This window comes from Drosophila santomea, chromosome 3R, assembly GCF_016746245.2.
Source record: "Drosophila santomea strain STO CAGO 1482 chromosome 3R, Prin_Dsan_1.1, whole genome shotgun sequence".
Taxonomy (NCBI): Eukaryota; Metazoa; Arthropoda; class Insecta; order Diptera; family Drosophilidae; genus Drosophila; species Drosophila santomea.
The window spans coordinates 17,204,451-17,410,156 of NC_053019.2; the positions used below are offsets into that span (position 1 = coordinate 17,204,451).

At 42.8% G+C, this 205,706-nt stretch overlaps 36 protein-coding genes and 2 long non-coding RNA genes across 52 annotated transcripts; 22 read left to right on the forward strand and 16 right to left on the reverse strand.

Annotated features, from left to right (window-relative positions):
* The first annotated feature begins 18,605 nt into the window (after positions 1-18,605).
* Positions 18,606-19,489, forward strand: LOC120454114. The gene has a single exon (XM_039639145.2). It carries the CDS (start codon positions 18,742-18,744, stop codon positions 19,426-19,428), a length of 687 nt encoding a protein of 228 aa, XP_039495079.1. The 5' UTR covers positions 18,606-18,741; the 3' UTR covers positions 19,429-19,489.
* Positions 19,490-19,709: 220 nt separating this feature from the next.
* On the forward strand, positions 19,710-20,502 carry LOC120452039. The gene has a single exon (XM_039636091.2). The coding sequence runs from the start codon at positions 19,727-19,729 to the stop codon at positions 20,432-20,434; it is 708 nt and encodes a 235-aa protein (XP_039492025.1). The 5' UTR covers positions 19,710-19,726; the 3' UTR covers positions 20,435-20,502.
* A 15,222-nt stretch (positions 20,503-35,724) lies between these two features.
* Positions 35,725-37,054, reverse strand: LOC120452275. The gene is made up of 3 exons (XR_005616449.1): positions 36,911-37,054; positions 36,648-36,839; positions 35,725-36,473 (listed from the first exon to the last, which is right to left on the reverse strand). It is a non-coding gene; the product is annotated as an uncharacterized LOC120452275 (long non-coding RNA).
* Positions 37,055-55,460: 18,406 nt separating this feature from the next.
* LOC120453259 lies at positions 55,461-102,118 on the reverse strand. Of its 2 annotated transcripts, XM_039637881.2 has the most exons (7): positions 101,615-102,118; positions 82,255-82,986; positions 68,956-69,170; positions 67,381-67,516; positions 63,426-63,559; positions 56,613-56,898; positions 55,461-56,506 (listed from the first exon to the last, which is right to left on the reverse strand). In XM_039637881.2, the coding sequence occupies exons 2-7, from the start codon at positions 82,436-82,438 to the stop codon at positions 56,154-56,156; spliced, it is 1,308 nt and encodes a 435-aa protein (XP_039493815.1). In that variant the 5' UTR covers positions 82,439-82,986; positions 101,615-102,118; the 3' UTR covers positions 55,461-56,153. The 2 variants fall into 2 exon arrangements, with proteins under 2 accessions (XP_039493815.1, XP_039493816.1); XM_039637882.1 differs by lacking the exons at positions 82,255-82,986; positions 101,615-102,118 and adding an exon at positions 69,539-69,563.
* Positions 102,119-111,769: 9,651 nt separating this feature from the next.
* LOC120452755 (transcription factor IIIB 90 kDa subunit) lies at positions 111,770-128,546 on the reverse strand. The gene is made up of 7 exons (XM_039637137.2): positions 128,292-128,546; positions 127,863-128,231; positions 127,699-127,803; positions 114,070-114,219; positions 113,780-114,006; positions 112,794-113,721; positions 111,770-112,730 (listed from the first exon to the last, which is right to left on the reverse strand). Exons 1-7 carry the CDS (start codon positions 128,362-128,364, stop codon positions 112,582-112,584), a joined length of 2,001 nt encoding a protein of 666 aa, XP_039493071.1. The 5' UTR covers positions 128,365-128,546; the 3' UTR covers positions 111,770-112,581.
* On the forward strand, positions 116,936-127,451 carry LOC120452754 (BTB/POZ domain-containing protein 6). 4 transcript variants are annotated; one of them, XM_039637132.2, is made up of 7 exons: positions 116,936-117,175; positions 121,701-121,712; positions 121,776-122,041; positions 124,097-124,618; positions 124,686-124,839; positions 124,904-125,578; positions 125,632-127,451. In XM_039637132.2, the coding sequence occupies exons 1-7, from the start codon at positions 117,105-117,107 to the stop codon at positions 126,167-126,169; spliced, it is 2,238 nt and encodes a 745-aa protein (XP_039493066.1). In that variant the 5' UTR covers positions 116,936-117,104; the 3' UTR covers positions 126,170-127,451. The 4 variants fall into 4 exon arrangements, with proteins under 4 accessions (XP_039493066.1, XP_039493067.1, XP_039493068.1 ...); XM_039637133.2 differs by having other exon boundaries at positions 116,937-117,175; positions 121,701-122,041; XM_039637134.2 differs by lacking the exons at positions 116,936-117,175; positions 121,701-121,712; positions 121,776-122,041 and adding an exon at positions 123,045-123,392.
* Positions 128,547-128,823: 277 nt separating the features above from the next.
* Positions 128,824-130,216, forward strand: LOC120452757 (protein phosphatase 1 regulatory subunit 7). Its single transcript, XM_039637139.2, has 2 exons — positions 128,824-128,838; positions 128,979-130,216. Exon 2 carries the CDS (start codon positions 129,120-129,122, stop codon positions 130,098-130,100), a length of 981 nt encoding a protein of 326 aa, XP_039493073.1. The 5' UTR covers positions 128,824-128,838; positions 128,979-129,119; the 3' UTR covers positions 130,101-130,216.
* A 276-nt stretch (positions 130,217-130,492) lies between these two features.
* On the reverse strand, positions 130,493-131,917 carry LOC120452758 (protein CREG1). 3 transcript variants are annotated; one of them, XM_039637140.2, is made up of 4 exons: positions 131,767-131,917; positions 131,046-131,496; positions 130,904-130,985; positions 130,493-130,840 (listed from the first exon to the last, which is right to left on the reverse strand). In XM_039637140.2, exons 2-4 carry the CDS (start codon positions 131,487-131,489, stop codon positions 130,731-130,733), a joined length of 636 nt encoding a protein of 211 aa, XP_039493074.1. In that variant the 5' UTR covers positions 131,490-131,496; positions 131,767-131,917; the 3' UTR covers positions 130,493-130,730. The 3 variants fall into 3 exon arrangements, with proteins under 3 accessions (XP_039493074.1, XP_039493075.1, XP_039493076.1); XM_039637141.2 differs by lacking the exon at positions 131,767-131,917 and having other exon boundaries at positions 131,046-131,509; XM_039637142.1 differs by lacking the exons at positions 130,904-130,985; positions 131,767-131,917 and having other exon boundaries at positions 130,763-130,840.
* Positions 131,918-132,421: 504 nt separating this feature from the next.
* On the reverse strand, positions 132,422-138,998 carry LOC120452756 (leucine-rich repeat protein soc-2 homolog). The gene is made up of 3 exons (XM_039637138.2): positions 138,634-138,998; positions 136,330-136,924; positions 132,422-136,030 (listed from the first exon to the last, which is right to left on the reverse strand). Exons 2-3 carry the CDS (start codon positions 136,820-136,822, stop codon positions 134,586-134,588), a joined length of 1,938 nt encoding a protein of 645 aa, XP_039493072.1. The 5' UTR covers positions 136,823-136,924; positions 138,634-138,998; the 3' UTR covers positions 132,422-134,585.
* Positions 138,999-140,146: 1,148 nt separating this feature from the next.
* On the reverse strand, positions 140,147-140,582 carry LOC120452763. 2 transcript variants are annotated; one of them, XM_039637148.2, is made up of 3 exons: positions 140,471-140,582; positions 140,283-140,414; positions 140,147-140,217 (listed from the first exon to the last, which is right to left on the reverse strand). In XM_039637148.2, exons 1-3 carry the CDS (start codon positions 140,565-140,567, stop codon positions 140,147-140,149), a joined length of 300 nt encoding a protein of 99 aa, XP_039493082.1. In that variant the 5' UTR covers positions 140,568-140,582. The 2 variants fall into 2 exon arrangements, with proteins under 2 accessions (XP_039493082.1, XP_039493081.1); XM_039637147.1 differs by having other exon boundaries at positions 140,283-140,417; positions 140,471-140,567.
* Positions 140,583-140,743: 161 nt separating this feature from the next.
* LOC120452765 lies at positions 140,744-141,058 on the reverse strand. The gene is made up of 2 exons (XM_039637150.1): positions 140,869-141,058; positions 140,744-140,802 (listed from the first exon to the last, which is right to left on the reverse strand). The coding sequence occupies exons 1-2, from the start codon at positions 141,056-141,058 to the stop codon at positions 140,744-140,746; spliced, it is 249 nt and encodes an 82-aa protein (XP_039493084.1).
* Positions 141,059-141,928: 870 nt separating this feature from the next.
* On the reverse strand, positions 141,929-143,289 carry LOC120452760 (salivary glue protein Sgs-5). 2 transcript variants are annotated; one of them, XM_039637145.2, is made up of 5 exons: positions 143,187-143,289; positions 142,726-142,775; positions 142,403-142,649; positions 142,101-142,286; positions 141,929-142,039 (listed from the first exon to the last, which is right to left on the reverse strand). In XM_039637145.2, exons 3-5 carry the CDS (start codon positions 142,623-142,625, stop codon positions 142,002-142,004), a joined length of 447 nt encoding a protein of 148 aa, XP_039493079.1. In that variant the 5' UTR covers positions 142,626-142,649; positions 142,726-142,775; positions 143,187-143,289; the 3' UTR covers positions 141,929-142,001. The 2 variants fall into 2 exon arrangements, with proteins under 2 accessions (XP_039493079.1, XP_039493078.1); XM_039637144.2 differs by having other exon boundaries at positions 142,403-142,671.
* Positions 143,290-143,450: 161 nt separating this feature from the next.
* Positions 143,451-144,085, reverse strand: LOC120452759. Its single transcript, XM_039637143.2, has one exon. The coding sequence runs from the start codon at positions 144,058-144,060 to the stop codon at positions 143,605-143,607; it is 456 nt and encodes a 151-aa protein (XP_039493077.1). The 5' UTR covers positions 144,061-144,085; the 3' UTR covers positions 143,451-143,604.
* A 408-nt stretch (positions 144,086-144,493) lies between these two features.
* LOC120452762 (greglin) lies at positions 144,494-144,855 on the forward strand. The gene is made up of 2 exons (XM_039637146.1): positions 144,494-144,705; positions 144,768-144,855. Exons 1-2 carry the CDS (start codon positions 144,507-144,509, stop codon positions 144,830-144,832), a joined length of 264 nt encoding a protein of 87 aa, XP_039493080.1. The 5' UTR covers positions 144,494-144,506; the 3' UTR covers positions 144,833-144,855.
* An 899-nt stretch (positions 144,856-145,754) lies between these two features.
* LOC120452639 (lysosomal aspartic protease) lies at positions 145,755-147,247 on the forward strand. Its single transcript, XM_039636951.1, has one exon. The coding sequence runs from the start codon at positions 145,850-145,852 to the stop codon at positions 147,245-147,247; it is 1,398 nt and encodes a 465-aa protein (XP_039492885.1). The 5' UTR covers positions 145,755-145,849.
* A 361-nt stretch (positions 147,248-147,608) lies between these two features.
* Positions 147,609-148,975, forward strand: LOC120452228 (aspartic proteinase A3). The gene has a single exon (XM_039636354.2). The coding sequence runs from the start codon at positions 147,615-147,617 to the stop codon at positions 148,719-148,721; it is 1,107 nt and encodes a 368-aa protein (XP_039492288.1). The 5' UTR covers positions 147,609-147,614; the 3' UTR covers positions 148,722-148,975.
* Positions 148,976-149,202: 227 nt separating this feature from the next.
* LOC120452272 (lysosomal aspartic protease) lies at positions 149,203-150,670 on the forward strand. Its single transcript, XM_039636403.1, has one exon. The coding sequence runs from the start codon at positions 149,264-149,266 to the stop codon at positions 150,452-150,454; it is 1,191 nt and encodes a 396-aa protein (XP_039492337.1). The 5' UTR covers positions 149,203-149,263; the 3' UTR covers positions 150,455-150,670.
* Positions 150,671-151,152: 482 nt separating this feature from the next.
* On the forward strand, positions 151,153-151,779 carry LOC120452031. 2 transcript variants are annotated; one of them, XM_039636079.2, is made up of 3 exons: positions 151,156-151,353; positions 151,475-151,627; positions 151,682-151,779. In XM_039636079.2, exons 1-3 carry the CDS (start codon positions 151,179-151,181, stop codon positions 151,690-151,692), a joined length of 339 nt encoding a protein of 112 aa, XP_039492013.1. In that variant the 5' UTR covers positions 151,156-151,178; the 3' UTR covers positions 151,693-151,779. The 2 variants fall into 2 exon arrangements, with proteins under 2 accessions (XP_039492014.1, XP_039492013.1); XM_039636080.2 differs by lacking the exon at positions 151,682-151,779 and having other exon boundaries at positions 151,153-151,353; positions 151,459-151,593.
* A 286-nt stretch (positions 151,780-152,065) lies between these two features.
* Positions 152,066-152,645, forward strand: LOC120452032. Its single transcript, XM_039636081.2, has 3 exons — positions 152,066-152,276; positions 152,352-152,504; positions 152,567-152,645. The coding sequence occupies exons 1-3, from the start codon at positions 152,102-152,104 to the stop codon at positions 152,575-152,577; spliced, it is 339 nt and encodes a 112-aa protein (XP_039492015.1). The 5' UTR covers positions 152,066-152,101; the 3' UTR covers positions 152,578-152,645.
* A 739-nt stretch (positions 152,646-153,384) lies between these two features.
* Positions 153,385-154,162, forward strand: LOC120454203 (histidine-rich glycoprotein). The gene is made up of 2 exons (XM_039639300.1): positions 153,385-154,036; positions 154,101-154,162. The coding sequence occupies exons 1-2, from the start codon at positions 153,385-153,387 to the stop codon at positions 154,160-154,162; spliced, it is 714 nt and encodes a 237-aa protein (XP_039495234.1).
* An 891-nt stretch (positions 154,163-155,053) lies between these two features.
* LOC120452893 lies at positions 155,054-155,635 on the forward strand. The gene has a single exon (XM_039637351.1). It carries the CDS (start codon positions 155,171-155,173, stop codon positions 155,588-155,590), a length of 420 nt encoding a protein of 139 aa, XP_039493285.1. The 5' UTR covers positions 155,054-155,170; the 3' UTR covers positions 155,591-155,635.
* A 921-nt stretch (positions 155,636-156,556) lies between these two features.
* On the forward strand, positions 156,557-156,961 carry LOC120454083. The gene has a single exon (XM_039639094.1). The coding sequence runs from the start codon at positions 156,575-156,577 to the stop codon at positions 156,959-156,961; it is 387 nt and encodes a 128-aa protein (XP_039495028.1). The 5' UTR covers positions 156,557-156,574.
* A 919-nt stretch (positions 156,962-157,880) lies between these two features.
* On the forward strand, positions 157,881-158,333 carry LOC120454181. Its single transcript, XM_039639262.1, has one exon. The coding sequence runs from the start codon at positions 157,881-157,883 to the stop codon at positions 158,331-158,333; it is 453 nt and encodes a 150-aa protein (XP_039495196.1).
* A 1,051-nt stretch (positions 158,334-159,384) lies between these two features.
* Positions 159,385-159,719, forward strand: LOC120454185. The gene has a single exon (XM_039639265.1). It carries the CDS (start codon positions 159,408-159,410, stop codon positions 159,717-159,719), a length of 312 nt encoding a protein of 103 aa, XP_039495199.1. The 5' UTR covers positions 159,385-159,407.
* Positions 159,720-160,033: 314 nt separating this feature from the next.
* Positions 160,034-162,205, reverse strand: LOC120454112 (transcription initiation factor TFIID subunit 6). The gene is made up of 3 exons (XM_039639141.2): positions 161,382-162,205; positions 161,154-161,323; positions 160,034-160,821 (listed from the first exon to the last, which is right to left on the reverse strand). The coding sequence occupies exons 1-3, from the start codon at positions 162,153-162,155 to the stop codon at positions 160,038-160,040; spliced, it is 1,728 nt and encodes a 575-aa protein (XP_039495075.1). The 5' UTR covers positions 162,156-162,205; the 3' UTR covers positions 160,034-160,037.
* A 662-nt stretch (positions 162,206-162,867) lies between these two features.
* On the forward strand, positions 162,868-163,426 carry LOC120454074. The gene is made up of 3 exons (XR_005616587.1): positions 162,868-162,903; positions 162,991-163,083; positions 163,302-163,426. It is a non-coding gene; the product is annotated as an uncharacterized LOC120454074 (long non-coding RNA).
* On the reverse strand, positions 163,079-164,251 carry LOC120454071 (protein-L-isoaspartate(D-aspartate) O-methyltransferase). The gene is made up of 4 exons (XM_039639082.1): positions 164,094-164,251; positions 163,896-164,032; positions 163,324-163,728; positions 163,079-163,270 (listed from the first exon to the last, which is right to left on the reverse strand). Exons 1-4 carry the CDS (start codon positions 164,146-164,148, stop codon positions 163,187-163,189), a joined length of 681 nt encoding a protein of 226 aa, XP_039495016.1. The 5' UTR covers positions 164,149-164,251; the 3' UTR covers positions 163,079-163,186.
* A 586-nt stretch (positions 164,252-164,837) lies between these two features.
* Positions 164,838-167,466, forward strand: LOC120454066 (DNA cross-link repair 1A protein). The gene is made up of 3 exons (XM_039639075.2): positions 164,838-165,991; positions 166,048-166,501; positions 166,606-167,466. The coding sequence occupies exons 1-3, from the start codon at positions 164,916-164,918 to the stop codon at positions 167,296-167,298; spliced, it is 2,223 nt and encodes a 740-aa protein (XP_039495009.1). The 5' UTR covers positions 164,838-164,915; the 3' UTR covers positions 167,299-167,466.
* Positions 167,467-167,858: 392 nt separating this feature from the next.
* On the reverse strand, positions 167,859-173,384 carry LOC120454067 (phosphatidylinositol 4-kinase type 2-alpha). 2 transcript variants are annotated; one of them, XM_039639076.1, is made up of 9 exons: positions 173,245-173,384; positions 172,694-173,079; positions 172,018-172,633; positions 169,824-169,942; positions 169,422-169,552; positions 169,139-169,334; positions 168,259-169,073; positions 168,134-168,202; positions 167,859-168,070 (listed from the first exon to the last, which is right to left on the reverse strand). In XM_039639076.1, the coding sequence occupies exons 2-9, from the start codon at positions 172,856-172,858 to the stop codon at positions 168,067-168,069; spliced, it is 2,115 nt and encodes a 704-aa protein (XP_039495010.1). In that variant the 5' UTR covers positions 172,859-173,079; positions 173,245-173,384; the 3' UTR covers positions 167,859-168,066. The 2 variants fall into 2 exon arrangements, with proteins under 2 accessions (XP_039495010.1, XP_039495011.1); XM_039639077.2 differs by lacking the exons at positions 172,018-172,633; positions 172,694-173,079; positions 173,245-173,384 and adding an exon at positions 170,580-171,138.
* A 452-nt stretch (positions 173,385-173,836) lies between these two features.
* Positions 173,837-174,523, reverse strand: LOC120454073. Its single transcript, XM_039639084.2, has 2 exons — positions 174,117-174,523; positions 173,837-174,057 (listed from the first exon to the last, which is right to left on the reverse strand). Exons 1-2 carry the CDS (start codon positions 174,434-174,436, stop codon positions 173,910-173,912), a joined length of 468 nt encoding a protein of 155 aa, XP_039495018.1. The 5' UTR covers positions 174,437-174,523; the 3' UTR covers positions 173,837-173,909.
* On the forward strand, positions 174,250-177,139 carry LOC120454068 (phospholipid phosphatase 5). Of its 3 annotated transcripts, none has more exons than XM_039639080.1 (4): positions 174,250-174,379; positions 175,735-176,030; positions 176,095-176,513; positions 176,577-177,139. In XM_039639080.1, exons 2-4 carry the CDS (start codon positions 175,789-175,791, stop codon positions 176,981-176,983), a joined length of 1,068 nt encoding a protein of 355 aa, XP_039495014.1. In that variant the 5' UTR covers positions 174,250-174,379; positions 175,735-175,788; the 3' UTR covers positions 176,984-177,139. The 3 variants fall into 3 exon arrangements, with proteins under 3 accessions (XP_039495014.1, XP_039495013.1, XP_039495012.1); XM_039639079.1 differs by lacking the exon at positions 174,250-174,379 and adding an exon at positions 174,575-174,727; XM_039639078.1 differs by lacking the exon at positions 174,250-174,379 and adding an exon at positions 174,827-175,146.
* On the reverse strand, positions 177,136-178,290 carry LOC120454070 (RNA-binding protein 42). The gene has a single exon (XM_039639081.1). The coding sequence runs from the start codon at positions 178,163-178,165 to the stop codon at positions 177,248-177,250; it is 918 nt and encodes a 305-aa protein (XP_039495015.1). The 5' UTR covers positions 178,166-178,290; the 3' UTR covers positions 177,136-177,247.
* A 281-nt stretch (positions 178,291-178,571) lies between these two features.
* LOC120454072 (GTP-binding protein Rheb homolog) lies at positions 178,572-180,140 on the forward strand. The gene is made up of 5 exons (XM_039639083.1): positions 178,572-178,917; positions 179,045-179,116; positions 179,214-179,421; positions 179,481-179,610; positions 179,673-180,140. Exons 1-5 carry the CDS (start codon positions 178,869-178,871, stop codon positions 179,760-179,762), a joined length of 549 nt encoding a protein of 182 aa, XP_039495017.1. The 5' UTR covers positions 178,572-178,868; the 3' UTR covers positions 179,763-180,140.
* Positions 180,141-180,736: 596 nt separating this feature from the next.
* On the forward strand, positions 180,737-189,550 carry LOC120453298 (dihydropyrimidinase). 3 transcript variants are annotated; one of them, XM_039637928.1, is made up of 12 exons: positions 180,737-180,850; positions 184,000-184,087; positions 184,152-184,215; positions 184,374-184,564; positions 184,626-184,702; positions 184,988-185,122; positions 185,182-185,244; positions 186,169-186,315; positions 186,564-186,802; positions 187,951-188,186; positions 188,255-188,728; positions 188,808-189,550. In XM_039637928.1, exons 2-12 carry the CDS (start codon positions 184,009-184,011, stop codon positions 188,885-188,887), a joined length of 1,785 nt encoding a protein of 594 aa, XP_039493862.1. In that variant the 5' UTR covers positions 180,737-180,850; positions 184,000-184,008; the 3' UTR covers positions 188,888-189,550. The 3 variants fall into 3 exon arrangements, with proteins under 3 accessions (XP_039493862.1, XP_039493863.1, XP_039493864.1); XM_039637929.1 differs by lacking the exon at positions 186,564-186,802 and adding an exon at positions 187,366-187,589; XM_039637930.1 differs by lacking the exons at positions 187,951-188,186; positions 188,255-188,728; positions 188,808-189,550 and adding an exon at positions 187,366-187,389.
* Positions 189,551-189,677: 127 nt separating this feature from the next.
* Positions 189,678-198,692, reverse strand: LOC120453297 (PHD and RING finger domain-containing protein 1). The gene is made up of 7 exons (XM_039637927.2): positions 197,920-198,692; positions 195,563-197,848; positions 191,066-194,996; positions 190,914-190,981; positions 190,722-190,850; positions 190,466-190,656; positions 189,678-190,406 (listed from the first exon to the last, which is right to left on the reverse strand). Exons 1-6 carry the CDS (start codon positions 198,202-198,204, stop codon positions 190,495-190,497), a joined length of 6,861 nt encoding a protein of 2,286 aa, XP_039493861.1. The 5' UTR covers positions 198,205-198,692; the 3' UTR covers positions 189,678-190,406; positions 190,466-190,494.
* A 421-nt stretch (positions 198,693-199,113) lies between these two features.
* Positions 199,114-200,052, forward strand: LOC120453300 (DNA polymerase zeta processivity subunit). Its single transcript, XM_039637932.2, has one exon. The coding sequence runs from the start codon at positions 199,301-199,303 to the stop codon at positions 199,895-199,897; it is 597 nt and encodes a 198-aa protein (XP_039493866.1). The 5' UTR covers positions 199,114-199,300; the 3' UTR covers positions 199,898-200,052.
* Positions 199,884-201,794, reverse strand: LOC120453299 (splicing factor 3A subunit 3). The gene has a single exon (XM_039637931.2). The coding sequence runs from the start codon at positions 201,662-201,664 to the stop codon at positions 200,153-200,155; it is 1,512 nt and encodes a 503-aa protein (XP_039493865.1). The 5' UTR covers positions 201,665-201,794; the 3' UTR covers positions 199,884-200,152.
* A 297-nt stretch (positions 201,795-202,091) lies between these two features.
* LOC120452259 (V-type proton ATPase subunit E) lies at positions 202,092-205,046 on the forward strand. Its single transcript, XM_039636389.2, has 5 exons — positions 202,092-202,238; positions 202,337-202,442; positions 202,942-203,154; positions 203,224-203,550; positions 203,612-205,046. Exons 2-5 carry the CDS (start codon positions 202,410-202,412, stop codon positions 203,717-203,719), a joined length of 681 nt encoding a protein of 226 aa, XP_039492323.1. The 5' UTR covers positions 202,092-202,238; positions 202,337-202,409; the 3' UTR covers positions 203,720-205,046.
* The last annotated feature ends 660 nt before the right edge of the window (positions 205,047-205,706 follow it).

Here is a 205,706-nt window from a genome sequence, read left to right on the forward strand (position 1 = left end):
CATATCCCACCGGAGGGGTTCTGGTCATAAAAATCGCATGAGAGCGGGGGCTGGTTTAATGAATGCCCGGATCCGTGTTCCGGGTGTCCGAGGGTCCGGGTGTCCGAGGGTCCGGGGGCTGAGAAAAACGGAACCAGCGCACACGGGTTACCAGGTTCGGTTCAGGTTGCTGTCGGAGCCAACTAATTTAAGCTGCGCCTTGTTATAATTACGCCGAGCGGCAACAAAGCTGTTGGAAAATGATGCGCACGTGACATCCGGCACGGTTCTGCCGCTGTCCGTCCGAGAGTCGCCATCGCAAGTGAAAAGGCGGAGGGAGAAAGCCGGAGAAGGCCACGGAGCCGGGAAAATCAACCATCAGCCAACAGTAAAAGCCGCAGCGTCAGAAAAAGTAACTACGCAGGGTTAGGCAAAAGTTACGAGTCGTAGTTACCTGGTGAGCAAAGAAAAAGTTTGAGCTATTAAATAGTAACAATTACTATCCAAGGTGATAATTAATTTTAATTTTAAATAATTTTAATTAGCAGAAAGAAATTTAATTTATTTATTACATATATTGCTTTGTTAATTACCAGGGATTATCTTGTTGGAATGGGATTGTGGATTTTCCTAGCATATTAATGGTTTTTCTACAGGCAAAAAATAAGTGTTTCCCCAAGATCTAAATGAGTACACCACTTTGTCTTAGTATTCTTAGAATTTCTTTAATGCGTTTGATATAGGATATGGTGGAATCGGTATAGCCACGTGCCAAAAACACTACTGGGTATGAAAACAAAGGCCGGGCCAACGAAGTCACACGCTCCGAAAGCAAACAGAGCAAAATGCACTCTTTGCGGGTGTAAAATAACCAAGCCCCTGCTGAAACCGCACCCTCCCCGCCAGTTTAGTTTTTAGAAAATTATGAGAGGGTGGGCAGGGGGCTTGCTGCATTTTTTATACAATTTTCTGGGATTACTTGCACTCGGCGGCGGGAGCAGGCAAAAAAAAATAAAAGCGAAATGCGGCGGAGGACTCAAGAAAATTAGTCGCGCTTTTCGCTCGCGTCGGAAAGGAATAAAAAGTGCAGCCAAGGAGCGAAGTGTAAATTTACTTCCGCTGCAAAATGTGGGCGTGCCGCCCGCCCGCTGACAGCTGACTGGGGGGCGATGGGCGTGGCAGCTAGGTGGACACGGCACAAATGCAGCACAAAAAAATGCAGCTTTTTCTAATTAAGCGTACGTGCAACTGTCAACGGCTTCAGCTGCTGAGGCAGCGTGCTCTTTACTTGTATAACTTATTGTCGTTGACAATAGTCTTAATTGAAAAGCGCCAAGCTCCCCGGCTCAGTACGTTTATGGGATTGGGAGTGGGCGTGGGAGTGGGAGTGGGCGTGGGCGTGGCAGGTGTAGAGAGGGGCGAAAACCCAACTCCTAAGCTCACCTCTGACAATTCAATCAGCGCTACAAATGCTGACTCGTTTATTTTTCAAGACGCCCCCAGCCAGACAGCGAAAATGGCACTGAGAGAAAAGTATGCATTCAAAACCAGCATGAACTACATACTTCTTGAGCCATACGTAAAGTTTCTTAATCGATTTGGTTAGTAAGCTACAAAAGTTTTTACTCATTCGCTGGCACCTATTTTGTGTAAATTAGTTATACATTTTAAATAGTACTTCCATCGAAATAGGTATTGTTTTTCACTATCTTTCACTGTAATATTTTGCAATAAAAATATATACCTCCTTATAAAGTAACAGCTAATCATTTTGTTTGAAATTTTCTTAATCGATTTGGTTAGTAAGATACAAAAGTTTTTACTCATTCGCTGGCACCTATTTTGCTTAAATTAGTTATACATTTTAAATAGTACTTCCAACGAAATAGGTATTGTTTTTCACTATCTTTCACTTGCAATAAAAATATTTAAAATATATATAAGTAAAAGGCAATCATTTTGTTTTAAATTTTCTTAATCGATTTGGTTAGTAAGATACAAGATTATTTATTCATTCTCTGGCACCTGTTTTGTGTGAATTAATTCAACATTTTTAATAGTACTTCTATCGAAATAGGTATTGTTTTTCACTATCTTTCACTGTTATATTTTGCAATAAAAATATATAGCTTTTCATAAAGCACCAGCTAATCATTTTGTTTGAGTGAACAGCTGTTGAGTGAGGACAGCTTAGCCGGCATTTGTCTTTGTAAGAGCTTCTTGCTCGGGGCCGAGAATGAACACTCGTCTTGGCCGCCACTTAGCTGCTGACCAACTGCAACTTCGGGCCAAGAGTGGCGCGGCACGGCCCTAATTGAAGTTCCCATTGATGTTGTTACAAGGAGGGGAACATGGAGGGGAACATGAAGGAGCTGTGGGTGGATCCTGGTGGGTGGCTGGCATAACTCAGCCACATGCTAAATCAAGAAGCGTCTCAGCTCGGAATCCATTTCCCATAGTCATGCACTGGCAGCGCACATTTATCAAGATGATGGCACATGCACACAGTTTACCTGTGCGCCATAAATAAGTAAGGCATCTCTCGCCGCCTCGTCCTTCTGATCCTTCCAGAGCGATGCAATCAGCGCCAGGACTCCCCCGCAGCCACGCCCCCTCACCGCCCTTCCGTCTGAGAAGGTGGCTGCAAGTTTCTTAATTTTCGTTTGCCGTGAATTTGCTCACACATTCGCCGAGTTTTGCGCCTACGTCTGGCTACTTTTTATCCTATCCTTGGGAATACTACACACAGTGGGAAAAAGGGAAAATCGCATTCTGGGTCTACTCAAAAACTAACCAAAAATGCTATGTTATGTGTCCATGATATAGGTTAGGTTTCTTAATAAATGTTGCCATAAAAGAGTACTCATAATGAAATTAAAGTGCCTGCTTATTACTTTGCATGAATTTCTTTACTGAAAACTTCCTCTGCCGAAAAATCAACAAACAGGAATTAGAATTTATGCTTATCAGGTAATGGAAGGCGGCATAAGTAAATACCATGCTTCACTGTGTGCTCTTGATCTGGGGAATATCCCCGATTTTGGTAGTGCACTGCCAGGAATATTGTTGTGCAGCTTGGCGTAGCAGAAAATCGCTTAAGACGCTGTGCTGTGTGCAAAGTTTACCCCTTTTTTGTGGGTGGGGACTTTTAGCCCCCCCGGAAAAGCGTAGCTGGCACCTGGGTAAGTTTTACAACTGCGACTGCCTCAGTCATCAGTTTTGAAGTTGAAGTTTTGCCGGGTTTGCATCTCTCGCTTATTCCGTATCTCTGGCTGCCTTTCCGTATCTTTCCGGCTCAACTTCATCGACATCGTTTACTTTTCGATTCGTTTCGTTTTGCAATCTGTAATTACGAGCAGCAGCCGCTTTTGATGCTTTTTCGGTTTAACTTTCAACAGCTGCCAAGGATTCTCCATCTCCATCTCCATCTCCGTCTTCATCTCCGAGCACCCATCCATATCCTGGAACCCTCAATCCTCCGGATCCTCTTCCACCACACTTGATATATAATCGACATTGTCGATTGGCGCGTGTGTTTTTGTGGTTTTTGCTCGGCAAAGTTCTCTGTTAGTTTTGTTTTGCTTGGCATTTCTAATGCCTTGGAAGGAGTTTTTTGATTGCGTCGAGCGAAGAAGATTGCATATTTTATGATGACGTGCCGCGTTGTTTGGCGTTGATACTAGGACGTGGTGTTTGCCACAGAAAGTGCGTTTCGTCAATGGCTGGCTCATTAGGCTGCATTTGATATGCATACGAAAATGGCGTAATGGAGCCCCCAAGAATCCTTTCGCTGACGCTAATTAGAAAAGTTGGCCCAATCACGGGTAACACTTCCGCTTTAACCCTTTTTTTCAAACTTTGTTTTTGCCCGCCATTAACGCAACATTGACGCTAATAGAGTCGGCGACTTTATCGAGGACTTTGGCAATAAGAGTTCGCCAACAAGTTTAAAATTGTCTGCATGCCTTTCGATGGCGATGGCGATGGCGGTGAAAAAAGGGTAAAAAATCAAGGCGCAAATGACGGTTCACTTAATTTGCATTTAATTACAAAGTTCCACAAAGACCCCGAACTGGAAAAAAAATCACCCTCATTGCCATGCAAATATTTGCACAGATACCACGAAAAAAGTATAAATAAATGAGCAAATACTCGCATACAATATCATTCATTTGGTTTAGATGTTTGTGTTTAATTCCAAAACATGTTATACATTCATTGGGCGGCACTCGAAAGATTAAAAAACATTTGATGTTGGATAAAAGAGAACTGAGACGAGTCAAAAGCAAAGTTTTTGCGACCGCTTCACAACGAAAACATAATGTGCGCGAAAATCAGTTGATAAACAGCTCACGCAAAAGCTCTAAAAAAAACGAAAACAAAATCGCCAAGCAGAAACATCGGGGCATAAATGAAAAGCATCAAGTAAAAACATGAATCCCGCTTAAATATATATTGAAAAAGTTTTGCTTATGATTTTTTTATGGGTATGGCTTCTTAATGAAGTGAGTTCTGGATGCTGCGGCAACAAAGGGCATTCCGAAATTAGCATCAGCACGCAGCCCCACTTCCTTGACCCACATTTTAGTGGGTACCTCCAATTCGAATGCGTGCGTGAACTTGCGCATTTCGTGCACGTCCTTCTCGTGTCCCCACTGCTCCTGTAACACCCCATTTCCACCGCCAACCACCCGCCACCCACACCAGCACATCCTCACGCCCCTTTCAGTGGCGTAGTGCATCAAAACCATTTTGGGATTTCTGGTGCATACATATATATTTAATTCATCTGTTAAACTTAATGAATTTTTTAATTTTAAAAAGCATTTCCACTCTAAATTTAATATTAAACATCACAGTAAAAACGAATTATTAAAAAACCATCTAACTAATAATATATTTAGCTGCTCAAGCATTTAAAAATATTTAGTTAGTACAAAAAATAATGTGTTGAATATACCATTTACCATTGCAGATTTTCCACGACGCCACTGCACCATGTGGCTTGTTGAGTTGAGCTGGGAAAATGGAAGCCATTAAACGAATGGTTTCCCGCTTCTTTCCCTGAATGAATATTTTTATGCTGCAACTTTGGGGCCAAGTTCTCATTGGAGTTTTGATTGATAAATGTATTATTTTTATTGCTGCCGCGCTTCCACGCTTCCACGCTTTTTCGCTACCATTTTCCACTTTGGCCCGCTGCCTTTTTATGGGGCCACCTGAACGTGAGCCGCAGGACCTCTCGCCAGCTTCCTTTCTCGGCAGTTAATTTTCAAATTAGCTGGACCGCTCGCGAGAGCCTTTTAATTACAAATGCCATGGAGAGGCGCTTTGTCGGCGGTTGCTGGTTGGCAGTGGTGGCTGTGGAAAAATGAAAAAGGCAAAGGGGCGGCTACAAATGTCTGATTAAATAAATTGACACAAATTAAAAGAATACGCTGCCATGGCAACAATTAAATCAAAATTCTTGAGTAGCAACACAGCCCACAGGAGACTGCGGACTGGAGCTCGTCGTCGCTTTTGATTACATCAAAAACAAGCTAATTACGTGAGGCAGCAACAGCAACAGCAACAGCAACAGCAAGGAGCATCCATGTAACCCATCATGCGCTAGCTACTTTGATGTAGCGCTGGCCGACTTACTTTGGCATATGTTTTAATGTCAATTTCCATTTAAATTAGCTGCCTGCCTGCCGCCAGTAGAATCATGCGTCCTGGATCCTGGCTCATGGTTCATGGATCCTGGATCCTGTGGCCAAGCACTTCGTTACGCAAAGTGATTGAATGCGTCGCGCACGGCTTCATTGTCGTCTTGGCTGCGAGTGCGATTTACAGCGAATTTTAAATATTTTCGCATATGCAAGCCGCCTGCGAAATGAAAATATCCACTTTTAATGGCTGCGTCGCAGTCGAGGGGCGGTGGTTGGGATAATGGAATGAAATTACTGGGCTCTCTGCACCTTGAAGGGCATCCAGGTGTGCACCAAGAAGAAAAAGCTTCAGTTGTGGGATAAATGTATTTAAATATGCAGCTAAATCCCCTTATTTCAGCGGTTTATTATATTTTATACATACTTATCAGACTACTGATGTATCTCAATATGCCCACTGTAAGTCCACTTCATCACTCGTAGTACTCTATGATTTTTGCCAGTGCTTCCACCGCTCATACCCTGTTGTTTCGATTATAATATATACGCAGTGCATCATGCATGGGCCCCAGGAATAATCGGCGAGGCAATGGAGCGTGCCATCAATCGATTTCAATGGAAATAACTGGCATAGTCTACTTCTGTGCGCGCGGATACAATTGCTGCGGCCCTGGCGTGAAAGTTTTTAATTGCCCGAATCGACTCGACTCGCCTCAACCGATCAGGATACGGATCTGAATCAGAATCCGGTCCAGTCCAGTGCAGTTCAGTCCAGTCCTTGGCGAACTGAAGCGCACCGCAAACGGGAAACTCAGCTGGCGCGCAAATCATAATAAAAATATGAAACAAGGCCAAGCGTGGTATTGTAATACGAGCACACAATTACCAACGTGGGCTCCATTGGCCACTCGGCCACTCGGTTCATTTCAAGTGCATGTATTGTTGAAGGAATTTCGACTGCAAAACTACAGAAGTGCCTGGCCGAAAACGCTGCGTATGAGTAATGAACTGAAAGCCACACGAACAAAACAACTGCATTAGAAGCAAATGCAAAAAGTTTATTCAACAAATAATTAATTTGATTTCGGGTTGGCTTTGTCAGTGGTGGTGGAAGCACGCAAAGGCGAAACTTAATTAAACTAAATAAATTAGCCAGCACACACAAAAAACTGAATGGGGAGCAATGATGATTTAAAACTATTGCAAACTAGGCAAATGCGAAAAGCTTTTTTTAATGGCTAGGTGCATGTCCTTTTTCCATAGTATATTATTTTTGTAGATTTTAATAATTATAATAATAATTATCAGGGCTGGCTATAACTTTTCTCTGATATATAATAATTCTACATGTATTTTATAGTTAATCAACATTTATATAATTTTGTGATGATTCAGTTAAGCTGGGTTTTCAAAGTGAAAACGACGGACAGTGTAAGGAATGTGTTCTACACAAAAGTATTATGAATGGAACTAAATGGCCATGCAGGTTGAGCAAAATACACTCAAGAACTCCACCCGATTTTAGCGCTTTCCCCGAAAAAGAAGCAAATATCAGCAATAACCGGGATCATAAACTGGCTGGCGATGGCGAAGGCCTCCTGGCTCATTGTTATGCCACCGGCGTGTGGCTGCCGTGTTCATGCTGACAAATTATGCTGTTTTATGCGTTTGTCGCCAACTCCGACGCCCACACGCACACAGCGCCCAAATCACCGAAGGAAAAACACTCACATCCCCATATCGCACGCATCAAGATAAACGCACGCATGAGAGACGCATCTCGCATCTCGCATCCCGCATCCCGCATCTCGCATCCCGCAACTCGATCCCAAAACCTCAGAGGACCCGGGGCCTCCATGCGGCGTCTTGTTTTCCTCCGAGGTCTGTGCTCAGTGCCGAGTTATTGTGCTGATGATGAGGTGGCACCAAGTGTGAGCCACCAGCTCCGAGTTCCCAGGGGCATTTCCGGCTGGCGAAAATATTATGGATATGCGACATGAGCAAAATAGACGTGCAAGTCGTACACTTAGGGAAAACAGGTCAGGCTAGTTTAACTCTTAAGCAATGACTTAGAACATAGTTGCATATGCTAAGAAAAGTGGTTTGGGGTGCTAGAATTTGCTTGGAGTATATTCACATGCTCTTTTTATATTATTATTAATCCTTCTGTTCCACCGCTGCACATTTTGTCGCAGTGTATCAGGTTGGCATCGCAGGACCCGTTAATATTTTAGCGGCGAGAAAGTCAAAGTCAAAAGTACCTCCAGCGGCAATGCGTAAACAAATTGACAGCTTATAAAAACCTGGACGTCATGTGCCGTCCTGAAATCGTTTTATTATGCCATCCAAGTTATGCGCCAGCTGGGTGATTTTCTTGCAAAGTCGAGGCTAAAATAAATAATTAACCGCGGAGAAAACGTGGCCATAATCTGCAGCAAACTCGGTCCGGAAAATACCCAAAACTAGATGACATTATTTATCTGTGTGCTGGTATTGGAGACGATTGTCTCGCCGATTTAATTAAACCGCGATGCGCCTGCTGCTGACAGACTTGAAGCCTTTGAGCCTGCAGATTATTAAATATTGCAATCTCATTAAGCGTGTGAAGCGGTACTATTATGTATGGGCATATGTACATATGAGTTGAACGACGGAATCCCAACAACAAAGAGCTTAATTGGTTGTGAATTAAAACGTGTCGTTTCACAGCCGGATACTCAGATTAATATTATGTTACATCGCAGGTGTAACATATAAAACAATGGGCTGACTCGCATGACATCAACGTTTACGACTAGCATATTTTTTAACATTTTGAACTGGAGGAAGTCTTTAACAGACAGACAAGATAGCTAGTCTTGGGTCCACTTTGATCTCGGCAAGTATTGACAAAGGCTGGGACCCAAGCAAATAACTGGGCTGCCATGGGAAATGCAAACAGATTTCCAAATGGGTAGGCAAATAAATAAATCGCTCGTGCTACCTGCCCGACTACCCTTAGCCCCCCAAAATCTGAATTTCCCTCTGCTGCAGATTACACGGTGGTTTATTATTTATATTTCGGTACTGCACCACCGCCGCATCACCACCACCGCTGCTGTGCATTTTGGGGTGGACAAACAATATAAATCCAACGCCAGTTTGTGTAATTTAATACGTTCCGCTAATAGCGTTCAATGACAAGCGATCCTGGCAGTTTTCCGGGCGCGGCACTTGCACAGCATTTGATTTTAGTTGCCGCATCAATTTTTCATGGTTTAAACAAATTGCTGGCTCATAATTCGCGTAATTATGCTAAAAGTCATTTGGGAGCACTCGAGCGTATTTATGCATAGCAATATAGCAATATAGCATGATGATTTTTAGCACAGCAACGAATTAGTTAAAATTACGTCGAATCTGTTGGGAAAACAATTGATGTCATTTAATTGGAGCACAGCAGTAGCCGAGTTCATTGACCTCGCAGCAAGCAGAATGCTTTGATTCGGCGGGGAAACGTCGTCAAAATATTTGGGGACCCTTTTCATGTCACTGACACTCGATATTGGGAATAACCGCAGACGCGCCAAAGACTTTGGCTCAAAAGACGTCTAGACGTGTGCGTATGAGGTCTGCCATGATTGGTAGCGGATTACGTAGCACGGCCTTGTTATGCGGAGCCTTGGATCAAGAGCTAGCGCCATTGTGTTGCTTTTTGCCAGAATGGGGATGCCCCCATGGCATGGCACTATGTTACTCAGTGACTCTAGTCACTTCAATTTGTTGTATAATATTGTACTTTTAAGAAAATTACATTTCGAGACTTTGTTGTTCTCAGTGGATTCGGGTCACATTAAGAGCTGCAAGGTGCAAGGTGCCAGGTGCACTGCCTTTGGATGAAAATACTGAGTAATTTCATTGATCAATTGAGTGGAACATTCAACCCCGTTTGCAGACGGCCATTGAATTGATGACGCTCCATCCAAGTTGTCTGCTGGCAACGCATTTGTTTTGGCCAGTGGAATGCTGGTCCATTTATTAAATAGGCTTGCAAATGTGCCTGCTGCCCAAATGTATTCGTTCAGCTCGGTTACTTATCAAATGCGCACTTTGATTTGTAGCCCTGTAGCCCACCGAGCAGAACTGGCCACAATCACTTGGTCCGAGGGACTCGGAACTCGAAACTCGGTTTCTCAGCCGCAAGCTGTTAACCCAAATAATTATGGCTTCATTAACTTTATTGTGTGTGTAAGTGGTTTTTTGATAAAGCTACTGAGTTATAGTCAAAGCACTTGTGCCCACGCCCCCCTCCAAACCCCCTCAAAACCCCTGAAACCGCCGCCAGCAAATTAATTGCTACGAATTGGGCCGCCCAAATGAACAGAAAAAATCGAAATCGTTTTGCTAAATGACACAAATTTAGCAAACATTAAATTGTGCAGGATTTTGGCTTTTTTCTCACCGCCTTTATTTATTTGTCCAAAGGGTTTTTGTGTAACTGACTTTTGTGTGTGTGTGTGTGGAATTTTCAGACAACAAGTACAGGGTGCCTGGGGATAGGCTCTTGTCTCCAGTTTGGCAATAACAAGATATCTTTTATACTGTATTTTCACTGGAAAAATTATATAATACATTATAGATTATATTGAATGCTAGAAAAATACTGTCATTTGGCACGACGAAAAATAAACATTTTAACATATTTAGCTTAGGTTAAGTGCTTGGGTATTCCTATGAAAACCTGGTGAATAATTTTGAGAAAAATATATCGATCTGAAATAGGAATTTAGCTTAAAACTTAAGAATTTTATTCCTAAGATGAGCCATTCTTTTTTTCCGTGGTGAAACCCTAAAAATTTCTGTGGCTCTTGTAAAAATCTTGTTGTGTACGAAAAAAAAACGCATGGGAAAAATATCAAGGTAAAATTTTATGTAACCGAACAGTCTATGCGAAACGCCCAGCAACAAGGACAACAACAAACAACCGCACTATTATTTTTAATGGCCAAACATTACAAGCCACGTGGGCTGGATTCGGCTGGATTGGGCTGGGAAAGGGAAAAGGAAAAGGAAAGCGGACATAAAAATAAATAAGAACAAATTGGCAGGCAAATGTTTAGTTTGTGGCAACATGTTGCCAACTTGCCACCAGCTCCCCGCAGCACACAACAACTTAAAAGTTGGCTGTATGTCGCCATCTGCCTATCGCACTCCTGTGCCCCCCCCCTCACTTGCCTTTGAGCTATTTTATAATTAGTCCCAGCCATGACAAAAAGTTTTTGGCAAAACAACTTAAGGCCCAACCACCATCACCACCACCGGGTCCGTTTAGCCAGCCAACCGCACACGGTGCACGTGAGGAGTCCCACAAACACCCGGGGCCAGAAGCCTAGAACCGCCAACAATGAGCTACTACACTGCACGCTTTTATTTTGGCTACGTCGGCGGAGCTGGCGGCACTTCATTTAACGGCAAATAATGCACAACACATGTATGCCAAAAAATCCGAGTGCCCGAAATCTGGAAAGTTTCCCACACGCTCGACTGAGCCTAAATTAGTTTGGGGAGCGGCCAAGTACCCGGCAAGGCTCAGCTTTTGATTTTATTTTGATTTTATACCTTCCACATAACACTCAAAAAACCATTGCCAAATTGAGAAGAAATAGTTGTAAGATTCTAGAATTTTTAGAATTATTACAAACATGTTTTAAGTGTTTTGAAATATGTGTTATTGTTCATATGATATGATCTTTTGTGCACTTACAAATTAAATGCAGATAGGAGCTTTTACATTTATATTTATATTTTATCTTTTTTATAAGCAAATATTACCTAAATGAGCACTATTTTTTTGAGTGCACAAGCTCGCGGTTGGTGAAATTTTCAAAACTGCTCAACTGCTAATTGGCTGTGGTCAAGCGAAGCCTCGGGCTTACGCTTTTTTTGTAATTGCTGCAGCTGCGCTTGCTTTTTGGCGTTGTTGAATCGCAATGTAAATTTAGATCTAGGCAATATCCTTTTATGGATAAAAATGTGAAAAACCTTCACGAAATATGAGAGATTAGTCAATTTATCTAACAAAGCTAATAAATCATATGAGCAGGCTAAAAATCACAAGGCACTTGGCTTGCTTGACATGTTAGAATTATATTAACAATATATAAGCTATTTTTTCTACTATTTCGCCATTTTTAATTTTCGTTAAGAAACTGGTGCAAAAAGCTTACATGATTGCGTTGGCAAACAAAGTGGGGCAAACTGATCAGTCAAATTGTATCCGAATTTCGAATCGAATAATTTAAGAAGTGCATTACACATGTGCAGTCAGTTCTCTGTTTACAAATAATGCAGGACTGCGAGGAAAAAGTCGGTTGGATTGGGTTGCCCCTAAGTGCACGGAGTCCGTCAAGTGTGTCAAAATTGCAGAAAACCTGGAGCTGAGAAAAGCTTGCAACTTGCTACCTGCAACCGGCAACCTGCAACTTGCAGCCTGCAACCTGCAACCTGCGACTCCAGGAATAATCCTACATAGTAGTGAGCCATGCATGGAGCGCAAGGGCGGGTTTGTCTATATAAATTGCAACATTTCATCAAGTGCTAGGTGATTACGGAAAGGACGCACAGAACGGAAAGGACGAGGGGTGGCGAGCACTTCGAATGTGATTACGTGTCTTATGAAATTGAAAGGATTTGAAGGTGCAAAAGAGCATTAAATTACAGTCTTCCTTTGCAACAGCTAGAAGCTTGAAGCTAGAACTCTTTCTGCGTTTTCCCCCAACGTTTCCATTTTGCAGCAGACAGACAAGCCAACAAGACTCCACTTTCCTGCACACGGAATGGATAATTTATTATATAATTTTTGCATTTCATTAGAGAAATTTTCAATTTTCTTCTCAATTAGGTTGCTACCAAAGTTTCGACTATTTGTCTTCCTTGTAGACCACGACATTTTGTGCGCCCTTCCTGTGTGTGTCCTGTCAAAGGGCAAACTTGAATGTTGTTTACGCATATTAGGAGCCTTTGATTGAAACTTTTTGGCATTTTTCGTCGGCTTGAACAAGCAAAGTAACTCACTTGAAATTGCAGCCACGCCTTGCAGAAGGCGAAATGGCTGAAGGAAATGGCTTTGCCTTCGAAAACTTTTGTCGAAGACAATTTCCTATAAATTGCCAATTAGCAAAGTCAATAATTAGAGAGGCTGCTGTGATCTGAGCGAAAATGCATTCGCATCGCATCGCAGCTCAGGCCAAACTTTATGCGAAAGTCGACTTTATCCGTTCGGTTACATTTTCGATTCTAATTATAGTTGCCTTGTCTGGGGGCTCAGTTCTTGGCTCCTCGGCTCCTTGTTCCTCGACAAACTTCTGCTGCCTCGGCAAAAGTGGTTTTGCATACGGGCACTCGCTCGCCTCACGTGCAGGAAAAATTGATAGTTTTGCATACTCGATGCTTATCCCTGCAGCACCCCGAATTCAGCTGCAATATCCTTTAAACTATTTCCGCTTGCTGCTGCTGTTGTGTGCGAGCGGAAATAACAATGCACCAAGTGGGCGTCCCTCTTAGGGAGCAGCTCCTCCTTCCTTCTTCCTCCAGCTCGGCAATCCTGCACAGCCACAGCCACAGCCACATCAGGCCCCAAGTGCCCCATGTGGGGATTTATTTGTCGAAAATCGTCTGGCTGGGGCGATGGCATCTCGATGGGAATCAAGTGGGTCGGATCTGTGTTGGCAATTAGTGTGTTATTGGCAACAGCAAGGAATTCATAAATAGTCACGAAGAACACCTTGTGCGGCTATCAAGTTAAGGTAACTGATGCCAAAATTATAAACGACCCCGGGCTAAGCGAACTCCAAGCTAAATTAGAGTTCGTTAAATAGATCTTGCAATTTATCGTAGCAAAGAAAATAATACCCCAGGAGTTTGCATACGAGTAAGCAGGGTTTCACTTTCAAGAAACTTCTACATTTTACTGTAAATATAGGAAAAAGCAAAAAATTGGAAAAACATAAGCTGAAAAGCTGTAGTCTTTAAAATATACGTATGTATTTCATTGCAAACAAACAAGGAGATCTTATGCTCGCTGTTTACTTAGTACATATTACTTTACTATTAAAATATAATAAATATTTGAAACGAACTAACAGTAAATTCAGATATTCCATTCATTTAGGAAACTGCTATACTTCTGCAGCCTATTTTTCTCTCAGTGGCATGGCCGTCGGCTACTAACTGTCTATCCATGGCTGAGGCTGGCGCCAGTCAACCATTTGGCTAATTGTCTGCATTTATCAAGCGCCAAACAAGGCAACGCAAAAAAGCGCATGGAATTTATAACAATTGTTTTACAATTTTCCACTGACAAAGGAAAATCACTTAGAGGCATTGTCGTGTGTCTGGCGGCGTTACTTACGTTTTGTACTTGTATTTTTGGCCGCGGCGCCACTCCTATTTAATATTGTGGAAATTAGAGCAGCAATCTGGCGGAAATATTTAGCCAATTGGCAACATAATTTAAGGGGCAGTCCCCGTTGCAGGCGACTTGATTTATGCTGCAGCCTTTTCTTTTCCCTTAGTCGCCGACTTTTCCCTATTTTTATTTATTTTTTTCTAGACCCCCCTCTTGAAAGTTTTCAACTCACATGTGTGAGTGTGTGTGCAATTGTGCACTAATTTGCAGTTAGTTTAATAAATTTTCCACTGCGCCACATGCGTGTGCGCAAAAGTTTGGCGAGTGCGGGTCGCAAACTTTTAATTTCTTGTTTGGCAAGCGGCATTGTGTCATAAATTTTTACCGCTCCACCGGGCAGCGGAAATACACTTAAAAGAATCTCTGTACAAGTACTTCAAAAGTGTGTGCTCCAGAATATGCGAGGTTTCTCGCAGTGCACAGTGAGCAAGTGTGTGATAATTGTATTGGTAATTATTTCCACTGGCTAAACGAGGCCTAAGCTGGGCCCATAAATAAAATCCAGTACGCAGCCAAATGGCAATTAAGTCAAGGAAACACAGTCGACGCTCGATAAGAAGGCTGTCGCTTTTTCCCCGATTTTACTGCTTTCCCATGCAAATGAGCTGCAATCAGCGAAAAAATACAGCAACGAGTGCAGAGGCCATAACAATGGCAAAATGAAAAAAAAATGTTAACACGAATTAGCCAGAAAGTATGCAGAGATGCGAGATGGCAACAGGAAGCGGATGCAATAAACTATGCACCAGCAGCCATAAAAAAGGAGTCCCAGGACGTGCTGCCCCTATTGAGAGTCCTTCGAGGAGCTGCAGAAGCGGAAAGTGTGCACCGTAAGAAAAAGTGACGTTGGAAACCATTTTTAAAATCAGCTTTTACTCTATTTACTTTAAAGATTATTTAGCTAATTTATACAGTAATTTCTATAGCAATAAATACTTTATTAGTTAGGCACGACAGACCAGTATTTTGTAAGGAGGCCTGAAATTTTCTATAGTATGTATTTTTTAAATATTTGTTTTCTGTGCTGGACGAGAGCAGATTGCAATAAAAGCGATAACTGCGCGTGCGAAGAAAAACAGGAATTAGATGACAGAAGATGAGGCGCCTAGAAGTGGGCGACTTGGGCCGAGATGTCTAAGCACTTGACACCCCCGTGATCCTGATCCTGAGCCTGATGCCTCACTATATGCCACATTCTCCACTCTGATGTGACACATTTCCAGCTATTGCCACAAGTCAGACTAACGATATGTGACACTTGCCCATACACGAGCACACGGACATACGGACATACGGACACACGCACAAACACTTGGCAACAAACATTGGGATTATGCAAATGAAGTAAGGAGCCCTTTGAAATTCATAAACATTTAATATTTTATGGAGCATTCATGAACATTTAGGCGGCACTGCAAGTGTCGAATATATGCGTATGTATGATGTGTGTGTGTGTGTGTGTTTGCAAAAACAATTGCCGGTTGTTGCTGCCATTGTTTGTTGCTGCTGCCTTCATGTTTATTTGTTGTTTTTTCACCAGCACACAGGGCAGACCACATATACATACATATGTATATATATGGACGTGGTGTATCTATGGAACTACACTGGGAAAGATATTTGGGCAGAGCGCGAGGAACCGAAGATTGCAAAAATACATCATCTCAAGCGTGATCATAATTGCTATATAAATAGTAATATTAAAGTAAATAAGTTACTGCTTCAACTACTCTTCTCAAGCTTAAGCATTGACATTCAACTTTCCCGCGGTGTATTTGCAACTATATGAATATCAAAGTGTTTTGCATGAATTTCATGTGCTCCATTGGTGAAATTTTACTTGTCATTGTTGCGTGCTGAATAAAAGATGAGATGCAGTAGGGCTTGACTGCCTGGAGAAATTTCAGGTGGGGCAATGGAGATGGGGAAATGGGGAAAATCTGGGGGATTATCGCCGGTGAACTGCAGTTGCTAATCACCCAATTTGGTTGCACGATTCAATCGGTGTAAGAGCAGTATAAAATGGAATAAAATGAGGGCACAACTGCCGTTCACGCAATTAACTAACTTGGCCCGAATGGCACTAAAGCTTTTATCTTATTATCCCGGCGAAATACCCAAAGCGCTGAGCACTGAGCGCAAAACGCAAAACGCTGAACGCAGACAAGCCAACACAAACAAATGAAGCCGGCAAGATGGCAAATAGTCAAAGGACCGCTGGAAAAACAGAAGGCAACCGAAAATGTCCGCAGGACCTTTGGCAGCTCAACAAAAAAAAAAAAACAAAAAAAAAGGGAAAACAAACCGCTTCCACAGCGGGAAAAGCGCATTATGTCCCGCCTGCCCATCTTATTTTCCCCCCCTTTTCTCTCGTTATCTCTCTCCTGTGGCCGCTTTGTTATTTCGATTTTATTCTCTAACGATTTTCCGCCTTTGATTGCGCACCTTTTTCTAGTTTTCACTGCTCAGTTTTCACCTCTCCAACGAAGCGAGTGGGTTATAAATATGAGCAAACATTTCGCAAGATATCCTTAATTAAAGCAATTTCCCCTCCGCTGGAAAAGGACGAAAGGACGCCGGCGAAGGACGGTTGCGTGTGCACTGGCTGGACTGAAATTTGCAAAAAGGACAGCCAAAGGAAATAAGCTGCCTTGTCCTCGCCATAAAGGTGCGACCGAAAAACACTGGTACAATGACCTGTTACGCACACTTGCACACAGATACAGCCACACCACCACACACTTGGGACTATAGTGTATACACCCACACACACAGCCACAGCCACAGCCACACCCACACACACAGCAGCACCCACGGGGCAAAAGGGTTAAGAGCGAATCTTCGTGTGGCCATTAACATGAAATTTTTAACAGGAGCCGCAAGCGAGGGCTAGAGCTGCCAGGGTTGTCAGGGTTGCCCGGATTTCGGCGGGGTCACGTGCCACACCATTGTTGCCGCACTCGCCCTACTACACCATCTCAACCTACATGCTTCATTTTTATATGCTTTCTGGGGTTACTACAATGAAGTTTTGAAGCTCGTTACTTAATCGTTCTTTGATATCTTTTTAACAGAATTGAACAAAAGTACAGGTACTTCTAATTTTTGGTAAAAACAACGAGGTTATCTTAAGCATACATATTTTTCTAACTAAAAGTTTCTATTAAAATGTATCATTAATAATTAGAATGTGTTGCTCAATGCAAAATATTATGCAAAATATTTTAAAATTACTGGTAATGTGTAGAAAATAATTAACCCCATCTAAGCATTCCACCTTCGATCTTGCCCGTGGATGCCCATTACTTTGCGTTGGGTAACCAGCCCGTGAAGTAAGCTTGCCTCTTTATTTTTAACCAGCAGCAAAGCAGAAAGGCGGATAGCTAAAGAGAAGAGGGGGCGTGGCGTCGCATTGTTCGTAAGCCCCTTTTCCATGGCCCCACGCTGCCCCTTCGCGCTCCACAGTAATCCGGCGCGTATGTCCTTGCACAACATCCTTTCCATTGTTTGCGCTATAAATACACGATGCTGGAGGTGCGCAACGAGTAAAATACCAACAACAAGTACAGCAAGCACAACAACACTACAGTCCAGCAAGGAGAGCAAGGAGGAACAACAACAATCAAGACCCCACGCACCAAAACAACAACAACAACAATAACAACAACAACAAAAGTGGCTTATCCTTGGCGTCTTCGACGGCGTCGCACAGGATGCGTCGCTTATTTATCGCATTTTTATGTGAAATAAACGATTCGGAATTGGCTACGTAAAACATTAATTTTATTGTGGGGGAAATTGAGATTGCAGAACGAAACAACAAGCCGCAAAAAAGAAGCAAAAGGCCCCAGCAACACCTTGAAAGTTTCGCGTGTCCTCCAATTGATTTCGCTTATTATTTCACCAACTACTGGAAATCAATAATGTTGCTAATTTAAAACTTTGAGCACTTGCGACTTTCGAAAACGTGTGCATGGTGGAACGAGCATGTAAAGTTTGTGAGACATTACTAAAAGTTTGATGCAAGTTAGCTCTAAATTTCACGGGGAACCAAGACAAATAGATTTTCTCGATCATAACACTAAGTAATATGCTCTAGTTTCGACTGAGCTGAGCAGCAGGAAAGTAGTCGCATGAAGGGAAATAGGCCCATATGTTGCTCGGCTTAATTCTATCTTTAATAGAGCCAACAACTCCAGCTTCTACTTCACAACCTGCTGCTGGAGAAGAAGATCCAGGAAACAGTATGACATTCATTCGCAGCATCAAAGTGCAAGTCAAATGAAATTCTATCCAAAAATGGCTGCATGGATCGCGGGAACGTTTCCAAATAGGTCGTGGTGAGATCGTGGAATGACCAAGGCTTTCGTAGATAATATGATCATTATTAGATCAAGGAGGAAGAGGTCAAGGCTCCACTTAACTGCGCAAAGCCCTCGTTTCCACCGCACTTGGAATTAAGCGGGGTGCTCGGAGATAAACTTCATATTGTTATAGTATAGTTATGAAAAGTTTTACTTATTCAGAGCTTTAGGGATGCCTGAAGTGAAAAACGAATCTTTATTGTTATGCAAAACAAATTAATTTTCCAGTCTTACACTAAACACGTTACACCTAATTTTCCTTAGGCTATATATTTCAGTCCGCTAAGTCTTGCACTCCAAGATGCAAGTTCACTGCTTTTGCTGCGTGCTTCTATTATACTTCAGTTTATTAGAGGTATCTTCCCAAGATGACTCTAAAGTACCGCCAACTGAACCAACTGCATCCACCATAGCGGCCGAAGAAGCTCCTAAGAACAGTAAACCAGAAGGCACTGGATCATCCAAGTGCAAGCCAGATGAAATTCTTTCCGAAAATGGCTGTGTGAACCGCGACAACTTTCTGAACAAGATCATGATGAGAACCTGGAAGGACGAAGGCTTCGGCAAGGCAATGGCGAGAGCTGGCCTGGTCGACGTGATGCAGTGCAAGGAGGATGAGGTGAGGACTCCATTTGGCTGCTCCAAGCCACCGTTTCCACCACCCAGGGATTCAAATCGAGTGCCAGTGCAACACAGCAGACTAGATGACGGACGGATTATACATGACAAGGGCATTTTTAAGCTCTATCACCATGTGGAAGATGGTGAACAGAAACCCATTCGAAAGCCTAGAGTGGTAGGACCTCCGATAACTGGGGAAAAGCGACCACGAAAGTACGTTTTCTTGCCGGGAAGGAGCATTGGAAAGGGACACAAGTGTCGGGCTAATGAGGTCCGGGGAAGAAGGAGTCGCTGCATCCAAAGAAAACGGCCAGTTGGCAAACGACACCATCGGGTCAACGAAAACGAAAACGAAAAAGGGGAATAAGCTACACATATACTTCGGATTATTACACTGTTTCAATAAAGGAAAATGTTGCATGTTCGTATCCAGAAAATGTTTTTACCTCCAGTTGCAGTTTATGTTTAAGGCTAAGCAAATAAGTTTATATTTACTTGATACTACAGACAAATAGTATAGTTATCAAAAGGTAACGTAATAAAATCTTCGAATCGAATCTTTATGCTAATGCAGAACCAATTAATTTTCCAGTCTTACACTAAACACTTTACACCTCATTGTTTTTATGATATATATTTTAGTACGCTAAGTCTTGCCCCCCAAGATGCAAGTTCACCGAATTTTCTGCGGGCTTCTTATATATTACTGTTTTCTACTGGCATCTTCCCAAGATGAACCTAAGGTACCGCCAACTGAACCAACTGCATCACCCATAGCGGCCGAAGAAGCTAGCAAACCAGCTAGTAAACCGGAGGCTTCAGGTTCTTCCAAGTGCAAGTCAGATGAAATTCTTTCCGAAAATGGCTGTGTGAACCGCGACAACTTTCTGAACAAGATCATGATGAGAACCTGGAAGGACGAAGGCTTCGGCAAGGCAATGGCGAGAGCTGGCCTGGTCGACGTGATGCAGTGCAAGGAGGACGAGGTGAGGACTCCATTTGGCTGCTCCAAGCCACCGTTTCCACCACACAGGGATTCAAATCGAGTGCCAGTGCACCACAGCAGCCTGCACCGCGAGCAGATTGTGTACTCCAATTACGGGTCGGTACGAAGCGTGCATCAGGAAAAGATCAAGATCGAAAAAGAGAAAAGGGCGCCATACACGGGTCCACCCATTTCGGGGCACAATGTTCCCCGAGAGAACTACATCCTGCCGGGCAGGTTGCTCCGAAGCGCACGGAAGTGTCGCCCATATGAGAGTCCTGGGAAAGATGGTCAGTGCCATCTGAAGAAGGGTAAGACCGGAAATTACAAGCACGGCAACCACGTCTATGGACTCCAGTTGAGGCACCGACACGAAGCAAAAGGATAGAAACTCTACTAATAATTCGACTTTTATACTCGGCTAATAAAGAATTTTCCAAAAAGTGGAGTCTACTATGAGCTTGCCATTCTTTTGTGGCTTCTTTTGAGTTACTGAAATACAAATGCCCGAAGTGAATATTAATTGCTTGTCTTGGCAGCCAATAGGGAATACGTTTTCCAACAATGTTCGATGTGCACAACCCAAACACATATGGCCATTATGGACATTTAATGGTCCTTCACCATCGAGCCCTTGACAAATTTAATTTAATTTTATATTGTGTGTGCTGGGTCGTTTTGTTTTACGACAGCATGCCCTTTCTTGGGACCCATTGAGAGCAAATTAGTTGCGCGCCTTAAGTCCGAGCCATTGACAAAGGATTAATCAAAACAGATAGATGAGTGTGAGTGTGAGTGAGTGTGCGTGAGTGTGCGTGAGTGTCCTTTAAGGATCGCATTATGCTGAAAACATGGAAGGGGATTATGAATATAAAAGCGTAATTAAATGGGATTTGCGCCTTTGGGTTGGCTTTTCTTTTCAATGGAGGCAACACACTTTGGAATGGCTTCGTTGTGGCAATATGGATGGCTTTGACATGCTAATTAGTTAACCTCGCACGCCTGTGTGTGTGCGAGTGTGTGTGCGTTTGGGGAAACATTGCTCATACGCCGCGTTTGACAGACCCCAGACGCGCAACCAAGTGGCTGCTGTTCCCAGCGCTCCGAGCGGCGCCCAAAACATGATGAATAGTTTTGCAATAATTACATTACACGGCAGTTTCGAGCTCGGCCAGCCGAAAGAAAGTCACACGTGGCTGACGTTTGGATCAAGTGGAAGCTCGGACGACTTTCCTCCACATGGCGAAATATTTAAATAAATTTCCCTTAAATTTTAAATTTAGGTAAATAAGTAAGTCAGAGTATAAAGGCAAAAATATCTAAATATGGAATTATTGTGTAAAATATACTCACAAAATGTACTTAGAAAGCGCAGAGTTTCGCAATCCAAGTGTGGAAAACACTCGATACTATGCTATTTTACCTCTATGTGTAAATGGCACATCAATGGGCATAGTGAAATGCAGATGATGATGCGGCGGCTAGGAGAGGGCATTAATCATGTTCGGAGGTAATTAGCAATTAATAACGTTTCGCAAACTGTAAATTTATCGCCTGCTGCTCCGTCTTAGGAATTTCCCATCATAAATTACGCTTTCCGGCTTATGAATGAAGTGAAAAATGATCCGATGGCCATCAAATGTCTCTTGCCATCGATTGCGACTTCCGTTTTATTCCAGTTGACATTTGGCCCGTTTTGAGGATTTGCCATTGAACTCTTACCAATGAGTCGATGCTTTTGCATATATGCAATATGGAAATTTACAAAGCCGGCATTTGCATCTTGTCATGCAGTCAAAGTTAATATGATTGATGGCTTAATCAATGACTGCTCTTATTGCCGCCCATGAAATAGCTTTGATTTCTTAACTGGAAATGCCTTTAAGCCATTGGGACAGCAACAGTTAATGTAAACTGCATAAGAAGTGCACAACTTGAATGACTTTGGCTTAAGTATAAGTATGAAAGAAATTATTTGAAATTAGTATTCAGTTTTCAAATGTTTTTTCACCAGGTTTGCTGATAATTTGTCATCTAGAGTTCTAGAAAATATTTTTCCAATTTGCTTACATGAATGTAATAATTTGTTTAATGGGAAAACAGTTTTCTGGCTTCTTTTCAAAAGTGTCTATGCGGTGCATACCTCACATTTCGTTGCTATTACCAATAAAATATAGTCTTGCTCGTAATACCTTAAACCATTTAAGTCGCCTTCAGCCGGACAAGTGTCGGGTGAAATTTATGGTTTCGCTGCGAGAACGACGCGTGAAATTGGCTCCTAATTGCCACAGCCTTTGGCTGACTGAAATCTAGAGGGAGATGTGGGTGGGTATGCATATATATTCTGGGATGATGGGATGATGGGGGAAAATCAAGCGAAACTCATTTCGATACACTTGAGTTGATTTGTTTGCGTGGCAGGGGCCACACACAATTCTATTTAAATTTAGGCATGGATTTGGAAGTGGTTTGGCAAGTCTTGTCATAAATTCCGCAGCCAATTCGAATAAATCAGTGCAGTGATTAGTGGTCCGGTCCACTACCATTTATTTATAATGCATGCATAACGACTTTATTTATAGCTCCGCATCGCATCAGTCATGTTGCAACATTGCCACTTGCAATCACATATATTGGAGCCCTTTTGCGTGTATTTGCTGGAATTTATGCGTCAATGCACCTGGCGAAAAAAGTAGTACATGCGGCACTCACAGTCACAGTGACGTGCGGAAAAAGTGCTAGTGGTAATATATGCAAGAGGGACACTGCACATGACAGTGGCACTCGTTTTATTTACACGACAAGTGGCAATTACAAAAATCCGGTGGCAGTCACTGCTCATTTCGCTGCATGTTCGAGTGGCTTGAAAATGTTGCGATTTCCATTCACATTGGCCCCTTTGCCACTTGAGAAGCAATCCACATGTAAATCCGAAATCCGATGGCTTCCCTCTAAATTCCAGCACATATTCGCCGATAATTGCTTGGCTTTGATTTCTGCTCACTGAATATGGCTTTGAAGATTCGGGCCTAATTGCTAGCCATATGTACATACATATCTCTTGGCCAACTATTTGGCCAAAGCCAATGAACAGCAATGGCAGCGCTTTTTATGTATGAAATTGTCTTATTGATGAAATTGTTTACACGTGTAATTAAGTTACCCGTGCAGTAAATGTGTTGATGATGTGAACAAATTTATTTGCCATATTATTTGCATATGTTTAAGCCGAGTATTTCATTTTTTGCTGCCCACCAATATTGTTATTACTATGGCCGAGATTCGCTGAATGCCGGACTTTGGCTCAGTCCGTTTGGCTCGTAAATATTTATGCTGCAGCCGTATTGTTGTCGGAATTAAAACGGCAAACATGACACTCGAAAAAATAATAAAGCAATCAGTTAAGCGCAGTAGCTGCGCAGCTACTGTTCGGATAATTATATAAATTGTTTACTTATGCCAGCGGAACTGCCTATGTGTTTATACTGTTTATTTATCTTCTCGGTACGAGTGTGCGAGTGCAATCAAATTTTACGTGCTTATAGTTCAGCTTAGCATTAAATTAAAATACGCACTAGCGCTTACAAGCACCTCGGATGATGTCAATTGCCATAAAAACACGCTCGTAAACGCAGCGTTACGCATACGCCATGTCATGCAGGAACCTCGACGACCACGACGACGTCACCATTTTGCCTAGATGTTGTCAAACATGGCCAGACAAGGAGCGCCGGACAGGAACACCTCACTCATTGGGCAACTCGGTGGCTGGGAGCTTCATGTTAGTGATGACAGCTTCAAACTGCTGAAGGGAAGTGGTTTACAATACACCGGAAGTCATTGGAAATAATTATATTATATAAATATTTTATTATCTGCGTACTACTAAAACTTTCTTTTTAAGCAGAGTTATGTATCACTCTACTTAATGGTGTTTAAAAAATACTTATAATTATAGTAAGGCTGAAATAGGATTTTCCTCCTGGCTAGGATGCCATCTCTGCTCGATCCCTACGCTCCGGCACTTGTTCCATTTTGTAGTTGGATTGCGGGCGTTTAAGAGCCAGTCCCTCCACGGACACTCACTCACATCGAAGCCCGTAGTCGGAGTATTTTGTATTCCGTACTACGTACGCACTACGTAGTCAGTCCGTGATCCGTGTGGCTGTGCAGATAATGCTGATGATTTTGATGTTCGTGTCATTGTCGTTCGAAAGCGTTATGCGTGACGAAACGGAAGCTCTTAAAAGGCACAATGAATAAACGCTTGAAATGGGGCCAAAAGCCGCATACCCAAAAAAGCATACCCAGTGCGACTGGTGTCTGATTTCTGGCAGGCAGTGTCCTGCGGTTCGCCATGGCACATTAAGAAGGACTCTGGCTGTAAATTCTCCCTGTTTTATGCGCATTTCGTTACGCCCTGATGCCGCCGCCGCTCTTTCTTGGCCGGAAGCTCCGGCTCCGACGATTCCGTACCCCGGATTTCGGGTTCCTCGTCCAAGGCAATCGCCACGCCCCGCAAATATTTCCGTAGGAAAACAAGCCGGTGGTTGGGGCTTCATTATTTTAATTAGATGCGAGTGTGCCCGGTCGGATGATGATGGCGCTGCGTCAGAAGGATGGCGGGACAGCTGCTCCACATTATTTAATTGAATTAAACCAAAACCTCTGTCAAGCGCCGAGCGCCAGGAGTATAATGCATTTTTAATTTCGCCATATTTACGTTCGTCAAAATTACCCAAATTAAAAACTCTTTTATTCAAGGGAGAGCATAATGTCACATAGCAATGGGACTGTGAATCTGAATATTCAATACATTCTAATATTCTATAGACTTGACATCTGTTTAAATTATCGCAAATCTTTTTTATAAATGTGTATATATTGGCCAAGATAAATGCACCACTGTGCGGCATTAGCATAAAATATAAGCACAATTTACACATATTCGCAGCATATTTTTCGGGCCAACCGTTCCAGCTGGCCATTTGCTTAGCTGCCATTTAAATATCAATAATCCCTGTGCCCGTTGACCGAAGAGCCATTGCTCACGCCATTTCTGCCCGGGACTGAGACATATTGTCCGCAGACCAGACCACACACTCTCACCTCCCATCTCTGCGCCCGTAAAAAATCACCGACGGACGGAGTCTATCTGTCAAATACATCAAATCTTCGCCCCTCGCTTCCCTGAGCAAACATGCCAAGCCAGGCGGAGCTGAGAAGAGCTGAGCCGAGAAGTGAGCCAAGTCTGAAATGTGTATATCATTTGGATTGATTGCTGGGTCCACACAGGGGCCAACCCATGTCACACTCGCAAAAAACTGTGGCCATTTCATTACTGCACTGAACGGTAAGCACTGCAATTAACATAAATCAGCTGAATACATATTTCGATTTTCTCACTACAAGTACAGCTTACTATTAATGCAAAGTCAAAACAAAATTAATAGAAATGATATAATGCAAATCTGCATGCAATAATACCTCTAGAAATAAATAGCTAAGCAGCGAATTCCAACAGAAACAAGTTATTCAATTGAGTTGCAACCTTATTGTCATATGCTTAGAACACTGTTTTTTTCAGTGTAGACCAGAGGCCCGACTAGAGAAGTTTTGGGGCTGAGCACGTGTGGTGTGGTGTCTTTGTTTGCGGCTGTCGGGCTGCGTTTGTTTGGCGAGTGGGTGGTTGGTGGGACTTGCGTGCGTGGCGGATGTGTTTTCCGCTAGGCGGCTGTGGTGGGATGGAAAGAGGGGTGTGGGGGAGGTACAGAAGGAACTGGAGGAAGTGGAAAACCGGTACCGGAAGGTGCAACGCCGGCCACCAGACGCCATTGCGAGGCGGCGTCTTCTGGCCCGCTTGTCACACTCAGTTTGTCGGCGCGTGCAGCGGGTGAAATGAGTTATGGCCCACTGGGGGCCCCTGGTTTTGGCCAATGGATCACGGCTTAAAGTTGGCCAAAAATTCAACAGGGCGAAATGATCATCGCGAGCCGCAGGCGGCAGACCGCAAATAAAAAGCCATAAATAGTCAACTTGAGGCTGAAGTTTCTGGCTCGCCTTGCTGGAACAATACACAACACATCCAGCACCACACACATATATGTACATAGCACTCTGCACTCTGAGCTGCCGAAGAAGCTCGGGATGCAGAAGATGTCGACGAAGTGCAAAGCGCTTCAAACGATTTTCCGCAAAGTTGACTGCCTCCTGCAGTGGAAGGTGTTTCGAGTGTGCACCGCCGGCGTCACGCCCACTCGCCACGCCCACACACCAGCCCAATTGCACGGAAAGAAAGTGGGAAAGTTCTATTCTTTTATATTTTTGGTGTATATGTATATCTTAAAGTGAAACATTACAGATGTGAGATGCTTTTGCTTGCATTTAAATCTTTGTATGACGAGCAATAAAGTGATGCAAATTCTTAGCCAAAATGTCACGCTGACATTTAAGAATTCAAAGAAAAGGAATACATTTCCTTCTCAGTGCAGCTAACATTCCGCTTGTATCCCAATCTTTTATACTGCGAGATGGGTCGTGTGTGCTTGCATGTTTACTGTCACAACAGCAGCGACGCCGCCGACTGAAATAAAATTCTCGCCAAAAGCCTTAAGGTATTCCGCACCAGCAAAATATGCGAGTTTGTAGGACCAACCGACGGCACCATGGAGCATGGAGTTGAGCTGGAAAAGCGGTCGGCAAAGGCGGAGGCAGAGGGCAGGACACTTGGGAATGGGTCGCCAACTTCACACCCAATCGCGGCAAATTTTTGGCAACAAACTTTTCTGCGAACTGAAGACGCAGCCGGAAAAGCAGTAAAACGAACTAGTCGAAGTTGGAGTCGAAGAAGAGAAATCAAAAACACTAAAAACTATTTTCCCAAGGAAATCGTTCCATAAGAAAGTACAGGAATATGTTAGGTGAAATGTGTAAAAGATAAGATGAAATGGCAGTATTTCAAATTCGTACAGCTCTAATTTTAAACATTTATGTGCAATAATATAGTGAAATGGAACTAATTTTTTTTTGAGTGCAGTTTAGAGCTGAGTCAGTGGAGTGTCGGAATGCGAAAGCGAAGTACTCGCGAGTGTGGACGAGGACTTTGCTGCTGTGCCAGAAGCTGTGGGAAGTGCTTTCCAGTGGGCGTAGATGGTAGGATGCCAGGATGCCAGGATGTCAGGATGGGTACGGAGATATAGGTGCGCCGTGCAGCCAGGACGAGTGGCGAATTTATTGCCCAGGGAAGCATATCGTGGCCCGACGTCTCCCGAGGATCCTGCTGAATTCGCGGGGGCTGCAACATGTCGCAAAGTTGTCGAAGCAGGGAATAAAGTTTGCGAACGGGCGCTCCAAGAAGTTCGGCATCCGAGGCGCACAAAAAATTAGGGGCTGAATATGTTTTAGTGGCGCTACAGTGCTGACAGTTCTGTAAAATATACGCCGCGCTCATAATTTATATCAGTTTTGTTAACTCGACGTGACTGCGTCGCGGACTCTCGCCAGAATAGGCTGCCAAATGTCTGCCGGAGCATCTGGTAGTCTCCCAATCTCCGGTCCTTAGCTCCGACTCCACCGAAGGCTGAGCTCCTGACGCCCTGGATGCCTTCCACGGAGTCAAGAGCAACGGCCGCACGTTCGTGCAATTAGCCAAATGGCCCCACCATCTGAGTTATTTGACTTCGCATGCTCTTTGCGCCCCACTTTTTGGCTAGACCCGAAACTAGACTCACCATTTGGCAATAGAAAAAACGCTCAAAAAAGCCACAAAATTTGCTCACAGTACCATATTCAGAAATAATAACAATGCTGACAATAATTTTTTGTTACAAATATTTTAAATATAAGTAAAGCACAAATGTAACTGATATTCCTATGAATAAAAGTTGTTTGTACTGTTGCTAGTTTTTAAACACATTGGGTTCTGTCTAAAAACGTAAATGTAATAATCTGCAAAGGCAAAGATATAAATACAATTTTTAAAAATTTTAAAAGGAAAAGGTGTACTAATTGGTTTACTGTAGAAACTACTACTAACAAGTGATTGCAATACTTTTGCTGCACTGGCTTGGTACTCGACCAACCTGGCGGATACGTAACTGAAACTACTCATTCAAGACTGGGAGCCGCAGATGCCAACGGTCTGCCCCACAATAACTCAAATCCCAAATGCCTGCCATTAGTGGTCTGCAGCAGCAGCCCCCTCATAGTTTTTGTTTAATTAACTGGCGTGCTGAAAGCTGGGAGCTGGGAGTCTCAAAGAGGGGAAGCCCGGAGAGCATTGTTAATCCACTTTGAAAACTCAAAATGCTCTAATCTTTAAATGTGTGGGGTTGTGGAGCACTGAAAGCTGACCACAAGAACAGCCGCAGCCCATAATGACAAAAGGGGATTTTCCACTTGCCGTGCCATGATTTTCCTCTGAATTCTTAACGGACTTTATATTTATTGCACTGCCATCAAAGAGTATATGTACAAACTGACTGCAAAGCTATTACACAGATGTAGGCAGATCTTTGAAATAGTTGTACAATGTAAAAATTTAAGTGTAAAATAAATCTGTTATAAATCTGTTATTCGGGCTGTGAAATAATTGAAATATAATAAAACGGCAGCATGATACCATTGTTACAACCCGCCACGTATTTCCTTTGGTTTTATTCGCGCTAATCAAATTACTTTAATTAGCCCATTCTGGTCATTAAAGTAAGAGGCAACCAACTCAGGAGCAAAGACTGCTGGTTTTGTTTGTGTGTCCTGGGACTCCATTCGACTGTCAATCAGAGACGAAGGAGCGATTTCGAATCGAATGATGGGAAATTAACAAAATGAAATCAGTCATAAGAATCATAAGAATCATAAGAATCAAGAGCAATGCAGCAAGGAACAATAACAATAAGAGTAAATCTCATTATTCTTCATTTGATTTCACATTCGCAGGCTCTTGAGAATCGAGGCGAATCGAATGAATCTCGCCTTTCACACGCAGCACACACAGCAGTTCGTAACGTTGTTTACCACCCGCCCATTGTTGTTATAAATTTCAATTAAATAAAAATCAAATTAAATTATATGATGGCCATCGACGAAAACGACGACGACGATGATGATGACGATGATGACGATGGCATCGCAATGGCGATGGATATGACGATGGATATGGCGTGCAGCCGGAGATAGCGAGGCTGTGCCATAATTGAAATCTTCAATGTGCTGATTTTAATGGCCACACAGTCATTGCAATTACTCGTACTTTGGTACGAGTTGGTAGTCCATCAAAGATCGCCTGATTTATTGCTTTGTCTTGGTCGACTCGCAGTAATGAGCCGCATCCCTGGGTTAATTACACTCTATAGAGCCAGAGTTACGTACCGATTTCGAGTCCCATTCTGATTCTGATTTCGATTCTGATTTCGATTCCGATTCTGTATCGATTCGCAATCAGGCTGAGAGCCCACTGAATCGCTCGCCTTTTGTGACATGCAATCTTTGTCATGTTTTCGTTTTGATTTTCAGCTGGGCAAAACCCAATTCGTTTTTGATTTGATTGCAGAAAACCCTTGTGGCCCCCCTCCTCGATCATTTTTCCCCTTTTAATCTTTTTCATTTTGCGGCCACAATTTAGTGCATTTTACATTGTTTGTAATGTCAGCAATGACAGTTGATGCTGCCGCTGCAGCTGCAGTTGTTGTCATGCCATAATTCGACCCAGGCGACCGGTTTTCCCAGCTTTCCCGGCTCTTCGTTCTCGTTTCCCTGCTGCTGGCAAAGCGGGCAAACAAAGTTGACATTGTGCCAAGTGCAATTAATATTTGATTGCGCGCTAAGCAACTGCGTTTGACCCGCGTCGCCATCAAGTGCCAGCGAAAGCATAAAATTTGAGAACTATGCCAGCAACTACCCATTTGCAAGCTTCAAAATGCACTTACTGCCTGGAAAAATGAACCTGATTTGTTAGATTATAAATAAATAAACTGTTTTCCAACTAATTCATTGGTCTTCAACTTGCAAATACATTCATGGTAATTTCTACATTTTCGACTGCCACGTTGATATTATAAGCGAGTGAGTTAGGGACTTTTGACCACAAACTTTTCCATTAAGCTGTGCCCGGAAATTATCTCGTCGCATTAACGCAAAACGCTGCTCGCTCGTAAATCGCAACCCATTCGGTTTCCCCCTTCAGCGGACTTAGACTGCCATTAAAGCCTGATGGCAAACTTTTGCATTCGGCTCCAAAATGAATTAAAAACGATTTTATAGTTGCAGCAGCATCAGCAGCAGCAGCGCAAAGCTCTGGGAAATGTAGATAAACATGAGACGACCACCGACGAGTGCAGAACAATTTCAGGAGTGCCCAAAACCAGAGCTAAGCATAAACAGCCTTGTGCAGCACCAGACTTGCCGGGTATTGCTGGTGGCTCAGGCACGCATGCCATTTGGCAAATGAATTTCCCTGCAAATAAACAATTGTGCTCCTGCTACTGCCAGGACCTCCCGATCTCCGCCTGCAGCTCTTTTCCAGGTTGGAGCAGGTCAGGCCTGGCACAGAAATGCAAGCCCCGCATAGTTTTCTATTCTACACAGACCACAAAGCAAGGGAACGAAGCTGAACCACTCTGAGGATGTCCTCAATATTCATACTAATAATTACAACAAATGTTTTCAATAAAAATAAATTTAGTTATTACAGTATGTAAAAGTTGCTATATACTTTTACAGGATATAAATACAAGTTTCGGTGTTTGCAAGCCAAATTAAATGTTTTAAAAATATTTTCAAAGCGGGAATTGAAATATAGTTTGCAGTTTGGGTAGGTTTATCTTGAACATGGCTGGCATTTTTGCCAGTTCTCCTTTTTCTGACAATATTAATAATTAAAATAAATGTTTTCAGCAAAATAATCATATTAAATAATTACAGTATGTAAAAGTTGCTATATTTTGACAGGATACAAATACAAGTTTCGGCGGTGTTTGCAAGCCAAATTAAATGTTTTAAAAATATTTTCAAAGCGGGAATTGAAATATAGTTTGCAGTTCGGGTAGATAAACCTCTTGAACATGGCTGGCATTTTTGCCAGTGCTCATTTTTTTGAGGCATAAAGCTCTGACAATGCGCCAGCCTGAGCTGCCTCTGCCCCTAAGCTTCACAGGCTGCTTGATGTATTAAAGCAGCGGCGTACGTGGCGTATGATTTATATATGCAGTGCGGCGAAAATGAGTCTGAAAAGCGGGAATTTCGCACAGCGGCGTTTAACTTGCAACCAATTACAGGACTTGTCGCCCGGCCAAAGGGCAAAGTGTTAAACACAGTTCCGCTTTGATCCAGGGTCATTCAATTAAATAAATGTCAGGGCCAATGGCGCGTCCCTTTTTGCGACGTGTGGACTGCGTTAATGATCGGGCAGCAAAGGTTGTTTTTTCCAATGAACGCGAAAAGAGGTTTCCTGAAAAACTAATTACAGAAAATTCGCCTTTGGTTATTTTGCACCAGGAAAATGCAGTAGCGATGCAAACGCAGCACGGGGCAGAGTTCAACAAGTTGCCGCGGGGGGCGGAAAACACGAGACTGCAAACAAATAATTTAAATGCTTGCCAACATTCGGTTAAAAACGGAATGCAGCTCCGTTGAACTAATTGTTAAATCAACGATAAAGAGTGAAACATTCCATGCAACGAAATGCAACGAAACGATGGCAGAGGGCAGAAGGCAGATTCAAAGGAGCAGAAATATTTTGTGCAGGGGGCAGCGTGCATTTAATTCGCATACAGAAAAGAGGATTTGCGATTTCCAGTCGAGTCGAGTCGAGTCGAGATTGTTGCAGACGCAACTGGAGTTGCTGTGGCACTGGATTTTGCTGCCGCTGCTGCTGCTGCTGCTGCTGCTGCTGCGGTCTTCCTGCCGTTATGCTTTAACTAAATTGCGGTGGTTGCGGCCAGCTGGCGCCCACTGCACTGCCACGCCCCATTTTAATCCCCGCGTCTGTGTGCCGGCAACAAACACTCAGACAATTAAAAGTAAAAATTGTGCAAAAGTTTTCGCATTAGTTTTGCGTTGATGATGCGCTCCAAGTTGCCGCCCGTCGACAGCGGCTACAGAAATTAGCAGCAGCAACTAATGCGCACAGCTGCGGTCAAGCAAATAGCGTCGAAAATGACTTATTACATTAATTTAAATATTTACCCCATATAAATGATATGTGATACTTACACTTTTTACCTTAGTACAGTAGGGTAGTATCTGATAGGGCTTTAATAATAATTTAGTTACTTAGTAACAAAATACTTAGTAAATACGTTTTAAGACCAACAAGTTCTGTATAAGTTCCTTCTCCATCTGAGAAACAGCTTTCAGCTGCTGGTGGCATTCATCCTCCTGACCGCAGCTGTCCCTCGAGTGTCTGGAGCTGGTGGATGACGCTGGGGAACCCCAAGCGCGGGGCCAAACGCCCTTCCGAACTCGTTCGCCTGTGCTTAATGCGGCGCGTCAGTGCCAAGTGTCGCGGTTGCAGAATAACGCTTCAGTTGGCCCGCCCGATTTCGGCACTCGGGCTGCATTTTCCGCCATTTTTGTGCTCCTGGCACTCGTTTCTCCCTTGGCTTTCCCCCGCTTTAACCCGCGTTTTCCCGTGCTTCCGCGGGCTAACCCACTTTTCTGCCGCCCAACCGCAGCCGCAAGTCTTAAAGTGCCCGGGTCTGGATGCCTGCATCACCTGCAACACCTGAAGCTGCTGGTTTTGGCTGAGGTGAACCAAAAAAGCGGTGGCCCAGGCATTTAGAGCGCTGCCAGCGCTCGCATAGCGTCAACTCGACGCAATGATCGATCTATTGGCCAGCTCGGTTCATTTTGGCCGTGTCTGAGTGGCATACGCAATGATGGGGCACAGCATGTTGGGGATGGGATGCAAGGAATGCCAGGAGTGCCAGGATTGGATGCCCGGCCAATCAGCACACGCCCAACTGCTCCTTTGAATCGACAAGTCGACAGAGCACCGATAACCACCAAGGAGGCCCTGTAGCCAGACCTTTTGTCCTGCTTCAATTAGGCTAATTAGATGTAGGTAAACATAATTGCCCAAACTAATTTACGATTCTCTGGCCAGATGCTGCTGCACAGATTTCCGTGTGATTAGCGCTTGCACTACGAAAAAATCAATATGACATTTAGCTACTAAGCTAGTATGGAATTAAAGTGAATTATATAAGACTCAACTATCATGTATTATATTACCACTAACAATGTATTATATTCCTTCATTCACATTCCAATCTAAATGATGACCTGTTTAAATATGGATAGATTTCTCCGTGTGTCAGTTTAATTCACATGAAGGGAGAGATTTTGGGTGTTAGCTCACGTAGCAATCCATTGGACACACAATAACACATCGATGACATTGACAAATTTTAAGATTAGTGTCCGACAAGAAGGGCGGCAAACTTCATTAATTTAATGACAACAAATTGAGTACGAGTTCGGCAGAGATTCGAAGATGGGCATAAATTGCATTGCACATTTACGTGGGAGCTGGGAACTGGGAGCTGGGCCAAAAACGTTTAGTCGGGTTTGTAAGGGGCTCTGGGCCCATAATTATGATAATCGAATGTCTCTTGACAAGGCCAATCGGCAGTTACTAATTGGCCACATTATTGCCGACACGGCGACCTGCTAATTGCCGAGCTTGATTTTTCGCCCTAATCTCGAGGGTTTTTTTGGACGCGGCTCAAACGATTCGAAAGAAGAAATAATTAATGACTTTACGACGCGTAGTAATTGCACAAGTTTTAATGAATTTTAACTATTTACGCTACACGTATGTATGTGCCATTTCATATTTGGCTTTTGCGCGCGCAAAAGTTTTATTGCCATTTGCAGCGCTGATTTTCCGCTTTGAAATGCGCTCCGAGCTCAAACGTATACCATATATTATATATATATATAGGAATTTCCCTGGAAATGGGACTGAAGTCGGAAAAGACGGTCTAAATGCAGTTAACGAAGCGTTCAAGGTTACCCATCCAGGCAGTTGGAGCATAAAGAACACCGGGATCATGAGTTGCACTTTAAGCAGGCAAATTTATTTCGCACGAATTGTGCAAAGGCATTCGCACAATGCTCAGAAAAAGTGGACAAGGACAGGATGCTAGGACTGTTTTAAGGATGCGAAGTAAGGATAGGGGATTTGTCACAACCAAAAATACCTCTTTGAAAAACGTATTTTACTTTAAGAAATTTTTAAAGTATTAGAGGGAAAAAAGACTTGAAATTAAATGGAAGAGCTTAGCACGAAATATAAGTTTCTAAATCCGATTCATAAGCACAACAAAATAATAAATACTTTATGAATTAAAAAATACAAAAACACTACAATTGGCATATGATATTTTAATAATTTTTTCTCATAAAGTAAGTAAGGCTGTTTAACCACTGTGCCACACAAACTCACCTCACCATTTCCCGAGTGTCATGGCCATATTTACGTTATCATTTTTCCAGCATTTCGTTCTGCGAGTCACGTTGCTGTCATTGCCTGCTGAACAATAAATATGGGCTGTGTGGCACTGTGGCACTGTGGCACAGGAATAAAGTCCAGTGGGTACTGTGAACTGGGTAGTGGGTAGTGGCCACCGCTTGTTTGGCCAGCGATTAAATTGAGCGCTGCAAATTGTCAGAAGTGCTTACCTAATAAAACGTTATCATATTTCATTGATTTCGCCCTTTAACTACCGCCCGTCGGCATGTGTAAGCCAATTGAGCTACGGCCTGAAATTAGGCGATGTAATGAGCAATTTGCATTTGGCCTATGAACATTCGAATTGGCCAATTGTGCGCTGCGGCGGCTCAATCATTAATTGCATTCGGGGCCTGGGGAAAAGTTTTTGTCAGACGTCCCCGACAAACTAATTTAAAAGTCGAATAGAATTTGCAAGTATTTCGCCAGATAGTTTCTTTTACACTTCCTTTGTTTTATTTTTTGTCTTATTTTTTTGTGTTCAGTTTGTTCTCCTTTTTAGTCGACAAAACTCCCTGAGGAGCAGGGTAATATGCAAAACTGCCAGACAGCTCGATAGATGGATAAACTGGCAGGAGGAGCCAGTCGGGTGGACAGGATCGTGGGGATTGGAGGTTGAGGATTGGAGGTTGGGGATTGGGGGTCCAAAGTCGGAACAGACGGCTAGATTTGCGTGTCGAAAGTTGGCTGGCTGGCCTTTTAAATTGGCGCTTAAGTTGAAATTGATTCATTTGGACAACGGCAAGCCCGGTGGTGCGGGTGGTGCTGGTGGTGCTGGCGGTGTCCCGCCATTCCGAACTACTTACATGCAACGGCGCGATAATTTAATTTATTTTCAAACTCAATTTCGCGAATTTTTTTCGCACGCTCGCGCTTTTGACTTGATTTTGTGCAGTTCTCTTTTCGCTTTTAAATACCCTAGCCGCATGTACTATCACTTTACGGAAATTTCAAAGAATTGAAAAGAAGCTGTCCAGGTATCTATCCCATTTATGAAATTAAAATGTATTTCTTATTTGGATTCGGGGAACTACAAAAAAGTAAATTGAATTAAATAAAGCGCTTACATATTGCAGATTTGAAATATTTCAAGCTTATTTATATATAAAAAAAAACCGTGATCACAAAGCTAATACCATTTTATCATCTCAAAAATCGTATTACTTATTTATCCAGTTTTTTTTTAGATTTAATGACTTTACACTTTGGAACCACCGACCTAAAAGGGTGCTTCCTAATTCGATAAAACCGGGCCGTATCCGTCCGTTTCCATTTAACGTGGCCATGTTGCCGAACCCAAACGAACCGAACTGACTAGAACAGAGAGTGGCAGTGAGAACAGAGATCCGGGGACTGGACTTCATTATGTTCAACCGGCTGTCCGGCGGATTGGCCGTCCCCGGCGCCAAAACACCATCCCCCCACCCCTTGCAAATGGCCGTAGAGCAGTGGAATTCTCGCTAAAACAGTAAAAATTTCATTGTTTTCCCCGGAAAAGTCGGGCTACTCGGATGGTGCTGTGTGGAAATGTGTTGCGCTGCTTTCAGGCGAGAAAAATCCCAGCAGCAGTGGCACTAGCAGCAGCAGTAGCAACCTCGAAATGGAAATATTTTCATTCTGATTTATTTCGCCTCTCCTCACCTGGCAATTAGTTGAAACTCATTGAGTGGGCCTTGAGCTTGAGAGTTGGCCTGCGGCTTTCCAGGGAGTTGGCCAAATTGAATTTGCCACTCGTATGCAAACACACATCCACCTCTTGGATGCACTTTTCATCTTTTCATCACAGCCGCGCACTTGGGTTTAGTTTTCAAATGTAGGGGTGGCATTTTTGAATCGCAATTTCAGGGAATCGACCTGAATTGCAAATGCAATTTGGCGTTTGGTAAGAGAGTTCACTGCTTTTGGTGTAATTACGCTAGATGCAGTGGCAGTGCCAGAAAGAAATTTTGATTATTTCCTCAGAAATTGGAAAGCAAAATATTAAAACGAAAAAAGAGTAAAACAATTTTGAAACTATGGGCGTGACAGCTTTGTTTGTGCAGTTAACTATTAACGATTTCATTTAGAATTATACATGGGATTAACTTACGTGGCCAGACTATATCCTTATAGTAGGGATTGCATCTTGCTCGAGGAACAATATGTTGGGATAAAGTTACCGAAGCTTCTTATTTATTTATATTCGTGGAGAATAACTTATCACAACGGAGTGTTTAGAATTCCACCCGCAACAATTTTATTAATGTATAAACAGCTGGGAATAACAAACATCTTATGCCACCTGTTAAATTCAAAGGAAATCAAAATAAAACAAATGTATAAAGTTGGTATGGATAAACTGTAAAGCATTACTTAACTTGCGACAATGCTTGTGAAAAGTCAAAACTTCTCCTTCGATGCAGTTCTTAGTAATACTAAATAAAGTGGCTCGAGCTTCCATTAGGAGTAGTTGGCATATAAGGCCACAGAGCGCGAAAATCCAAACGTGCATTTCGGTTTCCAGAATAGAACAACTACTTGCCAAGGGTTATACTCGTATGCCGTATTCCTACCGATTCAAATTGCTTTTAATTAAAAAGCCATGCGTGAATATTAAAAAGTCAAACTTCTGGGAAAGGTCATTTGCATTGTAGCAGTCGCCTTTTTAAACATATTTTAATACCACATACTCTTCAACGAATCTAGTGTATCCTGTCACTCAACGAGAAAAGGGTATAAATAATTAATTAGAGGGAATTTAGTTAAAGTGCCGCAAGAACTTTGTGATATTTATTGAATGTCATTCCTTAAAGCGCCGCGATTATAAAAGCTTAGCTGTGTGCACTTCTTTCCGAGTTTGAGTTCGTGCTTCTGTTTGAGTGTGGGACACTTAAGACCGTGTGATTGATTGCCTGTAAAATATATATTATATTCGCGTATTAAATTTATTGACATTCCCGCGCAAATAAATCACGACTTGGTGTGACATGACAGCGCATCGGAAGTGCGGAAAGTGGCGAGCGTCTGCCAAAGGATTTTCTCGCATTATCGCAATGCGAAGGGTTTGAAGGTGATTTTCCCCCTAAGCTGGCAATGACTTAAAGGGCCCTTTTCACTTTGAATTAAGTTTGCTTAAACTTATGATGAGTTGTTGCCAGTTTCGATTCGTTAAAAACTTGATTATGTTAGGTCAGGTCATGGACTGGCAAAAACACACTCCCAACCGTTAGCTAACTTTCTTCCATTATTTGTTTTAATAGAATTTCACATATACAGAATGTACGGCCACTTACCGGACACCCCCAACACCTTTCCCTAAATGCACTGAAAGAACGTATGACCCTTTTTTGATTTAAAAAATATATACAACCAAATATATTTGATTTCCCTATCCTTGTGTGCGTCTCGAGTTTGATCTTACTCATTCTTGACTTTTTAACATGTGCTGCTTAAATCAAGAAAGGGAAATAACTTGGTGCAATTTTTTCGAGTGCTTCTATATTTAGCTTTGCCTGGCTGAGAGCCGCAAAGTCCGCTGGCGGCAAAAGGCAAAGTAAATCCTGGAAAATGCGAAAATGCTGCTTCTTCTGGCCAGGCTTACACACTCGACCCAACTCTACTTGCTGTTTGTGTTGTTGTTTGGCAGCATTTCTGAGCAAATTAGATTTGGCAACTTAAACTTTTCTATAACTTTACTCATGTAGAACTTAAGCCTTTTTCTTGTAGTTTTCCAAGGAATTTCTTATTAAATTAGCTACTTTTTCAAAGAAACGAAACCAGCCACAAGCGGCCAACGAATAAAAAGGGACCCAAAAAATATGTACGAATTCTTTGGGGCTCTGGGAAATTTTTCCCCCATCCCCTCATGAGTGAGTTTTGAATGTGTGTTGATGCTGAAAAACTTACTACACGATCTCGGACACACGCAAAAGTTGCAATGACAAGGAAGCCTCGACTTCAGCAGCTCGAATTATCGGCAGCATTTGGATAGCGAAGTTTTGGCCCCCAAATTAAATAGCTAATTGATTATGTAAGCCGGCAGTTCGGAATGGACCTTAAGCAGATGGCTGCTCGCCCTCGTTTCTGGCTGTTTTTTTTTTTTTGCTTTCGGCTTCTGGAAGTCCTTTGCTTTGCCCAACTTGTCAGCGGTGGCTACTGCCTGCTTTTTGGTTTTTTGGCCATGGGCCAAGCCAAAAGTGTCCTGTTTTGTGGTATGATCTTATCTCAATGCCTGCACCCAACAACATTGTGTTGTCACCGGGCTTTGTGTGTGGGTCGCTATGTTTCGGCCTTGGCATCTTGACTTGGCTGTAGCTATGGATGTGGTCTCCATGGATGTGCCTTGTGCTTGGTGCTTGGTGCCTTGTGCCTGGTGCCCTCTGCCTGCCCCCCTGGGCATTTTCCCCTGGGCGTTGGCGTTGGCACAATTTGGCTGCAACTGCTTGGAAAATGACAGAAACTAGAGAAACTACAGCTGGTGCCCCGTTGTTGTGGGTCAGAATTTAAGTTGCAGGCGCACTTAGGACGCATAATGATAACCCTTGACTTTCGCAAAGGCACCAGCACAAAGCAGTACAGTGCGGTACATAACAGAGGAGCCGACAGAGTACGAACAATCCGAACAAGTGGGCCTAACGAGTGAGCAGCTTTTTATGCGTGCACCACTGACTGGCAAATGATGTCAACGAGAAGTTGCATGCCCCAACCAAAACAGCAGACTGGGGCACATCAGCAATAAGAATTCACTTACAAAAATGTTCATAATAAGGAGCTCAATACTTTAGTTATGACTTGTAAAACAATTTGCATAATTTGAATGATATATATATATATTTTCAACTATCACCAGAGGTGGCTTCTTAGCAAAATCATGTCGAAATTTATAGTTGTACTGCGTTTGCCATTTTCTAGCCAGTAAATCATTTTAATTCGTTACAAATATATATATTTTCTCAGTGTATGTGAGCCAGCAGGCAGCAGACGCTCAAGTGCCTTCAGGCATTGGCAAATACTTGTAAATCACAACACAGGCCAACGAATGCGTCATTGCGGTGGGATGGCTGGCCTTGTGGGTGGCTTGAATGCTGGGTGGTGTGATGGTTGGGTGGCTGGGTGGTTTTGGTGGTGCGTGGCATGCCTAAAAGCATGCAAATGCCTTTGTAAATGGCGCTAATTTGAGTGACAGCCACAATTGCCAGCCACTCGACGGCATCCGCACAATTCTCGTCTCGAAGCCAAAGAAAGAATAACCACATACATGCAATGCCATTCGTTGGCTTAAATTTAAAATCAGGCACTCTTTGGTCGAAAGGCGTAAATGGTTCACATTTAGGAGTGTAAAAGGAGCTGAGTTTGGGGGCTTAAAAAAATGAACCGACTCAATGGCATGCCATATAATATTTTATGCTGATAAATTGCTTTTTTTATTGCATTTGCTTTTGAGTGAAAACATTTTCTTGGCGCTGCTCGTTGGTGATGGTGGGGGTGGCAGGTCAAAGGTCCTGCCGAGAAATATGGCAGTGCTTGAAGAATTACACTAAAATATTTTTTAAAAATTTACCTTCCTCTTAAAATACATATTTAGCTTTATCGAAATATTTGCGAATGCTAAGTTATCTAAAAGTTCTTCATAAGAGGCACATACGTGTATGGTATATTCCATGTAAGAGAGCTTACTACAACTATTTCTCAGTGTACACCTCAGTTGACTGGCTGCCTCCAAAAGGCAGCTGGCAAAAGCAAAAGGCAGGAAAAGGCAAGGGACGACAGCCAAAGAAGCAACCGCCGCATTTCGGGTCGCCCTGGTCGTTTGTTATGTAGCTGATGTTTGATTATTATGTTTGATGGCATTCGCCAGTGCTAGGACCTGGCTTTGATGAATGATCCAACACTTTGCGCCAGGCAGTCGAAGGAGCTGGAAACTGGAGACTGCCAACTATCCGCCGGAGCAGCAACAACTTGTCCGGCTTTCATCTTCATGTTTCTCCAGCGTGAACGGGTTGGTTTAACCCTTCAAATAGACTGCAGTTGCAGAAATTAAGAAAATGGAGTATATTATTTGTTAGCGGGTCACTTTGTTGTTCTTAAAGTACTAAAAGATAGACAAAAAAAAATAGAAAATAATAATAAATAGCTACCTAACTAGCTAGCAAAACAGCTTTTTATAAACGTACCATCTTAGGATGCCCTTTTCCTTCAAGATTGCTTTCAGATCGGTATTTAAGGCATTCAATGGGTTAAGCCGCCATTTGCCGTTTGGCAGGCGGCAAACAAAGCAAAACTGAAATACAAAGCGACTGAAAAAGGACACAAATGCAATAATACCCACTTTGAATTCAATTTACATGCCAGTCCACACACAAAGGCACAAAGTAAATGAGCGGGCAGCGCAGCGCAGCAGTTGCAAAAATAACAACGTTTCCAGCTCCCAAAAGCCAAAGCTCCAAATCCCTGGCCCAAATCACCCGCTCCCCCCCCCCTCGCCGCCCCTAAACTCCTGACCGCGCTTTGTCCAATGCTACTTAAAACTAACTTTTGAACAATTCCAACAGAAACAAAAATAAGCGAGTTGAGCGGCGAACTGCCGCCACTGACAACGTTCGTTTAACTGGCATAATGCGAAGTGTTTTAGCCGGTCGGACTGGGTTGCCACGTGAATATCACTCATGTTACGTTCTTTGCACTTTTTTTATGCTCACAAAACATTGAAAAATAATTCTAAATTTATGTAGATTTATGTAGAGCATTTTAAAGACACTCTGGAACACTGTAACATCCTTTAAACGTTATGCCGAATACCTGGCACCGATTTACAGCCTAACCCTTTCCCAGCTACTTAAAATATTTGCACGACTAGAATAACCCCTAATCCTGGCCAGAACCCATCGAAATGCTGAAACTAAACCGGTGTAGTGACCGATGGTAAATGATTGCGTCTAAAAGGTGGCTTCTAACGTACAGTCGAGTGTCCTTTTTTGCGCCTGGTTAGCTAGAGAAATTTAAATGGTAATAGCATTTGCTTTGCCATTGCCATTGCCAGTCGCCAGTTGCCAGTTGCCAGTTGCCCTTGTTGTTGGCCACTTGTTTTCAAGTGACCATCAGGGCAGCCTCGGTGCCCTTTTGCACCCTTCGGGCCACCCCTTTCAGCCATCCCGATTCAGTCATCTGCGGTCAGCAACGCTAAGCGACATTTAGAGAAAGCTGGAATTTGTGTTTCTTCTTTTTTCTAGCCCTCCAAATAAACGCAAATTGTTTTGCCATGAAATATGCACAGTTAATTTTCAATTTAACCCGAAACTCGCCAAAATTCGCTGCAAAGCGACACCCATTCAGCCGCAAAATAAACAGAATGAAAAAAAGGATCGAATGCAAGGAATTCGCGAACTGAACCGACTGACATTTTAATTGCTGCGGCGTGTGACAATCAATTACGGGGTCACTGCAAGCTGAGACGCTTTCTGAGGGCTTTTAAAAGCCACTTAAATATGCATTCCGATTCCGATTTCGATTCGGGGGGGATTGTCCAAAACAAAATGGAGCAAAAAGAGCGGTGATTGAGAGATGGGGGACAGATACACGACCATTCGCAGTCAAATTGACAGCAGCTGCAATTCCAACTGCCACTGCATTCAATTAAAAAAACTTCATTTGTCCAGAGGTCCTGACAGCACCCTTACCACTCGCAATCGCACTCGCAATCGCTCTATGTTAAATGCAAGAACGGCAATTTCAATAAAAATGTGATTTATACACGGTGGGTGGGTGGCGGCATTAAAGTCATTTATTTTATTATCAACAACGGGGTCGGGCATCGTAAACATAATTTTAAATTAACGACACGCCGCCAGGGCAAACGAATCGCAGGCAACAGCCAGCGTGGCGTATGCGCAATATTACATAGTTCCTGCTTCCTTCATATTTTTACCTCACTTTTCGCATTGCCTTTTCGCCTTTTCGCCTTTTTGCCTTTTAGGTTTTGCCCCGTTTTCTTCATTTTTCAGCGCCACTCGGCCATATTTCATGTTATTTTTACTTAGGCGGAATCGCCGGGAAATTATAATGGAGCATAAATTGCGCTTAGATGAGAGGCCAGCAGCAATCGCAGACGCGGCTAACAATTACTGCAGGCCAAGTGCTCATTTGGGCCATAAATAAGTGGCTGGGCGGCGGGCACTTAAGCCGTGGTTGGACGCCAACAAAAGTCAAATAAAATTAAATGGTTATTCATACATCTTCCGGGGACATTGAGACATCGAATGTCGGGGCCAAGGCCGGTCAAATTGAAATATGAAAAGTGTATCAACTTGTTTCGTCCTGCGTGATAAATAGGCCCGCCCGAGTAAACAGGTCCAAAATAAACAAAGATTCCATCCATGCCTACAAAGATTCCAATCGATTTGTTTGCCTTAGTTTTTAGCTTTATTATCGTAAGGAATATTAAGCTTGATATAATAACAATTCAAGCCGATCAGCGTTCCACCTGCTGCCGTCGAGAGGATTTTATGCGAACCGGATACCAGTTAACTGTTAAGGGCTTAAAACGAACCTAAAGAGCCAGCAAACAATAGAACCCCTGGGGTAATTTATGTAAAGAGCAGTATTTATGCTGTTTCACACATTTGCCTGGCCCATTTATTAAGTACCCCAAACGTGACTTGCAGATAAATCGCTCATCATTCGCAGGCCGGGTAGCGTGTAAATACGAGCGTTTAATAAACTGTTGACGCAATTATTACGCATACGCCGTGTGTGCCACATTCATTAAGTGCCAGCTGCTCGCTGTCCGATTGTGGCCTACTTCTCAAAGCAGGCAATTGAATAAGATTTTCGTAAATCCTATTTGTCCGATATACGTGCATAGATGTTTTAATTCATTTTTACCAGCTTAATATGATTATGTCCGACATATTGCGAGGATTTCTAAAACTCAAAGCTGCACAAGCAGTTTAATGTATTCCTTTCATAGATCGCAGCATTATGAAAAAGCTCTTCTATTAAGTTTAACACAAGTTGGATTTCCTTTATTTTGTATAGCATTGCAGAGCTTCCTTATCGCATTATGCAAATATTCAATAATTTAAGAGTATTTCGATAATGAAAGAGCTGGCAGCGAAGCAAAGGAGAAGACATTCTTGAATACGTGGCCATCGCGGAAAATGGCGCAAAATGTGCGTATAACGAGTTCCGCTTTTCATGCAAATCAATGCACATTAAGGGGCGGCAAATGAGCCAGGTCTTTGGGGGCGTGGTTAACGAATAAGTCCTGGCACCGATACCGCATTGAAATGCAAAGCACGAATCGAACAAATCGCAGTTATCCAGCAATAAGAGCTTTCACCAACCAGTATCCATTTGAATTATGAGGTGTGCTGTATTTCACGCTGCAGCTGATTCAACACAACTTAATATCCATGTTTAACCCGCGTCGTGCTTTATCTGCATCCGATACACCAATAATCTATCGCAGTACCCGATATCAAATGCCAATGAACCGCCATAGACACCGGCCTGATATCCGCTTCCTTGGGCTTAAATTGAGTGCCAATAGCCTCCAATAATGGTAACATTAGCCAATGGCCGCGGCAAGTGATAATGCAAACCGCCACGATGAAATTTATATCGCCAGTTTGTACCTCATATGGCGAGGCAGAGTTTGGGTTTCAAATCAATTTGGATATAAGAGACTTTCAGCAAAGAGACTTTATTCAATAAATTTAATATCTTAATAGTTGTTCTATTAAGCTTGGAAGACTTTAAAGCTGTCTGGTACATTTTTGACAGTAAAAGGCACAAGGCAAAGTTTAGAGCAGAAAGGAAAGGTGGCTTGAAAAGCAACGAAGAAAGTATGATGTGCTCAAAGCAGTCAAAGGATATTCTGCGACTCTGGTAGCCATCCAACAGAATTCCTTTGCGCTGTGCTAGCTCCAAAAGGTGTCTTGCAGTGGAATTACGTATACGCCATGTGTGGCGACTGGAAACAAATTAACAGAAACATTTGGCGAGGTGCTAAAGCGCAACAATGCATGCAGTGGAATTAAGTCTCTAGTTCCTCGCTGCGGCAGCCATAAAACTAAGGACACAACATGGCGAACCGTTGCCAAAACAGCCAAAAATATGTGTATATGTATATTGGGGCTGAAAATCAGAGACGCGAATGTTGGCATGGGATTAGCAAGGACATTGTGTGCACACAGCTACTCCCTTGCATTTTCCGGCAAATGAATTGCTATGAAGTGCGAACTGCTAAATGCAAAACAAAAAAAATGGAAAGGAAAATCAGTAGCCAAATGAAAGCGCTGGAAGGTTTTCGGGTTCTGGTTGTGCACAGAAATCCCAGATCAGTTAAAGCTAAACCAATTTTTGAGCGGCTTCTGATTTTGCATATCAAAGTCATCAAATATTTATTACAAAATGTCAGCTTGTTGTTCCCCAGACACATGTCACTCCCACAGATACTTGCGGCTGATGCCTCTATCTCCTCCTTTATCCTCCTCTATCCATTCCTCACATAGTATCTATCCCCATCCTATACATTTTCTCCACTTTCCATGGCACAAATATTTATGAATGGCACTTGAGCTGCAGCTGATGACGGGATTGCTGGCAGCTGGGAAAATGAAAACGAAAATGAAAATGAAAATGAGAAAAATAGCAACTAAAATCTCAAAGGGACATGCAAATCGAAATGCCAGCACAAAGGCAGCGGGCCAAGATAAATTATTACATGTTAATCGAATTCCTCGAGGATTCCGGTGTCTGTGACCAGTGGGAATGAAGGGCTTTCAAATCCGACTAGTTAAGCTGGCTGACAGTTGTGCTTTAACTTATATGATTTTAATTGAAAGCCTACTCATTGAACCAACTACCTCACTGAATGCTACAAAATTGCATTGTTTTCCAAATCCAAGCCACACAAAATTATCTCGGCGAGAAGTGTAATTCCAAATTTCACGGCTGCCCGGTGCAGCGGTGAGCAAGGCCAAAGGACTTCAGAGCAGCCACAGAATCCACTGTCAGCGCAATAAAGTCCATAACTCGCCGCACAACAACACACACGGCACACACGGTATAAACGAAACACAGGCCGAAAACGCTGAGGATGTGAGACGGCTTTTTGCGATGTTGGGCGGCGGACGAGTGGTTTCCACGGGCATGCGATCATAATCCAAAAAACGTAGTAAAAATTCCAAAAACACTTCATGTGTGAAGCACTTTTCACATGCGATTTGTGTTGAAAGGCGTCGTGGGACATTATTTAAAGGTGACAGGCGACACGAGATCTCCAGCGAGGAGAATCTCAGGCAGTATGCCACTATGTTTTGCTAGGCCAAGCCAGCCGTACACTGAGAAAAAAGGGCACTTTAAGCCATGAAACAGTCTGTCAATTTTTAAATCATAACAATAGTTCAAATAAGTAGACATACGTAGACATACGTAATTCTTTACACTTCTTTTAAACTTGTATAAACGAAAGTGTTTTGATGAAAAATGGATTTTCATCTTCAAGTAACCTTGTTCAATCTTTTTATGGCCTTCCTAGCGTTCATTCTCGATGCAATCATATTTTTTCGAAATTAAAAGAAATACTCATTATTTGAAATACAAAGCCTTGACTTCCGATAGGGTTTCCTGGGAAAATGTCTGATGGGATCTCGATGCAGGTCTTCTCATTTGCCGTATAGCGTGTTGCAGTATATGTTCGCCTTCGTGTTGTCACTGCCATTTTCCCCCAGTGAAAAGCTGAGTGTGCCCCCAACCCGCCTTTCACTTTCCACCTGCCAGTCGCAGGCAGGTGAGCGAGGCAAAGTTGGACCAGGTTGGTGCATTCTAGCGCTCACAAAGGTCACTTAGTCAACGAGCAACTATCAGGGCAAACGATGCCGTGCTGCTGCAGGTGGATGTGGATGTGCAAGTGGACTTGGATGTGGAGGTGGATGTAGAGGTGGAAGAGCAGGTGGAAGTGCAGGTGGATGCGGCAGAGCGGAGGAGAAGATGCTGAAAGCAGGGCAGAAGGATGCTGGGAAGCTCAGATGCCGGGCGCTTGTCAACTTGAGTGAAGCTGCCTGTCGGTCCACCAGTCCTGCTGCCCCCCTGCCTTCCTGCCCCCTGTCCACCTGTTTCGTAGTACTGCCTCTCTTTTTCCGCATTTTTCCATCCTCAGGTTCATCCTTTCCAGGCAGGGCTAAGGCTAAGTGCTTGTGGCATTTGTTGCCGCCCCCGAAAAAAAACTAAGAGTGGAAAGTGGTTAAGGAAAATATTAAAGGGCGCATGCGAGTCTTAAATTTGCTACACTGCACTTTTCATTTGCCTATGCAAATGCCGCTCGGTTGCACGTTGCAAGTAGCAAGTTGCAAGTTGCAAGTTGCAGATTTGCATTTGTTTGCTCATTCGAAGCAGCCATGGAAACCGAAATGAAACCGCATCAGCTCGACTTTATTAGCATATTCGCCCACAGCAAAGTTTCGGCTGGGAAAGCAAGGCGTGGCAGGTCGAAGGTGAGGCAAGTGCGCAAAACCAAGTCAAAGTGTTTATTGCCAAGTATTAATATCTGCCAAGATTGCATTCCTCGGCTGGGCTGACAAGTCTCGCAGCTGTCTTGTCACTTGGCTTGTGGCGTCTCCGGCGTTTCGCTTGGCAGACAAAGTCGACAACTCGTCCTGGAACACCCACTCTCCATGTGTCTAACTTTATTAATTCACTACGAGCCCTGTTCGGGGCAGGATCTAAATCAGTTCAATACCCGGACTTAGTCCGAAATCCATGGACACCCGTTCGTGTTAACACGTGCCAACTAATAAAATCTTTATGTGTCCGAAACCCCGGGAAAAGGATTGAAAACCGATAAAGAAGTTCAATAGCGCTACACTGGGAAAATCTAGAAAGGCCTACAAACTATAAAAACATAAAAATAATATACAATAAAAATATTACAATAAAAATATTACAATAAAAATATTTCAATAAAAATATTACAATAAAAATATTACAATAAAAATATTACAATAAAAATATTACAATAAAAATATTACAATAAAAATATTACAATAAAAATATTACAATAAAAATATTACAATAAAAATATTACAATAAAAATATTACAATAAAAATATTACAATAAAAATATTACAATAAAAATATTACAATAGCTAATAGCCACATTATTTATTTGTAAAAATGTAATCTTTACAATCCATTGGTATACAAGTATACATTTTTATACAATTAAGCAACATTTTGTAGTGTACCAGCGACCCTTGCAAACGCCGATATTAACCTTTGATATTCGTTTGCCATTTAATTTAAAAACAGAATTTACGAGGCTGGCTGGCATTAAAAACAGCAAAGTTTGTAGTTGGATTGAAACCCATATACTCGTAAAGCCGGCAAAAAGCAGGACTTTGTTTGCCCTCGATAACTAATGTGCTATTTGACGATTATCCCCGACGGCTGTTTGCGAATTCTGTGAGCGGAGCTTCGACTTCCGCTTCCGGTGGCGAAGTGCGGCTCTCTCTTTAATTGAAACTGTTGCTAGTTTATGGAAATGGCCGCTGTTTAATCACCGAAGCCGGATCACCCCGCCGGAAAACATATCACAACAATTGAGTGTGCAACGCAACACTAACCAGGCCAGCGGACAAAAACGAAAACGAAACGTGGTCAGAAAAGTTGAAACTAATTATGTTAAAAGCTTTCGGCTGAGCCACGCCAAAAATTAGCGAAGTACACTTTGTCGTCGCCAATAGGGCAAGGGGGCGTGGCAGCAGCATAAGCCGCCCCCTCCCCGAAGTACCCAACCAACATGAAGGGGAGCATAATATGCTAAATTAAATAAAAACACGCGACTAACGTGGCCCTGCCACAAGGTGCACAGTGGTGGAGAGAACTGGAGAACTTGGAGCCAACTTAATATTTAATATAGAACTTTTAAATTAACAAAACCAAGCATTTTTCATTTAATCAGCTGTAAGTAAGCTGTTCTTGTAAAATAAGATTAAATACGTGACTGTAATAACTATGGTTTGTAACATTATTACACAAATGTTAACATTATTACAAAAATTGTAAATATTTTGTAAGGTTAATTGGTTAACAATGTAGCTGAGATATAATTTGAATAGAGATAATCTGCTCTAGATTCATAATTTTACGACAAGGGCAAATGTCAAAGGCGACGAAAATGTTGTCCGACCGCCAGGACACTCCGAACTTTAATGAGCTGTGGCCACAGGACTGCCGAATCCTCTCGACGATGATTTTCATAAACTTAATTTGCTCCTCATTCCCCCGAATGGCCAGCTTGATGGCCATACAGCAATTTGCATTTTAATTATACAAATTGAAGTCGGTCCGATCAGGCCAGAGACTTATTGAACCAGATTAAGGAAACTAAGTGAGTCAATCGAAGAAAAACGAGTACGTGCAGTCCCACAACAATTGATTTTCCCCTTTGTGAAATCAAATTCCTGTTTTTGAGAGCGGGAAAGCAGAAGGAGTGGCGGTGTGGTGTCAAAAGCAAATCAATCTGAGATGCATTCTCCCCCGTGTGGAAGTGGAAAGATACAAGCTCGTGCCCAACCAAAAAAATTTGCATGCAAATTAGCAAAGGGGCAAAAGCAGAAATTCTATTTGATTTAATTTGTATTCGTTTTAGTTTTAGTTTTAGTTTCAGTAGCCGGCAGTCGGACGGATGCAAGACCCAGACGCAGTTGGCTAGTCGACTTCCACTTCATTAGTTTGAAGTTCTGCTCAAAAGCAAATTTTTCAACTAGTTTGCCGAGGTTTTTGTGCTGCGCGATTTTCTCGGTCGTCGGTCGCCGGTCGCCCCCTCACCATTTTCTTGCAGTTGGGGCCAAAACGCAAACAAAAAGAATTCATTTTGTAGTACAAAAGAATTTCAATTGCAGTGCATACAAATTACTTTGTGTAAACTTTGTACAACTTGCTTGTGCATCTACTTGTGCCTCGCAGATGGCACTGGATTCAGGACTCGCGAATGTCCTAGCAACATGTGGCAGAAGCTCTTTCAGTTGACCAAAGGATATAACACTCATATTTCTATAGTCCAAGATCTATCCTGCAATCAGGAGTAACTATTTAGATACTGTTTTATTATAACAAATGCTCGTAAGAGTTGGCGAACCTTCTATATTTTATCCATTCCACTGCTGTATTTTCCCCAGTGCAGTCACCAAATTTGCAACTAAATCGAAACAGAAGCCGGATTCCATGGGCAATGGCAAGGGTAGCAAGTGTGTGGGACTGGCAAACATATGTAGACGCACTTAAGCCAACTCGCACACCTAGCAGGCATAAATCATTTATTTGCAAATATGCATATTAAATATTCTATAAATTTATTGCCCGGCAGGCGCATAGGCCATAAAACAAAAGCCAAGGCAGGCCAAACAAAACCTTGTCAATGGACCTATGACCCGGTCACTTTCCCGCCCCTGTCCCCTTCCCCTTCCTGTTCCCCTTCCCCTGCCATCAAAGCCGCAGCCATAAACAACTGGACACTGCAGCTGCTTGTAACATGTGTTTGTCCACATCCAGATAGATATACACACATAACATATATCTGGGTGCTTGGGCATTGTCGGTGCTGCATATTACGGATATTCTCGTATTCAGGGCCCACAGCATTTAAGCATTTGGACTGGCTGGAGCTATTTATTTTATTTAACGCTTCAAGTGCAAAATGTTTCTGCAAGAGATGCAAATTTATTGGGCTTACAAATACATTTGTGTCTCTATATACATATGTAAGTATATATATATACGTATGTGCAATATGGGCAAATGCTGTCTCGCGAAACTTTGCAATAAAATCTTTGGGCAAAAAGTAGTTTGTTTCTTTCTGACTTACTTTCAGCCGGAAATTGCGTTAAGTGTCCACTTAAGTTTCATACAATTAACTTTAACTTAGACTTTGCCAACTGCAACTGCAAGAGAAACAGTTGCAACTTTAAGGAGAACGGCAACTTGTTGGCCATTGCGCACAAGTTCAACGACTTTAGTTTGTTGCATTTTTACGAGGACGCGAATTTGTTGTTCGCTTTTGCATTCGCCAAATTAAGCCGAAAGTTTGTTCCCAAAGTAGTTTGACGTAATTTGTTTGTTTTGTGGCCCGAGCACAGAAATCATTAAAATTAAATTAGTGCACAAATAGTTGGCAAAGCAAGTGGATAGTCAAAGCGAGACGACGAGTTATTAAATTTTGAGCTTTCCGGGCGAAATGGTAAAACAATCCCTTAATACTCCCCAAACTGAAGCGAACTGGAGAACTAATAAAAAGCCAAACAATTTCGTAGCTATTCGATGGAAATAATGAAGAACGTGAGGCATTTGCCGGCTCTGGTTTAGTTGGCATACATATAAAGAAGTCCTTCCCGCAAGCAGGGCACATAAAAACAAATTTTATGACAAAAGTTTCGTCCTCGTTGCTCCTGCTGCTGCAGTGTGCGTTTGCGAGAGGCGACGAATGAAAAACCAAACAAAAGTGTAAATAAATACAAAATAAATTTGATGAAAATTGTGCAGAAAAGTTCATTTAATATGGATTAAAAGTTTTCTTGTTGTCTTTGCGAATCGTGCGAGCACTGCCAGCGGCGAACTCCCTCGAGTTTCTATCCATCTCTCCACGGCTTAATTCGATCTGATTTGATGGGAATGGGAATGGGCACTTGGGCACTTCGGCACTTCGGCACTTGGGAACTTGGGAATGGGCCCAAAACTGCTTTATGATGATTGGCATTGGCATGCGAGCCCAGTGTCACCAGTAATTGGATTTTTAAGCACTCGAATCCCGGATTTCTATACGTGTATCAGCAAATTAAATTATAAACGTATGCTATGCTATACGAGTAGTATATAGAAAGTTTGCAACAGTTATCTTCGGCTTAAAGTGCTGCTGCATAATTCATTACAACTATGTGAAAATTTCGATAACTCACAAGTTTGGAAATTTGTGCGCAAATTAAATTAAGCTGTCACTGCCCATGCCACACACTTTCCCCAACCCCCTGCCCCATCTGCTTTTTCCTCCATTTTCCTCACAACACTCAGGCCACAAAAACTTTCTTCGCAAAGTGTCAAGTTTCAGTTGTCGTTGTAGACGTTGCCGAAATTATTTTTTTGAAGTTTATTACACGAAGGCGTGCGCGTGTCCAAGTATCTCCCGCCCAGATATATGTACATATATAATAGCAACTCCTACTCCAAATCCAATTCAGTGTCGTGTGTGATGCTCCCCGGTGCTTAGAGATCATTGACCAGTCTGGCTCGGAGGAGTCCTGCAATCCTGGAGTCCTGTAGTCCTGTAGTCCCCGAGTCCCGAAGTCCCGGAATTTGGCCAAACTTTTCCACACTCATTTGGAGCACTTGTCCGGCGATGACAAAAGTTGTTCATCGCAAATTCAATAAGGCGACACTTTGCATAAACGAGGCAGCTCCGGTCGAAGTTTGTAGCTCGGCCCGAAAATCTAAAATGTTAAATGTTAATTTAATGAACCCTTTTTTCCCATGCCCGAGTGCGAAATTGGGCTAGAAGGAGTTGGCAAAGCTTACCTTTTCGTGTTAAGGAATGCAAAGGGGGCTTGCATGCACTGCCACAAAAATATGGCTCTATGCAAAAGTTGAAGATTGTAAAATATCCTCAAGACCATATGGGTATAAGTAACAATTCTTCAGGACTGACGTCATTCCCATATAACCAACTGCTGCATTTCGGTACGAACCCTTTCATTTCTTACTTTTATCATATATGTATATATATATTACACATTAAGGCGAACTTCCTTTTCCAGCCGTTGTGAACGGCACTCAAGGAATTGCCAACTGACAACTGGCTTTCAGTCCGCTCGAAGGCATCGTATCGCATCGCATCACATCTCATTGCACTGTTTATTCATGAGGCTGCAACACTTTTCTTAATAAGTCTTCATGTCCCCCCCCCCCCCCCCATCCATTGTAAAGTGACCATGTCCTGGGCCATTGGTAGCCTATCCTCCTCGGTGCGAGCAATTCCGAATGAAGATGTCCATCTGGCATTGAGGTCCCGCAGCATTTCGCCCATTTGCAGTTATGTGAAAAGTGTCACATCTGCCGCTGAGGAAAACAGATGTGGGAGTTCAGTCTCGCATTTATTTATTTGCATTACGTCCCTACTGCTGCATCGTGTACACTCGTATTTGTGATAAAAAGCAGGCCAACAGGCCAACTTGCACTGTTCACTGTTAACTGTTAACTGTTCACTGTTCACTGCGAATTTAAATGAGTTCGAGGCGTGGCAAATCTCCCCGGGCCACCGGATGGCGAAGAGCTCTGAGACTGGACCACATCGATTATCGGCGCTGCATTGTCACTTCTCGTATTTATTGTGCACTCATGCTGCCTCATTTGCGTTTTGCTTTAAGTGATTGCAAATTTGCTCGGCGGCAGCTTTAATGCGGTCCGAGGCGAGTCCTTGCTCTATTAATCAGAGCATTCATGCACACTTAATGCACATTTTCGTTAATCACGCTCCGTGCGCTTGCAACTCTTTTCGTCAGCACAAATATTGCCATCAAGCGGCGATGAATATCGCACATCCGCCGTGTGTATCGCTGTGTGTATACCCCACTGGGACACCTGAATGAAGCTTAAAACCCGTGCAAACTAACCAATCTATATACATCTCAATTGACCTCAGAGATGTAGACCAGGGTAGATCGCTCCATAATTCATTTTAAATATTTTGTGCCGAAATTCTTCGCAGTGTGACTTTCCCACGGTGGACTCTCTAAGCCCAGCTCGATGATGCTAAAGCGAAAGTCAAGTGCCAGTCCCCCGGGCGGCGGGTAACTATAAATTTGAGCGCGAATCAATGGATTCAATTTACGCTGCTGGCCAGTGCAATGTCTGCTTTTTGCCGGAGTGACAGCCAGAGGGATCTGCGACGGGGAACTGGGATCGGGAATCCAGTGACGGTGAAGCGATGACGCGACAACAGCGTTAGTTGGCCATTTGAAATGCACACTTGACATCCTGCGACACGCGCAGGTCGGGAGGATAACGCAGGATATCACGAGAAAGGCAAACAGAGACCTCCGGCAAACGTATCTGGAAGCGGGAATGAGAAATCAGGCAACAGGCAACAGGAACGAGGAATCAGGATCAACCACCAACCAGCGGCGATTGTGGCTGGTTTGAAAACATCATAAATAAATCAATTTATAATTCGATGCGCGTAGCTAATTGATTTTAATTGTGCTCTGCGGTCTGTCAAACTCAATTTGGCTCGCTCTTTGCTGTGAGTTGTGCATTTTTGCAGGACCTTTCGCTGGCACGTACTCGCTGGTCGTCTAATGGCACGTAAATAAGCCCCGGTCCAGTATCATTCGAACGCAGGATATGTTCATGCCTTTTCCATGTTGCTGCCATCTGCAATGCAAATTAGTTGACTTCAATTAGCAGGCACTGCATCATTTTGCTGCAGTCCACCACAGTGTTTTGCCATCGAAATATTGGGCCGTGTCCTGCCCTGCCAAAGATATAAAGTGTCTAATTGGCCCTGGCGAAATACATTTGCAATCAGAAATCATCAGGAGGTTCCAAACATGCATGGTCCATGTGCACTGAATAATGAAAGGATCTTGTTGCGGTTTATGGGCTCGTCTCTTAATTCATTGATTTATAGTGTTACTTCTCATTCGATTTTGTAAATTAAAAACATTTGAAATTCGTTTTTATAAAGCTCAGCAAACCGAAACGTATATTTTCATGCAGTGCCAACTGCCAACTGCGAGAGTACTTCCACATTACTGCTTCTTAGCCTTTTTTAATTGTCTGCAAAATGGAATTCGGACTACAAACATTTGTAAAAACTGATGCTTTGTGCGAGTTCAATTGGATTAGTGAAAAGAGATTGCATATTTGAGATTGCCTTGTCAGAAGGTCCTTGTCGAAGTCAAGGACTTTCCAAATTTGCAACCGACACAGATCCGCATAACTTCAGTTTGTATTTTGATACATTCTGTTCCCATCAATTTCAGAATGGTTGCCATTATTTTGGTGCTTGTTTGTTCGCAATTTAATTTAAATACACAACAGAGAACACAGAACACAGAACACAGAACTTTCCAGACGCTGGCCAAACGAATGGAAATTTGAATGTATTTTTATATTTGCTCGCCTTTATTTGCTCAAATATTTTCTATCACGCACATTTCAAATGCTTCTTTCGCCATGAAACTTTATAAGCAACAACTATACGCATGTTTTTTTGTGTGAGAGCTGGGGGGGGATCCTTATGTATATAAATATACGTAGCACAATTATTTGTGATAACAGAGGACAGACAGAGGAGAACGAACCCTCTTGGAATAGAAATGGAAAACGAAATGGAACGACTTCACTCGGCCGCAATTGAAAAGAAATAACAAAGCGCGCTTCAATAATTTCGGAAAAGCTGCGAGGAAAACTAGGAAGCACAAAATATAATACAAAATGCGCATGCAGAACGGAAACGGCAAAAAACGAAGGAAAAATGCAGGAAAAGCGGAAAGGGAGTGTGCATTGCATTGTACTAGATTCCCTATTCTATATTTCTTTCACATCTTCCGCTGCGTAACGGCAAGTTTTTTCACACTTTGGCAGGCAAACTAAATGCAGACAATAACCAGAAAGGGTGGACTTCGAAGAAAAACACTCCTTTGTTGCAAAAATGTTGAGTAAGAATTCCTAACGCCAAAAATCAACAGTGAAAATTTGTTGAATCGGAAAATGCCTTGGGTCACCGGTCAGACAACCTAAGTAAATTGGAGGAAAATGGGAAAGATCTTGGAATTAGCACATTTACCTCTTCAGTTTTTAGTTCGCCTTTGTTAGATTCGTAGAAACGTAGATAATGAAAGTCCAACTAGCTTTAAAATTAACACACATTTTATTTAATTTCACCACCATTTACAATATGCCCATACAAGGCTTTGATTTATTTACTTTAAATTAAATTAGTTTAATATGTTTCATTAAATATATTTTACACACATTTCCCCTTCCCACGGATACACACCTTTGATTTCTGGCTTTGGTTTGTTATGCTGCTCTGTTTATTTCTGTGTTACTTTGTTTACTTTGCACATTAAAAGTAGAATCAGTAATTTCATGTACTTAGCATATTCTCCTCCTTTTACTCGTTTATCTCGTTCGTGTAAACATTTATATTTGAATTGTGTATGTGTCCTGCTTTATAGGTTTTAAACTCTTCTGTTCTGCTGTCCAACCTCCGGTTTTCTTCTTTACGACTAGGCTAGTTTATAAATGTTTTCTTAAACTTTATTTTTTTTTTTTTCTCTTTAGCTCGCTAGTAGACGCCACATCTCAAAGTGTGGTTTTTTGGTGTAAAATAAGAGTTAACATGAAAAGCAGTCATCAAAAGAAGATACTTGAAATCAACGAAGTGCGGATGTTCCCTAGACCTGTTTAAATAATAAATGACTCGAAAAAAATAACTTCAAGTACGTTTAAGCCCGAAAAGTAAGTGTTATCCGGAAGTTTGATCACTGAATTACATATTAATTGCCCAGGTCTAGCGAACTCCCCCAATATATATCGAATTTAACTAACTCGTAACACACGCCTAGCCCAGACCCGGACCCAGACTCTCTGTCCGTGATCCTGGCCAGGCCAGTTGCTGTCGGGACGCCTTGAAGGCGCTGCAGCTGGACACAGGAGCTGAACGCTGCTCCTTGGACTCCCCTCGCTCCTTGGAATGTTCCATCGAATGTCCGGTCGCCTGTCCGGGCTGTGGATCCTGGCTGCTGGCATCGCAGGGCTCGAATGCAGCCTCAATTAGCCGGAATAAACTAGCCAGCATGGCCATTATAAGCGGCGCCATGTAGACGCCGGGCAGGAGTCGCGATGCCGCCGCTGCCGAGGTCGAGAAATACGAGCTCAACAAAGACTTGAAGCTCGTGTCGGATGAGAGCGTGACTGCGAGAGAAAGCGGGAGAGCAGAGGAGCGAAAGAGTCGGCGAAAAACCGGAAACGGAAGTCAGTTGGATCTGGTGTAATTGACTGGCGGCTATCGTACACTTACCACGTGCCGGTACCGGATCCTTTTGCGGAGTACCCAACTCGATTTCCTTGAACTCCTGGTACAGTGCTCCGATTTGCGCCGAACAGCGCAAAAGTAATCCGCCGGGATTCGCATTCGGTGCATAAGCCGGTCCGCCATGTCCGTAAACCGAGTTCGGCCCGTAACCGTTATTGTAAACCGGATTCACGCTGGAGAAGTGAATGCCCTGCAGTTGCATCTTCAGCGAGATCCGCGTGGCAATCAGATTATCGATGGTGCGAATGTACTCGATGTCCACATTGCTCATCTGTAAGAAGAACAACATGAAGCATTACAACTTTATTTAATTACATTTCAATTTTTACTACAGCTGAGGCTGTTGTTTTCCTTCCCTATGTTCCATATCTAAGAAACATATTTAGCTAGATTTTACTTTAGCAAGTTGGTTTTTGGACTCAAAGAATGCACAAACAAAGGCATACATATCATATTAGTTTAATTTATTCAAAGCAGTTTTGGGTGTTGCTAAGGAATTACACAGAAAAATCTGTAACAACCTTGTTCTTTTAAACCATTTCATTATTGCGAGCAAAAAGAGCCATGACTTTTAATGCACTTTTCGCTCAATTCCCTAAAGTTCGCTTTTCAAAAGTGCCATCTTGAGTTAAAGCCTCGTTTCTCTCAGTGTTCGGGCAGGCGTATACAAGGGGATTATAATTTTAGACTGCGCCTGTTTATTTTACGCTCGCAAATGCATTTGCATATTTTAAGGCGCTCGAGGGGTCTGTGGCGAGGAGAGGCCTTAGCATTTGGCAACGTTTAGCCCTCACGCTCGTAATACTTTTGTTTGTACTTCTCCTTTTGGCCGTTTGGATGGACCGGGCCGTTTGGAAGGAAAAAACTTTTGCCAGCCAGCATCTTGTCGCCATTTGCAAGTTGGCACAGTTTGCCAAAGAGCAGTGGCGGCGGGGGATCGCTTTTCCAGGGGGTTTCGGAGGAGGAGGAGTATCTGAGTATCTGGGTAGTCAGGGGATTTGCCACATGTGCTGGGAGACACTTCTGTATGCATGGAAATTATGTATCAAGGACCTTTATCTGTGTTAATGCAATGTAGCAAAAAGCAGCGGCGTCTGAGCACAACACAAACACACAAAAGGACCAAAAAACCGAGTTAGAAACTTTGCCCGACGGAAACATGCCCTTCAAAAAAAAACACCAATACCTACACCAATATGAACTTAAACTCAGAATGCAATGGAACAGAGTAAAGGCCCTGAAAAACTTGAAGAAATGTAAGATAAGTGTCATCAGTTGTACATATGTATAAGATTTTATTACCTATTTCGATTTATTGCATAGTAAATTCCAAACCTATTTATACCCGTTACTCGTAGAGTAAAAGGGTATACTAGATTCGTTGAAAAGTATGTAACAGGCAGAAGGAAGCGTTTCCGACCATATAAAGTATATATATTCTTGATCAGGACCAATAGCCGAGTCGATATGACCATGTCCGTCTGTCCGTCTGTCCGTCTGTCCGTCTGTCCGTCTGTCCGTCTGTCTGTCCGTCCGTATGAACGCTGTGATCTCAGGAACTACAAAAGCTAGAAAGTTAGGATTAAGCATACAGACTCCAGAGACATAGAAGCAGCGCAAGTTTGTCGATTCATGTTGCCACGCCCACTCTAACGCCCACAAACCGCCCAAAACTGCCACGCCCACACTTTTGAAAAATGTTTTGATATTTTTTCATTTTTGTATTAGTCTTCTAAATTTCTATCGATTTGCCAAAAAACTTTCTGCCACGCCCACTATAACGCCCACAAACCGCCCAAAGCTGCTACGCCCACACTTTTGAAAAATGTTTTGATATTTTTTCATTTTTGTATTAGTCTTGTAAATTTCTACCGATTTGCCAAAAAACTTTCTGCCACGCCCACTATAACGCCTACAAACCGCCAAAAACTGTGTTTAAGACTCTCCTTCTCCCTTCCACTAGCTGAGTAACGGGTATCAGATAGTCGGGGAACTCGACTATAGCGTTCTCTCTTGTTTATTTGTAGAAACATAAAAAAATTCGACCAAAAATTATTTTTTAGCAATTCCATTCCTGATGCTAATATTTTGTCCTAAACTGCTCCTAATGTTTTTCAGATCATTATACGCTCTCCTCTCCAGAGTGACAGAAAAAATCCGGATGCCCACACAATTGCGCACATTAGTGGCTGCAAGGACAGCCGGCAGGACATGGGCAGGACACTCTACATGGAACTGGGGACATGCTATAGTACACAGCCAGCACAGCAATGCCTGACCAAAAAAAAAAACGAAAAGGACCAAAACTGCGTGGCATTTGACGAAAGTTTTCGCCAGTTTGGTGCAGGCCTTGCCAGCTTTTCAGAGCCTTTGGTTCGGCGGATTCCTTTGCCGTTTGGACTCGTATTTCTTATGCGCCATTTTTGCTTTTCATTTGGCCTGCATCCGTATTGGTCCGCATCAGCATCCGCATCCGCATCAGCATCCGCATCAGCATCCGAATACGAATACGAATCCGGATCCGTTCCTATACCCCAGGCCACGTCCATGTCCTTGCTGCGTAAGTCCACTTTATTTGCGCCAGCTCTAAGATGCTTAAACTTGCATTTGGCTTAAATGCTGCCAGCAGCTCCTTCATGCGAGAACAGCTTTTATGCTTAATGGCAGTTATTTAGTGCAATTCACTGTAAAATTGTTGCCATAGGAGAATCTGCCACTCGCCATCGCCATCGCCATCGCCAAGTCTCTTTCCTCTGTGTGTGCAAAAGGATTTGCGCTTTGATAAATAATTTTCCCCCATACGCATGTGCATGCCAAAAAGCAGATGTTTAAGCAGCAAAAGTTCTTCTCCACTTCCGTATTTTTCTTGCCAGCATCTTTTATTTTTTCAACTCGACTCGACTCTCTCTGCATACGAGGAAAATTATATATTTTTAGTAGTTGTCTCTGTAGAATTTAGGCCCAAACTTATGTGCGAAATTCGGCAATGGTTGCACTTCGTGCATCAGTTTAGCAGCACTTTTTGCGAAATTGTCAAAACTAATGGAGAGTGGGTGCCAGATAAGCCAGAAATAAAGCTGCTTTATGAGAAACGCTTTGCATTGCCTGGGTGTCGTTCATTTGGAACTCATTCGAGTAATCCGCCTTTTCTTCGTATTTATGGCTGAAACACTTGCACTTTTGTTCTTAGCCAAGTGCTAATTTCTGAAAACGCTTACCTATACAATAAGGACATAGCATTTAGCCAGAGAATAGACAAGCTTGGGATCATTCAGATTCCGTTTGAAAGTGATTGCTTATTCTATGGCATTTAGCTAATCCTTAAGCACTTTTTTCAGTTTTCAAGCCATTGAACGCAGCTTGTAAGTAAATACTGATATTTAAATTCAAAATTCCTATAAAAGCTTAAGAGCTTAAGAGAGACCCCTTCTAGCATACTTTTTTTTTTGGAAACAAGACTGAATAACATTTGAAATTCGGGTTTTTACCCAATTTTTCTCCCATGACACTTGGTCTGCAGGCATAAATTTTCATACGTTCGATGAACCGAAACCCTGGCGACTCCGCCCTCTCAGACGATGCAAAAATACAATAAATATATTTTATATTTCATCCAATATAGTGCACAATTTGTCCCTCAGCCCCTCGTGTATGTATGTACATATGTATGTATGGGTTTTTGTGTGTGCAATGCATTGCCAGCGTATCAATAACAAATAAATTGTGGATAGCACTGCAATATCTCTGCAAATGGTTACTGGTAACTGGTAACTGGAAGCTGGTTTACTGTCTGCCAAGAAGAGAGCGCCAAAGTATGTCGTATACATGGGGTGGGCAAAAAAAACTATGGCACAAAGGAGCCAGCCAGCCAACTGCTGGCTGCGAAGCTTTTTTCAATTTTCCGCTAAATTTGGCAGGGCCTAAGTGCTATTTGTCTTCATTAATGCGAATGCGCCTAGAACTTTGGCAAGCTACCCAGCAAGATTCCGACGTTCCTCAGTCTCCGTTCGTTCAACCCTGATGATGGCAAATTCTGCGTGGCATTTTTAAGCCGACGCCAAATGACATGCAGCAGTTATTAATTGGCAATTTACATGCCGAATGATTAATGCCTGGGCCCCACAGGGCGGCAACAGCCAGGAGACCGAAATGGAGCCGCAGCAGCAGTCTTAAACCGAAGGCACATATGTCACCGGGGGCAAAGTAAAGGTGCACTCGCGGGCAAGAGAATAGCTCGCTTGTGTCCAAAAAGTCTTATTACTTTGGTGTTATGCATCAATTAAAGAACTTCGAAGGTATTCATTTATTTAAAAATGATTAGTTCGACTTTTGGTAAAAATGTTGACTAGTTCTAATTTAAATGCAGAGTAATCTTAGAATTACTTTTCATTTCTGGTAACTATTTCTTAAGTACATCTTTAAAGGCACGACCTGCAATTTTCTCCCTTCCTTATTGGAACCATGATATGTTGACCGCTGCTGTTCCTGTGTGGAAATGCTTTTCCGGGCTTTGGCAGTGGGTGAGTTTTGGGTCCAGACCTCTTGCAAATTACTCCTGTGGCATTTCACCGCAAAAACTTTTGTCAACAGAAAGTTGTGGCTCCTTGCCGGCGCACCTTTTAACGTAAACTTTGCAGGAAATGTCGGAAGTGCCTGAGTGTGTGTGCGTGCCCAGGGTGTGTGTGTACACACACCGACCACGCACACCCTTCCTGCTCGCCCCCTTCTCCCTCCTTGCCATGTTGATTTGCACAGCATGAAATATTCATTTGTTTCCTGTGATCGGCAATTGTAATATATCTTCCTCCTGCGGTATCGTTTTCTACTCAATTTTAGTCAATGTCTGCCACGTTTGCTTACTGTTTGTTGTCTCACAGCCAATGGTTGCCACTGCCAAAAGTTCTCGATGTCCTTGCAGCTCCTTGTGCCTCATCTAGTCCCCTGCAAAGCGCCCTCCCCTTTAGCCCGCAACAGCGCAACCGCACAGCATCATTGGCATTTGGAGAGGCATTGCCGATAAGCTATCATTTCATTTCCAGGCAACACAACCCGTTTGAATATTCTCCCCAAAAATTCCCCCTTCGTAACGGCAGCGAGTTATTGCGGCGAAAATGATTTGAATTCATTTATCATGTTTAATGCGAGATTGCCAACTGCGCTTCTGGAATGTGGCAACCATTTTTCAACAGCATTGACATGAGTACAGCGTTTCCCAGACTAATAGAGAGCCCTTCCTTAAAGGGGAGTTATGTTAATAAAATCAGGACAACCATTATAGCTTAATTCTGTGAAACGAGCTATCTTAAAGACTCATCTGATAACAAAGTATTCAGCTAGCAAAGGGAATAGTTCGCTTTCAAACATTTGAAAGAAATTTCATATTACTAAAATATCTCCAAATATTTCATAAAAGAGTATTGAGAGTAAGCTTTCTATTATTTGAGTTCATAGACAGGTACAAGACATAATCTAATGGAGATCGCACACGCACTCGCTTGGTTGCAACCGCAATCCAATTGGAAGCTTTTATGATAGAAAATTATGCATTCATACTAAACTAAGCCGCAACCATAAACAATTTTCCCAACCGCTCAGCAGGACTCATCTTTAGCATAGCAAACAGCTTGAAAATCAAAAGGGACGATTATGCAGTTGCACTGAAGTCCTTTGAATGGAGTGGAGTAAAGGGAACGTGGGCAACCAGTTAGGCACGTGGATTCGGGATACACAGACTCCTTAGTTTTAAGTTTTGAGTTTTGAGTTTCGAGTTTCGAGCTTCGAGTGCCTCTGGCCCAGACAACTACCCTTTTCAACCGCAAATAGAGCGAGCAACAGAGGCAGCAGAGGCATCGCCTTGACCGATTCTGAACCTGAACTGCTCTTGACATCCGGGCCTGGGTCGAAATTATAAGCAGGAGAATAAAGAGGAGCGAGCATGTGGCATGCATATTCATAAAATTGCACTGGAACCGCTCGCAGGACAACAATGGCAACACGACAGCAACCAAAAGTGAAAATCCAAGGAATGACAGCCATGAGAGTTGGGAAGGCGCCGTCGCACAGATGCTACTGCTTCTTATCCTCAGTGCTGACGTGCTAGCTTCTTGTACGCATTTCTTATTTAAAATTAATTTAAATATCACTTTTAGTTTCTAATTTCTAAATATATGGCCTAGTGAGAAAAGAAAATTAACATAGCTAATAACAAATCAAAACCTGTCGTTCTTAGTAATTTACATAAGTTTCAGCTACCAAACTTGCACATCACTGACACTGGCGCTTTGAGTGTGCTACCGCATAGAAATCTGTATTCACAGTAACTAAATGACAAAACGGGCATTCGGGCCACAGATGCGACCGACTCTTCCTCTTTTGGCCTCCTCGTATGCATTGTTAATACACATGACAATCCTCACGCTCGCTGGCAGGCTGTGAAATTGCGCATACGCCACGTTGACGGATGGACGAGCCCCCAAGGCAAATGCTTGCAAAATAAAAAAAAACCACAAAAAAAGAAAAACAAAATAAAAATAAAAAACAAGCCGGAGCAGAACCCTTTTGATTAAAGTCTTGTCCTAGCCCATTTTCATGTTCATTTCTCAGCAGGATAGACAAGCCACTTCAAAGGATCTGCTCGGCTAACACGAAATAGCCGCTGACCCGCTGTCAGATTTGTATTCCGCTCTACCCGGAAACCCGGGAACATGAAATAAATTGAAGACGACCAGCCGGCCGGCCAGGTCGGTAATAATTCATTGGAGTGATTGCGGAGTTGAAAGTTGTGTTGCAAGTACTCACCACCAAGTTGTTGATGGTGAATGTGAGTTCTGCCCGCGGACGCGACGGCGGAGTGCTGCAATTGGCCCGCAGGACATCGCCGGGCTCGTAGCGTGTGTGTTCCGTGAAAACCTGCGGACGCTTCTCGGGCAGCTCTGAAAAACAGGGAAAGTAATACGTTTAGTTTTAGTAACATAATAGAGCAGGACTCTGAATTGTGAAAATCACTTGCCAAATAACGGAATTTGTGGGAGCTCTTTTGTACAAGTTGGATACAATTAAACAAACTAGAAGTATGTGTTGAAAACAATTGAATTACAAACACACGTGGCTTCGCTTTTTGAGTTTCTGATATTTGAAGTCTATTTCCAATATGAACATTTTCTTAAATTCTATTACTTTATTATTATATTTTGTCTATACTGCTGCTGTTGAAGGAGGAATTTAATTAAAGCTCTGAGCCATGAAAGATGACAATTTGGGTGCTTTCCTTTTGGAATGCGGGGAAGGGCGGCGGCTAGTACAATTCAATTAGCTGACCCAGCCGACACAAAACACATTAATAGGCGCATAAGTGCAGTCGAAGACCGGGAGACCCTTCAATCACAACCGCAAGCCGAAGATCCTGGCACTCGCCACGCCTAACTTTTTAATTAAGTCAACCGGGATGTGGAGCCTGGATGGATGGGAAGGACTACCACAAGACCGGGAGAGAGAAACAAAGTAACTAATGAAGAAAGTAATTTCCATGACAAAGGCGGCGCCAACTTTGCTCTTTTTCCCGCCCCGAGGCAACTTTCTGCTTTCAGGACCTCTGTGTGGTGGCTCGCTTTCTAATCCCCATGCTCTCTTTTGCTTTCTTGCTCGCCTGCGCTTTTTGCCTTGCAGATTCTGACCTTTTTACGGACCAGCATCGAATGCCTCTTTGTCGGGCTTTTGCTTCGCCTTTGCCTTTGAGACTCCGCCGCCAAATTCCCCCTAATGAGGGTCAGTCTGCGAGTGCACACTGTCCCAAGAAACTACAGCTTTGGCCGGAACACATGAGCAATCCTTCAACAAGGATATTCAGTTTCTTGTATCAGGCCGCCATGACAATTTGTGAAAGTGAATGCATTTTACTTGATAACAAGGGGAAGTCAGCGTTACTTTGTTTATTACAAAAAATTACAACGAATTAATAGAGAGCTCGCCTTATTTTCTGTATCGAATTTAGTCAACAACTTTTGTATCTCGACCAGTGTAGGTCGTAGGTCTGTCCCTTCGAAATTAATTTAGCAGCTGACCAGCCTACTTTGCACTTGGTTTTAGCCTCGACTCGTGTCATTAAGTTATTAAACTTAAGGCTGCCCAAATGTTTGCCAACTATAAACTTTTGACTTGTGCCAGCCGAAGAAGACGGCCTGTGATGGGGGCTGTGACTTAATGAAAGCCCGAATTAGCATAACTTTTGGGGCCGGGCCACCCATTTCCAAACATCTCACTCACACCACCCACCACCCCCGTGGTGTCCTTGAAGCGGGCTGAATGCCTTGAATTGCCCGCCCCGCAAGGACAAAGTGTTTATTTTATGGGCCACGCCGACGTCGAGACCTCCTTTCAGTGGGCTCCTCGCCGTATCCCTGGATCCCTGGATCCTTGGGCCGCAATCTGATTGCCACTTGAGCTCATTAACACACGATTAAACCTCAGAGTTATTTACACCGAGGACGACGCGGCTGCATAAGCGAATGAGTGCGCACAACTAAACCTGGCCAAAAGCAACCAGCTGACGCTGACTCTGATTCGTTGCATAAAACATCAGGCGGCCAGCCATCGGGAAAACTATGCGCTGAATCGATGAAATTAAAGCGCAAGTTTACGCAGATGAGATGGGTGTCAGTCGTTAAAGCCAAGAAAATCTGATTTACCGAAGAGATACAAGATGGGGCGCTGAGAAAAAGCGTGTGCCACAAATTAAGAGGGTTCTTAAGCAGAATAAAATCTTGATTCAAGCATTCGGAAAAACAAGTTCGAGTAAGTTGAATTTGTTTCTGGTCAAAGTTAAAAATATGTTAAAGTTTTCAAGTTCAAGTAAGTTGAATTTGTTTCTGGTCAAAGTTAATACCTAAAGTTGATACTTAATTGCGAATATGTGTCTTGTAGTTTTCGCTCTGTGTAGAAACAATATGGTGTCCGTGGCTGTTTCTGCCTGCTGTTGGCTACAGTAATTTATTGTTTAGCCGGCAAGTTATTGGGGTTTTAGTGTCGACGACATTAGGCCTAAGCCGCAGAAGCCTACAACCGAGCACCCAGCGAAACGAACTTACAGAACCCGCAAGATATAGATACAGATACAGAGGGGAAACCGCCAAAGCCCGAGATTTGAGGCTGCTTGGTTGCTGGGTTGCTGGGCTAGTGGGCTAGTGGGCTGTCAGTGTGTCAGTTCCCAACTGGCTTATCCAGCATTGATGTATGTTTGGTGCTCCCAAGGACCGAGGACCCACGACCAGTGAGCAACCAATTAAATGCCGCAGCCCGTAATGAAACTTTAATCAGTTTTGAGGCACCCTTGAGCGCGGCATCATGAATTTAAAGTAAATACACAAATACGCGATCAAAGGCTTTAATCCCCAGATGCTAGTTACGCAAAAGCGGCCCAATTAAATGGGCTAAATGCGGCGTTAAATATATAGTAGACGGCTGGCGGGGGGGCAAAGACATGGCGGTGGCAGATCCAAAGGCAATGGCAATCTAATAAAGGCCAGGCCAGAACGGCAGACATCTGAATGTTTAATGCCGGGCAACAAGCAGCCACTGAGCCAGTGAGCCATTAACCCAGACGAGCTCTCAATCAAACACACGCACAAACACAGCGAGCTTTCCCCTCTCGGAAAGAAGGACCCTCGACCCTCTACTCTCGACCCTCGTAGGGTTTCACGACGGCGGGGTGTGGCAAATAAATCCTGCCCAGCAAGTGGCATAAAAATCAGCGAATAAAGCACAATTTAGCTGTCGGAGCGCATTTCTCGAATGCTTGAGGCCAAGCGGATAGAAAGATTAACTCCGACGAGCGCTGAAGCTGCGCCATCGATTTAGGTCGCATTACGCATACGCCCCATAGCCCCACAGCCCCATATGGCTGCCGAGTCCCACACAAAACAAGCACAAGTGGAGGCCACATTGTTGTGCATCGCAGAGCATGCAATAGGGACAAAGGGGCTGCCGTTAGTTGTATGTTTAATTCAAGGAGTGGCACACCTCGCTCGGCATTTAAAAACAAATATATTTTATTGCTAGCTTTTAAAAGGATAAAAAATGAATAAAAAATAAACAAAAATTTGAAATAAACTGAATTTCTTAATTTCCAGCTCCTATATGTATAGCCAAATAAAATTCCTAGTGTATCACAAAGGACAAATAATTGTTACGCCGAAACGGACTGGCGGCCATTGGATTTCATGACCCTGGCACGCTGATTAAATTCGTAATTCAGAGCGCGGCGCTCCACGCTCATTTAAAGCGCATAAGGCCGTGAAATGCGTGGAGCACAGGTAAGACTACCAAATGACCCCCAGACAGGTGCCCCCCACTTAGAAGCACCCAGTACCACCACCTAGCCATTGAACCAGCGCCTCATTGCCGGCAAACCCGCTTATCTGGCAAAGCCGAAATGGCCTGTTAATGACGCAATTTTCAGCGCAAAACTTTGGCAACCAGCAGAAACATCTGCTGCGACCTTGGCCCCGGCCAAAAACAAATTGCCAAGAAGGCGAAAAACTTTATCTCCCGGTCCCGGTCGAAGAGCAGCCACAGGATTTGCGATTCTGGACTGTGGTCTGTGGATACTGAACTCAGCCACGGAACGCTGACCGACGATCAAAGGCGGGTAATGTCAAAGGCTATACGAAAGCCGAAAGAGCTGATACCGCCGCTCCTTTGAAAGCTTTTAAGCGCACTTTAGGCCAATTTGGTTGAATCAGCTTAGAGTCAGACTTACCAACAACTTGCATGGTGTCCACTGCGGTGGCCGTCGAGAAGAGCGGTGCGTCGGCGGTCACTTCGCATGAAAAGTTGCCAGAGAGACCGAATCCCACGTTGCGCAACAGCACCTGTGTGGCATTGGAGCTGCTTACCTGTTGAGCACAAGAGCAGATGCAGTATTTAATAAGAGCAATATCCCATGCAATAAAAATTATGTTAATATTTAAGTTGGCTTTCTCTTATCCTTAAACGTCTGCGTAGGAAAGAAAAACTAACTCCTAAAACTATTACTATACAAGCTAAACTATACAAGCTCTACTTTTAGTGGCAAGAAAAACGTACATTTCTGCACTTAGGTTTGTAAGGTACTTTGTATATACTTTTTTTCGCCAAAGAAGCCATGTTATGCTTTATGCTGCGCTTGGAAAAACTATAAATCGACACCCACCTGCCATCGCTCAGCTGTCCGCAATCTGACATCGAGACCAACAAAGAAATGCACTTAAATTTATTAAAACAGCTTAAAAAACAAACAAATACAAACTCAACCACCAGACAGGCGAGCAAAAGGAACGACAAAAATTGCCTTCGGCTAGGTAAAATAAAAGTTTTCGATGACAAAACGCAAAAAACATCAGGCGGGTGGGTGTCCAAATAAAATAAAAAGTAGAGTACATACAAAAACTAAAGATAAACTCGCTGGCACAAACTCAATAGCCTGATGAAATATTTAGCCAGATTCGGAGCAACTTTATCGAAGCAACGAAATTGCAGGGACCCCACCAGCTACCCCCACTAGCCCACCATCGGCTGGATAAACTTTTTCAATAATCCAGCCAAAGTAGAATTACCCCATCCGAGACTCAATTCTCCGACCTCAGCCTCAACCTCACCCTCTGCCTCACCCTCTGCCTCATCCTGAGTCTGCTTGTCCTCATCTCCAGCCAGCCACGCCCCTATTCGCTCGGCAGATTGCAGTTTTTGCAGGTGGGCGACAAAACTCAGACGCAGCATGCAAAAATTTAAATGAAATTTTTGCCGCAGATAGCCGCGCGTTGATAGCGCCCACAAAAGCTGGCATTCCGACGGCAGGCATCCGCATCCTGGCGGCCAGGTGTCCCCTGGCATTTTTTGAATAACCGCCAATAACAATAAAACTGCCAAACTGAATATGCATGAGCGGAAAGTTTAAAATATACAATATAAATAAATGCAGTGTGCGCGCAATTAAGGACATCAAAGTGGATCCTCGCTGGTTGCCTCCTTTCACACTGACTGAGTCGAAGGATACGGTTCAAAGATCTTTATGGGTTGGCTTTCCTGGAAAAGCCAGTTCCCATTTCAATCAGCTTAACAAATGTGTTGTTGTAGTTTCAATGCCTTTCAATGTCTTTAGTTAGCACGACTTCCTAACTACCACATTTTATCTATAATATGCTACAAACTACTTAACTAAGCGCACCTTAAACTTTATAATAAATACAAAATATATATAGATCACATAATATGTGGTCATAAACTAGGGTATCTCACTATTCGGTTGCAAACCCGTATACCTAATAGTTACTTTGTAATTAAAATGTGTACTTACATCCACGTGAATGCCGGGAAACGGAAACACTTTCGTGTTGGGAAACTCGCCGGGCGTGTAGCGGTAGAACTCCAGCTGGCCACGGTAGAACTTGGCCGAGTACAGTGGAGCCCCCTCCAGGTCGTACATGCACCGCAGCACCACATGCTGGCCCCGTCGCACCGCCGGTGGTTCGATTATTAAATTGACATTGCGCAGCGCGCATTCGACGAGCTCTAAAAAGACAGAAACATACATGGTGATGTGAAAAAATGGTGATGGAATTACGTGCGAACGCAAAGCCGGGGGGATTCCAATTTAGTGTATTTATTTTAATAAATTATTGAAATATTGTCCCAAAGCGGACTTTCCTGCGACACTGATAACACATAATCCGGCGCTTAACTGCACCGCAATTGCTTGCATTTCAGTTGCAGGCGTTTTGCAGTTGGCATTGGTTTTCGCGGTGTTGGGTTCGCCGGCGGGCAAAATGCCTCAAATGGCATGCAAATATGCTGAAAACTCAATTTAGCTGGTCAATTTTTTTCGCTACTCTTTTGTCATATGGAGTCGTTGCGACAATAGCTTGTTTTTATAAGCTTACCAAAAAACATGATCAATAGTAAATTATAGTTTCTGAAACGCCGCTAGCAACGCTTGCATTTAAAAATTATTTTTAAAAAGTCAATAAAACAGCATTAGAATTGAAATTACATTTAAGAGTATTTAAAATGGCTGACAGCTTGTTTTTGTTCGTGTTTCTTGTCAATTGATTGTCATATTTGGCGCTTAAATGATTTATAAACATTTTTTTCAGACTTCGAAAGCTTGATAGATTATGGTGGGATTTTGCGGGGCCAGTTATGCAGACGAATATTACTAAATGGTGAAAATTAAAATAAAAACCGCTGTCCATTTGTAAGCCCACACTAAGATAGCGTTTTATTGTAAAACAAAATTCCATTAGAAGTGCCAAACTAAAATTGAACATAAATCATTGAGGACACGCTTCATATTTAAGACAAACACTTAGCCAGATTTATGGACACTGCGCTCGAGTTTTTCGCGACCTTCACTTGCTTGGGCAATTTTCCTGCTTGCTCGCCAACTTTTATTAATTACCAAACAATCAACGCCAATTTCCGGCAACTTTATGACCGCCCATTTCAGAGTCGTTTGTCAACAAATGCGTAGCATAATTCAAGGCGCCCAGGCAGTGGTGAGTGCCTCTCCCTCTAACCCACTGCAGTGGGTTAGCTGGCCCAATGGCGCTATCCCGCTCTGGAACTGGTGTTTTACAAGCGATTGCCAGCATTTCCAACATAGCCTAACAAGGCACTCAAAAATTTTTTATATCTTATTTGGGTCACATTTCATGCGGCTGTGCCCTTAAGAATAATGGCACATAATTTGCGGCTTTCCCAACAGTCCCTTTGTGGGGGTGAGAAGAAATGAGGGGAAATGAGGGGAGGAGCGGGAAAAGCGAGAAAAGCCGAGAAAAGTCCGTGGAACGCGAAGCAAGGATTCGGTTCCTTGTAAATCTCTCGCGAGGCAAATAAAATAAAATTGTTTTCATTCTTTTTCTACATGCCAGCTGTGCGTAATTCATTACCTTCGGGAGTTCTTTGCATATCGGGCGATATCTTTTGCGACTGCATGGAAAATGGCAGGGAAAATCAGCAGAATTTTCATTATGCCAATCCCAATGCCGCTGTCGAGCCGAGCTGAGCTGCCCTTTAACATTTACTCTATTTGGCTGGCTGTAAAATGAATTCTTGCACATTGACCTTAATGACCAGCGGGGCCGGCAAGGATAATTGGCCAACTGCCTCTGTGTCCTGGCCAGGGACACCGGTGCCTGGGCAACAGTAAATTGCAAAATAAAGAAGACTGGGAATTAAAACGCATTGTATGGACTTTAAATTACTCTGCACGAGCACGAATATCCCAAGCCATCTCTTGTAAACTTCGTATCTACGCATTTGGATTATGCTTCACTAAATGTGTGAAAATAATAATATAGTACATGGTAGCTCCCGAAGAATATTTGTTTAGTTTGTATGTAAATTTGTTCTTTTTTAAATGAGCCTCGACAAAAGTTATATACCCCTAATCTGTGCTGGTACTGCGGTGCAAAAACACCTGCCTTAAGTTAAGCAGTACCTTAAAGTCCCTGCTAGCCGCATAAATATTTGCTCACTGAAATCGAAAATTCCGCTTGTTTGCCAATTGAAAATTGGAAAGTGTAGTTGCCGGATCCCGCCCGCTGAGAGTTTTCCCAGCTTGCCAAGCTTTCCCAGCTTTTCCAGTTTTCCGGACCAAAAAAGCAGCAGCAGCAACAGCAACAGAAGCGGCGAAATGCAACCGCAAATACTTGCTTATTGCTCGGAAAACTTTGCTTGTTAGTGTTTAGTTGCAGGAAGGTGCAGCAAGAAATCATAGCACACAGCCAATGTGCTGGGGAAAACCTAGGGAAAACCTGGGGAAAAGCAACAGAGCAATAGAGAGCAGCCGAACAATGTCTATAAATCCACACGCACACTCCAGATATAGTTGGAAAGGTAAAAAGTTTGTGCAAAAGTCACATATTTGTTCGATTCTGCTAAGTGCCAGCTCACAAGTGCCTTGTCCTTATCCTTTTGCGATTTGTTTACATGGCAGCAAAGTAAGGACCCAGAAAAAAAGCAGCCCACCTTTCCTGGAGTGCGGAATATCGTTCTGGATTGAGGATTTGCTCACCTGCTAAATATCAATGCACCTGGCTTGTTTGTTTCCATACTCTTTGTCCTGCTCGCTGTACTTCTTTGTCAGCAACTGCCCTTTCACTTTTCGGGCCAGTGGACGCTTTTCACGCTCTTTTCACAGCACTTTCCCGCCCTTTTTTATTATTGGTTTCCAATCTGGCCGGAGTGCGTCATTCGTCGAAGCCGCAAGTGATGATTGAAATTAGTTGCCCTTTCTACCGACTTTCCCGGGCGATTGGTGAACTTTTACGGAAAACACAGATGCAGGAAAAGGTAATGCACCTCTATTCCACTGGGACACAAGTTATCTTCGCTGATAAAGTATGGTATAGATTTTATCCCTTTTTAAGTACACTTGTTATTTGTATTGTTATCTATGTATATTGAAAGTATCACATGTAAATCATGCCCAAGAAATAGAGTATTTCTCTCTGTGCTGCCTACAAGATACCTAAAAAAGGGAACTAAATTGAATTTTTTAACCCTGTATATTAGTTTTAGTTGTGAACTGATCGACTCCCTTTGAAGACCCGCCCTGAACTGTGTTCAATTTGTTGCGAGCTTGGAATTGCTTGACAAGGTCCTGAAAACATGGCAGGCAGCCAGGCAAACGTGAGGCCGATTTGGAGTGGATCGATATGATGAATATCACAGCATAATAATTTGCAGAGTCGCTTTCATATCAAGGGAGGCCGAAAGCAAACAAGTACCAGTACCAGGCCAGCTGGCATGTAATATCTATGTGCATTCATGTGTACGTGTGGGTGGCATTGTCTCGGTATTTAATAGGCTTTTGTTGCAGCTTTCCAATGGAAATGGAGGTGGAGGTGGAGGTGGAGGTGGAGGTGGAGAGTCCCGCTTTGCTCCTTGCCATGCTTGTTTGCCATGGATCTGCCACTCCTCCGCTCCTGTTGCTGTTTCGGTTTCCCACCAGCGTCCTTATTGCACGGCTGCCAGCTCATTGAAAGATTTATCATTCACCAGAAATAGCGGGTTCTCGCTAAGGAGTGGGTGGTTCGAGAGGAGATTGGCGCACTGAGAGAAATGGGGTATGGGAAATGGGAATTTAACAAGATGTCTAGTTCGCTTTTGTTTGTTATAGTCCCTAATTGCAGCACTTTAAATTAACAGGGAACTGCTGACCTTAAAAAGAGTATTTACTTAATTAATGATTTGTGATTATATTTGAGTATTATACTATGCACTACACAAATGGTATTTTACAGCGATTCCTTGTATTTTTCTTCCATTTTCAGCTTCTTTTAAATTTGTACTTCGAAGTAATTAAGTTGCAGTGTACCTCAAATGACGAGCCACCTGTCCAGAGTCCTGAATCCAGACCGTCAGTGTTGACACAGCCCACATGGGCACCCCATACACATGCATAATGGAATTTCTAATAACTGCCACAGCTCCCCCGTCTCAACTGGACTCAAATCGAGAATGGTGGACCCGAAGACCTGCAGAGCTGAAGAACTGAAGAGCTGAAGAGCTGAAGACCATAAGACCTGAACAGGAGTAGCCAAGCCTTCCTGCTGGGTCAACAGCATTTAGTGACAATAAGCGTGATGCAGTTCATTTGCTCAGGCGGTTCAAAAGCGGTTGGTTCGTGCGTCGGTTTGCTTTTGGCCACGATTGAAATAGCTGGCGGGTGGGATGGCCAAGTGCACTTAGTCAGGCATCGGCGAACATGCACTTCAGCAGCGGGAACAGCAATTGCGATGGGCGAGACCCCAACCAATCCGAGGCAAAGCAATTTAATTAACATAAAAAACGCAACTCGCACAATTCGAGACCATAAATCAAAAGCCCGCACACGCCCAGCACTAAACTAATGCCTTGGAAAGAACTAATACGGCAGCCAAGCTGGAAAAATGTCTGGCAAAAAAGTGCAGTCGGCAAGAAAATCGGAGAAAAAGGGTTAGCTAAAGGGGTGGGAAAGCGAGGGAAAAGCGAGGGAAAAGCGCTTCTAATGAAACCGAAAATGCTAGTTATGGTTTACGATACCCGGCTCTTATGGCAGTCTGAAGTTGGACTTCGAGGAACATTTGTTTTGCGCTGTGCTTTTGTCACAACCCCAAAGGAAAAAGGAAAAACTGCGGGGGGCAAGGGCCCAACCCAACAACACACATTCAAATCGGAAACATAAGCCTTACAGAAACAGGAACAGGAACAGAAACATAAACATAAACATAAACATAAACCGAACCCGAAGTTGAAACCAACCCGTTCGTGACGTGTCCAGCGGGCATCAGGCTAACAACAAAGGACCAGCATAATTTAGTTAAAATTCCTTTGTCCAGGGGCGTGGCACACCTCGCCAAAGGAAATGAAAAATGCTGATTATGAAAACGCCAACTATAATTTGTTGTGTGTTATGGCTGCTAAATGAGCCGTTGGCCGTGGATGAGTTGGATGGGGAGTGGATTTGATTTGGATTTCACAATTCTCATTTCCTAATTGCTTGATGATTAAATTCAATTACGAATGACAATTTAATTATGTATTGGTTAATCAAATCCAATTGAGTGATTACAGAAAAAAATTGAAATTTAAATCGTTTAGGTAATGTGTGTTTAAAGAGTTCAATTAACATCACAAGCTTTTAATTGATTGCTAGTCTGCTTGCCCTTTTGATTTATTTTTTTAGGGCCCTTCAATAATTTATAAAAAATAAATAAAAAACAAATAATTAAAATTACTTATATGAAAGTGATGGAATTATAAAAACTGCGCAATTACACGTGTACGTAATAATACAATTGATTCCGCCAGAGGCTCTAGCTATTTTAGATTGCCATTAAATTCGATATCATCAACTGTTTAAGGCCGCGTTTTTTATAGACTTCAATTAACAGCACAAGCATGTTATTGATAACAATGCTCTGCAGCTTTCTACCACTCGGCAGTGGTTTATAAAAAACAAAATCCAGACTAACTCACTCTACTCCCCTGGGAGTAAGAAAAAATATATGAAACGAAGAAAAAACACTCCTCGTCTGCTTTCTGCAAACAGACATTGGACAGGGCAAACAATGGGAATATATGCGATAAATGAAAAAATAATAACAAACATTAATCCGAGTGTTGCCAGCTCGAGTGGATGATGGCGATGGAGATGATGATGATGATGTGCCGAAACGCCGTCCTTTAACCCCGACGCCGTACCAGGGTTATCCTTGCACTCCTTGGCACTCCTTGGTCTCGAGATGGTCTTTCGTTATCCTCCGCTTTGCACAGAAGCGCTAAGCAAATAAAACAAAAAGGATAACTGTGCAAATATTGTGCAGACGGCTTGGTTAGCGAAACGCTCGCTGGGAAGCTGGTGTGATGGTGTGATGGTGAGCTGGGAAAATGGCAAACAGTCACTGCTAGAAACATAAATATGCATGTGAATGCGTTCGTGTTTTTATTTTCCAACGGGTGACATTGCAGTGCTCAAAAGTTGCTCAGCTGAATAGTCGACGCCCCATTTTAATGTGCTCTACTCCTCAAGCACGGAAAATTACACTGCTCTCAAAAACGTACTGTTAAATCTGAAATGTCTTAACTTTGTTTGTGTTTAAATTAAAAAATAAATATCTGGTCAAAATATACAGAGATTTAGTTCAGATACAGTGTTGAAAATGCTCATAAACACTTTAAGTGAAATAGTATATAGTATAGTATAATAGAATGCTAAATATATGTATCAATTCATAACAATAGCAGCAAGTTTTTGCGTAACAATACTTGAAACTTTACAATTTTTTTCTTTTAGTGCACCTATCCACATCTGTGGGGTATTTATTTAGTTTGTTTTCAGCCCCGCTCACTTGGCGTATACGCAACGCCGGAACGCCGAAGACTGCGAATACGACTCAATTGAGGCTGGGCAGCAAACATTTTGTTATCTCGGCCCCAGCATCGATGCCGAATGGATTTTTAGTTCAGCAAGTTTTTCGCAATTTTTTTTGCTTTTACCCCCTCGGCACCCACCAACTGCGTTTTGTGTGTGTACGCCGACTGGGTTTCCTTTCCCCCCCCCCAACAAGTATATTTTTTTTTCCCGGCGCTTTTCTTGTTCATTCAGTTTTTCCATTTGGCCCAGTCGGAGCGTCAGAGCGCTTATCTCGCATGCCGCATCGCGAACTGCTTGTAAATAGCATTCATGGCCTGACACTAATGGAACTTTTGACCGTTTGTGCTATCCGCTGACCATTTCCATTTCCATTCCCATTCCCATACCACCGGGTGCGGCATGCCCCGCCGCAATTTTCACCACTCCCGCCGCCCAGGCCATTCCATTCCAATTGCCCGCTGGCCCCGTGTCCGCTGCAGGGACAAAACTTGGATGCCATTCATCGACTTCGCTATCGCCTTCCTCGGAGCACTGTTCTGGTACCCTAGGTCTGGAGTTAAGGAATGGGAGTTGGAACTTCAACATGGCCATCAGCCTATGTGGAAACTTTGATGGAAAACATGTTTCTAGCGAATAAATATTTTTTAAGTTTTTATTTCTGCCTGGTTTTATTTGGTTTGGGTTTCTTATTATCAAGAGAATGTAAATAATGCTATATTAATAAATATTTCCACTATGCTTACAGCAAAAGAGACCATTACTTATATTTAATATTATAAATTTATTATTCCTTCTAAAGATGCTGATTTCTTGGTACACCAAATTCGTTAGTGTACCAACGATTTCGTGAACAACATTTTTGTGCTTCTGTTTTATGGGAACTCGAATTCGCACAACTTCTCTTTTTTTTCAAAGCCTTTTTCTTTCATATTTCGGGTTTTTTTTTTTTTTTTGCGCTTTTCCTATTTTGCTGCTGGTATCAATTTTGCGAGCCAACAGTTTGTCAGGTCTTTCAACAAGTCGTTGGCTGGCTGTTCTTTTGGTGAAAATGGAAATCCTACTGCGCCTCAAACAAAGCAATCACCTGCCATGTCTCCCCAACGAATCCTTTTGATCATGGGTTGAACTCTATCGCTATCTAGCAATAGAAAAATAGAAAGCCTGCTAATTAGTAGTCGATGGTCAATATTTGTCAATCGCAATTTCGATTTTACGCCAACTCCATATTGCAATAAAAGTTCAAATGAATTTGCCCCCAACAAAGCTACGACCCAACTTTCTGTTTGATTAAAGAATTAATCTCGACGCTGTTTTAAATGCAATTTTCATTTTCGAAGGGGATAGATGGGATAAGGGCTGGGAAAAATTGGGCAAAAACCGTGGGGCAGGCGATAAGCGACAATGACATTCGGAAATTTCATTTTTGGTAACTAGATCTCTCGACGCTGTCACACAAATGTGGTGTCAATGGGTTATGTGGGAATTGCAAAGGATGGACTCTGTATCCATTTCGTTTTATGTTTACAATTTGGCATGGTTTTTGTGCATTCTGATTTATGCATAAATTGATGCTACTAGTTGTTTGTTTGCCTATTTATTTTGGCTCGCTGGCAAAAAGCGCATTTGCCATGGACATCCTGTCCGTTTTCCCGTTTTCCCGTTTCCTGTTTCCCCAACCGCCATCCAACATTGCTGGCTGTTTTTGGTCATGCCAGAGAATCGGTGGCAAAAACATTCATAATTTTAATTAAGTCATAGAAACGTGCTGCACACAAAACGCAGATGTATTGCACTGTGGGCAAACATTTGTGCTTTATTTAAGTACTTATATTATTGTCAATCAAGGGATGGTAAGTATATCACTTAAAATATTATTATATTTAAGAAGAAAGTAAGCTTTCAAGATTATTAGCTCAAAGCTCCTAATGTTCTAGATAGATTTGTTTTCAGTGCATCCAAACCAGTACGCTTAACTTTTGTGTGCGAGTTTTGCAGCCAGCCGGCGGCCGTGGGTTTTTGTTTTGTTTCGAGTTGTATTTGGTTACGATGCTCACAAAATTGCACTTGAAATTTATCCCCGAGCCTTATTAGTTATTTACGCAGCAGGCGCGTTCTCCGTAATGTGTGAGTGTTTGCTTTGTATGTGTGAATGAATGGCTCTGTGCAAAGGACCCTGCGGCATTTTTGGCCATAACCACCCAGCACCAGCCAGCACCACCCAAGGACTCCTCCCTCCACCATCTCCTCCCACCCACCTATTGCAGATTTATAGCCTGCAGCAGTTTTTAGTGTTTTCCCTTTGTTTCGCCCTACGTTTTGTTTATTTGGTTTTGCAATTGTTAAAAGTTTATGTCGTTTTTGTTGCGGCTGTTGCATTACGCACACACAGTTTCCCCCGCATCCTGCGAACAACAAGTTTGTTTTTGTTTTTCGGGGGAGTGGCACTGAACTGGCACAGAAATACCTACAAAAACCGAGTGAAAATAGAATAAACTGAAAAAAAAACTGCAACAAAAGTGTGGTATTTTTGGGTGTGCCAGTTGCGATTTTGTCGTCGTGATTTGTTCCATATATTTTTCGTGAACGTTGCTTAATTAAACGTGAACTATTGCCAGATGGAGTTTAAATATTAGAAAATTTGGTTTTTTCCAATAAACTGGTGGCCCAATCGCATTAGTATCGCAAGAGTACAGAGTACTAAACTCTTTTGCTGAACTCTGTTTATAAATGGATTTAAGCTCAGTATTGCATATTTAGAAGACTATATATAAAGGGGTATATACATATATTGCTTTTGTTTCCATTTCAACTGGTTCATTTATTCGTGGAATTTTCCAATTTCATTCGTAATAATCGCCCTGAGCTCGCTTCAAAGCTACCCCTTTTGCTTGTGGCTTCCGAAGTTTCCCGAACTTCTGCATTAATACCAATTTGCACTTGTCAATCAAGGCAGCACAGGCAGCACTCCGCAGCCAGAGACCTACAAAACTTCTAATGAGCCTAATTATTTCAACTATTTAGCCAAATACAGAGACGCACAGACATCGCCAAGTTTTCGTGGGGGAGGGGAAGGGAAGAAAGCATTCCGATGCTTGCCAAATTTTGCTAATGATAAATAAATTATGCGACAGCAGCCGCACAAAATGCCAAGCCACCGACCCTCCAGACCAGCCAAGCCAGCCAAACCAGCCAAACCAGCCAAACCACCCGAACCACCCAAAGAACCACAGCAGAAAACAAATAAACTCACTTCGCAATGCCAAAAGATAAGTATACGCCCCGTAGTCCTGTAGTCCTGCGACCTCAGTCCTTAACACATTAAAGCCCGTGGGTGCGTGAATGGTATCGCATTACCGAAAGCAAGCGCACATGCGTTAATAAACAAAATCTGTTGCTAATGTACAAAATAAGTTAATTATGGCAACGCAAATGCGAAAATGCGAAACTCTCTGATGCTGGCGACAACTTTTGCAGCTTTTGCGAAAACTCTCCCTGGCTTTCTGTTTTTTTTTTTTACTGACTACATTTTAGATACTGGTTAGGATATATACCCCAGATATATAGTTGGATGTGCACTTTTCCTGCACCCAGCTCTTTGTTCTTTGTGCGCGATAATTGCGTTTTATGGCTGTGGCGCGCAGACAAATAAACAAGCCGACAAACAGACGAAATCGGGATGAGAATGGAAATGGTAATGGGTATGCATGTTCATTGCGAGCTCACATGCTGGCAGTCACGCCAGCGGAACAAATAATTACAAAATGCATTAATAATAAACAAATACAGACGCGAGTCTAAGCCTGATTTGCGAATTCGATTTACCTTTTGGCAATTTTTGCGTGACTAGCATAATTTGTTTGGTGGCCGAAAATTTTTGGCCCAACTGCGCCCACTCGAATGCCTGTGGCATTCAGCATTTTCGCAAGTACTGAACCACAGGAAATTTACATATGTTATTTGTAATTTGTTTGCCTGCTGTCAATATTATTTTGCAATTAATATTTCAATGATAAACCGTTGCATTTGTTGATGGTTCTTGGCAAATACGACTGCACATCAGTTTAAGTTCCACAAATACTGTCGGAATAATAAAACGGCTGAAAACGCATAAATCTACAAAAGCGTTAGTCCTACAAAATTGTCCATTTTATTTGTTAATCGTAGATACTATCTATCAAGTTAAACAGTGACTTAATTGTTCTTCATTTAGTTTTTCGTGGGAATATTGGGAATACTGGGTATTTTATAGTCTACTTCAATTCGACCTCTGAAATGTATTTTTATTTGACGCATTCGAGTGAGCATTGCATTTATAGGTGAATTGCATTTTGTTATTAGTGAGCAATTGGGAAAATTGATTACGAATGTCCAGCGTTGGTTTACCATCAGTGTGCTTATGGGATTTATGGTATTTATATGTCGCTGATTATTATGCACTTTCGGTAGAGCATAAATTGATGGAAACGAGTTTACATAGTCGACGGACCATAAAAACCCACCAAAACTCGCGATTCCATTCGCCCGAAAAATCAAATTAAATTTATTACTAATCCGCACAGCTTTCAATGCACTGATTTACAGCCCCACTTCCCCACTTTTTGGGGGAATGGTTATGGCCTGCAGTCCGTCGCACATCAGAACAATGGCAGCCCGTTTTTGGTTCTAATTCACTTTTACTAATACACCACTTTGCCGCCAACCCCAGCCCCATTAACCCCATCCATTAGCGCCGCGGCCCCATTTAATAGGGAGCTGATGCCTCAGATTTCGTTCTGCTGATGCTGATGCTGATGCAGATCTTCACAATGCCGTGAACTGGAGTGCTCCGGATTTTGGGCTGGAAAAGACCTACAACAATACACTCCAAAGAGTCACGGATCTCGGCCCTTCCATCCCTTCCCCAACACCAATGGCATTCTCACCCCTTCCGCGGCTGCCGGAAAATCCACTCGAGGCAGAGATGTGTAATATTTTGGACTCCAATTTCGAGTTTTCAACATTCCTAAAAGAATGGAATAGTATCTAAAATGACTAAATAAAGCCCTGATTTTAGAGTAGGCTATTATTTTGGTTTTCTCTGTAACAATGTATCACGATGTATATCAATAGCCACTAAAAGTTATTTCTAATCAACATACTTTGCTTGTATGTGGCCTTGCATTTCCGTGAAATGCTAAAATGTGTAGAAAAGGCCGCAAAACAACCAGAACGACTGCACTGATTGCAATCGAGGGAATGTCCCCATTGAAATGCTGCTTAAGCTGTTCATTAGCAGCGGAGTAATGGAGCAACAGTCTGACACAGATTTGGTTTGGCAAGTGCGGATGCCCCTTCACTCGCCAAGTGCCCCCCTCTCGATTCTATATTCGATTCCATTCCCTTCCATTCCCTTCCATTCGATTCTATACGATTCGATTCGATCCGCCTCGATTCGGTGCGATTCCGGGCGCCATAGTGTTCAGTTTTGTGGCCATGGCGACACGGCAGCCGGGGTCATTAAAAACTTTTTACAAGCATTCGGCATCGGCATTAGCGCTCCTCGAAAGTGTAGAGTGTGTGCGGGATGTGATTCCTCTGCTGATTGCCATTGACAGCGAGTCGATTCGAGTCGAGTGGAGTGGATCCATGGACACCCCTTCCCTAATCGAACCCCTTTTCGACTGCCATGATGACACCTCGCCACCGCTTAGGACCGCCTGTCAATCCCTTTTATTGCACGGCACTCTCCACTCCACTTTCCACTCGCCAGATCTTTGCCACTTCGTCAATCAATTGGCGGCTGTGTATCGCAGTCGATGTCCCTTTTATTTGTATTTTATTATGCCAAAGTGTTGTTTCGAATGCCATTTCAAGTATCGATTGTTTGTATCTACACTGAGAAAACGCAAAAACACTTACAAGCCAAATGTATGTCCACAAACAAAAGCTCGCAAATAACAAAACTGGTAGTTCGTATGAGGAATATTAAACTTAAATGGAAATACCCACCATAGTGAACTTTTAACCAAATGCCAAGAGTTATTGACTGAAACAGTTACAACTGTCTAGAGTGGATAATATTCTCTTCATTCTAAGATTCTATTGTTAGTTTTAAATAAGATGTGGTGCAAGCTGAACCATTTGTTCTGAGTATCTCTATTACAAAGTATGTGTTTTTCGTACTCTTTACATATCCGACATTCGATTGGAAAGGGTGGACATACTTGGAGTTAGAGTCACACTCGAGGCACTTAATTGAGCAGCCGCAGCGTCCGACGAGAGAGCTTGGCAAAAAATAAGTGGAGCAATTGAGTTGGGGGTTGTGTGTGGTTGACAACGCCCCATCCTCCAGATGCCCAGATACCACTTGAAAAGGGATGACAGATGGGGAGGGGGTGCTGATTGGCGATGCCTGACAAATACTTCATTAAATTGAACAAATGAAACTCCTAAAGTGCGTTTTAATGGTCTCGAATTGGACGGTTCGGAAAGTAGTAAGGATGCTTCACAAAGATGCTCTATGATTTATTGAAAACCCTTGGAGCAAGAGGACGATTTTTTCCATGAAGTACGTAAATAAGTATTTTTTTCAATTCAGACATGAAGCAAAAGTAGCACAAATTCTCTATAGAAACATTTTTGCAAGCTACAGCTATGTTTGTTTGATGGCTTTTCAAGCCGCAACTTTGATGTTTCCCCCGATTGGTAAACATTATCATTGGCAATATAATTAGACTAAACAAATGGCTGACTTACCCATGCTCAAAAGTAAAACGCCGAGGAGCAGCAGGAGGCATCTGGTTGGCAGAGTCCGGCAGTCGGATTTTCTGTGGCTCCGGATCTGGCCATGTCCCGTATCCGTGGCCCTTTGGTGTCCCATTTTGGGAATTTCGCTCATGTCGCCGGCTGACAAATCTCCGTAAAGTTGCAACTCCAGCATTTCGAGGGGGAAAATGGTATTGCGACGCGTGTCGGGAAAATGTCTTGCATTTGTGGCAAAGACAATTTAATAAACACTTCAACTCCGCACGCCGCACTGTCTGTTTCTTGGGACTTTTGGGGGGTTAAATGTGGGGATGGGACGGAATATGCAAATTATTAATGCTCGACTGACTGGCAGCGGTTCGGTTTTATTTGCGCTCGGCAAATTGGCTCATAAACAAAATGTCTGCACTGCGCCCTGGGAAAATCGCGCTAAAGAGCAGCCGGATAATTAATAATTTGGCCGCGCCGCAGTTTTTCACTTTCACTCAAGCTGACTTTCGGTTGGCTCTCCACGAATTTGCACATTTTGCTGATTGTTTATACATTTCCATTTCCGCCCGTTAATTGTTGCACGCCCCCAACTTTCGATGGGTTTCCTTTTGGTCTTGATTTATTTGTTCTTTGATTTCAGACAGCAACCATTTGGTATCTGCCAAGTACTTCACTTCACGCACTCATAAGCCTTGTCTCTTGTGTCCAGCTGTTTTGCTCCCCGGAAGTGCTCTGCAAAGCGAAATGAACAACAAACAAACTTTAGTTATTGTGTAATTAAATAGAGCAGCCGTCGTTCCCCAAAAACGCAAGTATTTGGCATGTAAACAAACAGTGAAAACCGCACCACAACGCACCGCCACGCACCGCACATCCGAATCTAAAATATTCCCGGGAGCGACAATCCGCGCCTACGACAAGTTGACAGACGACTGCGGAGTTATCAGGACGGTCCCCAAGAACACACCCCGAAAAACGTGAAGACAGGAAGACTTGCTGGGCTGGTGTGACGTAGCGCAGCGTTAGCATTTCCAAAATTAGCGCGCTGGAAGGGCGCTGGCAGCATGTTGCTGGAAGCACAGCACAGCACAGCAACATGTTGCCGCAACATCTGTTAATTAAAACTACAAATGACATTTTGTTCATGCTTCTCAAATGTTATACTCTCATCGTCAACTGGTTAAGATAATAACTGTGTTTAGGCCCTATCAAATTATCTTTCTAATCAAACAGCATTTTTGTATATCTGTAGTATTGAAAAGACAAGAATTGAGCCTTAAAAAAGGTGAAAGCTCTTTGTTTGATTTACTACTTTTTCCACATATTAAATACAATTTTAACTAACATTATCTTTTCTTAGTTCCTCAGTTGCTTAAAAAAATTATATAAACTCTATAAAATTTGCTTTTGAGTGCTTATGATTTCTAACATAAAGTAAACCTTAATTTTTCAAGTGATGTTAAATAAGTAAGACGCAGTTTCTCGCCGTGCATCCTCAAAGCCAACTTTAAAGTGATACACAATAACAAATCATGTGCAACAGAACCCGAAATGCAAACAAACCAAAGAGCGGAGTGTAATTTAACGAGAACAAAGTGAGTTCTTTGTGAGCCTGATTTTTTGTTCCTGCTAATGAGGCTGTGCACAAGTGGCAGGCTCTTCAGCCCCATGTGCACAATACTAAATATGTGAGCTTAACCCTTTGCAGGGCGACTGGAGGATGCGGCCACTTAACCCGTTACTGCTACTCCGCCACTGTTTGTCCATCCTCCTCCGCCCTGCGGTCGCCGCTCCGGCGTTTTGTTTATTTAAGTTGCAATTACTTTTCGCCACCCTCCCCATGCAACAAAATTTCCCGGCTTTCATTGCCCGCTGTTTTGTAAGACTTCGGGGGAGTTGGCATTGGGTGGGGGTGTGAAGGTTGCCCCTACATACTATACATAAAGGAAAACACAACTAGATCCACTCAAGTGCAATGACATCATGGCAAGCATTCATAATGCTCATTAGCCACCCCTTCGGCCCCCGTGCATCAACATCCACCCGGTGGCCATGTCAAAATGCCATTTTTATGTGCCACACGCGCTGCACTCTTTTTCTGGAAGCTTATCGATGCTGCCGCCACTTCCATTCCCAATTCTGTTGTGCACTCAAAGAAAAGCTGGCAACTTATCTTCGCAGCAAGCCATAGTATATGTAAAGGCAAATCAGTACTATAAATACATACATATCACGTTAAGAAATGAATATAAAAAGGATTGTTGATATTGTGAAAGATTATAAGAGCTGACTGTAATATATGCAGACCTTTTATTAATAAATAAATTCTTCATTTTATTACAGGGCAGTAATCAGGATTTCCCAACAGGCAAACAACGTCTTTGCCCTCAGGTAAATCCTATAATTTTTCGAGTGCACCCACTTGGTTTTTATGGGCGGCATGCAGCACACCTCGATTAATGCATATATATCGTGGAGTAGGGACCGAATAGAGCTATATGGAGCTATATGAAGCTACATATGTGGAGCTGTATGCCACAACAACATGCCCATGCACTTAGCAGTTTTATTGTATTGTAGGTCCCGATGTTGGTGCGACTTCCATTTCCACTTCCAAATGCACAGCAACCCCTTGACAAACGCAACACGTGCGATTTGAGAATTTTATAAAAGTGTTTATTGGCCTCCTCGAGATCGTGTTGTTGGCGCTGCTCCCCACTTGCATCCACTTTCTCCCCCCAGAAGCGGCAACACGCTGACATTGACGACGTTGACAAGTTTTTAGTGCTCCAATGAAAATTAAAACACATAAAAATGGCTGAGAAACCGCACAATTAAATGGGCGGATTGGCTGATGGCCAGGATATTGGGGCGTTTGGAGGGGGGCGTTGGTCCCCAGGAAAATATGGGTGTGTTTTATATGGTTATTATGCCTCCACCGGGCGCTATAAACGGATCGAGTACTGCAGTTTTACGGTGGACTCAAGGCCAAGTACTTCAACACGGCTAAATTGTCCACTGGGTGGTGCGATTAATGTTTAATCTAACAAATTGCTTGCTTGATATGCACCATGGGATTAACTAACCAATTATCTCCGCCTTTTTTCTTCAATTTAAAAATGGTGCAAGTACAACTACTTCTTGTTCAAAAATAATAAGATTCTTCTGTTTCGGAAATATTTGCTAACAAAAAACGACCACATAATAACTTCAAAGAAACGCGTTTTAATTAAAAAGGCAGAGGGATCGCATGACATCGAGTCCCTGACGAAGGACACAAGAACTCCATCTATAAGCCCTCAGTGGTTTTCGTCAGTACATCGGAAAGTTTCAGCTCGTATCTGTGTCACATTTGCTGGCAGCCATCATCTCATTGCCAGTGCACATTGTTGCTCTATTTAAAACAGACCCACACATGCAATCTAGCACCTTGTCAGTCCATTGTGGCAGACAATTTGGAATAGGTATTGGAACTGCTGCCACACGTTGACATCGCACCACAGAGAGTCCTGTCTACACCACCTCGTCCTGTCCTCCGTTGCGCCGTCCTTTGTCGGACCGAAAAATGCAAATTTCTTGACATGGGCAAGTACAAGATAATAATTCTCTCACACATACCGACTGCGAAGAGGGAAAACACTGCACTGCGAGAAATGATAAGATACTAGGCAGAAAAGTCATTTGTTTTATCTAGGACCCCTTAACTAATTAGCCCAAAGAAAATATTGAACTGGGAAAAGTTCGATCTAATAACCATAAATATACATGACGTATCTCCTGCAATTAAACATAGCTGTTCAAATGTAATTATTAATTGTTGTAAACATTTCTGTTTCTGTACCTTTCTTTACCTTTTTAGTTTCAGTGTGCCACCAATTTTCCCACCTCGCCGCCATGTGGAGCCCTCACAATTTCCGGTTACTGCGGAATGTATTCAATCTTTGCGGCAGTTCTTCAGTATCTTTGTCACACCCGAAAGCCTCGCAGCTGAAATTTATGCGTTACCTTGGTGCCAATTAAAGATGGTCCTTATGCTGAACAATTTGCACGGAACAAAGGCAGCTTTTTTGGGCAGCTTAGGCGAATTTCAATGTCGCCGTTTATTGGCTGCAGTAATGGCAGTAACGGTAATGGGAATAACATGTAATGCGGAATTCTACCCGCAGATACATTTGCATCTGGCAATGCATCCTTGGCACATTAATCGATTCGCCCGGCGGGCCAGGAGCGATTTCGCTTTGATTAGCGTTGCACAATTATACGCTGGCCGTAATCGAATGCAACTGCAGCTGTATGCGAAACCCAAAGCGAATCTGAATTTGAATTCGAATCCGAATTAGACGGCAGTTGGACAATGGAACAATCGCCGGCGGAATGCAAATGTGACATGCTCCACCCATCATCACTCCTCATTTTGGCCCAAATGGGCGCATGTTGGCCATGCATGTAAGGCACCTTCTTGCATTCCGATTAAGCCCAAAAACCCTTTGCTGTTTGTTTCAATAAATAAATTAACCATCAGGGATCAAAGCGGAAAAGCGGAAAAGCGGGAGTTATGGCAACAATGACCGTACGCAAATATGTTAATGTGTCATAAAAGGGGCAACATTTTTTAATTATGCACACTTTTAATGGTTATAATTGCAGTTAAAGCGCTACAAAGCAGGCTTTAATGCAAGCTGGCAAACGGGCCAAACGGGCTGAAACTGGAAATGAAAATGGTTAAAAAATTGAGCAAACAGCGGCGGATGTTCAGGTTGTGTTAAATGTTGATTTATGGCCAGGAAGAGCGCAGCACAATGCCCGACTGCGAATTAAATTTCCATATAAATGCGGATGCGAACTGAATCGGGAACTATCGGAAAGGGCCAGTTTATTTAGCCGAACTTCCCTTTCATCTCCATGAAGCACCACAAGAATTCCATCAACTCGGGTCGCCCTTACTTCGGAACCGAAAAGAAACAAATTGGATCACAGAAAAAATTTATAAAAAAGGGGAGCAATGAAAAATATATATAATTTTTAGTTTTAGTTGGATATAATCCAACACTATATAAAAAGTGTCAACCTCAAATGATAGTAGTTAAAGTGATTAAATGCACTGCACTATGGAGCATTGATAATCTTTCTCTCTGTGTATTTCTGAGTTGTTTTCCCGCACTTTGACTATTTTGGGATACTGTCTGCCATTTTGCATGGACGGCATAATAATCATTGACCTTTTTATGGCTGCCTCACGCGCCTTTTAATAAATTGAAAGCGCCAAAAATGTTTACTTCCTTCAATTGAGGCCTCGACAAAGGGAAAATCAATGTTCCAATAAGTCAGGACCAATAACCATTCAAGTTGGCGTCATTCCCCGTACTTTTCCGCTTTCCACGACAACCGTGGCTTTGAGGAATTTTGAGTGAGGTTCGGGAAGGAAGATACAATTGAATTTCAGTGTTGGCAATTTAATTTCTTTTGTTGTCAGCGGCATAAACATTGATGGAAGTGCGATGAAGAGGTGGTTGGATGTTGGGGAGGTGAGGAGGTGGAGAGGTGGAGAGGTTAGCCGTGGGCGTTGGGAGGTAGCCTTTGGCCACGCCCACACTTTATGTTACTGTTATTGTTGCTGGCGTTTCGGTGACAGCAGGACAATGGCAAGAACACGCTGGGATATCCGGCATACAAAATTAAACAAACAATGACAAGACAAGAACTCGGCCGGGAAACTGCGTGCGAAGATGGGAAGAACTGACCCCCAAAGGTTAAGGAAAATTTCACCCACCCCCATGATGGTGGGGGGAGGGGAAAGGGGGTTCTTAGGATGGTGGCGTTGAGGGAGTGGGCGTGTCTGCAGCTGCCACTGCGGAAGTGTAAGACACAGCAGGCGCTGCAACAATGTGTATACCACATAATGACACATGGACCAAAAGGGAAACGACAGCCGAGCAAAAACCCAACCGAGCTTCACTCCAAGTAATATAAAAGCAATTTTCCCTAACATGCTCTCACACACACTGAGGGAAAGAAAATGGGGGTGGGGGGGCGGAAAGCAGGGCAAGGTCACGCCTTGTTGACCAAAATTTCACTACAAATGAGTACCTATTGTAACCGCTGTTGACACAGTGCGAGTCCAAGACTCTGGGCCACCAGAACTCGGCTCAGTCTCACGGCAGACTGCACAGAAATGAACTTGATTTTTCACTGGCCAAACTCAAACTCAACGTTGCCAACGAGACCAGCACACTGGGAGAAAATACATACGATTATTTATACTTATCATGCTATTAAGATTTAAATTTGTATAGTTTTACATCTCATAAAAGGTATGTAACCCTCAAACCTAATGTTAATATATTAGCATAATACTAAATTAAAGAACTTTGTTGCGAGTTTTTTGCAGTGCATCTATTGTTTCTCACTGAAGGCCAAAGGAGCTGTTGATAAACCAGCTCTGGGGGCTGGCTGTAAAACAATTGTTGTCGCTCGCTACACATTTTCTGTGGCCAGGACGCTTGACCCAATAAGCCCGGGGTCGGGTTGTGTTTTGTGAAAGAGTCTTGAAAGAAGCGGAGAGCCAGCAGAAAGTACGGAAAAGCAGGCATAAAGCCAACTGAAAGGTCAGGCACTTCATGAACAACGGCACAGCAATCAAAGCCAACGTGGAGTGGTAAATTCCTTTACCACCTGCAGAACGGCTGCCAGAAGTATCATGCAAATGAGTCCCAATCAATCTAATCACAATGCACAACCCCACTGAATATGTAAATAATTACGAGACGAATATTTACATATCCCAAGGAGGAAGTCAAATCAATTTAAATGTATCGCAAATTCGGTCGGCCCAGTGCATTCAACTGATTTTCCAGGAACCTCTTGATTCGGAACTAACTTAATCACAGTCCATGGGAATTGGGTGCACCGGAAAGTTCCTCATCTTTTCTGGGCACTTATGAGGCAAGAAGATTGAAATATAATAATAGTAATACGAATATTTTGAATCAATTTAAAAAAGATTTCTTCATACAAAAAACATTATTATATATTTTTAATAATTAGTACACAGTTTTATTAAATTATACTCTGATAAATCGAACCAAATTTATTCTAGTTTCTCTACCATTTAACCTAAGACCAAGGAAACCAAGCTCCTATTTTGGGTCCTTGTCAAGGAGATGCCTAATGAGCGCTAGGCCGCCAATCCTCTGACTTTGTGACTATATATACAACAATGGCGCCATTAGCGTTGTCGTCTGTCGCTACTGTCTTCCCGCCCCATTGGACGGCCCCCTTTTCGTGGGCGGATGCTGGGTTTCCGGGAAATTGCCGGAAATGGCATTTTCAAAACGAAGATTTTGTTAAACAGCAGCCATACATTGGTATAACGACCCAGATGATGATGGTGATGACAAGCCAGCGATGGGGTGGCCAGTTGCCTAGGCCAGCTGTTGTTTGCCCAACTTTTGGCTCAGGTAAAAAGCTGACAGCAAACAACAGAAACCAGCGACTACACAGGCAGAAAATCCTACTACATTAAGTCCAAAATATAATATTAATGGTCGTTTTATGACTCTCAGTGGAGCAATAAGTTCTTCAACTACAAGTCCTATCATGAACGCTCAGTGTAAGAAACATAAATAAATGCAATAGGAGACTTTAAGTCCACAGTTCAGGAAATGACGGAAAATACGCGCTTGAGCGGCTTAAAGGCGCTTTTCCTCTCGGCGGTCTGACCTCTGAACCCAAAGCCCAAAACTCGGCTCTCGACACTTGGGCAACCACTTGTCGTCTAATGCAATCACAGCAGCCAATGCCACTGCAGTCGAGCTTTAAGTGCCAAAACACTTACTTAATGGAAATTACTTGAGTACCCTCCCCGCCACTCGACATGACTCGGAACATCCATCGATAGGCCAGGCGAAGGCATCTCAACTGGGGGTGAGCAATCCCGATGGGGGGCACTGGGGATCGGAATTGGTAGCCACTTGAGTGTGTCATGTCCGCACGATTTTTGCTAAAAATCATTTAACGGCTATGTGCCGGAAATGCGAGACATCCTCGGAACAACACTGGCAAACATCCCCCGACTGACGCACCGCGCCAAAAGTATTTTCCCCAATCGATGATTTAATAATAAAATGGGAATTTTGTTTGAAGTCGACGGTTATTCACGAGAAGTGTTCGATTTGAAATGGGTCTCTGAAAAAATCCATTTTTTGTGGTATGTTATAAAAATGTAGCAAAGATAGCAGCAACTGACCAAACATGAATGAAATCTGTGTGAGCTTAAATCTCAAAACCCTGTTTAAACTAATTTATTTATAATTACACCTTAATAGATACACATATTTAAGGTTTAGTAGTGAATAATACCCATTATTACTGACAGTGCAGGCCATCAGATGCGAATTTCTGTCAATTGATTGAAGTCAGGACACAGGATTGCTTAAATTTTTCACTTGCTCGTTTTCGGCACTAATGTCACCAGCACGTAATGCGAACGTGTAGAGCTCCATCGCACGACCACGCCCCCTGTACTTTCCCATTTTCCGCCCACTCAGCGTGCGTGTGTGTGTAAGTGTGTGAGTGTGCGTGTGTGCCTAGCAATTTCAAAATTGTTGTGTTCAATCAGAGCCGTTTTGCCAGGGCCTTCCAAGGACATCCCCCCTCCACATTCAGCCACTCTCCCATCTCCCATCTCGCATCTCGCATCGAATCGTCGTCATCAACATCTCTGGAGATAGTGGGAGAAATTCGGGGAGCAATGCACGGAGAAAGTGAGAGGGAGTAGTGTAGTCACGTTATCGATGCTTGAGCAAAGCTTGTTGAACTGCGAGTCCGGCAGTTGATGTCCAAAGTTCAAATTGCCGGACTTTTGCTCTGTTTGCCATGCAATCGTGGCGCTTGTTTGATGTTTATTAGAATCTGTGTCGGTAGCTCTCCAGTGGTCGCATCCAAAGCCGATCGAAAACGAGACTTTAAAATGTTGCCAAAAGTAGTGCCGATTCTCGGGAGGATTTGCCAAACATGGTTTAAGAAGTTCAGTCGTTTAAGAGATGTTTATAAATCCTGTTAAATAACTAAATATTTTGAAAGAAACATCTAAAATAACTAAATATTTTGAAAGAAACATCTAAAATCCACTACATCCTAAGGATCCCCTACGTTTATTCCAAAACGTATACTAATAATTTGCAGTGCTTTTGTAAACCCAAATTGCATTTATAGCAACATAATGGTCCAAGTCCCATTAGTATTTCATTCCAAAATGTATGCACAACCCATTGACCTAAAAAAAGACGGTGGCACTCTGTGAAATATACGCAAAAGTTACACGCAAAATGCATAAGAAAGCACCGAAAAATTTGTGCATAAATAAGAATTGAGAAACAGGGAAAGGGAAAGGGATAGGGATAGGAAGCTGGGGGAAAAAATGTTTGAAAGGAGGCGAGGTCCCAGGTCAGGTCAAAGATAATAATAATAAAAAAGCGCTCAAACATGTTGCCAAAAAAGAAATGAAAACACAAACAACAAGAGCAATAAAGTAGAAACAAAAGAAAACACAAGAAAGTGCGAAGGAAGAAACTTGAAATCTTTCGTCTTGGCCGTTTTGAGAATTTTTTGTTTTTATTTTATTTTGCGTGGAGTTGAGTGAGTTAGCGTTGGCATTTGTCAGTTGCTGGCTGTCAGCGCTTACTTCCTGCCACGCCCCCTTGCTCCGCGACCCCATCTCCATGCTCTAGCCCCCTTTCTCCCCCCTTTTTGTTCTTTTGGGGTCTGCAACTTGCCGCAACTTTTAATAAACTTGGCAAGCATTTTTTCTTTCAACCATTTTGTTCCGCTGGTTCAAAGGTTACGCGCAAGCACACACACACACACACACACACTCCTTAATTTATATAGATACGAAAAATGGGGCATAAAACTCTAGCAAGGGAAAGTTTTACAACCAAACTCAAATTGAAGCAGTTAAATGGCGTATTGTTTTGCAAAATACTTGACCGTGGAGTGAGAAGTTTTGACCAACAAATTGTCAAGTTTTATGCACGGCCATTTGGTGAGATTTTACTTTGATGTCTTCCCTGTTTTCATGCCATTTTTATTGCCTCCCTGCGCGTTAGCGTCTTGATCAGGAATCACTAAATGGAAATGGCGATGGCGATGGCCACGGACTGACATCCTTAGGGAACCTAAGGCAGGGACCCCTGAAGAGAAACCACATTATTATTGCTGCCGCTTCTGCATTAGACGCTAATTAGTGGCAGCTACAAAAACAACGCCTCGCAAATTAGTGTTGCATAACTCCAGGCGCTGCAAGTGAAATATTTGCACATTTGCGCAAGCAAGCCACCAAGTTGTTGCAGACACATGCTCGCTGTGTCTGTGCCTGTGTGTGTGTGTGTGTGTCCGTCAAACACGGCGTACACACCCACAGGCAGACACATTCAATTTACACTCAGAGAAATTGTGTATAGCGAGGCGCTAGTTATTTGAAGCAGGCTTTCTAGACTGTTGCTTCACAAGAACTCGTCTCATTGAAATATAAATGTTAGAAATTATTATATTTTCTTTTAATTTTTAACTAGAATTAGTAAATTTAACGCTCAGTGCTGCTATGTGCTTAGTTCCTGCTGCTGATGTGGCAACCGCTGCTTTGGTGTGTGTGTGTGTTTTTGCTTTGCTGCGGTTGAGGCTGCCAAAACTTTCAAATGAGACCCGCGTGTCGTTGCAATTATGTTCAAAATAGCATTACACCTTCACCACCATGAGAACAGTAGAAGCTATTTGCACCCCACCGTTGCACACAGTTCGTTGCACTAATTAAAGAAAATTCCAACGCAAAACATCGAAGCACGAAGGGTGACTACAGGTAATGGCGTAAGCGCCATTCAGCTGAACAAAAGCTCAAACATTTGCATAAATTGTTGCTCGGCATATAACTAGGAGTAATCTATTTTCTGCTGTGGTTGCCAAAAATATTTGCACTCTGAATTCAAACAATGTACAAGAAAAGCTATGGAAAACTGGACTAAAATGAAGAAAACCCAACCAAACCCAAACACTCGAGAACAGGCAGTCGACATGACTCATTCATTATTCATACATTCCAGGCTGATTTATTTATTACATATTTAATTTGCCTCTGTCTGCGTCTCTGGGGGCCAGCTGTTGCTTTTAACTGGGCATAAATTAAAAACGATTGCAAATTTAATGAAACGTACATATGTACATATACAGGAATACACCTACGCCAATGTTTTTCTTACCGTGTAATTAGGTAAGGTTTTTTGTGCTGCTTGAAAATTTGTGAAAAAAGGGTATGCTGTTTTTCAAAAAATCCTGTGTTACTTATCCATTTCATTAAACTTTAACAAATGAATAATAAAACGTAGTTTGCAATAATCAACTTTTTGAAGTTTTCAGAAAAACTACATAATATAAAATATTAAAGTTATATTACAGTTGTTAGGCACTACACATTCTACCCACCTGTTCAGTTCCACCTAATATAAATTATCTTAGCAACAACTCAAAGGTATTTCCACAACAATACAAACCAATTCTAAGCTCTTCTGTTATTTTTCGTTGAACTTCTTAAAAATGCCGACATTTGAATGCATATTTGATACGGAGAAGCACATGTCTGAACAATGCCACTTTAATAAGCAGCCATCACCACAACGAAATCTTGTTTGGGTGAATTTCAATTTTTCCAAGTGGGTTACCTACTACCCATTTGCCTTCTGGACGAAATGCTTTGATGTCGATGCCCATGTGTAGTTTGGGGGCGGGGGTCAACGAATCTGGTTGTCACCAACCATTTCGGAGAAGAAGCCTATTTTTCAAGTACTGACTACGACTAGTAGGTGGGTCACAAGTTCAACACTCGGCGAAAGAATCAACGGCTGCCATTCAGCTGCTTGGCTTTCATTTAATAATTCACTTTCATTAGCGGGGAGTGAAATAAAACTGTACGACCGCAACTTAATGAGAGCACCCCATACACTCTCCCCCCTACACCGCCCACCAGACAACCGCCCACCGCCCACCACCCACCACCCACCGCCTAGAACCAGTGTTTCAGGCCATTTGCCACGCCCCGCTCATTAAAAGTAACCCAACTGTTGGGGACCGCAAACCAGATGACGACAACAACAGCGCGACGTCTACAAATAAGGCCAACAACACGTGAAAAGCGGCCAAAAAGGCAGCCGGCAAGGAGCTATCTCCTGCCAACCCATCTGCCTGCCCATCATACCCATGCAACCCACCCACCCACTCGGTATCTCCCCGACTTCCTGTTCACGTTACAGCTATCAACGCTAATGACAAAAGCGCGCAAAGTTTGCATTTACTTGGAAAGTGAAAGGACACTAAACATGCCCACAGGGTGTGTCCGGCACAAAAATCACAAAAGAGCATAAAATTAGCGAACGATGTCGCTCCTCGTCCTTTCCTGTTTATCTCCCTGGAGCGGGCAAGACTTTGTGTCCTTGCACCGCGAAAAAAATTGAAAAACACAGACCTTAATTCAACAGTCTTAAATCAACAAAGTCGCGCGGAGTGAAACACTTGGGACACCAAATGCCTATTTTTCTAGGAAAGTAATGATCGCTTAACTCACTTTTGCAAACTCAGAGTTAGAAATTAGATAATAATTAAGCTTAAATGCGACCACTGCGATGGCGTTTTGTCATCTTTCATATGGAGTTTTCCCCCAGTGCACTCATTTTAAATTTCCCCCAAAACAAAAACCATAGGCGGGGTGGGGAAAACAAGGATTGGGCACAGTGGCACTGGCAAAGTCCGAGTTGGTGGCTCCTCCTGCCCAGCGCTCCCATGATGAATTCATGCCATCATTTTGCTTGTAACAAAGCTTGCGATTGTTGCTGTTGTTTTCGAGCTGTGTGGGCTCTGTTTTTTTTTTTTTTTCGGGGGCTACTTCGTCCTGATTTTTCATCCTCTAGCCCAGCAACCGAGCAACCGAGCAACCAACCCAACGCCCATCATTCCATCCATCCATCCATCCATCGCACTTACACGAGTTGGTCATTAGCTACGCCTGCCAGCAAATTATTTGGCTGGGTGCGGCAATGGCCAACCATATTGTTGCTGTGGTCCCTGTCATTGTGGTTGTTGTAGGCGGTTATGATAAACATCAGTGCAGCATCAGACATCGGTGGGGATTTTGGAGTACTCGCTGGGTTTCTGGTATCAGAAATTGGAAATTCGGAGGGGGGCTCTATGCAGTGGAGCACGAGCTTTGGCGTGCGTTTAATTTTACAGATGGGTCTGGCTTGGGTTTTGTGCCACAATTTTCATGTCAAGTACTTAAAAAAGTTGCTGGCCAAATCTTCGGGGAGTCGTTTGGGTGCACAGAAAACAAGTTTGTGGTAAGAAGATAAAAGGCTAAATAAAAATCTATATTTTATTAACTTTATACAGAAAACTGTCGTTTCAGTTTGTTGAATTGTATGTGCCGCATTTTCAAAACTAAACGTTTATTTTAAATGATTTTTGTCTGAAACTATTTTTCACAGTGCTTCTAGCAAAATAAGGGCCACTGGACAAATTGCTTTAGCCATGCAACATGCTAAAAAATTAACGCAATTTTTTTATATTTTATTCACTTAATGCGAGGGGAGTGGTTTCTTGGAAAATTACGCGAATTAGTGGGTGGTACGACTGCCTTTTATGGAGACAAGACTTTACTTTTGTCTATGATTTAGTAGACTCGCTGTTTTAAAGCAAACTGTACTATAAGTGCGATGCCCATCTAGTAATCATAAATAAGTGACTAGAGTCGATTAGCATTTTAATGAGTTTTTTTCCATGGGCAGACAGATGAAATTATATACGTATTTCATATTAGAGCAATGCAATTTCATGGGCATTACGCATACGCAAGGTAAGCCCGATTGGATCGCATATTAAATTGAATTGACTAACGATTCTTCTGGCCACCGTCACTCCTATAAAAATGTAAATTTTTTCTTTTATTGTTCCTAGATTTATTAGATGAAATGTATGTGTCCCAATAACTGGGAAAACTGCTGATTTGCAGGGATTGTTCGGCCAGCAAATGTCGAGGCCATACATCTGCCAAACATATTCACATAAATATATATGTACATATATATTTATAGGTAGGAGTGCGGCGGTTTTATGTAGCACCCCACGTGGCACAGTTTTTATGTCTTTGTGAAAAATTTATGATCGTTGCTAACTGTTTTTATGATTCTATTTTGATGATTGTTTTGGTTTTTCGGTTTTGCCGTGACTAAGCCTGTAGCTTAGTTTTTTCATTCTGTTTTCCAGCTCTCTTGTCCAGTGAAAACATAAATAAAATTTCACTTCGCTGGCGGTGTCAGATTTGCATTGTCTCGTCGCGTTGCTATGGATTTTGGGCTTTGAGCATGTGTCTGGAAATAGATCACAACTAAATCGATTTTCCGCGGCCGGGTAAACAATAAGCCGGCGTTATAACAAGCATAATAGAAATGTTAACAACGGCACGTCCTAATCAATGGCGTTTCCGAGTGGGATAGCGAAAATGCCGACAGGCCGTCCATCTGGCCAAAAGGCAGATAAATTGACAGATTTCCCACTTGCGTATGCCAGCCATGTAGTCTGGAAATTGCATAAAGGCATGATTTAATGAATTTCCGGCAATAAAATAATTTAATTTCAGCCTAGTCGGCGGCCGAGTAGCTGCCTCATCATTAAGAACGTCAAGAGGCTTTCGAAAAATCCAAATAAAAAAAAAAAAAGTGCGCAAATCTCCGCATAATTTAATAACGTCAAAGTTGGGTGGGCGCCCACTGCTCTGCTCCATTGCTTTTTCGGCTAAGGTGGTTGGGCTGCGTGTCGCATAATAAAATGTCAGGAAGGCAGGCTGACAGGACGAAGACGCCTTTTGGCCTGGATTTCTTGGCTCCGCTTACATGGCAGCCTGGCTAATCTATGAGATGTGCTGGCTGCCACCTAAGCCAGCAGCTTTGATATTTCAGCATTAGCCCCATTAAAGTCAACATTATGAATTTTAATTTCGTGCACTTTATGCGAGAGAGGGTACACTGATGGAAAATTTGCTCTCACACACTGTGCATATTAAACCAACTATTTGATAATATTTCATGCATTCATTGATAAAAAACATTTGTGGTATATCGGTCTGATGTCGTATCTTAGAAGTCTTATAAAAATTGGCAAAAGTCAGTCAGAAGTATATTATACCAAGAGCATACAACTTATGCTTAATGATTTTACTGATTTCCAATTTTAAATAATATGATTTTGAATTCCCTATAAAATAGATGCCATGTTTACATCGTTTTGCTCTCTGCAGCGGTGTGTCAGGCTCAATTAAGTGCGAAGACTTATCAAGGACGAGGCGCCTTTCAGGACTGCCAGGACAGCCAGGGCATCCTGCACTTGTCAGATGCTGCTAATGCCACGCCCACTGCATTGGCAGTGAAAACAAAGCCACAGATAAAAGTTGAAAGGCATCCGGGGGCTTTGGCGGGGAAAGGGAGAGGGAGGGGAGGGGCAAAAAGAGGATGTCAAGCAGAGTCTCGGCAATCGCCTTACAAGTGCAATGTCAATTTGTGCACAAAGGGATAATAAGGATTTATGTCAAATGCTGGCGCTGTTTGAGTTTTGCCAATATTTTCACAGATGACTACACTTGCCTCAAGTGAAAATAAAACGCGGCTTAAGCAGCAGTCGCCAAAAATAAAATAAACCAAAAATATTCGGCGAAAGCACAGACTCAGACTGTACTGGAAAAATAAAGTAATAATTCGGATTGAAATGGGATATGCCTTAGGATTCACATGTTTAGATTTGTTTTCCCTTTAAAAGCTGAAACATGAATATTTAAAACGTATGCATTGTGCAATTATTTGTGATATAAAATGTTAAAAGGAGAATGTAATATGCATATTAATAAAAAGTTCATAAAGAATATGAATATTTTTTTACGAGCACTTCATAGCGCTTATAATATCAACTTTTCGCCATCGAACTTTGCACTCAACCACCTAATGGCTACTTAACTTATTAATTTCCTGTATTAACAACAACCACTTTACAAGGAGCTCTCATTAAAACTGCATAAATACACCAGACAAGCTATCAGAAAGCAATTTTGCCAATAGCTAGCCCCAAAAAACCGCCCTCAAAACTCACTTGAAAAGTTTTGAACTTTCCACCAACGGCAGCAACAACAACAACAACAACAACAGGGGCAGTAAAGGAAACACTAAGGATACAACAACAATGGGCCGAACAAGCGCAACTTTTTCGAGCAGAGAGCTCAGAAAGTGCGCTTTGATGCTTTTACAAGTTTTTAGTGATTTTTTTTATGTAGCCTGCTTTTGGAGCTACACTCACACACATACAAATACACTTAGAGCCTCCCAAAAGCAGCACACACACACACACACAGACAGTCGAGGGACCACCGAAAGCAATCAGTTTGCGGTACACAATGTGGAAAAGGGGATTCCCCCGGCTTGATAGAAATCATGCTGAGTTGTGAAACGTAAAATTGAATTTACTCTGCCGCTTTCCCACATTACCCGACTCACTCACACCGAGATTTTCCATGTGGCCGACAGTTTTCCACGCTTTTCACCACCAATTGTGAGCGGGACAAAAGTCTGCTGACTGCGTCGGCCCGCTCCAGTCATAAATCATTGGGCATTTGCCATATGCAAAGCGCTGGCTATCGCTATCACTAAGCCCGGCATTAAACTCGGCTTTGACTTTCATTCGCCCAAAGATGTAACATGTACAGCTGCGCTCAAAATAGTAGAAGAGGTTCCTTTTAAATATACCTATATAGCTATATATATTATATTATTATTTTTATTTGATCATACTTTGCTCGGCTACACTCGACATTAACTTGTAATCAATATGCTCTGATTATTTTCTTGCCCAAAAATATTTTAGTAAAACTATTCAGAACCAGAAATCCTTTTCCTAGTAATCCTTTTACAACTAACCCATTTACTACTAATCCTTTGAGCACTAATACTTCCAAAAGCACTGTGGATAGGCTCTCCCCACCGAAAAACCCTTGTCAAAAGTACAACATTTTGCTGGTAAGTGAATTTTGCTGGTTTGGCTAAAACAAAAGCTAATGATTTAGTTTGTGCCCAATGTCCATCTCAACCCATCAGCCCAAACTCTGGCTGTAATCAGCTTAAAGTAGCCCAATGGTAGTAGCATTCGATTGAATGCAGACGAGTTGAGTTGAGTGAGTTGTCGGCTGTCTATTGTTGTCTGTTCGGTTGAATTGTTCATGTAACTGTTGCGGTCTTGGCCATGTTTGCAGCCATTCCTGTTTATTTAAATGTAATTAATCTCAGCAGAGCTCAGACTCTGGACTCTGGCCGCAGCTCCGGCTTTAGCATCTCATTTGGATTCAGGTTGGGGCTTAGGCAATTAGTTGCCAGCTAAGTGGGCGCTGTTGAAAGTGGGCGGGGCTAGCGGCTTCTGGAAAATCTCATTTCCCTCGCCCCGGCCGGATAATCCTTGTTTGGCTCTACAAGCCATTTATGTTAAGTTCTGGACCCTCGTCTTCGGCGCTAGGGAAATGGTATTTTCATAAATAATATAGTTAAGTGAATAATCATCTGTGGCCAGCCGCTGGATGTTCAACAAGAGATGAACGATTAATTCTGTAGCACTTTCATAAATAATTTCCACTATTTTAATACACCTTTCTACATGTTTTAATTAAAAGTGGTTGTTTCTCTACAACTGCACAATTAAATGTCGCTTACTAATATAAAATAGTTATAATATTTCCTTGAAAAGTTTTGGACTCAGTGGTATAGAATATACGATTGTATAGCTTTTTTTCATTCATTGTGGGAAGTTTCTGATTATTCCATTTAAAATGCTTTTTCTTGCGTACCGTTTTTAAATCTAAAGTGACTCTTTGGCAACGCTTTTGGCTTTTAAAGCGAACGCAATCTAACCAGCCCCAGTGTAATTAATCCAATTTCGTTGTGCGATATTTCACACTTAAAAATCAAACTCTGGCAATTTGTTACATTCCCTTGCACGCACCCGAACACCCGAATCTGAACCAGGAATCCGGGAATCCAACCCAAACCCAAACCCAAACCGATGCAGAATTCGAGCCAACGATACACATGAGACGGCGCCGCTTGAAGCGGTCTGAAGTGGAGTAACTGCAGAATGGAAAGGGAAGCTGGGGCGCTCGGTTAGTAGTACGTGAGCCCCGCCAAAAGTTGCGCAAATAAATGGCAGTGAAATTTTATAGCACACTTGATAATTTCAGCAATAATTCAGAGCGGCTAATCACCGCATAAATAATCTTAAGGACAGCCCTGCTAAGCGCCACTCGCCACTCACCACAGCAAATACATCGGACTATTGCGCATATATATCCGCCCGATTTATATATATTTATTTGTGTACTTCGCACTGACTGTGCACAGTGCATGTGGCTTGAAAACAAAAAACAAACTGGGGGAAAAACAGCCAGACACTTGGTGACAAAAAGCAGAAATTGAAATAGGAATATATATGTACTCCGATATAGAAGAGAAGTGATGGCTAAGCGGCGGAACTGGGAAGCAAACACGGACCAGCAGCATCCAAAACTCATGAAATCGAGAGCTCGCTCGAATGGAACGTGAGCGAAATTTTTGCTAACGAATGTTGACTCTGCCAAAGTACTAAAATCAAATAAAGCCAACAGCAACAGCCAAAAACAAAAACAAAAACAGCAAATCAAACAAAATCAACAATCACTTGGTAGAAGTTAGCCCAAGTTGATGAAGACAAACGGTGGACTACGTCAAACGGCGACCAAGTTTTCGGACAAACTAAACTATTCGTTCATATTGCTAAAATTAATATATATAGAGCATCGCCAACTTGTGGATTAGCCCAGTACTTAGTATTAGGAGCAGCGAACAAAGGACGTAAATCCATAAAATTAACTTTCGGCTGGCAAAGTCACGGCTACGACGGGGTCCCCAGCTCAAGATCCTGTTTTCGGCATTGTCTGACTGTCAGCCTGTCAGTGGAAAAACAACGAGGACCACAAAAATGTAGGTTATACAGACACACACACACACTCACGCGTGCACACAAGTAAAATAGAAGGAGATACATTGCGTATACGCCGCATGTGCCACGCGAATAGCGGAAAGGAAATAAAAGGCAGAAAAACAACAAAATAAGAAATTTAATGCGAACGCTGCGTGAAGCGAAAGTTTAAAGCCAACCAAATGGCAGTCTGAAGGGCAATAATTTGTATAACTTTATGACGGCACAGGATCTAAGACTTCTATTCCCCCGAAAAATTCAACTTGCTTGAATAATTTACCAGCAAATTTCGAAGACTCCAACTCCAAGCGTGGTGGTATCACTTGATTTTATTTTTCAAGTTTAACTGACGCAATGTTTGAACACTTTTCCATTCGTCGTATACTTTGACACTTTTCCATTCGTCGTATACTTTGACACTTTTCCCTTGAATTGTTCGAACCGTATTGTATTAGCTACAAGCAAGCTATGCAAGCTATGCACTTTAATGTATTTCCGCTTTTGGGCTAACATTCACTTTCATATTTCGTTTGGGGTTTGTACATACTTTTTGCTATTTTTAATGATTTTTGTTTGTATTTTCCGCACCAAACAACTCGCTGGCCAGGCTCGTGGAGCACGGCGATGGCATCCACTTTCCACTTTCACTGCCAAACCGACCGTTAAATTCAACGTTCGCCACGCATCTGACTGATTCGCTCGCTGGCCATCAGATATGCACGGAGGCTGTGTACACGCACCCAGAAATCGGAGTCGGAATGCTTCGTCACCCGAGTGGCGTCCATTCGCCTCCATTCGTGTGGCTTCGTGGTCTCCGGCTCTCGTTTCCGGACGGATTGTATAACACTGGGCCATGATTTGCACTCGGCTAAGAGAGAAAGGTCCTGGAATTCGCCGTGCTCGCTGCAAGCCCTTCTGACTTACCTATGGTCATGGTTAAGAGCGCATTCGAAGAGCATGTCCAAATCAGCTGAGCGTAGAACAGTTAACTGGGCGAGGGAAAGGTCCTTCATCCTCTAAGGATAATAATGGGAACAGTCCTGTGAATTGAACAGCTGTTTCTGCTGAAGTGCGCAGAAGCAGAGTAGGTGTGAAAACAGTCGGAAATAGTGGTAACAGAAACAAAACTGGTTTTTGATAACCGTGTAGATAGTAATGTAATCCGTTACACATCACAAAATGTGGGCCATGGAACATCATCCGAATATACGCTTGCTTATGCTTAATGCAATCAAACTAAAACATGAGAATCATCTTATAATTGTTCATCAATTCACCTTAATTACGTTACTTCAGTAATGACGATGGCTTAAGTTTCAGCACGAATATTTGCTAAAATTTGCCCAATATGTACCGCATATTCTATCTACTTACAAATAACCGAAATATTAATTCTACTTTGGTATTAATTACGCAAGTGAAAATGGCTGGTGCTTTCTCATATCAAGCAATAAGTACCTTCCCCACAACATTGCACTCGTAAAGCTGCTCCATGCTCCCCAACCACCCATCCCCAAAAATTCAGTTCGTTATTTAGCCGGGGTACTCAAATAAAAATGATTGTGCGAAAGACGTAAAGCCAAGTCACAGATCAATATAATGAACCGAATCCAGCGAAAACCAAGCCAGAATCCGCAACAAATTGCCGGAGAGTTGGAGGCAAACTGGAAGCTGCAGTGGCTCAATGTGGATTTTGATTTAAGTTTTAGCACTGCCGCGCACTTATCGAGCAATTGAGGAGCTGGAACTGGGGGGGCAGGGGATGTCCATATACAAGGATATGCCATATGCGGCATTCCAATGAGAGCCGAAAGTTATTTGCAATACACGAATGCGAATCGATACGATATGGCCAACCAAAGATGATATATGTGCGGCGAGCTGGTATCATCCCAAAGTGCACATCATGATTTTATTAAATGGACTCTGATGTATTTATTGTCCAGCAACAACGTGACTTGTGAATTGATTTCATTAAACTGAAAAAGTTAACAAAGCATCGTTGCTTTCGGCCCCGGCAACATTTTTTGGACAAAGTTGCCCAGCTACCCGGATCGCCGGATAGCTATAGCAATGGCCGTGCACTCCGGCCGTATATCGCCATATAGATAAATATTTTTTTATAGCAATATGTGCGATGTGTGTGTGTGTGCTGGCTTAAGGACATCTATCGTTAGTGGCCGGCCAGGAGTGGAGACGCAGGATGAGTGAGCCTCAATGACCAATGGCAACAGCGGCGCGCATCGAGCGTGGAATATCAATGTAGTCGAGTGGCCAGGAACAGAACCATCACCAAAACCGAGTACCATCCAAATTCAACCAATTGGCTGCCTGACTGACTGACAGACTGACCGAATGACCAAATGTCAGTGTAGTCCTGGTGGGCCATCCTGGCCGGGATGGTTCTTGGCCCGAACTGCTTTTTGTTGACCGCTGTTCGCCACAAATTGCCAAATTGTGTGAGTGTGCGGCTTTGGCTTCGGTTTCGGCTTTAGCCCGTTTCATTTTGTACAAATAATGATGATAATGTTGATGCGGCTGTTGACTTAACGCACATAACGCTGATTAGCCACATAGTCCGAGAAAGCAATACCATTGCCCATATGCTCTGGCTCTAATTTGAAGGCATGGCAATTTAACCCCTGACCCTGGAAATAGTACTTATATATTCCACGTCCTTTGAATGCTTATAAGATATGAAATTCCATTTTCATTCAAATTTTTAGTTTTATTTCAGTTTTTACTAAAAATGAAAAGGTTCTGAGAATCCTAGACTATAGTAGCACACGTCAATTTCCCCTTCCGATTTCCTACACATTTTTTTCCCTTAGGATACCCTTGGCATGCAGTTGCACTTAAACAATTTCTATTAAATGCGATTTTAATTGCAGGCGATCGTCTTCTTGAAAGGCATTTCAATGGCAACGACTCCGGCCAACGCGGCGTATGCGCAATGCTCGAATAAAAGCTAATTTCAGCATTAAGCAAACGCCGCCTCTTGCCCTTCTAAGCACTGCGAATTATACTTGAATAGCGAAGTGAAATGGGAAATGAAAAATTGCCAAGTAGAATGGAGAATGTTTACAGCGGACAGACGCCGTCACGCCACGCCCCTCACTCGAACTCCCACTTTCTCCCAGCCGCTTCTCCTTTCGCTTGTAGCCGCTTTGCTGTTGTTGCATTGTAAGTTGTCCTGTTTTATAAATGTTGGCGGCAAGAACCACTTACATGAGCCATTTGCATCATATTTCTGTTGTCATTTGTTGACATTTTACTTGCCTTGTCCTCCCAGCATGTGTGTGTGTACAGCAGACACTTAATGTGCAGTCATTATTTTCCAAGAAACAAGCTCAGTAGCAAGCCAGCGGAAAAACAACAACATGACTACAAAAACGGGGGAGCACAGTGCAAAGGCAAAAGGCAGCAGAGCAATAAAAAACCGAATGTAAAAACGTTTCACATATAAAGCGGAAAACAGCACTGCTGCAAAATTCGCAACTTTGGTTGGGTTCCGAGAATTAATCTATCTCTGTAACTTTCGAAATAAAACTATTTGTAAGTATTGATTATTCTATAAAAAATACTTTAAATCCAAAAAGAGTGTCGTCTTTTTACCTATATTAATATTTGCTATTTAACGCACATTTCAATTAAGTGCACTTTTCTTCAGTGAAGCGAATAAAAATATGATGCCACCACCCACAACCACTTTGCCAAGCGAGCGCAAGAAAGAGATAGGGCGAGAAAGTGGAACAGAGATGGCACACAGCGAGGGAAAGAGACAGCGGCAAGGGTTCATCATTGTTTGCCTTTGGCCTGGGCCCAGAACTTGGCTAATTGCCTCGGCCCCGACTATCGTTTTTCACCAATCAGGCGAGTGAGTATTAATTAATTATCTTACCATATGCCGTGCTGCATTGAAAGCAGAATTTTCGCTGATTTTTATTTAACTTTGCCCGCTAATTAGCGTCCATTCTGATGGCATCCTTTTTTTTTGGGGGGGGGTTTGGCTGGGCTATGAGGATATGACCAGAATCTGTCTGTCATGGCCTGGCAGTTGGCTCAACTTCAACTCAACTTCAGTATGAAGTTTTCTCAGGCTACTCTTCGGTTCGAGGGGGCTAGAGTTAAGTTTGCGAATAGAAGTTTAATCAAGTTTAGCTGTGTTTCCATTTATTTAGCATTCCTTGATTGACAGTTGATTTATAGTGTTCATCGACACCACAAAACTCGCCAAATCAGAAGTAGCATTACACAACCAGTCTTGTGTTTTGTCCAAGTTTTAAATGTTTAGCAAGAAGCTTAAATTCAGAGTGCAATAATTAAATTTACCATTAACGATTCCATTGTTTTCCATATTTTGCCTTTTTTAGCGTACATCTAAATGGATTTGAATTTAAATTGAGTGAAATTGAATGGGCAACTGAATTCCAGGAAAAAACACATTTATTGAACTGCGCCAATTCTATTCACTTTTATTTCAAGCCTAATTGACAGGATGTTCATTTTGAAGCGAACAAAAAGCTATGCTAGCTTTATAGTAGATATTTTACCATATTTTACCCAGCACAACATGTTATCTTTCCTTTCGTAATCTGATTTAAGTATATATATATATGTATATATATACATATATATATTACCATATGTATATGTATATATGTATATGTATATATATGTATATATATACATATATATATTAAGGTAAATTAACTAAAATAACAAACGTTGCACAGCCAGAGTAGGAAACAAGTCTTGAGCTAATTAAGTAATTAAAATAGCACTTTAACATAATTAGGAACGCAATAGCATGCAAATAAATTTCAATGGTTTTCAAGAGGCATGTTCTACACACAAAAATCTATTGTTTTTCATCCGAATTGCACAGCCTTGGTAATAAAACTAATTGAACATTACTCCGCCAAAGGGGTGGTGTAGACTGTCATTGTTTTACGGTCACAATTTATGAGTTGAATGCCTGCATTTATATGTTTAATTTGAATCGCAGCGACAATTAACTAAGTGGCTGTCCAAACTTTTAGCTAATTTGGCTTGGCGTCCGCCTGGCCCCAAAAATCGGCGACAAATTGTTTTATTTATTTCGTTTGGTCAGTGGCGGCGCCAAAAATCCGCTCGTAGTGCACTCCCCATTTTTTCCGCTGCAATAACACTTTTTGTTCTGCTTTTTTTTGTGTCCCGCATTTCTCGGCTGATGTTTGCTCGACGGGGTTTTGGTTTTATTATCTATTAGCAGGTCAAATTACGATTACGGCAACTCAGCTCAGTTACCCCTACGCTGGGTGAGGTTATTAAAGTCGACGTCGCTTATCTGCCCCAGCCATAATGCTAAATATGCTGGGTCCTTACACATTACGCAGTGTTGCACTTAAATTTCACACTTAAATAAACAACTTCCAGGCTGCTGCCGTCGCTTGTGGCCGATGTTGTTGGCTGTTGACTGTTGGGGCTTGCACTTGGCCAGGTCCGGGTCTACTTGGCCTACTTGGGCGCCCACAAACTGCTAACTGGCGAAAAGTCGTGCGAGCGGAGGAGGGGCGGGAGCGGGGGCACTTGGAGGGCTCCATGGCGGCAAGAATAACTCCTGAGTGGAACACGCACACAAACACGCATAAATTGAACAATACCAGGACCCCAGGTCCTGGCCTCTCAGCATCCCCACTCCCGGTGTCCTTATCCCAGCACTGAAAACAATCAGCATACAGTGCGCAGAGTGAGATCAAATATCAAAGATCAAAGTAGTGTGGAAGGGTTTTATATTCTCACGTTCTCTTCAGTTCTTCTTTATTCTGCCCACAAATACAGACTGACTCTTTATCTAATTTACATCAGCATAGCATAGTCTTAACATAAGTTGAAAATCGTTATCGTGTGGTATAAGTATCGATATCACCAGAGTGATTATCTAACATCAACAAAAACGCACAATTGATCAATATTTAAATTTCGTGTGGAACTAGTTGAAATTGACTATGAGATCGTAGCAGTGTAGTTCCATGACACGGCACAGAATGAGGCACATATTATGTGCCGTTGGCATCTGGATGTTTGGGGGTGGGGGGTGGGGGGCGTTGGGTTTCCTGGGCGAGGTGCTGCTGCGGTCCAGAGTTGCGAAGTTATGAAAGGGGCGGCAGGGGGATTGCTTAAAGTGCTTTTACTGCGCTTAATTCGCATAATTAATTTTGTTAGTAAACTTCGGGGGCTAATACATATTTTGCCGCCGTTGATGTTCATGTTGCGATGTTGCTCCCATTGTTGTTGTGCCGCCTATTTCGCGGCAAACAAGCAACTCACGCAGCTGCTGTTTATGTGTGCTGTGTGTGAGAGCGCGCGTCCATGCACATGTGTGTGTATCTGCCTTTTCCGTTTATGTTTATTCATTGAATTTATGACATTATCGTTGCCTACTTTGCAGCGCCAAGCCAGCGTGCATATATTCATGCATGCCTGCTTACACTTGCGGCCAAAATAGTAGGTGCCTGCACTTTCGAAACAGGGAAAGCACTTTTACAAGGCTTACAATGAGCATGCACATGTTGTTCTCTAGTTTCTAAGAGCTCTTTAAATTGGAAAATTTTACAATTTTCCCTTTAAGGCGAAGACGACAACTATTTGGCTGACTTTAGTTGCGTATGTCAATGTGCTGGTAATAGTAGTTAGCCGCCTGCGTGTTTGTGTATATGCAGAGCCTGCAGGCCAGGTAATTGCACTTGTGTTTTGCAATCACAGCCTTGCCTAGTTTGCCAGGCACTTTATGTTCAATGCGCTCGCGGCCATAGATGCACAGGTACAGTAGAGATCCACTAACACTCTCTAACGCAAGACAATACATTTAAAGTACACACTTTATGTCCCCAACCAATAAACATAGTTTATTTTCAAAATAGTTTATGCCGAAAAATAAAAACTACCAGCCGCCTTTTTTAAGAAAAAACGTTTTATTTTATGAAGTACGTCCTGTAACTGCGTGCTGTGTTTTTATATTGCAGCTTAATGGCGACTGTCAAGCGTTTATTTACTTTATTATTGCATTTTGGCACGCAGGCCCCAATGTGCGTGGTTTATGGGAGTGTGTGCGTGGGGCAGGACGATTGGAAATTGTCTGTTTACTGCCACTGCATCCTGCAAGGATGTGTGCCCATTGGGGCGTGCTGCCGCAGATGACTGCAACTTGCGCTGTGGCACTCACCTGCTGCTGCTAATGTGCGGCGGCCATAATCAGCAGCCACCGAAAGTTGGCCAGCACACCCCACCCCATTGGCACCCCATCCCTTCGGCTTCTTGCGGCCAAAACGGTGGCCAAACATCGCCAGCGATCCGCTGATTGGGCAGCCCGTTGCCATTGCCATCGCCAGCACAAATGGTGGTCCAATGCGCCATCGACTAACTTATTGCTTTGTATGCCTATGCTGATGTTAATCAACAAAATTGAATATACGTAAGAGTGTCACAAGATAAGTGTTTCGTTAAAACTCATAACAGGGGATTAAATTTAAATTTAGATTCATAGTAATATATATATAATATATAATTCTCTATTTGCTCGCCTTAATAAATAAATTTATGGATTAATTGGAAGGAGTACATTTGTCATTTGGAATTAAAAACAAAAAAGTTGCAGCAGAGCTAAATATAAAAGCTATTAAAAGTCTCATTTTGTCCATTGAAACCGTTGCAGTAACCCACTTTAATAGAGCAAAACAAATTAGCAAACAAAGCATTTAGCGGCCTAATTATTGGGCATGCAGAGAGAACGCGTTTTAATTATTCATCGGGCCGAAATAACACTGGACAGCCAAAACACAACATAATTAGCGCATAAATTAGCTGCCCCACATAATATTAAATCACGAATCAATTGCAAAATCGAAATCGAAGGGTAGCTTTAAATGGTTGCCTACTTTTTTGCAGTAAAACTGCACTTAATGCAACTAATTTGTGGGGCAGTTGGACCTAATTAATCAGGTTTCCAGTGCTTAATGAACATTTAAATAATGGGCGTGCCAGAAATTAGTCCTGCTGGCGCCGGTCATCCACTGCGTATACTTAATGCAGCGCACTTTAAGCGTATTAAACGCTTTGCTCACTCATTTACTCAATTATACATGAATGCGCGGCCCCTTCGCCTGGCCAGCGAATTCAACAGGCACCCACACAACTTATTTTAATTAAACGCATTATTTTCGCATTTTCGGTATTTGCCGCTGCCGCTTTATTTGTTTCCACTTATTAAATACTTTTCAAAATGGTCTCCAGCGTCGCCAGAAGTCCGCCGACCATGGCAGTCTGTGGCGGCTGTATTTAATAATAAAGCAGCCAAATCCGCAAATAAAGTGTAAATGATAAAAATTTTATTGAGAGCGAAGGCGAGCGACAGCGGCGGGAAAAAAAGTAAATCAACAGATAAAAAAAGAGCAGCCAACAAAATCCGCCAGATCTGTGGAATAACCTCAGCTTGGCACATTTTTAATTAAACTGCATTAAAATATATTGCCAGCGGGAGTTCAATATATATGTACCATATATTTTATATTGAACTCTAGCTGCAAATAACATTTTTTAATTAATGTGCGGCAAGTGACAGCCGACGCAGCGTTGAGAAGCAAATTGTTGAATAGCGTATTTTGGGCTAAACGAAGACCAGACTCTACTAAAGTATACTTAATAATCTAGAATGATATGTTACATTAACACGATTTCATAGTTTAACGTTGTCCCTTTTTATGCAAGGTATTTTTTATTAATGGAATTTTTATCTTTCAATACACATTTATGTCTCGTCTCCCCCGGCTGTCTGGTAGACGCTAGAGTGTCTGTGGTAACATAATTACTGAAAAAAGATTATGACCAAAATCTGTAAATAGCCCTCTTTTTGGACTTAATTTTACAAAAATTTAAGCAACACGAAATATATTTTTCTTTTTTATATATTATATTATATGCTTTGTTAAAATATTTGCTTCCCATATTAACTTTATAAATGTAAAATTTTTCTTTTTAAAGTCAGCCCTCTCCATTTCCCCCCAGGTACTCACCTACTTCCTCAAGCTTCTTCCACGTCAGAGCTGACAGCTGGTTGTAGCTCCTGGAACATAGCTAGCTCAGGCACTTCCTCCAATAGGTCTAAATCACATTATTGATATCCTCTGCTGCCACATAAAATCATTGCACCACTCACTCACAATTAGTATTTAAAAAAAAACATCGAAAAAGTTGTTTGCTTACGTAGGACTTTTGAGAAGCGCAGAGAAGGGCACATATATTTTGGTATTATTTAGTATTTAGTATTAAGTATTATTTAGTATTAAGTATTATTTAGTATTAAGTATTATTTAGTATTAAGTATTATTAAGTATTATTTAGTATTATTTAGTATATCATTATTTTCTTTTAATGTAACGTAATACTTTCAGCTATCTTACTTATGTATAATCTTGTAATTTCACTTTGAATGCCAGCTGGGAGCAAAAGAAACAGAAGAGTGTTATTTAAGTATAAATATTATTTAATAATATATACATATATGTATATGTATATGACAAAGCACCCGGGTGTTTGTTGACACTCTATTTGCTGAGACACCCGGTGTTTAGCGGGTGCACTTAGAGTGCCGGTGGCTTGCTGCAGTTTTCTGATACACAGTATATACATATGTATACTTATATATGTATAGTGCATATATAATATATCAAATATATATATTATACATAAAAATGCGCACCCATCATAATCGCAGGAGAAAGCGCGCTTGAAAGCATAAAAATTATATGATCAGGGATTAATGTGCTCAATCGGGCGATTATCCACATCAGGAGGCAGTCAGGGAAGGACGAGGACGAGGACGAGGAGCAGCGACCCCCAGTTCACAACTGGCTGTTCCCAGCTGGCTGCGCATAAATTAGTCGCACTGACCAGGAAACTTCCAAGTGGCTGGCCAAGTCAAGATGTCTACTAATTGCCATTTTACTGTCACATTTGCTCTGGGATTTACATGTGCATACATTTCACATTATCGTTGCAACTTGGCCGGCTAAGCCTGTTCGGGGAAATGGCCAGGACCACGCCCCATCAGGACTCGACTCTCGAGCGGTTCGTGTGCATTTTATTAATAATTATCCTTTGGGCCCCGGCTGTGGGCTTATGCAAATTAGCGAACGGGCATTAAGTGCAGTTAACTTCAGCCTGCTTCGGCAGCCATTTGAAAGCGAGGAGAGCTGGCTGTTCTGGCTGTTCTTAACTTTATTCCGGCATAAATTTGTTGAAAAGTGAAATGAATTACATGTTCTGGAAACAGAAAAGTTGTGGAAACATTAGTTGGAATGGGGGGAAAGTTTAAAGCGAAAGTTGACTATGCTTTTTAAAATGCAGTCGATAATTGCCTCTTTTTGCTTTTACTTTGGAGGGAGAGAAGTATATATATTTTTATTTATAATATTTATTTATATATATATAAAATGCAAAGGGTTATATAAAATTCAGAGTTTGTAGTTTACTTTACATACAGCATAAATAAGATGTTACCGCTAGTCATTAACTTAATCTAAGATGGAGACATTACAGTTTGCTAATTTGTTCAGAACGGAAAACGGTCACAATTGGAAACTCGTAAATGAGCCCCAAGAAACTGCCCCGAACTATGCTATACTTTATGGGAGCACTGATGCTGACTTGCTGAACCGTAGGCAAGTAAATTAACACTAATTACAACATAATAACTATAAAATCGTAGAGACAAGTGCCCGGCAGACTCAACAGCTCATTGCCGGGCACTTGCCACTCAACGCAATGGCCGTGGAGCCGGGCCAAGTTCCTGGCCGGGCCAACAACTGAACAGAACTGAACTGAGCTGAACTGGCCGCCTGCAGCGCCGGAGAAAGGCAAGCAAAACAGAGTGCAAAACATGATTAAGAGTGAAATATTTATTTGCAGCACTTGGAGGCACGCCACGGTAGCGCCAACAATTAGAAGCTAGCTACGAGTACCAGCCCTGAGTGTTTGGTAGTACCGGCTCAGCGCCTCCTCGCGCCGACATGGCTTAAACATGTAAATGGCTGCAAGGAGGAGGCCATGATTTAATGGCCTCCACTGCTAAGGAGCCCAGGAAATAGCGCGGCGGCAACAAGTGCACGGCCCTTAATGCTTAGTTTAATTGTATTACGAGTAGGTCGGGTACGATAGAATCTGAGTGTATATACTAAAATGCTTTAAACGCTAAATGCGAGCTTATGCCTAGTATTCCTCCTCCTCGTCAAAACCATAGCCGAACTCATCGTCGTCTCCGCCCGTGTTGAGCATGTCTTGAAGAGTGGCCTCCGGTTCTGCCTCGGGCTCGACGTCAGGATCCTCAGCTTCCGCCTCAGCGTCTTCGTCCAGGTCATCTGGGAAAGTAATGTACAGATTTATGAGCTGGCAACCCACGTGATTTACTTGGTATGACCCACCTGCTTCCACCAGAACTGCTGGCTTGGACTCTGGCTGCTCCACATCGGCAGCTTGGCTGACCGGCAGACCCACCTCTAGTTTGGGACGTTTCCTACTGGGTCCAGGCAGATCGTAGGTTGCCCTATTGCCCCTGCTCTTGGAAGGAACAGGGCCTTCTTCCACTATGACCGGCTGCTGCTTCAGCTCTTCCAGAGTGCTCGGTTTGGTATCCGCACTCGTTGTGGGAGAGTCGTCAGTCAGTCCGCCAATGCCGTCAGTCAGGGTCTTGAGAATCTCGTAGTTGATCTTACTGGAGATCTTCTTCTCTTGCAGCATCTTTTCGATGGCCTCGCCGGCTGTGGACGAGGGACCAATGACCTTCTTGCGTGGCTTCCGCTTCTTCCGCTCCGGCTTTCCCTCCTCGCGTTCCTTGGCCAGCCGCTCGTCGCGTTCCTTTTGCTCTTGCAGATACTCGGCATTGAGGTTCTTCCACATTTCCAGCTTGGCCACCGCCTCATCCTCAGTCAGCACGTACTGATCCAGTTCGTCGTCGTTTAGATCATCGGTGATGAGTTCTTGTTCCTGCGGCTGCTTGGCCTTTTCCACGTCCTCCAGATCGCTCTGCGTCACCCTGCAAATAGCCTCGATATCCGGTCGAAGGCCTTCAATCCCAGCCACCAAACCACCTGGTTCGGTCTTCTTTACGTCCTCATTCTTGGCTATCAATTCCTTGATGACCTCCGCATTGGATTGTTCAATGAACTGCCTGGACTCCTCCAGTTCGATATCCTTTTCCGAGGTGCTCTTGGGCGTGCTTGGCGAGCTCAGTGGAGTGCCGCCCTTACACTTAGTCAGTTGTCGGTAAACTGAGTTTGAGTACTTGCCTAGATCTTTTTCCAGGTGAGCATCAATTTCTTTTTGCAACTCTGTTAGCTCGTGCTCGCCCATCTTAGATGATTTTTAAATTACTTTTTTTGTATACGGAATTACACAGATTTATACTTACATCTTTGATCCTCTCGCGATCCTTTTTGCGGGCGGCCTTAAAGGAAGGCGGATCCTGTTCGCGCTCCAGGTCAACGGTCATGAACTCCTCCAGGGTTAGCCCACCCGAGGGCGTTTCAGCAAACTCCGAAAGGCGCTTCCGCAGCGTTGACTCATGGATCTTGACCACACCTATCACGTCCAGCATGGTGCGACTGAAATCGTGCATCCGCGCCGCAATCAGCAGAGCTTAAGGTCGAAAGTAATCCCCTTTAGCCGCCGCTATTCGTTTCGATTTCATGGTTCACTTACCTGCCCCACAAAGGCCAGTGGGTCGTCGTCCCGAGTGCATGCAGTCCTTCTTCATGCGCTGCACAATTCTCAAAGCCGTCATCGAAACCTCGTGCGTTTTGGCGCCCAACTGCAGTCGATTGGCAAAACGCATAATGTACAAACACGGGTCTGTAAATAGGAAAACAGTAGAAAATAATATGCGAAAAGATGTATTCTATAATGGTTAGCAGGGGCATATTAATTGATAAACCCGGAAAATGTAGAAACCAATTAGCGAACAATAAAGCTGATTTATATTATTGAAGAAAGGTTATTTCGCACAGTAATAAACATAACATAGGAACATTCATTCTTCTTTGCGAGTGAGTTGGGACCACTACCCCAGTTCGCAGTATCGTAATAAAATCTGAGATTCCTATAAAATACACCAACTGCAAGAGCATCAGACGAAGAACTTGTTCGACGACCTTGAAGTCGGGTCGGTCTAGCCAATGAAACCGAAAACATTCAATAACCGGCCCACGTCTCCATGGACAGCTGCCGAAATAAACAATCTTGAACCCGAACTTCAGGTCCGATATTATTCAATTCATTCAACTTTTACATGGCAATGAGAGGTGCAGAGAGCCGCTGTGGGAGAGTGAGCAAACAGAAGACTTTTTGAGGCCCGAAGAGTCGCCAAGCGACAGAGATTTTCTATCATGCGATATGTTTACTTGTGCGCTCTGCACGAACATCACGCATCCGTCACGTAGTCCCGCAGTCGCGCCAAAGGTTTTGGGCCATTCATTGGCCTATTAAACCGATAATTAGCTGTATTTGAACTAGATGAAAGACAGGCCCTGCCAAGGAAACCCACTAGACAACATGTGCAATTAACACTTGGCCCAGTCATTTCGGCCAGACCGAAAAACAAAACCCAAACGCAAACTCAAACCCAAACTCAAACTCAAACGGCAATTAACGCACAACAAATACTTGGAAAAAAGAGTGCGAAACGCATTGGAAAATCAAAGCCAGCAGACACACGACCTTGTCAAAGTTATTTGCCAATATTTTTTTCTATTTCGTACTTAACTAACAGTTTACAATTTGCCCACAAATTGGACAAGAAGATTTTCTAAGAGCCCCACAGTGGCTCAACTGTATGGTCACTGGAGTTGTACAATTTCATTATACATAATTGCTGGCATAATTATTCAAGATAATGGCAAAATAAATGGTAGGCCATATAGGTTTTAATTATTCATATAATTACAAAAAAGATACTTTGCTGTACATCATTTTACTTGTAATACATAGCGGCGCAAACTTTTATGGGCAAACATAATTTGACCACATTGAAATAAATACAATGGACCTCTCTTCTGTGCATAATTTTTAGAAGGGCTAATAGAAGTAAAACAGAACTGGTGGATGAATTGTGGATCATTATATAATAATGATAAATAAATAATAAGCAGACATTATTATATCTGAATTCTTTACCCCAAAATGCTCGATTATAAAATGAATACCTGCTTAACCAGCTACTCTCATATTTATCCACCCACCCGGAGGTTGGCACATTATTCCGGAACTTACTGCTAATCCTTCGCCCTCCAGTTCCCGACTCGTTTGTTGTTTGTGCAGCGCCACTTGACACACAAAGCCAGATGCTGTTGAACGTCAACCCCTGCTGACCGAGAACGAGGGGATGGAACTGTATGGACTGTATGGAAGATGCTTGTCAAAGTCTCGCCAACTGTACTCCTCAAACAAACAAAAAACAGCACAAAAAAGGGAACTCCGCAAAGGAGGAACAAATTATTTATTAAACCCTAATGAATGGGCACATTTGTGGAGGCCCCGAAGAGTCGGCCCTCAAACTCTGACGCCCCCTGTAACAGCCCCTCAGCCACCGCCCCTGCTTTTTGTTGCCACTGCCGTCGTGGAGTGCTCCACTTGAAAAATGATGCCGCTGATGCGGTGACTGCGAACTGTGATCGGAAACTGTGACTGCATTGACCCTTCAGCGCAGCGCCCACTCATCTGCCACAGCTGTTACTTGAACTGCTGAAACAGCTAGTGCTGCACTCAAAGAAATATGTGCTATTTAATCTGTGGCTTCAAAATTTCCACTTCCATCGCTAGTAATAAATGGGCTTTCCAATTCTTTTCAAATTCTATTAGCAACATATTTACCAAAAAATTCCGTGATCTTTCGCCTTTTCAAGCCAAATTTCCAGCTCAACGTTTATAGGCATCAAGTATATATACATTGGGGACCTATTCATTTATTTGACTTTTTTGGAATATTTTTTTGCAGTGTTCTGCTGCCTTTTGACAGTTGCCAGCAGGGCTGGTGCTAATGGTTTCTTAATGTTGCCGCCCCTTGTCGCAGCCCATTTGCTGCGATATCCTGCGAATGCCGCAACTGCAGCTAGTGAAATTATTATTATTTAAACTTTATTTTTGCGTTTGTCATGACAGCAATTATCATTTTGAGTGCACCGCCGGCTGTGCCCCCCCTGCGCCGCTGATTACTTCTGCATTTTGCGAAAAATGCCAGCGATTTGGGTTCGAGTTTCCATGCTGCAGCCACAATTAACTGAGTTTTGCTGCTTTAATTGTTTTGTAATTGACCAAGAACGCGAGATTAATGGGGAAATGAAATCTGAGGAAATGTGGCGTACAAGAGTCGTGCAAACAAAACCTAAAATAAAGCGAAAATCAAATCAAATCGTCGCATTTATCGCATGCAATATATGTGACCGTCTCAAGGCGAGCGAATAAAAAACCGAAGCTAAAACCATATAGTCAATCGTGGTCGATCGGCTGGCGAGTCTCGAGTTGCCGGTTTTGGATCTCACCAGAAAAATTAGTAACTCACTACGAATTCGTTCGTTGACTCGCGCAGTCGCAGTCGCAGCCGCCAGTCGAAACGAGAAATACAATCAAATACCACCATTCAAAACGTGGCCGGTCGTCGCGCATGCGCAAAGCCAAAAATTAATAAAAAAAATAATACAAATATTAAATAAAAGAAGTGGCTGAGGGGACGAGATCCCTCTATGTGTAAGGGCCATTTCAACAGTTGTCAGCCATCAGCCATCTGCACAACGAATCCCAACAAATTACAAAAGTGTGTATATCTGCCTGATTGCTTGTTAAAGTAATAATAATCGTTGACAAAGTGCGCGTAGCTCGTTTGTTTGTTCTTCTGTTGACGTTTTAATTTATGTGCACTTTTGTATTTTTCACTTTTTTTCATCACTCAGCCGACAGCTCGGCGATGCCGGTTGAGCGTAAACGAATGAAAAAAAAAAAAAAAAACATGGAAAAAACATGCCAAGAAAATTGCTTTGAGTGAAGTGCAAATATAACAGAGGAGGCATTGAAAAAATCCCCAAAAATTCCGCACAGATAATTGCTTCTAAGGCTCATCAATCGCCCCCAAACCCCATTCTTACACCTGTCACGATCATCTTTCCTACGTTCTCTCTTTTTTTACTCTCTGTTTACTGTGTACCGAACTCATCGAGTTTGGCTGCGGATAAACAGGTGCTGTGGTTAATTGATTGTTTCAATGTTTAACCCATTAAGTGCCACCCGGAAAGTGCTTTGCAATGCTAAAATCAATCAGCGAATCGAAGAATTTCGATTCATTAACTTGCAACCACTCGAAATCGAGAAATCTCTTGATTCAATAATGACTTCCTAATGAACTGCCTAATGCACGCCTCCATATCGCATTTTGAATTTAAACAGTTTCTGAGATATGAGATCTCAATTAGGTCTAAAATCTCTTATCAGCCTGGCTTAGGTAGCTGCGCCGTGTAATTATCCGTTAGCTGCACTCTCGGTTAATTGCCGAGCATTTGCTTGTAATTTACTGCTCATAACTATGATTTGTGTTTAGTGGCGCTGCTTTTAATGACAGCCCTTTCAGTGTTTGTGGCTCTTTCGAAAATACTTCAATTTAGCGGGCAACCAAAGTCCCACACTATTTCGTGTTTGTATTTCGAAACACAAGGTAAACTTTAGAAAAAACGCTCATAAGGCCCCACCCAAAAACAGAAGATGAAAGGTTGGGGAAACAAACAAAAGACGAGAGGAATACGACTTCTCCCCCTAGACATCGAATTCGCATTTAGAATTCCACTCGAAAACCGCGCAGCCTGGCGGCATGAATGCCTAAATATTAAGTAACACGATGACAATTTCTAAGTTTTAACTAATATACATAATATACATATGTATAAGCAGAAGAGGAAACGAAAACTGGTTTCAAATAAAAGATTTGACAAAGAACCAAATGTCGCCATAGCCACAGAAAACCGATTTAGAATTCAGCAACTCATGGCGGCGAATCGAAAGACCATTCAAATGGGGATTTTTCTGGGCCATAAAAGAATCGAATGCAAATAACAAAAGTAAACGATTGTAAAAAATGTTAATTCGTCAAGTCATTAGACAAAATGCAACATGACTTACCAAATAATGCCAAGAAATATGAAAAGTGAGTGAGAAAAACTGCATGTTAATGTCTATAAAATTATCCGCAAATTAAAGCGTCTAAGCCAAAGACGCTGCCTGAAAAGCTGAAAAACTGAAAAGCTGAAAAGCTGCAAGGCTGAAAAACCAAAAGACAGAGCCACCAACCGACAGCTGACGGTCTGAATTATTGCGAAACAACCTAAGGGCACTCGAACCGAGGTCCAAACTCACATGAACACCTCAAACAAAAGTCGAGACTCTCAGAAAATGGAACTCTGAAGCTTGACGAGAATTGGACACTCTGGTCCAGAAATATTGCCAAATGAGACGCCAAGCGGAGCGAATGCAAAATATTCACAGGCTAATGTATAACTAGTACTAGAACTTAGTACACGTGAGGTAATTACTAAATATTATTATTCTTACACTGCAAAGATTCCGTAACAGAAGGAAAAGTTCAATAATTTCCAGTTTGCTGTTTCATAATCGAAAATAGTATAGTTCATCGAAAAAAGCTGCTAGAAATCAGAGAAGCATATAACAAGCATTTTGACAAAAAGAACAACTTGTGGATAATCGTTCATTCCTAATCCTTTGAGCACAATCTGTTCAACATGCGATTTTGACCCCAATCGGATTATAGTAAAAACTTAAAACTTATACTTTAATCGTATAGCCCTTATCAGATTACTGAGCTGCAAAATGCCATAAAAACACAAAATAAAGGCATATAAAAAATGTACAAAGTTGGCGAATTGGCCAAAAACAAAAATCAGACAAGCGCGAACAATTTAAGTGCAAATTCGGCAAATCAACGAGCTCTTTTGCCGAACACTTGACCGACTGATCGCCCAATCGACAGTTCGAGTGCTTTTGGCCAAGAGTTCGACAGGTTATTTTATTTTATTGGCCACGTTAGCGAGCGAATGTCTGGCAACTGCGATGTTAGGGGCTTCAGAGGTCGAGTGCTTTCGAAGCTTAGATTTTATCCAGAGAATCCGAGAGTTCATGACGCATTTGCTTAATCAACTAAATGCGTGGCCATTGAAAAACAAAAAATGCAACAAAAGGAGCTCGTTAAAAAAGGGCTGCAGAGTAATGGGAAAACAAAAGACTCCACATATAGTAACTGCAAGAAAAAAGAGACAAACTCTTCATTTTTTTCTGTTTTTTTTTCTCACTTTCTGGTTTGCTGTGATCTTGTGTTTGTGGTTGGCTTTTATTTTGGTTTTTTTTTTTTTTTTTGGTTTTTTTGGTCAAGCATGTAATGAGGAAATAAAAATCGAAAGTGTTACGCGGGCGTTGCTTTGGGGTCTCCCCTTTACCACCTTTACCTTTTTTTCGTTCAGTGTGCGAGTGCGATGGTGACCCGAGACTTGGCCAAAAAGTGGGTCGCACCATTTGCAATTAAAGAGGTAATGAAAAGTGAAATAAACCCCGAGCTGAGCAAAACAACGAATACAATTGGGCAAAAGGGCGACCAAAGTAAATGCAAGTAAATGCGAAATGCACCTTTATACCGAAAGTGCAGTGACAGGGCGGAAAAAACGCATTTAATACGAAAATCGGCGCTTCCACGCGCGATAAAGAAATGAAATGAAACAAGCCGAAATTTAAATGTGGCTGGAAAATAACAAAAATAACGAAAGCCTACAGCTGATGAATAATAAACGTGACTCGATTGTTAAGCCATGAAATTAATTTAGCATAAATTGTATGTGATTTGCATGGCAACTAAGATGGTTGAGGGGTTAAGGCGAATCGCAGGGGTTTCGCTGGGGGAGTGCAAAGCAGCTGTCTAGAACTTTTGTGCAATTTGTCTAAGTGTAAATGCGAGTCAGAAGGTTTTAAAAGTATAACAGTTCACGGCTACTAAGAGGCCTATTTGAAATAACTTACCAAATGAAATGGTTACAAAACTGTGCCTAAAATCAAATTTTACAATTATAAAATTAAATTTTTACTATGAAAATAATTTCTATCACAGGGAATCAAATTTATTAGTTGAGAAGCTCAGGATCCACCACTGTATATTCATTCTGTCAAATGAAAGATGACGCAGCAGATTGATGCATTCATGATCTTAAATGGCAATGCAAATATTTTCCATTGTTTCGATACCTGTTATGCAACACAAATATGCTACCGCCATTTAAATGATAAGCATCCAAACTAATAGAGTTATACTAATTCATATTTCCGCCTCTCCAAAGTATTTTCCAATCAGCCAAAACTGACTGAGTGATGAAACTAAAACTAATTCAATTCAAAGATCCAACTCATTTTAGCCCGAAGATGTGCCGAAGCATGAAGAACTTCATTAGGCGTCGGCGGAAAATGTCATTGTTTTTCTGGGGGCGTGGCTGTGGGGGAGTTCGTAATACATGCATACATACATCAGTGTGACAGGTGGAGAGGAATACGTTTATCCACATGTATCGCCTCGCCACAAACCCGTTGATTGTGGCAAAGACAGGCCGTGACGAGACAAAAATAAAGTGAGAGAAACAAAATTATGTCCATGTCTGTCGCAGTTTTGTTTTGGTTACGGACTTCGCCATGCTGCCAATTAAAAGTAGCCGCTTGCATAATTTCCGCTGGCAGAGAGTCAGGTGCAAGAGTTCTCCAGTTGACCCAAAAACACTTTTTAGCCCAAACTGCTGGGGGTCGCAATCAAAGTCAACAAAAAAAAAATGTGAGGGGCTCGCCTAAATTCACTTCCTGCAGCTAATAAAAAGCGACAAATGCGTGCGAGCTGGAGTTGAAATTGAAAATAGTAATGGAAATGGAAATGGAGAAGTGAAAGTAGAGCCCGCAATTGGCCATTTTTCATATGAGTGGCAAGCTCGAGTACTGAGCCAAAATTGAATCGAAATTGTATCATTTATATCCATAAAAATCAGATTATGTTACATATAAAAAAAATTACTATTGCGGCCAAACTAATGGGGGTGCTATTACAATTTGCGGTTAGCTTTCAACGAAATGAATTTATTTTTATCTCGCTGAACTTAAGTGTTAAAACTGAGAACGAAAGGTGGCAACAATTCTAGCATACTGAAAAAACATCTCATTGCATAAAGTACTAACCAATTAATTTAATAAACTTTTAATATATATTTTAGTAAGTTATATAATTGTTATATCATTTCCCCCAACTTTTATTGCAGCCAGAAGCAGAAGTAAGGTGAAGATGAGCCCGCAACTGAACATAAGATGATCGAGGCCTTTGCGAATCATTTTAGCAGCCACCTGGGACGCCACCTCTTCTACTGGGCCATCGAATCGAGCAGCGCCACTTCGGGAAACTACGGCCTCAACCTGCGGCTCTCCGAGCTGATCAACAAGTTCCACGGCCCCCTCGAGCGGGGAGTGCAAGTGCTGGACCACCTGCTCACCCTCGAGGAGGACGACTTCGCCGGCCACTGGGGCAGCGCCTACGCGCACAACTATGAGCCGGAGTACGCCGCTCGAGTGCCGGAGAACGAGGAGCTGCCACCACCAGAACACAGTGAGTTATTCTAAGAATATTATTATTCGTTTTTACATGGAAATATATAGAAATTCTTTAAATACAATATACATTATTCCACCGTTTTGTGGATTGTAAAGAGATAGCATAGAAGGCCACCATTTATTGGCTTTATCAGCCGACCAACCGATTTCCGATACACCAAAATGGGAGGTAGCTGGGGTATGACTCAGATATCAACTTAGCCAAAGGTCAACAACATGTTTTTATATTTCGGCACACATCTTCGATCCGCTGCCGGTTGGTGCTTCTGTGCTTCTGTTGGTGCGGCTGGTGCAGAAACTGGTTTTACTGTACACGAATGTGCTAAGAGATAAACAAACCTTGACAAGTAAGCTCGGTGGCCGAGCAAACACATCAAAATCGATTTCAAGTTCAGCGCTATGTTTCTTCATAATAAATATTCGCGGGACAGACAATAAATAATAGTCCAAATACGATTCGGACATGCAAATACCGAGTCAAGTCGCCAACAAGGCTGATCGAAAAGAGGCATAGACTTGTAAAATAAAAGTTTTGCATTTGGAAGTAGTAACACACAGAAAACTATAGTTTTAAATTGGAAAAGTCATGTTACATCAAAAATGAAAACTTGGTCTAAAAAATATCATTTATATGAATTTTTCTTCTTGTGTTTTGTACCAAAAATGAGAACTTTTTAGAATTTAAGATCCTCTTTTGCTGTGTAACATAAACCTCTTGGATCGGCCCTATTAGCTCCCACACGTACGTATTTTTATGGCGCGCCATGACGGAAATACATATTAGTATCGAGTGGCCGTGATATAATCAAATTGGGTTGCGAAATCCGCAGTTGACGTATTTCACCTAATTTAAATTCAAAACAGGCGCCCAATCGCGGCGCTAGCCAACACTGTCGCAAAAAGTACCCCAGCAGATTTGTGTGACCAGCTGGCAAAAGGCCATGAATTACCACCTTTCCAGCCATTACACACAGCTGATCCGAATACAACACTGGCTGTAAACGCTTTCCAGCCCTCGCAATAAATACTCGTATATTCTATTCTCTGGAAAAAATAATACAAAAAAAAAGTAGAAAAAGCGCCGCAAATATGTCATACGATTGACTTAAGTGAAGGCAAATGTTTGATCAGCGAGCACTCGACTGAAGTCTCACCAAGTTTCTGCGTTTTCCCCTTCCGGAGGTCACAAATCGCACTTTTCACCGCGATGGCCAGCAGCAGCAACAATTCCACGGCCAACAATCACGGAGGCCACAATCCGCTGAACCGACTGTCCCTGAAGTCCGCCGGAAAGCGCAACCAGGAGAGCATGTCGCACTCCCAGCCGAACGGCGGATGGATAAATGGTAAGGCGGAGGACCTGGAGGCGGATCAGCGAAGGCGCCCCTTGTCCTAGGGGCGTGCGAGGGGGTGGGTAGGGGGCAGCGCAGGTGCACTGCGTCTGTGAGTTATTGATTTTTCACACAACTTAAGCACTGTCGCCAGGGGCGCGGGTGGCGGGGCGGCGGAACGGGAGGGGCGCTGTCTGGCAACACAAGCAACAGCAACATTACCCCAATGCGTTGCTATTTTGAGACGCTCCACTTTTAGGAAACAGCGGAGCCTCGCTAAGAAGAACTTCTGTTGCGATGCAATGAACTTTCAACTTTACTGAAATCGAGAAACAAATATGTGCACAGCGTACATCAGTCGTGAATTTGATGGCTCCATTCTCAAAGGTCAAGGTTTGTTGTTTCTAGAATTTGCCTTACATATGCACGGGAATAATACAATGCTCATTAGAAGCTCCCTCATCATTAAAACATGAAATGCGTTTGCCAGGTACACACGGTGCCCATACAGCAAGGCCCCACTGTACCTGGGCTGTAATAATTGTGGAAAAAAGGGGAGACCCTGGCATTTGTTATTTATGATGCACACGCAGCGGAAGTTGCACAAATGTGGCCACGCGTGCTGCTGATTCTGAGCGAACTGGGTGGGATCATTAAGACAGAAACACGTAACCCGGTTAACCCAAATATTAAACCATTTTATTTAACCCCATTTGCAGTGGAAACCCTGAACAATGGCAACGGGCTGCTCCACTCGCCGCCCCACAATCACCAGCAGCAGCAGCAGCAACAACAGCGAGGCGGAGGAGGAGCATCGCCAGCTGGAGGCGCAGGAGGTGCCTCTGCCGGTGCGGATCACAATATCCAGATAACGCAGCCCATCAGTGCTCCATCTTCACCGCTGGCCTCCCCGGGCGCCCTCAATAGCAGTAGCAGCAGCGGTGGAGGTGGCGCAGGAAGTGGCGGAGGAATCTCCGGCAGTCCCACAGCCTTTTGTCTGCCCTCCAGTTCCGCAGCGGCGGCTGTGGCTGCTATCTCGGCTACGCCCACCAGCGGGAGTGGATCGTATGTGTGCTCCGCCGGAACCAACTGGCATTTCGCAGCTGTGGCAGCATCCAATGCCATCGATACGGCTGATCCCAACTGGCAGGCCAGCAAGGCGACGGTCCTCGAGAGGAATGCAGCCATGTTCAACAACGAGCTGATGTCCGATGTCAAGTTCATTGTGGGCGGAGAGTTCGGTAAGCGATCTTCACTAGGCTCACTAGCGAATAACACAGCATTGCTCATAACCTTTCTTTTCAACAGACATCGATCCCATTCAGACCATTCCCGCCCACAAATATATTCTCGCCACGGGCAGTTCCGTATTCTATGCTATGTTCTATGGAGGACTGGCGGAGAACAAGCAGGAAATCAAAGTGCCTGACGTGGAACCCACTGCCTTCCTAACGTTGCTAAGGTGAGAGTGCAGATTGCATTAAAAATCAACCTTAACCAACCAAACCTCTCACGATTCCACTTAGGTACCTTTATTGTGATGAAATCAAATTGGAACCTGAACACATTCTGGCCACGCTATATGCGGCCAAGAAGTACATCGTCCCGCACTTAGCCAGAGCATGCGTCAACTACCTTGAGGTGAAGTTGACGGCAAAAAACGCCTGCCTACTTCTCAGTCAATCGCGTCTGTTCGAGGAGCCCGAGCTGATGCAACGTTGCTGGGAAGTGATCGACGCCCAGGCCGAGATGGCGGTTAAGTCCGAGGACTTTGTGGACATTGATCTCAAGACCTTTGAGTCGATTCTCTCGCGAGAGACACTCAACTGCAAGGAGATCCACTTGTTCGAGGCGGCCCTTAACTGGGCCATGAACGCCTGCGAGAAGATGAGCATTGACGACACGCCACAGAACAAACGCAGGCTGCTGGGACAAGCGCTGCACCTCATCCGCATTCCCACAATGTCGCTGGAGGAGTTCGCCAACGGTGTGGCCCAGACAGGCATTCTTTCGTCGCAGGAGACTATCGACATGTTCCTGCACTTCACCGCCAAGATGAAGCCCTCTCTGGGCTTTCCCACACGCTCCAGGGCGGGATTAAAGACTCAGGTCTGCCACCGCTTCCAGTCGTGCGCTTATCGCTCAAACCAGTGGCGCTACCGCGGACGCTGTGATTCAATTCAGTTCTCGGTGGATCGAAGGTAAGATGGATAGACAGTTATTGATTAAGATAATGAAGAACTTCTAATTTTAGAATTTTCATTGTGGGTTTTGGACTGTACGGCTCGTCGACTGGCGCTGCCAACTATAACGTAAAGATCGAACTTAAACGCCTGGGCCGCACCCTTGCAGAGAACGACACAAAGTTCTTCTCGGACGGATCAAGCAACACGTTCCACGTGTTCTTCGAGAACCCCATCCAGATCGAGCCAGAGTGCTATTACACCGCCTCCGTAATCCTAGATGGAAACGAGCTTAGCTTCTTTGGCCAGGAGGGCATGTCCGAGGTGCTAATGGGCAATGTAACTTTCCAGTTTCAATGCTCGTCCGAGAGCACCAACGGCACTGGAGTTCAGGGTGGCCAAATCCCAGAGTTAATCTTCTACGGACCCACCACAGTGACCGCAATGAGCTCGCCCACTAATTCACTGTGTCCCACGCCAATTGGTGGTGGTTCCTCTAATGCAGGAGCGACTTCAACTGCAGCAGTGGGAACAGTGGTTCCAAATGGCAGCAATGGATCTGGCAATAACGCCAACAGTTCTGGGGAGGATGGCGACGGAAGCACCTGATGCGCACAGCTCTACTGCGCCGAGTGGCAGGGAGCCTGTTACTACCGCCAACAGCAGCAGCAGCAACAGAGGAGACCAACAGAACAATACAAAACACAGCAACCACAAAAGCTACAGATACAAAATCGAAACTCATGGGTTTTCAGTGCAGCACAACAAAGTAAATTGGAATTTTAGGCGCATATATATATACCAAGATAGTAGAGTGCTCTAGTTTTCATAATAGTCATATATATACATATATAGACATATATACACGTCAAAGCGTAGACACATATATATACACCTCGGCAGTGCGTTTTAAAGCTCCAACACAGTTGTCAGTACGTGATCATCTCAAAAGGAAAGTCATCCGAAGCAAGTCAATCGATATAAGGAATTTGCGATATATGAAAAATTCCCTTCGATATCCCAAGTATGTTAAGCCAGTTAAATACACGGTTTTGCAGTTCTAAAACGCACTGTACATAGTCTGTTGGTAATGCATATAAAGATATTTTGAAATCGAAAAAAGTTGATCATATACACCCTTAACTATATAGATGCAGATTAGTAGTTGACTCGAAAACTTAACACGTTCCACGATTCAAGAGGGCGGGATGGGGTAATATGGGCGCTATATAGAGACGCATAAATAAATGCAATAAGTGAAAATCGGGCAATCAGTCAAGCTAGCGTTAACCAATATTCTAAAGACAGTTAAAGGGAGAGTGGACAAAAGCTAATACGATATATACCAAACATATTTTTGCCAGCATATACCTAACATATACACACATCTGATCTGATAATGATAAACTATAGTCCTAAAAACTTCAAGGGAGAGTAGGCCATGTTAAGAAATGCATACGACGAATTTGAATTGAATGAAAGCCAAGTTAACCAGTTTACGAATTAGCAAACGAAAATGAAATCAAGAGATCTTGTACGAGTATGCGCACAAAATCTTCTCTACATATATATTCAAATATTAATCTTGTAGTATGCATTATATATATTTCGTAGTTGTTCCATTTATCTCTCATACATACACAATATGCCTTTCTACTGATACTAAGCCCTGTACTTCTCCTGTGCATAATAGCCTGCTGTGCGCAACAATCAGTTTTACGTTCGAGTTTTAAATTTCTTTGGAAATTGTACTGATTTTTTGCTTTTGATAAGACAATTATGGTTTTTATATACATATATCTATATAAAATGTTATCCTATATTGATTATGAATCTATTATCATTATGTACTTTAATCAAACAAATACATTATTAGATTTTTGCGAATTTACTTTCTCGAGTTGAAAAGGTTGCTTATTGGGATTGACCATTTACCTAAGTAGCACACAAAGAAGAATTTGACTTACTAGTCGAATGCCAAAATCCTGAGCAAAGTAGGATTGTTAATAACTTAAGCAAGATCAAGTTACAAATTATAAGGTTCTGGGTTCCCTATGATTAAAAGTCGCTCTTTGAGTAGAATTGACTATGGATCGCCATTTAAACATATAGATAGTTTGGTATTGGTATTCACTTACCCACAGAAGGTATGTTGATACAAAGGGCATGCGATAACTTTAAGTAGGTTCGCCCAAGCTCATAAGAACAGATCTGTTGTACGTCGCTGATGTCGATGAGGAGATCTATAGAAATATGAGCAGTTAATATGATACTCCTTAAGCAAAAGGAATGCCCGACTCACGGGAGGTGCCCTCTGTCCTGCAGGTCATGTACACGCAGGCAGCGTAAATGTGGGTGCTCTTCCTGCCGCGAGTGAGATGCCTACTCAGTGCCATCTTAAAGAAATTTAGAGCAGTATCCGCATAGTGCTGAGATAGCTGCAGCTGCTGGCAGAGCAGTGTGATGTCCTTCTTAGCCTTTTTGATGGTCACCTCGCGGGATTCGGTGCCCGATCCCACCTGGAACTTGCCGTAGCCGTAGTTGGTGGCACCGCCCGACGACTCGGCGGACACAAACTGGCCGATTGCAGCTGCTCCATGGCCCACTTCCTCGAACTGCACTTCGGATACAATGAGGGAATCCTCCAAGACCGAGCCGCAGTTCATGCAAACTAGAGTGAATGGGTGAACGTTAGCATGGATCCTTGAATGTTAATATAGCCACAGCATACCTCGATCTCCGCGAGCATTGTCTTCCTCGATCTCATTGGATCCGCAATTGCGACATTTTAAGCCCGAAGACATGATTGTTGTTCGTTCTTAGCTAAAATGTACACTTCCACCTGCGAGGTTTAGTTTTTAACCACTGTTTTGACAGTTTAAACTACTTGTTTGCTGTCAATTTAACGCATTTTTCTACTTTTATTTGAAAAATTTGCAATTTGTTGCCAATTGAAATCAACACGCTTGGAAAACAGCTGATTGAACCGTTGGCATTGTTCAACACTTATATGCTAGAGATGCGCATTCTGCAATCACAAATCACTCTTGCCCAACTGAAAGACCTAATAAGAGGTTCAGAGAGTAAATTGCAACAATAAATAAAAAAACTAGTAAAACTTATTTTAAAAATTTGGTTTCAATGCTTATGGAATATTTTTTAATAAACTCATTTCTTAAATATTTAATGGTCTATATATAACATCACTAGTTCAATATTAAGTTCTTAATTGCACATCTCTAGCCACAAAAGTGTTAAAGTACCGGTAAGCTTGTAAGGTGAATAAACATATTTTGCTGACATTTTATACTCGTTAGATAAAAAGCAAAGAGTAACCAGTCAGTTTACTCTTAATATATGAATTTAAACTATATATTCGTATATATATTGAAAACATTCTTGTAACTTATTGTAACAGCATCAAGCTTCAACATCACTTAACATTGAGGAAAGACCACCCCACTTTGTTATACACCCTGAACAGCGAAATAAACAAGTCAAGTGAGCATTGAATTGTCGGAGAAGTCATCTTTGATTTAGAAATAGAAATACATCCGTCATGGGCGATGCTGACCGTGCGATGAACGAACCGGAAGCCGCCAAAACGGTGGCCGGAATCCAGGTGATTCCCGCCGAGGATGTGGCCTCCATTGAGGAGGTAATCACCATCGATCCGGACTGCTATGAGCTCGATCTGAATCATCGCCGGATCGAGAAGCTGGAGAACTTCGAGCCGCTCACGCGAATTGAACGTCTTTTCCTGCGCTGGAATCTGATCAAGAAGATCGAGAACTTGTCCTCCCTGAAAACACTGGTTGAGCTGGAGCTGTACGACAACCAGATCACCAAGATTGAGAATTTGGACGACTTAACCGAACTGGAGGTGCTGGACATCAGCTTCAATCGTCTTACGAAGATAGAGAACCTGGACAAGTTGGTCAAGCTGCAGAAGGTCTACTTCGTGTCGAATCGGATAACCCAAATCGAGAACCTAGGGATGCTCACCAATCTTACCATGCTGGAGCTCGGGGACAACAAACTGAAGAAGATCGAGAACATCGAAATGCTGGTGAACCTACGACAGCTCTTCCTGGGCAAAAACAAGATAGCAAAGATCGAGAACTTGGACACACTGGTCAACTTGGAGATCCTCAGTCTGCAGGCTAACCGCATTGTAAAAATCGAGAACCTAGAAAAGCTTGCCAACCTGCGTGAGCTCTACGTTTCGGAAAACGGAGTGGAAACCATTGAAAATCTCTCTGAGAACACCAAATTGGAGACCCTCGACTTGGCCAAGAACCGGTTGAAGGGCATTGCCAATCTTGAGAAGCTGGAACACCTCGAGGAGCTATGGCTGAACCACAACGGAGTCGATGACTGGAAGAACATCGAGTTGCTGAAGGTGAACAAGGCACTGCAGACGATCTACCTGGAGTACAATCCTCTGGCCAAGGACGTGCGCTACCGCTCCAAGCTGCGCGACATCCTGCCGCAACTGCAGAAGATTGATGCCACCCTGTGCAAGGTGCCCGGTTCCTAGATGGAACCACTGTGAACCCCTTACAAGACTAATCCACGGCGTTGCGCCAATACATTTATATCGATTAACTTTGGAAAACTGCGTTTAAAATATACATAAAAATTAACCACTTTAAAGGTTCTTTTTACCCACGAATCGTTTGGCGAAGGGTGTCAACTAGTCCTCAGACGTAAGTGTTTGTGTATGTGGGAATAAGCGATTCAGAACGTGAAGTATACCTAATGAGTCAGATATATTATCCACCTAGGCTGCACCTTATCAGCTACTAAATGGAATGAATATCTCTGTTGTTTAATTATTTGAAAAGATATCTTTATTTCAATTAGATCTGCAGATGTGGTAGTATAGTATATATGTATATATATAACTACTTTAAGATGAAAACGCTTTAGTTTAAAAATTCTTGTTTTTATTAAACCATCACAATCACACTTCAGTGTGTCAGAGTACAAAGAAAAAGTTATTGTTCTATCGAGTGAAATCACAGAGCTTAACTGATAAGTGGCCTTCGAAAATGTATTTTGTGTTCATTCCTTTCTTTTGTGCAGACATGTTGTGCAAATATGCTTATCATTTAATTTGTTGACAAAGTAAATGAGGCGTCAAGTTGTTTCCTTCTGGAGGAGGTCGTCAATTCGAAACAGCGTAATAGTCAGAGGCGCTTACTTTGTGAGGACCTCCATAGAAGTCCAGAACAAAGATATTGCTGATTTCCAGTTCGCAAAGGTAGAAATTGTGGGCTGTAAGGGAAGCAATACAATCATAAAATCAAAGAAATAATCCTATAACCAAGCGGTACTAACCTTTTACCCAATTGATGGCAGCTGGATGACGTTTCACATAGGCATCCAACGATGGCTGATAGCTTCTGTCGCTGGGATCCATCTGCGAATAAATCCGATATGTTTTTAGAATTTCAAGTAGGATTTATTATATTCTACAGACCTTCTTGACCTGTCCACTGATCATGGAGCGGGCACATGTAGGCTCCATGGGATCCTTTCCGCCATCCTTGCACCTGAGGGTCTGCTCATCACTGAACATGAGTGTGACCTTGTTGTCCGCCTGCCAGTCGGGACCAGTGAAGTCCAAATCGGTTAGCAGGAATCGAATCCGTCCAGTGGACCTGTTGTTAGCATCGCTGTCATCTATGGAGATAATGTTGACCATGGGATACCCCTTCACCCGTTCGTTGGTGGAGAGACTTCCCACAGCCGCCCAATTGGCGCGATGGACCAAATCCCTGGCGATCTTGGCGTGATTTAGCTCCTGTTCTCGATTATATTCTCTAATAATACGTTCATCTCTGCTTTGGGAGTAACCAGATGAGGGGCTCAAGCTCAGGAGGGCCAAAATGAGGGCCAATAGTAGGGAATGGCAGGATTGCATGACTTGACTGCAAGTATAACGATTCGGTTCTGAAAGATCACTGAGCACTGGACAGCGGACGGGTCAGCATTTATGGACAGGGTACTTGCAATGACTGGCTTATCTTCCGGTCAAAGCAATCGCGTATGATCCGCACTTTTAGTACTTTCTGTGAATCACGATGTGGGCCGAAAACAAAGCGGACTACGGATAGCGTTGACCTTTTACGCCTCTGTTATTTTCCTGTGTGCTCCGTTCTCCGCCAGTAATTTCCGCATACATATGTATTTATGCCTACCTGGAGGATCTGGACTAATGGGCCCTGTGGGTACTTCTGCTTTGCGATTAGTTTGTCAACTGACTGTGCTACTATTGCGCCTTTATTATCACCTGCTTCGAGTACAAAGAACCAGAACCAGCTGTTTTCAGCAGGTACCTCGGTTTCGGTGGGGTGTATGTGACGCATAGGTGGTTATATCTTCTGTATCTCTCAAAAATCCATTAGTGCCTTTAATTACAAGCTGATTTCAAATGCGGCCCCATTAACTGGTTATTCGAGCACTTAGTCGGTAATGTAAACATAAATTACAAATTTAACCGAATATCTAATTAAATAAAATTTGGGTTTGACCTAGCGGGGTTTTAAAAATTTAATGGGCGTATTGTGTCCAAAAACCAATGTAAATTTCACATTTGAAAGAATGGAATCAGCATTGATAATAATTAGATTATTGAAGTAAAGAAAAATAAATTGTTAAAAACTAGCACTGATAAAACGAATTCTTTTGGGGAAATTGGCAAGCGAAGTAGAACCGTACCGACCACCAAACTAGTTAGCCATTCGTAAACCGAGGGTGCCAACTGAACGATCATCCAATAAGGGTGGCACACGGCATTGCCAGCTTAAATGAAGCCGACTGCTATGAAACTAAGCGCGCATTAACAGATCGAAATTGAAGTAGTTTAACATTTTGTTTCCTTTTATTTTGCAAATATGTAGGTATGCTTAAATATGATTTTTGTTTTAGGAGTATCTTTATGCTTTACTTAATCATCTTTACCATATAACTTGTACATTTCACTTGCATTTAACTTGACCTCATTTTACATTTATTGTTTCTATTTGTGATTGGCTCGAAATTTCGCCAAACGCTGCTTCTGAATATCCAACGTGTGTTTGTGTTTTTTTCATTATTCTAGTGTGCGATTATTAGTTTAACATTTATTTGTATTTCTGTTACATTTACGTTTTTTTATCTTTGTACCGTTGGAAATATACTCTTTTTCTCATATTATTTGACATTTTGCGTTGTAATTAAATTACGTTTGCCAGATTAGTTTACCCTGCCGCATACAGTTTGCTTGAAAAATATATGTACATATCTCATGGAGTCCTGAAATCAATATGTACGCGTAGATCTCGAGTGTTTTCTCAAAAAATAGATGTGTAAAAGTTGATCGTACGTGTATAGTGTAAATATGTTTGTATGGATGTAAAACATTTAAAGTTAGCTTCGTTGATTTATTGATTTTTTAAAGATTTATTTTAAAATGTAAAGCCCATTTGCGTTGCAATGTTGGGGGGAGTAGCTCTAAATGGTTTTTTTCTCCCGTAATATGTTTCAAGACATGTTGCTTACGATATAAAAATAAAATAAATCCAATTTGTAACTTGTTTTGAAGCGGATTCAATGGATTAGTACCATAATGGCAGATCGGAGCTACAAAGGAGCTGAACAAAAGTGTTATGACAGCAGAAAAGTATAGTTATTCCACAGAAAGAACATTTAGTAAATAATCCATTAATCTCTGTTAAACACCTAATTGTTTCTTACCGCGTCAGAACACTTTTCTTCTTTCTTTTATAAGTAGTGTTTAATCCAACTTTACTAAAAGAACAGCAACTAAGAGTCCATGTTATCTCTAGATATCTTTTGCGCTTATCAGTTTTGTGGCATTATACAATATTCAGTTACGCCTTACACTTTTTACTTGCCACACAAATATCGTTGATTATGGTTATGATAACTAAATGCATTTAAATCATCTTAATATTCATACAAATCAATTACAGACACACCGACATTAAAATAATGAAGTATACAACTTTAGTTTTCGCTAGTTTAATGCCATTAGCCCAAAGTGCAGATGGCTTTAGTACTTTACGTGGATATTTTTTAGCTTAGACTAACATACAAAATGCTGCACTACCTTACATTTGCGAAAAATGTAAGCTCGTAAGGAGGAGCCACAAAAAAACATTTGCAATCTTCTTATTTAAACAAATTACACACAGTTTAATACTTGTTGCTTCTTTTTTGCGCTTGCTTTACAAAATACGACTACGCTTAATGTGTATACAGATTAATAATTTCTTAACCACTTTTTGTTTTTAGTTTTAATTTTTTCAAACAATTCCTTGGCGCTTGCGTTTTTTGTTTTTTTTTTTTTTGTGAAGTTTTGAATGTTAGGTTTTCTTCATCCATGACCAAAAACAGAACAGAAGATTTAAAGCTTTCAATTTACTTTCGTTTCGTTTTGCGTGTTACATTTTTGACTAGCTTGGAAGCATGAGTTAAATTAGAACCTAAAGTGCGGACTCTGAAGTGTTATTGAACACAAAAAAAGAAAGCAAATCGGGGCAGTTTACAATACGCGGGACATTGGTATAACGTTTTAAAGCTATCGTTTTGTCAGCCAACGCACTCCAGTCGGTTTAAGGGAGCAAGCCTAAGTAGAAGGTGAAGCAATAAGAATCGCTTTTGGAAAAAAAGCTGGAATCAATTACATATTCATGTGCTTTGTCAAATAATTAAACTTAAATTATTAGAACCTTTAGCAAGCATATCCCGCTTTCGAATGATTTCAACTAAAACACCTATCTATCACGGCTTCTTCCCTTATTGGTTGGGGTAAAGGATGGGGACGGGATCTTGCCCGTTAGCTGAGATCGCACCGTTAGCGACGGTCGCTGCTTCTGGATGCGGATCCTCCTGCTGCTGCTGCACCTCCACCACCGTTGCCACCAGCACTGGGCGCCTGGTTCACCGTCTGCAGCTCATACTGGTAGTAGCAGTCGCTGCCCACGTAGACGGTGCGCCAAACGCCGTCCACATCTCACATCTGGCGGTACGGCGAGTGCATCTTGAGCCACTGCAGCACCAGCGATGGCCCGCCAGCTTGGATTTCTGGAGGAATAGTGCTCAGCGGGCACTTGTCAATGTTTAGATATTTTAGATTTTGACACAAAGCCAGTTCAAATGGCAACTTCTCCAAACCGGGATTCTGGTTGATGTACAGATTCTCAAGACTCTCTAGCGAACCAATCTCCTCGGGCAGGAACTGCAGGTTATTCTCGCTTACAGACAGGTGAGTCAGGTTGCCCAGGTGGCCGATGCTACGCGGCAGCATGGTGATTTGATTGGTTTGCAGGATTAAACGTTGGAGCTCGTGCAGCAATCCAATCTCGTGCGGCAGCACCACAATGCGGTTCTCCTCGAGGTCTAGTATCCTTAACCTTCGCAAATTTCCAATTGTATTCGGAATCTTCTTGAGCATGTTGTTTGACAGGATGAGTATCTCAAGGTTTTGCAGGTTCATGATATCATCGGGCAGTTTCTGTAGTGCATTTGTGGCCAGATTTAGCTCCACCATGTTCACCCAGGTGCCAATGTCTAAAGGTAATGCCGTCAGCATGTTCTCCTTCATGTTCAACTTGGTGAGCCCCTTGGCCCGCGAAAAGATCCCATAGGGGATCTTATCAATCCGATTGTGCTCCAAATTAATGCTATAGACATTGGTGAACTGCGCTGGGCCGCCGGTTGGATAACTGGCAAACTGATTCCTCGAAAGAGTAATGGTGGTCAAGCCGCTCAAGCTGGCCAGCATGCCGTCTGGCAACTGGGTTATGCCATTACCCTCCACATTAAACTCGTCCATGCTCTTGCAGTTTTTCAAAGTGGCCGGAACGCTACTTAATCGATTGTATCTCATGCCCAGCCGCACCAGGGATTTCAGATTCCCAATACTATCGGGTATGTCCAGCAGTTCGTTGTGCTGCAGGTCCAGAGCGCTGAGGTTTACACAGTTTCCGATGTCCTCGGGCAGGTGTTCCAGATGGTTGTGCGACACGTCCAGCGTGGTGAGGTTAACCAGGGCACCGATGGCGCTGCCCAACTCCCGGATCTTGTTCTCCCGCAGACTCAACATGGTCAGGTTGACCAGCTGGCGCAGATCGTCTGCCACGGCTGTGATTCGATTGAAGCGCAGGTAAAGAGTAGTCAGGCTGCGCAGACGGTAAATCACGGGCGGAATCTCCGCCAGCTTGTTGTGCCGCAGATCCAGCACCTTCAGTTGGCTGCAGTTTTGCAGGGACTCCGGCAGCGAGGTCAGCGAGTTCTCGTTGAGCGCAAGGTTACGTAAGCTCACCAGACAGCCGATTTCCGGCGGAAGCTGGCCGATCTTATTGCTGTACAGGTAAAGTTCCGTGAGATGGACGCACTCCTTCACTGTGCTGGGGATCACCGTGATCGAAGATTTGCTCAAGTCCAAGCGCTTGATGCCTGCGGGGAGCATACAAAAGCATTACAGATGTTGTATAAAGTGAATCAAGTTTTTCATCTTTAGAACAAATTCCAATTAAAATGAATTTTTTCAAGACATTCGTTTTAATTCTTTCTTTACGCGTATAGACAAGCACCCATTCCAATTATAATGAGCATCCTTAAAACATTTGCATGTTGATATTAATGCAGGTGACAAGTTTAAAAAGCTTAATGTGTCATGTTTCTTATTTCATTCAGACAATGATTAAATAGTAAAGGAAATACGCGTATGATAACCATAAGGTCGAAATACTTGCCTTCATCGCGGCACCGCTGCAACGCCTTGATGACATCCTGGTCGGCCTGGATGGGCTTGCTCTTCTTGGTGGTGGGCTTGGGCTTGTTGGACTCCGGATGCTTGACGGTCACCATTTTGGGACGCGTTTCGGGCGGCATGTTTGCGTTGTTTTCGTTGTGAAGGTGGCTGTGTCCGTTGCTGCCAGTCGGCTGTTGTCCACTGCCGGTGGACCCACTTGCTCCTCCTGCTCCGTTTGCCGGGCTGTTGGCGTTGGACAGCTCCGCCGATCCGACGATTGCACCTGCTGTGCCCGATCCTCCCGCGAAGCAGAGTGTTGGGGCCTCTGCGGATCCGTCGTTGGTTTTGCTGCCGCCGCCGCCGCTGTTACCGCTACCACCGTCTCCTCCGCCGCCTTCTGCTCCTCCTCCTGGTACCCCGCCGCTCCTCTCCGCCTGGCCCGTGGACGATAACGATGTGGTCGATGCCGTTGCGCCCGAGGAACACAAGTTCATAATTTTGCCCAGCTTTGCGGTCGGCGGCGACAATGCGTTGCCCAGAAGTGTGCCCAAGCAACAGCAGCAGCAGCCGCGGCCGGAGGAACTCGTTGCTCTACCCTGTAATGGAAATATTGCGATTACAACAATACCAAAAGCATGCCGCCAAATCTGTACTTTCTGTACGATACCAAAATACAATCTTTGTGTTTTATGTTTTCCTGTGAGCAATCGCAGGAAAGGGAAAGTTCGGAATACAATACGCGCACCCGTTTATGGCTGCACTTTATCAATTCTGCGTCAGCCAGGCGGCAATCGCATCGTGCGTCATCGTCATGGTGCTCCCACCCACGCATCCCCGGCTCCACCCAGCCCCATCCCCACCCCTCCGCTGTTAGCCCGGCTTCGTTACTTTTGCTTTTGTTTCTGACAGTCGCCGTCGCTCCTTATTAACCAGTTGACCATAAAGTTTTTTAGAAACCCTACACGCAAATCAATAATTAAGCATTCCAACAGTGACGTCAAAATAAGGCAAACAAAAATTGTCTCGCTGAGGATTCTCACCACACAAAATACCCAGTATGATTTCATAAATACATGTATAACCTTAATAATTACTAATAATTGTGTAATATCAAATGAAAAGCTTTCTAATGTGTGTGATGCAAATAGTCCATGTGATAATTTCTAATTTAGTTGCTGGAAAAGATAATTCACGGTTTCGTGGGTGCTTGTAAGTTGTGATAAGAAAGTAACTATTCGGGGAAAGGCTGATTTGAATACTAAGCAAATGTTTACTATAGATAAGATTAGATAAGCATCACTTGCTCCAGGCTGATTAATTAAATTAAATGTCACTTAGTTAGTTTAGGGGTGCTCGTAAGCCGCTGCTGTTATACTTTAAGAGCCGTCAATGCCGCAGGCCACGTGCAGGAATCGCATACCCCGTGCAGTGGGCCACCCAGCAACCTTACCACCCGCTTCCCACCGCCCACCGCCCTCCAGCCACCACCCACCAAGTCACACACGGAACGTTCCTGCTATTTCAACGGCAAATGTCAAGGTCAGTGAGAGGGGGCGTCAGGCGATTCCTGGAAAAGCCAGAGCCAATGCCAAAGTCAAAGGTTGAAAGTGCACCGCAATCTGCCCATATTAAACCATATCTTGGGAAACCGGACGCAGCGTAACCCGAACTGGATTCTTACTCAAAGCGAAAATTTGGAGAAGACAGGCTTCTCGGATTTCACAGATTTTGCATATGCGAACAATGCACATTGCGGCCAATTTTGAGTGGCTGTTCAAGTGGAAGATACACGGGAAAGAAAAAAGGGCAGATAACATGATTATTACTCGGACTTCAAGGAAATTTTGTACATTTGCGTTTAATTATGAACTATAACTCAACAAAGTGAGCTTCCTGATTCAGAGTAAATTTTGGTTTTTAAGACCACTGTTAAAATCATATCAAAAAGTAAAAATATTCTCTTTGATAGTTTCAACACGTATATTCTCCAACTGTAGGCGATTTGATTCGACTGATCCCTGGAATCGTACGGAGCTTATGATAAAGATAGATAGATAGATAGAGCAGCGACTTGGAGAACTGACAGTCTGATTCATGGTAAATTTCCATTTCTTTGATTGCATTGCACTGGGTCCCTGCTGTTATTGTTGTTGTTCTTTCGCCTTGTTTGTGGGCGGGGAACCAAACATAAATCGGCACAGATATGTACACACAATGAACACACATATGTGCAAAGTGCACAAACACTGGCAGCAGCCAACAGTAAGACCCGATGATAGCACTAGTGGGCAGAAATAGAACTTACTGTTTTCACTTAATATGCCATTTAAACGGACTCCTAATTCTCTGTCTGTATTTCCGCCGATCAGGACACCACTGCACGCATTATTATATTGTTATTATTCAATTTGCACACTAGAGCTGGGACACACTGCGATTTCTATTTGATAATATCGATGCTTTGACTTTGCTTCAACTATCGATATTCAATTCTTTTTGTAGCCGGTTCACACTAGGGCGCAATTAGCGTATCAATATTAAAGTTAATTCCTAATTTTATAGTATACGTAATTATTGTTGAATTTTTGGACAACAAAATTAGGAACGACAAATCAGTTAAAGACGGCAAGTCAACATTTTGTATTATATATCCATAAGAAGTTGTTATGCAGATGCATTTATTTTAAAAGACATGTTATTAATTATATTTAATGTTCTATTTTGAGAATATTTTAACTGTAATTAATTAAATCAGTTATTACAAGAAAACGTAACAGTTCAATTCAATCTAGTTCGATTGCGCTCGATACATTGGAAGTTTAATTTTTGCTTTTACTTTAAAAAAAAGTATAAAACCCTATTTATTTAAATTGTTTATGTAAATATTAAAAACAAAAATAATGATTAATAAGATTTGGGATAAATGATCAACTGTAAGCTGACAACTGTAACGAAAGCTTTGTCAAAAGCTCTTACCTTGGAGCTTTAATATGTTTTTGCCTCAATGTATACAATGTTGAGACATTCCACAAAAATGAAGAAAACTTAATAAATATTTTGATGTTACAAACATGGTTAGCTTTTTTAAGTAACAAATTTTTGATTTTAAAGATTATTTCCCAATAAAATTAATTATAAGCAATTGAACATGCTACATTTCGAGGTCACGTAAGCAAATATCAAACGCCAAAATATATGCAACAAAACACGCGCATAGGTATGTTATACATAATTTATTGTAATAATGCCTTGCGCTTGAAAAGGAAATAACAACAATTTTGCGGATAAAAAAACCAACCTGTTATTGAATAGCGAAGCGAGAAAACTTTTCAGCCTTCAGCGCTCAGGGGAAGCACTCGTGTGTAAGTAGTTTATATCCTTTGTGCTGGTCCTGCCTGCCCAAACAATTTTTTACTTGTGGCCAACAGCTTTGACTTTTCACTTTTCTCAACTATTTTGGGTTGAATATCACTGCCACAAAACACTCTTGGCCTAGGCGTTAACACTTAAGCTACAATTTATAATAATTTATTCGTGCGATTTAAAAGAGTAACGATGTCGTACAAAAAGGATGGATTTTCCGGGAATATAACGGAGGAAAACTGGCGATTTTCTTTCGCGGAGGTGACGTGACGCGTGCCTAGAGAGTTGAGAGTTACACATAAATACACCACTGGTGGCTGCTGGTATATATCCTGCTCGTTTGCATCCACGCGCAATTCCCTCCTTCTTACATCGCGTATACGACGCGTGCGCCGTATCCAGCTGGCGCCCTCTGGCGGCAGACAACAGCACCCAACCGCTTTCATATTTGGCCCCTAGATGTCCATCCCTAGAAGTTCATCGTTGCTGATAAATTCACAGGCCCTCTTCGCTATTATGCGATAATCTGCGAAAGGGATACAACAACATTTGTATTATGAATTATTAAAAGAAAATAATCAAAAGACTTACCCTTCTGGTACTTGCAGTTGTACATTTGCATCACACAACTGCTGGCAAACGTTCTTAGGCAGCCATCGAGGACGTCCAGGGCACAAACAACCCGGTATCCCATTGGACACACATCATGGCACTTTTTGGGAACTACTGGGGCAAGTGGTCTTCGAAAAAGTGCTCGGAATATATAGATTTAGACTTACCACTCAAGGTAAAAAGCTGGCCGCCAACTATTGTGAAGATCCCTAGAAGCACACAAATGAGAAGTAGTTTGTTGCCCAACGTGCATACAAATTGCATTTTTACTATCCAACCGTTCGCGCTTTTTGCCAAACCCGTATTGAAATTCAATTCCACAAAAGTTTTCAGAGACCCAAAAAATTGTACATCTTATATTTCGCCTTGTCAATTGTGTAAATATTTATATATTTCTTAAAAATATTCAGCTGCTTCTCCTGCGCCTGGTTATTTTCCCCCTACCGTCTGCACTCCTCTGAGTCCCGTGTGCAACGACCTGTTGTATCTTTTCTCCACTCTGGTGAAATTATTTTTATAACATTTTATATATGCATTTATGTCAGTTTTCCTGTTTTCTTCTTACCCTCCCGTTTTTGGCAGGCATGCAGATCCATTTCGCAGGGATTCTTGTAGGTACAGCGAATTTCCCTGCCATTCCTGACAGTTTTCCCGCAAAGGTAATTAATTTCGTTTCTCGAGCAATTACTGTTACAGTTCTGTGATTTCGCTAGTCCAAGAAAAGCCAAAAAAACGACCAGGATGATCAACTTCATGTTGGAGCGAGGGCTGTTAAAGTGTCTCGAGCTGGTGATTGAAATTAGTTTTATATCTGGACGAAAATAGGCCAGCGAATGAACTCGATTCGAAATCCATATGTCGCTTGAACAAAGGTTTCGATCCCATAGGCAGGTGTGTTCATTTTGCACGTGTTTCCGTTAATAATGCTACGAAACATGGCAATTCATAAAAAAAAGTAATAAGAATATATACTACAAAAAATAGTAAGGTGCACCTTTAGGCTTCATTAAAAAGTAATAATAAATGAGTAAATGGTACCATTATATTAAAACCGCTATCTACTTTTCGGGCGAGCACAATTTAACATAAAAGAGTTCATTTACTAACCATTTGCTTTTTTAATTGCTTACTAGTCTTAGCGCAAAGCCTTCATCTTGCGTCCTCGTGCAACTTCATTAATCTTTTGGTAGAATAATAAGCCACAAACAAATTATTTTCTAAAAGGAGTTATGCATCTATCCTGGGAGGTTGAACTAGAGCTAAGCAATTAAACCAATATTAATTATCACAATCAAACCGGTAAAGTACAAGCTTTAGAAGAATATCTTATTCGAGATTCAAATTTGAAAATCCGAAAAAAAGTGAAAGTTTTAAAACATCCATAATAATAATAAGTTGTTATTGTCATGTGACAAATATAAAATATTTAATAGTCATATATCGTCAGATAATAAACATTCACCTGGGCAATCAAGTTTTTGTTCACTCAGCTGATTAAACCCGTTTCCTTTTATTTATTTAAAATTTTTGTATGGATAAACAATATTTGTAGGCTTATTAAAAGATTTTTATCAACTTGTTTACTAGACCAATGAGTTGTAGTGAATTCAAGGGGTAAGATAAAAGACCACTTGTATAAATAAAAAATCATACAATATAGCTCGCATTTATTGGTAAATATTCATTTAATTTGACATCTTATGTGCATGATCCAATCCGTGGTTCGTTGACATACGCTGCAATGGTATATTAAAAATGGTATAATAATGGTATAGAGTAGTATACAGATGAACTCACCTTCTGCATGACGGCAGGCGTACATATCTAGTAGACAGCGACTTCCGAATGTCATGTCTCGACCGCCGGTATTCCCATTACTGTCTGTATAGGGAAACCAGGCACAGACCCGCGGTGCTCCCCGAGAACACCATCTTGGACAGTAGATCTCCTTCGTACACTCCTCCTTCGTAGTGGCTACCATGGCTAGAGGGATACTCAATTTATAATCCTTGAACCACTTTATATAGAATTACATTTCAAAACCCCTTTCGTGGCATTTACCAAGTTGGAATGTGAAATCATATCTCGGATTAACTTACGTGGCAAGCAGCGATTGGCTCTCATGCAATTTTCATTGGCAAAGATGCAACCGTTCTGAAAGACGCGACAAACGCGATCCACCACTGACCAGACCAGATCCTTATAGTAGGGAGTGCATCTTGCTCGAAGCATACACGTATTCGAGCAATCTGTTGTCTGAGCTTCACTGAGATGAATAATACCACCCAACAGGACGAACAGTAAGGAGAGATTGACCAACATGTTGGGAATGATGAACAAGGGCGACTGGAACGGTTTCCGTAGGGTTCTTATTTATTTATATTTGTGAAGATTAATTCAAGTGTTTCGATATCGCTCTCACCCATTTAATCAATGTTTAATCAGCTGGGAATAGCATACATCTTATGGCACCTGTTAAGTTAAACGGAAATCAAATTAAAGCAAGTTGAGAGCAAAAACTTATGATTTCGGTGTAAATAAACTTAAAGCATTATATAACTTTCGACCAACTTTTCTTTTTCGAAGCTTTCATAAATAAATAATTATAATATACATATAATTTATATAGTTCCCTAAGCATCCATTATGAATAGTTGGCAATGAGCAAAGCCTTTAAATCCAAACGTGCATTCTGGTTTCCAGAACAGAATAACTACTAGTACCGTGCCAGTACTATATTTCCAACCGATTCGAATTACTTTTAATTAAAAAAAAAATGCTTAATTATTAATAGGTCAAATATGAAAGAGTAGCTCATCGTCTTTTAAAATGCTTTATTTCTTTTCGCCTATTACTTTTAATGTGAAAGTTAAAATTACGCACGCGTTTTGATTGACTTGGTCTCGTGACGGTGTATTAATTCGGCCAAAAAAGGCAGCAAGCAAATCTTTGAACTCCATATGCAATAAATTTTCGACTCTGTCAGCTTGGCCAACTTCGATTTGGCCCGGTCGAAAAGACATGACAGTCGACGGGTCGCAGCCAAGTGAATGGGAGCTCTGATTTTTGGGAGCACGGAGCGCTGTCATTATTTTAGGTTTATTGTGGCACCGAGAAATTCATTGTGAAAATGGCTTATAGAAGTACTCATGATCTTACATCTTTTTATTTCAAAAATGTGACACAAAGTATTTTTGATTCAAGTTTCCAGCTGTTAGGACAGCCTCTGAAAAGTTTGTTGCTAAAAATTTGTCTAGCATATTTTTGTTTAAATTATAAATATTTTATTTTACGTCTGCGCTTAGGGAATTAGCTTCAATACAGAAACTCGTTTTCCATTCTTTTTGCTAGTCCTAAGGTCCGCCCTGTATGTACGCAAAGTTTTCCGGTTGAATAGGCGATATACACAACGTCCAGGTTTTGCTCTGCATGGGTCATTGTTGTTATTAAAAGCCTTCAAAACACGAACATTTTTGTTATTTTTAAGGCCATTTCTAAAGGCTACTTTGAGAGGTCGTCCCGTTTTCAGGTCTTTTACAAGAAACACGACATTATGACGCCTTTTTTCTGCCGTTCTTTTAGGCAGCACGTAGTATTTGGCTTTCGGGTACAAATAGGGATAGCATTTCTTACATGAAGATCTGCGGGATTTCGGCTGGATTTGTTCCGATACCTCATTGTCTGCATGGTCACCAATGGACTGACCGAGTGTCAGATTCATGACCGCCAAGAGCATCCACATCCACACAGCACGCATGACCGACTTTCGATTGGAGCTGCTACGATCTCTTTGGGGAGTTCAAGTGGTGGTCAAACCGAATCGATTTGTGCTGGAAAATGATCGCTTTAAATTGAAATTCAAACATATAATTGTTAGCCTGGCCGAAACGTTTTCCAATCGTACTTTAGAGCCATTTAAAAAAAACCCAGCGTGAGTGAAGGTTAAGGTGGTTAGCGGGTTTAGCAATATGATTGGTGGGTGTAAAATATTTTATTTTTTCGAATTGCATAGGCAATGAAAATGTGATTACATACAAAAGCAGTTGAACTTTATTTATATTTATCTGAACACTATTAAATGTTCATGGAATTTAACAGCTGTATTCAGAACCAGTTCATCATATATCAATATATATCTATATGCCTATATAAGCTCATCACATTGTCACGATCAGTCAGAATGAATATCACATTTCTCCTAAAATGAAGTCGTTTAGCGTAATTTTTTGTTTGCTTTTTGTCTTAACACAGATAGCGGCACAAACCCAGCGGGAATGTCCTGATATCTGTCCTGCAATTTACAGTCCTGTGTGTGTAGAAGCCTTGATAAATGGAAAATGGGTTCGATGTTTATTCAGCAATAGCTGCCAACTAGGTGTCAGCACTTGTCGTCATGGAATAAGTGAGTACCTGGTTTAATTTGTTACGCTTTATTAAATTTTATTTGAAATGATTTTCCCGCAGATTGGTGCAAACAAAATGAAGAAAAATGTAAAAGAAGTTCGCCCACCTGCAGTCAATACCGCTAAACTAAATATAAATTTCGAAAGTACACAAAAATTTGTTTTATGGACCAAGTTATGACGTTAATTTACTAACTGAATTGACGCCTTTCGCAGAATAAAATATGTTTTGGGGTATTTGTGACTCTACACTGAAATGAATGTCTTTGTATTGTTTTGCTTTTTGTATGGCAAATGACTTTGACTTGAATTTACTTAGTATTTATACGTTTATTTCATTAAATACTTTTTCAAAAGTGTAACCTACCTATGCTACTGTGAAAACTGTGTTTTTTTTTGTTGAGTAAGGTCTTTTCTTATTTATTTACTCGTAGAGTAAAAGGGTATACTAGATTCGTTAAAAAGTATGTAACAGGCAGAAGGAACCGTTTCCGACCATATAAAGTATATATATTCTTGATCAGGATCAATAGCCGAGTCGATTTGGCCATGTCCGTCTGTCCGTCCGTCTGTCCGTCCGTATGAACGCTGAGATCTCAGGAACTACAAAAGCTAGAAAGTTGAGATTAAGCATACAGACTCCAGAGACATAGAAGCAGCGCAAGTTTGTCGATTCATGTTGCCACGCCCACTCTAACGCCCACAAACCGCCCAAAACTGCCACGCCCACACTTTTGAAAAATGTTTTGATATTTTTTCATTTTTGTATTAGTCTTGTAAATTTCAATCAATTTGCCAAAAAATTTTTTGCCACGCCCACTCTAACGCCCACAAACCGCCAAAAACTGTCCTTCGCACTTACACTAGCTGAGTAACGGGTATCAGATAGTCGGGGAACTCGACTATAGCGTTCTCTCTTGTTTGTGTTCTAAATTTAGGCGTAACTACTATGTGATCCGTATTGTACATGTTGCTATTTGCTTTTATTCCAACTCTTTTTTGAGGAAATCCAAACATTCCCACAGCTGGTTTCCGCGGTGACCTTGGCTAACATATTTCGCATTATACGGATCTCTATAAAACCCATAACTCCCCAATTATTCGGGTTAGTACCAACTAAACATTCTCGAAATAACTCAAAGAATGCGGTGCAGGATTTTGGTGCTGTGTGCAATCATTTGCCTCTTTGTAATTTTGACCGAGGCCAGACAGAGGAAAGCTAAACATTCCGCTGATAGAAGATCACTGGCAGTGAGAAGTGGACACAGGAACCAGCGGAGTAGTGTTCGTCAAGGAAGAAGATTGACTGCCCGATCTGGGAGGCAAAGGAAACGCAGACTAAATGCGGCCAAGAAAAACAGGAGAAGGCGTAACTTGGCTAGAAAGTCAAAGCGGAAGACTAAGGCCAAAACTGAGTCAAACGCCAGAAGTGGTGCAACATACGCTATTTTACCATTGGATTTCCAGCAGAATTTCGTGCGAACCACCGACAACCTGCGATCGGAGAAGGCCTTTTTGGCCAGTCGATATGGCTTCAGTTTTGCCAAGACTTCTGGCACTGCCACCTTGAAAAACACGGCCAATATGGAGTACACCTGCAAAATGAACATTGGTACACCCAAGCAGAAGTTCACAGTGCTTCCGGACACCGGAAGCTCGAATATTTGGGTGCCAGGTCCGCATTGCAAGAGTAAGGCGTGCCAGAAGCACAAAAAATACCATCCGGCCAAGTCGAGTACCTATGTTAAGAATGGCAAATCCTTTGCCATCACCTATGGCTCGGGTAGTGTGGCTGGAGTTCTGGCCAAGGATACGGTGCGAATTGCTGGGCTGACTGTCACCAATCAGACATTCGCCATGACTACCAAGGAACCGGGAACTACATTCGTGACATCCAATTTCGATGGCATACTGGGACTGGGATATCGATCCATATCGGTGGACAATGTCAAGACGCTGGTGGAGAACATGTGCTCGGAGGACGTGATCACCAGTTGTAAGTTCGCCATTTGCATGAAGGGCGGCGGCAGTTCCTCGCGAGGCGGTGCCCTAATCTTCGGCAGCTCCAACACCAGTGCGTACAGCGGATCCAATAGCTACACCTACACTCCGGTGACGACGAAGGGCTACTGGCAGTTCACACTGCAGGACATTTATGTGGGCAGCACCAAAGTGAGTGGCTCTGTGCAGGCCATTGTGGATTCGGGAACATCCCTGATCACAGCTCCGACGGCCATTTACAACAAGATCAACAAGGTCATTGGATGCACCGCCACCTCCAGCGGCGAGTGTTGGATGAAGTGCGCCAAGGAAATACCCGACTTCACCTTTGTCATTGCGGGCAAGAAGTTCGTCGTGAAGGGAAACAAGATGAAGGTCAAGGTGAAAACCAACAGAGGCAAGACAGTCTGCATATCGGCGGTATCTGAAGTTCCCGACGAACCGGTGATCCTGGGCGATGCATTTATCCGGCATTTTTGCACGGTATTCGACTTGGCCAACAATCGCATCGGATTCGCAGCCACTACGTACGCCACATAGACTTATCTGTATTACCTATAATGCAGCTGATCTCGCACAGACGATCATTTGAAATTTTAGTACTCCTGTTACTTACAACTCTCTACTCCTATGTACCTTGCAACATATGTACCTTGAAAATATTTACGTAAACTGTTGTAAGTTAAGCTTTAAGTTTAGTATTTTATATCTTGTAAATCATTTTGCTAACGGATTTATATTTAACGTTTTCTTAAATACAAATATCTAAACTTCCAAATGCTTTTCAGCCTACTCATTTACCTACTTAATTAACGCGAGCAGCTGCGAAGTTACGTGTGCGCAATTCCAATTGCAACGTTTAAAGTTAAGAGTTATATTTTCAGTTCTACAATTAGTTTCATAGAAGATGCTTCGAGTTTTGTTATTCTTGCTCGCGGGTCTAAGTTTAGTCTTTGCGACTGGAAAAATTCTAAAGGTACCGCTTCATGTTAGGAGGAGCTTCGAAGGAAGTGAAGTCTTCCTGGCGGAAAATGCATCCAAAGGAAGCAAAACACTTCAGCTGCTGCTTAAATCGCACAACAATATGGAGTATTATGGGAACATATCTATGGGAAACCCTAGGCAAAACTTCAGTGTGATCTTCGACACAGGATCTTCGAACACGTGGTTACCCTCTGTGAACTGCCCGAAGAGTAATGCAGCATGTCAAAATCACCGCAAGTATAACTCTTCCGCATCAAGTAGTTATGCTCCGGATGGCAGAAACTTCACCCTGCAATATGGATCGGGAAGGGTGGTTGGTTATCTATCACAGGATACTATGCACATTGCTGGAGCTGAGTTGCCCTCCCTCACATTCGGAGAAAGTCTATTCCTTCAACACTTTGCCTTTAGTGAAGTACAATTCGATGGACTAGTGGGCTTGGGTCTGGGCGTCTTGTCCTGGTCCAATACAACGCCGTTTTTGGAACTCCTGTGCGCCAACCGATTAATTGAGAAATGTATATTTTCGGTGTACCTCCGTCGAGAGCCGAGGGAGATAGTCTTTGGCGGTTTCGATGAAACCAAATTTGAAGGAAAACTGCACTATATGCCAGTCAGCCAATGGCGTACTTGGAGTCTTGAAATAACCAAAACTTCAGTGGCCACTAAGCAAATTGGCGGTAAAAGTAATGCCATCCTGGACACGGGTACATCACTGGTTCTTGTGCCGCAAAAAACATACCAAAACCTGTTGAATGCCTTATCAGCAAAGCTACAAAATGGTTATTCTGTGGTGACATGCAGAAGTGAACCGCTGCCAAATATTAATATTCTCATCGGAGACATGGTATTTCCCCTAACACCCAGCAATTATTTAATGGAAGTTATATTGGACCGTAAACCAGTTTGTGTGTTGGCCATTGCTCCCATTAACAGGGGATTTTGGGTACTGGGCGATATCTTTCTCAGCCGATACTATACGGTTTTCGATGCCACAGAAAGGAGGATCGGATTGGCCCAAGCCAAGTGAAGTAATTGATAAGTATATAAAGTGTATATATTATTTATGCATGGTATATATATATTTTTATACTATGTGCTTAAAAACACAAAATTCGCATATTGTTTTGTATTATTTTTTAACTATCTATTACATTAAATAGGTCCCACAAATGTTTGCTAATGAAAAAAAGCCATTCAATATTATTTCTATCTAAAATAAATGTAGGCGCACTGTTAAATTTCGAATATCCTAATTGTTTGTTATTAAAGCGAAAGCCCATGCCAATGTACCACTGTTCGCACAATTTAATTGTGTAATTGCCAATTGCTTTGTTTATTCAATTAAATGTACTCGCCCTATTTATCTCTACTTTACGCAAACATTGAAGTGCGTTCAGCCACGACATTAACCAATTCCATTTGAATGCCAAACGAATTTGGCCATTAAAGTGCTCCATTTGCAGGTGCTATAAAACAATCGCGGCCAGAATCTCTGCCAATTAGTTGAAAGGGGCTTTACAAACGGTTCGGATCGATTTCAATTCGCCTGGTCGACTGGTCCGGCCAGTGATGCACTTCCTCATTTCGCTGTGGTTGTCCCTGTGGCTATTGTGCCTGTTCTGGGCGAAATGCCAGGGCCAACTTATCCGCGTTCCCATGCAATTTCAGGCCTCTTTCATGGCCAGTCGCCGTCAACACCGTGCCGGTAGATCATCCCTCTTGGCCAAGTACAATGTGGCTGGGGGGCAGGAGGCAGCGACGTCTAGGAATGGTGGAGCCACCGAAACGCTCGATAACCGACTGAACTTGGAGTACGCGGGACCCATTAGCATTGGATCGCCGGGTCAGCCCTTCAATATGCTCTTTGACACCGGATCTGCCAATCTCTGGGTGCCAAGTGCCGAGTGTTCGGCGAAGAGTGTGGCCTGTCATCGTCATCATCGCTATAACGCCAGTGCGTCGAGTACTTTTGTTCCGGATGGCCGGAGATTTTCCATTGCCTACGGCACTGGAAGTCTGTCGGGAATATTGGCCCAGGACATGGTTACCATTGGCCAGCTGGTGGTGCGAAATCAAACCTTTGCAATGGCCACACACGAGCCGGGTCCCACCTTTGTGGACACCAATTTTGCCGGCATCGTGGGACTTGGTTTTCGGCCAATTGCCGAGCAGAGAATTAAGCCATTGTTTGAGAGCATGTGTGAGCAGCAGCTGGTGGATGAGTGCGTCTTCTCGTTCTATCTGAAGCGGAATGGCAGTGAAAGAATGGGTGGAGAACTTCTTTTCGGTGGGTTGGATAAGTCGAAGTTTTCGGGAACCCTTACCTACGTGCCCCTCACCCATGCCGCCTACTGGCAGTTCCCATTGGATGCCATTGAAGTGGGCGGTACTGCCATCAGTCACCATCGACAGGCCATCGCCGATACGGGCACATCTCTATTGGCAGCTCCGCCCAGGGAATACCTGATAATAAATAGTCTCCTTGGCGGTTTGCCCACCTCAAATAACGAATATTTGCTCAATTGTTCTGAAATCGATAGTTTGCCCGAAATTGTGTTCATCATTGGTGGACAGCGATTTGGCTTGCAGCCCAGAGATTATGTAATGAGTGCCACCAACGACGATGGCTCGAGAATTTGCCTATCTGCTTTTACCTTGATGGAAGCCGAGTTCTGGATTCTGGGAGACGTTTTCATCGGCCGATATTACACCGCCTTCGATGCGGGCCATCGGCGAATTGGCTTTGCTCCAGCGGCCTAAACAGCAGGTTTTTCTAAGTTAAGTAGCGTATATCTGCTCTATTTAATGACGAAACTTGGACATCAAACGGTGCCGTAGAGAAATCACGAGAGTTGGTTGGTTACACAGAGAAACCACAAATAATCCAGTTAGTGGAAAAAACAGCTGACTAACTTACGTTCCGGTTTGGTAAACTTTTTGATTAGCTAAGGTAATCCCCTACTGAAAGATATATGTTATGTCTGTAAACAAACTTTAAATACATTCTATTTTTAAATATATTTTGTGGCGACATTATTATTTTTATAAGTTGTATGCTTTGCTTGACTTAGCTTTTGATTATTCATTTATTTCTAATCACATTTAGATAGTTTAAATTCATTTAAAACTAGCAATATGTTTACTTATAATAGTAATTAATTAAAAAGTTTAGTTTTATTCATAAATATATGCAACAAAGCTATAATTATATGTATTGTACGTGATAAAGTTAATAGCCTGAGAGTGCAGTAAACTATGATGATAATCATTTATATATGGGTTCCCTTATCTTTGTCTATTAATTTCAAACCCACCTATACGTGTGAATCACGTATACAAATAATATAAAAAAATCACCGACATCTGGTTTGTGACGATTCTGCTTATACCCACACTGAAAAAGTACCTGTAATCGCAACTAGCTTAACATATATATAAGAGAGATGCACTCTGTGCCCTAGTCAGTTATAAAAACATATTCAAGATGAAATCTAGTTTGTCTCTGGGCCTGCTGCTCGGTCTGGCTTTAAGCCAAGTTGCTGCTAGTTGTCCGGATAGCTGTCCCGATACGGAGGATGTTGTTTGGGCTCTTGGAGGAGGATGCAATGTGTTCCGCAATAAATGCTATTTCGACAAGGAGAACTGCCACCGAAAGCCAGGTAAGCATTGCTTCTTATATATTATTATTATTTATAAAGACGAACTGTCAACCAGACTCTGGTGCAAACATGTTTAAAAAAATAGAAAACTTGTTGTTTAATTAGTAAACAAATTGTTTAGCTTTGACCATCACCACCAAGGAGGAGTGCCAAAAACAATGCGCTGATGCTTGTCCTGCAGTTTATCAGCCCACAGGTGGAACTTATAAGGGTCAGGTGCGAAACTTTGGCAATGAGTGCGAAAAAATTGTTCACTCCTGTCGAACTGGCGAAAGTAAGTAGTTCCCTAAAAAAAGGTGTTCTCGATTAATACTTTGTATTTTCACAGCTTTTTTGTAGGGCTTTCTGCTTATGTACTGAAGGTCCTTAACTAATAATTTAAATACAGTCGTGGTTCCATAAATAAATCTTTTATCTTTATGTAAATTTTGCATTTTTGGTTGGGCTTTAATTTTAAGTGTGAGGTGCAAATTTTGCGCTTGATGAAAATTAAAAGATTTTAAAGTACCATTGTAAGTTATTTTTATTTAAAATAATAGCAAATGATAGCTAGTGCGAAAGTGTTATTTACAGTGTTATTTATTAACAAACAAAAAACCCCCACACATCTGGCACTTTCTGCTGCTTGAATAAATTAAAGCCAATAAAAGTTTCCGCAGACGTGCCTCCAAGCCAACAAAAACATATATAAAAGTGGAGGAAGCACACGATCGGCTCAGTTCATCCCAATACTTTGGGGCTTTTCAACATGAAATTCTTCCTCTATTTGTACCTATTTCTGTGCCTGGCTCTAAGCCAAGTTAGTGGTAATTGCTCAGGAGAATGTCCCGATATGGAGGAAGTTGTTTGGGCTCTTGGAGGAGGTTGCAATGTTTTCCGGAATAAATGCTATTTTGACAAGGAGAACTGCCACCGAAAGCCCGGTAAGCATTGCTTCTAATATCTTATTCATTATCGTATTCATTAAGAACTAATAAAACGATATATATATTTAAAAGCCTTGACCATAACGACAAAGGGCGAGTGTCAAAAGCAATGCGCCAACTTTTGCACAGCTATCTACCAGCCAACAAGTGGCACTTACAACGGCAAAGTCCTAAACTTTGGCAACGAGTGTGAAAAGCGAGCTCACACCTGTCGCACTGGCGAGAGTAAGTTCAGCCACACTTTTAAATATTACAACTTACTTATTTCTCTTTATGCAATTTTACAGCTTTTTTGTAAGCCACGCAGAATGTTTTAAACGTGAACGAAAATAAATGATCTTTACACCTACATACATACATATATAACTATTAGTTGTTTTCTATCTATTAGGGCTCTTGGCGGTTTGAAGCATGAAAGCAAATATTTATTTATTTATTTGTTCTGTGGGTATAAGTTGTACTATTCATATATATTATTAATAAAATAAATAGGAGTTAAAAATAAAAATAAAATACTTTTAACCTTATATGAAGGGGAGTGTGGATATAAGTTGTACCATTCATATATATTATTCATATAATATATATTTTTGAACCAGTTGATAATTATGGGGCGTCAACCAAATAATTTTCCATACAGTGAATTCAAACCGGGATCCAACATGAAAATTACAATTAGTTAAATATTCTTCATTTTTTTACCTAAACCAATTTTTAAAGATGCTTTTGTAAGCATGCGAATGGGTTAAGTCAACTCGGGTTGACATTCCTGAGGGCTTAGAGTTCAGAGCTCTAGGTATTGCGAATAACTGGATAACTGGATTAAAGAATCGCTGAAGTTGAACGTTCCTAGCCTGCATATACCATACGGTTGTGATTTATGCCTTGCGTTGGAGTATTTATATTATTTAATTAGCTGCTTGCCGGCGATGCTATTGCGGCTCTTATCTTTTAATTAAATTCTAATTAAAATGGGTTTCTTATTAAGTTTAAATTATTGGACTCGGCTTCTTGTGTGCTTTGGGTATAAAACCGTAACTGTTCCTGTGAATCAGCATCAGTTGGCTGACGAGTAACGAAACAATTGTAATTTCAGCAAGCAAATATGGCTCTGCGTCTCCTTGTTCTTCTGAGTGGTTGGATGGTCCTTGCCCAAGGATCCTTTTTGCACGGATCTGATATAATTGGCGCTGAAGCGGAGGTTCCCCAGGAAGGATACCTGCCTGTCGAAGATGCTTCAGTGCATCACTCCCTTCATCACGAGCCATTGTCTGCAGAAGTAGGACACCATCATCAATTGGGACATCTCTACCAATCTCAATCGCATCATCACGAGCATGGACCCCATCATCACCTAGAATCGCATCATCACCTATCTGAGTCCCACGATCATCATCAGTTGTCAGAATCGCATCATCTGATCCACGGATCTCCGCACCACCACTATCACGGCTACCATCACCACCAAGAACTCGAGGCTCCAGTTCATGGCATTCACGGATCCCATCATCAGCATCTCATCCACGGATCCCCTCATCACCACCACCATCTGGAGGCACCATATCACGGAACTCACGGAACTCACGGAACTCATGGTGTACATCACCTGCATCATCATCGCAACTGCCACGCCACCATCCACTGCCCCAGGGTTCATAGTCCCACCTATGCCACCGATGGACATCTCTGCTATAAGGTGGAGAACTCCTGCGAACTGGCCATTCTGAACTGTCTGCGCCGCAATGAACTCAAGCCAGGTTGGTTATAATCTTTTTATAAACTACTGTTTATGACACAAATGATATCATTGTTTACTTGCAGTTTTGAGACACATCGGCCGGCACGAATGTCATCATCTCCCCAGCGCTCACAGTGCCCACTAATTCTGAGCTCAAAATAACTGAACCTGACCATATATTCTTAATTATATCCTTTTATGACTTGTATAGTCTTCCTATCTCGAAATATATTGTTGTCAAATGAAATAATGTGGTTGTTGTTGGTGGTGTTTACTATTTGGTATATTTGATCAAATTTGGGTGTACTTGTATGATAATCGTATGCATATATCGGAACTGAAGAGGCATTAAGAAAAAGAGAGATTTTTAATAAAAAAAAAAGTTTGACATTCTTCGTTATCAGAACATCTCAATTATGCAACCCAGAATATAACTTTATTTATTTAGCATATAAACAACTGGTGGGTTTAACAGGTCTTCATATTGAAATCAGCCACATTTTATGCCATACTAACAAACTATAAATTATTAGATGGACTTAACTTACCTGAACTTAAAATACAGTATTTATAACAAACGCCTTAGTCGAGTGTCGACTATTAGATACCCATTATTTCACTTCGCCTTGCTTTAGATAAAGATCACATTCTTCTCTGGAGTCAACGAGTCTAGTATAAACTAATAACCTACGATAACTGATTTATTTATATAATAAGTAATAAATGTTTTACGCTACACTAAATATATATGGAATTTTTGAGTAATGGACTTCAATATAAATATATAATATATACATATATAATATAAAAGGTGCAAAACAAAGTTGTTTTACTTAGTTGACATTAGATAATTACAGTAGATTACATTAAATAAATTGTAAATTAATTAGGGCCGAAGCAGTAATTGCCTTGTATTATTTAAATTGCATTACCTTTCATAATCAAGATGTGGAATCGGTTTAAAGTGCAATAAACTGGGTCAACTTAGAATTTGGATGTCACTGCATGACAGCACTTACAATAATTACTTGAAATTTATGAACTACAGCTCTTGGAACTTCTGACTTTCTGTTTTTTCTCTCGTATAAAAGTCCAGAGTAAGCAGCAGACTGCATCAGTTGTTTAACAATCAGCAAAATATCCAAATATCCAAATGGCAGCCCGCTTCATTGTAATCTTCAGTGCCATATTGGTCCTTGCCCAAGGATCAAATCTTTTGCCCATTGAGCAGGAAGCCGAGGTGCCAATTCACTCTGGTGCACCTGTCGCAATCATTTCGCAAGGTCATCCATCTGTGGTCCAGTCCGTTGCTCCTGCCTACGGTCATGGCCAACTTCAAGTTCCAGTTTCAGTGGGCGGCGCTCATCACGGAGTCGGAATAGGGTTGGCTGGTGCACAACCCTATGTGGCAGCACCTCGTCCTGCTGTGTCCTACGCTCGTCCTGCAGCCGTGGTGGTTCCTGCTGTGGTGGTTGCTCCTGCGGCTCCCATTCGTCAGCCCCATGGAGTCCCTGCCCCAGTCGTTGTGGGCGCTGGTCACGGAAATGGCTACTATGGTCGCCATCATGGCTAAGAGCCCTACAAATACTCTACCCGAATCAATCTGCGAATCCGTTTGACACACTTTATAGAAACCCTATGGAACTAATGAAAATTGAATGTTTAAAACCACAATAACATAAATAAAAAATATTAAACCAATTCCTTCGTTTAATTTTTTTAAAGCTCGTTAATAAGTCTAAGAAACCCAATTTATATAAGTTTAGCAACTGCGTGGTGCTCCTTGTGGGCGTTTTTTTTTTTTTTTTGCAAATCGAGAAAAATTTATAAGACTAATAAAAAAACTTAAAAATATCCAAACATTTTTAAAAAGTGTGGGCGTGGCAAATTCGGGCGGTTTGTGGGCGTTAAAGTGGGCGTGGCAAGATGGACCAACAAACTTGTGCTGCGTCTATGTCTCTGGAGTCTGAATGCTTAATCTCAACTTTCTAGCTTTTGTGAGATCTCGACGTTCATACGGACGGACAGACGGACAAACGGACGGACGGACGGACAGACGGACATGGCCAGATCGACTCGGCTATTGATCCTGATCAAGAATATATATACTTTATATGGTCGGAAACCCTCCTTCTGCCGGTTACATACTTTTCAACGAATCTAGTATACTCTACGAGCATCGGGTATAAATATAATTTATACGGCGCAAGCTCTTCTTTCTACCTGTTAAATCTTTTTCAACGGATCTACGAGTATAATACAATTTTACTCTACGACTAACGGGTATAAAAATATGATTGAAACTAAAATATTCCATTGAAATTTATTAAAGCAAAGCTTTTAAGTTCATAAACCTTTAATAAACATTCAAGAGAATTAAAGGAGCAAATTATTTAGATGGTTGAGACTGGTGAGTCAGATATTATTTATTTTAAAATAATTAATTACACGCATTTGCTCCCTAAATTTGCGGGTGTTCAAATGTATATAAGGGTACAAATTCCAACTAAAACCATCAGTTGTCCTACAAGCAATACGCACAAAGCTGAAAATCAAAATGGCCCTCCGCTTCATTTTCGTATTCATTGCCACAATCGTCCTGGCTCAAGGATCAAATATTTCGCCACTTGAGCAGGAGACTCTGGTGGGAGTGCATCACTCTGGAGTGGCCGCTTCATCTGGAGTGGCTTCATCTGGAGCTCATGTCGTTGGTGTTACCCGTGGCCACTCAGGTGCTTCTCACTCTCAGCGTCCTGTTTCTGGTCACGGATCCATCTCTGGACCTATTCAAGGATCCCGTCGAGTGGGCGGCGTTTCAGCGGCCGGATCTCGTCCTCATGGTGGTGCTCCTCGTCGTTCTTCTACAGGCACTTATGGTCGTCCAATCGCAGGCGGAGCTGCCCCAGGAAATGTCCACCGCAACCGCAACCAGAAACCACATTAAATGTACCTTCAAAATTGTACATCATTCTGTCCCGATCCGAAAAAATGTTCCAAACCCCATTCATTTAAATGAAATCTACGCTGTTCTTTCATAACTCTATATCTAATAGCCATACTCTGCAAATAAAATTTTGATAAGCATATATGAATACTCTTATATCAGTTGGGAATATCTTAAATGCAACTATTTGGGTAATTAGGTAATTGTGATCTAATGCTCAACAGTTGAAAATCATTGTATTTCTAAGTTGAAATTGAAGCATAGTTTATTACTGTGATATTAGATATGAAGTAGCGTTTTTGTCAACATTATTGATTCACCAGTGTCAACATATCATAAATAATACCTTGGATAAAATTGAAATTGGTCTAAAGTTGTAGATACTAATAAGAAATTTCAAGGCAAATCTTATTAAATTATATTTTGTCGCTCCTTAGAAAAGTCTAATTTCACATAACCGGAGATATTAGATATAATCCTTTTTATTTGTCATTTGAGAAATAAATGCCCTAAGCTGTTTACTTGACTAATAATTTATTTGTTTAAAAAATGCATTTAATGTATGTATAGTTAGCATAAACAATTTAAAAATAAAACTATACAATTATTGTAAAGTTTATAGACCGATCAAAAGTTGTTAGAGCGGGTCTTTTCTATAGCTTTGTAAATCTCCTTAATGTAAACGATTATCTTCTCGTGAAATAATGAGACCAATGAACTCCAGTTGTATCTTCGTGAAAGGTTCAAAGGCAAATGTACTTTTCTCTGATGATTAGATGTCATGATTATCATTTAATAAAGTGCCTTGGTATTTTGTAATTATATAAAAAGTGTAAATACTTAAATTCGACTATAAAAGCATTCATTTCCACATTGAAGGCATCAGTCTAACTTGAAACACTAATCCCAAAAAACCAGAATGGTAGCCCAATACATTGTTATCTTCAGCGCTATATTTGTCCTGACTCAAGGATCAAATGTTTTGTCCATTGAACGGGAGTCGCAGGTAGCAGTCCACTCTGGGGTCGCCTCGTCCGGAGCTCCGGTTGTGGTTGTTCCTCAGGGACATCCATCAGTCTACCAACCGCAACGGCCGATCTACAGCCATGGCCCAGGATCCATTCCAGTCGGAGGATCTCATCGTGTGATCGGATCAGGATTGGCTGGTCTTCATCATTCAGCCTCGGTATCCTACAATCGTCCAGCTACCGTGGTCGTTCCTGCTCCTAGAGTCGTGATCTCAGCTCCCCGAGTGCTGGCTGCCCCAGTGGTTCCAATCCGCCATCCCCATGGAGTGGCGGCACCAGTTGCTATTGGTTCTGGTCACGGCAACATTCATCAGACTCATCACCTTGGCCACAAGCCCTATTAGGTTGCACTACAAATTTACGCATGTGAAGCCATTGCAGTAACACCGTCGCAAAAAAAGATCGATTTATACAAATTTTTAAAAACTTTACTTTTAACTTCTAAATACAATTGAAATAAAAACTTGTACATCAAAATATTGTTTATCCATTTAATTACTGCCAGTATTTAAAAATTTACAGCAAAATTATCGCAATATTTATAATTTGACAGGCTGGTAATCTGAATACGTCATCTACGAGTATTAACAAGGATATTTAAGAATTTCTATAAGCGCATTTTTTATGTTTTTTAAAAACAAGTTGTAAGATGAAAAACGTCAGAAATGTGTTTGTCGATACACGTATTTTGAACTCATTTTTAAAACCATATTTCATAGTGAAATCTTTTAAAAAACCTATGTAAAAGATGGAGATACCTAAAAAAAAATGGCTCCTGAATAAAACTTCAATTGGACCTGGAACTTTGTCTTTATATCCCTTACTCTGGACTCTGGGCGTTTCAAAAAGTTTTTCATACGGACGGACAGGCGGAGAGACGGACATGGCCAGATCGATTCGGGTATTGATCCTGATTAATAATATATATATATTTTATATGGCCGGAAACCCTTCCTATAAATACTTTTTAACGAATCTAGTATACCTTTAGGTTTAGTTATAATAAATATCAATCTTATAAGTGTTAACGTAAAACTAACCACACGTCAATACAAAAACCTGATAATAAAAACCTAATAATAAAATATATATAGTTTTTAGTCACTATAATTTCATCTAATATGAAGCGTGTTAATGAGGCTATTGAGTAATATTTCACATTAAGTAAATTTTAAAGTATTTAATGTATATAGAAACGGGAAACTCCCGCAAATATGATTTGTTGCATTCTCAAGTCAGTAAGCACATTTCAACTAATTATATCATTAGTCCCTAAAAGTAATTCTAAACTTCTGGCTGTTTTTATACTTTTTAATGAAAATCCAGCGTATAAAAAAGAAAGCTAATACACAGGTACCATCAGTTGCCCTACAAAGATCTTAAATTCATTTTTGATCTCAAGTAAAAATAAACGAAAAATGTCATTCCACTTTGTTTTCGTGATCTGTGTTTTTATCGTCCTTGCTCAGGGAACCCATATAACGCAAGTGGAACCTGTATTCTCGGTGGAAGCTCATTCTGCTGGGGATGTTTCATCAGGAGCTGCCATTACTTTCCCCGAAGTGCGACCAGCCCCTGGATCCCAGGCTAAATCACCAGCTGTTCGCCCAGTTGCTCCTCGTCTTGTGGCTACTCCTGGTCGTCGCCAAACTGGATCCAACTCTCGTCCTGCTGTCGGCGGTGGAGCTAATTATGCTCATAATCGCAATAGGATTACAAAACCATACTAATTCAAAAAGCTAAATCAAAGCACTAAATCAGTCTCCGAAAAAATGTTATGGAGAAAGAGCTATTAATCAAATAAAAAAAAATGTTGTAAAAACTACATATAAATGTAAATTATTATTGAACCAAATTTTCTTCTTCTATTCTTACTAATTTTAAAGTCAAATTTCACTGATTTGTACGGTTTTGATTTGTTTTTCTAAAGGCTTCTAAGCAGTCCTTTGAGGACGATTGCTAGATTCAGCACTCGGTCCCGAAAAATTATGAAAACTGAAAAAGTTTATTATTATTAAAGTTATGAATATTTTTACAGAGATCGGCTATTAAACTAAGTAATTAATGGGCATTCTGCCGTTATGGGATTGCGTACGACCAAATCCATTTATGGCGGGTGGACGAACACAAACATTGTTGGGCTTTAAAAGCATTTCGTTCCTTGATTGCGAAACGGAGCGCTGGGAAGTGGGCGGAATTAAAGCGTTTCTGAATTGCATCGATTGGGAAACCATGCAGTCCGAAGGCTTCAAATTAGTGGCCTGCTTTTGGTACTGAAGCATTGGATTGCACGAATTTTGCGTTTGGGTATTCACATTTATAGGATGAATTGAATAGCCAGATTGGGATGTTTGGCTTGTGTGAGGAACACCATTGCTGGGCAGCTGGTTGCCAGAGATAGGACCATTGGAGCTGACATATCGAACTCCTGCCATTCTGGTGTAATGTTGTTCTGCAGCCATTTTTTTTAACGCCACTTCTGCCTCCGCCTTGGCGTCAGCCACTGTTTGTATCTTCATACGCATCACTTTAACGGAATCGCTCAACAGCAGGCCCAAAGATCCATATGTGTCCATGTACTGTTCTGGCAGATCAGGTGGTTGATGTAAACTTATAAGCACGGGAGCGCACATCTTCACCACCCGATGGCGAATGTACTTTGCTGCCAGTCTGTCTTTGTCGGTGGTCATGTAAGGCGCGGTGTGTTCAGATAGATACTTTAATTGAGGCACAATGCAGGCACGTACTACGTGATTCCCCAACTTTCCCAGGCCAATGACTGCTCCGAACACCGTCGTCAGTGGCTTCATCAATAGCGCCTTTTTGTAAACCCTAGAATATAAAAGTATATTTAAAAATCAAAGAGTGTTAGCTATGAAGATTGGAGACAAAAATCGAATGATTAGGCATGCAGTTAAGAGATGTTTTTTGTTTGGCCGGACATGATCAGATCCACTCAGTTAGTGATCATGATCAAGAATTTATAAGTAAAACGACCATTTATTCCTCTAAAGAGTCAATGCAGAATACAGCCAGAAAAAACCAGGTCTTTTCAAAAGTTCAATTTACAATTTTTCAAAGAAAGGAAAAGTATTTAAAGATGCCATTTATCTGACTTTATAGGGGGCAAAAGTGAAGAATGGAATTAAATATAATGTACTTGCCCAATGACTCTGGGCAGGATGCTAGTGTCGGCAGCGTCGAACTGGCGCCCTATATGGGCCATTATATTTCCGGAGTACTCCCTTAAGGCCCAGTGGTCATCCACGTCAGGAGATGCGGACACTTGTTTCGCCAGCACGCAGGATAGAACGGCTGGCAGGAGCAGGTGGAGCTGCAATGCAACAGATGCATTCTTCAGCTTATCCTATTCCTCAGTACCAAATACTCACATATTGCAACAAGCTAAAGCGATGGTTTCCTAACAGGGATCTAATCATGCGCATAAGGTAAAGGAGCATCGTCATGTCCTGCTGTTTCACGTTGATAGCCACTGCGTCCGCGATGAACATGGTCAGCCTGGGCAGCAACACCTCTATCGAGGGATCAGTGGTGAGGGTTTGGAGGGCCCGCTGGCGCCGGGAATCAGATGTGCCCACGCAGGCCTCGGTAACCAACTCGAAGAAGGACTGCTGTTCCTTGGTCAGGGGATAGTGCTTATAGGAACTTAGCAGCACTCGCTCCACCTTAAACCAGCCGTGGTGGACGGGAGACGGATTCAAAGAAATCTGCGGTATGGATTCCGGCCCGGTAACGAGAGGTATATCCTCATTTTCGTTGGTTACAGCTTCGTTGATGATTCTGGGTACATTTTTGGCCAGAGGCCTTGTGCAATAGTCACAATGGACCAGCCTGAAAAAAATGTCAGGACGCAGGTTGTCGTCCATTCGGACAGCATGCTGAATGTGGGACAGGTTCAATAGGCGCTCCCGGATGCGCCGCATGTATTTTCCCGCCTCGTTCAGCAGGTTTGTAATGTCTTCTTTAAGATTAAGGGAAAGCCAATCGGCTGCTCCGTCGTCCAGCCGCTGACCAGTGTTGTGCAAGGATATCGCGTACAGAGAACGCCGCGACAATGACTTTTTTCGGAATCTCTCGTCCTTGTCGGGCATTTCATTGCAAGACGTTCTCATTTCAGTTGCCTTTTTGTTTTCAAATTGCCACATTCTGGCACTAGTGATGGCACCAGTCGATAGTCGATGCACAACGCCGTTATCGGTCAGACTAGGTCGTCACTCGATACCCGCCAATTGGATTTTCAAAAATTTCAAAAAGGAACAAAACTCGCAGACGAAAGTTTCAAATGCGGATTGTTTTGATTTTTGAATGTCAGTTTAACATTGGCAGAGCTTGCCACAACTTACCCAAGGAGTAATACTATTTCCAAAAAAAACTTCACCATCATTTCTCTTAACATTGCCCGCAATTTAATTAATAAATTAAGGAAATAAGTGAAACAAGATACATCATATACAAATGTTTTTAATATCACGTGACTCACAACTTGATTGCCTTATAACATAACGTAAACGGTTACACAAAAAAACATTCCAAACACACTCTATAAAACTACGTAACCCTTATTGCCCTAAGGACATCACCACATCATTAAGGTTAAGCCTGACCGTTCCTGCCATTTTAATTTTTGATTTTCAACGAATTTACTATATGAAAAACTGCTTATTTAATAATTCGCGTTTTAAGACTTTTTATGTAATTTGTGACCGCTTGGAGACCTTTCCAGGTCGAGCTCCTTTCGACTACTGCCCTTCATAGTATTTTCACAACCGACTGAACTTGACTTTGACATTAATGTCAAGTGAAATTGTAGAAACCGCCTAGTGCGAATGGTAAATACAAAACTTATAAAAACATACACTATTGGATAACAACACTGTGAAAAATTGGCCTTAAGTAACGAGTTTTAATTTCTATATATATTTTTCTGATGATTTTGCTGATGAATTTATCAATTATCAATATTTTATCAATTCTTTGCAGCTTAATTAGTTAGTTCTAAACCATAAACATAAAAGCCGGGGCTTTTTCAGAAAACATATGTATTTGGACTCAACGTGAAAACAAGCAATTCAGGTATTATATATTTTTTTTATTTATTTAACAAGTAAGCCCAAATGTGGTATAGAATAAAAGCCAGCACCAGCACCACAACTAGCGACCTTCCCACTCTGTGCAGTCAGGAGCGAAGATCTGTAAGGGGGACGTACATGACGCCCATAAGACGTGTCATCTGCACCTTCCCATCAGCGTCCTTGTCGTACTGTGAAAATTGATTCATATTATTCCAGCAGTTACTCGAAAGCATCTGCCCACCTGTTGCATGTACTGAGATCCGCCGTCGGGGCCGACTGGAACTATGAGGCGTCCGCCGTTGGCCAGTTGGTTGATGAGTTCGGTGGGCGTGTCGGGAGCAGCTGCTCCAACATGGATTGCATTATACGGTGCGTTCGGGGGGTATCCCTTACGGCCGTCGCCCTCGACGATTATCAACTGGCCGGAGTCCAGCATGCTACGGTCGTCGGTGTTCAAGTTGGCCTTGCTCAGACGTACCAGATCTGCCTGGTGCTCTATGCCCACAATCCGGGTCTCCGCACCGACTCCCTTAGCCTTGATGTAACGATAGAAGCAGGCTGTTAGGTAGCCAGATCCAGAGCCCACGTCCAGTATATGTGCACCGGGCTTCAAGTGATCACGTAGATACTCCAAGGCGAAGGCATGCTAAGAAAGTGAAAGAAATAATAAGTGCAACTATTAATCTCGTAGCTTTGCAGCCTAACAAAGATGAGCCACAGAAATGTTTTTAGTATAAGAACCGCGAAATTACCAACTTATGTTGGTATCCTTCTAAATGAATCGTGAGTGTGGGCTTTTTGATTTTAAGTTACCATGTGAGGAGCACTGATGGTGACACCTCCACCTATGGGTTGCGGGGCGTCCATGTAGGGGTTGCGCGGAGAGTAGTGCTTGCGGTCGGTTTCCTTCATCGCCTGGGCCACCGCATCACTTGCAATGACGCCGTGATCTTGGGAATTCGGTTCTATTATTAACTCTTCCCATTATACAGAGCGAATGCCAGAGCTCACCCTTCAGTTGGCGTATAAGGTCTTCATTATTGGCTCCCACGGATCGCCATGCCATGCTGAATGCACGGAAAAAGAAACCCAGTGTAACAATCCCCAAAGCAAGATGCTTTTTTTTCACCGTTCTGTTGCTTTGTTTTGTTTGGTTCTGTTGTAATAATCTAACAGAGATGGCAAAACAACGATAACACAATGAAACGATACATTCAAGCAGTACTTACGCTTGATGTTAATATATAAATATAAATACCACTAATCGAAATTTAATAATTTTATATGAAAATGCGCCTCCATACATGTATATAATGAAATTGTACTCTTATTTAACCGTAAGTATCAGTTCTGACACAGTAATATATATGTCATGCTCGAAGTTATTACATTATGTGACACCATTATTCGGATCATTTTTGTGCCGAAGTTTAAGAATTTGAGCCAATCCAAAAACAGTAAGACAGTATAATTTGGATAATGTAACTCTAAAAACAAATACAAAATCCCTAATTTTTTTACAGCAACACGGAATTCGTAGAATTTTAACGATATTACGCTCATTCAATAGTGCTTAAACGGTCATTGGTACTTAATGCATTCAGAAAATTCATCCTTTAGGAGACTCACATATACTTAATAAAATTTTTATTACGTTTTGTTTTTAAAGATTGGGCAATTCAAATTTCGCTCGCAATTATTAGTGGTACCTTGGGTTGGGTAGAACTCGCCATCTCATTTTTCGATATGATAACAAGCAGTTCGTCTGGCTATCGGGCAATCGAACATGTGGGATCCTGGCATGATGTTGCTATTGAGTTATTTGTAAACAAGATGTCCAATATAGGAAAAATAAAGATAAAAGCGATTGCAGATCTGCAGGCCACTACACGAAAAAATGTCCAACCGGAACCACCGCCCACGACCAAGAACAGAACGCCAGAACAAAAAGGAAGGGGAAGAGCTCGTGCGGCTTCCACGACAAAAAAAATCCAACCAAAAGCGGAACCATGCCCAATCATAGCCAGCACTGCGTTAAAACGTTCCAGCAAGAAGACTCCGCTGCCAGGTCAATTGCGCATAGATAGCTTTTTTACAAGTGCTGTCAAGAACTACAAAGTTAACATGGTGCCAAATTCCTCCTCCAAGACGGTGGATCCTCCGTTGGCCAAGCGGAAAGGAAATCCCAGGGGACGCAAGCGCCTGTTCGAGGAGTCTACATCCATTTCCTTCGCCGCCACGGACAAGCTGGAGGCGATACCGTCAGAGAAGCGAGTGCAGCCTAGTCGCCGTGCGAAAGGCAAGGAGAACGCCCTCTCCGAATCGGACGTAATTGACCTGTGCTCCGAGGACGAGCAGACCATCAAAACAAAACCTTCCGTAGTAGCCTCACCCTGTCAAACAAGTTGCCCTGTAATAGCATCGAAGCTTAAAAGTCCAGAGGCTTCCGTACCAGAAGCGCAGCTATGCAGTCCCAAAGACAGTCTATGCAGAGAGGAAATTTCACACGTCCCCACGAAATCCTCATCGAATAATTCTTCACCCTCATCAACGGTTACAATCACAAAGGAAAGCCCGCTGGCCAAAAACTCTAAAAAAGGAACTGGACGCAAACAAAAAAAACCGAAGCCTTGCCCGCCCTATAAGGTCGTGGAGGGTACAACCTTCTGTGTCGATGGTTTTCAGTTTGGGGATATAGATAGAGTCACACATTACTTTCTCACCCACTTTCATGCGGATCACTACATCGGCCTGACTAAAAAGTTCTGCTATCCTCTCTACGTGAGTCCAACTACAGCGCGCCTGGTGCGAACATTTATTAAAATCGATGAAACGTACATTTATGAGATAGATGTGGACCAGACCCTGATAGTAGATGGCGTCGAAGTAACCGCTTTGGAAGCTAACCAGTAAGAGCAATCGCTATTTTTGTTTGGAGGCTTACCAAGCTGATATTTCTTTTCAGTTGTCCTGGAGCACTTATGTTCTTCTTTAAACTGAGGTCTGGCGAGTGCATACTGCATACTGGAGACTTTCGGGCTAGCGCGGACATGGAATCACTACCGATATTCTGGAACCATGCAAACATCGACCTGCTCTATCTGGATACAACGTATCTGAACAAAAACTACGACTTTTGCCACCAAAGCGAGAGCGTTGACCGAGCGGTTGATCTGGTGCGCGTCTTCTTAGAGAAAAATGCATCTAAACGAATACTTATCGTCTGCGGTTCCTATGTGATAGGAAAGGAGAAGATATGGCTTGCCCTGGCAAAAGAGTTCACTCTGAGAGTTTGGACGGAAAGCAATCGCAGCACTGCTGTAAGATGTCTGAAATGGCCAGAACTGGATTCCGTGCTAACAGAAGATCCCCGCGAAGCAAACTTGCATGTTGTTGCAATGGGAAAAATCAGCTATCCGGTAGGTCTATAGTATATTTCTAAAAATATCAAGCTTTTGAGTAAAATTGCTCAGGCTCAACCTTACTATTGCAGCAATTCATTAAGGATTTTATTTGGTTTCAGAGCCTGGTTGATTACTTTAGCTTATTTGAAGACCAATATGATATGTTGCTGGGCATAAGGCCAAGTGGGTGGGAAAAAAACACTAAGCCTTCCTACGGAAAGCGAATTAGCACCATCGGCATCGAGTACTCGGAACACTCCAGCTACAAGGAGTTGGAGCGGTTTGTACGCTTCCTCAAGCCAAAGCGAGTCATAAGCACCGTTCCTGTGGGTCGCGACCTATTTGTCACTGGAGATGTGCCGACACAGTGGTACAAGTACGAAGGTCGGGCATGTATGCTGAGTACAGGGTATCAGCCGTCGATATCCACTTTCCTAGCTACGCCAAAACGAGCTCTTGCTAAATTTAGTTCAGATATTGAAGTGTTTTTAAGCCCCGTGGAAGAGAATGCTTTCGAAGGAAACAAAGATAGCATAACAGATCATGTAACTATTATGTCTAGCCCTACAGAAGAAGAGTGTTTTCAAAATGATTGCGAAATACCAGTTAAAAACGAACCCCTGGAACCAGACTCGTTTCCAAACTCTGAAATAGTTGCTGGCAACAATGCAATGGAATCCCAAATTCCATATGTTGAAATAGACATTAAAAACGAAACGCTCACTCAATGCAATGTTATTGAGGTCCAGAAAAGCGAGGCTGTCTTACTTAGTAGACTAACATCCGATGCGTCAGACGATTGGCTCCTATAGTGATTAAATTTTAGTACAAGTTCTTAGGACTTTAATACGTCTGCTGGTAGTTTAAAGATATTTTCTAATTAAATAATTAGGTATATACATATATTTGAAAAGAGCTTGAGTTTAATGTTTATATTTAAGGTTTGCCTTTTACATACAATTAAATACTTTACATCTGTATTTTGGTTGATATATATATTTTCACATTATTTATCTTCCCGAATCCATCAACTAGTTTGGTGTGCAACGTACCGTACAATATGAAATAAATTAGGTTATAGTTTGGAAAAGTTTGCTTATGCTAATAACAATGAAGTGCTAACGAGGGTAGATGATCTTTACATTTTTCACCTATATGCTTTATAATTTAAATTAAGTAATAAAGTAATGTGTAATCCACTTGAGCGAGTTCTTTCATATTATCTCACAAAACTCCAGGATCTTCCCTTGATTTTCGTATTTTATGCGAAAACAATTGACTATACAAGCACTTCACAAACATAAGATATTTTCTAAATATGTAACCATTGTACGGGTAAGTTATCCCATAAGCTCGTAATAAAAGTAATTAATTATTAAATATGACATTTTTTGTTTTTTGGCGAAAGAAACTAACATATACAACAAAATACATTTCTGGGCTACTTGCCGACAGAACCGATTACGATTTGGAAATATACTAAAGAACAATTAATCGCATATACATGATGAAAATATGAGACGGTAGTAGCCAGCTGCTCGATTTGATTTTTGGTGGGGTTGGAAGGGGCTACACTCCATTTAGCTAAAAAAAAAAAGCAGAAGCTTGTATATGATGCGACTAAGTACCAATAAATCGGCAATTTACCACCAAGAGAAGAAAGGGCTCTTGTTTTGGAAGCGCTGCGTAAAGGAAAAGAAACGACTGCCACTGGATCTGAAATATTGAGAAACATTACCGGCAATCAATAATCATGCAGATATAGTACTTACCGCTCGACAATAACCGCTGGCATCTGGACCAGTTGCACCGGCGACTTACCATCCCTCAGAGCCTGGGTGAGATTAAGAATCTGGCCCCGCATCACCGACATCTGACGCTCGAAGAGACGCTTGTCAAAGCCACGATCCTGCTGGAAGAGGTACAACAAATCCGTGCAGATCTCCTCTACAAAGTTCATATCTGACAACTGTGGCAGCACATGCTCCTTTATTTCTTCGCTAAATGGAGTTTTCGCCTGCGGCAACCATGCCCAATGGTAGGGATAAGCTCGCCAAGAGTCCGGGTGCTTGAATGGAAAGGCGAGGCCATTGTCGATGGCAGCGATCCGAATGAATGCAGAGTTCACCACGTTCCAATCGGGCTCCGACGAAGGAGATCTCGAGGAGGGTTCATCTTCGCTGCTGTTCAGACTGCTGCTGTCCTGCTGTGCATTGGTGGTTGCTCCACCATCCAGGTGGTTTATTTGGCGACCATCGGCCGCCGTATTTGGAATAGCCTGCACTTCGTTTAGATCAACGATTTTTGAAGCCCCCAACGCATTGGGCAATTTGGGTCTCACAATTCCGTGCATGGTTCTGCCGCCGGTGCCACCCACCTGGGTCGTGATCTTAGGTGCCACGTATTTGATCAGCCAGTTGTCGTTGCCCCGGTCCGTGTTGCGTATAATATAATCTAGAACGACGAGACGTTCAAACTGCAGTTGAAATGACTTGGCCACTGAAGGCGGCAAAGGTTCGCTGTCAAAGCGCCGCAGCCAGTAGTCTGCATCCTTGTAGCCCTCCACGAAGAGCTGAAAGGAGCCAGTCTGTAAGGAATTAAATTGGTTAATACCTAATTGGTTAATCGGTTTGTTTTTCTAGTCCAGTTCACCTTTAGAGGAAGGCTCATTCGGTTGAAGTGAGCCGACGGATAGTGCTCCTTGATGCGCTTTTTCAGCTTCGCCTTCTGTCGATCAATGCGGGCGTAGTTAAAGCTCTCGGCAACCAATCTAACCACACGCGTCTTTGGAACCACATTTAGATTAAGTTTTCGATCTACCAAGCTGGCTCCTGATTCGGACAGGTACCTAACAAATGAAATAATTTACTCAATTTGTATATGATGAATAATTACAAGTCGTGTTGATGAATAAACTCAAGTAGGATTATCTTACCCCTGATTGGGAATTAAGCAAGCTCGGCCAAAACAACACGGGCAGCACAGCTTATGCATCCATTTCGTCCACTTTGGATTCAGTCTACCATAGGGCTCCTCGTCCTTTGGCTTAAATACAGCCAGACATTGCTGAGGAAAAGCATAAGAAATCGCTTAAAATTACATAAATAGTATATAAAGTATAACCGGGTATTCTACTAAAATATGTTTCTACTGTTTCAGAAAAAAACCAAAAGTTTTGCAAAGGCTTATAGTTGCAGAACTTCCCCTATTAACTGATTTATTTATCTATGCGCGGAAAAGTAAAAAATAAACGAAGTTAGACCCAGCACTGGACGACCTAACTCCTACGTTATGCGCAAGAACGGCTAAAAGAACTCCGGCTCGATTTCCTACTCACTTGGGAGGCATCCTTCACGAAATAGGAACCACTGCTACCCTGGTAAATGCGCTCGGGCAGCACACCATTCTCGATGGCACCCTCCGCCTTCGCCACAATCTCCGAGAAAAGCGGGTCATCTGTAAGATTGAAAGTTAAATTAAATAGAATTAAATAGAATTAAATCAAATTAAATCAAATACACATTTGCGCTAAAGCTTAAAATTACTGAAGAAGTTTGTGCGTAAAACGAAGATTCGCATGCCTCAAGCGGCGTGTAAGAAAAGACTGTTCGTTCATTTAAATTGGACGCATTTGCTTTAGAATTATGGTTTTAATAATTTATTAACGACGGCTGAAAACGAAATCAGTCGGCATTGACGTGCCAGCTGTTGGATAAAAATAATTGAAGCGAACATGCACGTAAACGCGTTTTAAACTGCGATGAAGTTCAAGGCCCCAACCAAACACTTTACAATTGGACTCTCCCTCATATCAAACAATTTTTTATAAGACTGCAGATTACGCAAATCCTCTCGGCGCTACCTATGAAATCAAAGTTGTCGTTAAAATCGCCCTGCAAGTCCTGGCAAATTGAGAACACTTGCTGGATGAAGTTTTCGCGACTGCTGCTCGACAAAAGTTCCATGAAACCACAGTTAAATGAAATGCGCCGGCAGTCAAAGAGGTTTCGAGTCGACTGGCAGTTGATAAAGGAGAACCAGGTCACAATTAGCATAGCCAAAGCGTTTCGATAAGGGCCAACCCCCCACTTACAGAAGTTCCTCAGCGGGCAATTGGCGCAATTGCAGCGAGGAGCCGCGAATCGAACGGTTACTGTATCTTTGGAGTCACGCGCCATTGACGGTGAGTTCACCAGAAAGGGCGGAGTGCCCTCCTTGTCGGACTGCGTCTCAAGATAGTCCTTGTCCAGCTGGCACTTGTTCTCGCAGCAGATGCAGGCGTAGGGCACCGAGGCGGAGGGCACCGAGGAGCTGCTCTCCAGCGCATCCTTGCTTGTTGTGGGCTGCTCATCGTCTCTTGATTCGGCAGGATACTTGGCTGCTATAGTGTTAGACAATGGCTCCTGGCTGAGAAACGTCTTAATGTTGGTCTTCGACATTGGGCTATGTCCAATTGGCGACAGTTGCCAAAGGAACAAGTTCCATTTTTGAAGAGCCTTCCTTGAAATTATTTAAATGCTCCCTAACGGACTTCGAACCCGAGCTACAGACGACCACGATGACATCCAAGTACACCAACATTTACAACACACAATTTTGTTGTTTAAAGTCGAAAAAAGTGGGACTAGTAGAAACCATACAAGTATAAAAAATACTTTGAAATGTGGGGCGATGACTATAGGACTAGCAGCCATAAGGCTAGCAAACTGTGTGTATCTAGTGATATAAACCTATTGAGAATTCACTAAAACATTATAAATTGCTTTCAGAAGTCATATCGAGATGCAACTAAAACAAATGAGGGGGTATTACTCACATGTTTAAATGCAGCAGAGCAAAACAATCAACTGAGTCACAAAAGTCACCGAGATCGAGACGATACACATATGGCAGTGCAAATCACTCCCACAACACATTCTACATATATACAATTAGGCTTTAGATCCGTGCACATTAAATCTTAGAAAACCCTTTGATTTTATCATTATAAGTTTTGTATTGAAGAAATATTATTTATCTTTGCAAGGACATACAAAACTAATTTTCAAATAGCGACTACTATTTACGCTTATGTTAGTATTCGTTTTATAAACTTTTCTATTATCTCTAAAAAGTAAATAATAAATTTGCAATAGGTTTTAAACAAGAAAAGGAAATATCATGTTTATAATCTTTTAAGCGGACGGAAATGCTTGGGTCGAACAGAGTGCCTGTGTAGACTCTGAATTTTATGCACTGTATTTGTAAACATTGCTTTAATTCTTTGTGTTCATTTGGACGGATATTATAGTCTAGATGCATACGTTTATATTCATATATTTTACAGAGGCAGAAGTGCTAGTTTAAAGCTAAAGACTAGAGTCACAAATCTGTTCTGTGCTTCTACCTATTTAAATAGAACCACCATATGCGGCCGTAGAAGTGATAATCATCATAAGTAAAGCCTCAAAGCAAACAAGGGAGCAATGTAGTATGGGTGTAGTTAGTACAAATGCAACTTGTACGACTTCATTAAACCGAGGCGCACTCACCGCCAAATGTGTTCGACACGAACTCCACATGATCGTGCCCGCGTCCTAGTCCACCCAACAGCTCGCTGATGCGACTGCCGTGACTGGCACTGCCTCCACCCAAGAGCGGCTGTGACTCCCGGTTGTCGCTGCCGGCGTCCGTGGACATGCCCTCGAAGTCGATTTCTGGCACCAGGCAAATTTCGTCGGCCTCGTCATGCGGATGACGGACGAGGGCAGTGTGCGAAGTGGTTTTTAGCGGAGATATCGATGCTACCTTCGCGGGTGCAATGTGACTAATGATCTGGGGCTGTTGGGTGCTTTCGCTGCTCTCCTCAGTGCGAACTTTGAATCTCTGGTTGCGCGGGTTTGAGCTTCTCTTCAACAGCACTGCCTCTTCGCCATCTTCGTCGTCGGTCTGGTCGTCGTGGAGCATAACCAACTTATCCAGTTGCGGTTTCTGAATACCAGCATCGCCGCCGGCACTCTCCTCCCCTGGCGGCAGCCCGTTCGACTGGTTCCTCTCCTCTTGCGTCTCTTCCTCATCCTCTTCGTCGTCCACCGACAATAGCATGGGTTCCCGCCCCTTTCTGCCTCTTCTCCTGGTCTTGCGTTTGCCCAAACCAATAGTGTTGATCTAAAGGAAAAAGTCAGTTCTTATTGCAGTGGGTGAGGTTGAAAAAGGGAGTGCAATTACCTCAACTTTGGTGGTCAACTGGTTGCTAGTCGACTCGAATCCATTTAGAAGCGGAGCTAGTTGGCTTGTAGGTGGCGTTTGGTCCTTGACAAAGTCCCCGATGAGATCCACTTCGTCCTCGAGCTGGAGCAGCGGGGGATCCGCCTGATCCCGAGCGCCGCTCATGTTCGCAGTGGGTGGCAGGCACGTATGTGATTGGGCGTGGGTCAAAAGGGCGCGCTGGAAGTGCCCTGGATCCGCTGCAGACGCAACAACAAAGGCCCGCGCTGCAGCTTCTTCTTGCGCTTCTATCTGTGACTTTTTGGGCGTCGCTTGGCTATCTGTTATCTGCTCCTCCGTTTTTCCTCCGCTCGCATGCTCCCGCACAATATGTTATATTATTTGGGCTGGAATGTGATTACATTACTTGTTAATAGATTCAATTGTACGCTTCTATTTCGTATAGCAATTATCGATTTTTGGCTTAGAGCCCCAACTTCTGTTCCAGTTGTATTTTAGAAACGGATCTTGAGACGCGAAGGAACTCAAATACCATTGAGCTGGGCACTCACCATGCACTCCGCAAATGTAACAAGTGAATTACGCGTTCAAATTTATTTTCGCTAAGAACACGAAGCGAAAAATGGTTGACAAACCAAACAGCTGACGCGTAGAACTCGCGGTGCTGCCCACTTGCTGGTTCTCGCCGAGTGGCAGCCTCGCACATGAGAGCGCTTAGCCCTTGGCGGAAATATTTCAAATTGGATATTACTAAAATATCAAATTTAAATAGTAAGAATTTGATAGAACTTGATCAATTAAACAAGCATAATAATTTGACTGCGTACACTGAAAAGATTGCTTACAGCAGTATTTGTATTATTTATTTTAAACTCTTTCCATTACTGGAAACCATAAGGATTGTGGAAGTTTTATGTTTGGTTTATTTTTTAAGACATCTGAAATCAATTTATGGGCTTTAGTAACAGCATTAATATTTTCGGAAAAACTTATTGGTTAAGTACATTTTAATAATATATTTTAGTTGATACTACAAAAAGTTATTTTTGTCGTCATTTATATTTATTTGAAAATGTCAAGTAAGTATGAAATTGACGTTTAAGATATTTCTTCGAATCTCTTGTTAGAATCATAAGAGAGCTGTTTTAATAGGGTTTTCAAATCTACTTTATTCTTAACATTTTAAAAATTGTGTGTACGCCATAAGTATTCTAGTCTAGTTCAGAACGGCACTCCTGCGCAGATTTGTAATCCAATCCAGCGCTTCTCCCAGCTGCCGCTGCAGATTAGTGCTCTCGGCGACCAGCTCTATACAATCCTTGAACTTGGACACCGCATTGCGCAAGCTCATCGGTGGCAGAACCCTGGAAAAAGGTGTAAAACAGTTATCACATTGACCCACATAGGCGTTATCAGTGCTTACGAGAACCAGTGGAGGGGCTCCACGAAGCCCTTGGACTTGTCCACCTTCTGTCGCTCGATTGAGATGCCATCCGTGGAGTCCACCACCCGACAGAGAGCGTTGAACTCGGCACTGTTCTCCGTGGGAATCTGGGCCGTGGATACGCAGTGGCTGCCTCCGTGCTGAAATCTGGTGCGGGCCAGGAGAATCGCCCCACTGGCGTTCCTTTGCTCCAAATTAACCCGACACTGTGTGTGCTCCTCGACGAGGTGGAACATGTCCAGGTACAAGTTATCCAGCAGCTGGCCAGCGGCCTCCTTTTCGCTGTTTCTGGTGCTCATTGCAAGCGAAAATAACTTTATTTATTTATATTTCGGTCTGACGGAGATTTTTCAATCATATGATTGCACCAACAACCCTGACTTATCATTGCTATGCGCCAAGTTGGCACTCCCGTCGATAACAATCGTTATCGCCAGCCCGATTCTGGTTTGCAAACTAAACACCGAATCAAATCAAAACGAAGAGAAAGAAAAAGTCTGCAAAATGTTTGCATTTGTCGCGTGCGTCCGTCTTTTTCGCAATAACTTTTAATTGCTGCCGCCACAAACCCGGTCATGTCCAATTAAGAGGTAAAACTGCGAAGCTGCAAACTCTCGGGCTAATCCGACTAACCAAAAGGGCAAACAGCTGTTGTTGTTTTCTTGAGCATTAGTTGTCGCAGAGGGGTGATGTGAAGGGGTTTGCTTCGCTGTTTGTTTTACAATGCTGTCGCGAGATTAGAGAAAGTTTATAAAAAGCCCTGCCATTAGCATTCATCCGCAGTCGGAAAGCAGCCAAGTTGAAAACACGTTGAGATTAACAGCATCAGCAGCAAGTGCATGCCCCAAGTGCAAACAGTGCCAAAGTCAACTCAAATATACCCAAATTCTAGGAGATCGCATCGGTTTCCGTGATAATGCCCGCCAGTTGTAAAGCGGACCTACGAAGTCGCCGCTGCGAAAATCCAATCGACCGCAACGGCAATATCGGAGGCACAGCCGAGGAGCAGGTGCGCCGCTAATGTTTATTAAGCCTAGCTGCTTAAATCCACCAAGTGTGCATATGGCATCGGCTTCCTATACGATATAGCCATGCACTATACTATACGTTCATCCACACGTCTCTGGCCATACGTAACCGCGTTTGATGACAAACATTGACGCAAAGCGTGGCCAAGTGTGCACTGAAAGAAAAGCTATGCTTATGCTATGAATAATTCGAGGAATACCCACAAAAATATTGAATCAAAGTTTAGTTTTAGTGTGGCACTATCGCAAAAATGATTAGTAAAATATTTATCTCAATTTAATTTCTCATATGGGGACTTTTTTTTTCAGTAATTTTATCTAATCGCGAAAATCGTACGTTTCACACCTGGCCACCGCTTCACCAAGGGGGTTTTGAATGACTATTCCGGTATACTCTCCAAGAGCATTCACTACTTCATCAATAAATAGACTTCCCCATCCGCAAATCATAAGTACATGAAGTAAAAAAGTTAGATAGGCCTTTTATCACACCGGATTTAGTTCAATCCTACGAATAATTGCAACTATTAATGACTTGTCGTTTGCTTCTTATCTGTTTAATTATTTAGGCGACAAACACCAGACCGAAGCTGACAACCAGATATTCCCAACGGACTAACGAAATGCCTGCGGGCAAGGATGGCCGAGAATCCAGCGACAGTGCCGCAGAGGACGTCGGGCACACAGGATCAATTACCAAGTCCAAGGACGAAATGTGGCGCAATGAACTTGCTATGAACGCGGACAGCACTTACGCTCAGCCCGAAAAGCGAGGGGATCCAAGTCCCACCACAGGGAACTCCAATACGAAGATCAGCGATGCCGTAGATTTTGTACTCCGCGTTCTCCTTGTCATTGCCTTCTTGTGAGTTTTTTGTGTTACATTCCAAATGCTGACTAAGTCCATCACGCATGACTCATATCTACAGCAAGCTGGAGACGATGACAGCTTTTAAGCGGGAAATCCATGAAGAAGAGCTGTGGCTATACAAGAATCCAAGGAGGCCGGACATCGTCAGGGGCGGGGAACTGCTCTTCTGGGTCATAGTGGCTCCCTTTCTGGTCACTGTCGCCTTCTACTGGTACACAAAAGACAAACGGGACTTCAGAGCCGCCAGCTGGGCCTGGACATTGGCCCTGTGCATGAATGGCATTCCCACAAGCGTACTAAAGATAACAGTGGGGCGCCCCAGGCCAGACTACTTCTACCGCTGCTTTCCCGATGGCGTAATGGTGCTTAACACAACGTCAAGTGGCTTAGACAGTTCCAGCTTGGATTTCAATTGCACAGGTCTTCCGGGCGACATAAACGAAGGCCGCAAGAGCTTCCCCAGCGGACACTCTTCGTGTAAGTTGAATTCTGAAATTTATTCCTTGATGCCCGCTAACCGTTTTCATACGCCACATCTAGTCGCCTTTGCTAGTTTTGGTTTCATTGCCTACTACATTGGCGCCAAGCTGCACGCTTTCGATATCCGGGGACGCGGACACACCTGGCGGCTCTGCATCGCAGTGATACCTTTGTTCATCGCACTGCTGGTTGCAGTTAGTCGCACCTGCGACTACCACCACCACTGGCAGGATGTGACCATCGGCGGTCTGATTGGTCTGTGTGCAGGCTATATAAGCTACAGACAATACTATCCCTCCATTTTCACACCTGATGCCGGCAAACCGCTGGTGAGGTGGCCCAGCAGAGAGGGAAAGTACCAGCGACTGTCAGGAGAGAATGAAAATGAAAGTAGTGATGATCGAGCTGACGGCGATGCGGTGCGGAGACCTCTCCTCGCTGGCAAGGAAGAGTCCAAATGGTACTAAAAGCTTTACGTTAATATAGTTAGTTTTGCTTCCCCTTTTAAGCTTTTTAAACATATCTAGACATCGCTTAATTGCCGATTTACAAATGTGCTACTGGTTTACCTCGTAATGGGAAGGGTTTGTTTGTAGTTCCTTTAATAAAAGTTATTGAGTCAATTGCTAAACGTAAATTTATTGCTCATCTTTGGCAGCAACATCGAAATATAATTTGCTACGTCAAAATGACCGAAACTAGCTTAAAGGACAGGGTATGCGCACTCAGATTCAGGTCATGGAGTTAAACGCCTGCAGCAGCACCTGTTTTTCGCGCTCCTTTTTCTTAACCACGTCAAGGCTGCGTTGTCGCCACGTGCTCTTGCGCAGCTTGATAGGTCGGCTGCCCACATAGCGACCGTCCATCTCCTTCATGGCCCGTATAAAGTCGGCTGGTTCTCTGAAGCTCACGAAGCCGAATCCCTTGCTCTTGCCCGTGCGCTTGTCCCGCACTACCCGGGCCCGCTGGAACGAGGGGAACTTGTTGAAGGTCCGGGTGAGGACCTCGTCGTTGACGTCGTTTCCCAAGTCACCGCAGAAAATTCGGAAGTCATCGTCGGGCCAGTCAGCCAGCGAAGTATCCTCCCACACTGTGCCGCCAGCGATACGTACAGTCTTGCGGTCCTTTTTCTTCCGCTCCGTTGTCTGGAAGGATTGCAGCGCCGATGATGCACGCGCCGCCTTAATGGCCTCTTCTGCAATAGGATTGGGTCCGGACTTCTCCGCTTTAAGCTTCTTCAGCTTCTGCGTCACGTCAAAAGAGACGGCGTTGATGTCAATAGAGGGCGCGACGGCAACGGTAGGCACGTGCACAGACTGCCGGCACTGATACAGCTTGGGGGCGCTGCTCAGGACTACGGGAGTTGCCGACATTGGCTTGGAGCTGGCAGAGGAGCCACCTCCACTGCCCGTTGGCACAAAGGTTGACATAAAGGTGGGTGGTGGTGGGATCGGAGGCGGGGGTACGGTCAGACGCGATCCTCCAATTCCCTGGTGATGCTGCAACTTGTGCTGCGTGTTGTGGTATGTGTTGGCGGCTATGATCGGGCGAACCTGGTTGGGCACGAAGAGATTGCGGGCGGGAGGCTTCGAGATCTCCGCCTCGAAGCGTGAGAGCTCATCCTCGATGTTGCGACGCTTTGTACCCATTTAAAGTGGGTTTGGGGCTACGAGAAAACTTGAAGATTCTCAGATCCAAACAACTTTTCACAAAAATGCAAAAATGCTGTAGAAATGTTGAAGTAAACACTTATCGATTTTATTACCAATCGATTTAGTAAGGCTTATTTCAAAGGCCTGTCTAGACATGGCTGCATCTGCATCATACCAACTTACAATATACCTTGATAGCTACCAAGATAGCTTGTTAACATCACATATATATATATACAACACGGCTAATAAAATTTTTTTTAAATAAAGGAACAGTTCTTTGTCTTTTTACGCAAAACCTAAACACTGCAAGTGCCGACCGATAAAAAGTAGTAGAAAGTGCGGTGTGACCGTTTTGCAATAGCTAGTAAATGCCTTGTATTAGCTAAGCTAGGAGGTATTTCGACATCTTCGACAGCAGCACTGACTCAACTTGAGAATTACTGTTTTCTTTTAGAGGATCTGATAAATAATAATTGAATTAAAATCGGCGGAAAAGCCCTATCTGTGATAGCAACAAGTATCCTCAGCAAGAAAAATTAAATCAGAAGCAATATTCCACACATACACAGTTATAGGAGCAAAGGCATTCCCACACAAGCGCACAAAAAGTCGAAGGGGCGACAGCAACAAAAAAGTGCGGAAAATCCCAAAACTTATACATTTCTCCATTTATTTGAAAGCCCTAACCCCAAGGAAAATGCCAACCAAGGAGCGCAACATAGCTATGATGGGCTACCGATCCGTGGGTAAGTTTTCCCAGCAAATTCCAAATGAAACCCATCTGTTGTGCTGCTAGCACTTGTAATTGCGTAGTATTTCGACAAAAGCAACAACTATGAACAATTGCCCATAACAATTGCGTTTCACCTGCAGGCAAATCGTCGCTATGCATACAGTTCGTAGAGGGCCAGTTCGTGGACTCCTATGACCCCACTATCGAGAACAGTAAGTGTAACATTCGTTTCCGTCCGGATTTCTTAGAAGCCAGAATGACTCCATGCTTCCATAGCAATGCGTAATGATCGGTAATTCCCATTCACAGCCTTCACAAAGATCGAGCGCGTAAAGTCGCAAGACTACATCGTGAAGCTCATCGACACGGCCGGCCAGGACGAGTACAGCATATTCCCGGTGCAGTACAGCATGGACTACCACGGATACGTCCTGGTATACTCGATAACCAGCCAAAAGTCCTTTGAGGTGGTGAAGATCATATACGAGAAGCTGCTGGATGTGATGGGCAAGAAATAGTAGGCTTTTTCCCTGTGAGTTCCAGTTGATAGTTAAGCTAACCTTCCTTACTTTTTAGTGTACCTGTGGTGTTGGTGGGCAACAAGACCGATCTGCAGCCGGAGCGAACCGTTTCTACGGAGGAAGGCAAGAAGCTGGCCGAGTCCTGGCGAGCGGCATTTCTTGAAACGTCTGCCAAACAGAACGAGGTAAGTAGGAAAACCAATCAAACTAGGTGAACAACTAGGCTACTGAGCCATTTCCTTTGCAGTCCGTGGGAGATATATTTCATCAGCTGCTGATCCTCATAGAAAACGAGAACGGCAATCCCCAGGAGAAAAGCAGTTGCCTGGTTTCGTAGGGCGGCTGGTTAGCTAAATCTTCGGCCGAACTGTTGGTAATACGGCGAATCGCTATGGCAATACGAAAATCGATTATCTCTTATCTACACAGTTGGGCCAGCGTGCATGGCGTGGCTGGCCAAGCCCCTTGCGCGCAGCAGGAAAATCTAATAACCTAATAGACCTAATAGTTTTAAGACCACACAGCAAATAAACAAGCGTCAAGCGACACAGATGCGTCCGCTAACGCTGCCCAGCAGGTTTTGTGGTTCGCGTTTAGAGCAACACAACAGGTTTACGTTAGTACCATTTCTCACAACAACAATTCAGTTACAAATTTCATAAACAATTTCAACAAACATTTTGTTTCAATTTAAATATAATTTTTCCAAATACTATTCAAGATTGTTTTTAATTTTGGTCAAACATTTTGGAGTGGGATAAAAATAAAAGACGTCGTTTAACTGAAATTACAGATGCGTCGAGAAAGCTTCCAGTTCCATTAGCAATGTAATGGATTGCGTTTCTTCATTATAACTCATCTATTAGGATCGACATATTCATGATTACCTAAGATTCCAAATTGTTGTAAATTCTGAAGAGCAAGGTTCATGGGTCAAAACAATTGGGATGATCTTGGCGAAAACTAAATGGTTGTGAATAATAGTAATTTTAAAAACTTGCTGAGAACTCAAGGAGTCGCCTGGTCACTCTAGCAATAAAAGGAAATAAGGGTACTCTCTAAAATGATATACCGCCATTTCACATATTATATTTTGTCGGACGAAGTTGATTAACCATTTTAGGTAAGATTTGGTTGACTTAATATTTGTTAACGTTGAAAATAAACCTAGTATGAACTTTAATACAAATATTCATGCCAAATAATTTTTAATTTAAATGCCGGCTAACAGATCGTTCGGCGGTTTAACAGTGCTGTTAACAGTCAGCTGCCATAACCCACCACGCAAAGAAAAATCCACCACTAGGCGAGTTCCAATCGGACCGAGAGATAAATGTTTTCCGATTTTCAAACAGTGAACTTGTGCGTGCGTTAAAACTAAACTCCTTCAGCATTTAAATCGCGTCAGATTTTTAGCATTTAACGGTAATTTAGTGAGAAAAGAGAGCGATTCGTATTAAATGTGATTGTCCCCCATGCAGAAGAAAGCGGGCTGGTTTTTCTTTTCTATATTCTGTATTGCAATTGTTTTTCTGGCCGCCTTTCGATGGGAGTGTGTGTGTGTATACTTGTGCGCTATGCGTGGGTATTTTCACAGTTTCTTCGTTCTATTTTAAAATTGTATTTCTCTCGCACAATAGTATACACATGTACAACACTATGTTTGACCGTTAATTGAAATTTATACAACGCTGCACATGACAATCGCAAGTTTTGTGACGGCATTTACCAGTCCCGATTTGTAAGTAAGCAATTTATGTACATATGTGGATAGGTATGTTTGTACAACTGCACTTACAACCCGCTAATCAGGTGCAATGTACATATGAACATCCATCGATTCCGATTCGGAATTCCAATACGAATGGGTGGGTACTGGCTTTTCTTGTTGCTTCCTTTCCGGGCCACAGCCTTTTATCGATTTAATAACAAACGAACAAACGGCCTCAAGTCGTTGGACTCAGCCAAAACCGGCACTCGCAATTGGCGGCGATGTCTGGGCAGGATTGGAAGTTGTAGATGTTCGTACATATGTGCAGAGGTACACATCGACGTCTCTATTCGAGGTCGAGTCTTGCTTTCCAGGTTCATCTATATGACTCGCGATAAGTGCGGCCCGCTTGTCAATATTCATACCCCCTGGTGCTACAAAACCGAGATTTGCTATGATAAGTCGCGATTTTATAGCTGCCTTCAAAGCCACAGTTAACCCACAAAACAAGGAAAGCCTGCCGATTGTGCTATCAGCAGATTAAACTCACTGAAAAAAAAAATCTGCGTAATTATTCAGTCTATAAGCACAGATTCTATATTACATAGTAACGTCCAAGGAATTTTTTTTATGACACATTTAAGGTGGAGGAGTAACAAATTGAAAGACAAAAGTTGCCTTACCAATAACTCCATAGTTTAATGACATTAACTGTCCGCAATTAATAGTATTTTCACTTATAATCCAGCTGACCTGGGAGCCATGTTAGGGTGCTTGATTGGACCAGCAAGTGCCAGTGACTGATGCGAAATACTAATATTTAACCAGCGAACACCAATAAATGCAATTAAGCCGGCTGCATTTTTCAAATTAAAGCGGCCTAGCGCGACCCACAAAATTCATTCAGAGTTTGAGCTTAGCACATTTTGCCCGCATTAATTGCATTATGGTATATATGTATGTATCTACTGGTGTGCATTATATATAAACACACTCGGTTCGCGTTTTTACATATACATATGTATGCATACCCATGCTAAAAGATAGTCTAGATCTAGATCAGTGCATCCAAGCACATAAGGTTTTTGTGTTTTGCCGTGCGCCGCCAAAGGGGAAAGTGCTCACTTATCCAATATTGCAGGGGAATCAGTCGCAATTTAACTAATGAAATTTAGCCATCCTCCATCACGCAATTCAGCCCGATAATCATTAACAACTGAGTTTTCAGACACACACTTGCGGTAAAAACAGTATTTGCTAAATCATATTCAATATCCTGGAGCTGAAGTACACTCAGAAATAATCTAAAATTTAGTTCGCTGTTTAATAAAAGGTCTTTGACTAAAATGAAGAACAGAATCCGCACTGAAACAATCAACAAACAAGAAAGAACGCTATAGTCGAATTCCCCCGACTATCTGATACCCGTTACTCAGCTAGTGAAAGGGCGAAGAAGAGACTTCAACACTGACAGTTTTTTTTTAACGGTTTGTAGGCGTTAGTGGGCGTGGCAAAAAGTTTTTGGCAAATCGATAAAATCGATGCAAGTCGATAAAAGTTTACAAGACAAACGAAAAAAAGAAAATATATCAAAACAGTTTTCAAAAGTGTGGGCGTGGCAGTTTTACTTTACGAGTGGGGGGTATTATAGACAAATGAATAAATAAGTAAAATAAATACAGTATTAGCGTTAATTAAAAGTGGCTCTATTTTTTTAAATTTGATCTGCAAAATATATACATGTATATACACATATATATGTACTTATTTACATAATTATGTAATTTACATGTTATGCAGTAACAGATTTTGTAACCTGCAAATACCGTAAATGAAGTCCCCCGGCCGATACGTTTACAGAAGCAATGGTCGCAAAACAAATCTCTTTAACCCACATGCATATTTCATTGCAGCCGTGGGGTTCTGGCCCATTGACCGCAAGTGTACAAAAACGGCAAGTCATGGCACCACAACAAACCTTCTCCGCTTTGCCCTGGCTTACTCTCTTTTCCCCGTTTGCTAAAGTGCCCGTGTGGCACAATTCGAACTTGGCGTCAATGCCGTTCTGGGAGCCACCGCAGTGGTGCCACATCCGATGTGTGAGAGTGTGGGTGACGAGGACGTAGTACGTCACTTCGCCACGCAATACGCTATACAATCATTATGTGCTTGAGAGAGGAAGACCGGCCAACCATGGGGTTAATGCCCGCTGGCCTGGTTGGTTGAGGTTGACTGCTGACTGGGTTGTAACGGCTTAGGCGCAGCATTATTATTCCGCCTGTTGTGCAGTTGCGATGGGTTCCGTGTCTGCTCTGCCGGCGGAACAAAGCCCTCTCCAAGTGGAGAACCCAATCTGCTGAAAAGACATTTGTTGCCGTTGCACTGTGGGTCACAGCATCGTCAACCCTTGCAAAAGAACCCACAACACCCCGCTGCACAAATACTTACCGATAACGAGAGTGCAAGGGGAGTGCACTCCCCATGAACCCCATGAACACAAAAAAAGGGAAGAAATCTTCAAAACACAGTACTGATTTCAGCCAAAAATTTAAATTCCTTCGGAATTATCATCAATAATAAGATATACCATATATACTGGTAAACAAAATCCATAGAAGTAATATTTCTTCGCGTGCATGGGCTTAAATTCAGTTTGCGTAGTTTAATGTGCGGCACGTGTCTCTAGCCTGTCCTGGAGCGATGCCTCCGATGAGTCATAGGCCATGGCCACCACTGAGAGCCCAACAACCCCAAGCGAGTGAATGAAAAATGCCAGCTCTCGTGTCTGTGTGTGGGAAATATGGAAACCCTTCCCAGTCTTGTCCGACATTCAGATTCACTCATAGAACCCATCTAATTGCAGACTCTTGCAATGTCTACCAGCCCGAAACCGGTTAAGAAGGTACCGATTCATTTGCAGAGCGCCCAGAATCGCGTCTACATTAAGAATGGTAAGCTCATTAGCCGCCAAACATGTGCGAGAATAATTAAAGTTAAAAACTTATATCATTACAGGCGAGATCGTCAACCATGACAAGACGTTCAAAGCGGACGTTTACATCGAAGATGGAATTATCAAGTACGTCTTTTGAAGATACATAATTTCAAATAGCTAAACAATACCTCAATACTCAAATGAACTCCAACGCCCCTCCAAGCTGATTTGCCAAGGGCGTTGGCATGACTCAGAAGAAAAACACGGAAACCCTTACTAAGCCACCCTTATCCTACTTCAAGGTTTGTGGGACCCTCCTCAGAAATAACGATACCTGGAGGAGTGCGCACCATTGACGCCAGCGGACTGATGATCATTCCCGGAGGCATCGATCCCCACACCCACATGCAGTTGCCTTTCGGTGGAGCCGTGGCCGTCGACGATTTCTACCATGGAACCAAGGCCGCCGTCGCAGGTGGCACCACCATGATCAGTAAGCAGGCTTTGCAATGTATACGAACTGTACTCATTTATTCCTGTCCACACTCTCCTAGTCGACTTCGTTCTGCCCAACAAACACGAGTCGATGATCGAGGCCTACGACAAGTGGCGCAGCTGGGCCGATCCTAAGGTGAGAAATTTAGAGTGTATATTGGGAACTGCCATAAATCAAATCCACGTAAGAGGAGCTGCACAGTAGTTCATATTCATAGCAACATGAAAGCTGTTGCTACCAACAATATTCACTGCTTATGAGAGTATTATATAAACTCCTTTATAGGAATGGAAATGGCTTGTTGAAACATATATACATATACATATATGTTCCAACAAGCCATTTTCATTATTTCACTAATCATTATATGTTACGTATATGTCGTAAGTCAATACATAATGAATCGAATTATTTATTCAGGTATGCTGCGACTACGGATTGCACGTGGGCATCACCTGGTGGTCAAAGTCAGTGTCCGAGGAGATTGGCATTCTGTGCAAAGAGCTTGGAGTGAACTCCTTCAAAACATTCATGGCCTACAAAGGACTTTACCAGGTACGTTGGCTATATTGGAATGCACCCGCTTCATAATTAATGGTTTAACACCATTTTAGCTGAATGATTCAGACCTTCTGGATGTGTTCGAGCGCATCAGGCACTTAAATGGCGTTGCTATGGTAAGGCTATTTGGACAATTATTAATGTAACGTTCTGATTTTATGGTATACACCCATACAAAGTTTTTCATAATATAGTACGGGATATGAAAAAAGATACTATTAAATGTAGAAATATGATATTCAATTAAGGTAACTTATGATAGACTTTAATTATATTACTCCTACAAGAAATGTCTATCAAATATGGAAAACTTTTAGAAAATTCTATTTGCATTTTCAAAGTATTGTGAATAATTTTATGATGGTTTCTAGATGTACATACATACTTAACCAACGTTTGTATGCACAATTTACAACCATTTTCCATCCACATCTATCCTATTGTTGTATAGGGTGTTTTTTTTAGAGGTATAGAACTTTAAATTGCAATAAAACAACGATGGATTATTCGATTGACATGAATTTTATTGACATGAAAGATAATCTTGTGGCATTACATTTTAAATATGATTTCTGGCATATGACCGCCACGGCTGGCTCGGATGTAGTCCAATCTGGACGTCCAATTTGCAATGACTTTTTCCAATATTTGGCCGTATATCGGCAATAACACGGCGAATGTTGTCTTCCAAATGGTTTAGCGTTTGTGGCTTATCCGCATAGACCAATGACTTTACATAGCCCCACAAAAAGTAGTCTAGCGGTGTTAAATCACAAGATCTTGGAGGCTTATGAAAAATCGGGAACAACAGCAATCTCGTTTTGGGCCCATTCGACGAATCTACGCCTTGCTTGATGATCGTTTGGTTTCAATTCTTGCACGAGTTGGATTTTGTAAGCACGCATGACGAATTGCCAAACCAAACTGAGAATAAATCACTTGACAGCTGTTAAATCGGTCGCCATCTTGAACAGTAATGCCAACTTAAAGTTCTATACCTCTAAAAAAAACACCCGTTACAACTATATTCGATTCCACAGGTCCACGCGGAGAACGGCGACATCATTGCGAAAAACACGCAGCGCCTGCTGGCCGAGGGCATCAATGGGCCGGAGGGTCACGAGCTGTCGCGGCCCGAGGAGGTCGAGGCCGAGGCGGTGCATCGCGCCTGCGTCCTGGCCCACCAGGTAAGACCACTCCCATGTCGCTAGTCAGTGGGATGAGACGGATGGGAAGAATGGGAGCGGACGGTGTGTGTCCATGCCGGTTGAGTGTCACTCACTCAATGCCGCGCATTGTAATCATGGTTTATTTATTTATGTTATTTTTGATTTTGATTTCTTATTATTTCCATTCTGTATGATGCACCCCTGTACATATTATGCGGTATGTGGTATGCGGCACTCGATATAACCCCACAATAAACGTAACTTAGGCCGATTGTCCCCTCTACGTGGTCCACGTGATGAGCAAGTCGGCGGGCATTGAGCTGGCCAGGGCCCGTCACCGCTACCGGGGGCGATACATAATGGGCGAGACCCTGGCCGCGGCGCTGGGCACGGATGCCACCTGTTGCCAGCACCTGGGCTTCGACGCCGAGGCTGCGCATGTGCTCAGCCCGCCCTTGCGGCCTGACAAGACGACCCCCGAGTTCTTGATGAAGCTGCTGGCGAAGTAAGTTGTGCCTGCATTCAGATTCCGGGCCGGGACCGTAAATATCTGTGAGATACATATGTATATTGTTCCGCACTCAAATTATTTGAGGATGTTCTCGATACGCTCCACGATTTTTGATTTTGCTAAGGAACCTTTTTGTATGCAGAAAGCTGCATATTAAGCTGCATAGATTTTAAAATAAAAAGGATTAGGCACTTGAGTATTTGTATCTTAGAAACAAAATTTAAATTTCATAAATACGATACAATACTTAATGGGCATTTCGTATTGGCATTGACATTTCCCCCATATAAAATTATAAGAATACTTAATTTGATAAACAAGGGTTTAAGCTATGTAAACTCGTGTAGGCATCTTTTGCAATGATTACGGTCTCTGGTCCTGAGTTAACTTCACTTTGTTGATACTGGTTAATCTGCATACTAACTTGGTCTACGCTTTTGCCTGCCTAATTTGTTTCTACTAACTAAGTAACTGTGCGCGATCTCGAACTAACTGACTAATCCAAAGACGTTTCCATGTTTGCCATTGCTTCACTCACACGCTCACACATCGTCCAGATGAAGACGCCGCTCTTCGTGTCCGGCCTCACCAGCAAATCCTCCGCCGAGCTCGTGGGTCGTGCCCGCCGCAGTGGCTACTGCGTGTTCGGCGAGACGCTGGCCAGCTCACTGGGCCGCTCAATGAGTGCCGTGCCGAAGAGCGATCGCATTTACGCCATCACCAGTCCCCCGATCCGCGAATCCGCCGAGACACCCAGGCAACTGATGAAATCCCTGGCATAGTAAGTATCGCCTTACTTTAGTGGAATCCAAGATTATACGGCAAAGAATGATAAATTGTATAGGTTTCCATGATTACTTTTGTTTGATTTGGTTTTGCGTTGCTTAATGCAATTGAAAATAATCTAAAGAATTCGCACCGTTTTTTTTGGTTAACTGGCGGTTATATATTATATTTTAAGTAAATCAGAAGCACAGTAAATTCATTGTATCCTCATATCCAGACTTCTAGAAGTAAGTATCCAAGAATCAAGACGATCGCTTAATTTCCCAACCTTTCGATGATTGATTGTTTCGTTACCTTTAACTGGCCATCTAAAAGGGTTACCTTAATTCAGCCATTGATACACATTATGTTCACAGTGATGACTTGCAGCTGACTGGCAGCGACAACTGCACCTTCAACAAGGAGCACAAGGCGCTTGGCAAGGGTGACTTTACCAAGATTCCCAATGGAGTCAACGGAGTCGAGGATCGCATGTCGCTGGTCTGGGAGAAGGGCGTCCACGCTGGACTTCTGGATCCTTGCCGCTTTGTGGCCGTGACCAGCACAAATGCAGCCAAGATATTTAACATCTATCCCCAGAAGGGACGTATTGGTAAGTCAGTTTAACAAAAATCCGACCTGCACTCAGTGTTGTAAGCGATCTGCTCTTTAATCTTGTAGCCGTCGGCTCGGATGCGGACATTGTGATCTGGAATCCGAATGCCACCCGTACCATTTCCAAGGATACCCACCACCACGCCTGTGACTTCAACATATTTGAGGGCATGACCGTGCACGGCGTCTGCGAATTTGTCCTGGTGCGCGGACGGATCTGTGCCGAGCGCGGAAATGTGCGTGTGGCGGAGGGCTTCGGACGGTTCATTCCCACCCCCGTCCGTCCACCGTTCGTCTACGACATCATCGAGGGCAAGGTACAGTCACAGCCGGAGGAGCAGCACGAGGAGAAGCAGAACGGCAACATGGCCAAGCGGTTCGCTGAGCTTGACATACAGATTCCGGTGCAGGAGCCTATTAGCGCCATGCTGGCTGGCAACCTGGCCATGCCGGCGGAGGGATCGTTGTGCAGCACACCCTCGGTGCGTGGACGCGTTGATGGAAAGCGTGACTTGCAGGAGTCTTCCTTCTCCATAAGTGGTAGGTTGACTATTAAAAAACATTTTATAAATAAAATATTTTTTACTATAATCTATTTTGTATCAACATCTCTTTACAGAGGAACTTGACAGGTCCGGTGTTCGAGCGTGCATTAAAGTGAAGAACCCGCCCGGTGGAAAGTCTTCCGGATTCTGGTAGATCACAGATGTCGCATTGCAATGTGTGCGAATGCGGAATCGCACAATCTCCGACGACAGTGTAAGCCAAAGCCTGCGCTCATTCGACAACTAAAATGGCATTTAAGGTAGAACAACCCTGAAACAAAATCGTAATCTAACCAAATTTCAAATAACTACATAAGAGTATAACCACAAGCCAATTAAGAAAGCATAATAGAATCTACTTTGTCATTTTATACTTAGAACCGATTGCCTCTTGTTGATACAATTTTTGTTAAATTCATCAACTATGATGCCTTGAAGCATGTGAAGTTATAAAACAAACAATCTCGCTGTTTAGGGTATTTTTTGTTGAAATCGTTTAATTTAATACTTTGTTTATTTACAAGGAGATTTAGCACAATTTAACTCCGTTAAATTCATTACACTATGACAATTGTTTATTGATTACCCGCTTCGAAGTAGAGTACATCGATCAAGCCACGTGAGACAAAGTGGCGTTTGGGAGCAAATTCGGCATTGTATCTGAGGATGTCTAAAAATAATACTTCAATCATTTTTTATAACAAAAAAATATAAATGTGGAAAACTATTTATATTAAATACATACTTTATATACATATATTTAACAACAAATGCAGAACACAAAGATCAAGCTAATAAACTTTACCATAATATGAAATTCCATCTTTTAATTTCCAACGAATACCGAATGGGAAAACCTCATAATAAAAACGAAACCGAAACAAATATATATTCTGGTTTCATGAAGTGAAATTAACGAATAACACCCATAAAGACAACATAAATTAGTTATTGATCGCTTTTATTTATATTTATATGGATATTTACAAAACGATTTAGCACAATTTCTAGATGTATATATACTGTTACCAATTGTGTTTCAAAAAGGTATGACTGACAGACTATGCAAAATCAAGTGCCTTATAGATGAACTGCGTGAACAGAACTGGCTATGCAGTTATTCGTATGAATACATAATTACAATTGTTTTGTAACAATCTTCGTTCAAGAAAAATATTTTACTGCTTATTCAATGTAAGCCTTGTTTTTTTGAGGTTATCAATAATTTTTTTCAGATGTTTTAATTATCAGAGGTAAAATACAAATTGGTTTTGCCTTCACTTAACTACTTACAATTGGTTAGTGCTCATGCAAAACAATTATAATATTATCATTACAGGTGTCGTACAAATTAACAATCTAATGAACTAGTCTTGATATAAATAAAGTGTTTTGTAGTGCGTTGGGTAACTGAAAGTTGGGTGGTAAACCTGCTTTTGCTTATCATTTAAAAATATTCACTTCTGCAGTTTGCTTACGTTTCTAAAATCATTCGTAAAGTGACCTAAAATTGACTTAACAACTAAATTCCAATAGTTAGTGACAATTTATCAGTTTTTCTTTTATTTTTCCTTAGTTTTGCGATGGTGGCTGGTAAATATTGTTGGTTTCATTTGATGGTAGATTGTAGGAATGCATGCGACCGCAAATTCTCTTTATTTATCTATTCAACGCTGAAAGCAGATAACATATTTTACATTTTTGAATCTAGTTATTGGGAGCTCGGACTTACTGTCAGATACTATGCGATCGCTTGCTCGCTTACAGTTTTTTCAAATAGGCTGCACACTTAACCGCACTGCTAACTTGTCCTGTATTAAGGAGACTCAACTTCTTGTGCTTTGCCCGGAATTTCTTTACATAGGCGTCAATCAGATTCTTAATCTTGTGCGGGTTAATTTCACCAGACCGACTGTGGCAGATCTACAATTTATATTGAATAATCATTTTATGTTTATTTATAACTATAATGAAATTATGGTACTTACCTTTGGCACGGCTCTCCGCATAATGTCCTTGTAGTCATCCTTAGTAATCGCATTCTTGTTAAAGTAAGGCTTCAACACCAGTTTTACCTCCTCAACGACGCGTTCCTGCCGATTTAGCTTCCGTAAAAGCTGAAAAAAATAAATATTTTTATTTTCTGTGAGAACAGACAAGTGTCTTTAAAATAGACTTACTTTATCCTTATTTTGTAGATCTGTTGCCGAGTTCGGCACATCGTCATATAAATCGGGATTTCTTGAACCTAATCATTGAAGAAAAATACATTACAAATATTTCGGCAATTTGACTTCAAGTAATATCAAATTAAAATAGGTTTCACACCCACCTTTAACTTTAGATTTTCGGTCGGCCTTGCTGCGATGCGACTTTTTGCCCACCGCCGTGTTGTACCGGGAAGACATCCGGATGTTGCCTACGGGCGAACTGCTTCCAAACAGGTTATCGAAAATTTCTACTTTCCCTCCGGTTGCTCCACCCTTCGCTCGCCTGCTGCCCTCCATTGGAATGGGTGGCTCGAACAGATCTTCGTAGTCCGCCGAGCCCGGCGAGTAAGGACTCTCGATATCCATGTTGAAGGAGTCGTCTAAAGCGTTGCTGGATCCTCCGGCATTTCCGAGGCCACTGCCGTTTCGAGGCCCACCTATTCCGCTACTCGTAGTGGGCATGTTGCCGACGCCACTGCTGCTGCTGGCCACACTTCCTCCGGCCTTGGGCAATGGAGTGAGTTTCTTCGAAGGCGGAGTGGGACTAGAAATAGATGGTATGTGTTGCGAACTGGACACCACGCTGCTGCTCGTGAGCAACACGTTAGAAAGAACGGTTATGGTCTTTCCATCGGCTGACTTGTCATGGCTATCGGCTACACCTGCACCTCCTAAGCTGCCGCCCGTGCTAGACCCAACGCCCACGGACAGGCTGACGGAACTGCTGCTGATGTACTGAGCGGAGCTCACCTCACTCTCCTGCTGAATGGGCCCGCTCTGGTTCGGTTTGTTCATCAACGCCATCACCAGATCAACCGGATTAAGGGCGTTCGTCTGGGTCTGGGTGCTGGTGCTCGCATTGGATACATTAACATGAGTGCCATCACTCTCTCCCTTGTCCACAGATCCCGATCCGGTTGCTCCACTCGCCGGCACGCTAGCTGTTTGCTGCTCCAGGTTTTGGCCCATAGTTGGTGTCGGCGAACGTGGCGAAAGAGAGGGCGACTTGGTGGGCTCGAAGGGATCATAGGCATCTGGCGAGCACGGTCCCGACTCTGGCGGTGTATTTGGACCAATCTTCTGACCGCCATCGTGACTGGCATGGCCGTGCTGGGGCGTTTGCTCCTCGGGCGCCATAGAACATGATGCCTCCAGCTCGTCTGCAGAGTTAATATCATCAACGTCTTCGTGAAGCGGGTTGTTGCGCACCTTGTGCTGCAACTTTTTGGTAGGCAGGCTGAACTTGACGAGAGGCGGTTCAGGTGGTGTCTTAGGACCAGTTGACTGCGTCATGTTCTCATACGAGGTCTCCATGATTGCGTCCAGGGAACCCACCTGTGGTGTCTTTTCCCTTTGCCCATTTTCCCTCATAAGATCGTGATCCCTGTCTCGCTCCCTTTCCCTTCTCGATGAGAGTGGGTCTGTCGCATCCTCGCTGTCTGTGAGCACAATGACATCTGCCGGCTCCTGATGAACTTGGAAGGGCGAGCGTTCCAAATCAATGATAGCCACTGGCTTAGCCTCCAATTTTTTACGTTTACGCTTCGTCTTCTTTATTGCTCCCACAGCACTGCCAATTTTGCTATTGGAGGCCATGGAGGCCATGCGATTGCTCAACAGATCCTCCCTGCCGGGTGGGATTGCAACTACAGACTGCTGCTGGGAGCCCAGCGTGGCGCTCGCATTGTTTGTGGTCGAATCTTTGTTGAAGCTTACGCTCACCAGAATATTGTTGCCTGAAGCAAATACCTCCTTCGATGGCAGAGGTTCTGGTGTCTGGGTACGACGTTTACGTTTCTTTTCTTTGCGTGGCTTCTCCAGCTGATGTTGTTTCTTCTTCTTTTTGCTCTTGTCCCGCTTGCGCTTCGTTTTTTTGGGCGTTAACGCGCCATCATTATTATAATGGCCGCCTGATCCTTTTGGAGATCCCAGCGGAGGCGTCCAAGACGGATTTTTATCCTGGACGGCGCTGTCGTGCAGGAAATCGCAGCGACCGGGTGATGGCGATGGGGACCACTGACCAGTAGGCATTCCTCCCTTCTTTCGTTTTCTCTGGGGAGCAAGGAAGTCGTCAGCATCCTCAAAGGGATCACGTTGTCGTGAGATTCGTCGCATCCGCGCTGCTGTCGTCGGACTGCCACTGCCCGTCCTCTTCTTCTTTTTCTTTTTATCGGACTTCCTTTTTTTCTTCTTGGGCAGATCCTTGGGACTCGCGGAACGACTTCTGCTCCTGCTGCGACTTAACCGTGGCGTGTAGCGCGGCGAGTCCATATATAGGGGTGATCTATTACCATCACCATTGATGCGGTTAGGTGTGTGCGAACGCGTTCCTCTCGAGTGAACAGATTGAACTGGACTATGCAGCCTTTCATTGGGGGGAGACGGTACTGGTGAGGGTGAGCGGACATAGCGTCTGCTCGGAGAGGTTCGACGGCCCACGCCTTGTTTATGAGGAGATGGTGAAGTTCCTGGCGGTGGCGTCGGCGAGATGCTAAAGCTGCGTCGCTTGGGCGAACCAGATCGCAGAGAACCCCTTGAGTCACGAGAAACGCTTCGCGAGAAACTGCGTGAGTTTCGCCTTCCCGAACGACTTCTGTGGGACCGCATTGCGTCACGTCCATAGCGATCCTTGGCCTGTGGTTGATGTCTCGATGCTCCCACCACATTACGAACATCATAGCGAGGTAGTTCTCTTCGTTTGGGACGATGAAAGAACTGCTGTTGCTGGCCATGCTGATTGTAGTGAAAATATTGTTGGTGCTGATTGTGGTAGTTTTGATTTTGGTGATAATTCTGACCGTAATGCTGGAACGGTCTGTTGTGGTATTGTTGGTTGCGGTAGTTAAAACGCAGACCTCCACGGCCACGGATAAAGCCACGCTGGTGGTCCCTTCCTCGAAACGAAAATCTCTGGCGGCTATGCGAGTTGGAACGCGATCGTGACCTAGAATGAGAGCGGGAGTAGGACTTGGAGCGGCTGTTACGTCGACGCCTGTTTCTATTGCGACTTGGGGAACGACTTCTGCTCCTGCTCCTGGTTCTGCTCTTACTCTTGCTCTTACTTATGCTCCTGCTTCCACTCCTACTGCGACTAATGCTTTTGCTGACTCTCGGGCTCTTAGAACGGATCTTTGGAGTGAGACTTCTGGAGCCTGAACGAGGGCTTCGATCTGGCTCCGGCTTGTCGCCACGGTAGTTGCGATCCTTTTGTCGCTTTCCGACCTTTTTGAAAGTTTCGGCCTTGTTGCGTTTTGAACGCGACTTTGACTTTGATTTTTCATTGTTGCCCTGGCCCCGGCTTCGACTGCGTCGCTTTGGCACGTTCTCGTTGTTCAATTCATCCTCTGACTGAATATCCGTACCGATAGCTTTCTCTGGTTCATCCTCGTCGTCGGAAGCTTTAGACAATCGAGGCTTGGGACTCGTTCTAGAGTTATTTTTATGCGCTGCCCCAGCCTCTTCTTCATCTGCCAAATTCTTTTCGTCCAGGCACGGCGTGTACGAGCGATCCTGCTCGTGCTCACTACCACTTGCGTTGGCTTCTTTCTCTAAACTTGCATCCTTCTTTAAAGCTGGTCTCTTAGGCGGAGCTGTCTTAGGGCTGGCTTGTGCCTCCGTTTCCGCAACCAGCGCCTTTTCGAACTCTTTCGGTTTGTCAATGTCTAATTCCTCCCAGTCGCTATCATCATAAAGCTCTAGTACTCCCTTGCCCCGATCTCGATCCGCAACGCGATCCTCTTTGACCAGTGGGCTGGGAGTGCTGCGCATCTTAGCTTCCTCAGTATCTTTCTCCCCTGAGGGTGCAGCTCCCACGATGGAGTTGCAAGGCTCGTGATCGGAAGACTCCGATTTTTCCTTCGGAACGGTGGTACAGGACTCTTCGACCATTTCGGATTCATCAGGTTCTTCGGTTGGATTCTCTGGCTCGTACAGGTCATCATCATGAACTTTTTCGGGGACGGGTTCAGGCTCCGGTCCCAAAGGCAATGGTATATTCGTATCCTCATCATCATCATCTAATTGTACTAAATCTTCATTCATGTCGTCATCATCCTGTCCCAGTGGAAAGGATTAAATGAAGGTGAAAAGAGAACAAAATATCATGATTATTAAGTGTCGCGGAAGAAAGGGGCTAAAAAACAATCAAACGTGACTTACATATCTAATTACATTGCTTGCTTTGGTTTCTATAACATTATATATTGTTTTAAAAACTGAAAATTACAATTTTAAACATTTTTACGTATATCATTTTATCGTGGGAAATGATGACTAGAATAAGTAGGTACCCATTACTTACTTATAAAATTAAAAAATAAAAATGGCTCAAGGTGATTTTTTGCGTAAATTTGTTATCAACTACTACCCATTTCAAGCTGTACATTTTTTAATGGAAATCCGATTTTACTAAATGTATTTAAGGCCGAAATGATTCTTTCCTGTTATTTATCCCTGTGGACAAAGCGCTCCAGAATTAAGAAATTAATATTTCTTGTGACTTTCCAAACAGAAGTAGTTATAAGAAGTAGTTATACAGATTTTTAAAAATATTCTACTATCATTCATTTGAAATATATCTAGGTTCTAGTTTAAGTACAGTGATCACAAAGATGTCATACCTTATCAGATGAATCCGCTGGTCCTTGTGAAACCCCTGACGGCATCGCCGATGCATTAGCAACCGCCTGCGACTCCTGCGAGTAAATTGAGAAGTTCGGGCAATTGTCGACGTCCTCATTTTTATTACGATCGTTGGGTTTCACCGGTGCCTGCTGGAGTGGGTTCATCTTGAAGAGAGGACTATTCCAGGGAAGGCTGGCAGGTGGCATGGGCGGAGGTGGTATGGACAGCACTACTGGCATACCCATCACTGGGTTGGCATGATGATTTACGGGAGGTGCGAACATTGGAGTCTGTACTGAAAAACTGTTTGATGACGACGCTACTGGGGCCGGGTGTGGTGCACTTCCACGGAAAGGGGGAGTGGTTTGGTTTGGTTGCTGGCGTGCTTGCTGCTGGCGGTTGGGCGTGTTGAAACGTAGGTGGAACGGAGTAAAGCTCGACACATTAGAGTTGCTATTGTTGTTGGCACTGGGGCTGCTAAAGTTCTGGTTGCTGAAGCCACCGCCTCCTTGACCGTCTCCACCACCGGTCAATTGTCGCGAGGAAGCTCCGCCGCTACTGCTGGGCACACCACCACCACCGCCAGATCCTCCGTCGCCGCCTCCGCCACCTCCAGCACCACCTCCGCGGTAACTATTATTGCCGCTGTAACGATTGTTGAAGCTATCACTTGAGCCTGCCCCTCCGCCTCTGTTAAAGTTCGGTCCTCCTCCTCCCCGCTGGTAAAGCGGAGCCTGGGTTAGATGCTCCTCGGTCTTAGAAACACCTGTCATTGGCGCAGGTGCTGCTTTCGTTGAAAGTGCAGGTCTGTGGGGAAGATTGAGGGTACCATCCGCCCTAATATGCACTTCGCCTAGGTTACGCGAGGCATCATGCCAGCGATCCTGCAGATCCATAATGGTGGACAGTATGTCTCCAGCGGCAGCTGCAGTCGGACCTAAGGGTGGCGCTGCTATGCGTGCCTTGCCCTGGAGCAAGGCTGTTCGGATTCGCGGTGCTCCAATACTAGCAATCCGCACTGTGGTTTGCACTGCAGTCGATCCGAGTCCAGCAGAACTGATATTGCCGACTACATCTGGATCACTATCGCTGAAATATTCCAAGTCGTTCGCATTCCCAAAGAGTGAGAAACTGGAGGCTGTTCCACCACTTAGATGAGAACGTTGAACTCCTTCCGATTTTACTCCCATCTGCTCTGCAAGTCGCTTGCTGGCTGTAAGACGTCGACCAGGCCCCTCACTCGAGGCAGTGGCAACGCCACGACGACGCCGGCGCCTACGTCGTCTTATCACTTTCTTGCTCGTTTTAAGGGCAAACTTTTCGTCAAAGTTGTTCAGATCGTACTCGACCACGTAGGTGCGTTGGCGAGTCCTTCTTCGTCGCCGACGCTGAACAGGTCTTTTATTCGTGCTTGTAGTTGTGCGCCGGCTAGTTGTAGTCGTGGTTGTGGTAGTGGTGGTGGTGCGGGTACGAGTTCGGGTCAGTGTGGAATCTTCAGCAGACGCAGCGCCTGAGCGAGTGCGTCGCAGTACAGCAGCCCTAATGCGTTCGTTTTGACGGGTCCGCAAGATTCTTGGCGGTTCCTGCACCTCACGTACCCTGAGACGAGTCTCCGGCAAGCCCATACCTCTAATATCATCGTATAGCTGACTCAAATCGTCAGCCAGCTCCAGCTCCTCATTATCATCCTCTCCGTCGGAGTCAATACAGTTGTCGCAATACCACGAGCCAGCAGGGATCTCGTGCAGCTGCGGCTCTAGGCAGTCCATGTGGTATCCCTGATTGCAGCTGTCGCACAGCAACATCACATCCTCCCGCTCCGGACTCTCGCAGATTTCGCAGTTGGTGACTTCCTCTTCGGAAACCGCAGCGGCATCTGCATCTTCATCTGTGACCAATTCGGTTTTGGACTTACTCAGGTCCACCCGAACTTCTCTTACCACCTGGCGACTAGCGTACGAGTCCCGCACTACAATCCGATCGAATGAAATGCGGTCAATGGGACAAGTTTGGACATTTCGAGACCAGGCGTCGATACAGGCCGCGCAGAATATGTGCTCGCAGGTTGCTGGCGTACCAATCTCTTGCTGCCGGAAAGTAAGCAAGCAAATAGGACACTTCTCCAGCAGATCGTTACTGCTGCTGTCGGAACTAAAGCCGTTATCGGGGTCAGCGGGCGTAGGCTGGAGTCTTCCAACCGTGCTGGGCGTCCGCTCGGTCTCCTCCTCATCGGAGGATTCTACCTTCTTTCGTTTGCTGCATCGCGTGGCCCGGTGATCGATCTGGAATCAAGAATGTAGTGCAATTAAAAAAGTGATGCCGGGGGAAAGAAACATCAGCTTCAACGCCTTACCTCGCTTCCACTGGACGAGCAATCGCTCCGCGGTCCGTAGCGACTGCGCAGCTTCCGCCTAGACTTCCGGGGCACGGAGGCCGAATCCGAATCCACCTCCTGTCGACGGGAGATGGGTCTCAGCCGCGTCGCCGTGGAGCAGGATGGGCGCTCATCCAGGTCGTGGTCCGACGCCGTGTCCTCCGAGTCCTTGAACTCGATCCGCATGATGATGCGCCGGTTCCGCTGCCCGCGCTGATGACTCAGGGGCGGACTAGCGTCGGATTCGGAATCACGGTCGGACATGCTGATGCAACTGCGTATGTGTGTATCAAGCCGATATATTGATGTGTGTACACTGTCGGCGGGGCAGGCGCGTGTGTATTACATATATATTACATATAGGGAGTGCTCTTCGCCCGATTTGCATCTAGTTATCCGCTCTTGATAGTCTCTGCTCTTGGCGACATTTTCGATACGATTCCCAGCCGGAGCCCGAAAAGTCGCCTTTCGGCCTGGCTTGTCTGTAATTGCAGGCCGCTTTGACCGAAGAGTGCAGGGTGCCGATTTCCGTGAGTGGCATCAATTGCCAATTTTAGGGAACTCCGCCTGGGGTTTGCTGCTCAACCTCTTCCGTGGAGAATCGTGTAAATGGCAGGTGCGGTAGCCAATGGGCAATGCTTCCTTATTTTGTAGCCCCAACGCTGTTATTTCCGAATTGGTAGCAAACGCAAATTTTTCTCACACAGTTTCCTTCACACACACACTTGGATTTCAGCCATTTTTTCAACTAGAGGTGGGAGAACGTCAGCGAGCGCTTTCGATATTTTTGTTGTGCCACAGCCGATTCCATTTAGACGGCGATAGGCGTCATGACGTATGTTGCTCAATTCGAAATAGTTGCGGATTATTAGGTTTCATTACGAATATGTGATCGCTTGGCAGATTAACTAAAAATACTTTTGGCTTGTGTACTACAAATGGTAAACTCTTTAATTTCATTTAAACTGAAACTTATTACAAAATGCTGTACAACAGGCGTAATATTTGTGCAAAAATGGATCTAAAAAATATTAAAACGACTCTAGATTAGCATTATTGTATACAAAGTGCAATCACAAATGTAAGAAATGAAAAGTTGTAAGATTTAAAAGACACAGTTAATGTCATACATAAGAAACTTAAAATACAAATAAATTCTTTGGATACTATTCACCTCTATAGGTGAACGTGGATGATCAAAGAATATGCTTTACAAGAAAATGAAAGCAATTTAAAACGATTCGCTCTGTCGGTTTAAAGTTATTCCTTTGATATATCGATTCAATGTTTTTTTTAGTGTACCACCACTAATCAACGTAGCTTATAACTGAAAACAAATAAAATATCAACTGTTTGCCAAATGCAGGCGGAGATTGCGGCCGACATCATGGTAGAGGCGATGGAGGTGCTAGTGAATCACATTCTATACGTGCGGGGTATATACCCCTCGCACATTTTTAAAATAAAGCGGATGTATAACTCGCCCATCTTTGTGTCCATATATCCACCGCTTAATAACTACCTAGCCGGCGTTCTAAAATCCGCTCAAGAACTTATCCGCCGCCGTGAGCTGCAGTGCCTAGAGATAATAGTATATCAGAAGGAGAATGAGAAGTTGGAGCGCTATAAAATTCAACTAGAAGCCCAGGATTGTGGCCTACCGGCTGAGGATCAGCTAACGGAGTTTGAGCAGGAAATGCGGTCTGCCATCTACCAAATCTCTCAGCGCATGAATCAGGTTCCTAAGCTCCCCGCCGGAAGTTGCCAGTTTAAGGTTCATCTGCACACTACCCAGGAGGCATTTATTCGCTTTAGCCAAGAGAGCCAGTACCAGGAGTTTCCCTGGCTTCAGGCCCAAAAAACAGAATCCCAGGTGCCACGGCGAACCATTTCCCTTCTACCTTTGGCTAAGGTGAAGGATATGGGACTGAAAATGGAGGCCCTTATTGTTTACTAATGTTATATTTCTTAATCGAAAACTACACGACGTTGGTATTATTGTAAACTACAAATGATTCTAATAATTAATCGTAGCATGATCCATGGTGGTGTTTTTTAATAAATAAAAAGCACGGCCAATGGTTTTATAGCTTAACATTAGATTCCTTAAAACCAATTTTAGTGTCATTCCGTTTTGAATTACAAAGATGGTTGAAGTTTTAAAAGTGTCAAATAGTATTGACCAGTACTTAAGCAAATATAAGTATGTTCTCTATAGTAGTCCCTGGCGTTTCAGATCCTCGAACGTCTTTCTGTTGACAACGTTTCCCAGCGAGTCCTCAAACTCTTCCTCCTGATCGGCTATCCAGCGCTCGCTCTGCTTTTGGGACTTGAGTTTCTCCCACAACGTGATGGCGTCCTCGATCTGGGTGACATTGGCGAAATGGGCGGTGTTTGGAATGCCGAGGCATCGCATGCCATGCGCATGACGCCACTCGGCGAAGTGTCGTTGGAAAGCCTTGGGCCCCTTGTATGTAAAGTTTCCGCATATTTCGCAATTATAGCTGATATTTAGGCCGTGCAGTTTATACAACCAGTAGGGGATAGGTTTACCGTCCCATCCGAGCGGCAGGTTTTTGGGATTGTACGGAACGTCGTCCGCGTCGAGATCATCTTCGTTGTCCGACTCGCTGGCCTCCACATCGCTATCATCTCGCTCGCCCCCGGTCCGAGCCTGCTTTCTTTGCACATTCTCCTTGGTAGCCGCTCTTTGCTCAGACAACAGCTCCGCGTATTTGTACAACAGCGCCTCTAGCTGGGCAATCTCTTTTTGACGTTCATGCTCCCGTGACTGCGCACTGGCAGTCTTTGCACTTGGCTTCTTGGCCATCAGTGCGGGATCCAAAGTGCTTTTACCTTTCGTAGAAAATAAACGCTGTGCTCGCTCCTCCAGCGTGCCGCCGCACTTAAGACCTAGGGCCACCAACGCCGATTTCAGACGATCCAATCCTAGGGATGCCAGCTCCTCCCAGCTGGAGAAGGCGGATAGATCGAGGTGGGCGCCGGTGTTGGCTAGCGCCGACTCAGTTTCCTTAATTGAAAAACCCGGACACGTGCCCATCAGCCACTGGCGCTGGAAGTCGAGCTCCACCTTCAGCAGCTCCCCCTCCAAGTCGAGCAGTGGCTGGATTCGCAGTATGAAGTGGTGCAGGTAGTCGTTAAGGGTCTCTATGTACAAGCGGTACTCGCGATTCTTGCGCTCTCGCGGAATATCGAAGACGTGGTCAAAGGACATAAGGTAAGTGATATAGTCCAGCTTCTCCACGGCCCGCAAGTTAAGGTACAGCTCGTAGCATTCGTTGAGGTCCAGATATCGACCGCCGCCCTCCTCGTCTGTGAACTCCACCAGGGCACTCATGTCGTCCGGATTGTTGTACACCCGAATCATCTCGTCGAACTCGACGGACAGCGGTACGCTGACCTCCGCCGGATGGGACTTGTAGAACTGCTTGATTTGCTTGAGGCGGGCATAAAACTCGTTGAACTCGTTGGGCCCCGAAAGAGCGGCGATCTCGGCCTTTCGCTCATTGTCCTTGTCCTCGTAAAGATCGCGCAGCTGAGACGTGGCATTGTGGTGAAGTTCCATGAGATACTTAAGCCGGTGCTCCGAATGGATGCGCTCCTTTTCACCCGGCTTTTTGGTTGCATGCTCGTCCACCATCAGTTTGACCAGGCGCTCGCGTTCCTCGTGCAAGCGCCGCTGCTGCTCCAAGAGCGTCTCCATGGCTCTCAAATGTGAGGATTAAAAGCGCGAAAATATATAGTTGAAAAGGACTCAACGGCTCAGCGAAATCCCGAAGAAAACTCAAATTTTTGGCAGCGTGTCTATATTAAAATACACTCACCACAAAACAGGGATGGCAAAAATTGTCACATCACAGGTTGTAATACTCCAATCACACTATCGATTAAAAGCACAATCTTGAATGCAGATGCTTTTCTTGGCTGACATAATGGGAATGCATTTGTTCATTGCTTCAAAAATTAATTTTATTATATTTACTATATTATTATATATAATATATTATATTTATAAATTTTAAAGGATTTTTATTCTTATTTTTGATCAAAACTATATGAACATAAAATATTTTAAAAATACTTTTTTTTCAGTTGGTATCCGTCTTGTCGATTAAAGTGAATACCCCATCTGTTACAAGTGCGATAACAATTACATCGGTGCTCTGACAGCTGCAATAAATACACATTTTTACCCATCCAATCGCAGGGTCACACTTTCGTGAAATCATATGATCGATTTGCAGTGAAAATTTTCAGACGTTGGGCAGAAGGCAAAAGTAACTTATCGTTTTCCACTCTCCTCGTGTTCGGCCTCGGTTTCCAACTCAGCTCCGATGTGAATTTATTAGCTTAATTCAATTTGCAATTATTTCAGGCACTGTTGTACGTGGGCTTCTTCGAAACACTTGAATTTCTTTTCGGTTTGTGCAGTGTAAAATACAGTCAAAATGGCACTGAGCGATGCTGATGTACAAAAGCAGGTAATTGAAATTTGGAACCAAAAGGTCATCAATGTCGTAGAAAAACAAGCAAATTTAGAGTTTTCTCCAAAGTTTGCTTTTGCAATAAAGATGGCGAAGTCATGGGATCTCCCAGGTCATGTGAACTTTTCACCGCCAGTCCAGTTAGACTTGCACACTTCCAACTGGGCCAGATCATTTAGGTAATGCCGGAGTTTTAGCAGATTTGTTGGTTAATAAAGACATAAATGTATTTGTCCAATATACTTTGCGTTAAAAGTAAGTACAAATTCGTGCTGGTCATGTGACACGGCCCCCGCAATGGGGCAATGTGTTGGAGCGAGACGACTAGCCCTGCACCCCACACTCGCACTCTCTGTCACACGACCAGCGGACCCCTTACGTTATCAAAACTTAAACGAAAATAAATAGAGGCTAGGGTCTTGGACAACTCTCTTGTCCACTAAATGCAGTTATCATGTGACACACAGGCAACTACTAAACAGAAGGACTGTTTCAGATCAAACACATGATGGCGTTCATTGAGCAGGAGGCCAATGAGAAAGCCGAGGAGATCGACGCCAAGGCCGAGGAGGAGTTCAACATCGAGAAGGGACGTCTCGTCCAGCAGCAACGTCTCAAGATCATGGAGTACTACGAAAAGAAGGAGAAGCAAGTGGAGCTGCAGAAAAAGATTCAGTCTTCCAACATGCTCAACCAGGCTCGTCTGAAGGTGGGTTTCTTCTAGTTGATTGCCATAAAAACATGAAAACTAAGGGTTTTCATTCGTAATCCTCTGTAGGTGCTAAAAGTGCGCGAAGACCATGTGAGCAGCGTGCTGGATGATGCCCGCAAGCGTCTCGGCGAAGTCACCAAGAATCAGTCCGAGTACCAGACTGTGCTGACCAAGCTCATCGTTCAGGGCCTGTTTCAGATCATGGAGCCAAAGGTGATCCTGCGCTGCCGCGAGGTGGACGTGCCTCTGGTACGTGACGTCCTGCCTAACGCCGTGGAGCAATACAAGGCCCAGATCCAACAGAACGTCGATTTGTTTATCGACGAGAAAGACTTCCTCTCTGCTGACACCTGCGGTGGTGTTGAGTTGCTGGCTCTCAACGGACGCATCAAGGTAAGCACTGCCCATTCGGTGGGAAAAGAGAAATCCGAAATGATCTTATAAACCACTTCAGGTGCCCAATACGCTGGAGTCCAGATTAGAGCTCATTTCGCAGCAGCTGGTGCCCGAGATTCGTAACGCCCTTTTCGGCCGAAACGTCAATCGCAAATTCACCGACTAAATTCTATAAGTGCAAAACAAAATATAACTAACCAGAAGGAGAACCAGCATCAACACCTATCCAGAAGAAACAGTTCAAGTTATTACAACAGAAGCTCCACCCACTAAATATTGTACCCAACTAAACTCATCCTTTGGCAGTCAGGCAACAGCTAGGATTATATTCGATTTCAAAATACTTTTGCCGTGTCTTTTTATAGTGAAACTGAAACACTCAAGAATATTTCGGTCCTTGTGTACGCAACAGTTATAATAGTTACCACACTAAACACGCATATATATTCTCCGATATATATGTCTGTATGCCAATACTTACTATATAGTTTAGAGGACACGATCCTAGAAGCATATGAAAGCATAATACGAGTTTGTTAAAGTTTGTTCGTTGTTTTTTTTTACATATGCACATATTGCTGAGCAGTAGGTCCAGACATGTGCTTATAAATTTTAAAATTTTGCATACATTCCTGTCCAAGAATTTTTATTTCAGTTTTTCCCTCCTTTTTTGTACATTATGTTCTGTAGTCTTTGTTAAATTTCTATATGTCTATGTCGCTTATTTTTGTAATTATCAAGTGCAGCGTTTAGGAGGAACAACAGCAGTGGATCGCTATTTTTAAAGAGCCGCTGGCAGGTTGCGCATGTTGCCACACAGCATTGTTGCCCAGCGAAACACCGAAATGGACCTAAACCACCGATTTCGCTGCTTCGTGGGCAACGGACGCATGTGCAGCTGCCACCGGCTCAACAAAAGTCCCGAACATCTTCAATGTCTGTTGTTGAGATATCGAAAGTTAAGAATACACACTGTTTAGCACGCAACACACAAACCCACCCCATAACACATACGACGATTAAGTATTGCCAAGCTGGCCAAGTAGCTAAATTGTTGACGATTAAGTGCAGCTTCCACACCCTTATATAACTACTTAAAAGAAAATATGAAAAAATGGAAATTAGATATACAATTTAGGGGACTGCCGAACTGCTACCGTTTCCACCCGTCGCTGCACCTTCATATCAGGCTCTAAAACAACACCATGTTGATACACACGACTAGCACGCAGGAACTACAGCAGATTTGAACCTTGTATTTGCATGTTTGCCAATGTTCATAGTGTATTCTTCTAGCTCATTTTCTAACCGTTACCAAGTAAATCGAAATTGTTCAAAGATGAATAGCTACAAGTTTAGCAATCAAATTCAAATAGCATATGCGTTATTATATAACATCGAGTACTATATACATTACATGAAATACAAAATGCAAGTAAAATTACTTTTAAACACAATTTATGTTGAATAAAACAGTATTTCCAAAAACTAAACTTAACTATAACACCTTCCTTTTGCTTTGTTGATCTAAAAAACAAAATTTGGGGTGAACCATTTTGAGAAATATAATCGACGGCTTCAAACTACTTCAGGACTTCAGGATCACTACACCCGCAGTAACTATTATCGCAATAGCTATCTAGGGTTACCGACATGGTGCCGCCCTTAAGCGGCTGGCAGTTGGATTGTGGATTCAGCATGAAGACCTCGATGAGCTGACAATGTAATCTAGAAAGCTAGAAAGTTAAGATCTAGCATGCAGACTTCGAGACTAAGACGCAGCGCAAGCAACTGTCACGCTCACACTTTTGAAACATTATTATTTATTTTTCGTTTAATTCTTTTTCTCTTGTTGTATATAAGTTAGTTGCTTAGAACAAACCAGCACAAACCTTTGTATTTATTTTGCTCAAGTATTTTCGCTATATAAGGCTTGAGTGAGGTAAGTCTACGCGTACAAGATTTGGATCGGTTTGGCGTTATTGGGTATTAGGATAGAAGCACTAGCCTCAGCTTGTAGGCGTGGTGGATGTGATATATGTATAAATATGCAGTTAAAATGCTTTAAGATTTTGACTTGTGCGAGTTTTGGGGGTGTTTCCTTGCATGTAGTGAGATATGCGGTCTGTTCGTTACGAAAGGGTTCCAAATGA

Bases quoted from the DNA above. Each gene is read 5' to 3' on its own strand.
- LOC120454114 (XM_039639145.2), top strand. From the start codon at position 18,742: ATGCAAGTTCACTGCTTTTGCTGCGTGCTTCTATTATACTTCAGTTTA.
- LOC120452039 (XM_039636091.2), top strand. From the start codon at position 19,727: ATGCAAGTTCACCGAATTTTCTGCGGGCTTCTTATATATTACTGTTTT.
- LOC120453259 (XM_039637881.2), bottom strand. From the start codon at position 82,438: ATGCTGGAGTTGCAACTTTACGGAGATTTGTCAGCCGGCGACATGAGC. The intron at 67,517-68,955 runs GTAAGTACACAT...TGTGCTCAACAG, and splicing joins TTCCCGGCATTCACGTGGAT to GTAAGCAGCTCCAATGCCAC. The intron at 63,560-67,380 runs GTAAGTCTGACT...CCTGTTTTTCAG, and splicing joins GGACACCATGCAAGTTGTTG to AGCTGCCCGAGAAGCGTCCG.
- LOC120452754 (XM_039637132.2), top strand. From the start codon at position 117,105: ATGTGTAAGGGCCATTTCAACAGTTGTCAGCCATCAGCCATCTGCACA. The intron at 124,619-124,685 runs GTAAGCGATCTT...TCTTTTCAACAG, and splicing joins CATTGTGGGCGGAGAGTTCG to ACATCGATCCCATTCAGACC. The intron at 124,840-124,903 runs GTGAGAGTGCAG...GATTCCACTTAG, and splicing joins GCCTTCCTAACGTTGCTAAG to GTACCTTTATTGTGATGAAA.
- LOC120452755 (XM_039637137.2), bottom strand. From the start codon at position 128,364: ATGTCTTCGGGCTTAAAATGTCGCAATTGCGGATCCAATGAGATCGAG. The intron at 128,232-128,291 runs GTATGCTGTGGC...CATTCACTCTAG, and splicing joins CAATGCTCGCGGAGATCGAG to TTTGCATGAACTGCGGCTCG. The intron at 112,731-112,793 runs GTGGGTCATACC...TTACTTTCCCAG, and splicing joins AGCAGTTCTGGTGGAAGCAG to ATGACCTGGACGAAGACGCT.
- LOC120452757 (XM_039637139.2), top strand. From the start codon at position 129,120: ATGGGCGATGCTGACCGTGCGATGAACGAACCGGAAGCCGCCAAAACG.
- LOC120452758 (XM_039637140.2), bottom strand. From the start codon at position 131,489: ATGCAATCCTGCCATTCCCTACTATTGGCCCTCATTTTGGCCCTCCTG. The intron at 130,986-131,045 runs GTCTGTAGAATA...ATTTATTCGCAG, and splicing joins TCAGTGGACAGGTCAAGAAG to ATGGATCCCAGCGACAGAAG. The intron at 130,841-130,903 runs GTTAGTACCGCT...CTTCCCTTACAG, and splicing joins TGCCATCAATTGGGTAAAAG to CCCACAATTTCTACCTTTGC.
- LOC120452756 (XM_039637138.2), bottom strand. From the start codon at position 136,822: ATGAACTTGTGTTCCTCGGGCGCAACGGCATCGACCACATCGTTATCG. The intron at 136,031-136,329 runs GCAAGTATTTCG...TGCTCCCCGCAG, and splicing joins GCAGCGGTGCCGCGATGAAG to GCATCAAGCGCTTGGACTTG.
- LOC120452763 (XM_039637147.1), bottom strand. From the start codon at position 140,567: ATGCAATTTGTATGCACGTTGGGCAACAAACTACTTCTCATTTGTGTG. The intron at 140,418-140,470 runs GTAAGTCTAAAT...CACTTGCCCCAG, and splicing joins CCAGCTTTTTACCTTGAGTG to TAGTTCCCAAAAAGTGCCAT. The intron at 140,218-140,282 runs GTAAGTCTTTTG...TCCCTTTCGCAG, and splicing joins CAACTGCAAGTACCAGAAGG to ATTATCGCATAATAGCGAAG.
- LOC120452765 (XM_039637150.1), bottom strand. From the start codon at position 141,058: ATGAAGTTGATCATCCTGGTCGTTTTTTTGGCTTTTCTTGGACTAGCG. The intron at 140,803-140,868 runs GTAAGAAGAAAA...TAATTTCACCAG, and splicing joins TGCCTGCCAAAAACGGGAGG to AGTGGAGAAAAGATACAACA.
- LOC120452760 (XM_039637145.2), bottom strand. From the start codon at position 142,625: ATGTTGGTCAATCTCTCCTTACTGTTCGTCCTGTTGGGTGGTATTATT. The intron at 142,287-142,402 runs GTAAGTTAATCC...GTATCCCTCTAG, and splicing joins AGCCAATCGCTGCTTGCCAC to CCATGGTAGCCACTACGAAG. The intron at 142,040-142,100 runs GTGAGTTCATCT...ATACCATTGCAG, and splicing joins CGCCTGCCGTCATGCAGAAG to CGTATGTCAACGAACCACGG.
- LOC120452759 (XM_039637143.2), bottom strand. From the start codon at position 144,060: ATGCGTGCTGTGTGGATGTGGATGCTCTTGGCGGTCATGAATCTGACA.
- LOC120452762 (XM_039637146.1), top strand. From the start codon at position 144,507: ATGAAGTCGTTTAGCGTAATTTTTTGTTTGCTTTTTGTCTTAACACAG. The intron at 144,706-144,767 runs GTGAGTACCTGG...ATTTTCCCGCAG, and splicing joins CACTTGTCGTCATGGAATAA to ATTGGTGCAAACAAAATGAA.
- LOC120452639 (XM_039636951.1), top strand. From the start codon at position 145,850: ATGCGGTGCAGGATTTTGGTGCTGTGTGCAATCATTTGCCTCTTTGTA.
- LOC120452228 (XM_039636354.2), top strand. From the start codon at position 147,615: ATGCTTCGAGTTTTGTTATTCTTGCTCGCGGGTCTAAGTTTAGTCTTT.
- LOC120452272 (XM_039636403.1), top strand. From the start codon at position 149,264: ATGCACTTCCTCATTTCGCTGTGGTTGTCCCTGTGGCTATTGTGCCTG.
- LOC120452031 (XM_039636079.2), top strand. From the start codon at position 151,179: ATGAAATCTAGTTTGTCTCTGGGCCTGCTGCTCGGTCTGGCTTTAAGC. The intron at 151,354-151,474 runs GTAAGCATTGCT...CAAATTGTTTAG, and splicing joins GAACTGCCACCGAAAGCCAG to CTTTGACCATCACCACCAAG.
- LOC120452032 (XM_039636081.2), top strand. From the start codon at position 152,102: ATGAAATTCTTCCTCTATTTGTACCTATTTCTGTGCCTGGCTCTAAGC. The intron at 152,277-152,351 runs GTAAGCATTGCT...TATATTTAAAAG, and splicing joins GAACTGCCACCGAAAGCCCG to CCTTGACCATAACGACAAAG.
- LOC120454203 (XM_039639300.1), top strand. From the start codon at position 153,385: ATGGCTCTGCGTCTCCTTGTTCTTCTGAGTGGTTGGATGGTCCTTGCC. The intron at 154,037-154,100 runs GTTGGTTATAAT...GTTTACTTGCAG, and splicing joins CCGCAATGAACTCAAGCCAG to TTTTGAGACACATCGGCCGG.
- LOC120452893 (XM_039637351.1), top strand. From the start codon at position 155,171: ATGGCAGCCCGCTTCATTGTAATCTTCAGTGCCATATTGGTCCTTGCC.
- LOC120454083 (XM_039639094.1), top strand. From the start codon at position 156,575: ATGGCCCTCCGCTTCATTTTCGTATTCATTGCCACAATCGTCCTGGCT.
- LOC120454181 (XM_039639262.1), top strand. From the start codon at position 157,881: ATGGTAGCCCAATACATTGTTATCTTCAGCGCTATATTTGTCCTGACT.
- LOC120454185 (XM_039639265.1), top strand. From the start codon at position 159,408: ATGTCATTCCACTTTGTTTTCGTGATCTGTGTTTTTATCGTCCTTGCT.
- LOC120454112 (XM_039639141.2), bottom strand. From the start codon at position 162,155: ATGTGGCAATTTGAAAACAAAAAGGCAACTGAAATGAGAACGTCTTGC. The intron at 161,324-161,381 runs GTGAGTATTTGG...GTTGCATTGCAG, and splicing joins GCTTTAGCTTGTTGCAATAT to CTCCACCTGCTCCTGCCAGC. The intron at 160,822-161,153 runs GCAAGTACATTA...TTTATATTCTAG, and splicing joins ATCCTGCCCAGAGTCATTGG to GGTTTACAAAAAGGCGCTAT.
- LOC120454071 (XM_039639082.1), bottom strand. From the start codon at position 164,148: ATGGCATGGCGATCCGTGGGAGCCAATAATGAAGACCTTATACGCCAA. The intron at 164,033-164,093 runs GTGAGCTCTGGC...CGAATTCCCAAG, and splicing joins CCTTATACGCCAACTGAAGG to ATCACGGCGTCATTGCAAGT. The intron at 163,729-163,895 runs GTAACTTAAAAT...TCACTTTCTTAG, and splicing joins CCATCAGTGCTCCTCACATG to CATGCCTTCGCCTTGGAGTA.
- LOC120454066 (XM_039639075.2), top strand. From the start codon at position 164,916: ATGTCCAATATAGGAAAAATAAAGATAAAAGCGATTGCAGATCTGCAG. The intron at 165,992-166,047 runs GTAAGAGCAATC...ATTTCTTTTCAG, and splicing joins ACCGCTTTGGAAGCTAACCA to TTGTCCTGGAGCACTTATGT. The intron at 166,502-166,605 runs GTAGGTCTATAG...ATTTGGTTTCAG, and splicing joins TGGGAAAAATCAGCTATCCG to AGCCTGGTTGATTACTTTAG.
- LOC120454067 (XM_039639076.1), bottom strand. From the start codon at position 172,858: ATGAGCGGCGCTCGGGATCAGGCGGATCCCCCGCTGCTCCAGCTCGAG. The intron at 169,943-172,017 runs GTGAGTGCGCCT...TCAATCTTACAG, and splicing joins CGTGTCGAACACATTTGGCG to ATGACCCGCTTTTCTCGGAG. The intron at 169,553-169,823 runs GTGAGTAGGAAA...GCTTTTCCTCAG, and splicing joins TCGTGAAGGATGCCTCCCAA to CAATGTCTGGCTGTATTTAA.
- LOC120454073 (XM_039639084.2), bottom strand. From the start codon at position 174,436: ATGAGCACCAGAAACAGCGAAAAGGAGGCCGCTGGCCAGCTGCTGGAT. The intron at 174,058-174,116 runs GTAAGCACTGAT...ACCTTTTTCCAG, and splicing joins GAGCCCCTCCACTGGTTCTC to GGTTCTGCCACCGATGAGCT.
- LOC120454068 (XM_039639078.1), top strand. From the start codon at position 175,054: ATGCCCGCCAGTTGTAAAGCGGACCTACGAAGTCGCCGCTGCGAAAAT. The intron at 176,031-176,094 runs GTGAGTTTTTTG...TCATATCTACAG, and splicing joins CTCCTTGTCATTGCCTTCTT to CAAGCTGGAGACGATGACAG. The intron at 176,514-176,576 runs GTAAGTTGAATT...CGCCACATCTAG, and splicing joins CCCCAGCGGACACTCTTCGT to TCGCCTTTGCTAGTTTTGGT.
- LOC120454070 (XM_039639081.1), bottom strand. From the start codon at position 178,165: ATGGGTACAAAGCGTCGCAACATCGAGGATGAGCTCTCACGCTTCGAG.
- LOC120454072 (XM_039639083.1), top strand. From the start codon at position 178,869: ATGCCAACCAAGGAGCGCAACATAGCTATGATGGGCTACCGATCCGTG. The intron at 178,918-179,044 runs GTAAGTTTTCCC...TTTCACCTGCAG, and splicing joins GATGGGCTACCGATCCGTGG to GCAAATCGTCGCTATGCATA. The intron at 179,422-179,480 runs GTAGGCTTTTTC...CTTACTTTTTAG, and splicing joins GATGTGATGGGCAAGAAATA to TGTACCTGTGGTGTTGGTGG.
- LOC120453298 (XM_039637928.1), top strand. From the start codon at position 184,009: ATGTCTACCAGCCCGAAACCGGTTAAGAAGGTACCGATTCATTTGCAG. The intron at 184,088-184,151 runs GTAAGCTCATTA...ATATCATTACAG, and splicing joins TCGCGTCTACATTAAGAATG to GCGAGATCGTCAACCATGAC. The intron at 185,245-186,168 runs GTAAGGCTATTT...TCGATTCCACAG, and splicing joins ACTTAAATGGCGTTGCTATG to GTCCACGCGGAGAACGGCGA.
- LOC120453297 (XM_039637927.2), bottom strand. From the start codon at position 198,204: ATGTCCGACCGTGATTCCGAATCCGACGCTAGTCCGCCCCTGAGTCAT. The intron at 197,849-197,919 runs GTAAGGCGTTGA...TCTTGATTCCAG, and splicing joins GCTCGTCCAGTGGAAGCGAG to ATCGATCACCGGGCCACGCG. The intron at 190,851-190,913 runs GTAAGTCTATTT...TATTTTTTTCAG, and splicing joins ATCTACAAAATAAGGATAAA to CTTTTACGGAAGCTAAATCG.
- LOC120453300 (XM_039637932.2), top strand. From the start codon at position 199,301: ATGCAGGCGGAGATTGCGGCCGACATCATGGTAGAGGCGATGGAGGTG.
- LOC120453299 (XM_039637931.2), bottom strand. From the start codon at position 201,664: ATGGAGACGCTCTTGGAGCAGCAGCGGCGCTTGCACGAGGAACGCGAG.
- LOC120452259 (XM_039636389.2), top strand. From the start codon at position 202,410: ATGGCACTGAGCGATGCTGATGTACAAAAGCAG. The intron at 202,443-202,941 runs GTAATTGAAATT...GGACTGTTTCAG, and splicing joins ATGCTGATGTACAAAAGCAG to ATCAAACACATGATGGCGTT. The intron at 203,155-203,223 runs GTGGGTTTCTTC...AATCCTCTGTAG, and splicing joins TCAACCAGGCTCGTCTGAAG to GTGCTAAAAGTGCGCGAAGA.